The 221,892-nt window shown below is 36.9% G+C and overlaps 3 protein-coding genes across 6 annotated transcripts; 2 read left to right on the top strand and 1 right to left on the bottom strand.

The window, feature by feature from the left end:
• Nucleotides 1-6,217: 6,217 nt before the first annotated feature.
• On the top strand, nt 6,218-71,269 carry CLTC (clathrin heavy chain). 2 transcript variants are annotated; one of them, XM_046674667.1, is made up of 33 exons: nt 6,218-6,454; nt 30,229-30,436; nt 33,330-33,598; nt 34,195-34,356; nt 36,820-36,933; nt 37,354-37,527; nt 40,923-41,120; nt 41,897-42,097; nt 44,191-44,343; nt 44,839-44,961; nt 45,915-46,052; nt 46,297-46,461; nt 46,609-46,789; nt 48,188-48,351; nt 52,060-52,185; nt 53,058-53,200; nt 54,959-55,193; nt 57,293-57,415; nt 58,731-58,876; nt 59,111-59,294; nt 59,482-59,674; nt 60,162-60,319; nt 60,509-60,673; nt 60,780-60,887; nt 60,972-61,139; nt 61,257-61,406; nt 61,494-61,625; nt 61,742-61,852; nt 62,793-62,963; nt 63,329-63,550; nt 64,807-64,827; nt 68,464-68,539; nt 70,235-71,269. In XM_046674667.1, exons 1-33 carry the CDS (start codon nt 6,413-6,415, stop codon nt 70,357-70,359), a joined length of 5,049 nt encoding a protein of 1,682 aa, XP_046530623.1. In that variant the 5' UTR covers nt 6,218-6,412; the 3' UTR covers nt 70,360-71,269. The 2 variants fall into 2 exon arrangements, with proteins under 2 accessions (XP_046530623.1, XP_046530624.1); XM_046674668.1 differs by lacking the exon at nt 64,807-64,827 and having other exon boundaries at nt 6,219-6,454.
• Nucleotides 71,270-75,056: 3,787 nt separating this feature from the next.
• On the bottom strand, nt 75,057-84,789 carry PTRH2 (peptidyl-tRNA hydrolase 2). 3 transcript variants are annotated; one of them, XM_046675189.1, is made up of 2 exons: nt 84,651-84,789; nt 75,057-75,686 (listed from the first exon to the last, which is right to left on the bottom strand). In XM_046675189.1, the coding sequence occupies exon 2, from the start codon at nt 75,684-75,686 to the stop codon at nt 75,147-75,149; it is 540 nt and encodes a 179-aa protein (XP_046531145.1). In that variant the 5' UTR covers nt 84,651-84,789; the 3' UTR covers nt 75,057-75,146. The 3 variants fall into 3 exon arrangements, with proteins under 3 accessions (XP_046531145.1, XP_046531146.1, XP_046531147.1); XM_046675190.1 differs by lacking the exon at nt 84,651-84,789 and adding an exon at nt 82,901-84,622; XM_046675191.1 differs by lacking the exon at nt 84,651-84,789 and adding an exon at nt 79,127-79,148.
• Nucleotides 84,790-84,905: 116 nt separating this feature from the next.
• On the top strand, nt 84,906-210,232 carry VMP1 (vacuole membrane protein 1). Its single transcript, XM_046675188.1, has 12 exons — nt 84,906-85,032; nt 109,103-109,204; nt 112,412-112,547; nt 113,612-113,702; nt 114,520-114,630; nt 139,158-139,325; nt 147,303-147,434; nt 179,325-179,405; nt 182,992-183,108; nt 188,537-188,598; nt 205,830-205,932; nt 207,814-210,232. The coding sequence occupies exons 2-12, from the start codon at nt 109,129-109,131 to the stop codon at nt 207,955-207,957; spliced, it is 1,221 nt and encodes a 406-aa protein (XP_046531144.1). The 5' UTR covers nt 84,906-85,032; nt 109,103-109,128; the 3' UTR covers nt 207,958-210,232.
• Nucleotides 210,233-221,892: the final 11,660 nt, after the last annotated feature.

Genomic DNA, 221,892 nt, shown 5'->3' with positions numbered 1-221,892 from the left:
CCTTTTATTTATAGCAGAGCTGATGGGACTGAGCATAATGTCAGGAATCAATAAATTTAAATTGTAATCTTTATTCTCCCAAAGATTTTCAGAGTAACCTGTATCACTTGTTTAGCAGTTCCTTTAACCTTAAAGTATGAATAATACAAAACTTTTGTGAAACTATTAAAGATTTTTCAAAGAAAAGAATCACATTACAGATCTTCCTCAACTTATGATGGGGTTACTTCCCAATAAACCCATTATAAATTGAAAATATTGTAAGTCGAAAATGCATTTAATACATCTAACCTACTGAACATCATAGCTTAACTGAGCCTGCCTTAAATATGTTCAGAACACTTACATTAGCCTACATTTGGGCAAAATCATCTAATGCAAAGCCTATTTTATAATAAAGTGTTGAATATCTCATGTAATTTACTGACTACTGTACCGAAAGTGAGAAACAGAATGGTCGTATGGATACAGAATGGTTGTAAGTGTTATCAGTTATTTACCCTCGTGATTGTGTGGCTGACTGGGAGCTGTGGCTCACTGCCGCTGCCCAGCATCACAAGGGAGTATCTACTATATATCGCAAGCCCAGGAAAAGATCAAAATTCAAAATTTGAAGTACGGTTTCTACTGAATGTGAATTGCTTTTGCACCATCATAAAGTTGAAAAATCATACATCGTCGTTAAGTTGGGGACCATCTGTACTTGTCCGGATAAAATCTACATATGTTTCTTAACCTGGTATTATTTGGTGCTCAGCTAAAACATAGGAAATGAGATGGGTTAACCCAAAATATAGCCTAGCACCCAGTTTGGTGCTTTCTGTATATAGTAGGTATTTATACATGATCATTGTGCTAAGTCCGTGTGTGATTATTAACAACATTCAGTTAGCCTAGGCTTTGGATTAAATAGGTGGTACAGTCAATAAATGCTATAATAGCTTAAGAAGCAGGGTGAATAGATTTATAAGCTGAGGTTTTAAGGAAGAGTAGGACTTGGACTAGAACAAAAAAGGATACAGAATTTGTGTGGTTAGGGAGAGGAATCAGAATTGAACACTGGAAAGGTTATCAGTGTCACCTCAAGAAGGGCTTTGGTGAAGAGTTTCGCAGTTTCCAGTCTGTAACTTGGGCTAACATTAAGTAGGTCTGGGGGGCCAGCCCCAGTGCTGAGTGGTTAAAGCTCTGCCTGCTCCTCTTCTGTGGCCTGAGTTTGTGGGTTTGGATCCTGGGCGTGGAACTGCTCCACTTGTTGGCCGTGCTATGGAGGCATCTCACAGAGGAAAAAAAGAGGAAGATTGGCAACGGATGTAAGCTCAGGGCAAATCTTCCTCACCAAAAACAAAAAACACAACATTAAAGTAGGTCAAATGAAGAATAATTTGAGTGCCACTCATTCTTGCAGATAGAAAAATTTGAAAGTCGGCTTGGACTGGGGTTTTCCCTTTCTACTGTGCAGCACTTACAGACTGCCATTGTGTGCCAGTCTGCTACTCCCTTTAGTTCCCTGCTCAAGAAATGAAACTTTTAAGCCCTCCTAGTAATAACTATAATCTCATCTCTACATCTGCTCTGATGACTTAGCTAGACAGTCTGAAAATATAGAGATGGTAAAGGGCTGTCTTTATTATGTAGTTTTTAACTATTAGGTAGGTTTTATTTCCACCCTGTGGAAAGCTCTGTGTTTGACTGGTCAGTAGACCTAACCTAAAGAGATCTTTTCATGTCTATTGGTGTTAACAGGGCTGGCTCGGAAAAAAATCAATAAATATGAGGTAGGCTCATGAATGCTACATATTTTTCATTACTGGACTGTTACGGAATGAATAGTAGTTGTATGGTTGTATACTGTTCAACATTGAACTCAGTTATTTGGAACATGAGCAACCAGGAAAAGGAAATAATCAGGTTTTTGGTTCGTTTTACATAACCCACTTTTATCGGTCATGACACATGGAGTAAGGTATTTAAAAAAAAGTAATTTCTAGTGTGTCCTAAATTTGGTACATATTCAGGTAATTTGCATGAGTATACAAAAACTTCAGAGTAATGGATCTGAGGCTCTTAAAATTGAGAATTACTTTCCCCATATAAATTTTTTTGAATCATTTTCAAAAGATTTTAACATTAAGTATTTTTCATACAGAAAAGTGTTGCTCGAGTAAATTAGCGTATACTTCCTTGAAACTTTATTATTGAGTTAACCAACACTTTTTTTTTTTTTTTAACCAAATCTCAGCCTTAACCATTCTGTTCTGAGGAAGAGTTTATTACCATAACAAGGCTGCATACGTGCACTGCCACTGGTAGAACTCCCCCTGGAGTGGGAGAGAATTTTAAGATTGCTGAGAGAACATGTTTGTAGGTCACATCTTGCTTTGATTTGGGGACAGTAATAACGCTAGGAGATGAAGAGAGACAGTTCTCCATATCTAGAGAGGAGGAAAAAGAACAGCCCACAACAGTCATTCCCAGGCCTTGACCCTCATTGCCCCTTCATGTGATAGAGCCTCTCAAGCTTTTTTGTGACTTTTGTTTTTGGACGTGAAAGAGAGGTTGTGATGAGGCATCTGATTCCCTGTTGATCGGCAGGGTTATAACTCTTCTGGGATTTTCTGTCCACAATGCTCTGGGAATCACTATATTTGAACCGACTTTCCTGAGGTGACTTTTTAAGGTAATGTTACAAGCCACTTCATTCCTCCGCTTGGATCTGATTTAACTTTTACAAAATATGGGAGGCGCCTATATAATACTACTAGATTCCAGATTTTATTCCCACAGGGCCAGTCTTGGCTATTCATTGGAACATGCTCAATCCTGACATAGAACAAAGATTCACTATAGATCTTATTGCTATCTATGATACATTATAAAACTTGTCTATATAAATTAGGTTTAGGACAACCTAAGCAGTGACTGATATTAAGTATAAGTTCGGGTCCATTTCATACTAAAAAAAGCCATGAAAAATTTTTCATGCTTTGTAAATTTTTTTTGGTTGAGCTTTGCCTATAATCAGTGCCTTGTACAAGGCCAAAATAAAGTGGGCACCGTATGTTGACTGCTACCTGAGCCACTCACTGGCGTTTGATATTCTGCTTTTTATCTAATCCTGCTGGGAATCATATGAGGGGGCCGAGATGTTTCAAAGCTGCTGTATAAAAATGGCAAAACCACCTATGTTACTTGGGTAATGCTAAAGTATTTACCTCTTGGTTTCATTAAAATCTGAATTTTAAATATTTGGTACAGTGGGTTAGGTTTAAAGTTCTGCTTTAAAATTAATCTCTGTTTGAGAAATGCCTTTTCTTTGTGGCTTTTGCAATGCAGCTAGCTCAGGCTGTTTTTAAAAGGTCAAGTTAAAAGGCACGGGCCTTAATTTGGGGGCTGCTTGAAGATGAACAACTACAGAGGAACCAGAAAATGAAAAGTTTTTCTGAAGTGTCATTCTCATTGGAGGTAATATAAAATCTCATAGTTCCTGGCATAAACTATAAAATTAAGGGCACAGTCAAGGTTGCTTGTATAGGTTTTGAGAAACTGGCACTCCTCAGAATAGACAAGCAATGCAGTTTTTGCTAATGGCACTTGTTGTGACTCTCAGCAAGGACCTACTCTTGAACATTCCGATAGAAATAACTTCAAATTGAAAGACTGAGATCAGTTTTTTATTAACATGGCTACCTTACTAAAACATTTTCTGAAACCAAAAGCCTGGATGATGATACATTTATAGCAGTAGTCTTATTAAAAGACTTTGTCACAGTTAGGAAAAAACCCAGCATTTGTTTTTTAGTTTATAAGGTTATCTATCTTCTCTAACTTAAGGTAGTGCCTGATAACAAAGCCATTCAGTTACTGCTCAGGTAACTGTTAACAGTGACTCAGCCTTTGGGGCTTCTAAACCAAGGATTGACCACCTTTTCTCCTGCCTCCACACCATCAGCAAGAACAGCTTACTACTATAAAAAGCTCTTATTACCTCAGCCAAAATTGTTGACCTTTAAAAGGCACAGGTTTGGTGTTGTTTTTAATGTTTATCATCTGGACCACTTTTTCCTCTTGAAAAATTTCGGTTTCATTAATTTGAAGGATACAGTGTTCAAAATGAGCTGGTATATTGTAATCTATTTGCTTCTCCTTAAATGATTTCTGAAAACAATGCATTCGTTGGATTTCTGTGTGATGACACAGCAGTCACTTTAACGGAACCTCAGTGCACTTTTGGTTAGACATTCCACACCAAATATCCAAGATAAAATCAATTGCTTTGGGGATTCTAAACGTACTTAAAATTACAAGTCTGTATGAAAATGCAAGACAGTTATTAATAAATTTTTGTGGCCTGTCCGTGATATAGCTCTTGTATCCCAGATTCCGAGATTGGAAATGTAATGATTAAACTACTGCTTTTACTTGTAATAAAACAATAATTCCTTTAGATTTTTAAATTAGAATTTGTCTACTTCCAAAAAGGATTGAAAGCAGCTACTATTAAACTGGTATTAGAAAGATCATTTCAAAGGTTGCAGAATACAAGAACATCTTCAAGTATCTGGCTTAACAAAACAAAATGAAATTTTGCCAAGCATAAATACTCACTCTCTTATGACATGGAGGCAAAGGCTTTTCTTTGCAAAACAGTGTGTCTGCTCTCGTACCTGCCAAAGATTCTTCTCTCAGCCTCAGTATGTAAGATGTATTTTGGGAAAAACATGAAATGCAATTTAAATGATTCAGCAAATTTCTCTAAGCAAAACTGCTTGACACAAGATTATTGTATACCTAATAGGGTTTTATGTTTAACTGAAAAGGGCACTAAAAATAATTGTATACTTGAGTTGTTCCTCAAGATCTTTCTGGAAAAATAATCACATTTGTTATAAAAATGAGACGCACAGAACTAAATTCTTTTATCCTTTATTGTATTTGTGCTATTATGAAATCTTATTAGATCTTACACTTCAGCAATAAAGTGCTAGGAAGATTATTAATTGATGATAAATGCCGAAGATACCTTAATTCTGTTAGAAGACACGACGCTGCTGCTTTGGAGCTCTTACACTCCCAAACTGCTCATTTACACGCAATGTTGAGGTAGTCCCACTGAAACACACCGCTAGTAGTTAATCGCTTTCTCCAAGAGTGGACTTTATCCACACGAGGAAGAACTTTAAGGTTTTGCACACCACCTTTAACGTAATTATCTAAATCTTTGAGACTCATTATTTGATGTGGCTAAAAAACTTTCCTGATACAATTTTGGTCTAATTCTTTAGCGTATTCATGATACTCATTTAATTTATTACTAAGCTAGACCGACATACATGTCTGCCAAAATGTCCGCAGAAACGTCAAGAAAAAGCTATCACTGGGCCAGCTTGAGATACCTCAATAAATGGCCTTGACTGTCCTTTGAGCCAATTATTTAAGTAACATCCGAAGAGACTGGTAGTTCTAGTTAGAATCCAAGCGTCAGCTTCTTCAACCGTCAGAAGGGCATGCATAAGGGCAGGGAGGATTTTAAATCCCAGTTCACTTCCCCCTGCCAGGGATGGAAGAAACCACCCACTATAAGAAACTAGGCGGGGGAGGAGTGCTGCAGCCCTCTGCCAAGAGAGCGCTCTGCAGGGAGGCCGTTTCCCTGAGTCACGGAGAAGGCGGGAGGCTGGGCCCATCTGCCCACGACGTCCTCTTCGTAAGGGACTCAGCTTAAATAGGCAGGGCTCACAGGGGAAAGGAACTACACCGCCATTCCTCAAGGAGGCCCAAAAGCCACCTCATTCCCAGGAGACACTGCATTTCCCCAGAACTCGCTCTGCACGCTGGCAGCAAACAGCCAACCCTTCCCGACCAGCATCACGTGCACTCGGAAGTACGTGGGTGGGACCTAAAGCGCCCACGGAAATGACGTCGGCGGCCCCTAGTCGCATGATGTGGCAAAATGCAAAAAAAGGGGGGGGCAGGGAAAAGCAGAGGCTGGGGAAAGTGATCAGTCCAAAAAAGTAGTCCCTTCGAGTTCTCTATTTACCCCGTGTCGCAGAAGTGAGCGAGGTGCTCCCCGCACTGCGCCGCGAATTCCTGCGCCCCGCGGCACGGCGGCGCTCCGTGGAAGGGTACATAAAGCGGAGGGGGTGAGGCGACCTGGGCGGAGTTCTGTGGCCGGGATCCCTCCGCAGGGCTCAGCCGTTTCCGGAGTCTGCGCTGCGCCGGGTTCCGCCATTGCGGCTCTCCTGGCCCCTGGAGCCTCCGCCCCCGACCCGAGCTCTTTCGTCTGCCTGCCAGTTTCCTGCGTCCCCGGAGAGTATCCTGCTGAGCCCAGCCCCCCTCCTCCTCTCCCTTGGAGAGCCCGGGCAGCCACTGCCCCGCAGCCCCAGTGCAGGAGGAGACCGTACCCCCCGACAGCGCCATGGCCCAGATTCTGCCAATTCGTTTTCAGGAGCATCTCCAGGTGCGTCCGGGCCCAGGCTAGTGAGGGCTGTGGAGAGGGTGGTAGGAAGGAACAAGCTGGCGTCTGGGCCCAAGCGAAAAGAACAGGATCGGAGTGAGTGGGATGTCGGTGCCTGGGGTGGATGGAGGATGGGGGCGCTATCTTGGAGAGCTCGAAGGGTTAAACGATGTGGGGCTTGGATGGAAAGGACGAGAGTCGGGTGCAAAGGGCAGTGAAGCCAGGCCTGGGTGCGAGGGCCTGTGTTTGCTTCCTGGATGGCAAGAACTGCGCGAACTAACTCCCCCCCCCGCTTCCCCGTTTATTCAGTTCATTCATTTGGGCAGGTTGGGGGCGGGGGGACGATTCTCCCGCGTTTCTTCCCGAGCAAGGACTCTCATCCACTAGGCCAGTGCAGGGCTGTCACTTCCCATTGCTCTTCTCTTCCCTTTCCCCCCATCGTGTCTGCACTCAGGAGTTGTCGGGCGGGTGGGTTGGGGAGGAGCAACCTTTTTTCTTCCTCTGCGGCTCTCAGCTGAGAAAGGCACCTTCCCCTGGGGGTGGAGGGAAAGGCGCTGGCTTGACTCTTGCCTTCCCTGAGGCAGTAGGAACAGAAGGTCAGTGAAGGAACAGGAGGAGGATAGAATGGGGGCACATGTTTCTTAGGGCGGTGACGATCTCAGTGCTTGGGGTCAAGGTCCCTAGGGGAACTTGCCTTTTTTTCTTTTCATGATTTCTCTGGGGATTCTGTGGTCTTATCCCCCTTTGGTTCTAGAAGGTAGGAATGGGTTATTCAGAGGTTATCTTGGGGTCTGCTGTAGTCTAGCAGGTGGGCTTGGCGTGAGTACCCCCCCCCCCCCCCAGGATTGCGTGGAATTGAATAGAGCCCTGGGGATAGAGCACACCTGCTCTGAGGTATGCAAGGTTTTTCCGTCATTGGCTTCCTTTTAGTAGGTTCTGGAGTTCTTCTCCACGGTGCATTATCCTGTAGGCAGCATACTGTCTTATCTGGCAACATGCCCGTGGCTGGCCCAGGCGGTTACCATTGGAGAGCTTGACTGAATTAAGCCTCTTCTGAGCTTCTGATTTTCCTGGTTCGCCAATCCTGGTTTTACTTTGGCTGAAATAATTTATTCTTAATAATTTGCTTTCTTCCCAAATACCCCTTTGAGAAAGCCTGCCTCAGCTCAATCCTCTGAAGGGCTAATTTCATAATGACAAAAGATGCTGAGGTTTCACGTGACACCAACTAGTATTAGTGACCTATTGGACACTTTACCATTGAAGGCTATTTTACTCCCATTGGTATAACATACATGAAGGATTTCTGTTAATAAGATCTAATATTCATGCTATCAGTAACAATTTCATATTTCTTTACAGTCTTGAAATGTAGTGAATAATAAATCTTTACTCAAAAAATGACTTAAGTAATACATTTTCTTCGGTTATTTATGGTTTTTAGATAACTCATCTGAAGTAATGGAACACTTTTACAAAAGATTAAAAAATGTTAAGTGACAGAATGGACACAAGTTGTTGTTTATGCTCAATCAAGTTTTAATTGCTATGGTTACTTCTATTAAAGCAGGGTGTAGATGAATGTGGAATATTAGGAAAATGTTCTTGGGTGTGAGGCTTGTGCTCAAATGAGTGTATCTGAAATATCTTTAGACAAACGTTTGTAAAATCATATACAACACAAGCAGGTACAGTTGCTATTTACACGGCAAAGGTATAACCCACTAGTAAATCTTATTTCTTGGCTAGTGATCAATAGCTTTGCATTCCTATTAAAGAGAAGACAAGAATTGTTAATCCCAAAGATTGGAATCCAGTCTTGTCACTAATTGAAGACAGGCTTAATATGGGTCTGATTTCTAAGTGGTTTGAAGTTTCTGCAAATACTTGAGTAAAGCCATTTCCTTCTCAAATAATTTGAAGATTTGTGGTATAAAGCCACTTTGCAAATACACTTGAAGAATTCAGTCGTCTGTTTTTTGGTGTACTATGTAGTGCCTAAACTTAAGCTTCCTAGTGTGACTGTACACTCCAGCTGATAATAATTGCGCAAAGAGCCCCAACTACCAACCTCTTCCAGGATAATATATCTCTTGACTTCTCATTTTTATCCTTTCCCTTTTAAAGAATTAATAAGGATTATTTTAATTGGCACCTTGGGTCTTTGACCTCTGTGCTTCTGCCAGTTTGCTAAGCAGCCAAAAACTTTCTGACACACTTGGGATAAAAATTGGGAACAAGATTTTAGAAACTTGAGTGTCAAGTTAGCTTGTGAAAGCATCAAAATGTGAACTGTGAATGAGTTTATTTTTGTACCATGTAACTACTTTGGCCAACTGAGGGTTCTGTCATCAAAGCTCAGAACTACATCAAATGAATGTTAGGTTTCTTTTTTTTTTTAAAGATTGGCACCTGAGCTAACATCTGTTGCCAGTCTTCTTTTTTTCTTTTTCTTCTCCCCAAAGTCTCCCAAGTACATAGTTGTATATTCTAGTTGTAGGTTCTTCTGGTTGTGCTGTGTGAGATGCCGTCTCAGCATGGCTTGTTGAGCAGCGCCTTGTCTGTGCCCAGGATCTGAATCCGTGAAATCCTGGGCCACCGAAGTGGAGCACGCGAACTTAACCACTTGGCCACGGGGCCGGGTCCGAATGTTAATATTTTAAGTTATGAAGGATTTTTTTTTTTTTAAGGATGTTTAGGCTGATAGCAGTCAACAGATTAGTGCCTATTTGGGCAAGACATTGTGAGACTTGCAGATTTTGGAGAACACCTAGGCTACGTATTAAACATTGCCTGCAATTCTTACTTCTTGGCACATTAAGACTCCTTTACCAGTTGACACATTCCCCTGTATTTTCAGGTTCTTTGGGTCTGAAATTAAAAATCTCGCCACCCTGTTCTTTTCCCTTTGATCCATAAATGCAGGCATGGAATGTGTTGGGAGTTCAATGGTAGGGGTTCTTGTTACGGTTATTTCGGTTTGCAAAGAGAAAGCAATGTGCTGTATGCTTAACTCTACTCCCTGGAAGAGGCATATTGCCTGGAATTATCCTGCAGTCGACCCTGGGAATAGCCTCCAAGCTTAAGATGTATCAGGTTTTTCAGAATTTTCCTAATGGCCAATTTACTTGGTTTAAAAGGGTGTGGTCACTTCTAGTGAATGTGCTTTCACTCTTCTTAGGAAGTAATTTAAGACATAGAACTAAGTGCATGTGTGTTCATTTTAGTGCCCGGTGAAACTTATTTGAATTTGATATTTCAAGAAACTTATTTGAATTTGATATTTGAATTACATTTAACAAGTTTTTTTATGTCCCTGTTACTGATGTGGTTTTTGCCTTTTGAGAGTTACAGTCCAATAGAACTCTTCCATGATGAAAATTTGTGCTAGCTACATAGGGATATTGAGCAACTAAGTCTTTACTTTTATTTCTCTTTAATTAAATGTCAATAGCCACACGAGGCCATTTACGACATGTTGGACTGCACAATTATAGACTGCACTGATGTGCTTTGTGAGAGTGAAGTTTTGTCTGACCATCCATGTCTATATCTTTAGAACATTTTGTTAGCTAAAATTAAAACATTCATTATTTGAGAGTGTTAGTTGAATACTGTCTCTTTGGGGAAGCAGTGATGATGAAGAGTGACTAGTGAATGGAGGCAGCAGGACTTGTGAGAGCCTTTTATGCCCTATGAATGTGATTGGATGCTTTCAGGTCTTAACTTGATCTCTCCAGACATCCTTAAACAGTTGAAGAAAGTGAAACTCAAAGTAGTGCCCAAGGGAACGCAGTGTCAGAAGGGGTTTGAATCTGGGTCTTCTGACACAAAATATTTCAAAGAAATATTGGCCCTAAGAGAAGAAGTTATACAGTCTCCTTGTGTGGCTTTTTTCTTTTGGACTTTGCCCCAAGAGGCAACTTCCCTGTTAGTTTAAAATGTGATTAAGGGGCCGGCCTGGGGGCGCAGCGGTTAAGTTCACATGTTCTGCTCTGGTGGCTCAGGGTTTGCTGGTTCGGATCCAGGTGTGGACCTACGTACTGCTTGTCAAACTATGCTGTGGCAGGCATCCCACATATAAACTAGAGGAAGATGGGCACAGGTGTTCGCTCAGGGCCAGTCTTCCTCAGCACAACAAAAAAGAGGATTATTGGCAGCTGATGTTAGCTCAGGGCTAATGTTCCTAAAAATAATAATAATAAATAAAATGTGATTAATGATGTGGTATAGTAGACAGATTGGAGGTTTGGGGGTTGTTGACATCAGTGCTGTCCAATAGAAAAATAGTATGAGCCATATATGTAATTTTAAATTTTCCAGTGGCCATATTAAAAATAAACAGAAGAAATTAATTTTAATGTTTTAACTCAATAAACCCAAAATGTTATAATTTTAACATATAATCAGTATAAAACTTTCAAATGAGATATTTTACATTCTCCTTTTGGGTACTGAATTTTCAGAATCTGTTGTGTATTTTATATTTAGAGCACTTCTCAATTCAGACCCTATTTTCATTGGAAATATTTAATCTGTATTTAGCTTTAATAAAATTTACAGTTGGAAAAGCAGATTTGCATACCTAGGTTATTCCAAACATACTTAAGTTTTCCATAATTGAATTATCAGTGACTATTTAGTTTTAATTTAAATTTTATAAGGAGTCACCACATTTCAAGCACTGAGTACCACGTATGACTTGTGAAATGTGGCTATAGTATTGAAGAATGCAGGTTAAGACCACCTTCTTTTTCTCTGTAAAATAGGTCTACTGCCTCAAAAAGTTACTGTGAAGATGTGAGAGTGTGTACGTGAAGGTATTTGGTGTAGCACTTTAGGAACATTAATTGTTAGCTATATAATTTTTGTATAGTACATTTTGTCTTTCAACCCAGTGACACAATATTTTATTTGCAGACCTAGATTTTTTATTTTATTTTATTTTTTTCCTTTTTCTTCCCAAACCCCCCCGCTACATAGTTGTATATTCTTAGTTGTGGGTCCTGCTAGTTGTGGCATGTGGGATGCCACCTCAGCATGGCTGGATGAGCAGTGCCATGTCCGTGCCCAGGATTCGAACCGACAAAACACTGGGCCACCTGCAGCGGAGCGCACGAACTTAACCACTCGGCCATGGGGCCAGCCCCCAGACCTAGATTTTTTTTTTTAATTAAGATTATGATAGTTAACAACCTTGTGAAATTTCGGTTGTACATCATTATTAGTCATGTTGTAGGTACACCACTTTACCCTTAGTGCCCTCCCCCCAAACCCCCCGACCTAGATTTTTATGACTTATAAATATTTGGTACTCACCTAAGATTTGAGTACTTACTCTGTATCAGCAACTGTGTTGAACTAGGGACAAAGTGGTGAACAAGATTGATTGCGGTTTGCATTGATTAGTTGGTAAAGGCTGTCCACACATAATTGCAACCTTGGGGGTTATTGAATGTTTGATATTGTGCAGGATTTAATACAAATATTCATATGATAAAAATTTGATCCCGCTCTGAAACTGTCCAAAAGAAAGTTTTTTAAATTAATCTTTTATTACATCCCATGAGTGCTCATTGTGTACCATTGGTACATTTTTTAATTGGTGTTCCTTGGTCAGATATGTTTGAGAAAACTGGTAGATCATATCTGATAAAATACCCACATGGAATACCAGTCAGACCTTTGTAGTGTTGTATAAGATGGTAGTGTTGAAGTGAATGTTCTCACTGAGATGAAAAATGAGCTCATAGCTGATATTTTAGTCCTTTGTATCAGAATGAGGCTATTGCTCTGAATTTGTTTACGTATGTGCCGTGCTAGAGCTACTTCATAGCTTGTAAGCCACAGCAAAGTTTACAGCTCTAGGTGTCTTTTATTCCCCTCTTGGCCAAGTGCCTGTGGCTAATGCTCTTAACTCAAAGGGATGGCTGGATGCTTGGATCTGAATGTATTATGCAAAACCCATCTGTCAGACTTGGATTTTGTTTCTCTTCTTTTGTGTTAAGAAAGACATAATTAAAGATATTTGTCCTAGTTTAGAAGAAATAACTATTCATCAAATCTTAATTGTCCTGGAATCTGTAAGATCAAAATAAATTGGCCATTTTAGCTATTTGAGCACCTACTCTGTGCCAGGAACTTGGCTAACTCCTTTATGTTCATGATCTCATTTAATTAGCAAGAGAATCCTTTGAGGTAGGTAGGGTTAGCCTTATTTTGCAGATGGGGAAACTGAAGTTCATAGAAGTTAACTTGAGTCACACAGCTAGTGAGCGGGTGGTCAGACTTGAGTACTTTCAGTGGGGCACATTGCCTCATTTGGTGAATGAGCTATATAATCTGAACTGCAAAGTATACCACAATTCGTATCTGTGCTGGGCTGTTCTTTGATATATTCATTCTACTAGTAGGTCAATAGTTTTTATATAATGAGAAAAATAGGGACCAGTGAGCCAACATTTTGATTATCTGTAACTTAGACAGTTATTTAGATGTTTTTAAAGGGCTTTATCCAAGTTCCCACTAGAAAATTGTGCAGGATGATTGGGATCAGGTTAACGTATAACCAGGATTATCTGTATCCCTCTCATAAGGCTGAACTTCTCAAACTTCTCTATAGATTTTTCCTTAGTGACAAGAGAGTGAATGTGTTCCAGTCGGAAGCTGCTTGTAAAAGCAGGAACCTTCTGCTTTCTATTTTACTATACGTTCACATTTTTGTGTTTATACTAATGTAAAACTGGAGTAGAACTCAAGGAAGACAGTTGTTCCTTGTTGGGGGGTAAGGAAAGTGGGAGTAGAAACGCTTGCTCAGTTTGAATAGCATAACCATAGAGGGGAAACGGTTACAAACTGGTAGTGTTGTGCTTTGGAGGCAGAACTGCCAGTGATATTACTGCTTCCTTTTCTGAATCATTTGGGGTAAATAAGAACTTTTAAGTTCTGAAGTAAAGCAGATTTTAAAGCTTATTTCTGAAAGAATAGGAACTGATTCCATTGAAACCATTTTGTCACATTAAAAATTTTAAATTCTGTGGTGTGCTATTGTGGAAAATGTCTCAGATGTTTAATCCGAGCTCTATCTTTTTAGCTTTTCTCAACTTCCTCATTTACTAAAATAATACTTTCTGGCAATTATAAAGTTAGACTGTGGTATGTATTTGTGTTTATATCATAATACTTGGCCCATACAGACACTCAGGTATTAGTTTTTAACCTCTGACGCTGGAGGGGAGTCTCTCTTTGTCCAGTTCAGTTGGAACACATATGCCATGCTAAAGGAAAAAACTGCTGTGTACCCAGTTATTGAAGCCAGGATCTTGGTGTTATACCAGGCTTTCTCCCCTTTTTGTTTTCTGCATTCAGTCCATTTCTGGAGTAAGGAGGGGAAGAAGTCTCATAGTGATGCACACTGGGGGTCCTGATGATCGCAGTTTTTGATGACCTCATCTGTTAAAACTGGGAATTATAGTAGATGAAAAAGGAGAATTGGGTTGAGAGTTGCTTTCATGTATTTCTAACCAGCTGCTCATCTGAGAAAGGGCTTAAAAATCGCTAGAGTGGACAGAATGAAGCCAAAGACTGTCCGTATATGCTCAGCTTGACTAACAGCTGACTTTAGATAGATGTCATCATTTGAGGATGAGTAATTAGGAAAAAAACTTATAGGGAAAACGTGGTTTACAAAATCCATATCTTTCCTCACTCCCTGCAATACTCTATGTTCTGCCCTATTGAACTATACGAATCTAAGATAGGTTTCTTTTTTTACCGTAAGATATTCGTCGGGAAAGAGTTTCCTTTTACGGATTAAAAGCCTTACTGGGTCTCCATATTATTGAGTCCTCTCACAGTTATTTATGTTTGAATACTACAGCACCATTCAGTGAAGGTTATCATAGGCTTGAAATCTCCTGGAATGGTAAGAGGTAAATTTAACACATCTTATAATTATTCCTTTCTGTACGGCCTCACAACTACAACTGTTGGATGCTATAAACATTTTAAATACTCCTCAAATAAGCAATCCATTAGGGATATTTTTCTGGAGATCATAATCCAAAAACAAGTGGGAAACCACTCTCCTGTTATGCAAATAGAAATTTGAGGCGTGTTATAAAATTCCCGTGATTGCACCATAATTCATTTAAAAAAAAGCACTTTGATGGAATGGAGATGACTTTCCAGTGTTAATGAAGACGTTGATGTAAAAAAAAATAAAGAGTTTAAATAAAATAGTTTCTGAAATGAGGAGTAGAAAAACAGTTTCAAGTTAATTTTATAATTTTAAATGGTTATATAAACTAAATCAAATGACTACTTGAATTATATATTAAGCTTATCTAATCCCTAAGAGTTTATTGTTTAACACGATCAAAAGGCTTTTTAAATTAAGATAAAAATCATATAACTTTAACCATTTTAAAGTGAACACTTCAGTGGTATTGGGTACATTCACAGTGTTGTGCAACCATCACCTGTATCTAGTTTCAGAACATTTTCATCACCCCAAAAAAGAAATCCCATAACCATTAAGCAGTCACTCCCTCCCCTCTCCTCCCATCCCCTGGCAACTGCTAAGGTGCTTTCTGTCTATGAATTTACCTATTCTGGGTAGTTCACATAAATGGAATCATACAATATGTGACCTTTTGAGTGTAACTTCTTTCGCTAAGCATAATGTTTGAGGATCATCGATGTTGTAGTATGTACAGTACTTTATTCCTTTATAGATGAATAATACTCCATTGAATGGATATGCCACATTTTATTTGTCCTTTCTCACTTGATGGACAGTTGAGTTGTTTCCACCTGTTGGCTATTATGAATAGTGCTGCTGTGAACATTAATGTACAAGTTTTTGTTTGAATACTTGTTTTCAGTTCTTTTGGATATATACCTAGGAGTGGAATTGCTGGGTCATGTAATTCTGTGTTTTAACTTTTTGAGGAACTGTCCAAATGTTTGTCACAGCAGCTGCAAGATTTTACATCCCTACCAGTGATGTATGAGAGTCCCAGTTTTTCCACATTCTCTCCAACACTTGTGAAAAGTTTTTTTTTTTGGTGTCTGGGGAATAGTCTGCTTGGGAAAATGAGTACCCTATTTGGGTATATATGACATTTTTAGTTCTGTGTGTTCTCTCCCAAGCTTTGTAGCCTTGCCCTCCCCTAAATTGTGTGTCCTGCTTTAGATTGCTTCTCCATTTCTTCTGAGACTCCATGTATACCCCCAGATATGTCTGGGCTAGATTTGCACCTGTAACATCATGGCACTGTTGTAGTTGCTGTGTGTCTGTTATGCACTGAGTAGAAGAGACTGTCTCATTTACTTTGGAATTCTCTGTGTATTAGCATAGTGTCTGGCACAGAGTAGCTGCTCAGTAATTGTTTAAATGTGTGACTATTGGAAAAACTACTGCAGAACTAGGAAGGGACCTGAGGAAAAACATAGAAGTTTTTTCTACTGAAACTGGAAGAGAACTGTTGGCATCATCTGTAGTATGCAGAAAAACTTAACATAACATGAACAGAAAGACCCATGGAGATTAAGGTTGCAATAACAGGACATATACAGAAACAGTTAATCCTGAAAGCAATTAGCAGAATTGCTCATGTGGAAATCGGCACTGTGGAAGGTTAGTATTTTGGTTTGTTTTTTTTTTAAGATTTTGAATTTAGAAATAAATCACAGAATTAAATCAAGGCCTTGGAGGTGTACAGAGTAGGTTACAAATCTAAGAATTATAGAAACCAAAAATAATGGAAGCTCTTTTTAGACAGTGGAAGAAAACTTACCTGATATGAAAGAAGATTAAAAGAGTTTGGTGTTTGAGACAGGCCTGGGGAAGTTTTAGTACCATGAATTAAAAAAAAAAATGTACAGGCATCCAGGGCACACCCTCTCCTTGACCAAAAAGTCAAGGCCATCTTGGGGCCGGCCCATGGTGTAGTGGGTAAGTTCCACGCGCTCAACTTCAATGGTCCAGGTTCTCAGGTTCAGATCCTCGGCACAGACCTACATTGCTTGTCAGCCTCACTGTGGTGCCAACCCACATATAAGGTGGAGGAAGATTGGCACAGATGTTAGCTCAGGGCTAATCTTCCTCAGGGGGAACAAAGGCAAGGCAATCTTAGTTTTTAAACACTGAGTGTCAGACAGTGAAGCAGTATCTATAGAGTTTTGAGATGAAAAGGTTTTTTTCTTTTTAGAGGACATGAACTACAAATTTACCCTTGAAACCCTCTGAGCCTAAAATCGATTTTTTCCTTGTAGGTTGTTACCTCAGTAGTAATGACAAATTTATAATTTAACACAAAGTAAACAAAGGAGACAATTTTACACAAAACTTGTACTTAAATAACAGGTTATAAAATATTGATGTGAAGTTGCCAAATAATAGATGCTCAGTAGGTGTCAATAGACAACTAAATCTTAGTCATTTTAATGTTGTTTTGAACTCCCTGAATTTGTTAATGTTAAATGATTTTGAGATAAGCCTATAAGACTTCATACTGTTATTTCATTCACTCCTTTTTTTTTTTTTTTTGAGGAAGATTAGCCCTGAGCTAACTACTGCCAATCCTCCTCCTTTTGCTGAGGAAGACTGGCCCTGAGCTAACATCCATGCCCATCTTCCTCTACTTTATACATGGGATGCCTACCACAGCATGGCTTTTGCCAAGCGGTGCCATGTCCGCACCCTGGATCCAAACTGGCGAACCCCGGGCTGCTGAGAAGTGAAACATGCACACTTAACCACTGCACCACCAGGCCAGCCCCTCATTTGCTCTCTTGAGCTTGAAATTTTTTATTTTTGGAAATATTGCAGCGACTCAAATGTAAAATAAAATGGTTCTGGTCTTGTGACTTGTAGCACCTAGATGCTGATTATGCTGTAAATGATTGACCCAACTAGAAAAGTGAATGATACAGCATGTCTGATTTCCTAGCAGGTCTGTCTGTATAGAGTAGAAAAATTCAGGAATATATGCAGCAGTGATGGGGTTGAGCTGACTGGGCCCCCACTTAAAAATACGTTTTGTGAAGTTGAATCAGAAAGAAGTTTCTTTGAGACCTTTACAGTTTTAATAGTAAGGAAACCAACTAGATGTTTTAGTTATTCATACCAAGAAACCAAGCCTTTGGTGTCTGCCCAGGGGTTCAAATCATCCTTTGGAAGTCTTTATGTTAAGGCAGCACTAAGTATGTATTGTAATCTTCAGCCCTCAAGTAAGCCTCATTTCTAGTTCTTTGAAAGGAATGTTTGGATAAATTCTGCCTCCCCCATCCTTCAACACACCCATAATTGATCATGGCTTTGGTGGCATTCAGTCGTTTTTTGCCAGCTGAATAGCATTTTTTTGGAAAGGACATAACCTTGGAGAGTCATTCCTAGCTGCAAGATTTGGGGCATAAAAACTTCCCTTTATTCCCCTGCAGCTTCATCAAAATTCATATGTAATATTTCATCTAATTATTGGATTATTTTTTAAGAATGAGTCAAATTTAAAGTTTTAAAATTTTCCAGTCAGAAGTTGGCTACAAGTAGGAAAATTTCTCTTTGGGTTTCCTAGTGGTTTACCAAAGCTGAGTCTTACTGTTCCTGTCTCCGACTGGTTCCTTCTGAATGTATTCCTTAACAATTTGAAGTGAGTGAGCAGAGTCAAAAATTCTCCGAAGAGACAGTGATTGCCTCGAAGGCTAACATGGAGAAGAAACAAATGTGTATATTTAAGTGTGGAGTAAGCAAGAGTTAAAAGGCGTTTTATTTGCTGCTTGAAATGTGTGGAGCACACGGAAAACAATGGCTGGTATCCTGTTGATGGAAGAACTAAAGGAATGCTGCCTTCTCAGCATTTTTCTTGATTTCCTGTAGAAGACGGCAACAGCAGTTTTTGTTTGACATTTTGCTGGTTTCCTGGAAGGGCTCAATGAAGTGACTGCGGTCAGCATTTTTTTTTTTTTTTTCACTGATTGATACTGGTGAAGGTAGAGGACATTTTGGAACTTTTAAAGGAAATTAGGCTGAATGAAATATTTGGGATAGGAAGTTAACCAAATCTTCAGGCACTTACTTAAAAATGTCTGTATTGGGTGGCATCCAGGTATCAGCAGGTCTCTTTAAAATTGTTGGCTTCTTAACTCTGCAGTGGGAACACCTATTAAGTCTTTATCAAAATACAAGTATAGGCATATTATAGTGTAAGAAAAGGTAACCAAAATAGGACTTGACAGAGAGCACTTAGAAAAGAGCCTCCTCTGAATACATAGTTCCTTTACGTTCTAACTATTCAGATGAAACAAGGAGGAAGGATCTGGAAAGTGTAAAGCCAAGCACTAATTGTGCAACATAAGTTCTTAGTAATGCTGTCATAAACACAAGTTTTAATGTGTTTTGATTTTCAGCTGATACAGCTGGTTAGTGAGTTCTGTTCAGAGTTTACTAGTCATTCATTAGGAAAGAAACTCCTTGGGTGTATGTATTAAAAAAGTCGGTTTCCAATGAGTATTCCTGTCTGATCAAATGTAAGAAATTAGTAGGCTCAAAGGAAACCTATTACTCCTTTAATTGTGTTGTGTTTGTAGGCACAAACACAATTGTGATTGATTGCTGAGATAGAGACTTTCTCCTAATGGAGTCTGTCTTTAGCTAATCAAAGAAATGTGCATTGAAATATAGTATGGTTTTTACTTGGTTGTATTGTCTCGTGCTAGCATTTTCAGCCCTTTTTAATAAATGTATACTGTTGGAGTAAATATATCCATAGTCCATGTAGTCCCTTTAGAATATTTTTATAGTTTGATCACTAATGTATTCTAATAAGGTGCTGACACACTATCACTGAGTTTCCTGGTTCCTTGATGTATGAAGATTTTTTTCTAGCTGTGTAGTAACATGTGTTTTGAACAAAGCAAATTGGGCCACTCTAGGTTTGACTATATAATGTTAGTAGCATGGCGTCGGAGCCAGTCTGTTTTAGAGTAGTATATGTCATGATACCATAGTTCCAGAGTTAGATAACTGTAAACAAGGACAGAAATCCTTAAAGTAGAGAGTGTGTATGTGCCCCACACTGTTCTAAGTTCTTGGTGTGCGTTAAGCCACTTTAACTTTTGATGCAACACCTAGGCATGCTTTGTTCCCCCTCAAGCAAGGATGGATGCTTTGCCTTTTCTGTTTGCCACATTTACAATCAAATCAAGTAGCTTCAAAACCAAAATAGGAAAAATGAGGCCTAAAGCATTAAAAACTGATGAGTGCTTAACTTAGATTTCTGAATCTAATATTGGTGAAGTTAATATTTTTTTTTACCATATTTCTTTGATTTTTAATACAATTTCCTTCACACTTAGCATTTTCTGGAATTGGGAATTTCATCTTATAGTTGTCTACTCTTTCCCCAAAAGCTTTATGATATTGATGAATATCTTAGAAATTGAGGCAGTAGTAGTTTACCAAGCGCAGAGATGGGCTTTTTTCCTCATATTCTTTGAAAAAATGGCATCTTATTACATCTCTCTTCTCAGTTCCTTATAACCCTGGGCCTTACCTATTTGAATGTTCAGTGATTTCTTGAGGGGAAACAGGGACACCCAGACTGAGGAGGTTTTCGTTGGACTCCCTTCTGCTAGCTCTGAACTTTGCAGATTTTTCCCCCCAAGCCTCTTGCAGATATCCGGACTCGGAAACCTGAAGATTCTGGTTTTTTCCACTTCCCGTTGTCTTGTCTGAAATCCTTGTATAAGATGAGTGTCCCTTTTTACCATCTGTCCTTCATTTTTGCTAGAGTTTAATGTTAAAGTTTTCTCCTTGTTGGACTTCCAAGAAAAACACCTGTAAACAGTACTCTCAATGTGCAATGATGGAATGTTCTATATTTCTATATAAATGTTCTGTATTCTGTGCCTTCCAATGCTGCAGTCGTGTGACTAGTGTGACTGAGGAACTGAATTTTAAATTTTATTTACTTAACAAAATTAAATAGCTGCATATGACCGGTAGTTACTATATTGGACAGTGCAGCAAACCTCTCAGTCCTGATTGAGCAGATGTCCGAGGTACAGCTCCTTTAAACTTAAAAGAAAAAATTTGCAAGCCTTCATAAGGGTAGGCAGAGCCATATATCCAATCATCTGGATTTTTTTTTTTTTATTAATGTTATGATAGATTACAACCTTGTGAGATTTCAGTTGTACATTTTTGTTAGTCATGTTGTGGGTACACCACTTCCCCCTCTGTGCCCTCCCCCCACCCCCCCTTTTCCCTGGTAACCACCGATCAGATCTCCTTATCAATATACTAATTTCCACCTATGAGTGGAGTCATATAGAGTTCGTCTTTCTCTGACTGGCTTATTTCGCTTAACATAATACCCTCGAAGTCCATCCACGTTGTTGTGAATGGGCCAATTTTGTCTTTTTTATGGCTGAGTAGTATTCCATTGTGTATATATACCACATCTTCTTTATCCAATCATCAGTTTCTGGGCATGTAGGCTGGTTCCACGTCTTGGCTATTGTAAATAATGCTGCGATGAACATAGGGGTGCAACGGACTCTTGAGATTTCTGATATTAGGTTCTTAGGATAGATACCCAGTAATGGGATGGCTGGGTCATAGGGTATTTCTATTTTTAACTTTTTGAGAAATCTCCATACTGTTTTCCATAGTGGCTGTACCAGTTTGCATTCCCACCAACAGTGTATGAGGGTTCCTTTTTCTCCACAACCTCTCCAACATTTGTCGCTCTTGGTTTTGGATGTTTTTGCCAATCTAACGGGTGTAAGGTGATATCTTAGTGTAGTTTTGATTTGCATTTCCCTGATGATTAGCGACGATGAACATCTTTTCATGTGTCTATTGGCCATATTCATATCTTCTTTTGAGAAATGTCTGTTCATGTCCTCTGCCCATTTTTTGATCGGGTTGTTTGTTTTTTTGTTGTTAAGCAGTGTGAGTTCTTTGTATATTATGGAGATTAACCCTTTGTCGGATAAGTGGCTTGTGAATATTTTTTCCCAATTAGTGAGCTGTTTTTTTGTTTCAATCGTGTTTTCCCTTGCCTTGAAGAAGCTCTTTAGTCTGATGAAGTCCCATTTGTTTATTCTTTCTATTGTTTCCCTCAACTGAGGAGTTACAGTGTCCGAAAAGATTCTTTTGAAACTGATGTCAAAGAGTGTACTGCCTATATTCTCTTCCAAAAGACTTATTGTCTCAGGCCTAATCTTTAGGTCTTTGATCCATTTTGAGTTTATTTTGGTGTGTGGTGAAAAAGACTGGTCAATTTTCAATCTTTTGCATGTGGCTGTCCAGTTTTCCCAGCACCATTTGTTGAAGAGACTTTCTTTTCTCCATTGTAGGCCCTCTGCTCCTTTGTTGAAGATTAGCTGTCCATAGATGTGTGGTTTTATCTCTGGGCTTTCAATTCTGTTCCATTGATCTGTGGACCTGTTTTTGTACCAGTACCATGCTGTTTTGATCACTGTAGCTTTGTAGTATGTTTTGAAATCGGGGATTGTGATTCCGCCGGCTTTGTTTTTCTTGCTCAGGATTGCTTTAGCAATTCGCGGTCTTTTGTTGCCCCATATGAATTTTAGGATTGTTTGTTCAATATCTGTGAAGAATGTTCTTGGGATTCTGATTGGGATAGCACTGAATCTGTATATTGCTTTAGGTAGTATGGACATTTTAACTATGTTTATTCTTCCAATCAATGTGCAAGGAATGTCTTTCCATCTCTTTATGTCATTGTCAGTTTCTTTCAAGAAAGTCTTGTAGTTTTCATTGTATAGATCCTTCACTTCCTTGGTTAAGTTTATCCCAAGGTATTTTATTCTTTTCGTTGTGATTGTGAATGGGATTGAGTTGTTGAGTTCTTTTTCTGTTAGTTCATTGTTAGTGTATAGAAATGCTACTGATTTATGCACCTTAATTTTATACCCTGCTACTTTGCTGTAGTTGTTGATTATTTCTAATAGTTTTTCTGTGGATTCTTTGGGGTTTTCTATATATAAGATCATGTCGTCTGCAAACAACGAGAGTTTTACTTCTTCGTTAACTATTTGGATTCCTTTTATTTCTTTTTCCTGCCGAATTGCTCTGGCCAGCACCTCCAGTACTATGTTGAATAGGAGTGGTGAAAGTGGGCACCCTTGTCTTGTTCCTGTCCAATCATCTGGATTTTTAATAGTATTTTGCTATATCTGGTTTTTTTGTTTTACCTAAATGTTTTAAAGAAATTGAGGTTATCATGAAATTTCATCTCTAAATACTCCAACATGCATCTTTAGAAAATAAGGAAATTTTCTAATAATTATGATATCATTATAGCCTCCTAATGTTTAACAATCTCTCAATATCTAAAAACCAGTCCCTATTCAGATTTCTTTGATCGTCCGCCAATGTTATTTGGTTTGTTTAAATCAGGATCCAAGCAAGATCTACACATTACTTTCAGTTATGTCTCTTAAGGTATTTAAAGAAACATTTTATTTTTACAGAGTTTCAGATTTACACAACAGTATGAAGAATTCTCATATACATGCTTTACACAAATTCATCAGTTTTTAACCTTTTTCACTACATTTGATTTATCCTCTTTTGTCTATATACAGAATATTTATTTTTTAGATTGGCACCTGAGCTATCAACTGTTGCCAATCTTTTTTTTTTCCCCTGCTTTTTCTTCCCAAATCCCCCCAGTACATAGTTGCATATTTTAGTTGTGGGTCCATCTAGTTGTGGCATGTGGAATGCCATCTCAGCGTGGCCTGATGAGCGGTGCCATGTCCGCGCCCAGGATTCGAACTGGTGAAATCCTGGGCCGCCAAAGCGGAGCACGCAAACTTAACCACTCGGCCATGGGGCAGGCCCCTGTATACAGAAATTTTTTACTGAACTGTTTGAAAGTAATTTGCAGACAGGATACCTCTTTACCACTACATACTCTAGTGTGTATTTACTAAAAATAACAAAATGTCTTCCGTGACCACACTACAGTTATCAGAGTGAGGACATTGACTTTGACAGAAAACTGTTATCTCAGGCTCTATTCACATTTCATCCAATGTTCCAATAATGTTCTTTATCTCAAAAGAAAATCCAGGATCATGAGTGGCATTGAGTTGTTCTTTCTCTTTAGGTTTCTTCAATCTGGAACACTTTGTATTTCAAGACATAGCTATTTTTTGAAGAGTACAGGTCATTTATTTTGTGGAATTTCCTCATTTTGGATTTATCTGAGGTGTCCTTCTGATTAGATTCAGGTTATATACTTTTGGTAGCATACCACAGAGGTGATGTGTCTTTGTAGTGCAGTGCATAGGGAAGCACGTCCTGTCAGTTTTGGCCCATCATTAGTGATACTAGCTTTGATTGCTTGATGAAGGTTGTGTCTGACAGGTTTCTTCACTGTAAATCTCTTTTTCCCTTTGTAATAAGTATCTTGTGGGCAGATACTTTGAGACTATATAGATATCTGTTACTCCTCAAAATTTCATCCATTAATTTTAGTATCTTCATCAATTAATTTTAGTATCCATTGGTGATTCTTGCCTGAATCAATTATTGTGATGATTGCAAAACAGTGACTTTTTAAAAATTCCATCGTCTTTCACCACTTTTAAGTTAGCTTTCTTTTGTGAAGAACAACTTTTTCTGTTTTATTTATTTATATTAGTGTGGACTCTTGGATTTCATAAATCTCGTAATCTGTAATTAAAATCTGTCCTGAAAAGTAATGAACAGTGTACGTATAGTAAAAGGAGTGTTGTCCTTGTGTGTAAGGTGATTCTGGCCTCTGTAACTTTAGTTATGCGTATTGAAGAGTAGAGACTTGCATTCTTTAAGAAAGTTCTTTTACGTGAGGATCTTAAAGTTTACTTGGATAAGTTAACCTGGAATTGTGGGGCCTGGGCCCATTAGGAAACATTGGGAAACTTTGGTTTGGGGAAGGTGTGGTATGGGTGGGGCGTCTGTGTGTGTCTTTGAACCAGGTGACATCAACTCTTTTGCACACTGAGGAGAGAAATGCTCTGCCTACTTTCCATTTTACCTTGTATTTTTTAGTCTTGAGCTCTTTAGGGTAAAGAGAATTTTTGATGATACTGACCTTATGCCATCTGTTTGCATTTAGCTTTCCCAGCCAGCTCCCTCAGCAAAGGTGTGGGAAGCATATTTGCCAAGTTTGTTAGCCTTAACAATACTGTTCCATAATGCCCCTAAAAATAGGAATTAAAATAAAATAGGGTTACTTAGCATGAACATATTACATGGTTCCATGTTACATGGTTTTGAGGATTCTGGTTTCTACCTAACTTTAGTTAGGCAAATTAAAGAGCAGAATTGGAAGTTTTTAAGTGTAATTTCCTTTTCTCAAAAAGTGGGGGGGGGGGGGGCATTTCGGTGTCTGAATAAGTTAAGCACCCAGAAGCCACTAATCTATTATCAGTAGTCAAAAGAAATTCACACCCAGAGTTTCAGCCAACGTTTATGACAGCTGAATTAGGCAGATAATAAAATGCAAATACAAAAAAGTTAACCTTGAGCTGGCCCTAGTGCTGATGTGTTGTATGTACTAATAGTATCTGTTGATATGTGTCAGGCATTGTGCTAAGCACCCCACATTAATTCCTCCAACTCTGGGATGGGTACTGTCATCTCATATGTTTCAGGTAGGGAAGCAGATACACAGAGATAGTTAATTTCCCCATGATCCCTTAAGTGGCAAAACTGGACTAAACCCAGACATTTTGGCTCTTATGTGGAATCCATAGAACCAACTGATTCTGGATGGCACTTGTACTTTATAACCAAAGTTACACATTTGTACAGTCATTGTCTACTTGAATGAAGAACCTTCTGTGTTCTCTAGATTATGGGCAATCTGAAATACTGTTTCTCACTACAAAAACTAAGACGTCGTTGTCTTATAAATTTTTCCCCAGGCATGTTAATATAAATAGGGATGAGGAAGAGAGGAGAGGGAAAAGGAAACTTGTTTGTATTGTTTGTAACGTGTAACTTCAGGACACTCCAGAGTTTGAGTTTACCGATTAACAGTAAATCTGTTTACTTACTTTTTGGAATCTAAACTAGGCTTGAGTGTCAAGTCCTAAAGTACTGCTGCTTGCACACCAGTGTCCAAAATCTAGTCTGGAAATCAAACAAGTTACAGTGTTTGGATGATTTTCTTTAAAAAGGGAGCAGTTAATGATTTTAATGTTTTTGTGCCTGCACCATTAGTGGTTTTTTTTTTTGTTTTTTTTTTTTTGAGGAAGATTAGCCCTGAGCTAACGTCTGCTGCCAATCCTCCTTGCTGAGGAAGACTGGCCCTGAGCTAACATCCGTGCCCATCTTCCTCTCCTTTATATGTGGGATGCCAGCGACAGCATGGCTTGCCAAGGGGTGCCATGTCCGTACCCGGGATCCGGGCCAGTGAACCCCGGGCTGCCCGAGGCATAATGTGCACACTTAACTGCTGCGCCACTGGGCTGGCCCCAACCATTAGTGTTTTTTTAAAAAAGGAGGATGGAAATACGTACTTTCATATGCATGGGATATCTCTAAGATGGAAAGGTATTTGCTGGGGGGAGAAAGGATTACTGGAAACATGGAGTAAGTGGCTTTTCATAGTATACTCTTCTGTACAGTTGGAATACTTTGCCATATGCATGTAATAAATATTCAAAAAAGTAACCTCTTGCACCTAAATTTATTGACTCCATCTTTTTTTGTATCACCAAAATAAGTTTTTTTAAGTTAAAAAGTATAATAAACACTTGATTATAGAAACTTCCAAGCATATCTCAAAATAGAATATCCCCAGCTTCAACAATAGCAGCATTTTTCCAATTGAGAGGATAAAAAACATGGCCAGAATTTGGATATTATTGTGTATTCTCTGAAAATAGGTGCATGTTCGGAGACTCTTATATGCACTCTGAATTTATTAGTGGTTTGTTCCACAGTCTGTGGTTCAGCTTCTGTGGTAGTTAGCTCCTATATCATCAGACCTTTATAATTAACTAAGAGTATTTTATGGTTAGTATGTGCTGTTTTGAAAATAAAATCTGTTTAAAAACATTGTGTTGCATTTAAAACATCTTAATCTATATGAGTATTACTAATCGTAATTATCTAGTATGCTAATAACCCTTTTATATAATCCTAATTTGAGAGTGCACCTAAGCCAGAATTGCGATTAATGATGGTGACTTGTCCTATTACTGTGTGTTTTGGGATGTTTCCCTTTTGAATGTATCGGAGGAAAATATGGGAAGAACTGGTGAGTGCTCCGGGCATTCTCACTAAAAAGTATCACCAGTAAGGAAAAATTCTTACCTTATTTGAAGAGGTGGAAGCAGATGTAACTTTCTGTTAACTGATAGGAATAGATCACTTGAAGTTCTCTTCACCTATACTAACAACTGGGGAAGGCCTTTTAGGAAGGAGCAGTTTCTTGTTTAGTTGTATAAATGGGCATCACTTTAGTATGCTTTTTAAAATGTTTAAACGTGTTGAATTGGTAAGCATTTGCCACTTTCCTCTTGGTTAATTTTGGATTTTTTTTAATAAAGGTTATGTGTCTATTTCACGTGGAGTGTTTTGAGTAGTACTAGTATATTCTTGATAGAGAAGATCAAAAATACATATATGTAGCTTGTTTAATAAGAAAAGAATATAAGGATTACATAGATTGCAAGGAGTGCAGGAACCGTACCTGTTTTTAACTAAATCTTTGCTTTTTCTCCAAGTAAAACAGCCCTGAGGCTGAAGGTCAGTGCTAGTAACTATTGAGAGCAGGCTTTTCTGACTACCTTTATCTGGGGATCTAGCTGGGAGTCAGAAACACAGTTTTCTTGACTTTGCTTTTTTTTCCTCTTCTTTACTGTCTTATCTAATAGTGTTTTCTTTTCTTACAGTTGTCTTGCACCTGCCTCTGAAGTGGAGGGGTAAAAAGGAATCTTTTAGAATCATTTGTGGGTTCAGTTAGTAGTGTTTGTGGTTTGCATCTTTGTTTTACTTTTAGTTTTCTGTTTGACTAAAGCTATTTTTACTCTTTCTCAAACATTGTAGGACTTAGCTGTGACAATTGAAACGCAGAATTGCCTTAGGTGAATGCTTGATAGTGACTTAGAAACATAGAATTCTTATTTTACAGAGTTGTTTAGAAGATAACTTGTTGGTTTTATGTATATAGTTCTAGGAGCTCTGTGAACCACTGGAATATTTTCTCCAGTTATTGGAAAGGTAAATATTGATTAAACTTAGAAGAGTTTGAGGACCATCTACTCTGAAAAATAGATGTAAATATATACCTCCCCTGAGACTAGACAGGCAGCTTAGTTTGTATAAGGCCTCCCTGAAGCCCAACCATAGTCCCTTTGCATGTTGTTGAGGACCTCTTATGTTTATCTTGCTCCATTAGTTCTGGAACTAAAAGTCACTACAAAAGTTGAAGTCAGGAAGAAATGAGAAGAAATAATTTCATAAAATTTTATTGTAACCAAATTCATTATAAGTTACATATCTCACAGCTTGTGTACTTGCATTGCAGCATTTACTTGAGCTTGTAAAGCTAGTTATTCTACTTTATTACCATGTTTGTATTAATGGTTAGACAGTTGCTTGACTCCTTGCCTTGATAGTGACTAAGTTACTGTAACTACACTTTATAACTGGTTGTGCCTGCAGTCATTGAGATATAAGAGGGAAGTGAAAGTAAAATATAGTCTCTTAATCTTATGTTGTATTTTATTCAGATCCTGGCCTGGCTATAATTAAGCAGTATTAGCAGAGGAATCTGACAAAATAAATTAGATAAAATACATTTAACTTGACTCAGTCCATAAGAGAGTAGGGAGAGTGGTGATTTCTGGGGAAAGAAATTGGATATCTGCGGGACAGGGGCAGGAGGAAGACTTGATATTTTTTCCTGTGCTTTCTCATTTTTTTTTTTTAAGATTTTATTTTTTTTCCTTTTTCTCCCCAAAGCCCCCTGGTACATAGTTGTATATTCTTTGTTGTGGGTCCTTCTAGTTGTGGCATGTGGGACGCTGCCTCAGTTTGGTTTGATGAGCAGTGCCATGTCCGCACCCAGGATTCGAACCAACGAAACACTGGGCCGCCTGCAGTGGAGTGCGCGAACTTAACCACTCAGCCACGGGGCCAGCCCCTGTGCTTTCTCATTTTTGTTTGTATTTTGTTCTATGTGAATTTATTATCCATTGGAGGAAAGAAGGGGAAAAAAAACAAGTAGCCTGGCCAAGGCTAATGAAGCCTTCAGATAGCCTTTTAGTGGGACTTAATCTGTTGTACTACATTTAGTCACCTAGAGTAAAAATGACCCACTCTGGTAGAGGTCTCCTAACAAGTGACTTTTGTTCTTATACAGTTAATTGGTTTTCAAAGACCTGCCATCTTTGGAGCCAGCCCTGGTGGTCTATTGGTTAAGATTCAGCATTCCCACAGGTTCATTTCCCAGCCAGGGAACCATACCACTTATCTGTCGGTTGTCCTACTGAGGTGGCTGCGTGTTGCTGTGATGCTGAAAGCTGTGCTATAAGTATTTCAAATACTACCAGGCTCCTTGGTGGGAGAGGCTTCAGCAGGGCTTCCAGACTAGGTTAGACTAGGAAGAAGGACCTGGCCACTCACTTGTGAAGAAATTGACCTCTAAATAGCTGTGGAGCATTGTCTGATAGAGCACTGGAAGGTGAGAGGATGGTGCAGAAAGACTGGGCAGGGTTCCTCTGCTTACACAGGGTTGCTAGGAGTTGGAATCGACTCCACGGCACTAACGACAAAACCATCTTTAGATCCTCTGTATTTGTTTTTCAGATACTTTAATATTTTCTGAGTAAATGTGATTCCATTATTTTCCTTGTTAAAACCCTTAAGTAGCTTTCTTTGTCTACAGAATAAATTCAGAATACTTACTGGGGTACAGTTAGCTTACAGTTTGACCCTTGCTTGCTTTGTAACCTTAATTCTCCACTCAGCAGGCCTTTCACAGTTTGTACTCCTAAAGTTACAAAGGTGCTTGTAGTTCCTTAGCAGACCATACTTTTCGTGTCTCTGGGCCTTAGCATTTGTTCTTCCTTTTGTGGCATTCTCTAGTTTACCTCCTTTGGACACATTCCCTTAGATGCAGGCCTTCTTTGACAAGGTGTCTCTTACATATCTTTGTTTTGGCACTTCTGCAAAGTATTGTAACTTTGTTTACTTGTCTCTCTGCTCTTGCTAGTGTAAGTTCCTTTAGATCAAGAATTCTGAAATTTTAAATCTTTCTCTTTTTATGCTGTAACTTCATTTTCGGATTCCTCAAGTGCATTGCATGTGAACAAGTAACTACTGCATTTTAAAGGGGGTAAGAAAAGGCAGATTTAGTAGTTCAAAGATCTTAAACCAAGAAACATTAATGACTTCAAATCCCTTGAGCCATAAAGGCTAGCTCTCAAATGTAACTCTTTCCTTTACCTTTATCTCTATCTGTTCTGCCTCTTAGTTATGACCACCGGGTTATACATTTCTAGTTATAGCTACCAACTATAACAAAAAATTGAATGCCATATTTATTGAAAGAACTGCAGGTCCGTTATTTGGGTATTAATTGCCTCACTTGAATCAGTGTAATGGAGTTGTCACTGTTGACCTTGAAGCATTAGTGGTTAAATGAGGATTTGTAATGATGCCAGTACATGAATATCAAGTCTTTCTAATTTACTTTGTAACATGGTTTGTTAATGTTTTGTTTTGTTTTTTGTTCCAGCTCCAGAACCTGGGTATAAACCCAGCAAACATTGGCTTCAGTACCCTGACTATGGAGTCAGACAAATTCATCTGCATTAGAGAGAAAGTAGGAGAGCAGGCCCAGGTGGTAATCATTGATATGAATGACCCAAGTAATCCAATTCGAAGACCAATTTCAGCAGACAGCGCCATCATGAATCCAGCTAGTAAAGTAATTGCACTGAAAGGTATAAAAGATTGTGGAGTTTTTTTCTTAAAAACTCTTCCTGTGTGTAATTTATTCAAATACAGTAATTAAGACGTACCATTTTTAGAATGTTAATGAAATTGGGCTAAATAGATCTGCAAAGTTAAAGCTGTTACTGAACTTGATTTTAACTACTTTCTTGACGTTTACTTGGCATGTGTCTGTAAAATGTCTTTCTCCTCAGTGTGATCTACTTGGAAAAATTTTATGTTTTAGATTAAATTAAATTTTATACGTACAGTGTGATAAGACTGTGCTAAAACATAACTCCATATACAGGAGAAATAAGTTAGTGATTCATGTTCTGGAATAAAATAGACTTTATTAATATTAACATCTAAACATTGAAGAATTCTGTTATGATGATAAACTTGCCATTCATGCTGTACCTTTTTTATACTTCAGGGTTTATTTCATTTAGATTCTCAAGTTCTAAAAATGGCTTAAATTTACACTGATTGTTAGAAGTATGTATATATATATAGGTGGGTATTCAAGCTTTGGAATCGAAGGTATTAGAATTATTTAGACTAACTTTTAATTGTCACTGTAGGGAACTGTACCAACTTATCAGTCTAAACAGATTTGGAAGAACTGTCTAGGGGCCTGTATTAATTTGTTTACTTCGAACTTTAGAGTGAGGATGTAACTGACTCTTAATAACCCACAGATGCCTGTTTTAGAGTCAGTTTGTCACATAGCCCAACTCTAAAAAAGGCATTTAATTGCCTAATTTTTTTTTTTTTTAAGATTTTATTTTTCCTTTTTCTCCCAAATCCCCCCAGTACATAGTTGTGTATTTTCAGTAGTGGGTCCTTCTAGTTGTGGCATGTGGGATGTCGCCTCAGCATGGCCTGAAGAGAGGTGCCATGTCCGTGCCCAGGATTTGAACTGGCGAAACCCTGGGCCACCGAAGCAGAGTGTGTGAACTTAACCACTCGGCCACGGGACCAGCCCCAAATTGCCTAATTTTTGCTTTGTTGTTTTTCTTGATAGTAGGAGGAGGAAGAGTTCAAGGTCCTAGTAGTTTCTTGATAAGTTTGTGGGTGAGTTGTTAGAGGTGCTGAACTTTTTACACAGTCTGTTCTTTACATGATTTAAACTTTGTGTTTAGTAGTAATACTGGCTGGAGATTCAAAAGAGGAGGGGAGCACAAGCATATTCATATAAGTCACAATTAAATACGTAAGATAGAAGTTGATCTCATCTGAAGGAAAGATGGTCCAGCTTTCCATCTAGGACCACATGCTTTGTGGCAGTAAGCTTTTTGCTTCCATTAGACAATATATATTATACTTTAGGGTCTTAAGCTCCCATCAGCCTCCTTAAAGAATTTAAATTCAACTGCTTAGCAGCTCTCAGACCTCTCTTTTAAAAGGCCATCGTTTTAATTTTCTCAAATTTCTTTTCTATTTTTAATGTTATTGTTATCTTATCACATTTCTTAATGCTTTCTTATGTGTGCAGATGGTGAGTTATCTTAAATTAGATTGTATTAGTTATTGTCCTGTTCTATAAAAAGAATACATTGAAAAGATTTTCAGAGCATTATACAGTAGCAATGTAGATTTGTGTCTCTGTGTCTGCACTGTGGTGTTAGGCTGTCATCCCTTGCTCTTCTCCCCAAACCACCCCACATACATATACTCCAAACCCTTTCATGTAAAAAAGAATGAAAGTAATTATCGGAAGTTTGGGAAAGGCAACAAAGGAAATTAAGTCATTCCCTCATAGTACTCCCTCTGAAGCCAATTTTAAACCCCTTGGCTTCTTTTTATAAACAGGACTGTAACTCTCACAATTGTTCAAGTCTGGTTGTGGTTTCCATATTGTGTGGGATGGGAATAACATTCTTGTTTTATGGAAGAATTTTTTACACGTGTGGTAAGGGTCATGGTACAAAGCTCTATGTTTTGTGTCCCGTCCCATCCACTCCCCACCACCCTAATACTACTACCTTACAATTTTTGTTCTTCAGGAGCCAGATTCTCTGTGTCAGGAATGGAGTTTTCCTTAATCTCTAAGGACTAATCTTGATAGCCTAGCGATAGTTGTGGGCTTTGATCTCTATTAATTTAAACCAAATCATTTTTTGGACTGTGATGGATTTGAAATTACAAGTAGAAGCCTTTGCATCTGACTCAGTGAACTCTTAACACTCGAGGCAAATCTCATCCTTCTTTTACTAAATGTTTGCTGTCTGAATGAAGCTTGAACTTGGTCCTCATCTCTAGTGTATTAACAGCATCTGAAACTGTCCTCCTTTGTCTCCCTCTCCTTTTCTCCAGCACCTCTACCTGTCCCTTTGTATCTTAAACCAGTTAAATTTAGCATACACTTCCTCTTATGTGCTAGTGGTACAAGGCAACATTGAAGTACATCCTCTTCCAAAAAGCAGTTAACATAAGATTTAGTTGGATGGGGGATGACTCCCTTTTAAAAAGTAGACATTTTCCCTGTGTCTTTGTATCGGGTTTGCCTTGTTCTCTGTACCTACAACTAACTTAGTTTATACATAAAGTAAACATACTTAATTATAAGTATGAAGATTACAACCTTATTTTCCATTGTTAAGCTAACTGTTCTTTAGACTCCTTTTTAGTTGGGATTTAGAATTCTATGGAAGTCATACTGTCTGTTTAAAATGTGTTTATTAGAGGTAGTATAGTTTTTGCTTCAGATGTAGATGTAGATTGCCCAGTCTCGGCTCTCTCTTCAGTGGTTGCTGCTCTGTCAATGCGACTTCTGTAGTTAGTTATTAGTCTCATGATAAAACCATTTTGTTTGGAAGTTACAGCACTAGTTTAGCTAGATATTAATTTATCCTGAACTTTACTTTATTAGTGATTTCAAATTCTTAATTTTGTTTTTAGCTGGGAAAACTCTTCAGATATTTAACATTGAAATGAAAAGTAAAATGAAGGCCCATACCATGACTGATGATGTCACCTTCTGGAAGTGGATCTCTTTAAATACGGTTGCTCTTGTTACGGATAATGCAGTTTACCATTGGAGTATGGAAGGAGAGTCTCAGCCAGTGAAAATGTTTGATCGCCATTCTAGCCTTGCAGGATGTCAGATTATCAATTATCGTACAGATGCAAAGCAAAAGTGGTTACTTCTGACTGGTATATCTGCACAGGTAACATTTTTCTGGTTTTTAATAAAGAAGGTCTAGAGAGCTAATGTGCCCAGATGCGCATTAGTGCGTTTTGAAATTAGGTCTTCTATGCTCAGTCCTGTTGAATCTGACTTATTCTGGAAGACTTTTTCCCCCCTTTTTTCTTTTTTAAGAAATAAGGGTTGCTAGCTTAATGCCTTTATACTGATGTACAGTTTCATTGTACTCTTTCCATGTGTTGTTAGGTTTTACTTGCAGATTGAATGGATATTGAGTTTCTGTGAGAGTGACTTGGAATTTATTATGGATGTTTACTGCAGAATGAATAAATCCTTCTGATAAAAGTAGTTAAAAAAACCACTTTTTTTTTAATGATGGTGTAAAGAGATGATTGTATATGAGGCATGTTTTAAACATTCATGTTATGCTTTAATAAGATAATGTTTGGAGCTAAATTTTAATTTGAGGTATCAAATCTACATTGAGAGACTAAATAACAATGAATTATAAATCCTGCTAGAGATTAATAAAGCATTCTAATGATTTCACTAGTTGATGAATCTAGGAGTTATTGGTTCATTGAATCCCCAAACATTTTTTTCTTGTATCTTTTGTAGCAAAATCGTGTGGTTGGAGCTATGCAGTTATATTCTGTAGATAGGAAAGTGTCTCAGCCCATTGAAGGACATGCGGCCAGCTTCGCACAGTTTAAGATGGAAGGAAATGCAGAAGAATCAACGTTATTTTGTTTTGCAGTACGGGGTCAAGCTGGAGGGAAGGTAAGTTTTGGGTTTGAAAATTATTTTAGAACTTTGTCTTTCTGGTACTAATCAGTCAGCTAATTTCAAAATGGTCTTCTCCCTTCCTTGTTAATTTATTTTTAACATCCAGATTTGTGGTGACTTAGTTCGTTTAAATTTTACTTCCAGTGATACTTGTCTCAAATGAATGTTTTTTAACAACTTTTTGTATCTATTTATATTAAACTATTTATATTAAGACTTTATATCAATTGCCTTTACCAAAGGCGGCCTTAATTCAGTCTTTTTCAACTTTATTGTGCATAAGAATCATTAGGGTCACTAAAATGTACGTTAATGTGCCTTACGTCTAGAGAGTGATTCAGTAAGTGGAGCCCAAAATCTGCATTTTAATAACCCTAGGTGATGTGACATAAATAGAATGTGGACCACAATTTGAGTAACATTTCCTTAATCAGAGCTTCTCAACCCTGGCTGTACATTGGAATCACTTGGACAGATTGAATGAAGTGTTTTGTATGTTAGTATTCTTAGTTGCAGGCAACAGAAAAGAGGTCTGGTTGATTAGAGCATAAAAATTTAGTAAAAGGGTAATGCGTAGTTGACAGTGGTTAGGAAGGTTTAGAATCAAGCTTGGAAAATGAAGAGGAATGAGGGAGAATGGGCAGCAACCAGGTCCCCAGCCAAAAGCCCTGCCACAGAACTCTGAGGACTCCGTTGCTGTTGTGACTGCACTGCTGGATGCCACAGTGAGCACTGCTGCCCCTGGAAACTCAGTTTGATGTTGTTCTCACTACCAGAGTAGTCTCTGAAGTCTTAATATTTTTCCATGGTAAGTAGTTAAGAAAGTTAATGTAGAGATTGCTTAAAATGTGATCATCTGTAGCTTCTCAACAGGGAGGGAACATAAGCACCGAGACTTAAAATTCTGCCTCAAATTTTAGAGTAAGAATCTCTGAACTGTGGAATGATCCTACCAATCTCACGACATGACAAAGACAGAAAACAGTGATATTTAGATCTGAATTGATAGAATCTAAACAAAAAGACACATAGGTTTTAGAAATTAGTTATCTTTAAGACATAGGGCTGAGACTTTTTTTGAGAAGTCCTACTGGAAGAAGAACCTCAATATCATTTTTATAGTGCCTGAAAACCTGTTTATAGGTTCTTGAGCGTATTTGATACATTGTGCTTTATCTATTGTTATCTGCCATGGCTTTTGAAGGAAGACATAAGTTTTTCACTGTGGCTCATCATACTAATTAAGGATGAGACTTGATAACTTTAATATGGTATGTATCTGAGAAACTGAATTATTCTTTGTCTGAGTCGATTCCTGATATGACTAAGCAAAATAGATAATACTTTTTTGTCGACCTTATTTATTTTCTTTTGCCCAGCTGATGTGCAGCATCAGACATTTTAAACCAAAATGTGACTAGAGAGACAACTCAGTTTAGGTGTATGCTTTCTATCTGTGTTACAGTAGGTAGGCAGAGAAGACTTTAACAACTTAGGTTTCTGTTTGGAAATACTAAATTATAATGGAAGGCCATGAGAGAGCACCTTTATGGATAGTGTATTACCATTCTATGCCCTTAATTTAAGGTAGATTGAAGTGTGATTATTTCAGCCATTCAACCAACCTTTTAAAGTTTTTATCTTGAAATATTATACATTCATAGGAAGCTGCAAAGACAGAACAGAGAGATCACATGTCTCCTTTACCTAGTTTCCTCCAGTGGTTACATCTTATATAGCTATAGTACGGTAGACACTGGTACAATTGTATAATTCTGTCATTTTCTCACAAGTAGATTCAAGATACATACTATTCCACAAGGATTTCCCTCACGCTACCCCTTTATAGTCACACTCACTCCCTCCTTCCCCAGCATCTCTAACTCCTGACAACCACTCATTATATCTCCATTTCTATAATTTTGTCACTTCAAGAATGCTATATAGGGCCTGGCCCCATGGCGAAGTGGTTAAGTTTGCACGCCTCGCCTCAGTGGCCCAGGGTTTTGCCTGTTCGGATCCTAGGCGCGGACATGGCACCACTCATTGAGTCACTGCTGAGGCGGCATCCCACATAGCACAACCAGAAGGACCTACAGGTAGAATATAAAACTGTGTAGGGTGGCAGGGAGGCTGTGGGAGGCGAAGAAGAAAAGAAAAAAGATTGGCAACAGATGTTAGCTCAGGTGCCAGTCTTTAAAAAAAAAAAAAAACACAAACAACAAGGAGTGCTATATAAATAGGATCATATAGTATGTGACCTTTCAAGATTGGCACTATTTTTTTCACTCAGCATACTGTCTGTGAGAGTATTCCATGGTATGGTGTATGGTATGGTTGTACCATAATTTAATATTCACCTATTGTAGGACATTTTGGTTGTTTGGGGCTACAAATCTGCTGTGATCAGTTGCTAAAAGATCTAGGTTTGTATAAGTTTTATTTTCTTTTGAACAGTTACATATCATTGAAGTTGGCACACCACCTACAGGGAACCAGCCTTTTCCAAAGAAGGCAGTGGATGTTTTCTTTCCTCCAGAAGCACAAAATGACTTTCCTGTTGCAATGCAGGTATTTTAACCAAAACAGATGAACTTTTTAAATCTCTCCTCTTAACAAAATCCAAAAGCTACTACTCACAGTCAGTATAATTTAAGTGGTCCTTAAAAGAATACCCTTTATTCCCAAATAAAGTTTATTAGTGAAACTTCGTCAAGTAATACTCTAAATTTCATTGTAATATATAAAATAGGTTGTTCAAAATTATGTTTTCTCTTTTATACATTTATATTGTGTTTTTTTATAAGAGCTTGGGATATTCCATATTTAAATATGCTGTAAAAATGAGGAAACTGTAAATACTAGCTTTTAATTTTTCATATAAACCTTTTGTCAAAGTTCTAGAATTTCACTGTCTCTAAAATGGAATTGAAGTAAATGTTCTGTTTCTGGATTCATTATTGTACTGAAGTGTTGACTCTCTTTATACAGATCAGTGAAAAGCATGATGTAGTATTCCTGATTACTAAGTATGGTTATATCCACCTCTATGATCTGGAGACTGGTACTTGCATCTACATGAACCGAATCAGTGGAGAAACAATCTTTGTTACTGCACCTCACGAAGCCACAGCTGGAATCATTGGAGTAAACAGAAAGGGACAAGTAAGGAAACCCTGAAACTTAAATTAAGCCATGAAATAACACTTACTACCATTACCTTTTTTTTCAAAAACCAAATGGTAACTTTGGATGTCAAAATAATATATACCTAAAAATACAGAAGCATATGATACAAAGTCTCTCTTTAATCTTGTTTTAGAGAGAGAAACTGCTCAGCATATAGCCACCTAGGATTGTGTATATTTGTCTTTTTTATCAAAAGAAGTGACTCTCCATGCAAAGAAACTATTAGGGTCACGTTTGACAGACTGTATACTTTATATAGGCGTTTTCTTCCTATGATCTCTAAGATTATCAACTACAAGGAAAAGAATTCTTCCTACATCTCTTTTTTAACTCTATTACTAAATATTTAATGTTGGAAGGTGATATGTTATGGTAGCTATTGTGGAGTACTTGGAAAGTTACCCAATTAGGGAAAATATTAGCTGTTTTGAATTTGCTGCATTTGACAGACCTCTTCACACCATGTAACAAGTGATCTTTTTTGTCTGTTTTCTTAGTATTTTATGTTTTCTACCAGGAGCTATCTTATTTTCTAAACAGTGGTTAAAATTTCAAGAACAATACTGTTATTGGTCTTGCATTTTACTAGTTTTCCTCTAAATTAGTATATTTCCCAAATAGTAAGTAAAGGAAGTAGATAGATTGTTTTTCTCCTTTGTTCTGTTAATTTCCAGAAAATAGTATGTATGTGAAGCGGCAGATACTCTAGGGGAGAGAGAGTCTTTCCCTACCTCTCCAACCCCTACCTAACTCCGCACCTGGTTCGGTGCTTCTGTTTCATGCCCCTAGCACTTAGGTAGCTCTACCTCGTAGCACTTACCGCAGTGAATTACAATTGCTTGCGTAACTGCTTCAGTCACTGTTCTTCATTAGGGAAAGGGGCTTCTCTTTGTTTAGTTGTATTTCTAAAGCAGTCAGTGTCTGGCACAAAAGTGACTTTAACAATTCAGCAGCTTTCATTTACTCAGTTGCATGTATCTCTCCTGGAAAAAGCAAGAATGAATTGGCTTTTTGGTGAACTAGGTTAGTGATAATTTAATAATCAAGTGAGGTTGTTAAGCCAGAGACCTTTTTATTTCCACTACTGTTAGATAATGCTTAAACTCTGAAGTAGCTTGTTTAATTTCGCCATACGTATTTGATGTTAACTCTGATTTTGGAAACTTATTGATTACTTTTCTGCCCTTCCCCCACAGATTTTTGTACCAGGTGCTTTGAGTAAGGAGATGAGTGTTTAAAATAACCTTAGGCCTCAGGACTTTTCTGTACTCTTAATCAAAGCCAACTACAGCTGGACATATCCTCTAGAGGAATGAGTGTGTGGTTTCTGTGGGTTGAAAAATCAAAAGCAATCAGGATGACATTATTGCCAGTATCTAGCTTAAATTCTGAACTTGGTAGAACTGAGTACTTTAGAAGATCAGAAATCTTCTCTTTTCCCTGTAGATCTTAAGTACTGGTTGCTAGAAATCTGCTAGGACAGTCTAAAAGTAGGATAAAGATGAAACTATGGATGTGTTTGGGGAAGACTAAGGTACAGATTAGTAGAAAGCTTCAGAAAGTGTGTTTGGAACTGGATTTGTTCATCTTTCTTATTTTTCCTGGGAGATAAGCATTACATTAAGGATGAGGGTCAGAAATGCAAATGACTATAAACTAATTACTTCTTTCCTTTAAAAGATATGTTTTGTTTTTTAAAGATTTAATTTTTCCTTTTTCTCCCCAAAACCCCCCGGTACATAGTTGTGTATTTTAAGTTGTGGGTCCTTCTAGTTGTGGCATGTAGGATGCCACCTCAGCATGGCTTGATGAGTGGTGCCATGTCCGCACCCAGGATCCGAACTGGTGAAACCCTGGGCCACCAGAAGCGGAACGCGTGAACTTAACCACTCTGCCACGTGGCCCCCATAAGATATGTTTTAAAGATTTTATTTTTCCTTTTTCTTCCCGAAGCCCCCAAGTACATAGTTGTATATTCTTCGTTGTGGGTCCTTCTAGTTGTGGCATGTGGGACACTGCCTCAGCGTGGCTCGATGAGCAGTGCCATGTCCGCACCCAGGATTCGAACCAACGAAACACTGGGCCGCCTGCAGCGGAGCACGCAAACTTAACCACTCGGCCACGCCAGCCCCCAGAAGATATGTTTTAATATGAAGTAGAATGTCATTTTGTGGCTACAGGATAGCCTAAACTTTGGGGAGGGGGTCGGACCTGTAGAAATGAAAAGAATTTGGGAGGTTAAAATTTCTTCATTTTCTTCAAAAGGAATAATAGGTAACAGTCTCTCCTGCCTGTTCTATCTGTTTGGTTATTGAGTTCTCAAATTGTATTAGGTTCTTGTTGATCTTGGGACAGAAATTTCCCATTTTCATTTATTTAACAAATATTAAGCATATACTTTGTGCTAAACACTGCCTGGTGCTAATAATGCAGTTAAATGAGGTCTTAAATAGTATTCCACACAGTCTGTTACATGGAATAGTGACTGAGAAACAGACAAGAAATTATAATAGTATGAGAAGTGCTGTTGTGGGTGATGTAAGTAGTTTAAGCTGGGGTGTATAACCAGCTCTGGCGTTGGGGAGAGGAGTGGATGTGTAGTGAAGGGCTCTCTTTCTCTATGGCAATTGATAGCAGTTTCAGCTTTTAGGCAAGGAGGGCAGCATTCAGTGGCAGTCTTTTTAGGAGGACTGAGGGTGGGTAACTATTCTCCAAACAGAAGCAATTAGAAATTGCTCTTTACTGGTACTACAGTTATTAAGCACCTACTGTATAGCTTGCATTATGTTAAGTGCATGAGAATTCAGTGGTCCCTTCCTTCATTGAGTATATGATCTGGTCTTGAGGAATGTAAATGTAATTAAAGAAAATTACTGAAACATCCTTGTTTTAAAAAAAGTCCTAGAGTTAAAAGGAATATATCTTAAACTTCTAGGCCAGCCCTTAGATTTCATAACTTCTTCACAGTCATTTTCTGTAGGGTGTCAAGATTTCGTTCCTCAAGAATATTTAAAGCATATGGAATTGTCTTTCAGAGCTCAATTAGATGGGAGCCTTGATCTTTGATATTAACCATGTTAAGAATGAATGAATGGTATCAAAGTAATTAGAGTTTGGGCAGTATGAAGTGGGGAGTTATGTATATTACAGAATGGCCATATTTTATGAACCCCCAATAGCTTAGCATCTCTTAGTCTTCTCATTCCTGGCCTCTTTTTTTCTCTTTTTATTTATTCATTTTTATAACAACAGGAGAGCAGCTGTCACAATTTCATTACCTTTGTGACTCACTAGTAATCGGCTAAACAGATTTGGTACCATTGATCTCCAAATAAACACATTGCAGCTATTCATTAATCTTTAAATTGTAGGTGCTATCAGTATGTGTGGAAGAAGAAAACATAATTCCTTATATCACCAATGTCCTACAAAATCCTGATTTGGCTCTGAGAATGGCTGTACGTAACAACTTAGCTGGTGCTGAAGAACTCTTTGCCCGGAAATTTAATGCTCTTTTTGCCCAGGGAAATTACTCAGAGGCAGCAAAGGTGGCTGCTAATGCACCAAAGGTAAATAGTTACGAAAATGAAGTTGCTATGATTGGATTAATGTTAATGTGCTCTGTTTCTAATACTGTTAGAAGAACCAGCTTTCCACAGATAATCTAATCTTCTAGGTTACATTTTCCTGTAGTAGAATATGAATGACTTATCAGTGCCTGTATATTTGGTTAATTACTTTCCTGTGCTCTACATTTCCTGTGGTTTTTATAGCAGACTCTTAGAAGGATATGTAGATCTGGTAAGCTATGATTTAGATAAATGTAGTAAATTTTTAGTTAGTTTGTAACACTAAGTAACTAAAAGAGTAACTGACCTCATCAATGATAGCTATCAATTTTATCCAAAAGCTGAAGATTAAACAGATGCTGTGCAAATTATGGTGAGAAGAGTTGTCTGAAATTGAGCTGAATTTATTCTCGTCACCTTTGTATTATATTGGACAAAATTAATGCTTTACATCCTGACCACTATTAAGAAATTTGCAGTAAATGTTAATCTGGAATAATGACGAGCTACAGCTAATTTGTGATTATGCATGTTCTCTTACACATTGGCGTTGTAATTTGGTTGGTATGTTTCTGATTCTCAATAATCTCGTAACATTGAACCAGAGGTGTAACAGATGTTGACTGAATCTTTACTATTCAGTGTATTGAAGATTTAAAATTTAGTGTTAGTAGATGGAAATCATCCTTTTAAGATTGACCCAAGAGACCCATGGAGTTATTAGTGTGGTGTTGGATCACCTTTCAAGGAGTCTTTAACATTTCATTTTCTTAAAGGGAATCCTTCGTACCCCAGACACCATCCGTCGGTTCCAGAGTGTCCCAGCTCAGCCAGGTCAAACTTCTCCTCTACTTCAGTACTTTGGAATTCTTTTGGACCAGGGCCAGCTAAACAAATATGAATCCTTAGAATTATGTAGGCCTGTACTTCAGCAAGGGCGGAAACAGCTTTTGGAGAAATGGTTAAAAGAAGATAAGGTACGTTAGCTTTTGTTCGAGTACGTTTGCTTTGATTGTATTTTAAATACCTTGTAAGCAACTTAAAAACACCTAGGTTGCACCGAAATGTCTCCGTCATTTCTTGCTTGTAGGAACAGAACAAGAACAGATAAGTCATGAGATGCATAAATTTATTTGCTTCTGAAAAAAAATGTATTTTTATGGTATATTGAGGCAAAATATCTTTGTTTAGTTTTTTAAATGGAATCCAAGATTCTTGCTTGGTTGTTAAAACTACTAATCTGGAAGCAAATTGCTATCTTTTTGCTTTAGGAACAGCTTAGTTGGAGACACCTCTGTCAGTATGCAGTCATATTTGCTAACATATGTAACACTCATTTGAACATCAGAATATTTTCTTCCGCATTTCATACTTGATATGAACAGTAGTTTCAACCATACAAGTATCATATCTTTTCTTTTAGAACTTCCCAAGTACCATCAAAATTGTGGTATTTGCTGTTAGTACCCATGTTTGGGTATGCAAGGGAAACATGTTACATAAAATGTTGGATCATAAATATGTGAACAGGACAGCAGGACTGTCTAATTAGCGGTGATATAGATTTCCAAAGTGATTTCACAGAATGTTAATTGGCATTACATGGAAAAATATTTAACTCAGTTTCTTGAAATTGACTTAAATATGAACCTTTAAAAAATGTTGTTAACCAGCTTTCTTTACAGTAAGATTTCTCTGTGCCTTTTATAGTCCCTCAGTACTTGCTAAGTTCTTTTTACACAGAGCATCTAATTGTACTGTGTTTTCTAGAACAAATTATGTAAAATGTTGCTTATTTGTAAGTCAACTAACAAATTTAAACAGTCCATTAGTAGTATTATTCCTTTCATATCACTGTAAAAAGCCTTTCTCCACAAAGTGGCAATATTGAATTGCCATGTCTTATGCCATTGACAAGAACTGAGGTGGTACTGTTTAAAGTACTTGGAGTAGTGAGTAACTTTTGATGTTATTATACCTTTCAGCTTTAAGTGTATATTGGTAATATTTTTACATTACTAATTGTAAGTCCTTGTTTCTTGACCCAGCTTCTGGTAATTTTATAGGATGCTGGAGAATAGTACTTCCAAGTTGGAATGCTTGGACAAGAGTCTCTGCTGAAGATTAGTTACTAGCCACTCTAGCAAGTATTTGAGGTCCATCCTAGTTGTTTAAGATAAAGGAGGATGGGAACAGCCAAAGTAACTGAGTTGACCTGTGTAACAGTATGAAAGCTTTTTGGGTGTCATTACCTTTTTTGTGTGAATGGTCACGTGGGATCCATTTGTAGTAAAAGGGACGCTGGTCATCTTGACATTAGCGTGTTCAGTTAAGAGATACGGACTGACAGAACTTGTTACTTCTCAGTACTGAATATCAGTGATAAAGGCTATTCTCTGACATAATGATTAAAAGAATAAAATCAACTCTAGTATGTAAAGCAGAACTCTTTTGGGGACGCTGCTTTCCAGATTTGGCAGCTAAGTCAGGTTGAATAGTACAGAGGAAGGTGCCTGCTTGTACACCACCTATGACCTTGTGAAATTAGTGTCCTTCCTTACAACCTTAAATCCAAAAGTCAAGAAGATAATGGAGCTTAGATCCTTCAGACATAGAGATTATACCCTAATTTTAATAATAATCCTTATGGTAAGCTTCATCTGGCTCCTTAAATATAAAATTTTCATTTGATAATATTAGATTAAAAGTTGCATTATCTTTGAAAAATTGGGATCATGTGGATCTCATATCTGAGTATTCTTAGAAGTACAAGATTCTGCTTTTTAGTACTTGTGTTCCTAACAAAGTAGTTGATAATTTCTATAAGCGTGAAGTCTTGGTGAGCTGCTTTTATCACTGTTTAAGTAAGATGTGTGGAGAATTCTGAGACATCGCTATGAATACAAGACCAAGAACCTTAACTAACCACAACCCCTGCATATTTATAATGTATTCTTGGAAAATTGAGTAAGTGCCTGTCATATTAGTTTTTATTTATAGTAGAAGTAGTATCAATTGCTTGTTTATAAAGCAGCTCATGGATTACTAAAACTCTTTTTTCTTTGGACAGCTGGAATGTTCTGAAGAACTGGGTGACCTTGTGAAATCTGTGGACCCTACGTTGGCACTTAGTGTGTACTTAAGAGCTAATGTCCCAAATAAAGTCATTCAGTGCTTTGCAGAAACAGGTCAAGTGCAGAAGATTGTTTTATATGCTAAAAAAGTGAGTTCAATGAACCAGATTCGCAACATAAATTCATTAAAACGTTAAGAGAGAAATTAGTCTATAGTAACTCTGAGTAACTTTAATAGTGGGTTTCCTTAAATTTTGAATTGGTTGCAAAAGTATAAAAACCCTATTTTAGCTCTCACATATAGAATTACACTTATTAAAAAATGGAGACCCTTACTCTTGCATGGCTTAGAATTTAAGATGGCAGGGGTGTATTTAACCTGGTAGAATATGCTTTTTGAAATGGTCATTAATTGAAAATGAATAAGCCAATTAGAAAAATTTTTAACTATTCAGTCAAATGTCATCACCAAGGTATGTGTTTACCTAATATAAACCAAAGTCAAATTGAGCATCTTAAGTTAAAACTGAATTTATGCTTTGACCAGTAGTTCTATATTAGCAAGATTCTGTTGTAGAAAAAGCCTTTAAATGATAGAAGAATGAAACTTTGCAGCAGTGTTTAAAGTTTTTGTCTATTTATAGGTTGGATATACTCCAGACTGGATCTTTCTGCTGAGAAATGTCATGCGTATCAGTCCAGATCAAGGACAGCAGTTTGCTCAAATGTTAGTTCAGGATGAAGAACCTCTTGCTGATATCACACAGGTAAAGGCATTAAAATGTCTTCTGTAGAAGTTGATTTAAATAGACAATGGGGGGATCTGAGTTGAAACAACTTTGGAGAAGAATGAGTTAACCTTTTAATTTGTGGAAATTAGAGCTATGTCTATCTACATGGATAAACCTCAAGTATCTTACCAAAAAAGCAAGTTGCAGAGCCAGCCCTGATGGCCTGGTGGTTAAAGTTCAGGGTACTCTGCTTCGGTAGCCCAGGTTCGGTTCCTGGGTGTGAAACCACACTACTCTTCTGTCAGTAGCCATGCTGTGGCAGCAGCTCACGTAGAAGAACTAGAAGGACCTAAAACCAGAATATGCAACTATGTTCTGGGGCTTTGGGGAGGAGGGGGGAAAAAAAGAGGAAGGTTGGCAACAGATGTTAGCTAAGGATGAATCTTTCCCAGAAAAAAACAAAAAAAAAGCAAGTTGCAAAAGAATGGACAGTCAGATACCACCTATATACAGTTTTAAAACATGCAAAACAAATGCCATCTTGTTTAGAGATGATATGTATTAAAAATATGAAAATATATGGGAATAATAAAACACAAAGGATAGTTGCTTCCACTGGATGAGGAGAGAAGGAAGAGATACACATAGGAAGTGGGAGTCAGACTTCCTATTTATGCTTTTGTCTATTTTAAATAGTTTAAAAATCAAAATTTTAAGTTTGTTGATTTGATTGTATTTTGCTATTGTACAGTATTTTGAAATACTTTGTGGTTTTTTTTTACCAGAACAAAAAGTAACTCGAGACAGTTTATTCTTAAATTCTGAAATTATGTTGTCCAAATAATATTCTTCAAATCTGGGATTTGGTCTGGCAGTTTTTTTATATGTAAAGAAAGAGATAACATTTAATTTATTTATATATTGTCAACAATATCATAAAGCAATTTTTAAACATCTTAAAACAATTTCCCTGAAATCTTTTTTTGTAGATTGTCGATGTCTTTATGGAGTACAATTTAATTCAGCAGTGTACTGCATTCTTGCTTGATGCCCTGAAGAATAATCGCCCATCTGAAGGTCCCTTACAGACGCGGTTGCTTGAGATGAACCTTATGCATGCACCTCAAGTATGTGTTTTCATGCTTTTCAGGCATTTTCCCAATACTGTTTTAGTAGTTATTTGAAGCTTCTTAGATTAAGTTATTCAAAGCTACTGAGATGCCTATTCCTCATTTAGGAAAATTCAGCTAACGTTCCTTTGTACTCTTTCTCTCTCTTATCAATTCACTATTGAATCTTAGTATGTAGTCTGGATATAAAATTACTGATATAAATGGAGTGGTAAAATAAACTCTATTTGTGGTTTTATAGGTTGCAGATGCTATTCTAGGGAATCAGATGTTCACGCATTATGACCGGGCTCATATCGCGCAGCTGTGTGAGAAGGCTGGCCTACTGCAGCGTGCATTAGAACACTTCACTGATTTATATGATATAAAGCGTGCGGTTGTTCATACCCATCTTCTTAACCCTGAGGTATTTCAGTCTCTTGCTTAACAGCAGATGGTGTTAGTTATGATTAGTTCGTGTACTGAAAGTGTGTATGTAGTACTGAATGATGGTAATTCCGTATTACTGTTAGGTTCAACATTATTCCACTTATTTATTTATTTTGTCCTCCAGTGGTTAGTGAATTACTTTGGGTCCTTATCAGTAGAAGACTCCCTGGAATGCCTCAGGGCCATGCTGTCTGCCAATATTCGTCAGAATCTGCAGATTTGTGTTCAGGTGGCTTCTAAGTATCACGAACAACTATCAACTCAGTCTCTGATTGAACTTTTTGAATCTTTCAAGAGTTTTGAAGGTAATAAGGAGTTTGAGTTGTTTTTAATTACTTAAGATAGCCAAGGGAGGGGTATTTTATGATCATAGGCTTATTGGAAATTCTTTCTGCAAGCTTAATTTTGTGGAACAGTTGTAAGTTTTATTGTTCAGTAAATTTGTCAAGCGTCTTTTACGTCAAGTCCTAGGGGTGTGCAATGAACAAGATTGTCTACTTAGATATATAGGTAAATTAAAGGCAGAATTTCAAGATACAAATATATGTAGTAGCTTTATCATAGTTGTATAAAATGAAAATACTAATGTGATCAGGTGTAATAAGATTTCATGCTTATATCATCTGGCTCTTGGAATGACAGCTGTTTCTAGTCAAAGACATTTTGTGACTTGTCACTAAATAGCAGGTTTTCTCAGCCTCAGCACTACAGACATTTTGGGCGGGCTAATTTGTTGGGGGTTGTAGGGGTGGGGTAGGTTGTTGTGTACGTGCAGGATATTTAGCAGGCTCCCTGGCTTCTACCCACTAGACGTCAGTAGAATCAGTCCAATGGTTGTGACCGTCAGAAATGTCTCCAAGACATTGCCAAATGTCTCCTGGGAAGGAAATCACCCCTAGTTGAGAACCACCGCTGTACAGAATACTACTAATGTAATCACTGTTGGGTGGCTCTTAGGTTCACTAGTTAAACTTCTGGTCCTCAATTACCTTTTCCTCCCTCTTTTTATAGTATTGCTCTAGACAGAGATTTCTACTGGTTTTCTTAATTTTCTCAGTTTCCCATTTTAACTATGCACTAAATTTATACTATTCATTTAGTACAGTAGCCACTAGCCACATGTAGCTATGTAAATTTAAAGTAATTAAAATTGAAAACAATTAAAAATTAGATTCTTCAGCCACATTTCAAGTGCTCAGTAGCCACATGTGGTTAGTGGCTCCCATATTGGACAGTGCAGATAATCAAACATTTTCATCATTGCAGAAAGTTCTCTTGGACAACACTGCATTAAATTCTTTTCAAGCTACTTTTGTGTGTTTCCTATTAACTGCATATGGAAAAACACCTGCTATAAGGGACTTCATTTAAAATTTCTCATATGGAATATGGTAGGATAATTGGCTTCGGTATTAACTAGCTGCCTCCTAACTATTTCGCAACTATTAGAGAACAGTGGATTAAACTTATCTGTTTTGTGGGGGTTAAAGTGCAAATCCATTTTGTCAAACTGATTACTGAATTAATTGGTATTCTTACTGAGCTTTTTGAGCAACCAGTTTTTATTTGGTAGTATTCAGTATAACAGAGGGTTTTTTTGAGATATAATTGACATAACGCTGTCTTAATTGCTTAAATATTTTTCAGTTCTGACATTCTCAAAGGTGCACCTGTACTTAATTTCAATTATTTATTTCTTTAAGGTCTTTTTTATTTTCTGGGATCCATTGTTAACTTTAGTCAGGACCCAGATGTGCACTTTAAATATATTCAGGCAGCTTGTAAGACTGGGCAGATCAAAGAAGTAGAAAGAATCTGCAGAGAAAGCAACTGCTATGATCCTGAGCGAGTCAAGAATTTTCTCAAGGTAAGTGGTTTTGAGTAATGCATTTTCTGGTTGGGTTGAAGATCAGCAGTTCTACAAGGATTTGATCGTCGTTTTAAAATGTTTTTTTCCACAAGTGTGAAATTCGTAGCATTCTAAATTGTGTGCTGAATTATTTCTTCCAAATTTAATACTCTGTGGTTTCCTTTGAAATAGGGAAGGAAATTGGTAAGTAATACTTAAGAATGACCATCTGTTTAAAAGAAAAAATAGCACTATCTCAAAGGAATTTCCTTTCTTTCACTTTAATTTTGGAAGAAGAATTTTGAAAAGTGGTTATAGACTCTCAATGTCATTTTAGAGTATCATTTCCTTTTGAATTTTAAGATAAGCTTGCCCTCAGTGTCATTTTAAAAAGGAGTCTGTCGTATGCAAAGGTTTCTGTTGTCTAAAGGACATAGGTTTGTCTCTATCTTCAGAGTAGCCTGACTCTAGAAATTAATTGTGTGTAATTCATAAATTGAAGATAAAATCAAACAGGTTTGTGACACATGAATTTGGTTATAGAAAAGTAAGAATTGCCTATGTTAAAATGAAGAGTAATGGTTTAAAGATTTTTAGCTCGTTAAAACATTCCTAAGGGCAGTTAATTTTGTTCAATGTTTAACTCTGCTTTAGCTTTATTCTCATACCTACTAGTTACTTTGTGAGGAAAATAAAACTTTAAAATTGGCAGTTGTCTATAAAAATAGGAAAACTAGAACATTCAGATTACCCTCCAAAAATGTATTTATTTATATATTTTACATTTGTATTTTATATATATGAAATGATTCCAGAGGCTATATATAAAGTTCTTAAGTGTTTTTTGTCTTCTGGAAGAATTTTAGACTGAAACTAAAACCAAAATGTTTCTTGTGTAGTTCAGTAAAAAAAAAAAAAAAAGGCTTTTCTTACTACTACACTGTCATCATTTTTAGATAATCTATAGTTGTGTTAGCTGATTGTTCTTTTGAAAAACTTAATACCTGGGTTCTAGATGAAATAGCTAAATTCTTAAGAGTTTTAGTGTAATGAGATAGTTAAAGTGCTGAAGTTGCCCTACACTTGAGATGAAAAGATAAACCTTCCGCCAAAGTATAGCTTTCTAATGTCTTGGCCATCATGAATATTATATGATGTGTTTGAACCTAAGACTTTGTGGTGTCAAAAAACTCCTCCAAATGAGAAAGATATGAGGCTCTGTGCTTGACTAGTGCACCCGTAACAACAGTTCAGTTCCCTCTTTGAGTATCAGTACTGTTTCCTTTTTTAAAAAATACTACCAGATTCTTACACTGATTTCTTTTTGTCCTTATAAGCTTTCAGCTCTTTTGCTGCAGTTGCTATTTCTTTAACATTGAGTTTTAATATTTGAGTTATGTATATGTAAAGCAGAACTAAATTAACTGTTTTTACTTAATTATGTTTTTGAGCTTCCGAAAAGATCCTCTAGATACTGGGATGGTGCAGGCTTAGATTGTTTAACCCATGAGATCTAATTAGATGAGGATTCCCCCTTCACACTTTTGAAATAGGTGCAAGCCTGATAGAGTAGGGGAGTGGATATGGATTATAGTAGCCTGTGAGCAGGTGGAAATGGTGTCCTTAGCATCATTTGGCTCATGCCCTAACCTTGTAGAACTATGGCTCTCCGTAGACAGCACGGAACTATTCTTCAGACCCATGATCTGCTTCTTGCTCCCTTTCATCTTATTTTCTCTCATTTTTCCTTTCCTGGTTCGCTTCAGCCACATTGGCCTGCTTGCTATTTCTGAATCTCCCCAAACCCTCTTTTGCCCCAGGGCCTTTGCTTGTGCCCTTTTCAACTTTTCTTTCAGACCTTCATGACCTGCTCCCTTACCTTCCTTCAGATTTCTGATCAAATGTCATGAGAAAGCATGTCTCAAATTACCCTGTCTAAAATAAAACCTATCCCTATCTCATTCTCACCTCCCCCATATCCCGCTTTATTTTTCTTTATAACACTTAACACTGAGACATTGTCTCTTTTCCACTAGAATGTAAGTCCCTTGACGGAGTGCATCCTTATTCCCTGCTGTATCTCCAGTACATAAGAACAGTGTACACGGGGTTGCTAGGAGTTGGAATTGACTTGATGGCACTAACGAGAATATTAGTTAAATGAGTGACTTCATGTTTTAAGAAAACCTCTCAAAGTGTTTATATAATTTCAGTTTTTGTCTTAAAATCTTTAACCATAATAACTAAAGGGTAACATTTTAGTAAATAGTTTAAAATATTAATAGCATTACTTCCATAAAAATTGCAAATTTAGGCAATCAAGAAAATACCTAGTTTTTGTCTACTTTTTCGGTCTTAAATTTTCTTTAGGAATATAATATAGTTGAAATATAGTAGAAATCTTAAACACTCACGCATGAGAATAGAATACCTAAGTATTCTTAGATTACTTGCAAGTGTCTTTTCTCCCTAAGTGGTAAAATAAAGTGTGTAATATTTTATATGTATGTTAAACAGGATAAAGAAGATTAGTGTGTTGATCCACTAACTCTGATGTTCATTTAGTAGGAAAAACTTGGCCTACTGAAATCTTTTGCATAGGTAGATTAAACATTCTTTCTAGAAATGATTTTAGCTGTTAGTAGAGTTTCCATGGTGCTAAATAATATTGCTTTGGGCTTTCCTTAATGTCAAAAATCTGCAGCTGGACTTCCACTTCAGATTTACAGCCATTTTGACTTTTTATTCAGGATTTCTCATAACTCCTAGATTTAGTTTAGTCTGTGAACTGTTCAGAGAACACTAATCTTTGAATTATTCATAATTGGGTGACTGATATGCGCTAGATTCAGGAAGTATTTTACTCTAACCTTGTAAATAATGTTCTTAGTGGCTGTCATTGGGGAAAGTTCTGTCCTGCTTAGTTCTACTTCCTTAGTAGACTGTCATAGAGGAATCATTTATTAAGGATGTTTCACTGTGTATTTATGGACACTGTTGTTTTTTGTGCTGTACCTTGTGTCTGTGGAATGTAACAGGACATGTATCAGGTAAATGCCCAGTATAGGTCTTACCTACCTGTCTGTAACATGTCAATTTGTAAGTAAGATTATAGCTTGGTATTTGTAATGGTAAAAGCAATTGGTGATTTAAAGATATCTTTCCTTTAAGTGCTTTTTTTTTAACCTTTTTCTTATTTTAGCAACATATGGTGTATTTATTAGTTCATGGCCATCACCATCATGCTGTTCCTTGTAGAGTTTGTTATAATAGTGTTAGAGGTTGGCCATACAGATTGGAATTGGGGAAGGGTAAAAAATAAGTTAGTTTGAAACAGATGTGAGCCATTTATTTCATAATTTTGACAATGTGACTGTAGTTCTTAAGTCAACTTCAATTGTGTTACTATTAATGAAATTCCCAGTGTGATGTTTTTATATCTTGAGTGCCACAGGTGGCTCACAAATCTTAATTTGTTACTTTTTTTGGTGAAGAATGTGTGTGGAAACCACCTGGTATTTTGCTGTGAATCTAAGTATTGGTTAGTAAAAATTTACTGAAACTGGGATGAGCACTCCCCAGCTATTAGAACATTTCTTTCTTTAAGAGAAGAGCCAAGTTTGTGTGAGCCTCTCCCACCAGTGTAGAACAGATGCTCATATTTTACATAGATTTGATACCTCACAGAAGGAGAAAATTAAGGCTTCTTTTTGTTCTTTTTTTCAGGAAGCGAAGCTAACAGATCAGTTACCACTCATCATTGTGTGTGATCGATTTGACTTTGTCCATGATTTGGTGCTCTATTTATATAGAAATAATCTTCAAAAGTATATAGAGATATATGTACAGAAGGTATGTGATCTTAAAAATATAATCTTGGGCCGGCCCTGTGGCACAGTGGTTAAGTTTGCATGTTCCGCTTCTACGGCCCGGGGTTTGCTGCTTCGGATCCTGGGTGCAGACATGACACCGCCTGGCAAGCCATGCTGTGGTAGGCATCCCACATGTAAAGTAGAGGAAGAAGGGCACGGATGTTAGCTCAGGGCCAGGCTTCCTCAGCAAAAAGAGGAGGATTGGTGGCAGGTGTTAGCTCAGGGCTAATCTTCCTAAAGAAAAAACTATGTATAATCTTGTAGATTTTACTTACACTCTGGAAATCTGCATCCTTTTGAAACTCTTGTGTCCAATAAGAGTGATCTGCTACAGTGACTTTCAACATTTTTTTTTCCAGCAGAATTCTTTCTTTGATTAAAATTTTACATGTATGCCAAGTATGTAAAATAAAACAGAACTGCTGTAGTTGAAAAAATTGGGTGGCCTATGTCCTACTTACGTGATAGCCCCTGAGGTGTCTCTATAGAGGCCATAGATTCCAAAGTGGCTTTAAAACCTGTTAAATATAGATATTAGAAATTTGCCTCCTAATTCCAGAAACGGAAAAGTAGTTTTGCTATAGTTGAGGACTGTTTCCTTAGACAGTCTTTCATAGTCATTCTGTGACTTTAGCTTCTTTGGATGTATTTATCCTTTGGAGCAACGCTGAGGTAATTAATTAACCAAGCCAGACTTCCTGCTAAATTCCTCTGTCTAGTTGAAAATTTAGACTCTCAGTTTGTTACTGAGTTTTAAACCTGAGCTTAAAAAAGAGAAATGAGATTTTTTTAAACTCCTTTTTGCTTTGCTTATTAATATCATAATGGCGTTCTTCTATTTTTTTACCATAGGTGAATCCAAGTCGACTTCCTGTGGTTATTGGAGGGTTACTTGATGTTGATTGCTCTGAAGATGTCATTAAAAACTTGATTCTTGTTGTAAGAGGTCAATTCTCTACTGATGAGCTTGTGGCTGAGGTTGAAAAAAGAAACAGGTGTAGTACTGTTTTAACCTTCATAAATGGGTTAAATTAGTAGTCTCTCAGCTTGATAATGGAAAACAACATAACCTATCAGTTACCTAAAAGCTGCTCAGTAACACATGGACCATAATTCCTTGGAGACACCTAATTTAGAAGTGATAAGCTAGCTATAGTGCTGAAAAAAATCTGTTTTCCGAAACATTACAGCTATCTTATAGAAAATCTGTGACCTGGTTTATCACTTCTTTTGCATGCTTATAATTATAGCTATGTGTTTGACTTTGTGTATGTTTTTAACGTAAACTATGTAAAAAAGCCCCCTTTTAGTTAGATATGATACTACTATATTTAATAACATTCTTCTCTGATAAATAGTATGATGTTTCTTCAAGTATGATGAGAAAAAAGAGTTCCTTGTGTAACTGTGGGTTAAACTGCTATTTAATTTGAACCTTAATATGCTGATATGAATTACAAATTTCCAATAGAAAATACAGTGTAAATGCTTCTAATACTTATTGTACTGTGAAGTCTCTTTTTTAGCAGGGACGTTTTGATGAACTAGTGTTGAGAAAGTGCCGATGTAGTAAATGAGGTTTGTGGATTGGTATAACAGTGGGAAGTTACTCTAGCTATGAAAAGATAGCAAGAAAGCCTACGGGGTATAATTTTAACCTGAGTTGGTATAGATGTCATACTATTGGTATTTATAGAAGTTGTATTTGAATATGTGAAACATGGAAAAATTCATTTAAGGACAATGGAGATCTAGAATATAGTACTGTTTTTAAGTTTGAGCCTAGTTTGAAATGATTATAGATCATGACAATTTAACATTTAGAAAGAGGTTTCAGTTGAGTCTTAAGTCTAATACCTGAAAACAATCTTGTTTATTCCCAGCAAATAACCAGATAGTTATAGTCAGACAATTTGGTCTGTAAGTGACAAATTATATTGTGATAAACTAGATTCACATCTTAGTCACTAGATGTGCCTTAGCTAATCTTTAGTCTTTCAGTTGACATGGCACATCTATTGGGTTGCACGTGTTTGTAGGAGCTTGATTTTTGCTTCATTAATTAAAAGAAGTTGTGTCTTTACCCTAATAGGAGTGTGTTCAAATTACATGAATTTAATAGCCAAAATAATGGCCTACTGCTCTTCCTCTGGGTGCTTTTGATACTTAAACCCTGGTAAAAGAGTGTTGGTCATCAGGACCATTGAAACATAAGCATAGCTTAGTGAAACCATGACCCTTAGTAGAATGATCATATGACTGCTAGAATAATTAAACGCAGAACTTCTAAAGCTACCAGATTTTGTTTAGGGTCCTGCCCTCTTTGGCTGTAGGTAATGTTGTATGTTAATTGTGTTAAAATTCAAAGGAACCTCAGATAATCTGGCTTATTTTCTCATACCGCATCCCCATCTTACCTCTAAGCAAAATTTTTCTAAAGTCTAGATATTTTGTCCAGTATAACATAGAACAGTCTGTGACTTTGTAACCTCTTCTTTCTATATCCTATCTAGATAATGTAGCAGATAGGTCTGGGATAATATAAAGACAGTCTTATACACCTTCTGTGTAATCTTGGGCAAATCATTTAACCATCTCTGAGTCTTAATTTCCCAATTTTTAATAGGATTATTGAGAATTCAAAATAATGCATGGGAAAGCATGTTATAGACCATAAAGTACTTACATAGTTAGCATGTCAAGAGTGTATTATTTATAATACGATATGTGTGTGTGTGGTTTTGTTTTACTAGATTGAAACTGCTTCTGCCTTGGCTAGAGGCCAGAATTCATGAGGGCTGTGAGGAGCCTGCTACTCACAATGCGTTAGCCAAAATCTACATAGACAGTAATAACAACCCAGAGAGATTTCTTCGTGAAAATCCTTATTATGACAGTCGTGTTGTTGGAAAGTATTGTGAGAAGAGAGATCCACATCTGGCCTGTGTTGCTTATGAACGTGGCCAATGTGATCTGGAACTTATTAATGTGAGTACTGCTAGCTGAATGTGTAGAGAGAAGGCTGCATTTTTAAAAAACCTATTATGTAATGTTAGATTAGTGAATTTTGAGAGTTTCCAAGTGGTTTTAGGTAATATGGAGTAGTTTTGGAAGATGCGTGCTTTTTTTGCAAACTTTACTTGCCAACGATTGTGAACTTAAAGTGGCCAAAAGAGTAGATCAAATCTGTGTTCACCTATTAACATTTTAACCCCACTAGTTTTATCACTTGTGTTCTCATACACTTTCTCCTACATACACACCACACATACATATATACGTGTAAGTACACACACATGTAATTTTTTTTAGCCATATGAGAATAAGTTGCATTCATCATGGCCATATACCTCTTTAGTGTGTATTTCCTAAAAATAAGGATATTCTCTTTCATAACCATGTTATAGATACCAACCTCTGTCAGTTTGACACTGATAGAATACTTGAAAAATCTATTTTATTCCAATTTTGTCAATTGACCCAGTAATGTCCTTTAGAGCAATTTTTTCCCTCCACTCTAGGATTACGTATTACTTGTAGTAGTCATATCTCTTGAGTCTTTTTAATCTGAAAAAATCCTTCAGCGTTTTTTTTGTCTTTTATGACACTAATATCATTGTGAAAAGTCTTTTTTCCTATTTGTAACTTTTTTTGTTGAGGTGAAATTCACATAACATAATATTAACCATTTGAAAGTGAACAGTTCTGTGGCGATTAGTACATTCACAGTGTTGTATAACCACCATGTCTGTCTAGTTCCAAGTTTTCATCACGCATAAGGAAACCCAGTTACCATATTCCCCATCCCATCCCACCCCATCCCTCCTGGCCCCTGACAACCTCTATACTGCTTTTTCTATGGATTTACCTATTCTTTATATTTCACATAAATGAAAAGTCTCTTTTTAAGAAATAGAATGTTCTTGACTTTGAATTTCTCTGATGGTTCCTCCTGATTAGATGTAGATTGTGCATTTTCATGCAGAATATTGCCAAAGTGATATTTTGTCTTGCTCATACTATTACATGCAGAAGCACATGACATCCTTTTGTCCCTCATTTGTGGAGTCATTTTTATCAAGTTGTCAATTTCTCCATTGTATAATTATTTTATATTTCCCATTGCAGATGTTAAGTAGTCTGTGAGGAGACACTTAAGACCATGCAAATATCCTACTGCCTCCCCACCTTAATTTAGAATCTGTTGATTCTTCTTAATCATTCTTAATGTGTTGGTTGCAAAATGACGGTTTTCCAACTCCAACACCATCTCCAAATTTGTTATTCAGAGCTCATGTATTCATGCACTCATGAATTCCTGTTTTATTCAGTGGGTTATATAATCCACTACTATTTATCTTAATTCTCAAATTGTCCCACTTTTGGCTGATAGAAATCCCTTCATCCTCCCTCCTGTGGCTTTGTGTCTTGGGCTCATTGCTCTTTGAGCACTTCCTTATTTTCTGGTACAAGTTACACCATGCTCATTTTATACCCTCCCCAGCCCTGGAATTAGCCATTTTCCCAGGGAACTCTGATCCCTTTTGGTGAGGAATGCCATTAGAAACCCAGATCTGGGCTCTAGGTGTCTTTGCTTCTAGGATCTTTCAGTGGTCAGAGCTAGGAAATATATGCATCTGTGTACATACATACATTCATATACATATGAACATATACACATAGAAAAACAAACACAGAAGAATAGCTAGTAAAATACTGAAAAGAAAGGTATGAAGGTGGACTAGCCCTACCAGCTAGTAGAGCACATTACAAAGCCTCTTTAATTAAAACACGCAGTACTGGTGCATGAATAGACCAGTAGACTAGAATATTAAGTCCAAAAGTAGATCCACCATGTGAGTACTTTTTAAAAGCGTCCCAGAAGTTAGTAACTGTTTTTTTGTTGATTGAATTTTAATAAAAACTTGGTTGTGACCTATTCAAGATTATATGTAAAAGTAATAGTTTTTTTCCCTATAAATCAATACACGGTGTATAAATGATAGGAGATAACCTTTAAAAGTAAAGTCAGTCTATTAAAAGTCTTTGCTTTTTACCTTGAAATTAATGTTTGATATCTTATTTAGGTTTGCAATGAGAATTCCCTCTTCAAAAGTCTTTCCCGCTATCTGGTACGCCGAAAGGATCCAGAATTGTGGGGTAGTGTGCTGCTGGAAAGCAATCCTTACAGGAGACCCCTAATTGACCAGGTAAAATTGGCAAATGTGTTTAAGACTTATCTTTTTAACTAGGAATAAAATCTTTTCCCTCATCATATACCGAAATACACTCAAATGGATCATATTTAACTGAGAGAAGGCTGTAAAATGTAGAAGAAAATAAAAGTTATACTAAAAATATTTATATAATAAATGTTAACAAAAGTACAATACATTTCTCCCAAGAAAATACATCCCAAAGAGAAAATTTAATTATGTAAACTCTCAGTGCATCATAGTTAAAATGGAAAACAGGAAATTAAACATTTTTAATAAAGTGATTAAGAATTGCTATGATTAGTACCTGAGAAGTGACTAAAGTGATTAGAAACATTCAAGACAATGGTAAGTCAGTAAAGGGTAAGAATTGATGAGAAAATACGGAAGACCAAGTGGGTAAATGTTAAATCTCCCCAGTAAGCATAGAACTGCTAATGAGATGTGGGCTTATAACTATAGAAAATTTAAAACATTTTTTTAAAACTGTAAAAATTAAAGGTTGTAGTGATGGCTCTTAAATTCTCCTGGTAGCAATCCAAATATGGAAGAGAATAGGTTGAAGGCTATTAATTTTTCACTGTTTTCCTAGGAAGCATTTTTTTTTTTTTTTTTTTAGATTGGCACCTGAGCTAACAACCGTTGCCAATCTTTGTGGGGGTTTTTTGGTTTTTGGCTTTTTTCTGCTTTTTCTCCCCAAATCTCCCCAGTACATAGTTGCATATTTTAGTTGTTGGTCCTTCTAGTTGTGGCATGTGGGACCCCGCCTCAACGTGGCCTGACAAGCGGTGCCATGTCCGCGCCCAGGATCTGAACCAGCAAAACCCTGGGCTGCCAAAGTGGAGTGCATGAACTTAACCTCTGGGCCACAGGGCCGGCCCCCAGGAAGCATTTCTAAGGAAGATTCTCAAGTAGATACAAAGCTTCCTGGAAAAAATATTCGTTGCAGCATCTGGGAACCAAAAATAGAGGAATTACTGAGTATATGATGCCACGTCTATGTAGTTGAATTATATGTAGCCATTAAAGTGTTAATGAGTAGTTAGTATGGATAATGTTTAAATCAGGGAAAAGATAGAAATTATATGATTAGGGTGATTTTTCAACAGAATGAAAGTACACATGGTATAGATAGATGTGGATTTGTTTAGAAAGACTTGGGTGGGTGGTAAATTTAAAGGTATTTTCTCTCCTTCATTCTTTCCTACCTATTTTAAGTTTTCTACTGAGAGGCCAAATTATTCTTGTTAGATAGTATCTTCAAAACCACCTTGATTCTCAGTACTTGCTTATTGTGTGTCCTCTGTAGGTCGTGCAGACAGCCTTGTCTGAGACTCAGGACCCTGAAGAAGTGTCAGTAACTGTCAAGGCTTTTATGACTGCAGACCTTCCAAATGAACTCATTGAACTGCTGGAGAAAATTGTCCTTGATAACTCTGTATTCAGTGAACACAGGTATGCTATAAGAGGGGTCCATTGGCTATTTATATTCAGTCTTTGATTATGGCCTGTCAGTTTGGGAAAGAACAAAGAGACAAAGATTAGAGAATGTTGTCTGAATTCTTACTCTTCTAATACTCTCCTCTTCTCACCACACCTCCTGAGAAAAAAAACTCGTAACGCCACAGTGCTTATTCTTTATGACCAATGAGCTTTTAAAATAGTGCGTTCAAATCTTTTTTCTTACAGGAATTTGCAAAACCTCCTCATCCTCACTGCAATTAAGGCTGACCGTACACGTGTTATGGAGTATATTAACCGCCTGGATAATTATGATGCCCCAGATATCGCCAATATTGCCATCAGCAATGAGCTGTTTGAAGAAGCATTTGCTATTTTCCGGAAATTTGATGTCAATACTTCAGCAGTGCAGGTAAATCTTCAGATTACCTAAGTTGATCTACTAAATTTAATGCCTTCTCTTGATTCAATGTATGCATTGTCCTGTGAGGATATTGCTATGGCAATACAACAGCAATAAAGTTCTAACTGCTTAAATGTAATTGCTATGTGGTAAGATTCATTTTGCTATAACCCTAATTCAAAAATTGGTTGCCTAGGTCTTGATTGAACATATTGGAAACTTGGATCGAGCATATGAGTTTGCCGAACGCTGCAATGAACCTGCAGTCTGGAGTCAGCTTGCGAAAGCCCAGTTGCAGAAAGGAATGGTTAAAGAAGCCATTGATTCTTATATCAAAGCAGATGATCCTTCATCCTACATGGAAGTTGTTCAGGCTGCCAATACTAGCGGTATGACTTCCCACTTTTATGTTTGTGACCTCAGAAAATGTACCTAAGCTATGATTAAGTTAAGCATTAAGATATCTGTTTATTCTGAATTATGTGGCAGTTAGATACTGCATGGTTACTTGTGAAAACATTTAACCCACCATTTTAGACTAGATAGAGAAGCTGCATTTTGTGAACTGAAAAGGTCCATTGGGAAGATTAGTTTTCTGTTTTGAAGTTTCATAAAATTCTGATTGATCTCTAATCTTGCAACTTTAAGGGAAAGGGGAATTTAATTATTCATTTGGTCAATGATAATACAGAGGTATTATTAGTTATTATATTAGTGGAAGTTTTGCTGTTTTAGATGCATTTCGCTGTGTACATTTGTTATTCTCTATATTGTTTCCTTGAAAAGGAAATTAATAGCAATTCTCATTTACTTGGGTGAAAAGATAAATGTTTGGATGTTAGTACTTGGATTTATTTTTTCTTTTTCTATACCTAGGAAACTGGGAAGAACTGGTGAAATACTTGCAGATGGCCCGTAAGAAGGCTCGAGAGTCCTATGTGGAGACAGAATTAATATTTGCATTGGCTAAAACAAACCGCCTTGCAGAATTAGAAGAATTCATCAATGGACCTAATAATGCTCATATCCAACAAGTGGGTTTCCTGTTGAGATTTTTTTAACGCATGTAGAAATAATTGAGCAACTTTATTAGCTTAGTAGGGTCAACATATCACGACTGAAGATTTCCAAGGAAAAATACTGTTTTTCAGTATTAAATTGAGTTGTGACTATGCAGAGAAGACTGAGTTTCGGCTTACTAAAAATGGATTGTCTTTTTCCAGGTTGGTGACCGTTGTTATGATGAAAAAATGTATGATGCTGCTAAGTTATTGTACAATAATGTTTCCAATTTTGGACGCTTGGCATCTACCCTGGTTCACCTGGGCGAGTATCAGGCAGCTGTTGATGGAGCTAGGAAAGCTAACAGTACTCGAACATGGAAAGAGGTACTCTAAATACCAGTTTGAGTGAAGAATTAAAATGCTATTTAGAAATGTTCTTTTAACTGATTAATTGAATTAACCAGCCATGTTTACAAATGTTTTATTATAGGTCTGCTTTGCGTGTGTAGATGGGAAAGAGTTCCGTCTCGCTCAGATGTGTGGGCTTCATATTGTAGTACATGCAGATGAATTGGAGGAACTTATCAACTACTATCAGGTAATGAACAGGAATTCCTCTTTTTTATTAATTGAGACCTTTGCCACATATTCTTATCTTTAATTGCATATTTCTCTTATTTAGGATCGTGGATATTTTGAAGAACTGATAACCATGTTGGAAGCAGCATTGGGACTTGAGCGAGCTCATATGGGGATGTTTACCGAATTAGCTATTCTGTATTCTAAATTTAAGCCACAGAAAATGAGGGAGCACCTGGAGCTGTTCTGGTCTAGAGTGAATATTCCTAAGGTAACCACCTTTAACAGTGTGAGGCAACTCTGTAGCTAAAACTAATATGTTTTTTTTTAAGGCTATTGGCTAGAATTAGAGTCCTAGATCTAAAGCAATTAAATCTTTTTTGTGCAGGTGCTGAGAGCTGCAGAACAAGCTCATCTTTGGGCAGAACTGGTGTTTTTGTATGACAAGTATGAAGAATATGATAATGCCATAATTACCATGATGAATCATCCAACTGATGCCTGGAAAGAAGGACAGTTCAAAGATATCATTACCAAGGTATGTACCTTCTTCAGAAGGTCAAGTCTTCAGAAAGAGAAAGCTCATTAGGAAATAACTCTGACTCATGGGTCTTTCCCATTTTAGGTTGCCAATGTGGAACTATACTACAGAGCAATACAGTTCTACTTAGAATTCAAGCCTCTGTTGTTGAATGATTTGCTGATGGTTCTTTCTCCACGGTTGGATCATACTCGTGCAGTCAATTATTTCAGCAAGGTAATGATTTTTAAATCTTCAAAACGTCATAGCGAGGAACTAAGACATACTTGGATAACTTTTGTCCATAGAACTTTAATGATGAGCTACGTTTCTAACAAACTCTTTTTTTAAAGGTTAAACAGCTACCACTGGTGAAACCATATTTGCGTTCAGTTCAGAACCACAACAACAAATCTGTGAACGAATCACTGAACAACCTCTTTATTACAGAAGAAGATTATCAGGTAAGACCTTTTAGTTCTTGCATATATTCTCAAAACTCAGGTTACGATTGGGTTGTAAAGTTGGGGATGTTTTGCAGTAAGAAAGCCCATTGTCCTATAGGGTCGTAGACAGTAGGTACTTACGTGCCTGGGATCTAAATTTAGTGAGGTTTTCAAGATTGATAAATCTGACTTCCCTTAAGTGCCAAGTTTGCAGAATTTTGCTCAAATCTTCTCTAAGTTAATACTTGAGAAAAAATGTTATGGTTACTTCATCCCTAAACATTTAGATTGTAGTTAGGGTTGAAAAAGTCTTTGATCTCTTAACTAGTCCAAAAAACTTACTTGGTATTAACTATATTCACGACTTTTCTTGCCCAGTACCACATTAACATCTCTTTTTTAACAAACTTTCCTTTGTGAAGGATTTCACACACAAAAAAATCAAAGTTAAGTTTAAGCTAGTTTCCTTTTTTCTTTTACTGTCAAGCTGATTTTCTTTTCGGCTCAGATCCCATGCTGATCTATATGACTGAGTATCATGTTGAGTTGTATCAGGAGTTTCTCGAGAGATAAAATCTTACCTTCCAAATTACAAACCCTCTTAATTTCATAACCATTCCAGTTAGTCCTTGATGCTGAAAACCTTAAAGAAAACTGCACCTTCAGAAATTTCACAGTGCCTTTGAGGACTGGGTTCTACAATTAGATTGGGGAACCTTGATACTTGTTCAGGTTATAACTCTGTGGTTTGATGCCTGAATCTAGGCTGTCATATTACAGTAATGGCTCATTGATCAAGTCATACATATATATATATATACCATACGGTATATTGATCAAGGCATAATCAGTCATATACAGTAATAGCTCATTGATCAAGAAGATGGAACGTAAATTTTAAACTAAAATGAAACACTGATTTGGCATTTGTATGGCTTTGTTTTATTTTCTTTTTAAGGCTCTGCGAACGTCAATAGATGCTTATGACAACTTTGACAATATCTCACTTGCTCAGCGTTTGGAAAAACATGAACTCATTGAGTTTAGAAGAATTGCTGCTTACCTCTTCAAAGGCAACAATCGCTGGAAACAGAGTGTAGAGCTATGCAAGAAAGATAGCCTGTACAAGGTGAATAAATTTGGTGGGGGTGGGGCTTTTAAACCGAGTACCAAGTGATCTATGTTAACCCTAAAATGGTATATTACAAGTGATTATGGTCTATTAAAGTATTAGTTTTGTGAATATGAGAGTTACCTTTAAGCCTCCATTTGCAGAGATGATAAGTCAAATTTCTTGATTCTAGGGGCTGTCTTATGTTTATGTCACTCCTCTCTTTGTTTAAAAAAAGAATGTTCTTCTTTCTTTTCCTTTTCTTTCAGAATTTTAATTTAAATGATATAACAGAGGTTTTTTTCCCCTTCATTGTATTGCTTGGTTTACCAGTTCAGTATGTTTGAGTTTAATGTTTGACCTTCATCCTTTCCTTTGAATAGGATGCAATGCAGTATGCCTCTGAATCTAAAGATACTGAGTTGGCTGAAGAGCTCCTACAGTGGTTTTTGCAAGAAGAAAAAAGAGAGTGCTTTGGAGCTTGTCTCTTTACCTGTTATGATCTTTTAAGGCCAGATGTTGTCCTGGAAACTGCCTGGAGGCACAATATCATGGATTTTGCCATGCCCTATTTCATCCAGGTCATGAAGGAATACTTAACAAAGGTAATGGCACCTCTGAGTATATTCAGAATTAATTATCTTGAGGATAAGTAAAATTCCATGTGTATACTTATATTTTTTTAATGTTTTTTCTCTGGTGGAAATAAGTTATTTAGTTGATCATAAAATATTCCTGTTTTCCAGAAGTTTTTGATAGCTGACAAATGACATTGAATGAAAAGCAAACTCAAACATGACTTAGAATGTTTACCCTCAATGTATTTCTGAGGGTGAACAGTATTCTATATTGTATGTTTGGTTTTCTTTTTTTTTTTTTTTAAAACATGGGTAAACTTTTTTCCCCCCCAAATAATATCTGTCTCAAATCAGTTCTTCTGATGCAAATGTCTGTAACTAGTAGTATAGATTCCCTTTTATTTGGTTGGTTCTTGACTTTAATGTGTATGCCTGTTTCCCCTGGGGAAGCTACTTGTATATTCCTAACATCGTGTTACTCTTTCTCAATATTTTGATAGTTTAACCCCTAATTTAAAAATATCATAGGTTAACAATTAACATATTTCCTAAAAGCACATTAAACAAGCTGTGGGGGTATAATCATCTTATAAAATTTACTATTCAATTTAGTGTCCCTTTTTGATGTTAGAAATTTTTTTACTCACCCTATCCTCAACAGTTACTAGCTTTCTTGCTGTAGAACATTTTAAAGTGTTCTTAAGGGATCCATTTCGTTAAAGCAAAACATGCTTATTAAAATTAGAGTTTCACATCTGATCTCTTCAGCATCACGAAGTAAAGGGGGAAAAAGCACTACTAACAACCCCCAGTATACTGAATATTTCCTTAGGCTACCATCTAATTAGATACTATTGTTGTTCAGTTATAATTTTTTAAGAATTAACATTTTCTGTGTATAAACTGCTGAAAGTCCAGTGTAAGAGAAAAAACAGTTGCCTTATCTTAGCCATAGAGAGACTAGCTTCTCTTCTTATGCATAATGCCAGCTTGTGAGACCTGGCTCTAAGCTGCTGTTAACCAAAGTGCTATAAATTTTACTAGTGATTAAGCTGCTTTCTTTCACACTGACTCTAGCATAAATTCTTCTGCAATAAGCTCTGAGGTTAAAAAAATATATATCCTAAATTTTGCTTCCAGTATGCCCTTTATTTTCACTTTTCTTATACCTTTTTTAGTGGTTAGATGTTTCTCCCCTAAACTTTTGTTGCTGATTCTACCTTTTTATGCTCAATATGGAATTTGATTTTTTTCTAAGCTGCACCTTCTGAATTCCTTTGCAGGTTGATGCAATAAAGGAAAAGGTGAAAGTTGATTCTTTTCCGTCTTTAAGTCTGGAGGACTAAGTCTAAGGAATTTGCATGATTTTTTTTCCTTCCTTTTCTACACTGCTGCTGCTGCTTCCCCTCCCCCCCCCCAATAAATTTTCACTAAAGCCTCTGCAAGTCCCTTGGAACATAACTACAGTAGAGCTATAGGACGTTAGTAGATGTTTGCTACTAATCGGCTAATAGGCTTTAGGAAGGGCAGGAGGCTAATCAGTAGTTGGTTCACAGTCTCTCTTAAATATGTTATTAAAAACTGAGCATGGTGAGTTTCCATATTAATTCCAAAGTTTCAGGAAATTTCTCTTCCCTGTCAGGGTATCTGGACCATAATAGGATTTTCTTAATACTCTAAATAAATTTAAACAGCCTCTGGTTTTATTTTGTGAGCTTGCCTGACAGTAGCTGAATATATATTTGTATATACATGCCCTAAACGGCTTTTTGGGATTTTTTTTTTTGGTATTGAAGGACTGTGATCCAGTTTCTGATCTCTTGATTCTTACTAATTTTTTGCTGAAAGTAGATAGAAGAGATACTAGCTGCTTCCGAAGAGACTTTCCTCATGTTTCTCCAGGTGTCCAGTTCTTATGGTGCTAGTCCATATTCAAGAGGAATCAAAACTTTTTTAATCATGAGAGTAACTTGCTATAATTGTTGCCACGCGACATGAATTATTTCTGTATATAATGAAGCAATATTAACATCTACCTTCTGTAATAAGGCACACCTCTGAAGCTACCTAAAATTTGCTGTCCTATTCATCCGTTGGCTTGTCCAAGGTCAAATTTAGGTACTTTTTGGTTGGTGCTTCCTTTATTGGCTTGTCTCCATCCCAATATAAATGAACCAAACTTATTGTGGTAAGGAAAGGGTGGGAAGGTAAAGGAGAGTTGAAACAAATTTAAAAGAATTTGGGTGGGGGACAATGCCTTGGAATTACGTTGAACCAATCTGGAGTCACCATTGGAACTTAGGGCAAACCTGAGTAAAATGCATTGTGTGTGAGGCCCTTCAGCAGCTAGTAAGCAAGGCAGTTAGAAAGCGTGTGTGTGAAAAACAGGTAATTGAACTGCAGTGTTATGCATTGTTTTAAATCAAGCATGTACAACAGTCATTGCAATTACATCATACTACTTTTGAAACTCAAAGCATTGCTGTGGGCTGTGTGTGTTTCTTGAGAGCCTGTATAGCAACAGTCATCTTCAGATCTCACTTCTTGCTTCAGTACTTTTGCCTTTTTTTCATGCACACATACACCAAAATAATTGACTGCATGTTAACTTTTCCTCTGCAGCATATTGCAGTCTTTGTGGAAAAGCCTTTTACATTTTAGTGAATATTCAATAGTACAGATGGAACTGAACTCAGTGACATGCTTACCTGTAATTTTTCTTTTAAAATCCAAGGATCAGAAACTTTTGTTACAGCTCTTAACAAAAGCTTGTGTTCATAAAAGACTTCTCTGCTTTTCTTTTTGAGCAATCTAAATTGGGTCATTAGAAACAAAAATTGGATGTTGCTGTGCCAGAGGCTGTCCCATTATATATAGAGAAATCAAATTCTTTTCCCTTAGTCTGATACTACTCCTTCAGAGTTCTTATTGTTGTTTCCCTGTGCCCCTCCTGCCTGTGTCTCTGCCTGGGCATTGCGACATTGCTAGCTCTTCTAAGTCTTCATTGTACTTCTGTAATAGGACGTCTCTCTTCAACATCTGACTCAGACATTAACTTCGAAACACATTTTCACTTTAGATTCTTTTCCTTGGAAGTCTGGAAATTTATTATGCAGTTGTGGCATTTTTGTTTCATTTTTCTTCTTAGAAGTTATTAATGTACACTCATCTGTATATTTTTTGTATAACCTCTTTAGCTCACTCTTGGATACTGTTTAGGTTAGCAAAACTCCATCTGACTCTTGATGGCACAAACTGTGCTTTAAAGTATATAACTGTAATAATTTTTGTTTTAAGTTTGGATGCCAAACAGTGGGTATTTCTCATGGTACTTATTCTCCATAGTAGTCTTTAATTTGATATTGGGGTAATTTGTAACCCATGAACATTAGGCTGTAAAATAGGAAAACAGTATACGAAAGCAAACTAACCCATGTTCCTAAGGTAGAAAAACTACAGTATATCTGGCGGTGTCTAGAGTCTACCTCAGCTTACTTTTCTCAAATTTTGTTCCCTGACAAATTAGGATGGATTAGACACATATTTATGTTTAATACGAGATAATTAAAATATGTGTAAAATACTGTCCTATCCCTAATGGCATATGCGAAGATTCAAACACTATTTTAAATAGCTTCAAATAGAAACTAGGGGCGGCTTTAACCTTTTAAGGATCCAGTCTTTATAGCTTTTTCACTGAAGTCTGCATGTCTTTTTTTGGGAGTGATCTTTTACTATTTACCTCTTTGAAGAACATGCAGTGAACATTCATAAAAAGTTCCTTCTTGCACTCTGCCCCCTCATCTCACCCAGCACACTTACAACTTTGAAAACCACTAGTAACAGATAACACCGAGATTTGAAGTTTAGTTTTGCTGGAGGTATAATGATAGACCAACTATAAGGCTTTGGGGGAGAACTCAACTTTTAAATACAGTTTAAAAGATAAATATAGTATAATTTAAAAAGGCAAATAGAAGTTGTATGATGGAGATTGCCTAATGTCACTTCTCCCCAATTCTTCACAGAATTACAGAATCATATCATGTGAGTCCTAGAAGAAAGTTTGCAGATTATCTCATTCAACCATTTCATAATAAAGACAAGGAAATTTGAGGGTCAGTGCAGTGGTTTGTCAAGGTCGCGCAACTAGTTAGTGGAAAGACCTGTGTATTCCAGCTCTTTTTTTTCACTGATACAGTTAGACTCCTCTACAGTATTATTTCTGTCTGATACTATCTACTTTTATTTAGAGTAGCTAGCATATAATAGCTGTTTACTTCTTTGGCTTAATTAAAAGCAAAAAACAATCTTCCTCAAAGAAGTTGGGGTAAAATTAGGCATTCCTGCTTCTTAGCAAATAGAGCATTAAAACATGCAGCCTGTCTTTATATAGCAAGATCAAATATGGAGCCACTTGAGTCTTCAACTTCAGTCTGCACCTGTAACCAGGATTGACAGAAACTGCACAATTGGCAAAAGAGAGCTTATTCTGCACAAGTATTTGTCCACTCATTAGACTCATTTCACAGTTTTGAATACCATTTCTTTGGGGGAGGGAAGTCTTGCTGGGTCATGAGTTCATTATCATTATTATTATTATCTTTGGTAGAGTTTAAACTTCATTTGAAGAAGTGGTTCCTTCTCGTTATCTCCCTCCCTCAGGCTGGCTGCATCCTAGCATGCCCAGTTTTAGCCTGGCGTGAGCTTTTATGGCATTTATAAATCCCTCCTTCCTGAGGGTTTATAATGACAGTGCTAAAAATCACCTTGACTGAAGGATGAACATTGCCATTGAATTTGAGGGGGCCTGAGAATGTTCTTTCTAATCTGTTTTATTTTGACCAAATTTAACATACTAAGGCTTTTCCACTTTCTGCCATAAACCTAGGTTTATAATACTTTCGAGGTGCTAATTAACATTACCTGTTTTTCTCCAGGTGGATAAATTAGATGCTTCAGAATCACTGAGAAAAGAAGAAGAACAAGCTACAGAGACACAACCTATTGTTTATGGTAATCTGTCTTCTTAACCTCACAGAAATAGATTAGACAAACTTTCTCCTTTCATTCTTTAGGGATTCTACCTCAAAATAGAGAGATAATAAACTTGTAAAGTGCAAAAGCCTTACTGAGTTAAGGAATAATTCTCTCTACAGTCGTTTTTTTCTGAAAACAGTCTTAAAGCAGGCATTGACATTCAGTAAGATAATCTTAAATGGGAAGATAATCTCAGTCACTTAAGATCATAACCTAAGTTTTCCTATTGCCTGGTCACTGACTGATTATTCATAAATTATTCAGAAAGAAGTAATGGTGAATTGAATTTTCAGAAGTGTGAAAGGTGAGAGAATACACCAAGGTTGTCTATTATGCTTTACATAAAGAGCACGTCCTCTCTTTAAATTCTAACTGGGACAGAGAACTGGGTAGAGTTTCCATTTGAGAACTTTCCAGAGAGATAGGATCTTCAAACTCTGAGTGAATATTTAAGACAATTTAATTTCTTACATGCACATGTCTGAACTACTTCCCCCTTTCCATGTGACTCTTGGTGAACAGATTGATTTGCACAGTACAGGCTACAGCACTATAACCAGGTGTTCTTTGGAGGAGGGCATAAAATTAGGGCCTTATATCTCAACCTGCTAAAGGACATAGTAATACAAATCTGTTATAGCATTATCTCCTTTTTACTATAGATGAAAAGGACTTTGGAACTTTAGAGGACAGGGTAGTTTTGATAAAATTGGAGAAGATAAAGTAGATTCTTAGAGATGGGAACAATAGGAAACAGTAGGAACAAAAATAGGGTGGGTTAATAATTTGGGGGCACCTGTTGAATTTGGGTTGCCCTTAGGGTGTTTAAATGGACAGTCCTTGTAGGCAGTTGGAAATGGGGTCTGAATTTCAAGATCGGTTGTTATTCACAAAAAGGAGAGGCCTCAAGTCACTTGTGCTGGGAGAAGTCTAGCTCTAGCTTTGCGTTCTAGTGAGAGAGAAAGAGAACTTTTCTTTGCGGGGGGTGAGGAGAAGCGTTAAGTGTTTTCTCCCTCTAAAGAAGCCAGGTTCTCTACAGGTCATTTTCTGTGTGTGGTCAACAGCTATTTAACCTTCGTAAGAGTATTAACATAGTATTTGAAAGAGGTTGTATGCTTTAATGTATTTCATACCTAATGCATATTTGAATGTATCTTGTTATTTTTTATTGTTTTCACTAAATTAGTACTGGATTGTTGCTAGAAATGCATTGTTACCTTACCATTTAGACATGCTTAAATTAGAAATGTAAATCTAACTTTAAAAGTTGAGTTGTGTTAAAAGCATATCCATTAAAAAATTAAGTTTTCCTGTGCTAATTATATTGTCACCAAATACCATGTGGTGATAGGCTTATTGCCAGATGTCTTCCCCAGTCTTGTCAAGCGTGCATGTGCATATTGCTTTAAAATGATTTGAAGTAACATAGTCACTGTTAGTTCTGGCTGTCTGTCCTGCACTGTTAGTTGGCTTTTGAGGCAGGACCCTTCTTAGGGTGACTGTCGTGCCAAAATTGTGACAGTCAAAAAGTACCCTCACAAAGCTCATTCTAAAGAAGTTTTGGTGATGTCACTAGAGTAGGGGACATTAGAGTGTGATAGTTCTGCAATGCTAACAATTTCTCCTACCTCCTCGCCCCCTGTGCCTGCCCCTTTGTGTTTTCTTCTTTAGGTCAGCCCCAGTTGATGCTGACGGCAGGACCCAGTGTTGCAGTCCCTCCCCAGGCACCTTTTGGCTATGGTTATACTGCACCACCCTATGGGCAGCCACAGCCTGGCTTTGGGTACAGCATGTGAGATGGAGAGCTGATCCTGTAGTCACCTATTTTCGTACTGAAACATCGTCTCTACTTGCTTCTCAGTTTATAATGGGAAAAACAGGCACATGTTTTTGTAACCTTTATTTCATGAAGGACTTTTTGTTTCTAACTATAAACTTGGATCACCTATGTTAAAAGCTTATTTCACATTCCACATCATTTAGAATTTATTTTCAAAGGGGAATAGTTTCAATGTTTTATTCACTTGGGCTTTTTTTCTTCCCCCTCATTCTTTAAAGAATTGCTTAATATTCAATCTGTTGTGAAGAACCTGATTTGCACTCTGTAGTGTTTAAAGAAAAAAAAAACTCTAATATTGAATCTCTTAAATTTCTTGTATGTAAACAGCTTACAATATGTATTGTCTAAATGCATTTAAATCTCTTTTATTCAAAGAAAAGCTAAAGCAAAAATATTGGTATGTGACCATGCAAGACTGTCAGTGCTAACAAAGACAACACTAATCAGCATATCCTCATTGGATTGCAGTGCTCTCCAAATTATTTGAAAAATGCATTACAGACAACTTGCCTGACTTTTAAATGAGCATCAAAGGCCCTCTAACCTATGCAGGTTTCCTCATTACGCATATAGAAAATGCTAGTGTGTTTTTGCTCACTTCATATGTAACAGGTGCCCTTATATTGTGCTGTATCCTGTGCTTTTTCTGTGGGACCATTCCATTCAGGAACAAAGAGCACCATGATTCCAATCTGTGTGTATTTACTAACCCTTCCCTGAGGTTTGTGTATGTTGGATATTGTGGTGTTTTAGATCACTGAGTGTACAGAAGAGAGAATTCAAACAAAATATTGCTGTTCTTCAGTTTTGTTTGTGGAATTTGAAATTACTCAAATTTAAAATAAATTACTGGACTGTGGAAATAACATGTAGAATGGCAGTTTTAATTAAATACCTCTCAAAGTTAAACCAAAGACCCATGGTTTTGATAGTTTCATATTGGATACTGAGGCAGTATGGGGAGGTGTGAAAGCAGTAGAATGAGGATTGAGACGTGAAAACACTGCATTACATCATGTACGTTCCTGTAGTCAGTAAGGTGCATGCAGTAGTCTTAACCAGTTAGTACTATAGTGGGCTACGTTTTGGCTAGCTCCATCATTTTAACCAAGCAGCACATTAGGTTTTTATCTAAGCATTTCATTTAAATGAACGGATCATGGATGTTAAATTATAGTAACTTGAAATAAAAGTATATAAGCATGTAGTTAACATGCTGTTAGGGTCCCTAAATTATGAGTAGTTTAAGTTGATTTTTTTTTTAATCAGTGTTTGAATCCAACTCTTTCTACTTTTGGCTAAGAATGTTACTTTAAATTCATTTCACTGTTAATTCTCAGAGTTAGAGAGCCCCCTACCTAGCCTTGAATTCAGGCAAATGACCATAAGCTCCACAGAAGGGTTTTTAAAAACTTAGAAGTCCTGCCCATCCTCACCTTTGATTCCTCCCTTAGAAAATAACTATAGGAAATTATAGTATTAGTGAGAAAATCCCATTTCCTTTTTTGGTTTGTCATAGTGAAAACATCTTGCTATTCAGGCCCTGGATGTACTTGTGTTTCTGCTGGCTGTCTGCCCCCTTTTTTAATCGTAACCAAAATCAAGAGGAAGAACAGCAGTGGTCCCTGGGAGCTCATTCTCTTCAGTCACGATTTGTTCTCTTGGACCTTTCCTATACTTTGAATCAACTGGTTTTTATCAATGGAATGATTCTTCTCTCTTTTCGCTTCCCTAATAGAAACAAGTTACAATACTTCAGTACAGGTTTTCTTATGATATACTTAAGAAATTTTTTGGGGCGGGTGAGGGGCCAGCCCCATGGCCAAGTGGTTAAGTTCGCGTGCTCTGCTGCCGCGGCCCAGGGTTTTGCCGGTTCGGATCCTGGGTGTGGACATGGCATTGCTTATCAGGCCATGCTGAGGTGGCATCCCACATGCCACAACTAGAAGGACCCACAACTAAAATATACAACTATGTACCGCGGGGGGCTTTGAGGAGAAAAAGGAAAAATAAAATCTTTAAAAAAAAAAAATTTTTTTTTAAACAACAAAAAAGCCCTGTTTTTAATTTGGTGCTATGATGTGTGATACTGAGTTGCCATTTAAGTACCATCCATAATGGGCTATATGGTCATGCATTGCTTAACGATGGGGATATGTTGTGAGAGATGCATTGTTGGGTGATTTTGTCGTGTGAACATCCTGGAGTGTACTTACACAAACCTAGATAGTATAGCCGACTCCACACTTAGGCTATATGGTGCTAATCTCATGAGATCACCATTTGTATATGCAGTCCATCAATGACTAAAACGTCATTATGCGGTGCATGACTCTAAAATAGGCTTTTCAGATAGTTGGGTTAGTTAAAATGTGGAATCTGAAACCATAAAAGTAAAGTTTTTGTACTGTCATATTAAAATTCATTGGTCTTATCTTTCCTTTGAGTGGATCTTTTACCCACGCATGATTTGTACCTTCATGCACAGATCATGTGGGCAATACTAATTTACTAAGTTACACAATTCTACTAAATGTTGACACATGATATTTTTTAAAATCTTATTTGTCAGGAACACTGATCTTATCAGAAAAGTCTTCAGTTTTGGGAATCCTGGAGGAGAGGCAGATACAAATTTTCCGAAATACTGTCTGTTGTTTTCCTTGAAGTGATCGGCTCCTTGAACTGATGAAGAAATAACCTGCCAGACACCTAGGTCTGGACCACTAGACCTTTGTCAGTTCTTGCGAGTAAAGATTCCATGACAAAAGCACCTGGTTCACCTTACCACTCAGCTACACGTCTTTTTCCTCAGGACAAGAGTCATACTTCAGAGTGCACCAGAAGTGTTTAATGTTACACAGAACATTAAGACAAATAGTCAAGGGTCAAATTTAATAATTTTTTTACTGCTTCATCAAGGACATTGAGTGGAACTTTTTTTTCAGTGTGAGTGTAGGGCAGTGAAGACTACAATGACTACTGGTTCAAGTAGGTGCCCCTGCCTTGATTTTGAAAGGTGCCAGCAGTTTTACCCACCATTGCTTTTGTGTCGTCAGTGCAAATATCAACACAATGAAAAGAAAAATGTCTTATTAGGAAAATAGTTTTGACTCCCAGAAACTGTCTTAGAGACCCCACAGCTTCTGTACTTTGAGAACTATAAATAGGATTATGAACCTTATAAACACTAAGTACAGGTGAACCAGAAAATAAAGATGACATATTCCCAGAATTAGTATACTGTTCATCCTAACAGCTATGCCCTGACATATTACAATTACTTGAATCAGCCATAGCAGGCCATCCTGTTGGGAATGCATTTTGAACTTGGAGCTATCGGTCTCTGAGGCAAACCTCAGAAATGACCTCAACCATAATCATGCATTTAGGATTGAATTCTCTTCCACTCAGTTACATACTGTTGCATCACTTTGGAATCCAGTATAAACATTCTATTTAGAAACAGTTGCTACTGTGGCATCATTCACAGGTGCAATTTCTCCTCTCCTGTCACATGCCAGTGTAAACTGTGAAACTGACCAAATAGAACCTTTAAGACTGGCGCAGCAGTCTTGACTGTTCTGCCCACAGGCTCCACTGACCTTAGACTTTGAAGTTGTGCTGTCATGCTGCTTATGTCGAAGTTAACTGCTAACTAATGCTAATTGTTGAAATTAACCATGGAGAGTTAGGGCCACTTAACATGTAGCTATTACCAAAATTTGCCCTAGCATCATTGTAGTTCTTAGGGATATACTGAATTTAGAAATAATATCAGGATCCCCCTAAAAGAAGGTTTTCAGGAAAAATGGCTTCTTGCAAGAGATCAGAAAGCTACGTGGCTTTCAGAGTTGGGAACTTCATATTCTGGGCAGCTGGTATAGTAATTATTGGGATTATGTCCTGTGAAGTGTATAAAGATCAAAAGGGAAATAAAAGTGCCCTTAAATAATTGTCTAGTTTCTTAAGTTCTAGGTAAAGAAAGAGTGGGATGTTAGGATGACACACTACCTTCACTTCCCAATTACCATAAATTCTTACATGGGCCCATTATCACCTTCAAGGTCCATACAAGTCACTTCACAAGTTTCAGTGCCTTCAACTGTTAGGAAAAGGAGGAAGCAAAGGAATTTGAGAATCTTTGGCCAGTGTGGGTCATGAAACACTGCACAGGTGGGTTATATCAAGGCCATAAAACCTCAACTTTGAGACATAAAAAATCCAGAAAATCAGATTTTAAACCACAACACTCCCACTGTGGGTGGCTATAACGTGATCTATTAATAACTGTGGATGGCTATACTCTATCAGTGAAGTAGGCTGTCATCCAAAGAGTGACGACAGGAAAAGAAACGATAGTTTGCATTCGATGGAAATTCCTGATCCTCCAAAGGGGAGAGCAAGATAGTCTTGGGGAAGAAAAAGAGCTATTAACACAGAGGAACCTAACCATGCATAGGAAATTTCCCCTTTTGTAATCCAATTTTGCTGTGACCTGTTTCTCTCACCTTAAATATTTTTGTTTTAGCACCTATCACTTGAACCACAAAGACAAACCAAAACAACTTTTTTTTTTTAAACCTAAGGTAACTGTATCATGCCAAGTACATAACAGAAGAACACGGAAATGGATTTTCATCTCAAGAATACTTAAGTTGGGGGAAGACATTCAGCTTTTATTGTTAATTTGACAGTTTCAAATATTTGTGGTGGTGGGACCATCATTATACAAAATTCCACCTAGTAAAGTTTTAGGTGACCAGTGACTTTGTCAATTAGGTCTGCTGGTCCTGGCCCAATCCCTAGGACAGTTCGAGAGCCTGGTGCAATCTGAGTGCGTCCAGCATCCTGAATTAAACTTACAGTCAGTCCCAGCATTTTTGCATGGGTCAATAATTCAACCAGAGTTTCTTCGTCAGGGGCTTTGACTACCACTTTGGGCTGACCACAATATTCCCACTCTTTGAGCAATTCAGGGTTTCTCCGTTGAATTTGCTTGTAGGCAGAAACAGCAGCATGAGAGCACTGGGCAGCCACTTTCCCTTTTCCCATCTTCAAGTCATTTCGAACCACAAGAATCATTTTGTACTCTCCACTTTCTCCTAAGATGCTTGCTTCAGTTCCAGTCTCTGTGTCTGTCTTGCTCACTGAGCTTTCGGGGGTCAGCCCAAAGTGTGTGCGGAGGCCCCAGCCCACGAACATGCCACAAACAACTCCGGCAGCCAAGCTGAGCGCACCAGGATGAGCCAAATATTCCATAACCAAGGATTTGGAGAGCATCTTAAAGGAAAGGGAAAAAGTTATCACTATCTAGCAGTGAAAAGTTATAGGCTTATCAGATAAAAAGCAGCAATGTTTTAAAACTATATGAAGTCATCCAGGAAAAAGGCAAAATATATTTCAGATCTTATGAGAGTAAATGTTTTTTTTTTCTCCTGTGTAGTCAAAAAGATTCAAGAACACAAGTGAAGCAGTTTAGGTCATTTTGAATCTCGAAGAGTATCTCTCTGGTTCTTGGATATATGAAAGCTCTGTTCCACAGTCTTCCCTAAGTCTTGTGGAGAAAGGAAATTTCTGTTTTACTAAGATGACTAAAGAAACCAAGAATAACTCATCCCTTTTCTGGAATATAGTGCTTATTTAATTGTGTCTTCATAATGCAGAGGGTCTCAATGGGAATGGTACCAACCCCTCAGACAAGTTCCTGGTTATCACAATAATGGGCCTGGAGGGGGCTGGCCCCGTGGCCGAGTGGTTAAGTTCGCGCGCTCCGCTGCAGGCGGCCCAGTGTTTCGTCGGTTCGAATCCTGGGCGCGGACATGGCACTGCTCGTCAGACCACGCTGAGGCAGCGTCCCACATGCCACAACTAGAGGAACCCACAACGGAGAATACACAACTATGTACCGGGGGGCTTTGGGGAGAAAAAGGAAAAAATAAAATCTTTAAAAAAAAAAAAAAAAAAATAATGGGCCTGGAGTGAGGTACACTGCTGACATTTGCAAGACCTGAGCATGGAATCCTAAAAGACTTGTCCCCCTGGACATTATTGTAGGTGAAAAACTATTAATACCTGAGACTAGAATCCAACTTCATTTGACATGTAAGTAGTATGTTTTGCATAGTTTTAATATACACTGAATTTACCAAAAGTGTAACTATCAACTATCATATGAAACAAAGGAAAATCAGCCTTTATCTTTTATCATTTTAGAAATTCCTGTTACCCCAGCAAAGCTGTTCATGGTATTAGAGTCACCACTAAAACACCTGTATCAGTCTACATTTGAGGCTGTTGAATTCATGATGTTTCTATGTAAACCACCAACAGTTTCTTCTTCTAGTGGAATAGTATCAAGAATTTATATATTGAAATACAAGGGGCCACCATATTTGTAGTGCTTATTAAGTGGTGTCCTTGGAATCGTGCAATGCGGAACCTGCATGGCATAGACAACAGTCCTGAAAATACACACCTTAACATAATTTCCTTTTTATTCTCATTTATGTTAAAATTAGGACATTATATTAATGTTTTTGAAAGTATATGGTAGGTAGATTTGTAGTAGTATCAAATATTTTAATATGAGGATAATATAGGAGATGTTAAACTTTTTTTGAGTTATAATTCACATAAAATTCACCTTTTTAAAGTGTACAATTCGGTGGTTTTTAATATACCCACAAGGTTGTGCAACCATTACCACTATCTAACTCCAGAACATTTTCACTGCTCCAAAAGAAACCCCTGTATCCATCAGCAGTTGCTTCCCATTTCCTCCTCCCCCAGCCCCTGCCAACCACACTAATCTACTTTGTCTTTATGGATTCGCCTATTCTAGACATTCATATAAATCAAACCATACAACATGTGGGTTTTTGTTCCAGGCTTCTATCACTTGGCATAATGTTTTCAAGGTTCATCCATGTTGTAGCATGTATCAGTACTTCAATCCTTTTTATTGATGAATAATATTCCATTGTATGGATATACTACATTTTATTTATTCATCAGTTGATGGACATTTGGGTTATTGCCACTTTTTTTTTTGCTATTATGAATAATGCTGCTATGAGTACAAGTTTTTGTGTGGACATATGTTTTCATTTCTTTTGGGCATATACTTAGGAGTGGAAATGCTGGGTCATATGGCAACTTTGTAACTTTTTGAGGAAACTGCCAAAATATTTTCTAAAGTGGCTGCACCAGTTTACATTCATTACAAATAATTTGTTATTAAAAAAAGTGTGTGTTGGGTCTGATAGGGTTGAGAACCACTGCTCTAGTGCCTTATGATGCCTGTCTCTAATTCAGAAACAAACAAAACAAACAAAAAAGCAACAGATTTTCATATAAGTCATGGCTGTCTCCAGATCTCAAAGAAGGACTGGGAAGATTATAAATGAGATAAGGCGGGCAATAGAACTTCAGTAGTTGTTAGAAAGGAATGGATTTCATGCCATGTCTGAAGGGAAAGAAAACAAAACAAAACAATGTTTATAAATTCGTTTGTCTCCAAATTATGAAAGTACAATTTAATACATTACAGTGCTGTACTTATATCTTCCTTTTTACAGGCTGGATCTAAGTCAAAGGTGCAGTTAATAAAAAAAGTGAAACAACCCAACAGTATCCCCACACTTGCAATCTAAATTTCAACCTTGCCCTCCCTGGAACAAAATTAATTTCTCTGAGATTGCTACTTAATGTACAAAAAACCTGTAACTATCTTCACTTCCTTGAAGTCCATTAGAATCCTTTACTATTCACTTTCTGAAACACCTACCAAAAAACCTTCTGTATTTTATAGCAGTTCATGCATTCCTTAGTCTAGTTGCAATCCTTTCTGAAGCTACCTTCTTAAATGCCCAATTTTTACAGACATGGAAGCAGGAAGACCAGGACAATGTGGTGTGGAACGTATTTCCAGAAGACTAGTCAATAGCACTCTAACACAATGTGCCCATTCATTTTAGCAAAAAACTCATGTGGGGTAGTTGTGGTGGGGCAGAAGCTAGTTTGAGGTGGAGTTAAGAAATAGAGACAAAGTGAAACAGAGCAGAAAGAAAAGGAAATGAATATAAGGGGATCTGAAGAAAAAGAAAGGTGTCTGGTTGTTTTTTTCTCTTAAGATGGAAAGATGAGGGCCAACCCTAGTGGCCTAGTGGTTAAATTCAGCATGCTCCAGTTCAGTGGCCCACATTCAGTTCCTGGGCATGGACCTATACCACTCATCAGTGGCCATGCTGTGGCAGTGGCTCACAAACAAACAAACAAAAAGGAAGATTGGCAACAGATGTTAGCTCAGGGCGAATCTTCCTCAGGAAGAAAAAAAAAAAAAGGAAAGATGAGTATATTTAAATGTTGAGCATATTTAACTGTCAGTGGATAGAGCCAGAGGAAAGGTAGGTAGATGCTCAAGATAGAGAGAATAATCAAGAATACAAAGCTCCAGAGTAGGAGAAGACCTAAAGTCCTTATGGAAAGATTTGGTCTGGGAAAGAAGGGGCACCTTTCCCAATGTGACAGTTTCAGATGCAGGTAGGTCTTGGATTTGCAGGCAGGAAGCTGTTCCTTAGAGGGAGGGAGGTGTACAAAAGTCAAGGTGGAGTTGAGAAGAGGAAGACTGAAATAAAATTTGCAGCAAAACATGGTAGGATTGCAGAGGAATGCTGAAAACATGGTTAAGAATGATAATTTTATAATGGTACCATACTGACCTCTTGTGATTTTCTCCAGCAGTACTTAGCAGCCTGTGTATAGGTACAAATAAAGAAGAGATGACTTCACACTTCACAGAGAAAATAGAAGTCAAGAGACTAAAACCACCTGATCACTTCCTCCAAACATACAAACTGATCTGCCCACAGTCTTCCTTCATCCTCCTCTCCTATTACAATAGATAGCTGGATTTATACAGGTTTGAATTTTGCTAAGAGTAAGCACAAGATACAATGGTCTAAGGGAATTTAGGGTGAGGGCTAGAATGTTGAAATGACAGACCATGCAATGCTATTCTTAGAGAACAATTTAAAGACAGGAAGGTGATACAGAAGGATGGCCATGTGCTATTAAAGAACAAGTGTGATGGAAGTAAGCTAGAAAGGCAGATGGCTGTGGTTAGAGCCTGGGATTTTGATTTTGGAAACAAAACACTGTAAAGTGATATAAAGTCCAGAGCGTAGCTACAGGAATGGGTATCTGAAGTATAGTCAAAAGTGTGTCACTAACTTCATGTGCCTTCTCAATTCTTTTATTTTTATGATATATTGCTGCCTGCCTTCCACAAATATTGACTGACCCTGCTCTAGGGTCTAGGGGATACAGGAGTGCACAAAGCAGAAAAAGTCCCTTCTCGCACAGAGCTTATATCCTAGTAGTGGTTTGGATAGTGGCCCAATCCTAATTTTGAATTTCCTTCATTTTATTTTAATAAAACCTCATGTTTTCACAGCTTAAAGTTCATTGATCCTTTGAATGTATTGTGTCACTTGATCCACATAACTGAGAAGTCAGGATTATTTCTATACTGAAAATGAGGAAATTGAGGCCAAGAGAAGTTAAGTTCAAAAAACACAAATACTTGCTGGCTTCCTCTGTGCCAGGCACGTACTTTGTTAGGCTGAGTATGTAGTGATGAACAATACAGGCCACTGCCAATTGTTCATAGATGAGTGGAGGAGACAGACTAGTAATTACAAGGGTGGTAAATGTTATGAAAAGGTGTTAAGGGAGTACATAAAAGGCTTTAGCTTAGTTTAGAAGGTCAGAGAAGGTCTCCTTGAGGAAATGAAACTTAAAATGCAACAAATGACTAAGAGGATAGAAGGAGGAAAGATCACTTCAGGCAGAAAGAACACCAAGTGGGAAAGCCAGAAGGGAGAAAAATGGGATGTCAAATGATGCAAAAGGAGTCTAGATAGCTGAAAGATGGAGGGGAAGAGTGGCAGAGAATAAACAGAGAAAGAAGGGCAGGATACAGACCATAGAAGGCCTTCTAAGCCATGTTAAACAGTTTGGAATTTACCCTAAGGACAATGGGAAGCTGCTGCAGGAAAACGATTATTGTTTTCTAAAATATCACCTGCGGCTTCAGTGTAAAGAATGAATTGGAAGTTGGCAAGAACAGGTACAGGAGATCAATTAGGAGGCTGCTATAATGTAATAATCGTAATAGTCAATAACTGCTAAGTATTTTGCTATTTATTAGGTATTGGCTAAACTCTCTACATGAATTGTCTCTTGTAACACCCCCAACAGTCCTTGAAGGTAAATATATAATTATTATTCCCATTTTTCAGATGTGGAAATCAAGTTACAGAGAATATAAGTAGCTTGCCAAGTTCATACAGTTAGTAAGTGGTAGTCTGATTCCAGAGTCCAGGTTCTTAACACTACTCTATTTTGCCTTTCCCAGTAGTCAGGATGAGATGACACTAATCTGGACAACAGTAGTGGCAACAGGAAAGGAAAGAAGTAGCTGAGGCATGTCTGTATGATTTGGTGACTAACTAGAAGTCTGGTGATAAAAGAAAGGGAGAAGTTTAGAATGACACCTAGATTTAAACGAATGGAGGTGCTATTTACTGATAAGGAGAATTCTGGTGAAATAGCAGGTTTGAAAGTAAAAGATACTGAAACCAATTTTAGATATATTACATTTGGTTTGACCAAAAGACATCCTGGTTAGAGATGCCCAGCGAAAAAAATAAAAATAAATAATAATAAAAGGACATACCATTTTAGAGGTCAGAAGAGATAAGCCTAGGCTAGAAATACAGATTTAAGAGACTTTAATATATAACTGAGGTTACCAAAGTGATGAAAGTGGATGAGGCCACTTCCAGGAAAAGTATGTAGAGTGAAGAAAGAGCTAAAACAGAATCCTGAGGAAACGAATATTTAGGGACACTTAAGGCTCAGAGAACAGTGACGTGGAGTGGCCAGAAGTTAAGAGGGTCACATAGGGCAAGTTGTCAGCACCTAGTTTCAGTCCTGTTTCACTCGTGTGCCTGACAGGGCTGTACTGACATACTATTTTATGGCTCTAGATGCCTTTACAGCCAGAGAAAAAAGTTAAATTCCTATTAGTACACATTATCTCATAACGCATCTGTCATTTAGCTACCACATGATGCTGACATATTAGGACTTCTCTCTGATAATGTAGCAACCAGACTCCAAATTGAACAAATATTCAATTAGAAGGATTCTCTGCACCAATTTCTAGTTTGCAAAGTAACCAAATATCCCATATACCAGATTCAGGCAGGTACTATCTGGAGAAGGGAACTACATATACAGGACCTATTATGTGGTGGATAACATGTTAAACCCTTTACTTCCTTTATTGTTGCTATGAAAATAAAAGGAAGCTATTATTAGCCTCATTTTTTTTTTTTGGAGGAAGATTAGCCCTGAGCTAACTGCTGCCAGTCCTCCTCTTTTTGCTGAGGAAGCCTGGCCCTGAGCTAACATCCATGCCCATCTTCCTCTATGTTACATGTGGGACGCCTACCACAGCATGGCGTGCCAAGCAGTGCCATGTCCACACCTGGGATCCGAACGGGGGAACCACGGGCCACCAAGGCGGAACGTGTGCACTTAACCGTTGCACCACCAGGCTGGCCCCAGCCTCATTTTAAAGATGAGAAAAATAAGGATCAGAGAAGCTGCTTATTGACAGTAACATAACTAAAAGAGCAATATAAAATATACTCATCTAAACGTCATCACAGAAAGCTGCTCAACTTCATCTAAAAACAGCTACACCAAGAACAGTCAATGAAAACAGAAAGCAGAGAAAGTTCCAGAAATTACCAAGTTTGTTTATCACTTACATTCCATATCTTATGAGGTCTCTAACTCTAAAATGTTAAAATTTATAATAACAGCTTTGTTCTTTAGGATGTTCTGATCTCATCAGCCTGATCAGATTATCATCTAACTCCTCTAAAAGGTGTTTCAGCCTGTCCCTTTTTCTGCATATCTACTATATACATATTAATAAATCCAGTGCTTGACACTAAAGTAAAAATATGCATAGCCTAATAGATAATCCTGGGTAACGAAGGGACTGCAAAACAAACATGGCCTACAAAACCCTTTTGGTGTCTTTTAATTCCTCTGTCAGACTAAACCAGCTTTCACCAATGCTCTTGATCCCTTTACCTCCTGAATCCAGCTCCACCCATTAATCCCACTCCACTGGCTACTGCTCCTTGGTCTTTTCCAACCTAAAAAAACTCTTCCAAATCCTCTTTGACCCTTAAACTATTGCCTCAATTTTCCTCTTTCCTTTACTTCTAAATTTCAATTACTTGCCTCCCTTCCCCACTCAAACGAAACTGCTAAGGAATCAGACACTTGCTATTAGCCAAATGTAGTTGCCTCATTTTAGGCCTCCAGTTTTCTGCACTACTCACTACTAACTTTTCTTTAAACTTTCCTCCCTTGAATTCTTTAACCCAACTTTCACCCCATTATCATCTTACCTTCTGATGGCTTTTTTCCACAGTCTTCTTCTCAGGCTCTACGTCCTCTGTTTGCCCCTGATGTTATGTAGAACCCAAGCCTACACATTTGGCCCTTTTCTCAGTCTATATTTACACTGTCCGAGATGGTAGTCATTAACCAAATGTAGTTATTTAAACTTAAATTAATTAAATAAAAATTTACGTCTTCAATTGCACTTAGTCAAACCTCAGGTGCTCAAGAGCTCATCAACTTAAAAGTGCCTAGTGGCTACTATATCAGACAGCAAGATATGGAACATTTCCATCACTGAAGAAAGTTCTACTGGATGGTGCTGGTCTATACACTCTCGTCCCGTTCAATCAATCAATCAATCTGTATTGAGGGCCCATTGTGCACCAGGCACTGTTCCGGACCCTGGAGATAAAGTACTGAACAAAGCAAAGTCCCACTCTTCATGGAGCTAACATTCTAGTAGGAGGAAACAGACAAATAGTTTGCCAGATGAACAACTGCATTTATTCCCAAATCATCACAGCCAATGACTCCTTAAGCCTCTCTTAGGTTCTAAACTTGAATTTCCAGCTTCTGCTAGATTTCACGACTTAGATGTCTACGAAGTACCCTAAACTGCGTCCTAAACTGAACTCAGTATCTTCACTTCCCTCATGAACTTCCATTTTCTGTATTCTTGATTTTTGAGTAACCCTGGATTTTTCCTCCTCTGTCCTACCACGTCCGGTCACCAAACCGTGCTGAATTTATCTGTCTTAAACCTATCTCCTTATCTCTGTTGCCAGTGCCCTAAATATCCCTTGGCCAAAGGCTTCCAAAATTAACTTCTCTACCTCTAATCTTTCCACATTTGCTTGACTTGTGCGTGCCCTAGTTCATCCTAGTCCATCTGCCCCCAAAATTATACTTCTAAAACACAAATCTGATTCTGTAATTTCCCTGCTCAAAAATCACCGGCTAAAAGCCTAAAGGACAAAACATAAATCCCTTAGTACGAATTTAAAACACTACACAATCTGGTTACAACCTACTTGATCCTTCTAACCTACCCTTCCTGCTACATACTGTACTATCCAGCCACACCAAATTACTAGGTCTTTCCCTTCAACCAGCAATCTCTCCCCGAAATTATTTTCTATTTGTCTTCTCTTAAACACACAGACACAAACAAAAACATCCTCTTCACCCGGGAAGGCGTAGTTCAAATGACATCTGTCTCTCAAGTCCTTATCATCCCCCAGTCAGTCTTAATTATCAACTCTTCTGAGCTGCTGTAGCACTTATACTAACTACTGTAGGTCATATTCTCAGTGTCCAGTGTAGTGCCTGGGGTATAATGTTCAAGGATTAAATACTTCTCTAGACATTCTGTCTGTGTGACACAGGCGGACAAAATTTTCGATCATATTCCTAGAAACCTTTTCTATCCGCATAGGACTCAACAACTTCATACGCTGTGGTTATTCAGTAAATAGCAGAGAGCGTGAGGCCTGCTCGGTACTTTCTCACAGTCCTAGCGCGCTCATCGATGCGGCCTGAAGAGAGGCTTTCCCTTGGTCCCGGTCCCTTCCTTCACAGGACGACTGGCAGAACAGGAATAGTGGATTCAGCGGCCACTGGGAGGAAGAGTTTACGAAGGAGAAGATGAAAGGGTGGGGGGCGGAAGTAATGGAATGAGGTGGGAAGAAACCCTCCAGCTGGAAAGAGAATGGAGACGGACATCCCTCTCCTTCGCCCTGTGAGGGGCCGACCTACCTAGAACGCCTCCTCGCCTCACTCGGGCCTTTCGCGTTGCTCACTTCTGGGTAGCGAACACGTTTCTATCGCGGGAGCTACCTCTTCCGGGGTTCCTTGGCAAGAAGTTCCGGGTCAAGAACCGCGAAGCGTACAGTCATTCTTCTTCTCGCCCCGCCCGCAGGTCCTGAACCTAGACCCGAACTGAAATCCCCCGACGATCAACCTAGATTGCCGAAAGGTCGGGGGAACGTTTCTCTTTTGGAGGCAGTCTCCTGGGGGGGACACGGACCGGAAGTGACGTGAGCCAATTCCGGTTGGCCGGAGCCCAGCGGCGGGTGTGAGAGTCCGTCAGGAGCCGCTTCCAGGTTCCCGAGATCTGGAGAAGCCAGGATCAGAGCGGGTAGGTAAACCAGGGCTGAGAATTAGGGATGGAACCTGAGACTATCCTCAGAGCTTCTTCCGGAGCTCTCCTGCGTAGATCGTGCAGATCTGGGCCACCGTGCAAGCAGTGCTGGGCGCTGCTGACTCTGGATGTCTCAGTCTGGCGGTAGTCGGGTTATTTGGGACAGCTCCCCATGGTTGGCCACCGGTACGTTGAACCCATACACTGGACTCCCCACCATTCGCTCTTTACGCCGCAGACTTGGAAGCCGTTCTAAGCTTCTGTAGAATATCCATCACCTCTTCCTCCCAGGTGTCCAGGACCTTAGTGTTAATGGAGAAGGTCTTCCCTGCTGATGACCAAGCTCTTTCTCAGGATCTGTCAGTTTGGGTTCTTGCCCTCCGCAACCATATGATGCTAAATGTATCCTCTTTTAAAGAAAATTCAGGCGTGCAAGTGCCGTCTAAAGCGTTGATGGCCAAGAGAATGGGGCCTTCGCTCCGTAGACTTCTTCAGAGGACCTTCACGTATCTGCCGCTGCTTTCATGAGGAATAGTGTCCTCTGCCTTTTCCAAATCCCTGACTCCTCCGACCCCTGTATTTCATTACAGTGGAGGTATTTGCAATAAAACGTGAGGGTCGGCTTAATCTCTAGAACTCCAGGAAGCCATATGTGGCCCTGTATCAACACTGCTAAGATTACATGTGACCTCCAGTAGGTTTTACACTATTATCTTTTGTTGTCCTGCAACTCCGTGCTAAGATCTCATAATATATTGGCTCTGGCACTCTTTACTTATCTCAGCAACATAGGTCCTTTTCCTAACTGTAGTGTCTTTCAGTTCTACTTTGGGGCTTGTAAGAAATTTTGTAGACAGATTGCACAGATCCTTTGGTGAAGCTTGTGCAAGTGTTTCTAGTGTTGTAATGATAGAGAATTTAATGTTCCGACTCTACTACCTTTTAATCGTATTATCATTTGTTCTGATTTTACTTGTGTATTCTTAGCATAAATGATGATAGTGAAAAATTATTATTTACTAGGCAAAACTTTATTCATTCTAGATTATGTTTTTATTGACCTTTGGAAGAGAGATGATGGTTCCCAGACAACTGTGGCCAATTTGTATAGGTGTGAAATGACTCTATAGTAGAAATCTTTTATATTTTACCTCTTTGCCTATATTATTTTAAAACACTGACTATTCCTTTGAAAGATATATCCTCCTTGATTAATACAGTTTAATTTCTGTGACTCACATTCCAGAATAACTGTTTCTGAAATACTTCAGTAAATGATTTAATGTCTTTTAGCAGTTTACCTATAGCTAGTTTAATCATTTGTTGTTTAATTTATGTATTGTTCTTAGTTGTGAGTTAGAAAAATTTTTCACACTTGTCTTTGAAATGAAGCGACAAGATTTTTGAGATGTAGAATTATATAAATTAGATGTTATCATTAGTTTTAACGTTTGGTAAATTTGCTTATTGACTTTATAATGGCCAAAACTGATCTTATATTCTTTTTGCTCAATTCAGTTATCCAGGGACCGGTTATCCAAATTTTCCTATTTTTCCAACTTCTTCCTGCCTTTGGCTTGAATTACCACTTTTTAGGATTTCAAAGATCATTAAACTTTAAATCAGAAGACCAGGATTGAAGTCTGGGCTCCAACACTTGTTGAATGACGGTTGGCAGGTTACCTAACTTTCTGAGCTGATCTGGACTGTGTTGATAACAAGTACTGCTCATTTTACTTCTTAGTATTGTCACAGTGATTAAGTGAGGTAGTAAATGTGAAATTGCTATATAAATGGTTATATTGTCATTTTACTCTGAAAGCTGGCAATATATCAGTGCCGAATACTTTGCGTAATTTCAAAATTTGTTGTTTTATACTCTGTTATTTACCCAAAGATATTATTACATGCGCTTCTGAGATGATCTTTGCCCTACTTTTGAACACAATAAAAGCTAACCAGTAGTAGTTTGGTGCTGTAATCCACTGAATTAGTCATCTTGGTTAATAAGTGGGTGACTGGAAAATGAGTATAGTTTTGCATTTGGGAGTTTAAATCTGATCCATCTTGGTCATCATGTATTGTCACTTAAGAATTTCCAAGTGCAAAGGAAGCTGAAGATTTTGGTGCTTATGTATAGTTAACTAAAGGTTAGAAGTAGCCTTACTTACTTTTATTAAGTGAGAAACTATCATTTCATTGAAACCTACTGATAGAAATACTTAGAATTTGAAGCAACCTCTGTGAACCTATAGTTAGATTCTTCTCATTTAACAGAGGAGAAAATTGGGGCCCAGAAACAATCAGTAATTGGCTTGCCTGAGGTCGTATGGCCTAGGTTGTGCCAGAATCTGAACTGGAAATGAGGTCCTAAGTGTTCCTTCTGTTCTGCCAAGGTTGTCTCCGGGCGTCTTCATATGCTTTGGTAATATTTCCTGTTTTGCATGAAAATGCTTTCTGTTATGTATTAAAGGAGTCTATATATTTGTGTGTATACTTTTTTCCCTTTTTAGCTGATTTAGCCTTGTAAGTTCTAGGAAAACAAAAACACTGTGCTTGGCAAGATTTGCACTGGAATGGAATAAGGAAAGAGAACAAGAAAATTAGTTCTAGTCTTCAGAACAGTTATTCTGAAATCATGCTTCTTTACTATCAGGTATCGAGGTGTCTTCTTTCTGGCAAGTGGAAAAGACAGAGAGGATCTTTGTAACCTGTGTTTCTGCTAAGCGAATGTTGTTACTGATGTGTAGGAAGAAACTATTAATTTCTTTGCTCCTGCTAAAAAATTTTCCCCAAGCTGCTTGTAATTTTAATATTCTGTTATGTTAATTATCTGGTAATCTGTGTAGTCATTTCTCTAATTATTTCATTCTGGGTAAATAACCACTGTAGAAAAGTTAATTCTTTGTCTTCTTGGGGATGCTTTGCTTCCATTGATTTTCACAAAACCTGTTTAGTGTCTCCCCTTTCTTGGAGATTATAGTGCCAGGTGCTTATTATCATTGCTGTTTTGTCCAAGTGCTCTTTGTTGGTGTCTCTCTCTTTTTGGTATGGAAATAAACTCCAGATGAGAGAATCTTGAGTAAACTCTGAAAGAAACTGGATGAATTGAAGTGATAACTTGTTTGTTGCTATGTTAGTTAATAATCTGCTTTCACAAAGACTTGCAAATATTTGGGGGGGTAAATTTCTTTTTTTTGAACATTTTATTTTTCCTTCCTTTTCCCCAAAGCCCCCCAGTACGTAGTTGTATATTTTAGTTGTGGGTCCTTCTAGTTGTGGCATATGGGATGCCGCCTCAGCATGGCTTGATGAGCGGTGCCATGTCCACATCCAGGATTCAAACTGGCGAAACCCTGGGCCACCCGAAGCTGAGCACCTGGGAACTTACCCACTCAGCCCCGGGGCCAGCCCCTGGGGGTTAAATTTCTAAAGAGTTTATTGCTTCAAGAAACTCCTTATTTTGTCTGGGAAAGCAACTTTGTATAGAGTTTGCTGAACTGATATTATCTATTATATAAACCCTTATTTAAAGCTCATTTTAAAATATTATGCTCCTTTAAGGTTTTAGAAATTTGAACAGGAGATACTTTTCTGTGTCAGGTAAAAGATGATACTTAAAGCTTAAGGCATTTTTAAATTAAGCAAGGGCAACCCATTGAGTAATCCTACCCCAGCTGGTCTAACTACAGTTGCTAAAGAGTTTGGCCTTGTCCAGAAATACGTAATCTTTTCAGTAGTTCATTGTGATGTTTTCTCTTGTTCTCAAGGTTCTTTAATAATAACCTTGGTCTTTATAGATTTTTCTGGAAGGACAAGGTAGCTAGTGTTAAGAGCCAGGGCTATGAAGCTAGATTACCTTGGTTCAAATTCCAGCTCTACTGCTGTGCAACCTTTGGGCTAGTTACTTAAACCTCTTGCTATCTCAGTTTCCTCCTAGGTAATGAAGTCAGTACCTTTGTTATAAATAGATAAATGAAGTATTTAGAACAGTGCCTGGCATATAGTTAACCATGATTGCTATCATCGTTATCATCATGTAGCTTGCCAAGCAGTTGCTAACAACTTTTCCCCAACCCTCTTTGGAAATCATGTCTTTCTGTTGCTGCTTACTCGATTATTGTTTGTTTATTATTAATGAAATTTCAATAAATAAATATATATGTATATTTCATTTTGTGAATATTTTACAACATATGTGGGATTCTTAACCAAATGAGGCATTGTAGGCCATGCTTTCCCCCTTTTCTGTATTATTGTTAACAGTTTACATTATCTGTGTAAACCTTAACACAGAATTTAAGAATTAAAATTTGGGAATTTGATGTTTAATGATGTCTTCTAGCACTTAACTTTCTTGCATGGAAAGATCTTTTAGCACTGAAATCTACTGTATTTGTTCATTCATCCAATCAGTAAACAAATATCTTGTGTCCTAGGCCTTTTACCGGGTTCTGGGGAAAACAATGGGAAACAAAGACAAAAGCATATATTTTAGTCAGGAGCCTGATAGAGAAAAAAGTAAATACAGAAATGAAAGAATAAACATAGTGTAATAAATGTTATGAAGGAAACAAACAAGGGTCTGAGAGAGAGTTAGTGTGGATATGTGCCTATTTGAGGCTCTAGCACAGTACACCTGGAATACAGGAACGTGAGATGAGGTAGGAAGCATACTCATGGTCCAGGTTGTGTAGAGCTTTGCAGGCCATGGGAGTGAGTTTGGATTTAATTTTGAGTGCAATAGGAAGTCATTCTACCATTTCAAGTAGGGAATAATATGATTTATAAGAAGTTCAATCTTGCTCATATGTGGAGGATGAATTGAAGGCGACAAGAATAGAAATGGAAAAAGAAGTTAGGAGTCCATTTTGCAGTAGTCCAAGTGAGAGAAGAAGATGGCCTGAACTAGAAAGGTGGCAAAGAAATGGAGAGCAGTGTGGGTGGATACTAAATATATTTGGAGTAGGACTGAGTCTTGGATTAGATGTGTGGAATAAGGAAATGAGAAGAGTCAAGGATGACTAGGCTTCTGGATTTAGTAACTGGGTGGATAGTTGGGCCAAGTACTGGGAGAGGGAAGGTTTGGGGAGGACCAGGTTTGTTATGAGAAGGCTGATTGGGATAGGGAAGAAAAGGCATGTTAAATTTGAGATGCTTAGGAATCATCCGAGTGGTGCTATTAGGTGTACAAATCTAGAGGTCAGGACTAGAAATACAAATTTAGGCTAGTATTTTAAACTCTGGAATCACATAAGTCACTTGGGGACATAAGGAAGGAGAGAGGGCCCAGGTGAGATAAAAGAGAGCTGGCAAATGAGACTAAGGAGTGTTTGAAGAAAGAATGGTGAGATACACAAAACTAATAAAAAGTAGTTACATCTAGCGGAGAGAGTACTAGACAGATGAGGGGCAGAGGGGAGCAAGAGTTTTCACTTTTTCTCTTATGTAGTATATATATATTATAAAGCATGTGAAGGTTTTTACTTATTTAGAATTCTTTTAAGAAATGGTCACCTCTGTCAAGTGCTGTTCTGTGGTCTAGATGAGGACAAAATAAAGTCCAGTAAAGTTGAATTAGTTGATCTGACCAGCCGCTTCTCTCATTGTTGAGTCTGGTTCCTTCCAGAAAACCTTCAGGTCTCCAAGTTGCGAAAAGCATTTAATCAAGAGAATATAGAAGGTTCTCCTGCCCCTAATAAGTTTAAGATCTCTTTGTAGGAGATTTTCATACTGTTTCTATGGGGTGGAGCAATTTTCTTTAGTTTTTCTTAGATAATCATAGAGATATCCTTAGGATCTCTATATCTACAAATCTCTATAATTTTTAAGAATTTAAATATTTGAATTTATCAGTAACCTTAATAACTATTGGTAAGTGAAACATCCCAGGCAGACTCCTGCCTCAAAGTCTTTGCACTTTTTTTTTCTCTTTACCTACAGCACTCTTCCCTCATATTTTTTCATGGCTCTTCTCTAAGGTCAAATTCTCAGAGAAAGCTTCTCTATCCACCCTGTTAAAAATTGTACACAAACACATACATATGTACACATACCAAATTTCTTTATTTTTCACTGTAGCACTTCTCACTATCTGATGTGTGTTTGAATTTTTGTTCACTGCTGTCTCTAGCATCTCAAACTATGCCTGGCACATAGTATGTACTCAGTAAATATTAAATGAGTAAATGAACAATTCATTTTCACTGCTATATAATATTTCATTGTGTAACTGTACCTGAATTTCCTTATGTTTTCTCCTGACAATGGACATTGGAGTTGTTTATAGCTTTTTTAAGACCAATGTTGCTAAAAATACTATTTTACATATCAACTCTTCACATGTGCAAGAGGTTCTTTTGGCTATTTACATAGGCACAGAGTTGCTAGCATTAGAGTATGCCAATATTCAGTTTTACAAGTTGTTTCCCAGACTTTGCTGTTGTCATCCTTCCTAATTTTTGCCAAAGGAATACGTGTAAGAATGGTGTGATGGATTGTAAAATTAAGTAGATGGATTGCAAAATGGTCACAAATTCTTCTCATCATTGTATGCATATCCATTTGCAATATGATTTTACTTCTAGAGTCTGTTACTCCATTCCTTGACTCTGTCCTTGGCTATATGACTTGCTTTAGCCAAGGGGACATTAGCAACTGTGACACGAGCAGAGGCTTGAAAAGCACTTACACATTGGGGCCTGTCTTCTCTTACTGCTCTTTGGAACACTGAATGCACTGTGTGAAAAACGTCCAGGCTAACTTGCTGGGGCATAGGGGACCATGTGGAGCAAAGACAAGGCACCCCAGCTGAGACCTGCCTCGCCCAAGAGCCAAGCTAGCCCACACCAGAACTGCCCAACCTAACTAATACAATCATGAGAAATATTGAATGAGTTTTTAACTCACTAAGGTTTGGAGCTAAGTTGTTATATGACAAAAGATAAATGGATACAAATGGTATCTCACTGTGATCTTGATTTATATTTTTTGATTGTCAGTGAAGTCAAGTAGATATCTTCATTGTTGGCCATACATATTTCTTCTGCTATGAAATACCTCTTCATGTCTTTTGCCTGTTTTAATTTTGTAGGGTTATTTGTCTTTTTCTTAATATTTTAAACTCTATATATAATCTGCCTACTAGTCCTTTTCAGTTATGTGTTTCTCTGGTTTATCTTTTCACTTAAGATGTCTTGTGATGAATTTAATTTTTAATTTCATGTTGTCCAATTTACCAGTCTTTTCCTCATGGATAGCTCTTTTGTTTGTCTTAAGAAATCCTTCCTTCCCCAAAGCAGAAGGGTATTTATGTTTTCTTCTAAAAGTTTTGCTTTTTGACTCTTAAATCTTCAATCTATTTGGAACTGAATTTTGCGCAAGGTTCAAAGTAAGGATCCAAAGTTTCTTTTCTTGTATGGATAACCAATTTGAATAGTCTCTCCTTTCCCCACTGATCTATCTTGCCATGTCTGTCTTGTAGAGTTCCAAATGACAAGAGTCTTTTGAGGGGCCCTCTTTTCTGATTCTTGATCAGTTTGTCTGTCTCCATACCTATACAACGTACCTTCATTATTTATTACTATGACTTATAGAGAGAGATGTATATACTCTGAATACAAGAACTTTGGCAGATATTTGTATTGCAAGTATTTCCTCTCATTCTGTGGCTTACCTTTTTGGTTTTTTTGACAATGTGCTTCAAAGAGCAAAAGTATTTAAACTTGATAAAGTACAATTTATTAATTTTTTCTCTTAAATGGGTGCATGCTTTTTAAGTCCTAAGAAATATTAGTCTACCCCAAGATTGCAAAGATTTTCTCCTGTTTTTTTCCTAGAAGCTTTATAGTTTTAGTTCTTACATTTAGACCTATGATCCATTTCAAATCAGTTGTTGCATAGGAGAGATGAGTCGATGTTCATTTTTTCATAAGAATATTGTTATTCTGGTACCATTTGTTGAGAATACTTTCCTTTTACCATTAAATTGCCTGTTTCTTTGTTAAAAATTAATTGACCCTGGGGCCAGCCTGGTGGCGCAGTGGTTAAGTTCGCACGTTCTGCTTCAGCGGCCTGGGGTTCGCCGGTTCGGATCCCGGATGGGGACATGGCACTGCTTGGCAAGCCATGCTGTGGTAGGCATCCCATGTATAAAGTAGAGGAAGATAGGCACAGATGTTAGCTCAGGGCCAGTCTTCCTCAGCAAAAAGGGGAGGATTGGCAGCAGATTTAGCTCAGGGCTAATCTTACTCAAAAAAAAAAAAATTAATTGACCCTGTGTATGTGAGTCTATTTCTGTATTCTCTATTCTGTTCCATTTATCTAGGGCTGTCCTTTTGCCATACCCACACTGTCAGATTACTATAGTTTTATAGTAAGTCTTGAAGCCAATTAGTGCAAGTCTTCCAACCTTGCTCTTTATCTAAATTGTTTTAGCCACTCTAAGTTCTTTGCATTTCCATATAAATTTGAATCCAGTTGTCACTTTTGATTTAAAAAAAAAAAGGCTGCTTGAGTTTTGATTGAGATTGTATTAAACCTATATATCAGTTTGAGGGAAATTGCGATAGTAACAATATTGAGTCTTCCAAAGGATGGACATGTATATTTCCCCATTTACTTAGGTCCTCTGTAATTTCTTTTCTTATTTTTTTAAGAATAGGTCTTGTATGTATTTTGCTAAACTTAGCTCTAAGTATTTCATGTTTTCAGATGCTATTGTAAATGAAATTTTTAAAAATTTAACAAATTGTTTATTCCAAGTATGTAATAGAAAGAGCATTGGTTTTGACCTTTTATCCTGTGACCTTGCTAAATTCACTTATTGGTTCTAGTAGTTCTGAGCATTTTTCAGTTTTCTCTTATTTTGCCCATAGTTATTTAGAACTATGTGCATTAACTTCTAAATATATACAGATTTTATATTTTTGTTACTAAAGTTCGATGTAATTTCTGGGTTATCAGAGAATGTGATGTATGATGTCAATTCTTTGGAATTTGTTGAGACATTTCTTTGCTTAATCATGATAAGTGGCTTATGAAAAAATCTATATTCTCTAATTATGAGATGCTGAATCTTATACCTATCCCTCCCTACATTTTATTTCTTAACTGTATTATTAAAATCTTCTGTCTTTGCTAAATGTCTTGTTCTGTTTTCTGTTTGCTTTGAAATGTCAATAATTAACTGTTGTTTTGAAATCTGGTATAACTTGGATTTATCCATTTCTGCATGTATTTTTATCAATTTTTATGTTATAAATTTTGATACTGTATTCTATTAAGTGCATTCAAGTTTAGAATTGTTATATCTTCCTGGTGAGTTGAACATTTAATCATTATATTCTGTGTCCCTAATAATGACTTTTGTCTTTTCTCTTTCTATGTCCTTATAAAAAAGCATGGATTTTTAAAAAACACAATTCGCAGTCTGTGTTTTTTAAAAAAAATTTTTATTTTATTGAGGTCATAATAGTTTATAACATTGTGACATTTCAGTTGTGCATTATTATTTGTCGGTCACCATATAAATGTGCCCTTCACCCCTTGTACCCACCGCCAACCCCCTTCCCCTCTGGTAACCACTAAACTGTTCCTTTGTCCATGTGTTAGTTTATCCTCCACACATGAGTGAAATCATATGTTGTTTGTCTTTCTCTGTCTGGCTTATTTCACTTAACTTGCAGTCTGTTTTTAAAGTGATGAGTTTAATCTATTTATGTTTATTTTGATTATTGACACATTTGGACTATTTGGACTTGTTTCTATCAAGTACTATTTTTATGGTCCCCAACTTTAGAATACTTTAGCTCTTATCTTTTCCTGGTTTATATACCATTGTCCAAATTTCAGTACTTTTAAAAACTGTCACAAATTAGACACTTTTATTATTTTATACAATACTTGTTTTTATTTACCTTTACCTTTACCATTTTATTTTTCTACATTTCTTATTATATGTCAGCCAATTAGGGGGGATTATTGCTTTCTTCTTCTTTTTTTTTTTTTTAAGAACATTAGCCCTGAGCTCACATCTGCTGCCAATCCTCCTCTTTTTGCTGAGGAAGACTGGCCCTGAGCTAACATCCGTGCCCATCTTCCTCTACTTCGTACGTGGGACGCCTACCACAGCATGGCTTTTGCCAAGCGGTGCCATGTCCACACCCAGGATCTGAACCAGCGAACCTGGGCCGCCGAAGCGGAATGTGCAAACTTAACTGTTGCGCCACTGGGCCAGCCCCATATTGCTTTCTTCTTACAGAATATTCTTTAGAAATTTCTTTTTTCAGCAGAACTGGTGGTGAACTCCCTCATTTATTGCTTACTATTAATGTCTTTATTTTGTTGGGCACACAATTCTAGACTAGCAATTTTATCTCAAAAATCTAATGATGTTATTCTGTTGTTTTTTGGCTTTCATTGTTGCTGCTGAGAATTCTGCTTTCATTCTAACTGTTCTTCCACTTTCAGCAATCTGTCCCTTCTTTTTTATTTCTTTCAAGATCAGGATCTCTTTGCTTTAGTGTTCTGTGGTTTAGTTGCAGTGTTTCTGGATAGGATTTATTTTTATTTGTTCTACTTGGCATATATTGTTCTTCCTAGATCGATGGACTCATTTCTGGAAAAATTAGGCCTTCGTGTTTCCAATTCTGGTCATTTTAGGCCTGTATCTTTTTGAATTTACATTTCTTCCATGCTTTCTATTCTTCTGGGATTCCAATTAAATAGTGGTAGGTCTTCTCACTCTGTCCTCTGTGTCTCTTATTTGCTTGTTTGCCCCCTTATCTCTGCTGCAGTCTTAATAAATTCCCTGGCTAGCTCATCAGGTTCACTTCATCTGTGTCTGAACTGCTGTTTAATCCATCCATTGATTTTTAATTTCAACAGTTAAATATTTTTTGTATCTAGAAGTTCCATTTGCTTTTCTTCCCTTCAAATTTATTTAGTTGTGATAGTTTTTGTTGTGTGCTCTTCTTTGTAATTGCGTCCTTTGTTCTGTAAACATTTTATACATAGCTATTCTATAATATATTTATTCTGCACTTGAATCTCTAATATCAGTTTTTCTTGTCCTTCTGAAGGGGTAGGAGATGGGGGGTTTCTATGCTCATAATGGCTTGCTTTCTAGTACCTTTGTGAGTTTATTTATTGGTTTTATTCTGTGGGAGTCCAGTGTACCTAATTTGCAAAGAGGGTTAGCTTCTACTTCTGTGTAGAGCTAGAAAGGCACCTCTGACTTGGGACCACATCAGCGGTCCTTGTAGGTGTAGGGAAAGAAAAATTCTCTACCTTCTTTGGGTCTCTGGCTGGACCTAAGAATTAAACTGATATAAGACAGATTAACAGGAGAAAAGCATACAAATTTTACTAAATTTTTTACTTGTAAATGGGAGTCTTCACAAGAGATTGAGGACCTGAAGAAGTGACCAGAGAAGGGAACTTTTTTACCTTTTAGACAAAGAAACAATAAATTTGTCAAGAATTAATAAGACAAAGAGGTTTGGGCTAAGGGTAGTAAATGGTGAGGGATGTAAGGGTTAGATTAACAGGGTTTATTTGTACAGATTTATCAGCAGCAAATTCCCCATCTCTGGTGATAAGAATGTCTGCCTTCCTCTTGGTACAGGGAGGATACCTTTCTTATAGGAGTTTTTTCTCCTGCTTTTAGGAAGAAAAAGGAGAGTCAGAGTGTCCTTCTTGTACCTGCCATTTCTTAAGTCCCTTTAATTCAAAATATTCAACATGCCAAAGTGGCATTTTTGGGGTGACGTAGTCTGTTTTTCTTCACGGGTTTTAGTCCAGAGAGAAAGTCACAAATTCAGTCTCCCACCTCCACAGTTCAGTCTTCCTACAGAGATGTTGCTATAGGAATCTTGTCTCAGGGTGGCCTTGGCCCTCCCAACTGCCAGTTTCTCCTATTAGTTTCCTTCCCATTGCTTAGGTTCCCTTCTGTTCACACCATGCCTCACAACCACCCTCACTCTTGGACCATCCAGTCTCTCTGGGTCTGTTGTATAGTTTGCTTATTTTTTGGAGGGAGAGAAGGGGACCTTGAAGACTCCCTCTCCCTTTGTGAGACCAGTGATATCTCAAAGAATATGTCCAATCTAGTTTTTATGGAGAGGAAGGGTTGAGAGTTCCTAGTACATGTACCTGACTTCACATAATAAACATTACTGAAAAGTCTAATTTACATTTTCCAAGAGCACTGTGTTAGTTTATTATTTATAGAATCCTATCATGAAGCCATTTGGATGCTAAGAATTTGTTGATACAAATAATTACACCATAATTTATCTACTCGGTTCTAATTTTCTTAAGATAGAAGTAAAGGTCCTTAGTGAATATTATTGGGAAGCTTTTTAATATTTAAGAGAAAATGAAACCCAAAGTAGCCTTTAAAGTGGGCAAAGAATGACAGTTCAACAGTGTCAAAAGTGCTGCAATAATTCTGGTCTCAGTAAGTGTTGAATCACCGAAGTACCCACAGTTATCTCCAGTTATCCATCTTAATGAGTGGAGTGGAGACATTGCTACTATTTTAATAGATGGAGAACATGTGGTAGGTTCTAGTATTTTCCCAAATAGTGGATAATAAAAGAATTCTGTTTCATAGATCATAAATTTTAGAATTATCTGAATCAAATTCTTCATTTTGCTATAACTAATCTGAAGTATGTACCTTTGTCATTTGAAAATATTCTGTGATCAAACTTACTGTGTTATTAACTACTTGTATAGGCTAGTTTATATTCCCAGGTATTTAGGGGTAATAAAGTAGGGAGGTCTATTAAGCAATCTGAATTTAAAATTTCATCAGAGAAATACAGAAACAGTAATAACCTACAAAGAAATGACAAAAGAGACAAAGGTAAAGTCATCTGATTTTCATGGCTGTCAGTTTAAATAGTGAGAATCAATAGAGATGGGTGTTCTCTTAATTCTAGTAATGAGGAACATTTGTAAATACCAGGACAAGCTAAACCTTTGGGACTATTTTTTTGTCTTTTTTAATCTGTGACTCCAGGTTTCCTTGGTGAGAATTGAAAATGCTCTCACCAACTGTTTTGTGTAGTAGAAGAAGCACTGAATTTGGTTTTGTGTAAGGTTGAACTCTCACTTTGCCATTTATATGCTGCTGAATTGCTCTTTGGGGCCCTTTGAGCCCTCAATTTCTCATTTGTAGAAAGCAAGGATAAAAATAACTGTTCCCTACAAAGGGTTGTTAGCATCATCTTAGCTAATCTATATGTAAACTATAAATCACTATACAGAAGTAGTTATTATTACATAATCCAAAATCCCAGCCTTGGGCTGGGTAGAATTCTTAGACTATTAGAATAGGAAGAAAATAAAGGCAATCGTTTACTCCATGTGCCTGATAACTGGATGAGGAAAGAGAATCAGGGACATAAAGTGATATTCTAAATCTCCCAACTCATGACTGTTACTTCTTTTACTATCTTAATTTTTTTTGGGGGGGAGGGGAGATTAGCCCTGAGCTAACATCCATGCCCATCTTCCTCTGCTTTATATGTGGGACGCCTACCACAGCATGGCTTTTTGCCAAACGATGCCATGTCCACACCCAGGATCCAAACCAGTGAACCCTGGGCCGCCGAGAAGCGGAACGTGCGAACTTAATCGCTGTGCCACTGGGCCAGCCCCCTTAATTTTTTTTTTTTAAGCACTTAGCATTTAATGAACCTCCTTCCATGTGGCTTCAAGCTGCCAGGACACAGCACCCCCCCCCCCCCATCCCCCAATCTTCTCCTTAGCTTTTCTGCTTTGGGACAGGCTGCTTTGGGAGCTTACCCTTCCCCAGAACTTTGTAGTAGATTGTACTGCATCAGTGATAGGAGCAGCTTCAGTCTTGGTTTTGGCAGCGTTTACCTGTATCTGCTCACTGACCAAGGTCCACAGTTTATCAAGATTGACAACTGGGCAGAAGTTCAGGTTCCTCTTTAAGTGGTAATGCCTCATACCAATTTTCCCAAAGTAATGCGGTTGAAGTTGATCCTGTGGTGATGCATGCCACCAGCATTGCTCCAGCCTGCTGGGTACTTCTGGCGCTTGCTGATACAACCCTGACCATGGCTTACATGGCCCCGAAGTTTCTGGGTCTTCCTCAGTGTGGATTGCATGTCGGCAGCCAAGATGAAAGAGCTATCTTAATTCTTGACCTTACTTACTCCCCCATCTTTTTGGTGGAAATGTTTTGCTAAGACTGTATTGGTTATGAAAAACTGATTGAACATTTAGAAGGAGATTGAGAGAAAATGAGAAATGAGATTTTTCAAGCTGTAATTTTATGTTATGCATTTTTTCCCATGAAAATAAAATCATGTTTTTACACAAAGAAGCGTAAAATGGTATTTTTACATATTAGAAGTGAGAGATTAAGAAACCTTCCGCAAAACCTATCAGACTCTCAAAAAGGGAGTCCCTCAAGTGTCATCCAGATTGTATCTTTTTAAAATTTGCATTTTTACTTAAAATTTTATCTAATTAAAAATCAGATCTGGAGCAGTGGCCTTTTTCAACAATTAGAAGACTGTGATGGGTTGAATGCATTTTACACTTCACTCAATTAAGTTGAGGGACATTTTAGGCCAGAAATATATACCCTCATAACCTGCTAACCCATTATTGGGAGACTTATTTAGATTTTGAATGCTTTTAAATTGTCTACTAACTTGGTGTTTTAATTTGTCTAATTCCCCAAGACTTTAGAAAACTCAAAAAGATTCAAGGAATTTTTTTCATATGTTCTCATTCAAATAATGAATTTTCAGAGAACAGATTCTTTTATTTTTCCAGTTATTTTATTGAGTTCATAATGGTTTATAACACTGTGTAATTTCAGTTGTACATTATTATTTACCAGTTTCTGTGTAGACTGCATTGTGCTCACCACCAATAGTCTAATTTTTATTCGTCACCATATGTGTGTGCCCCTTTACCCATTTCGCCCACCGCCCAACCCCCTTTCCCTCTGGTAACCACTAATCGGTCAGAGAACACGTTCTTAAACTGTCACAATCATGTGGTAGATACTCTCTGACTCTGAGAGTCAGATGATCCGATAGTTACTCTGATATTGTGCATGGTTTTTTGAATTATCTTTGGCTTTCTACCCTTGCACAAGTATAAAGCCTCACTGATCAAGATATATTACCCTTAGCTTAAATTATTTATTAAGTTTCCAAGAATAAATTGCAATTTTTTAATCTTAATAGTTTTGAGGAAATCTACAGCTATTTTTGGAGTAGTGTGTGACTGAATGTACTAAATAATCCAATTAAAAAGGATGCACACTTCTGACAGCAAGAAAGGTTACTGAAGGGTGTAATACTCAAATTGACTGTCTTTGTATGCCTTGTATGAAGAATAATGTGTTCTATTGGGAAAGCTGACAATAATTTTGTGAGAAAGTAGAATCATTTGGATAGATGATTTTCTTAAGAGGAAGTGAGAAAAAAATAAAGGAAGTATGTTCATTTGATTTTGGAATATAGTGGCCAGGAAAATTAGAATCAATGGCTTCACTGCTCTTATATTCTTTTCCTTTTCATCCGGTTAAATTCTCCAATAACTCTTATATTACTCAGGGAGTTGCTATTTTCATATCATCCTTAAATGTTTTTTGTGTTGCTTTGGGGAACTCACAGTGATTTAGTTTCACATTGTTTTTGCATTACAAGTGTAGCAAGTGTTTAAAATGAATGGAGTATTATAGTCTTAGCACTGGATGTACAGCCTACAAAGAACCTTTGTGAGCTGTTTTTAGCAGTATTTTCTAAGCGCTTCTGCCAGAAACAAATAAAAAACTGCACATGCTTTAATATCAACTTTTTATTTTAAATGCTTGAGCTGTATTTAAAATCTGCTAGTTACAGCGTTTTGAAGTATTTCTTGTATCCAGATACATCTTGACAGTGAAAATCATTATTTGATGTTTGAGTTGTTTCTTTCCTATTTATGTCTTCTTATCCCATCCGCAGATCTACAAAGTTTATTCAACAACTGCATTCTTACAAACAAAACTAACTTAGATCTAGCATGTTGTTGAAATCAACATTACAACATTCTCGCTGCAACGTAAGCTCCATTGAATGTCAGGAATATGTGTTAGAATATGTGTAAAATCTCCTGTTTGAGGAGATTTCAATCCTTTAAACAGGCTAGGAGTACTTTGGGTGTATTCTCACATCTAGGAATCTGACTGACGTTGTTTCATCACAGATTTCTAAAATTAATGCTACTTCATTGAACTGAGAAAAGTGACTGTCCTTAAAAATGATTACTTCATCTTACCTTAGCTACGTAGTCTAGAGCCTTTACCCTATAATAAACATTTTTTTTAAGATTTTTTTTTCCTTTTTCTCCCCAAATACCCCCAGTACATAGTTGTATATTTCAGTTGTGGGTCCTTCTAGTTGTGGCATGTGGGACGCCGCCTCAGCCCGGCCTGGTGAGTGGTGCCATGTCCGCACCCAGGATCCGAACAGGTCAAACCCTGGGCTGCCAAAGTGGAACACTTGAACTTAACCACTCGGCCACAAAGCCAGCCCCAACCCCATAATAATTTTTAACAGATTGTCCTTTTAGTACTTTTCAAAATGTTTGGGTTGATGAAACATAATTCATTTTTGTTGTGCAACATAACAAACTAAGATTTTCTGATTCTGTGGATGCTTCTGTGGAAACCACTTATGCCGGCTCTTTTATATTATAGAAATATGGAAAACAAGTGCCTATAGGTGAATACTCAAGGTAATATTCACTACAATTATTTTTGAAAATTGTGACTTTCATGAAAAAGCTGTGGAGAAGCTAACCTTAAGTGCCTGCTAAGTGCCAGTCACTGTGCAGGACAATTATATATAACTTCTCTTGAAGTAGAGAAACTAAATTACTGAAAGTCCCCCAAAGCAACACAAAAAACATTTAAGGATGACATGAAAATAGGAATGGGGATATTTTACAAATAAACTCAAGTGCAAAGGCTTAAATTACTTACCCAAGGTCATGCACTAGTAAGTGATTTTGGTAGGATTCTTTTAGCTCCAAAGAAATTAAGCTGCTTTCAGCTGGGAGGAAAAACAGAAGGAGAATACAGTGGATGCATTCAGTCCTAGAGTGTGGAGTACAGGTGAAATACCTAGTCCAAATGCTGCTTGCCCTGATTTGGTCTCAAATCAATCAAGATATATTGGCAGCTTTGGGGCACCAGTTTCTCCTGTTTCTCTATAAAATTGATCATTATATAATGATGAAAATGATAATGAGTAAGATTAACAGGGTATGTTGATGCTAGATTAAGTAGTCACTGTTGCAATTTGAAAACACATGCAGTGAAGTATATAGGGTATTTCTTGGATAAAAGATAGGCTGGCTTACACGGTAAAGTCCACTCAGGGCATCTGGATCTTGGTATAGATGCCATATTTCAGTGTCTGATCCTCAGCTTTGTACTTTAGAAATTTGAAATAGTAAACATATATCTGAATGAAGTCCAGAGGATGAAATTATCTAACCAAATTCATAAGCCAGAATACTAATTTATTAATTTTACCAAGAGAAATATTACTATCCTGTGATCTGGTTCTCATTGTTTATACTAACCAGCATTATATTAGTCTGCTAGGGCTACCATAACAGAATACCAGAGACTGATTGACTTAAACAACAGAAATTTATTTTCTCACAGTTCAGGAAGCCAGAAGTCCAAAATTAAGGTGCTAGCAGGGTTGATTTCTGATGAGGCCTCTCTTCCTGACTTGTAGACAGCTGCCTTCTTGTTGGTCCTCACATGGCCTTTCCTCTGTGTGCATGGAGAGAGAGAGGTCTCTGATATCTCTTTTCTCCTCTAATAAGGACAGCAGTCCTGTTGGATTAGGGCCCCACCCTTATGACCTCATTTAACCTTAATTACTTTCTTAAAGGCCCCAACTACAAATACAGTCTCATTGGGGGTTAGGGCTTCAGTGTATGAATTTTTAGGGGAGAGGGTACACAATTCAGCCCATAACAAGTGTATTCTCTCCTTATAGAGTACTTGTGGCATAATAAGAAATATATATTTGGTCTTTGTCCCTGGTTCCTGACGCAAAGCTCCTAGATCTCTTGGAATTTTTCTGAGTGATGGGCGCATCTTTTGTTCTAATGAGGCAACTTTTGGCAGGTCCCTGGATACCTCCAGGATGGGGGCTGGTCACCAGAAAGACCAAGGCATGCTTAGAGGTTTGGAACTTTTGACCTCTGGGTAGGAGAGGGGGTTAGAGATTGAGTTACTCACCAGTGGCCGATGATTTAATCAATCAAGGCTACATAATAGAACCTCCATAAATCCCCTAAATGATGGAGTTTGGAGAGCTTCCAAGTTGGTGAACACATTGAGGTCCTGGGAGGAGGTGTGTCCCAGAGAGGCATGGAAGTTCCACACCCCTCTCCTATACCTTGCCTTATGCATCTCTTCCATTTGGCTATTCCTGAGTTGTATCCTTTATAGTAAATCAGTAACAGTAAGTAAACTGTTTTCCTAAGTTCCTGAGTTTTAGTAAATTATCGAACTGAACAGAGAAGGTTGAGGGAACTCCCAACTTTCTAGCCAAGTTGGACAGAAGGATGGGTACCTAATCCTTGAGACTGGCATCTGAAGTGAGAGAAGTCTTGTGGAACTGAGCCCTTAAGCCTATGTAGTCTGATGCTAACTCTGTAGTTACTGTTAGAATTGAATTGAACTGTAGGGAAACCCAGGTGGTGTCTGGAGAGTTGCAAAATTGGTCGTTGGTGTGGAAAAAACCCACACCTTGCGTGTCAGAAGTATTTTCAGTAAAAGCAGTTCAGACTAATCTACATGGGAAACCAGGTTATAATCAAAGTATTATTTGGTGATCTTTCAGTCAAACAAAGGTGGATGGCAAGATAATCAAAGGCCTGTGATAGTCATGGTGCTATGTTCCCCATAGATACGAGATTTGTAAGTCTGCTGCACTATCCTGGAGATATATTTACCATTTTTGTCTTATTGAACCTTGCTTTTATCATAGAACCAGCCACCTTAAATTGTTTTTTTCATCCAGTATAGTTAATAATTGTATAATTGTACAGTTATTATCCCAGTCTAGTAATACCTCCTAGTTTAACATAGAAAACTCACACCCACCCGTACACCAACTTGATGAGAATTGAGTTGAGCTTTCAACTTTTAAGTCATATTTATGGACCAGCTCTTATATTACCTACCTCACTTCTCTTCATTGAACTTGTCTCTTTCAAAATTCTCAGAAAAATCATCTTAAATTTAGTTTTGGGATTGGGGGTATCTTACCAATGGGTAAATGTACTTCCTACTATTTTGAGACCACCCTGTATCTGGGTCCTACCTCCAGGTTGTCATTAACTTGTTCTGTAACATTGTACAAGTCATGGCTGAAGGTTTACCTCTGAGACTCAGTTTCTTTATCTGTGAATTATAGGGGTAGGATAGGCTTGAATGCTAAGATCTCCTCTATGATTGTACTTATTTTTACAGAATATTCATAAACCATTGTCACATCGAACATCATTCTACTTCTGAAAGAGAGAGAATTGTAGAGGATATTTAAGGCTGTGTGAATAGATGGCATCATTAGGGAGAGAGTGTAAATCAAACACAAAAAGTTTCCTCTTTTGGATGACAAAATTGTCCCATTCACAACAACATGGATGAACCTTGAGGGACCTTATGTTAAGTGAACTAAACCAGATAGAGAAAGACAAACACTGTATGATTCCACTCATGTGGAAGAGAAACACATGGACAAAGAGAACTATTTAGTGTTTACCAGGGGGAAGGGCAGTGGGAGGAAGGCACAAAGTGAAGGGGCGCACCTATGAGATGACTGACAATAATACAACTGAAATTTCACAATGTTGTAAACTATGATAACCTAGTAAATAAACAAGTAAAAAGAAAACACAAAAAGAAGCCTAGGACCAGGCTTTGAAGAACTCCAGGAAGTGGGGCAGGAGGAGCTGTCAATGGACTGACCAGAGAAATAGAAAGAAAAGAGAGTATTTCGAGAAAGGGAGTGGTTATTTGTGTTGAGTGAAGGTAAAAGGTTCATTAAGATGTGTCCATTGCGTTTGGCAATGTGGAGGTCATTGGTGACCTTGACAAAAACAGTTTCTTTTAATTTGTTGGGATAAAAGTTATATTGCAATGGATTGGGCAGAGATTTGGTGATGAGGAAGGGGAGACTCTGTCTATGTAAGCAACTCTTGAGAAATCTGTCTATAAAAAGGACTGAGAAATGGGAAATGCTGGCTAATGCTTATTTGCTCATGAGACTAATCCAGTAAGGGGGGAAGATTGATGACACAGAAAGAGATAACTGAAGGAGCTAAGTCTCTGAGAAAGTGAGTGGGGATGATATACAGAATGTGTATTGACCTGATAGCCTTTGCTGGTAAAGGACACTGCCCCAGTTGTAAAGAGAAGAAGAATGCTAACATGGGTAAAGGTGTAGACAATTTAGTAGGTTTAGTAATAGAAAGACTGGAGAATTCCCCGTCTGCTTTCTTGATGAAAAAATGAAACAAAGTCAGTGCCTGAGAGTAAGAAGGGAAAAAGTTTGAAGAGAGAGAACAAGGAATGAGGTAATTGTTAGAGTGAAAAAAGGTTTGTTAGTAGGAATGAGCATCAATTTGAAATTTGAGCTTTGGCGTCTCAAGTAGTAACCATCACATAGTAAGGACTTAATAAATATCTGTTGAATGAATTCATGAATTTAAAGTGACTGTGCAGTTGTATGATTTTTCTCCAGCTACGTTGAGCTGATCAGACAGACCTTAAGAATGGAGATTGTTCCAGAGGCATTGCAGCTTTGCAAAGTGTATATGTGATGGAGGAAAATGGGGACAAAGGAATTAAGGATGTTTTCAAGGGAATTTTAAAAGACAAGTAATAGTGTAAGATATTTTCAAAAATGATTACAATTCAAGAAAGTTTTGTTGCTTTTATAAGCTTAACTATTTAGAACACAAGTAATTCTTTACTTTGAATGTTTGGCTTTATATTATAGTTCCTTCTTTTGGGAATGGCGAAAATTTTTCACAAGTTGTTTTTAAAACTGAATTTATTTTGTTTTTGAAGAAGCAGACTGATTAAAAGAAAATAACTTTGTTCCCTAGGTTATTTCTTACAAAACAAAATTCCAGACTAATTTGTTTTCTAGAGAAGTTTTTGAGTAGGAAATGTCAATAGGCTATTTTCTTTTTTAGCATATTGTGTAAGAACACATTATTTGCTCAAATGAAAATTCATGTTGCAATATCTTTTAAAACATCTTCGAATAATTGCATAATACCATTGTTATAAGTAAGAACTCAATGGACTCAAGTTGTTATGCTTAAAACTCCTTTTATATCTTAAAGGTGATGCTATAGGAAAGAGTACAATGGGGGAAATAAGCTCAATTATCACAGTGTTTTGCAGGGGGAAAGGTTTTAGAATGTTTTTATCATAACACAAGCCCTTTTGTGCCTTGTTTGTCTTTTTCCCACAAATTAATTAAATTTGATTTATTATGATGTAGGTGAATGGCTGTTCATCCCTAAAATGAATTGCCTATAGAGTTTGGCTGAATATGAACCCATACAGTTTGAAATATTTACACAACTTAAGTATGGCTTCAAGCTGAATGATTGGAAGATGGAAAATCTTTAACTCCTTTATTATATGGTCCATTTCAAATATCCTCAGTTAACTTTATTAGTAAAACCCAGAAAACATGATTTGTGGAATAGATTTACATTTTGTGAACCTATTGTGATGCTCTGGTCTTAGAGATTTTCACAAAATAACTTCATCTTTCTTTTTTTTGCTGAGGAAGATTTGCCCTGAGCTAACATCTGTGCCGGTCTCCCTCTGTTTTGTATATGGGTTGCTGCCATAGCATAGCCACCAATGAGTGGTACAGCTCTGTGCCCCTGGGATCCAAACCTGGGCGGCTGAACCAGAGCGTGCTGAACTTAACCACTAGGCCACGGGGCCAACCCCCATCATCTTTCTTTTTTTGTAATTACTTGGGCTATATTGTCTTTTGAAAACATCTTCACAGAAGTATGATTTAAGTTTGCAGAATCAAAGTTTCAACTTCTGTGAACTCTTCGAATATATTGTCTTCTGAGCTCCCCTACTTTTTCCCGTACTTTCTTCCTCCTCCTCATCGTGACTAGTGTATATTGAGTTCATAGGAAAGGTGAGACAATATATTATTATTTTATATATATTGCCTCATTTAATCCTCATAGTAACCCTTTGATATATGTTGTGTTATCTCTATTTTATGAGTTAGAGAAATTGATGTTTAGAGAGATTTAGAAACTTGCCCAACGTCATAGAGTAGATACTTGTGAAGTTTGGGTTTGAACCCAGTTCTGTTAGACTCTAAAACCTGTTTTCTTCCCATTAAGTTATATACTGTATATCTATTTTATTGTATTATATTATAATTGAAGTCTTGTGCTCATCTGGCTTCCCTACCAGACTGACCCTCTGGAGGACAGGGACCTTGTCTCCTTCGTATTTTTATCTTCAGTGCCCATTACAGACCTCAGAGCTTTTTACATGAGTGTTGAATGAAAGACACTGATATTCTAGCAGTGAGGCATGTGCTATGAAGTAGTTTTTGTAGTATAGGCAGTTTCTAGGTTTACTGCTTCAAATGCCTCCTGCCCTTTTGATGTATTGCCGTTTATACTTATAAACACATGTGTGTGCCCAAACATACACACTCTCTTTCATCTTCGTCAACCCTGTGAAAGTGAGAATTTTTGTTCTCATTTTGTAAATCTAGAAAATCAAGGTCTAGAAAAAATGAGACTTGGTCAAGATCACTCAACTAGTTAGTGGCAAATCTGGAATGCAAATCCAGATTTCCAGTCTTTAATCTTGTCATCATCCACTCCAGACTATCCATCTGTGCTAATGGAAGTCTATACTTTAATTCTCTGTATGTTTATTTGCTTATTGAGAAATGAAGGCAAAGATGTCCACAAATGGATTGTGTCTAAAAGAAGAGACCTTCTGTTGCAGTGATGAACGTATGCTCTTGTTTCAATCTTTTTAGATAGTCTTTCACTTATTTTCCTTTATGAGACATAAATTTTGAGAATAGTAATTATAGGTAGAATTTTAGTCAAGGAGTGAAATAGCTCCAACTAGCAAGTATAGTAAGTTTGAACCCATGACCATATCATATTCTAATCACCTCAGTACAAGTCTAGCAGGGTTCCTGAGATGCAAAGTATATTAAGGACTCAGCATTGTAGACTTATTGAAGTGATGTGCTTTTTGAATAGAAAGATTTGCTTTACTAACACATGGAAAGAATCATACAGTCACAGGCAGTCTGGTGTTTTTGTGTAGAATGATATGTCAGCATAATTTATATGTTGTAATACAGAGATTTAAAGTAGAAATTTACACCTATACCTGTATTCTGAAGCATGATATAAAGAGTATATTTAACTTATCTTAAGCATTAAAAAATTTTACCTATTATGCCCATATCATTTTTTTTTTCAGTAGAATTGTTTCCTAAATAAAATAGGTCTTGGATCTGTGTGTCAGCATTTTTGACATGTTTGGTAATATAATCCATTTTTTAATAATAATGCTAAAATGACTGTGAAAGATTGGTAAAATTTGAGTAGATAGTGTGTATGATATTAAATTATAAATTAGATAGAATTTAGACCATATTGCTTATCAATATTTGAAGCTGCTAGTATTTGATATACTACTTCTGTGGACAAATTGCCTCCAAATTTTAATCTGGAAAATCACTGAAATAGCTGTTTGGAAAAGGTTACAATTACATGGCTTTTATAATTTTACTACCTCTGTTAGGTAGTTTCTATACAAATTATTCAAATCTTGATTATAAAAGAGAAAAGTGTAAAAACATTATTTAAATCATATGTGGGGTATTACTGCCATGTTGTTTCTGTATTCAGTCTTAGATGCAAAGCAGAAGTATAAAATCTATCACTGGATTTTATTTTGCTTTATTAGCTCCTCAAGAGTTATTGATCTATGAAATGGCAGAGAATGGAAAAAATTGTGACCAGAGACGTGTAGCAATGAACAAGGAACAATATAATGGAAACTTCACAGGTAAAGTATGGCGATTTGGAGGGAGAAGGTCTGTGGGTTTGAATGATCTCCTTTACACCGTAATAAAATAATAAATATTAGATAAAATATATTTCTGTCTTTTGTTAATAAAATAATATCTTATATAAGATTATCTTTTATCATAATAAATTAAATTATGGGTCAGGGCCTATAAGGTGATTATTCATAGTGATAGCAGAAGCAGCCTGGCCACAGTCATATCAGTAGTGTTCTAGGTGCAAAATTACTGTTTGTTAATCTTGTGGTATGGTAAGTATTTATTTGGCTTTGTTTGGTCCTCAATTTTATCATGCTATTTTGAAACTTTATAAGCAGATAATAATTTACTTATTACACTAATCCTAAATATACAATTATCAAGAAAGTTAGAGTGGGATTATTGTGGGTTTATTTTAAAATTTTGGTTTGAGACAAATAAATTTATATTTTAGCCAATTTGGAATTCGTGGTAAATTTCAGTATATTTGACATTAACTGTGAAAATTGCATCTTTTATTTATTTAGATGATTTAAGTAGGAATTTTATTTCTTTAAAGGAAAAGGAAGGTTTTCCTTTTGTCTTAATTGTAGTGGTTTTCTTTTTAACTTCTAAATTGTTCGGCATCTTAAATACATTGCAAATAATATTCCAGCATGGTAATATATGTCGTAGACATTCTCTTTTATTGGAAGAAATGCAAGCTATCTGAAATAGTAGTTTTTGTTTGTTTTGATCACTACATTGCCTTGCATAACATTTTACAGGACTTATCTGACTTTCAGGTTATGTTGATTGTCAATACCTTTTGCATCGTTTCACCAAGAGTTTGAGGATTCAAAGATAGGCATTGCATACATCTTAGTCTCTTCCTATTAGGAGCTTTTACATGTTATTTTTTCTTTCCTTTCTTTCAACAAGCATGTACATTTATATGTTCTTCTTCTACTGCTCACCCCTTGGAATTTAAAATTAATGTTAGTGTGACACACTTACTCTTCGGTACCATGGGTTGTTTGTTTTTTTTTTTTTTTTACTTAGTATTTCCTAGAGATTGTGCTATAACTGTACATGAAGAACTTATTCTTTATTATGGCTGCTTAGTATTCCGTTGTATGAGTGTACCATACTTTAATCACTCCTCTGTCCTCTGTTGGTAACATTTAAGTTGTTTACAGTCTTTTGCTAGGACAAATAATGCCTCATTGAATAAACTTGTTCATTTCACTTTACACTTAATCATTCTTAGAAATGAAATTGTTGGGTTATACGGTATACACATTTGTAATTTCGATAGATGATGTCAATAACAACTAACCTTAATTGCACATTTACTAAGTGTCAAACTCTTTTGAGAGCTGTACATATATTAACTCATTTAGTCTTTACAATGACCCTAAAGTACTGTTTTTTAAAAATTATTTTATTAAGGTCATATTGGCTTATAACATTGTGTAAATTTCAGGTGTACATTATTATATATCAGTTTCTATGTAGAGTGCATTGTATTCACCAGCAATAGTCTAGTTTTTATCCACCACCATACATATGTGCCCCTTTACCCCTTTCCCCTTCTACGCACCCCTTTCCCCTCTGGTAACCACTGGTCGGTTCTCCTTATCCATGTGTTTGTTTATCTTCTACATGAGTGAAATCATATGGTGTTTGTCTTTCTCTGTCTGGCTTATTTCAGTTAACATAATACCTTCCAGGACCATCCGTGTTGTCAAAAATGGCACAATTTTGTCTTTTTTATGGCTTAGTAGTATTCCATTGTGTGTGTGTGTGTGTGTGTACACACCACATCTTCTTTATCCATTTATCTGTTGATGGGCACTTGAGTTGCTTCCATGTCTTTGCTATTGTGAATAATGCTGCAGTGAACGTAAGACTGCATAAATCTCTTTGAATTGTTGATTTCATGTTCTTTGGATAAATACCCAGTAGTGATAGCTGGATCATATGGTATTTCTATTTTTAATTTTTTGAGAATTCTCCATGCTGTTTTCCTTAGTGACTGCATCAGTTTGCATTCCCACCAGCAGTGTGCAAGGGTTCCCTTTTCTCTACATCCTTTCCAACGCTTGTTATTTCTTGTCTTTTTAATTATAGCCATTCTATCAGGTGTAAGGTGATACCTCATTGTAGTTTTTTTTTAACATAGAACTGAGACATTTCACTCTTTTTGCTTATTTATTATTTTTCGGTGAGGAAGACTGGCCCTGACCTAACATCTGTAGCTAATCTTCCTCTTTTTTGTATGTGGGAATGCCACTACTGCATGGCTTGATGAGTGGTGCATAGGTCTGTGCCCAGGATCCGAACCCACAAACCCCAGATTGCTGAAGCAGAGCAAGTGAACTTAACCACTGTGCCACCAGGCTGGCCCCATCATTGTAGTTTTGATTTGCATTTCACTAATAATTAGTGATGTTGAACATCTTTCCATGTGCCTGTTGGCCATCTGTATATCTTCTTTGGAAAAATGTCTGTTCATATCCTCTGCCATTTTTGATTGGCTTGTTTGTTTTTTTGTTGTTGGGCTATATGAGTTCTTTATATATTTTGGATATTAACCCCTTGTTGGGTATATGATTTGCAGATATTTTCTCCCAATTGGTGGGTTGTCTTTTTGTTTTGTTGATGGTTTCCTTTGCCTTGCAAAAGCTTTTTAGTCTGATGGAATTCCATTTGTTTATTTTTGCTTTTGTTTCCCTTGCCTGAGTAGACATGGTATTCAAAAAGATACTGCTAAGACTGATGTCAAAGAATGTACTGCCTATGTTTTCTTCTTTTTAGAAAAAAGAAAACTGAGGCAAAGAAAGGTTAATTAACTCATCCAAGGTCACATGACTAGTAAGTGGCACAGCCAGGATTTGAAACCAAGTAGTTTGCCTTCACATTTTGAGCTCTAAACCACTTTGCTCTATGATATGATGCTAAATTGACCTTCATAGAAGGTGGGCCAATTTATATTCCAATAATGTACAAGAAGAGAAAGTTGTGTCTTGACAATAAAATAATTGCAAAAATAATATTAAGAGTAGAGTGGAAGCACCTAGCCAGACTTGTCACAGTGTGAACCACATTGTTTGTTTTTTGAGGTTTATATGCAGTCCGTCGAATGTGGGATGGGAAGGTAGTTGAATTTTTAAAGTGATTAGGAAAAGTGAGCATTCTGTTTTATCTTCTGCACTGATGTTTTTCAGACCCCTCTTCAGTGAATGAAAAGAAGAGGCGGGATCGGGAAGAAAGGCAGAATATTGTCCTGTGGAGGCAGCCACTCATTACCTTGCAGTATTTTTCTCTGGAAATCCTAGTAATCTTGAAGGAATGGACCTCGAAGTAAAGAGTCTTCCATTATCTTTTATGTAAACCTATTTACTGATTTTAGAAGTCTTCAGCAATCTCTTACTCCTTGCCACCTGCTCTATAAAAATGGATTAATTAAATTTAGAGTGTTATAGGAACATATTTATTTTCTTTTCTGTAGTTTGAAGAAAAATAGATTGGGGGAGCATATTACTATTTGCTCACTGGATTATTGCAGTTGACCACTATCTCATGTTGAATCTTTTATGCAAAGGAGAACACTGAGAACAAGAGTTCTTTTCTTCTAACTTTACCTTCAGGAGAAATCAGGCCTGTGTACGTTAGATACCCTGATTCTTTAGGAGGACAGGGTTCAAGATATGTGGCACTTTTAGTGATAATATGAGGCAATGAAAAAGGACTCTGCCATGGCAGTGTGTTCTATCTTTAAATTTAGTATTTTCAAGCCCTGTTTCAAATATAAAGAACAAGTTGAACTTTTACATACCTTGTCATTATCTGGCTTGCCTTTCCAAGTTATTGTCTGAAATAATATCTTACGTTTTTATCGCACTTAAAATTTATAAAACATTTGTAACATTTTTCGGTTTATTTGATCCTTAAAGCAACTGCATGAAGAAAGTAAAACAAGTATATGATTATTATGATATGATTATGATGATTGTTAGTATTTTAAAAACAAGAAACAATCAGATTGGTTAAGTGTGTTGTTCAAAGTGCAATATTTAAGGGACTCTGACCCAGATCCTCTGACTTGAAGGCTAGCACTCTTTCCATCATATTATAATATCTCTTCCCATTAGAAGTTGTGGTGTAAAACAGATCAATCTTTGGGTAAAGGAAAGGCTACGATTGGTTTATGCTAAGAAGTTGGGTTCTAAACCCATGTAACTTCCCTTGACCCCCTTCTGCATCCCAAGAGACCATATTTTTTAAGGACAGAAGAGCTCAACCCAGAAAGAACTGATTCTGTAGCTGAGCTAAATAACCCAACTGCTTCAGCAAGAAATGGTTTGTAGAGTGATGAACCCTGAAAATGAGACAGATATTTATTTTTTAATTAATTTGTTTTTAAGATTATGGCATCGTCAAAGCATTGTGGCATCTTTTTTACTGCTGCTTGCTGTGCTTCTAGCTGCGTATTACGTTGAAGGAGCACATCAGCAGGTAAGAGGTTCAGCAGCTCTGTTCCGTTCTTGTACTTCCTCTAATTCCAAACAGTTCTTAAATGGGACTATTGTGGGGCTCATAGAATTTCTACCCTCAACTTTTTTAGGCTTGGTTTTGCTTTCTCAATTTATCTGGTAACTGATATTTTAGTGTCTTACTTTTAAAGCCAAATATTAAAAATATTTTTATAGTAGTTGGTGGCTGCTAAGTATTTATATCTCGTATATATCATTCCTTGTTACCTTCAAGGATTTAAATGTAACTTTCCTGATGGTGTTTAGTCAAAGCAGCATGTATCCTTTAATCGCTACCAAAGTCTTCATATTTCCTATAACACGTTCCTGTGATCCACTCTAACAGATATTCTCATCCTAGATTGAACGTTAGGTTTGATATGTATCAAAAGGGAAATTCTTTTGCCTATAGTCTGTAAATAAAACAAAACTGAAGGGAAAATAGGACATTTTGTTAATAACTTTAATAAAAAGTTTTTCATAACATTTAAATATCTTTAAAAGTTTTGTTCTCATAGTTATTAGTAATTTGCATTTTTCCTATAAATGTCATTGCAATAGCAGGACTTTAAAGGTCTAGAAATAAAAGCTTTATTCCAATTAGATGAATTTTTTGCCATCTCTGCTATTGCTTAGTAGAGGAATGAGGCCCCTTCACGGGGTTTTTAATTTAATACTGTCTTCCTATGGGAAACTTACTTTAGTTGGTTTGTTTTATTTTGACTGTAGTTGAGAAATACCACATTTCCGTTTAAGAATTCTGGTTGTCTTTTTTTCACTTCATCCCTTTTGTTTTTCAGTATGTGCAACGTATAGAGAAACAGTTTCTTTTGTATGCCTACTGGATAGGCTTAGGAATTTTGTCTTCTGTTGGGCTTGGAACAGGGCTGCACACCTTTCTGCTTTATCTGGTAAGAATAACTTTTAATAAGCAAGATTGAAAGAAATTATGTTTTAATTGGTGCTTTTACTTCGGAAGTTAAAAATTGTTTAAGATTTTTATTTAATTACCTTTGTGTTTGATGAGCATTCTAATCCTCAAATCAGTGCTTTAAGTTTGACTTAGAATTCTATTTGTTTTTCCTTTTGGGTCGAGGATTTGAAAAGAGAAAGGAAAAAAAACCCTTAGGCAAATGAGATTGTTTACTTAAATTTAATTCAGCCAGGAAATGTTTTTCCTTCCAGATTTTGAAATAATAGTTGCTTGCTTGTGCAATTGTCGTTTTAATAGTTGAAGTTATCTAAATGTACAAAATTTCATGTAAGGCTAAAAATTAATTCAGACAGTTTACTTTCTCTCTTAATCAGCAAATGAGACATGGCATCTTCCCTGAGATCCTCAAACACCATGTATACATCTGAATAGTTATTTTGATGCTCTTGTTAGATGTAGTTGATGGCATAGCACATGTGTAGAACCGCCTGCTTTCCTAAACCCTTTTAAACCCAAGTTTAAGGTGTCCCCCTCCTAAAGAATATTTTTTTACTTAGTTGAAATGATAAAGATAGGAGATGGGTTTTCCTTTGAACATTGACAAATATACTGAAATTATAGCAGAGCTAAGACTAGGAGGTGATGAGCAAAACATCTCGGGCACAGAATTTAAATAGGCACGTTCAGGGTCATGTAAGTATAGGTTGAAGAGTGAGTGCCTCATTAAATTTTGTGCCCTGGATGCCTCCCTACTTTTACTCTATTCCTGTCCCTGAATAATATATTGAAAATAATTCCATATTTGAAAACAGATTGATCTTGATTAGAGACAAGCTGATGAAAAGTTGTCACAGCAGTAGTATTGACTGCTGAATAAAGTTGAACACTGCAAACTCTTCAGATTCTTGGCCACAGTAAGTTCATTTCTGAAGCAGGAATGATGAGTATTAAGGAATGATTGTTCAGAAAGCTGCTGAATTAATGGTCTGAAGAATAACTTGAGAATTAATCTATAATACATAACTTCTCCAAGTTTATGGGAGTTTAAAACCTGGAATTTTAGAATTCTATTCATGATTACTTGTTGATTTTATCTCAAATATGGACATAAATCCTAGGGAAGTAACCCATATCATTGTTTCTTTAATAGCTACATTCTTAGAAGTATACTACTACACTAGAGGTTGAGGCAGAGGGGAAAAGAAGGAATTACAGGCTACAGGTTACCTTCTGTTCTTTTCTAGACCTATCCTCTGAGATTCCTTGGGAAACCCAGATTAAGGAACTCATTTGTAGCATTTGATTAATTTGGAAGTATCTGAAAAGCAGCCTGTATAGCAGATTCTACTGAACCTTAAAAGGGATTCTAGTGAACTTTGTAACATGCACAGTCAGTTAGAATAAAGAAATTTGAAACATGGAAGTTTCATGTTTCCTGTTTCTTCTCTTATCCATGAGAAACATTTATAAAATGTCTTGATGTGAAAACATTATTTAGTTCCATTGATCCATGTATCTAGTAAAGGCTTTAGAAACATAAAAATAAACATTGGTTGCAAAATTCATTTGAGTGAAAAATCACGTCTTTGCTTCCATAAATTAAGTAGTAATTTCTGCCCCTGATCAGAGTGTAGGTTTAATGGAATATGGTTAGACTGTTCACAAGTTTAGAAGGAATTCTTCAAGAGCTATTTGAAGGAAGATATCACTCTTTCATTATACATACTCAGTACTGTATATATTATCTGGTTCAGCAAGTATGAACATATAATCAAGGAACATCTGAAACTGTGTTGCATTATACGTAAAAGCTATATAAAAGCTTTGTGGCATTATCACTGCTCATTAAACTGGGGTCCAGGATGGATCAGGCTACTTTTTTTCAGTGTTAGGTAAATTTTATTTTTGTTTGTTTGTTTGTGAGTAGCATTTAGAATTATTCTAAATGCCTTAAAATTAAATATAAGTAAAATAACCCGATCTGCAGTTTATGAATATATAATTCTGGCTATAGTTTAGGAGATGGATTGAAGGTGGGAGAGAAGATGGGCAGTTACAATAATCCTTCTGAGAGACTCAGGCTTCCATAGAGATAGCAGGAAGCATGGAGAGGAAGGGCTATTTACAAAAAATAATTTGCAGGGAGAGGTCAAGCAGAATAAAGACAAAAAATGGCATAAATCTTTAATGTTTCAAAAGAGTGGTTGGAGTGGCAATGGCATTAGAATGAAATAGGACAAATCTTAGAGAAATTTTATTGATAAAATTAAAAATATGTTGTGGTTCAGTATGGGGGAGGAAGGAGCCAAAGATAACTGTTGGTTTTTGACTTGACTGAGTAGATGTTGATACCATTAACCGAATAGAAAACAGTTATGTGTTCACTTGTTCATTCAGTACATAAGTATCTGAAAAGAGAAATTTAAAGAGCTATTGTAATTGTCTTGCAAGGTAAATGAGATCTTCTCCTGATCCAGGTAGGTTGCTAGTGCCAGTAGTTAGATGGAAAGAAAAGGGAAATTTGTAGAGGACTAAGAACACTTTCTTTTCCTTTTCCTTTTTTTTTAATTAATAGGCTTTATTTTTTAGACTAGTTTTAGGTTTACAGGAAAATTGAGCAGAAAGGATAGAGAGTTCGCATATAGCTTTACGCATACATAGGCACACACACTCACATTAAAAAAAATTTTTTTATAAACTTAAAAATCCCCTATTTTTAAAAAAATTGGTTTTTTTAAATTGAAGTATAATTGACATAATATTGTATTAGCTTCAGGTATACAATATAATGATAGTTTCCCCTATAAACATTTTGCTTTAGTGTGGTACATTTGTTACAATGGAGGAACCAATATTGATACGTTATTAACTAAAGTGCATTGTTTACATTAGAATTCACTGTGTTTTATAGTTCTATGGGTTTTGCATATTGCATAATGTTATGTATCCTCCATTACAGTATCATACAGAATAGTTTCATTGCCCTAAAAATACCCTGTGCTCCATCTGTTTATTCCTACCTCCCAACCCCATGAACCCTTAGCAACTACTGATTCTTTTACTGTCTCTAGAAGTTTTGGCTTTTCCAGAATGTCATATAGTTGGAATTATACAGTATATATCTTTTTTTTGCCTGGCTTTTTTCACTTAGCAGTATGCATTTAGAGTTCTTCCATGTCTTTTCATGGCTTAATGTCTCATTTCTTTTTATTGCTGAATAATATTCCATTTTCTGGATGTCCCACCGCAGTTTGTTTACCCATTCACTTATTGAAGGACATCATGGTTGTTTTCAAGTTATGGCAATGGATAAAGCTGCTATGAACATTTGGTGCAAGTTTTTGTGTGGATGTAAGTGTTCAACTCATTTGGGTAAATACCTAGTGCATGATTCGTGGATCATGTATATTAATTGCTGGTATATAGGAAAGCAGTTGACTTTGTGTATTAACCTTATATCCTATAACCTTCCTATATCACTTAATAGTTTTAGGACTTTTTTGTCGATTCTTTATGATTTTCTGCATATATAATTATTTCATCTGCAGATAAAGACAGTTTTATTTCTTCCTCCTTAGTCTGTCTGTATACCCTTTCATTTCCTTTCTTGTCTTACTGCTTTAGCTTGGTCTTCCAGTATAATGTTGAATAGGAGTGGTGAGAGAGGGATATCCTACCTTGTTCCCTATCTTAGTGGGAAAGCCTCTAGTTTCTCACCATTAGGTATTGTGTTAGCTGTAGGTTTTTTGCAGATGTTCTTTATCCAGTTGAAGCTCACCTCTCTTCCCAGTTTGCTGAGAGTTTTCGTCATGAATCGGTGTTGATTTTGTCAAAAGAATACTTTTTTAATGGCTGGCCCTATGGCCTACTGGTTAAGTTTGGTGTGCTCTGCTTCAGCAGCCTGGAGTTCACGGGTTCAGATCCTTGTGCGGACCTCCACCGCTTCTCAGCCATGCTGTGGCAATGACCCTCATACAAAAGAGGAGGGTTGGCAACAGATGTTAGCTCAGGGCGAATCTTCCTCAACAACGACAACAAAATTTGATCCGTGTTTAGGAAACTATTCCAAATAATCTCTGGTTACATTTTAAAAACTTAACATTTTTTTGGTGATGGATGGTTGACGGAGTTTTATCATTATAGATCACCACTCCTTTTGTTTTATATTTGTGAAATGTGATTGCATTTGGAAAGTCCTAATTATACCTCCTTTTGTTTATGAGCCTATACATAATGCTCACTTAGGGAGATGTGACAGAAACATTCTCATGTCATACATTTTTGCTCTGATGAAATAGGTACCTTTTCCATACTCATATAACTCCTCAGTCAAGAAAACAAGTGACCATATTAGGACAGTAGTCTGATCAGAAATAAAACTCTCCCTTTGACAATAATTTACAGCAAAATTGGTGAAAAAGAAACCAAGTTTAACAAAGGAAGAAGATTTAATTCGTTCTTCATCATGATTTTCTTTACTGGAAATCATGGCTTAAAAGGGAAATAGGAAAATTTTTCCTGAATAGGCAAAATTTCCCAATTACATTCTTTCCAGTATGGAAGTTACGTCTTTTAGAAGTATCGTTTAATTAAAACTCATTGTACAACTAAATGGTGATCTAAAAGTGTTACCATATTTCCAAAAATATTAGATACCATATATCTGCCTTTAAAATGGAAAAGTTGTCTTGATTTTTAAGTTCATCAAGAAACAATTTCATTTATATTTTTAGATATAATTGAAAAGTTATACCTTAATCCAGATGTTCTAGAAATCCTCGTCACTTCTTTAAACATTTGAAAGAAGAGTAGTTGTTTGATCCGCATTAAACTTAATGAAAATCAGCAGGAAAAAAGATTAGTTTGGGCTACTATCAAATTTTGTAAATTGATTTGAAAACAGTAGAAATCTAGTAGTTTGCAGAGAACAGATATCTAGCCACAACGGAAAAGTTAAATACTGTTTATACAGGCATAAAGATTGCCAGCCAGAGAGGAAGAGATGAAGGGAAAAGTGAATGGATTCCTTCTTAAGGCTCAAGGAGAGTTAGTTGGCCCTCTAACGTTAGTTGGTTTGTTCCGTTAGTTTTAATAGTCAGCAAATGGACTTGGAAGGTCTGTTAATTCCCTGAAACACTATGCATGTTGTTATGTGTTTTTGCAAAAGTGCATCTTTCTGGCAAAAAGGACCTATTGTATTAGATTCTCCAAAGACTCTGTAACCCCTAAAAAGTTAAGAACCACTCTTCTAGAACTCTTTTTCTAACTATGTCTATATTTGGCTGCCACTAGGTGGCATTGCTAATACAACCAATATGTGTACTATTTTTGCAGGTTCTACTCTGGATAAATATGAAAGCCTCAAATAGCTCTACTTAGATTAGAGGCATATTCTATTATTTATCTGTATTTATGCCTACATAATACCAGTTAATACATGTGAGTGAACATAAGTTTTCTTCACAATTTCCCACGTTCATTAGTTAGTTTAAGTTATCAGTCCACCTTTCTTTCCATTGTGACATATGTTTACATGCAGGACATATTCTCATGGCATGCCTGGGTTTAGATATAATGCCATAATTCCATCTTTTTCTTTAATATTCAAGAATATGCAAGAGATTTTAGGTGATTTTGTTATGAGACTGAAATTTTTCGTTCCTATCATGGGAGGTAATAGTGCATATTCAGAGTCAAACAACTGGGTTTGAATATGTGGTCAAATAGTACTATGCGATATTTGGCAAATTTTTTAACTTTTAAACCTCAGTTTATTCAGCTGTAAATGGGAATGATAATAATGGTACCTATCTCATAAGACTGTTTTGAGGATTAAATTAAATAACGCATGTACACTTTTCAACTCAGTGGCTGGTATATATAATGTGCTCAATAAATGATAGGTGCTATTTTAATTATTATTATCATTATTCTTACTCCAATTTTATTTTTAAAAAGCAATAATTTTCAATTTACATGCTTTAGCTATTATTCTTTTTTTTTAAGATTGACACCTGAGCAAACATCTGTTGCCAATCTTCTTGTTTTTCCTTCTTCTTCTCTCCAAAGCCCCCCAGTACATAGTTGTATATTCTAGTTGTAGGTCCTTCTGGCTCTGCTATGTGGGATGCCGCCTCAGCGTGGCTTGATGAGCGGTGCTAGGTCCGCACCTGGGATCCAAACCGGCGAAACCCTGGACTGCCAAAGGGAGTGTGCAAACTTAACCACTCAGCCATGGGGCCAGCCCCTAGCTATTATTCTTAAGAAATTATAAGCAGCATTTCCCACAATTGATTTTTTTTTTTTTTTGAGTAAGATTAGCCCTGAGCTAACATCTGCTGCCAATCCTCCTCTTTTTGCTGAGGAAGAGTGGCCCTGAGCTAACATTCGTGCCCATCTTCCTCTACCTTACATGTAGGACGCCTACCACAGCATGGCTTGCCAAGCGATGCCATGTCCGCACCCGGGATCTGAACCGGCAAACCCCAGGCTGCCAAAGCAGAACATCTGCACTTAACTGCTGCGCCCCTGGGCTGACCCCCACAATTGATTTTAATGTAGCAATATATCATGGCATAGTTGAAGACCACTGATAATTTTTCCATTTCCAGTGATAATAGATTAGGCAGTTTGGATCAACTCTCTCGAGAAAGTGTCTTAAAAAGGTTGGTAAAATTTAAAACATCTTTTTAAAGCATCATAGACATAAAAAGAGAGCAAAGAATTACAAAGCCAACATCTAGGTTAAAGAGGAAACCCAGAGAGGTGAGACTGGCTAAGAAGCTGCCCTGATAAACCAACAGGCTTTGGATTCGTTCACTAAAGGCCCATACTTTAAACGTAAGGATGAACTAGATATAAATCAGCCCTTACAGGGGCTGAAGCTCAGGCTTAAATTTTAAGTCTAGAGGAAAATAAAATCATCCTAGGCTTCATATTAATAACTCTGTATTTTTCATATATAAATTAGGCACTCAATCAAAATTAATCAGGTATCTGAGGAGACAAGACAATTTGATCAAAACAAAGAAACAATAGAAACAGATCCACAGGGGATCCATTTAATGAAGTTATTAGACATGTACTTTAATCCAAAATCAGTGTGTTAAAAAAGTAAAAAACAAGTTTGCGTATTTTGGCAGAGAATTGGAAACTATAAAGGAGAGCCAAATGGAAATTCTAGAATTAAAAAACCATAAGAACATTAAAAAGCATAGTAGCTGAAATTAAGAACTCAATTAATGTTCTTTCGGTAGCCACAGCTAAGAGAAGACTAATGGACTGCAAAATAGGCCAGAGAAAAATATCCAAAGCAAAGAAGGAGAGATGAAGAAAAAGATATACTATCTTCAAAGGATCTCCAGTAAGACTGATTTCTTGCTGTCATTGATTTGGTTGAAAAGTCAGCTAACAGTGGAATGGTATCTTTAAAGGGCTAAAAGAAAATAACTACCAACAGAGGATTCTGCACTCAAAATGTCCCATGAACAGTGTAAAATAAAGATATTTTCAGAAAGCAGAAAGTTTGTCAACTAGCAAACATGCTCTAAAGAAAATACTAAAAGATGTTCTTTGAATGGAAGAAAGTGATTCTGGATTGAAGCCCAGAGAATCAGGAATGGATGAAGAGTACTAAAAGGGTAAATTTAAATTAAGATTGACATTAAAAGCAGTAGTGATATTGTCTTGAGAGATTTAAAATATATAGCAAGAATTAAAATACATGATCTACAAATCAGATGTGGAGTAATTGAAATTAAGTTATTCTAAGGTCTTTGCATTGCCCTTGAAAAGGTAAGATATTAATTTATATAAGAGTTTAATAAATAAGGATCTATATTACAATCTTTAGGGTAAGCGCTACACGATTATATAAATATCAAGCTAGTAAGGGAGGTAAAAATTTAATAATCTTTTTGTTTTAAAGATTTTATTTTTCCTTTTTCTCCCCAAAGCCCCCCGGTACATACTTGTGTATTCTTCGTTGTGGGTCCTTCTAGTTGTGGCATGTGGGACGCTGCTTCAGCGTGGTTTGATGAGCAGTGCCATGTCCGCGCCCAGGATTCGAACCAACGAAGCACTGGGCCGCCTGCAGCAGAGCACGCGAACTTAACCACTCGGCCACGGGGCCAGCCCCGAAATTTAATAATTTTTAAAAAGCCAAGCCAAAAGAGGGCAAGAAAAGAGACAAAAGGAACATAAAACAGGCAGGATAAGTAGTAAGCATTCGGTGGTTGATTTAAATCCAAATATGTTAATAATTATACAAATGTAAATGGAATAAATGTTCCTCCCAATTGTCCAAATAAATGTTAAAAAAAACTTCAACTATCTGCTAAATACAAGCTACATACCTAAAATATGACTGCACAGAAAGATTAATAGTACAAGGATGGAAAAAGATGAGCTGTTCAATTCAAGTAAGAAAAAGCTTATGTAGTTATACTGAAATCAAAGTAGAGTATGATACAAGAAGTGTTAATAGATAGAACACATCCATTATTAATAGTAAAAGATTCAATTCACCAGGAAGATGCGAGTTCAGATTTGTATTTGTCTGATAATACATACTCAACATATAAAAAGCAAAACTTGGCAGAAATACTAAGAGAAGGGAATAACTTCCTCAAACTTGGAGGATTAAGAGGAGAGTATAGCACAGTTTTGGATACAAGATCAACACGTATATAATAATCATATTTCTATATGCTACAGTAAACATTTAGAGAATGAAATTTTTTAGAAGGTAGCACTTATAATAGCATTTTTTTAAAAAAACAAAAAGCTGAGAATAAATCTAATAAAAGATATGCTTTGCCTCTACATAAAATTGTGAAATATTATTGGAAGCAAAAAGATCTAGATGAAAGAAGGGATATATCATGTTTGTGGATTAGAAGACAGTCTTGTAAGGCTATTAGTTATCCCAGTTTTTCTAGAGAATCAGTACAATATCAGTCAAAACTTGAGTATGGATTTTTATGGAAACTGACAAACTGATTGAAAAAAATTTTCATTACAGTAGCTTTATAGTAAGTCTTGACAACCAATAGAATATGTCCCTCTATTGTGTGTTTCTGTTTCTTAATCTGGATAGAGGATACCTGTGTCTGTAATAATTCATTAAGATATGTGCATTATGCACTTTTCTATATGACATATTGTTTTAGTACACACATTCTTTTCATTTAGAATTTTATAGTCATTTTTGCCTAAGTACGTCTGGATAATATCTGCTGTGGTTATTTTAAATTGGTATCTAACTGCTTCCTAAAATCACAAATGTTCCATTAAGATAACATTCATTTTTCTGAGAACTTTTCGAACTAAGACTGAGAACAAATGGGTTATATTCTCAGAAAATTGAATTCTTTCATAAAAGCATCACTGTGGTAATTCATTTCAGTTTACTTCAAAAAGCTTGAACATTTACTCTGCAAAAGATTCTGAAATACTATATGGACTACAAAAGGAATTGGACAAATAGAGCAAAAGATATATATTACATAATTATACTATGGGACATTGTGATAAGTGCTATCATAGTCATATACATAAATTACTATGGGACCCCTGAAATAGGGAGAAATTCTCTTGCAGGAAGAAGAGTAGGAGAAGTTCTTGAAAATGGGTTTGTTGAGGGAAGGGCAGTCGATGCAGAGATGTGAAAGTAGGGTATGTTGGAAATGGAAAAAAGACCCATGTGAGAAAATAGGTGGTGCCAAATGGTGGAGAGCTTTGAAAGTCAAACTTGGGAGTTTAGGTTTTATATGTCATAAGGAGTTATTCAAACAAGCATTAACATAATATGTGTTTTTAGGAGCATAACTCTGGCAGCATTGTGGAGGGTAGATTTGGCGGAGAAGCAACTAAGAGTAAGTTCAATTAGCAGGCAATAGTACAGCTGAGAGGTAATAATTACCTGATCTAACACAGTGACAGTAGGAAGGATTTCAAATTTGGGGGATTGGATAGTGTGTGGGAGTGAAAGTAGCCAAAATAATAAAAACTGTACTAAAAATATGAGCTTCACTTCTAAAATAAAAGCTCTTTGAGGGCAGGGATTTTATTTTTTTCTACTTTGCTTACTGCTGTATTCCAAGTATCCGGAACAGTATCAGGTGTGTACTGGGCGCTCAATAAATGTATGTTGAATAAATTAATGTAAAATAAAATCTTTGAAAAATCCTATAGAGGGGAAGGGGAGACAGAATAATTGGACTTCTTTTATTAGCAAAACAGTTTGTCCCTGTTATGTGAGTATTATTTGCGACTGTTGATGAAAGGTGATCTAATCTGTATATAGCTTTTTCTCATTTTGCTTAGTAGTTTTATATTAAACATCAGTACATCCTCTTTTTTATTTCTGCAGCAGATAAAACTGAATCTACTCCCTGCTTTACAAACAACATTTTAATATGCTCTTTGCATTAAATTTACTTACATTTAGATAAACAACAAGCACAGTGAATGATTTAAAATGTGATGTTTTAAAAATTTCCTGTATACCAACATGATCTTGATATATCTGTATAGTAAGGTATGTTATATTTTGATATAAGGAAAGAATCCTTATTAAATAACTAATTAGAAAATAAATAGCGTTTGTAAACTGCTTTTCTTCTGATTTTATTTCTTATGCAGGCACATCTTTTTGTTCTTTTGTTTCATGTCTTATTTCATGAGCAAATGTTGCCTGGCAATGAGTGCAAGTTATATTCATTTGCTTTACTTGTGTTTTTTTATAAGTAGATCAGATGCAAAAAAATCTTCTGTGGCTGGCAGATTTTTCTGAGATCACATCTTCTAAGCACTCTTCTATTGGATATTAATTTCCAGAAATCCATTAACAAATTTATTTTAGTCTTAGCAGGCATATAGCAGGTTTCCTTTCAAGAGATCCAGAACATGAGTGATCCAGGAATGCTTACTTACTAGTCGAAATTATGCCCAGACCAAAAACAATAAGTTAATGAAGGGAACATGGCTGCTGTTAACCTTTTTGGTGCATCTCTGTTTTTGGATGAGTCAAAATTTCCACCTTAATAATGGCCTTACCCAGGGCTAGACAGTCCATGGGTCAGCACTTTTTCTGTAAAGGGCCAGATAGTGAATATTTTAGGCTTTGCAGGGCATACAGTCTCTCTTGCAGCTCCTCAGATCTGTCATTGTAATGAGAAAGCATCCAAGGACAGTGTGTAAAGGAATGAATGTGACTGTTTTCCAATCAACTTTTATTCACAGAAAGAGGTGGCAGACTAGATTTGATCTGCGGGCTGTAGTTTGCTAAGCCTTGCTCTGACTCGTGGGATGATGACAGTACACCAGAAGAAGCATAGTGAGCTTCAGAGCCTTAGTGAATTAGCCACCTTCTAAGGATTTTTGCATGACGTTGTGCATTTGATTCATCCATTTACCAAAAAAGGATTCTCTCTTCTCTCTTCTGCGTCAGAGTATTAGATTTAACATGATGTTTTAGAAAAGAATATAGTTGTGCGAGTGCTGGATCAGTCTAGAAAACCATCAAGGGAAAAAGACAACTTTTCCTGAAGAGAAAAGTGGAAAAAATTCTTCCAAATGAGCTGCCTAATGGCAGCAAGATTTAGTTCTAATTCCATGTTTTAACCACTACTGTGTGCAGTTATTAAATACCGGCTTTCACAACATTACAATCATTTTGAAAAATAAATAATTTATGGATTAAGTTTAGATTGTTATAAACAATTGGGAGAAGTGGTGGGATTATTTCATTAGCCACTTTAGGATTATTTCCCATTACTAGAAAAATATGATTCATAATTCTCTAAACAACCAGGTTGACAAAAATAGGAACTTTGGTATGTGATAATGAGAAATGTATCTCAGACATGCTCCTTATATGCATGTACATTATTATTCATCAAGTTACAGGACAAGCACATGATTAAAGAGCCATTTGTAAACTGTATGTGCCATTAATGATTTATAAAGTCTGTTATGTTTAACAATAACAAAGAGAATGAGTTCTTTGGCAGGAATTTACGAGTCTCAAGTCATTACGAACAGTTTTTGACACTAGGTGGAGTAGTTTCCTGAAGAATGGCTTAACAAGCCCTGTATTACACCTTTCAAACAAGCCCAGCTCCTAGACAAAGACCTCTAATGAGAACAAAAACTATCAACAATTATTTTATAATTTTAAAAGGCACCCAAATATTGAGCTATAAATAGAAGGCTGAGTATATTTTACAGACAACTTTTCTCTTTGGCATATATCTTAACCATTGAATTCTCTCACCTTTTGGGATCAAAATGGGAGGAATTTTCACATGTTGAAAGCATTGGAGTGGTCCTATCTAGATGCGGTTGGGATGTAGAAAAGTTTTGAAACTATTCAATTACGTTGTAGAATAGATTAGTTTTTATTAGAAGCTATAACGTCAAAGCATTATCATCTGAATGGTATTTATGAATCATCTGTTTAATATGACCATTTTAATAGAAAAAATATTTGGCTCTTTGTTATAAAATAAGTACAAAGAAAGTTAGTTGTGAGATATTTGTCCCTGTGTAAGAGTCATAAGTCTGTTTCTGCTTTAAAATTTAGGATTATTTCATCAATAAAATATGTGGCAAAAATTATAAATTTAAAAAGTCTGACATCTTGATTGCTATTGAATATTATGGAACACCTCTGTATATAGTACCCTGTTTCCTTTAATAAACAAGTACTTTGTAGTGTGTGTATAGTATGCTAATATAAAGCTGTTTTTTTCCTTAGGTATAGACATTTCCTATAGTTTTTGACTCTTGGCTGTTTATTGCCTAAAGTAAATGTTATTTGGAAAACTGCATGGATATGGATTGAAATGAAATAGTGAAGTTTCAGAAAGGGAAATTGTTTAATGTCATGAGATGGAATAATTCTTTTTAAAAAATTGTTAGCCAATCTCTTTCCCTTTTTTCCTGGTTGACTTCTGATTATTGCTTCATTGCTCACCTTTCTATCCCTCCGTAAGACACGAAAGGAGAGATATTGCCAAAAGTAAGGTTCTAATGCAAATTGATATTGCTCTATATAGGTATAATGACTCTGGCTATAAGCATGCAGTGACTCAGGGCTCTTGCGGGAAAACCAACAGGCCTTTCTTAGAAAAGGTCTGTTTGCCCTTTTTTTTTTGATGAGGGCAGGATCAACGCTTCTCCCTTTCTTTCCCTACGAATGACTCATGTATTAACTCTTAAGAGCATCACCACATCAAAAGAAGAAACCAAGGTCTCCAGGACCTACGACTGGGTTTTCACCAGACAAAAGGGGTATGCACAGACTGGGTGACTTCCTGCCCTCAAGTCACTATTTATTAATGTGTGCTTAAATAAAAGCTAAGATTCAGTTCAGCTGAAATCTCTTCTGTTGGGTATATATTTTAAACAATTTATAATAACCTTTTTTTAAGCTCTCTCTATAAATATGTGGTCCATTTCTCCTAAGCGCTTAAATCAACTTTATGTTCGAAGGTTGCTTAGGTTTAGAGAAGAAAAGCAAAACATGTCTTTGTTTATAGATTGATTCATATAATAAAAATGACTTCAAAGACAGGTCCTGAAAACTTGAGCTATAGAGCTTATACATTTTTTGTTTTGATTAGCAATTTTATACTTATCATAACACTATATAATCTCATATATTCTTACCCTGTTACCTAGGTTGTGCAGGCATTATTATCATTATTGTTATTTTTATTACTATTATTATTAGGCTTTTTATCAAATGAGGAATGTGAGATAGAAGTCTGATTACATCTGGTAAGTTATTAACAGATTCAGAAAACTAAAACCCACATTAACTAGTGCCCAGATTACGGCTTTTTGACATACTGTACAACATTTTATGGAGAGGGACCAGAGGCTTAATTTGTACACTTGGGACCTTCTTCACAAAAAGAATATAAACACTAGTTAAACTTCTCAGTGCCCGTTTGGAATCAGTAGTTTTATGCTCTAACCTCCTAGAATTGTTTGCTTTACACCATAACCTTAGGTAAGTTGTTTTCTGACTATGATGAGGAAAGCAATGATTAAAAGAATTTGAAGAGTAGAATCCCTGTTTGCAAAAGCATTTATAAAGTCCCCTAAAAGTTGGACTTAAAGAAAACAAAGGTTTTTGCAAGTCATACAGACGACTGTTTGTCATCTTTCATTTATTTATCACCCAGATATTCCTAATGAATCACATTCTAGACTAACCACTGACTCCTTTTGTTCCTTAGTGAAGGAGTATGGCAAACAAATGTTTTCCCAGTGAATCAGCACAGGATTCTTGATTTTATTACCTTTGCCCTAAACTTTCCAGACAAAACTAATTGGAAATTTTGCCTTTGGGATCTCACTTGACTTCTGTGTATGGATGATGGATTAGGCTATGAATTGACATTACAGATGTTGTGCAAACAATTGCAGTCTTTAGGAATGTTTTATCAGTTCTGTGGGAGCCGCCTAGAATGTAAGAATGTTTGTCTGTCTGTCTTCTCGTCTTCCTTACAAAAACTCGTACATACACATACTGCACTCTTAATGTGACATAATATTCTTCATCTTGGTTGATAAAGAGGCTTGACTAAATTAGGCTCATAGTTAACTATTATGACCATTTTAGGTTTTTACTTTTTAAAAAAAGTCTCTGGAAGAAAAGGCCCTAAAATAAACCCAACAGTAAAGTTCAGAATCCAGAAAACTTTCTTTTTTTTTTTTTTTTAATGAAGCAGCAATGCATATACTAGTTTGTCATTTTAATAATACAATTTTTTTCAGGGATTAAGGTATGAATATCACACACTCTCCTTACGAAGACCCTAATTTGTGTTTGTGGCACCAGGACTTCTTTCTCAGAGCTTTTATAGGTACTGCATTATTATCAGGCCACTGTTTAGAACTTCTCTTCACTGCCAGATTAGGATAGTTTTGTGTGGTATAATTTCAGGAATGATAATTTTATCTCTTTAGGACAATTTTTTAAATTAGAAATTTCTCTTAATTAGAACTATAACTAATAGTTATATTAGTTATTATTAGTTATAATAGTTATATATGAAGCTAGAGTAAAATTTGATCCCATTGGGTTGTCTCTGTCAATTTTTTTCAATCACTAAAACTTACTGTTTTACACTGCTCATGAAAGAATATTATAGAAATGTAACTTTTAAAATTTATCTGAAAAGAATATTTTAAAAGTTAAAATACTTCTTCCACAAATACCTATATCTGCTCTTATTAGAAATCTTACCCCCTGATCTAACTGTGGTTTTGCTCTCACCCAGACATACTCTTGCCTCTCCAAGCAGTATATCTTTTATCCTAGACAAGGCAAAATTATTCCATTATCAAAACTTTGGAAAATATAATGTAATACAGCTCATGAGACTAGATATATGAGGCTTTGAACTGAAGCAAAACCAGATGTTCAATATGACACAAATAGCTGAACTGCCTTGTTGAATTGACTTTACTTAGAATGACTATAATGACTCACAAGCCCTCCCAAACAAAGACCCTAAAACCTGTCACTCTGATGAGATTATAACATTTCTTCATAATCTTAAAGTTTAACCTTCTTATCATTAAAAGGAACTTTCATTGGTGGTAATTAGGAACTCTGAGGGGCTATGTGTGCAGTGAGTGAATGTTACTTGTGACCTGGTCGCTAACTAGGGAATTTATAGAGTCTCCTAGGTTTTATATAGCTGTTTAGCTTCTTTTGATTACCACCACACAGATTAAAGGGCAATATTCTTATCTGGAGAAATTAACCTTTGAAGACTTCATTTGCCACTTTTCCTTAAGAAGTATTCCTTGTATTGATCTTTACCTTGCCACATGGCACGTTCTTTTAAATGTGCTAAGACTCGTTTTATACCACAACATGTGGTCTGTCTTGGTGAATGTTCCATGAGTACTTGAAAAGAATATGTGTTTGGGGGCTGGCCCCGTGGCCGAGTGGTTAAGTTCGCGAGCTCCGCTGCAGGCGGCCCAGTGTTTCGTTGGTTCGAGTCCTGGGCGTGGACATGGCACTGCTCATCAAACCACGCTGAGGCAGCGTCCCACATGCCACAATTAGAAGGACCCACAACAAAGAATATACAACTATGTACCAGGGGGCTTTGGGGAGAAAAAAGGGATAAAACTTTTAAAAAATCTTTAAAAAAAAAAAAAGAATATGTGTTTGGCTATTGTTAGGTGAAGTGTTGCCTATTATTCAAATCTTCTATATCCATACTGGCTGTCAATTATCCCCTCTGATTGCTTTTAAGATTTTCAACTACTGATTATCAACTATTAAGAGAAGGGCGTTGAAATTTCCAACTATAATTGTGGATTTATTTCTCCTTTCAGTTCTGTTAGTTTCTGCTTTATATATTCTGACACTCTGTTATTACATGCCTACACATTTAGGATTGTTCTGTCTTCCTGAGAATTAGCCCTTTTATCATTATGGAATGTCCTTATTCATCTCTAGTAATATTTTCTTTTCTGAAGTCTACTTTTTCTGATATTGGTATAGCCACTCCATCTTTTTTATGATTATTTTTAAATGGTTTACCTTTTTTCATCCCTTTACTTTTACTGTTGGGTCTTGATGATTAAAATGAGTTTCTTATAGACAGCATGTACTGAGGTCTTGCTTTTTAATCCAGTTTGACACTCTCTGCCTTTTCACTTGTATGTTTGGTCCATTTATAATTAATATTGTTATCAATATGGTTGGGTTTAAGTTTACTCACAAACTATTTGTCCCACCTATTTTTTATTCCTTTCCTACCTTCTTTTGGATTCCACATTTATTTTATTATTTTTTAAAGATTTTATTTTTTTCCTTTTTCTCCCCAAAGCCCCCTGGTACATAGTTGTATATTCTTAGTTGTGGATCCTTCTAGTTGTGGCATGTGGGATGCCGCCTCAGCATGGCCTGATGAGCGGTGCCGTGTCTGCTCCCAGGATTTGAACCGGCGAAACCCTGGGCTGCCACAGTGGAGTGCACAAACTTAACCACTCAGCCATGGGGCCGGCCCCCTACATTTATTTTTAGTATATATAATGTAACCACCTTACCATAGTATACTCCATTTTCTCCCTCCCATACTTTATGCTGTCTTTGTCATATATTTTACTTCTACATATGTCACAGTTTTTGCTTTAAACAACTAGTTATTTTCTTAAGACATTTTAAAATAAGGAGGAAAGGTCTTCTGTATTTCCATTGCTCTTCACTCCTCTATGTACATTTAAGTTTCCATCTGGTACGCTTTTCTGTCTGAGAACTTTTTTGAAATACATTTTCCCTGGATTCTAGGTTGACATTTTTTTCTGTGCAGCACTTTAGAAAAGTAATTCCTTGAAACCTCTAGAAGAAAATATAGGCAGTACACTTTTCAACATTGGTCTTAGCAGCATATTTTCGAGTACTGTGTCTGACCAGGCAAGGGAAACAATAGAAAAAATAAACAAATGAGACTACATCGAACTAAAAATCTTCTGCACAGCAAAGGAAACCATCAACAAAATGAAAAGACAACCTAACAATTGGGAGAAGATATTTTCAAACCATATATCTGATAAGGGGTTAATATCCAAAATATATAAAAAACTCATACATCTCAACAACAAAAAAACTAACAACCCAATTAAAAAATGGGCAAAAGATCTGAACAGACATTTCTCCAAAGAAGACATACAGATGGCCAAAAGGCACATGGAAAGATGTTCAACATCACTAATTATTAGGAAAATGCAAATCAAAAACTACAATGAGATGTCACCTCACTCCCCTCAGAATGGCTATAATTAACAAGGAAATAAGTGTTGGAGAGGATGTGGAGGAAAAGGAACTCTCATACTCTGCTGATGGGAGTGCAAACTGATACAGCCACTCTGGAAAATAGTGTGGAGATTTCTCAAAATATTAAGAACTACGATACAATCCAGCTATTCCACTGCTGGGTATTTATCCAAAGAACATGAAAACACGAATGCATAAAGATATATGCACCCCATGTGCACTGCAGCATTATTCACAATAGCCAAGACTTGGAAGCAACCTAGGTGCCCATCAAGGGATGAATGGATAAAGAAGATGTGGTATATATACACAATGGGATACTACTGAGCCATAAGAAAAGATGAAATCTTGCCTTTTGTGCCAACATGGATGGACCTTGAGGATATTATGCTAAGTGAAATAAGTCAGAGAGAGAAAGTTAAATACTGTATGATCTCACTCATAGATAGAAGATAAAAACAACAACAAACAGGTAGAGACAGATTGGTTTGGTGGTTACCAGAGGGGAAGAGGGAAGGCAGGAGGGCAAAAGGGGCTATTAGGCATATATCTGTATAATGGTGGATTGTAATTAGTCTTTGGGTAGTGAACATGATATAATGTACACAGAAATCAAAATATAATGATGTACATCTGAAATTTATATAATCTTATAAACTAGTGTTACTGCAATAAAAAAAGTAATTGCACTTTTTCTGATGAGAAGTGTTAGCTATATTTCCCTGTAGATGATGTTATTTTTATCCCCTCTGATTGATTTTAAGATTTTCTCAATATTATTTAATTATAGCAAGTTGATTATGATTTTATGATGATTGTCAGCAATTTGATTATGTTTTATTTTCTTTATGTTGATCCTGACTGAGATTTGTTGAGTTTCTTAGCTATGTGAATTGATGGATTGATATTTTTAATCAAATCTTGAAAATGTTTGATCACTATTTCTTCAAATATTTTTCTGTACACACCTCATCCCCCCACACCTTTCCCTCTTTTTCTAGGATTTCAATTACATGTATATTAGACTGGTTGGTATTATTCCAAAGGTTACTGAGGTTCATTTCTTTCATAGCATTTATTCTCTGTGCCCTTTAGTTTGGATACTTTCTATTGCCTTGTATTCAAGTTCTCTAATATTTTCTTCTGCAGTGTCTAATCTCTTGATAATCTAACCAATGAATTTTTCTATTCAGATATTATATTTTCAGCTCTAGAAGTTCCATTTTGTCATTTTTTATATTTTCTATTTCTTTCCTCATTGTGTTTATGTTTTCCTTTAAATCCAGGATCAGCAAACTTTTTCTGTAACGGGCCATGTAGTAAATATTTTAGACTTTGTAGGCCATGGGGTCTCTGTCAGAGCTATTCAACTTCACCATTGTAGCACAGAATTGACCAGAGACAGTATGTGAGTGAAAGTATATGACTTTAGTCTTTGAAACTTAATAAAATTGGTGGAGGGTTGAATTTGGTTCATGGACTGAATTTTGCCAACTGCTGCTTTAAATCCTTGAACATATTTATAGTCACTGTTTTCAAGTCCTTGTTTTCTAATTCCTTTTCTCTGACATTTCTTGGTCTAATTCTATTGAGTAATGTTTCTTTTGGCTATAGGTCATATTTTCCTGCTTATCTAGTTATTATTGGATGCTGGATACATGGTATTAAATTGTTGATTATATGGATTTTATTATCTTCCTTTACACAGCATCAATTTTTTGTTTTGGTGGATGGTTACATTACTTGTGGATCAGCTTGATCTGTTTAAGGCTTTTTAAAAATCTTTTTATGGCCTATTTAGAGTAGCTTTTACTATAGCCTCTTTCCAAGATCTTTCCTGAATGCTGCATCCCTCCACTCTAGCTGGTTGAAGCTCAAGTGTTTCCCAGCCCTAATAAACTCAAGGAATTGTTCAGCTTACAGCTGCCTGATAGTTGTTTTTTTTCCCACTAGTTGTACTTTGCCTGGCCTCATGGAATCTCCCCCTAGCATGCGATGCAGCTTTGTATGCCAGAGTCTCAAGGGGCCCCCATGAATGTTTCTAGAGTTCTTTCTCTGCATAGCTCCCTCTTCACTAGTATTCTGCCCCACAAATTTCAACTACTGAGCCTCCCCGAACTCAGATTTCCTTATCAACTCAGCAAGACCACCATGCTTTGCTTGGGGTCTTCCTCTTTAGACCATGGATTTTGCTATAGACAGGGAATGTGTCTACAAATCAAAAGCCAGAGTCATCGTAGGGTTTCCTCATTTGTATCTCATCTCTCAGTGGTCAGAAGTTCTGTACTGCCTGTTACAATGTCTGAAAAGAACTGTTCTGTATATTCTGTCCAGTTTTCTAGTTATTTATTGTAGGAGTGAAAGTCTGTACCAGTTGCTTCATGATCTGAGGCAGAAAACCCACAGCCAAAGGCCAGGATTTCTAGCTCTTACATATCAATACCTGCATGTTCCCATGAGAGCTGGAACCTCCTTCTCAGTTCATTAGGTTATTTTTTTGTTTTATGGTGATTCTGTCCAGGTAGCCTTTTATATAGCTGTTTGTCTTTATCCCTTGTTTCTTCATTTAGTATGGTTACAATGTGATTCTTTCAGAACAGTTTAGTGGTTACTAGTGGGAAGGGGGTTGGGGTTGAGCACAAGGGGTCAAGGGGAGCACTTATATGGTGACTGACAGATAATAATGTACAACTGAAATTTCACAGTGTTATAAACTATTATGACCTCAATTTAAAAAAATGTGGTTCTTTCATATTTGGTACATTGCAGTGTGACTTGTAAGTTTTAGAAAATAGACTTAAACAGCAATTTGAATATATGTAACTTTAAGATTTTTTTAATGAAAATTATTTTTTTGTTTTTATGTTTGGATTTTCCATGTAAGCTGGTATCTATTTCAATCAAACCAGTTATATTTAGGAGTGCTTAACCTGTAATGTTGAAAACAACTTGTGATGTTTCCTGTCTGTTAACATAGTTTAAACTAAAATGTCAAGGTATAGGCTAAATGAGCGCTTGAGTATGAACAAAGGACAAGATGCTCAGTTATTCATGTTCATTTTGTCTGGGAACCACCACATCTGCCTCTAAGGCTGAGTAATCATGACTTATTACTGTGGTTATGGAAAGTATATATCAGCATAGTTGTGTGAATGAACCATCCTTTCTTTAGGGAAAAAATTCTCATCAGATTGCTAAAAATTTCCCTTTTTAGAATCATTTAAATTTACAACTATGAATAAGTCTTTTATCTTATTGGATGATGTATTTAATCTGCCAGGGTACATATTTTATCTATATTTCTGGAGTAGATATGTAGTTTCTTCCTTTCTATATACCCCAGAAATCTCATTATTTTTGCATCCAGTACAGTTTGATTTTTGTTCACTGGGAGTTCGTTTCTAGAGGCGAGGAGTAGATCGACTGTTGCTGCAGCCTGCAGAGGATAGTTCTGTGGCGATATCGTGGCAAACTCTTGAATTTCTTCTGTTTACTGGTATCACATTTCTCTTTTGTGTTTTCAAACAGTAAAGGTGGAAGTTACACTTGGTTTTTTTGAATTCCATCGGACTTAGCTGTAAATGTACGATGAGAAATTTTTCTCTAATTAATTCGGTTATTCTGAATTCCACAAACTTAAAACTTGAGGGTTTTTTTTTTTCTTGAATCACAAAATAATGTGTTTTTTTTCCTTAACTGTGAAATCTCTTATCTAATGTGAAATTTCTTATCTAGTATTCAAAGAAACAGTTGTAGATTTCATGGTTAATCATAACTTTTTTAAAAACCTGAATACTCAAAAGCATTCCTTTTTTAAACATTCTGTAATTATTTTTAAAGCTTAAATGTTACTATTTATGATTTCTATGAATTAAAACTCAAGAAAAAGAGGAACAGACTAAAAATTGACATAGATTTTTTTGGTCATGAAAAAACCTAATTACTTGATTCAGGGCTAAGGATAGAACTTCATTTTTTAGATTTTGTCTGATCATAAAGTGCCGATTGCATTTAAGGAGAAATGTAGCGTAGATTTTCTTCATAACAGCTAACGGCTTGTAATTTAGGAGGGCTTACTATATGCCCAGCACTGCTCTAAGCTGAGCACTTTGTAAGAATTGACTAATGTAAGCCTCAGAATATCCCCAGGATATAGGTCCTGAGAGTATTTTATTATCCCCATTTTGGAGACAAGGAAAGCAACACTCATCAGGTTAAGTGACAGAGGGCAGAACCTGAACCAGAACTTTTGGCTATAGAAGTTACGCTTATGGCTACTATGTATGAACTTTGTCTATAGTATGTTTTAAAAGTGAATACTTATACCGTATGTATTAGAGCGACATGTTAAGAATGTCCAACTTTTAGATCTTACACCTTGTGAGAACTTTGGAAATTAACATTAGACTTTATTGACATACTTGATTATATTTGGAGTTTTTAAATTTTGGAGCTGGATTTTTTCTTCTTTTTTTGTGAGGAAGACTGGCCCTAACATCTGTTGCCAATCTTCCAGTTTTTGCTTGAGGAAGATTGTCACTGAGCTAACATCTGTGCCAGTCTTCCTCTAACTTTACATGTGGGACACTGCCACAGCATGGCTTGATGAGCCATGTGTAAGTCCGTGCCTGGCATCTGAACCTGCGGAACTCAGGCCACAGAAGCAGAGCGCACAAACCCAACCACTATGCCACCGGGCCAGCCCCAAGTCTCATTCTTTTGCCTTTTGCAGAAGAGTAAACTGAGCCCTGGAAAGGTTTAGTGACTTGTCCAAGGTCACTTATTTTCTGACCCTTAATTTACTATTCTCCCAATGGTTCCTAAACCTAGCCTCTTAGAACCTAACTTATTTGAAACTCTAAAGGAGCTTGTTTAAAACATATGTGTACTCCCCCTCCGCCTGCCCATTGAATCAATCTATGCTTAGGAAACCCAGGAATTTATATTTGTAACAAACTCCCTAGTTGATGCTAATGCATATACCTCACCTTGGCATACATGTGCAGTTGGGAACCATTGTGTTTAAGCCTTTATCACACACCTAAATATTCATCCATATGATTATTATTAATTTGTAATATTTTAAAATAAAGGTACAAAGCAGCAAAAAAGCTTCCATAGAAAAAAATTACTTTAAAGGAAAAACTCGCTAATACTGGTCCCACAGTTTTATTTTTTAATTTTTATTTATTTATTTATTTATTTATTTATTTATTTATTTTGAGGAAGATTAGCCCTGAGCTAACATCTGCTGCCAATCCTCCTCTTTTTACTGAGGAAGACTGGCCCTGAGCTCACATCCGTGCCCATCTTCCTCTACTTTATATGTGGGACACCTACCACAGCATAGCTTACCAAGTGGTGCCATGTCCGCACCCAGGATCTGAACCGGCGGGCGAACCCTGGGCCGCCGAAGTGGAACATGCACACTCAAGTGCTGCACCACTGGGCCAGCCCCCAACAGTTTCATTTTTGTTTTAGGATCTCAGTGGGAGAGAGACATGAGGTAGTCACTTCACCAGCTGTTTTTAAGTAAGGTCAAAAAGTAGTATTCTCAGATTATGCCTAAAGGAATAGGGGCACAGCAAGTTTTTATCACAGAGGATAACATTCTTACAAATGAGAAATATGGATAAATAAAATCAGAATCAAGCTAGAAATCATACAGTTTCCAGGAGGTAGTATTGGAGGAAGGAGATTGACTACAAAAGGACAAAGGAAACTTTTTTTGTTATTGAGTTCGTAACAGTTTACATCATTCTGAAATTTCAGTTGTACATTGTTTCTTGTCTGTCACCACATAAATGCTCCCCTTCACCCTCTGTGCCCACCTCCCACCTCCCCTTCCCCTGGTAACCACTGAACTGTTCTCTTTGTCCGTTTGTTTATCTTCCACATAGGAGTGAAGTCAAATGGTGTTTGTCTTTCTCGGTCTGGCTTATTTCGCTTAAAATAATACCCTCCAGGTCCATCCGTGTTGTTGCAAATGGGATGATTGTGTCTTTTTTATGGCTGAGTAGTATTCCATTGTATATATATATATATATATATATATATATATATATACCACATCTTCTTTATCCAGTCATCGGTAGACGTGCACTTGGATTGCTTCCATGTCTTGGCTGTTATGAATAGTGCTGCAATGAACATAGGGGTACATATATCACTTTGGATTGTTGATTTCAAGTTGTTTGGGTAGACACCCAGTAGTGGGGTAGCTGAGTCATATGGTATTTCTACTTTTAGTTTTTTGAGGAATCTCCATACCGTTTTCTGTAGTGGCTGCACCAGTTTGCATTCCCACCAGCAGTGTATGAGGGTTCCAAAGGGAACTTTTTACACTGATGGAAATGTTCTGTATCTTGATTGGTTGTGGTTATATGGCTGAATATATTTGTCAAAACTCATTGAACAATAGTCCTAAAAAAAGTGACTCTTACTATATGTAAATTATACCTCAATAAGTCTAAATTTTTTTTAATAGCAAGCCAGGAAGAGATTCTGGGAAGATTATTTTTTCAGATTACCAATTGTATCTTGAAATATTTAGTTAGATAGATTTGTGTTCTTTAAAAGCTAAGATTTTTCTGTTAATATATAGTGATTAAGAGATTGTTAAAATAACATGTGTTGATAATTCCTTTTTCATTAATGTTTCTCATCAGAGGTTTCTCATACTTGTTTTATAGGGTCCACATATTGCTTCAGTTACGTTAGCTGCTTATGAATGCAATTCAGTTAATTTCCCTGAACCACCCTATCCTGATCAGATTATTTGTCCAGATGAAGAGGGCGTTGAAGGAACCATTTCTTTGTGGAGCATCATCTCAAAAGTTAGGATTGAGGCCTGCATGTGGGTAAGATGTCCATTTTCCTATTTGTCTGAAATTAACCTTACTATCTTGATACTTTGTTGTACCTCATTGAAATTGAGTCCAAACATACACCAAATTAGTAGATAATTAATTCAGAAAGTCACCAGCTACCTACTTCCAAGTAGCAGAAAACTTGTAGAGCTTCTTCTGTTCGTGAATGACATTCAGAAGGAAGATATGAAGCCATAGGTGCCAGGAAGCAATTGATGCCAAGTAAACAACAGCTGGGAAAAGGAGTACAGGTGATGCAGCTATACTACTTTGTAAAATTTTATAAATGTTTATATACTTGATAAACACATAGGAAGTGCTTGTATATCACTCCCAGATTGGTAAATGTTACGCGTTTCACTCCTAGATTTTAAAACTCTGTGTTTATTCTTAAAGGACTCATTTCATTTTCGGAGTTGATATAATACTGAAGTTGGGTCAGACATTTCTTAATAAACCAAACTTTACTGTAGTAGAGGTATCAGACTATATGGTTGTATATAGTGATCTTACTTTCAGTTGTACCAGTTACTCTTTTTATGGTTTGCTTAAGTGTATTTTGGGAAGTTTTTGGACTATATGTTCAATGGCAGATGTCTTTTAATCCACACAAAGCATTCTTTTTTTTCTCTATATGCCTAAATTCATTCAGGTATCTATCACTGAGGAATACTTCATTTGCTAAAGACTTCCTATTACCATTTGAATTATTTTTTAATTCATTATTTGAATTCATTAAGTTATATGACCCCTGTAACTTTTTTCCCCTAACCATTTTGTATAAAATAAGAAATGTGAAACAGATCACTGAAAAATTTTAACTATAATGAACATGAATACCCTGCCCACAGAAGAGGCAGCATTTTGGAACACATTTAAGTGTTAGCAATTATGTTGTGTTTTAAAAGAATTATAAGGGAAATGCCATACATTGAATTTGTTGAATATGAAAGACAGGAAAAATTGTCATGTTTCCTGTTACTCTTTTATAAACACTGGAAACAAATTCATTGTACTAGTTGCATATGTTTTATAAATTTGACCACGTTAGTCTTTTGATGAAAAATTTTTATTAAAATAACAGAAAATACTTGGAACATGCTAGAAAGGGACTGTGTATATAGACTTTGGTTTTCTGTTTTTGTTTTGTTCTTTCGAAAATGATTTACGTGGCTGGATTAACACTAGTGGCAACAAAGAAAACTTCCATCCCAGCTGGCAGTGATAACTGCCTCCTCCAAACTCTCATAGTGCATATTGTCTGAAACGCTCATTTGGCCTGGCTCCATGCATGCCTTAAATTAGTTAACTTGGCTTACTTCCCCAAATAAATTTTAAGCTCCTAAAAAAGTACAGATTGTACCTTAAATTTATTACCCTCACAGCAATCAGCATTAGGCTTTGCACGTGGTACAAGAGTGTTAGGGGGCCAGCCCTGATGGCCTAGTGGTTAAGTTCAGCATGCTCCACTTTGGCGGCCCAGGTTCGATTCCTATACCATGGATCTACACCGCTTTGTTAGTGGCCATGCTGTGCCGACAGCCCACCTACTAAAAAATAGAGGAAGATTGGCACAGATGTTACCTCAGGGTGAATCTTCCTCAGGGAAAAAGAAAAGAAAAAAATGTCAGTAAATACTGCTTAATTGGCTCAATATGTTTGCTCTTTTATATTTCCTTCTTTGAAACTGTCCTTTGTCATGTAAAACATATAGCACATATCCAGTTATATTTAAATTGGTTCCTCTTGTTCTCAACATTTACAAGGACAATCCTTTCAACAAAGGGTAGTGGGAAAACTGAGTATCTATATGCAAAAGAATGAAGTTGGACCGTCACCTTAAACCATGTGTAAAAGTTAACTCAAAATGCATGAAAGACCTAAACTTAAAAGCTAAAACTATAAAACTCTTAGAAACTCTTAGAAGAAATTGTAGAGACCAATCTACATGATGTTGGATTTGCCAGTGGTTTCTTAAATATGACACCAAAAACATATGCAACAAAAGAAAAAAATAGATAAATTGAACTTTGCTAAAAATTAAAAGCTCTTATACATCAAAGGACATTATCAAGAGAGTGAAAAGACAACCCACAAAATGGGAGAAAATGTCTATAAATTGTATATCTGATAAGGGTCTAATATCCAGAATATTTAAAGAACTACAACTCAACAACAAAAAGACAAACAACCTAATTAAAAAATAGACAAAGAACTTCAACACGTTTCTCCAGAGAAGATATACAAATGACCCATAAGCACACAGAAAGATTCTTTTTACTTTTTTGAGGAAGATTAACCCTGAGCTAACTACTGCCAATCCTCCTCTTTTTGCTGAGGAATACTGACCCTGAGCTAACATCCATGCCCATCTTCCTCTACTTTATATGTGGGACGCCTACCACAGCATAGCTTTTCCAAGCGGTGCCATGTCTGCACCCGGGATCTGAACCGGCGAACCTTGGGCCACCAAGAAGCGGAATGTGCAAACTTAACCGCTGTGCCACCGGGCCAGCCCCTCACATATTGGGGAAATGCAAATCCAAACCACAAGGAAAAACTTCATACACATTAGGATAGCTGTTATTTTTAAAAAAAAAAAAAAAGGAAAATAACAAGTGTTGGTGAGGATGTGGAAAAATTGGAACCCTTATAGATTGCTGGTGGGAATGTAAAGTGACTCAGGTGCTGTGGAAAGGAGTTTGGTGGCTTCTCAAAAACTTAAACTATAGAATTACCATATGACACTCCTTTAATTCCACTCCTACATAAATACCCAGAAGAACTGAAAACTGGGACCCAAGTTACAGATTCTTGTACTTCACTGTTTGGCAGCGTTATTCACATTATCAGAAAGGTGGAAACAACCCAAGTGTCCCTCAACAGATAAATGGATAAACAAAATGTAATATATACATATAATGGAATATTATTTGGCAATAAAAAGGAATGAAGTTATGATACATGCTGCAATATGGATGAACCTTGAAAACATTGTTTAGTGAAATAAACCAGACATAGACAGATATTGTATGATTCCACTTATGTGCACTTTCTAGAAGAGTCAAATTAATAAGACAAAAAGTAAATTAGAAGTTATCAGTGGTGTGGGGAATGAGAAGTTAATACTTAAGAGTTACAGAGTTTCTCTTTGGATGATGAAGAATATTGGAAATAGTAATGATAGTTGTACAACATTGTGAATGCTGTTAATGCCACTGAATTTTATATTTAAAAATGGTTAAATGGGACACACTCAAAAAGTCAATACTACTGAAGTTGAGAAACCTTTATTTAGAGTGTGTTGACCTTGATTCTTAGAGTTTACTCTTTTAATAATTTGATCCCATTTGTGTTCACATTCATATGTCTTTTTCAGGGGAATGTCTTGCTTGATTAAAAACTGATATTTATTTAAAATTTTTATCTAATTTGTACTTTGTGAAGTAAAATACCTTTACAGACTTTACTATCATTCTAAATATATTGAATCAGTAAAATCATTGAAATATGTGCTACTTCCAATTGTAATATAAAGACCAGAGTCAACCTCAGTTTCAACTTGTTCATATTGGTCTCTGGAGCATGAATCATTTGATACTATTGATCAGTAGGTTACCTTTTTTCAATTTGCATCTTTTTTGATCTTTCACAATGTGGCTATATCACCAGTGCAGGTCTTCACAAATTTTCTTTTCATTCATAAATTCCAATAACAGTTATTAAGCATCCAAGCACTGGAGATTCAGAGTGAACAAAACTTAACAGGCTCTTCCATCATGGAGCTTTACTCTCTAGTGAGGGAAATAATTACCATGGAAAAATGTAGATATAATTATCATGGAAAAGTGTAAATATAAGTATCATGGAAAAATTATATATATAAATATTTAAACAAACTGTGGTAAGTGCTATGAAGGAGAAACCTACTGGATAACACAAACATTTTCCCTAGTCTCTGATTCAGGGGAGATTTCCATGGAGAAGCACTGTTTCAGTTGCGATCTAAAGTAATAAAGAGTGAAGTGGGGAGGCGGAATGGCAGCAGGGCCGGGGAGAGAAGAACATGTGTGACAACTTTCAGATAGGGAACATTACCTTTTAAGGCAATTTATTTGTTTAGTTCTTGGTTTTGTTTTGGGGGGGGTTTCTTATTGTGGTAAAATATACATGACACATAGTTTACTATTTTGACCATTTTTAATTGCACGGTTTACTGGCATTGAGTACATTCACAATGTTGTGTAACCATTGCGAATATCTACTTCCAGAACTTTTTTGTCATCCCAAACAGAAACTCTGTACCCATTAAATGATAGCTCCTCATTGCCTCCTCTCCCTAGCCCCCAGTAACCTCTGTTGTACTTTCTGCCTCTATGAATTTGCCTATCTGTCTTACTTTGTCTGGCTTATTTCACTTAGCACAATGTTTTCAAGTTTCATCCGTGTTGTAGCATGTATCAGAACTTCGTACCTTTCTAAGACCATTTTAAAACTGACCTCAAGGGAAACTGGAAGCAAATTTTCTCTTTTTCATTTGCAACACACATCTGATAAGTTTACTAGAATTGGTATAGTTATTTTTTAAACATTGCTTGTAAGAGCCCTGAATTTCTTAATGGTTTCAAGCTTACCCTCCAAACTTCTGCTTTTAACCTCTGATTCATGTTTATAGTTGGAATATTTAATTGAAAAATGATTTTTTTTTTTTTCTGAGGAAGATTTACCCAGAGCTAACATCTGTTGCCAGTCTTCCTCTAGTTTGTATGTGGATCACTGCCACAGCATGGCTGATGAATGGTGTGGGTCTGCACTGTGCATCTGAACTCTCAAACCCGGGCTGCCAAAGCAGAGCGCACCAAACTTAACCACTAGGCCATGGGGCCAGCCCCAAAGATTTCTTTCTATTTTTCTGAGGAAGATTAACCCTGAGCTAAGATCTGTTGCCAATCCTCTTTGTTTAATCTTTTGCTTGAGGAAGATTAGCCCTGAGCTAACATGTGTGCCAGTCGTCCTCCACTTTATATGTGGGTTGCCGCCACAGAATGACTGATGAGTGGTGTTAGTCTGAGCTAGGGATCTGAATCCACAAACTCGGGCCACCAAGTGGAGTGCACTAAACTTAACCACTACACCACGGGGCCGGCCCAAAAATGATTTTGTTTTTAAGGATTATTAATGCACTGATAATATCACGCCACCATAATTTCAGAGTAGTCAGCATATGTAAAAATTTTTGCTCTCCAGATTTTTACCATTTAACTTAAAGATTCCCAACATAGAAAAGCAAGATGCTGCTGATTTGCTTGTGAATCCACTTGACAAAACTTTTAAAAGAACGAAAATTCAGGATTTTTCTCCTCCCAAAAATCTTTTAATAAAATTGACACTCCAGGAAGATACTGTGTTTCTCTCGTGGTTTTGCATTATTTAGTGCATATTGAACTCTTTTCCAATACAAGACGCAGGGACTTCAGGCTAATAAATTGATATATAGTAAATGGTTTTTAGAAGAGCTTTCTGAATTATTGCTTGACTAAATGCCACTTGTCTTTTGCAGTTAGGAAGCCATTCATTTCTACTCCTCAATTAAACCTATGCTAACAGTTTTTAGTGTTCCACAGTTTTGTTTTGTTTTTTTGTTTTGATTTTGCAAGAATTATAAAATTTTGTAAGAATCATGAAATTATGGGACCTCAGTATCTAATTTGAGATAACTGACTAAATAAACTTCTGTGTCTAGAATGTAATGTGTTTTGGGGGACCTGCCTGGATGACTATATTTCTTTTTTATTTATTTGCATAAAAAATAGAATACTGACTCATGATCACCATTCTCATTCCTTGCTAATATGGGAAAACATGAGCAGAGTTAAATTAAAATATGGCAATAAATATGGTCAACTAAGTATAAGACAGTATGTAGCTGTTGATTTCATTTCAGTCCATTATTACTTCCTTTTTAGCTTTAAGGAAACTTGTCATGAGTTTGAATCATATGATTGCTTTCAGAACTATTGAACATTTGGCTTAGGTTTTAAGAGAAGTTCATGATTAGAATAAAATGTTGCAATTAACTTTTCTTCCTACGTTTTTGTTACAGAGAATTTTTCTTAAAGTACAGCGAATTATATAATTAATTTGATATATTATCACCCAACTTCAGCTAATATTAACTCCTGGCTAATATTGTTTTATCTATACCCCTCCTTACTCTGCTTTCAATTATCTTGAAGCATATCCCAGAAAACATATCACATTTCATCTGTAAATGTATTAACCTTAGGACTTAAAAAAGTTAGCACACCTAAGAGAAATTAGGAATTGTCTTTTCAAATCAATTACCCAGTTAGTGTTTAAATTTTTCTGATTGTGTTTATTTCTTTGTTTTTCTTTTCAAATTTATTTGTTGATGAAACTGGATTGTTTGTCAAGTATGGTTTCCCACAGTCTGGGTTTTACTGACTGTATTCCAGTTGGTGTCGTTTAAATAAGTTTCTCTGTTCCCTGTGTTTCCTGTGAGTTGATAGTTCAGTTGAGAGGCTTGAAAAAAAATTTTTTTACAAGAATACACTTCATGGTCTTTTATATTTCTATCACAGGGTACAATAACGTCTTTCTTTTTGTAATATTAGCACCATTATTATATAAGTCCATTATTTTATTAAGGATTATAAAATGGGGGTATTCCAATTACGTCATTTTTTTCTTTAGTTGTTGACTGGAATACTTTTATAAAGAGAAACTTCTCCTTATCTCCAGTTTGGTTACCCTGAGATATCTTTCATATAGGTAAGACAGGATAAATAATTGATTCTTTCTCTTTATTTACTAGTTTTTAAAATAATAAGTTGGTTGTTTAACATCCTCCAAAGTTGACTAACATTAACTTTTCCTGTTTAGCAAAATCTGATTTTTTATTCTTATATCCTTCTATGTATATGTCTCTCCCCGCTCCCTTCTCTCTCTTCTTTAAATATAGCCTTATTTTTTTGGCAGTTAAGTATGTTCTTTTTCAGAACTCTTGTTTTGCATGTGGATAATGCAGTTTCACTTGAAGATCATTGACTCCACACATTGGAATATAACACTGTGGTCACAAAATGTTTGAATTTGATAATGTTCTTTGGGATTCTTTTCAAGGTGTTTGCAGACAGAGCTATAGGACAGAGCAAACAGAAAGGCCTAAAGTTGCTTCTGAGAACTAGCAAAGCTTTTTTGTTCACTATGACTCAGGGCAGAGAAGGATGGCTCAAAGTTGAGAATTTTCCTAGAGACTGTGTGCCTCTTGCATTATTACCTCTCCTGTATTTAAGCCATTTAAGCCCAAGCCAAGTTCCTGATTCTTTTGCCTTTGTTTTCATCTTTATGTCCTAGTTGATTGAAAAAAATTCTCTGCATAAACAAGAGTCCACAAAATGACTGAACCATGAGTGACTCAATGTCCTGAGGAAATAAACATTTTTCGTGTCGTGAAGATTTATCCATCCCAATGTTGAGTATTCAAGGGGCTTCCTGACCACAATTTGTCAAAGTTTTAACTATGCACAAAAAAGTTACATTGGAATTAAAGTAATGTCCTAAATCCCAGAAGATTTCCTAGAAAATATTTATCTAACAGCTATACTAGTGAATATTCATTATCAAATCATTTGAATGTTTGAAAAGGAAAAAAACTAATGAAAACAGCAGAGTAGAGATGCTAGAGAACTAATATTAATTTAGTGTCAGCAATGCACCAGGGATTGTCTAGGAATTTTATATATATTGTATTGCCTGGCACTGCATAGGCCAATATTATGGCCAGAATTCAAACTCACATCCTCCTTATTATGTAGTATATGCTTTCCTCCCTAGTATAAACATCTTAACATGCTTTAGGTGATATAGAAAAATATAGATTTGATCTATTTAGTGTTGCTCTGTTGAGAACAGAATCTCATGTGAGTATTTTGGTTTTTCACCTAGGGTATTGGTACAGCAATCGGAGAGCTGCCTCCATATTTCATGGCCAGGGCAGCTCGCCTCTCAGGTGCTGAACCAGATGATGAAGAGTATCAGGAATTTGAAGAGATGCTGGAACATGCAGAGAATGCACAAGTAAGAACAGTGGGGAAAAAAATTGAATACTTTATCTGTAAAGAGAGCATGATTAAGGTGAAATTGTAAATAGTTACTCTGAAGAAGAGAACTGCCAATGTAAAAACAAAATGATATGTGATTTCGGATAGAATATTTGGAAGAGCTGAAAAGTAAAAGTGATTATAATCTTGATCTTAGAATAGAGAAATAGAGAGTAGACAAGACAACTCAGGCTAAGCTAAAACACCTTGCCAGAATACCAGAGTAAATTCATATTGCCAATGAGGTTAAGGAGCTGAAAGATTTTCCCATTATATGTTTATAAATATTACCAACAGACCACTGAATAAATAAAGGAGACAAATAGGTGGACCAGGCTGGGAGTCCAAAAATAGTAGAACTTCTGAAGTAATTTTTTCAAAATAACATCAAAATAGTTTACCATGTTTAGAGGAAATTGTTTGGAAACTTCTGATTAGGAAAGGACAATGAAGATAAACTTATCCTTATTATGGGGGTGGGGGCCAGGCTGAGGCCTTTTACAGCTGAGCATAAACCATATAGCAACCTGTATCTTAATGTTAAAAAATAGGTGTTTTTTTTCTTCGCGGGAGAATTCCTCAGAGCATTAGTAGCTGTTTGAGTCTCCATCTTAGGGATGACAGTAGAAATCAACATAGACATAAATAAAAAGGATATAAAAGAGAGATTTTTGAAAGATTATATATAAAACACGTCTCCCTACTCAGATTTGTTCATTAACCTATGAAACTGAAAAATTATCTTTAAAGTGCGTGTGCACACTCATTTTTTTGAGGAATGAGTTCATAGTTTTCTTCTCAGTGCAATCTGAGACTCAAAAAACCATTACCCTGGAGGGGAAAAAAACCATAGTTTAATGACAGTGGGCTTTTTAAAAAAGCATTATTAAATGGAAATCAACTAAAGATAAGTTATAGTTTTTAACTGAAAACAAAACTTTCAAATATGAACATAGAATAGCCAAATAGAAAACAAATGAATCAAACAGCCATGAACATCTGCTTTGCATGGAAAGAGGCAAGATATCCTTCTATCTGTTTTGCCTTATCTATCAACCAAATATTCTACCTCTCTTCCTTCCTCACATTATAATGCTTATATTAATGCTAATAATTATTACTGATATAAACAACTTTTAAATTATTTTTATTGCTTTCTAAAATCTAGTATCTAATTTGACCCTTGTGTTAACTCTGGGGTAGTATGGAAAGGTATGATTCTTCTAATTTTATAGAAAACTGCAGATCTAGAAGTTGTTACCTCCCTAATTTTGCATGCTTAGAAGTAGAGCTAGAACCAGAACTCAGAATTCCAGCATCATTGGTATATATTCAGTTAGTGAAACCACGTCCATTTATAGATGTAGATGGCGAGGATCCCCACCTGTGACAATTGAAACCTCTGTCATGTGTGGCACTAATTAACGTATGTCATTTAACATCTCAAAAACTCTTTTTCCTCTGTATAAAATCAGCAAGTTGAAGTAGAATAAGTCTAAGATATCTTGAAGCTTTAAATTTTTGTTCTATGGGTTGGATGCCAAACAGGTATGAGTATTGTTCTCTGTTAAGCCAACTAATGTACTGTGATTATTTTCCTGTTTTTACAGATTTTTTGGTTTTGGAATTAGCATTTTTTTATTTGTACGGTTCTGTAAACTCTTCTCTCCCTTCTACCAACTCTGCAAGACACTTGTCAATATCACTTTCCGATTGGTAACACCTATAAAATAGTATCAATTCATTTTTTTTCTTGGAGTCATTACTCTGGGGCCCCTGTGTTCCCACTCTAATCTGGACTTGTGTTCTCTTGGCCCTCTGCGTAGTTGCTTCTGTCTTGGTTTGGATCCCTTGTCTTCCTCTTTCTTCATTTACTCGCTCATTTTGGTCAAACACAGCCTGTAGCAGCTTCCTGGGAAAGGATGAGTAGGTGGAAAATTCTGAAACTGCTGTGTTCTTCATTCCCACAATTAATGGAATGTAGAATGTTAGGTTGAAATCATTTTTTTTAACTTAGAATTTAAAAGGCATTGCTTAACCATCTTCAAGCTTCCAGTGTTGGTATTGATAGAGCTAATGCCTTGCTCACCCCTCTCTATAGACAGTCTTTTTTTTGCTTGTTTTGTTTTTTTCTCTAGAAGCTTTTAGATTCTTACCTGAAGTATGGGTCTTTTTAAAATTCATTCTGCTAGACACTCAGGAAACTTGTCAATCCAAAGTCCATTTGTTTTGAGAAGCATTCTTGTATTTTTTCTAGTCAATTTACCCTCTTTGCTCTCTATTCTTGTTTTCCAGAATTCTCTTTATTTTGATATTGGGCCTCCAACACCCATCATTTTAATTTTTTTATCATTTTCCTCCTAATATCTGTCTCATTTTACATTGTATGCAATTTCCTCGTTTGTCATTGTAACTCTAATATTTAAATATTTTTCCACTGTCATATATTTATTTTCAAAAAGCAGTTTGCATTATATTTCCAAGAAATGGTTTATCGTATTTTTTTGAAACTATTTAGTTCCTTCAAGTTTTCTGTTGCTCCAGGCATTGTGTTTTTTCCTTTGTCTGTTTTGCTTCCTGTTTGAAGCTTTCCTGAAAGCCTTGTTTTTCTGTTTACATTAAGAATAAGCCACGTAAAAGTTGGATGGAAGCTATGTGTGTGGAGGCAAGGTGTAAGAGTAGCAGGCTGCGTTATTTTGGGGAACCTCCCTATATCAGTTCCTGTGGATCTTTCCTTTTGGAATAGTTCAGTTTCTCTAGTGATGGATCCTCCAATTTCTTGCCTGGGGAATACAAACCTTGCTGCTGACATTCTAAAGCTAGGCTATGGAAGAGAGGTTAGAGATCTCCATTTGCCCCGTAGGCTTTCACTTAACCTGCTTCATGTGCAGTCTGTGGATACCTGCACAAACATGTCCTGAGCCCAGAACCTTTGGCTCACTTCGCTTAGAGGTGATACTTGATGTTTTCTATGGGGCTAGGGAAGGAAGTCGTCTGGCCTTGCTAAGTAGGAGTGGGACCTGGAAGTCTACTTCTTATAAAGTCTCCTTGTTTTCACCCCTACCCAAACCTCTTCTGCACTTCTGCCGAAGATCCTTTTCGGAGTTCTGTAGTGCAAATCACTTTGCTTCTCTTCCATATCCTCCACTGCAGGCTTTCAGGTATAATCTTTTCTTCCATCTGCCCCGTCTTCATTTATTTATTTATTTATTTATTTTTCTGAGAAAGATTAGCCCTGAGCTAACATCTGCTGCCAATCCTCCTCTTTTTGCTGAGGAAGACTGGCCCTGAGCTCACATCCATGCCCATCTTCCTCTACTTTATATGTGGGACGCCTGCCACAGCATGGCTTGCCAAATGGTGCCATGTCCACACCCGGGACCCAAACTGGCGAACCCCAGGCGGCCAAAGCAAAACGTGAACACTAAACTGCTGCACCACTGGGCCAGCCCCCGTCTTCATTTATTAATGTTAGTTTCATCAAAGACAGAGTTCATGTTTCTATATTCTATATTTTGGGGTTATTAAGATAGAAGGTCTTGCAGTTATCTAGTGCCAAATAAAAAACCACACCAATATTTAGTGGTTTAAAACAAGAGCAGTCACTTATATTGCTCACAAAGAGGCAATTTGGGCAAAATGGCTTGACTGTAAATTGCAGTTCTACTTCCAAGGTGATTTGCTTATTTGACTGACAAGTTGATTCTGGTTGTTGGTTTGAAGTTCAACTGGACTGTTGGTTTCAAACCTCAAGTTACTCTTCATGGGGCTTCTTGGGCTTCTTCAGATCAAGGCAGCTGAGTTCTAAGAACAAGTGTTCCAGAAGAACCTTGGTTCTTCTGCAAGAAGAAGGTGGAAGCTGCAAAGTTTCTCAACATAACCTCAGAAATCCCAGTCATTTTGCCACATTGTGTTGGCCAAGTAGGTCACTAACACCAGTCCAGATTCAGAGAGGAATTTGGCTCTACCTCTCAATGAGAAGAGTAACAAGAATTTGCAACCATCTTTAATATACCACTGGGGCAAAGATCTTATTTGGTCATCTTGAAGTGGGAAACTTGCTGTAATATCATTTTTAATAGGATAGAACATTGACAAACCAGAATTTCTCTATAGGAGGGGGAATGAGATGGTAAATGATCTTGGAATCATACAATGTGAGAAATTGTGGAAAAGAATTTAGACATGTTTCCTTGAAAGGGGGAAATGATGAGCTTGTCAAATATGCAAAAAGTTGTCTCTGCTATGGCAAGAAAATGTACTCATGCTGAGAAACTACACAGGCAAGCTTTGTCTTAGGATTAGTGGGTAAAAGTTTTCTGAGGCCCACGTTGGCTCAATATTAAAAAACAGAAACAAAACAATTTCCTGTCAATTTTAATTGTGTACAAATGGAGTTGCTATTTCCAAAAGAATGAGTGCCTTGTTTCTTCTCTATGTGATATCTTTAATGGATCCATGCATAGCACTCCTTGCATTAGGTAGAACATTGGCTGAATGACTCATTTCATTCTTCACAATTTTTTGATTCTGGGATTATAAATACGTCTGTAAACTTGTTACCGTCTAAAAGCTCAACTTCCAAACACTCAGACCTTCTAGAATTTGATGAAGTAAATTGTGCTTCATCTTATACATATAATTGGAGTTCTTGAAGACTTTTGAGTCTTGAAGACTCTTAGTCTTTATCTACTGTAAGGGTAATAATCTTTTTCATTCATCTCTTAGGGCATGGATTGTTTTAGTTACTTTTTGACTAAATCTTCTCTAATTCTACTTTGCCTGTTTTGCATTGTGGAAACCAGACTGCACACAATACTTCTGATGGTTATGAGGGTTGGCTGTTTTCATCCTATAAAGCCAATAATTACGATGACTATTTTAGGTTAAACTATATATTTCTTATTCCCTGATTCATATTTGCTTTGCTTACATTGAAAAATTAAGTAAGCAAAATGTGCACATTCCGTTGCATGTCCTTTAGTCAGAAATTATATGCTCTTTATGAACATTTTTACCCAAAATTTCAATTTTATGTACTGTCAACTGATTATGCAAACTAGAAAATAATTAAGTAAACTAATATGATAAAAGAGTAACTCATCCCTGAGAAATTTGAGATCTTCCCTTCTAATTTTATTTCAAAGGCCAATAAAAATCTATGTAGAAGACAATCCATGTAGTAGAAGATGTTTTCCTTAATTTGAATAGGAAACATGCTCAGGAACACACAGCCGGTGAATCTCAGAGCCAGCACCCAACCCAGTTTTCTTCGAGATTAGTGCTCTGCCTATCATACCACATCACAGCAACATTTTCATCCACATTAATGCAATAAAAAATGAAGAACTAATTTAAAATTTTTTCCTCCTATATTTGATTTGATTTTTCTTTTCTTTGTTTATTGCCTTTCATGCTTTTTTCACCAGTTCCCGTCAGTTTTGTGGCTTATTATAGATTTCAGTATATATGGGTATAATTATCCTTGCATACTTTTCCCAGGTTTAGACAAGGGGTTGTGTGAGGTTTTGAACTTTTATTTATTTATTTTGTGGTTGGAGGGGGTGGGAGAAGAAGAGTTGGGGAGAGGACTGTTGCCAGCTTTCCACGTTATAAATTATCTCAGAGACTACTAACGTTTTAGTACATTATCAAAGAAGAGTCCCTTGCTATAGCTTGGCAAAAATAAGTTTTTTGCTTTTGTTTATTCTTGCTAGCACTGTGGACTATTACTATATCCAAGTAAGATCTATTGTACCTCGGCTGTTTTGATACACTGTTGTGATTATTTTTGTTTTTAAGGTTTTCATTATGCAAACAAATTTATAACAATTTACGAGGATTTTATTTCCAAATGAGCTATCTTACATTTTTTATGTTTTCACTAACAAATTTGTCTTAGGCTCTTTGCTTCTGTTATTTTGTCCAGCTTTGTATATTTTACATAAGTGCTTATAGTAATGATTGAAACATTCCAGAAGTATTAAAAGTAAAAAGTGAAAGCTCACACACCTAATCCCCAAAGTAAGATAATAATCACCATATTCTAGACTCTTTTCTTTGCATATATAACTTTTTTTAATAAAAACTAGAATCATACCATACATACTAGTTTCAAGTTCCTTTTTCACATATATATCATAGACATTGATACTTTTTAAATGTTTTCTTATTACAAAGTGACACAGCCTATTGTAGAAAATTGGAAAATATATACTTAAAAATAGTCCCTCCATCCTTTGGTCTTTTTCTCTATAAATATTTATAAGAGTGAATCATATTCTATTTATTGTTTTGCAACTTGTTTTGATATAAAAACACTGGGAACATTTTTCACTGTCATCAAATATTTTCCACATCTTTGCTTTTTATAACAACTTTCTTTCTGATTACAAAGTATGTTTATTGTATAAAATGTTGAAAGTACAGATAAACACCAAAAGAAAGAAAACTTCAACTAACTGGTTCATTTACCCAGTTTTGATATTTAGTGTATTTTTCATTTTCTTATTGAGTGATGACATTTTAAAGGAGATTGTTTTTGTCACATACTGCCAGTATTTTTTCCATATTGTTTATTATGTGTGTTATTATGTTTTACTTTTGGGATAAATAAGTTTACATTTTTTCTTTATTCCAGTATCTTAGACTTTCCCTTTTGGAGTAATGCCTAAAACTATTTTCCTGAACCCTTAGGGTTATGTAGTAAATATTCAGTATTTTCTTTTAGTATTTTTATGGTTTTATTATTTTACCTTTAAAAAATCTTTAATCTGGGACCAGCCCCGTGGCTGAGTGGTTAAGTTCGTGCACTCCGCTTCAGAGGCCCAGGGTTTCAATGGTTCGGATCCTGGGCGCGGACATGGCACCACTCATGAGGCCATGCTGAGGCAGCGTTCCACATGCCACAACTAGAAGGACCCACAACTAAAATGTACAACTATGTACCAGGGAGCTTTGGGAAGAAAAAGGAAAAGTAAAATCTTAAAAAAAAAAAATCTTTAATCTATTAAAATATTTTTACCTATCCTATAGTGTAGTAATCTGACTTTCTCTTTTTCAGGTAATTAGCTATTTGTGTATTGTTCCAACACTATTTTCCCAGTGATTTTAATATGTTAGCTTTGTCTTACATTTTATTGTTATAAATTGGATATTATATTTTTCTAAAATTATTGATGATTTATAAAAAGATACTAAGTTTTTATTTATTTGGTAAGCTATAGCTTTACTGGCATCTTTTTAGTTATTTCTTATTGATTGTGATTTAAAAGTTCTTCTAGTAATCAGTTTCACAAGAATCCAAAAGTTTATCTGACTTTGGTGCTGGAATTTCCTCATAGATACATGTATTTTGTAAAACTCCCAATTTGATAGGAGCAATAAAATATAGGAAAGTTGGATCAACTGTAGCTAAAACAGAAAATTAAGTAAAATGAATAATTATGAGTGGGTATTTAAATTTTAAGATAGCCTGAGACTGAGGTAGAAAATGTGTTTTTTATTCTTGAAGGTAAAGCTCTTTGGTAGAATAAGTTTATCGGCAGGAAGAGTGAAAAAAAAATACTTGGCTCTCACTGCTTTTCCATTTGCTTTCCAACTAGGTTAAAGGGTATACATGCTTTTACTAAGAAATTGTTACTAGGTAACAATTTAAACCTAAGTATTTGCTTAAATTCCAAATAATGATTGGATTTTGTACTATAGATATTTGGGGGGAGATTATTAATGCGTTTATTAGAATTCTGATTCCTTCTGGTACCTAATTTATTTTCATGAGTGCAGTATTGAGATTAGGCAGTATTTTTCCACTAAGCTGACTTCCTTTTGCTCTTGGCTTTCTATCATGTTTTCACTAGATAGATGTCTGTGGGAGGTAGACATGAATGAATGTAGCTTCCTATGACCTTGAGAAATTCTAGCATCATTTATAACAGGTCTAGATAGCTATGTATGTGCTTTGTGGACTATTTCATGCAAAGTTTAGTTACTCTCTTTATAGTCTTCTTTTTCTCCTTTGTTCCTGATTTCTGTTAATGATATCACCATCCTTATAGTCACTTGGGCTCAAAATCTGAGTCATCTGACTCCCTCCTCACCTCCCATATCCAGTCATTCTTCAAGGCTGATTGAGTCTACCTCCATAGTATCTTCATATCCGTCCTCTCATTTCCCTTCCCACTGCTGTTTCAGACCTCTATCACCCCTTTGCTGGACATTTCCAGTGACTTCCTAATACTTCTCCTCTTTACTAGTCTTTTTTTTTCCCGGTCTATTCCCACACAAAACAACAAAAATAATTTTCTGAAAAATACCTCTGGTCATGGAACTTTGCTACTGAAAAATCTTCTCAACCCTCAGAAATTGTCTCTTGTGGTATCTTTCTTGTGTCACTTATCACTTTCTACCTTCTTTTAAAACTATTTATGGACTTTTCTTATCTCCCCCAAGAGTCTGTAAACTGCTTGAGAGGAGGCTGCAAAAAATGTGTGTATTTTCAACAACACCTGCCTGGTCTTGCACATACTACTCACGTGGTAGCTACTCAATAAACTAAGAAATACCAATTGAGAGAAAGGGTTAGCATTATATGAAACGTGTTCACTTAATATTCAGTCGTACTCTAATGCAAAATAAAATGTAAAATGCAGTGAACACAGAAATCATTTTATGTAAGAAAGATTGATCTGTTTTGCATCTTTGAGTTTAGTAGTCACCTGAGAGCAAGGATTGAAGACAATATAGAAGACATTTAGTTAAATGACTCATAATTACTAATTCACATTAAGTAAAACAATGTTTGTGAAATTCTATGCTTTAGAAACAAACGAAAGTTTTTGTGATAACTTCTTTATTCTGTAAGCTGCATAACTAAAGAAAAAGGAAAATTACAGGCACATTAGGAATAAGAGTTTGAAAAATAAAGTAACTTATTTGTTTGATGTAGCCTAAAAGATTACGGCAGCCAGTATTATTGAAGTAATGGGGAATGGGAGCATGGGGGTGGCTGTGGTATTTTTGTGTTTAAAGCTTACACAATAGAGTAGGAATGTTGTACATATTTACTTGGAAGAGTATGGTTTGAATAAGTTTGCTTTCCTAAACGCCATCTGTCCAAGTGACCTAGCTACTTGGATTCTTTTCCACAAAATGTTGGGTTGCCGGCTGTGTGAAATCTACTGACTTTTTTATTCCTATCAATATAGGAAATTGAGAATTAAGTAAGAAATAAGAAATTTATATTTCTTAAAACATCATCTTTTAAAAGAATGCAATTTTTCCTCCATATTTATATTGGTTAGTTTGTCTTTATCTTGAGTGTAATCCATGAGTCTATATACCATCTTAGGTTAATATTTCCTGAAAGGCTATTTTATTGTTTCTGAATTTAATCTTATTTTAAGAGAGCATTTTTTAGCTTCTGTTTAGGACTGCAGTGTTTAAATTAATTAATACGTGCCACTTAATCTGATTCATTGAAGCTAAATCTCCAAATTAAATACTAATATCCTTTACCTTTCTAGTTTGTATTAAATATATTTAAGGCCAAATAATCTTTTTGTAGCTTAATAGGATCCTTATCCTATTCAGAAATTTCAAATTATTTACATTATTTTATTAGTGAAAACACATAACACCAAAAAAGTTCATCAGTTATAATGGTAATTCTCATTCTTATGGCCCGTGCATTTTCTTTTTATGTAGTAGAATAGATTATCCAGTGAACATCCCCCCAAAGTACAAGGTGATAATTAAAGGTTCTTTTGACATTCTTACTATAATGATAGAATATGTATTTGATCATTTGAGTTTAGAGACTATGGGAAAGCATTTAATAATGATTATTTATGCACTCACTAAAATGCTTTAACATTCCTTTGATGCTATTCTCTGTTAAGCACATTTTCCTATGAAGTGTTTGCAGTTCCCCACACCATGTCAGTGCCTGCTGGTTTTTCCCCTTGTGAAGTATCTGTTCCTTTACATACAGAGATTTATGAAAGAGTTCATAGTGTGGATGATCTGAAGTCCAACAGGACTCATTTTCATATGATTTAGTGCCATTTGAACACTCTGGGTGTCAGTTGTTACTGGGACCTGTTTTTGACTCTGTTGAACCTTTGCTGGCTGTGGTTTGTCTGGCCATCACATGACTTCTCTGAAAATTCCCCCTCCCCTTCATTTCCAGTAAATTGTTTGAGTAGGAGTGAGTCAGAGTGAAACCAGCTTCCCTGTAACCACAGGGCTTGTTAAAGAATTTGTCAACGTGGACTCTAGAGGGTTTGCATTAAGCTTTGCAGTAACTGCTATGGTTTGTGTTGCGTCAGGAGTTCCACAGAAAAGCTTCCTGCTCTCAAGATCTCTTGCTTGTTTGCAAAGGGTTAAACTGATAAACTTTACCATAATGAACGTTAGAGACACACGTTAAACACATTTATTTATCATTTAAAGGCCATGTCAAAGCTACCAAGACTTACTGTAGTTTCTCTTCTCAGAATCAACCATCCACACCCAATAACATTTAGTTTTTGAAAAGACAGGCCTGCTAGATCTTCTTTCAGAGCTGGCTCATGATTTTACCACAAAGTACCATCAAGATTAAGCAATTTTAAGTGGTCTCTTTTGAAGGATTCTGTTGCAGGATATCAAGTCTGCTAGCACAGTTAGCTTTGGTACATAAAGGTCACTTACATGCATTTGGTTCAACAAGAAAAGGTAGCAGTTAAAATAGTTCTGTAGTTGTAGTTTCTAAGTATACTTAGCATGATTTATGGTGGAATTCTTAATGCCTCATTTGTTCTCTCAGGAAACTTTTACTTTATTTTGAACTCTTCTCTTGCCACCTCACTCCCAGACTTTTAGTCTTTATTCGTTTTCTGACTCTTCTCTGTTTCTTTAACCCATTCTTATAGTAGTATTAACTAAATGAACGAGAGAGTTGCAACTTGGTGCAAACTGCTGCATGAATGGGCACTGGGAAACTTGTTTGCTCGTTGTGCACTCCTGAATCCATTTGTTTTTGTGTATGCATTTCTGTATTTAACCATGTCATCTCAGCCAGACTTTTATTTAAAAAATAAATTTAATGAATATATTTAAATCCAACCTCCTAAAAATCATTTTTAGTTCTGCTTTTTTTTGGAACAAAATAAATTAAGGGGAAAGAACATGCTAGAAAATTTTGAGCTAGTTATTCCTTACAGGAAGGAATACAGAATAATGGAAGTTTAAAATTGTGTATATTCTAGCAATGCTCACTAACTCTCAAGGATCAAATTAAAATAGAAAAAAAGTATTTGTTTTGATCAAGAAGCAATTCTAATTGAAACTAGGTGATTTTAAAATGAAAGAAGAGGTTAGTACCTCTTCTTAAGCCTAGTCATTAACAAAGCACAGTAAGTAATAAATGTTTTAAGATTTTCCTGGTAGTTTGCTTTGGACATTGGAGTATAGTTTTTTGTCTTATGTCTGCTTTGTTCTTTTCATTTGCACACCTGTTTACAGATATGGAAAAAAACAAGCAGTGGGTAGGCGTTAGGTTACCTTTGTTAAACTAATTTAAAGAGTTTTTTTTCAGGTTTGTGTTTCAAACACCTTTTGTAAAATGCCTTTAGAAAGGTCCCTTTTATTGAAACTTGGACCAACAGACTGTGCTGTGCTTTTGCTCATGAGTTTGCAAATCAGTAACACCCTGATTACAAACCTGCTCTCTCAGTGCTCCCATGGGTCCTGGCCCAAGATCAGAGTTTAATGCAAGACATGGACAGCAGAATAACTATTATGCTCATTTCCTGTTACAAAAGGTGTTTTCATTTCTAATTAGCCAGGGTGTTTGGTTTGTCATAATAGATCTGTAGTTCTCTCTTGCTGAGTATTTAAGGAAATTTCTCTTGGTAGAGTGTTCTTCCCTTTTTCCTGTCTTGGGCCTTACAGTGTAAAAACATGACTGTCATGCTTTTAAACTAAAGCATTAAATCTAGCAATACCAGGAAGTGGGCATGATAATTAATCTTGTGTGCCCCTAAAAAGTAGGGATGTACTTTAGACTTCGTTGTCCCTTTACCTGATATGGGTCTGCATCAATTAATTTATCAAAACTTGTAAAAATTTGTATTTTTACTACTTCTTGAGGTAAAGACTTCAGTAATTTCATAGCCTGTTATTTAAAGCAATGTTTCCATTTGTTTTAAATTTGCCTCTCTCATGTTATAAAGAGTGCCACTCTCATTCGAGTATTGTAAGATTTTTTTTAACACTTCCCCTTTCCTCTTTTCATAACTTTATAGATTTGAGTCAGTTCCTTTTTCAACCTTTCTAGAGAAAGTAATCATTTACTTTATATATATATATATAACAGCCTCCAAAACTCTGATCACTTTTTTTTTCTATGGGTCTTTATCTAATTGTTTTATATCTTTCCTGCCATGAAGTTATCAGAACTGCACATGATTTTCCAGGGGCAAGTATATTACCGTACTCATGTTTTTCAGATTTCTACAACTGTGGTCCTGTTTGGCAATGCATTTTGCTGATGTTTTTAATAAATTGTTTAATAAACGGTTTGCTTGGGAAAATACTCCTAGTTCCCTTTTCTTTGTTCATGACTTAAAACTTTTATAACACATCATTTTATATTTAAATAATTTTTCCCTAAATGTGTTAACTTACTCTTGTTCACATTGAAACTTACCTGCCACTTTGCTTCTTAAGTTTACATGATCCTTCAATTTATTGTCATGAATTTGGCACTTCCTACTTTAAAATTTTAATTTCAGCTGTAGATTTGGAACTTAAACTCTCTGCTCCTTTTTCCAGGGCCATTTATAAATTTGTTAGGTAGGATCGTACTATCTTAGGAAAGAACCCCTCTATTTACATTTCTCATGATAGAGATTTTTCCATTTATCTTTATCCTTTGTTTTCAGTCTCTTAAGTTTCCTGTTCCTGACAGTTTTGCAAATTCCATACTGACTTAGTTTACAAAACTTTGGATAAGTCAAGATCATCTCAACCATTTTTACTTTTTTCTCTTTTTTTCACCCATGTTCTAATATTTCTGTTGTCTTACATACCTAGCAGATTGTCATATGCTTTTTGTTTTTTAAATTCCAGTTTGAATCTGGAAATAAATGTTATTAGTTACTTGTAACCAAAACACAACCATTCATAAAGTGCTAAAAATGGATGGTGATTTTTTTCTCTCCTAGCATCAACTAAGATTTGGTAAATACCCTTTCTGGTGAGACATGAGGAAATCACATGAGATATTGGCTTCAGACAAGAAAAAGAGAGAGAAGAAAAGAAAAATGCATTACTTGTCCAATATGTCATTTCTAATTAATCTTACGTACTCAGACATTTTCCCTGAGTGTCTAGAACACTGTTGTTCTTCTTGGGCAAAAGAATCCCTTCTCTTTTTTTCTGAGGAAGATTAGCCCTGAGCTAACATCTGCTGCCAATCCTCCTCTTTTTGCTGAGGAAAACTGGCCCTGAGCTAACATCTGTGCCCATCTTCCTCTACTTTATATGTGGGATGCCTGCCACAGCATTGCTTGACAAGCAGTACCATGTCTTCACCCGGGATTTGAACGGGTGAACCCCAGGCCACCGAAGCGACACATGTGCTCTTAACCGCTGCACCACTGGGCCAGTCCTAGAGTCCCTTATTTCAAGTAGAACCTAGGCAGGCACTGACAGAAATGGATGCCACCTGCCTGCCTTCCTAACAATTACCGTATGGTTTCTTTTCAACAGAAACCTAAGCAGAGAGAGACAGAGGGAAAGGAAGCAGCAGATACTGGCCAATTTTAATAAGGGAACTTGAATTTTAATTTGACTGGACTATGAAAAGGAGGGAAAAAAAGCACTGTATGCATATCTGAACTTCCAAAAATACTTCTTTAATTTTTATCTGAAAATCTTAACAAATGCTGATGGTCAGGTCTTTAAAAAGCTTCCTGAAACCTTCTTCCATTTTTCTTTCTTCACAGACTACCCAAGAGATATTTTATGTCTAATAGATTGTCTGTGAATTTGAAGATTAGTAATCACAGTGAGATAACTTTTACAGGTGTAAGTAACTAAAGAATTTCCTCTTATTTTCTGAAGACAAGATATGTTGATTAAGAACCATCATTCAGGAGTAGGAATCTCATCCATTTCTACCTTCTTGTGGTAGAGGATTTGGTAAACTAATTGGTGGCACTGCAAGGCAGATTTGATGAGTTTTCAATTCTTAATGCATTTCCTTCCTTCCCTCCTTCCTGCTTTATAGCCCTCTTCCTTCCGTGATGTTAACGTTTCTTTTCTCTTTCCGAAATTCAAAACAAAACAAAATAAAAACCTCTTATCCCCTTAGTTATGAGATTGCACTAGAACTGAGCTCATCATAATGGCTGGCTAGGAGTTCTGATAAGATATTTTATTTCATTGAGTCTCGGTTTTTTTCATCTTTTGGCTTTTACTAAGTAATATAACTTAAATCTAAACAATTCTGTCCCATAGTCAGTTTTGTTTCTTATGTATCATAGTGATAGATAGTATCACCATTTTACAGAAAAGATGAAGAAACTGTGGCTCAGAGAAATTTAAAGACTTAATGTAATCAGCACTCTATCGTTTTGATGTTGCGGGATGCCTATAGAATTAGTATTTCTATTCTCTTTCTCTAAGCACTTTTCATCTTTTTTTCATGCTGAGAGAGTCTCCCTTGCATTCAAGTCCCTTGCATTGAGTCATTTATTATCTCTTTCCCCTTCTCTCTACTATTGCAACCCACCACCCGCATACACACAATAGCTTATTTATTTATTTCTCTCTCAAGGGAAAAAACTTGCTAAAACTCACTTTCCCTAGATTCTTAGCCTGGCTTATTCGCTCACCTCATTTAGTATTTTGATCGCTTGTCACCTTTTCTGTGAGGGCTTCTCTGGCCATCCTATTTAAAATTACACCTTCCCTACTTCCCCATTCTATAGTTTTTGTCTCCTTCCACTAAAATATAAGTTCCATGAGAGTCCAGATTGTTATCACTTTGATTCAGTGTTGTATGCCCTGCTCCTACAATAGTGTTTGGCATGTAGTAAATGCTTGGTAAACGTTTGTTGAATGAATGGTTGAACCACTATGGCCTCATCTTTGTATTCTTTATCACCTTCCCATATAGTAGTTACCAGCTTTATTTGGTTGCATTTAATTGCTTTTAAATAAGAGTTCTGGTTTTTGGAAAAGATTATAATTTTGTCTTCTAAAATTCCGTGAGTGAAAAATATATGTTGTTTTTCCAAAACTTAGCATTTAAAATAACGTTTACTTTTCCCTTATTCAGTTTATTTAGTCTTCGTATGTTTGGGTTGTCAAAGCTGCTAATTAACACAAACACACTCATTAGAACCATCTGTAGGAGACAAAAACCTTTTCGTTTTTTTCAGTTGAGATTTATTGTCACTTGGCAACATGGAAGCAATATTAAGAGTAATGTATGTTACAACCACTTTTGAAAAGTGTTTGGCACTATCTGCTAAAGTTAAACATACACATAACCAGTGATCCAGCAATTCCATTTGTAGATTTGTACCTACAGGAAGACGTGGCAAAAGATTTGTACAAGAATGTTCATAGCGGTATTATTCATAATAGCCCTAAACTAGAAACAACCCTAATGTCCACCAACAGTAGAATAAATAAATTGATTGTGTTATATTTATGCAGTGGAATACTATATAGCAACACATTGGTTATTGCTACATGCAACAGCATGGATGAATCACGTAGAGATAATGTTGAGCTACAGAAGCCAGATATAAAAGAGGACCTACTATATAATTCCATGTATATAAAGGTCAAAAATAGGCAAGTTACATCTGTGGTAATAGAAGTCAATGATAGTGGTTATTTTAGGGGAAGGCATAATTACTAGGAGTGCCACCAGCTGAGTTTCTGGAGTTCTGGTAATGTTCTATATCTGGATCTCAATGGTAGTTATATGGGTGTGTTCGTTGTAAAATTCCATCAAGATGTACATTTTAGATTTATATACACTACTGTATCTCTGTTGTACCTCAGTTAAAAAAATCCTTGTACCATCCTCCCCCCAAAGTAAATTTGGGGGGAGTAAAGTAACAAATACATTAGTACATGCAGAAATCCATTTAATCTTGATCTTGACCCAGACAGAGCTGATAGCTTCCTATATTTTGCACAAGTCTCTGAAATGTGTTATTCACGGTAGATTATATATTCCATATATATATTATTATGTGAAAAAAATCTTGCTGATCATTCTCACATAATTTTTGAAAGGCACAATTTCGATGAAGTGCTGTAGAACCTACTACAGGCACAATTGCCTTTAAATCAATGACTTTTGGACCTTTGTTTTTACTATACCCCATAATGCAAAATACAGTGATTGTAATTCACCATGCAAAGTCTCTGCGTATGTAACTGAAATAGATGTTTTGCGAAACTGTATTTACCTGTATCACGTGTTGATCTCCCATTTTTATTCAGTTCATTAAAAAACGTGATGCTATTTGTGACCCATTAAATTTTCACAATATGCAGTCTAATACGACTACACTAAATAATAAAAATACATGAGTACGAACAGAAGTAAAATCTAAGTTTTCTTTTCAGATTCTAGATGGAAGTAGTTTTTTAGTACTTATTAAATTTAGCCAGTTTCCAAAATAAATGTTTATTACTGTTTCCAAGAACAGATTTTCTTTGCTTCTGTTTTGTTTTGTTTCTTTGCCTATGTTTATATGTTTTATATATAATCTCATCTCTCTTTTTTTGAAGGGGAAAAGATAGTCTTTATGTTCTTCTATTTTATTTTTAATGTGCCAGAGAAAGGGAAACCGTAGTTCCATTTTTAGATAGTGATAAAGGCAATCAATAGATAATTCTAGCTAGAAAATCCAATACTGTCTTACAAACATTATTATCTTTAACCCTCTGAAAAGTTAGTGTATGGACTAGGATATGAAGAAGACAGAACTGTTTGCTTTTTATACAATGGAGTACACAGATTTCTCACACTTGTCATTTATAGTCTTGATTTTTGCCACAGCTATGAAACAATTGTACCATTAGTTCCTTATTGGTTTGTTTTTGGATTTTTTTCATTTTAACTGATGACTTTTAAAAAATTGAGATACAGGGGCTGGCCCCATGGCCAAGTGGTTAAGTTCGTGTGCTCTGCTTCAGCGGCCCAGGGTTTCGCCGGTTCAGATCCTGGGCACAAACATGGCACCACTTGTCAGGCCATGCTGAGGCAGCTTCCCACATAGCACAACTAGAAGGACCCACAACTAAAATATACAACCATGTACTGGGGGGATTTGGGGAGAAAAAGCAGAAAGAAAAAAAAGAAGATTGGCAATGGTTGTTAGCTCAGGTGCCAATCTTTAAAAAATTGAGATATAATTGACATATAACATTGTATTAGTTTTAGGTGTACAGCATAATGATTTGATATACGTGTATCTTGCAAAATGATTACCACAATAAGTTTAGTTAACATCCATTACCATACATAGTTGCAATTTTTTTTCTTGTAGTGAAACTTTTAAGATCTCTTTTAGCAACTTTCAAACATACAATACAGTATTAACTGTAGTCACTGTGCTGTACATTACATCCCCAGAACTTATCTTATAACTGGAAGTTTGTAACTTTTGACCGCCTTCACCGGTTTCACCCACCCCACACCCCTTGGCATCCACCAGTCTGTTCTCTGTATCTATGACTTCAGGGTTTTTTTTAAGATTCCACATATAAGTGAGATCATACAGTATTTGTCTTTCTCTGACTGACTTATTTCACTTAACATAATGCCCTCCTGGTCCATGCATGTTGTTGCAAATGGCAAGAGTTCCTTCTTTTTTATGGCTGAATGATGTTCCATTTTGTATGTGTGTGTGTGTGCATGTGCGCACATGTGCACACGCACATCTCTCTCTCTATATCCTACATTTTCTTTATCTGTTCATCCATTGATGGACACTTAGATTGTTTCCATGTCTTGGCTATTGTAAATAATGCTACAATAAATTTGAGGGGGTGCGGCTATTTTTTCAAGACAGTTCCAAAATCCAAAACAAAAATTCAAAAATCCAAAAACAAACCAATAAGGATTTCATTTCCTTTGGATCAGTATCCAGAAGGGGAATTGCTGGATCATATGGTGATTCTATTTTTAATTTTTTGAATAACCTCCATACTGGCTGTACTAATTTACATTCCCACCAACAGTGTAGAAGCATTCTCTTTTCTCCTCATCCTTGCCAACACTTGTTATCTCTTGGCTTTTTGATGATGGCCATTCTAACAGTTGTGCAGTGATCTCTCTTTGTGGTTTTGATTTACATTTCCCTGCTGATTAGTGATGTTGAGCACATTTTCATGTACCTGTTGGCTGTATGTATGTCTTCTTTGGAAAAATATCTATTGAGATTCTCTGCCCATTTTTCAATCAGTGTGGGTTTTTTTCCTGTTGCATTATATGAGTTCCTTATGTATTTTGTTTATTAACCCCCTGTCAAATAGCTGGTTTGCAAATATTTTCTCCCATTTGATAGGTAGCTTTTTCATTTGTTTATGGTTTCCCTGTCTGTACAGAAACTTTTTAATTTGATGTAATCCCACTTGTTTATTTTTGCTTTTGTTACATTTGCTTTTAGTATCATATCCAAAAAAATCATTGCCTAGTCCAATGTCAAGGAGATGACCCCCTATGTTTTCTTCTAGGAGTTTTATGGTTTCAGATCATACGTTCAAGTCTTTAATCCATTTTGAGTTAATTTTTGTGTATGGGGGCCAGCCCCGGGGCCAGGTGGTTGAGTTTGTGCACTCCACTTCAGCAGCCCAGGGTTTTGCTGGTTCGGATCCTGGGCATGGACATGGCACCACTCGTCAGGCCATGCTGAGGTGGCATCCCACATGCCACAACTAGAAGGACCCACAACTAAAAAATATACAGCTGTGTACTGGGGGTTTTGGGGAGAAAAAGCAGAAAAAAAAGAAGGAGAAGATTGGCAACAGTTGATAGCTCAGGTGCCAATCTTTAAAAAACAAAAACAATTTTGTGTATGGTGTAAGATAGGGGTCCAGTTTCATTCTTTTGTATGTGGCTGTCCAGTTTTCTCAACACCATTTATAAAAGAGACTGTCCATTCCCCGCTGTATATTCTTGGCTCCTTTGTTGTAAATTAATTGATCATATATGTGTGGCTTTGTTTCTGGACTCTCTGTTCTTTTCCCTTGATCTGTGTGTCTGTTTGTGTTTTTTTTTTTTTTTAAGATTTTATTTTTCCTTTTTCTCCCAAAGCCCCCTGGTACATAGTTGTGTCTTTCTAGTTGTGGGCCCTTCTAGTTGTGGCGTGTGGGACACTGCCTCACCATGGCTTGCCGAGTGGTGCCATGTCCACGCCCAGGATCTGAATGAGTGAAACCCTGGGCCGCTGAAGAAGAGCGTGCCAACTTAACCACTTGACCACAGGGCCAGCCCCTATGTGTCTGTTTTTAACTCAGTCGCATACTGTTTTGATTACTATAGCTTTGTAATATAGTTTGGAATCAGGAAGCATGATGCCTCCAGCTTTGCTCATCTTTATCACGATTGCTTTGGCCATTCAGGATCCTTGGTGGTTCCATACAGATTTTAGGATTGTTTGTTCTATTTCTGTAAAAAATGCATTGGAATTTTGATGGGGATTGCATTGAATCTGTAGATCACTTTGAGTAGTACAGACATTTTAACATTTAATTTAAATATTAATTCTTCATCCACAAACATGGAATGTCTTTCCCTTTATTTATCTTCTTGAATTTTTTTCTTCAACACCTTATAGTTTTCAATGTACAAGTCTTTCACTTGCTTAGTTAAATTTATTCCTAGGTATTTTATTCTTTTTGGTATCATTGTAAATGGAATTGGTTTATTAATTTCTCTTTCTGATAGTTCATTATTAGTGTTACCAAGTGAAGGCTCACTGCCCAAAGCACATAGAAGCCAGTACTACAGCACCAGCTTTTGAGAGAAGAAAGAATTTTATTGCATGGCCTACCAGCAAGGAGACAGGAGGCAAGGCTCAAATCTGTCTCCCCGAGCTGAAGTGGGGACAGACTTTTAAGGAGTTGGGAGTGGGAGTGGTTATACAAAATGCTAACTTGGTGGAATCTGATTGGAGAGTAGGAATCTAACACTTATAAGTCCGATGTGCTACAAATCAAGAGACCCTTTGCTTCTTATTTAGGTTCCCTGTTCTGCTTTCTCTTTACACTGGGTTCTGTAGTTGGGGAACTTCTGATTCCTAGGCAGCTCAAGATCATCTGAGGACAAGGTTTTCATCTTCTGAGCGTGCTCCAGCTACGTGGCTTGCAATTTTTGCTCAGTGCTCCTGGAAAACAACTTTTGGTACAACATTGTTATTGATTCAGTAGGCTACAAGACAACCAGTATGAATTGGCCTATGATGATTACATTAGTGTATAGAAACACAACTGATTTTTGTGTATTGATTTTGTATCCTGCAACTTTACTGAATTTGTTTATTAGTTCTAAAATTTTTTTTTTCTTTTGAGGAAGATCAGCCCTGATCTAACGTCTGCCACCAATCCTCCTCTTTCTGCTGAGGAAGTCTGGCCCTGAGCTAACATCTGTGCCCATCTTCCTCTACTTTATGTGGGATAGCTGCCACAGCATGGCTAGACAAGCGGTGCGTAGGTCTGCACCCAGGATCTGAACCAGCAAACACTGGGCTACAAAGCAGAACCTGTGAACTTAACTGCTGTGCCACCGGGCCAGCCCTCAGTTCTAAAAGTTTTTTGGTGGAATCTTTAGTAGTTTCTTTTTTCTTTTTTTGTTTTTTTTTTCTGTTTTTTTTTTCCTCCCCAAAGCTCCAGTACATAGTTGTATATCCTAGTTGTAGGTCATTCTCGTTCTTCTATGTGGGATGCCTCCACAGCATGGCCTGAGGAGCAGTGTGTAGGTCTACTCCTGGGATCTGAACTGGCAAACCCTGGGCCACCAAAGCAGAGCACACGAACCTAACCACTCGGCCATGAGGCCAGCCCTCTAGTATTTTCTATATATATTATCAAGTCATCTGCAAATCAGTTTTACTTCTTATTTTACAATTTGCCTTATATTTCTTTTTCTTGCCTAATTGCTCTAGCTATGACTTCCAGTACTATGTTGAATAACACTGGTGAGAGTAAGTATCCTTGTCTTGTTCCTGATCCATTGAGTATGATATTAGTTGTGGGCTTGTCATATATGGCCTTTATTATGTAGAGGTACATTCCCTCTATCTGTTTTACTGAGAGTTTTTATCAGGAATGGATGTTGGATTTTGTCAGATGCGTCTTCTGTATCTGTTGAGGTAATGATATCATTATTTTCTTTCATTTTGTTAAGGTGGTATATTACATTGATTGATTTGTAGATGTTGAATCATCCTTGCATCCCTGGAATAAATCACACTTGGTCATGGTAAATGACCCTTTTAATGTATTGTTGAATTCAGTTTGCTAATATTTTCTTGAGGATTTTTGCATCTGTGTTCATCAGGGATATTGGCCTGTAATATTTTTTGGTTGTAGTATCCTTGTCTGCTTTTTGTACTAGGGTAATCCTGGGCTTGTAAATTGAGTTTGGAAGTATTCCTGCCTCTTCATTTTTTTGGAAGCTTTCAAGAAGGATTGGCATTAGTTCTTCTTTAAATGATAGAATTCACCAATGAAGTCATCTGGTCTTGAACTTTTCTTTGTTGAGAGGTTTTTGATTACTGATTCAATCTCCTTACTAGTAATTGGTCTGTTCAGATTTTCTGTTTCTTCATGATTTGTTGTTGATAGGTTGTATGTTTCTAGGAATTTATCCATTTCTAATAGATTGTCCAATTTTTCTGCATATAATTGTTCAAAGTAATCTCTTATGATCCTTTGTATTTTTGTGGTATCAATTATAATGACTCCTTTCATTTCTGATTTTATTTAAGTCCTCTTTTTTTCTTGGTGAGTCTAACTAAAGGTTTGTCTATTTTGTTTATCTTTTTAAAAAACCAGTTTAGTTACACTGATCTTTCCTATTGTCTTTCTAGTCTCTTTCATATATTTTCACTATGATCTTTGTTATTTCCTTCCTTCTGCTAACTTGGGGCTTAGTTTGTTCTTTGTTTTCTAGTTCCTTGAGGTATAAAGTCAGGTCATTTATTTGAGATCTTTCTTATTTCTTAATGTGGACATTTATCACTATGAATTTCCCTCGTAGAACTGCTTTTGCTGCATCCTGTAAGTTTTGCTATGTTTTAGTTTCAATTCATTTGTTTCAAGATTTTTTTATTTCACTTTTGAGTTCTTTCACCCATTGGTTGTTCTATAGCATGTTTTTAAAACTCCACATATTTGTGAATTTTCCTTTTTTTTTTTAAAGATTTTATTTTTCTCCCAAAGCTCCCCCAGTACATAGTTGTGTATTTTTGGATGTGGGTCCTTCTAGTTGTGGCATGTGGGATGCCGCCTCAGCATGGCTTGATGAATGGTGCCATGTCTGTGCCCAGGATTCGAACCAGCAAAACCCCGGGCTGCCGAAGCAGAGTCCACAAACTTAACCACTTGGCCACGGGGCCGGCCCCTCTGTTTTTCTTTTTGTAATTGATTAATAATTTCTTACCGATGCATCAGAAAAAATGCTTGATATGATTTCAGTCTTCTTAACTTTATTAATGTGTCTTATGTTCTAATATATGATCTGTCTTGGATAATGTTCCATGTGTGCTTAAGAAGAATGTATATATATTCTTCTACTTGTGGATAGAATGCTCTGTAAATGTCTGTTAAGTTCATCTGGTCTTTTAAATCCGTTGTTTACTTATTGATTTTCCATCTGAATGATCTATCCATTGATGAAAGTGGGGTATTGAGTTCTACCATTATTGTATTGCTATCTATTTCTCCCATTTGATCTGTTAATATTGCTTTATGTATTTAGATGCCCCTATCTTGATGCATAAATATTTATAAATGTTATGTTCTGTTGTTGTATTGACACCTTTATCATTATATAATGACCTCCTTTTTATCTTATTACAGTTTTGTCTGACATAAGTATAGCTACCCAAGTTTCCTTTTGGTTTCTGTTTGCTCAAAATATCTTTTTCCATCCCTTCACTTTCAGTCTGTGTGTATCCTCAGAGCTGAAGTGAGTCTCTTGTAGGAAGCATGTAGATGGGTCTTATTTTTTTATCCATCTAGCCAGTCTGTGCCTTTTTATTAGAGAATTTAATCTATTTACATTTAAAGTGATTATTGCGGCCTGGCCCCGTGGCCGAGTGGTTAAGTTCGCGCGCTCCGCTGCAGGCAGCCCAGTGTTTTGTTGGTTCGAATCCTGGGTGCGGACATGGCACTGCTCATCAAACCATGCTGAGGCAGCGTCCCACATACCACAACTAGAAGGACCCACAACGAAGAATATACAAGTGTGTACTGGGGGGCTTTGGGGAGAAAAAGGAAAAAAAAAACTTTAAAAAAGTAAAATAAAAAATAAGTAAATAAATAAAGTGATTATTGATAGGTATAGACTTAATGCCATTTTGTTAATTGTTTTCTGGCTGTTTTGTAATTTCTTTGTTCCTTTCTTCTCTCGCCTCCTTTCTTTGTGATTTGATGATTTTCTGTAGCACAGTGCTTTTATTCTTTTCTTTTTATCTTTTGCGTATCTATTATAGGTTTTTGCTGTGTGGTTACCATGAGGCTTACATAAAACATCTTATGTTTATAACAGTCTATTTTAAGTTGATAGCAACTTAAGTTTGAACACGTTCTAAAGCTCTACCTTTTTATTCTCCCCCTCATTTAATGTTTCTGGTGTCACAACTTAGATCTTTTTATCTTGCTGCCTTTAAGAATCTCTCCTTGTCTTTAGCTTTTAACAACTTAATTATAATATGTCTTGGTGTGGGTCTCTTTGGATTCATCTTTTTTTGGGCTTCCTGGATCTGGGTGTCTGTTTCCTTCCCCAAAGTAGAGAAGTTTTCAGCTGTTATTTCTTCACATAACTTTTCCTCCCCTTTCTCTCTCTCTCTTCTCCTTTGGGACCCATATAATATGAATATTCATCCTGTTGATGTTGTCCCATAAGTCCGTTAAACTATCTTAACTCATTTCATTGTTTTTTCTTTTTCCTCCTCTGATTGGGTGAATTGCACTGCCCTGTTTTCAGGTTCACTGGTCTGTCCTTCTGCTTCATCTAGTCTACTGTTGAACCTCTCTGTTAAATTTTCCAGTTCAGTAATTGTATTCTTCATCTCTGCAACTTCTGTATAGTACTTTATTATATTTTCTATCTCTGTTGAAATTCTCACTTTGTTTATGCATTGTTCTCCTCATCTCAGAGTGCATATTTATGACCATTATATTGAACTCTTTATCAGATAAGTCACTCATCTTTGTTTCATCAAGATCTTTTTCTGAGAGGCCAGCCCAGTGGCATAGTGGTTAAGTTTGTGCAGTCCACTTCAGCAGCCCAGGGTTTGCAGGCTCGGATCCCAGGTACAGAACTACACATTGCTTATCAAGCCATGCTGTGGTGGCATCCCACATACAAAATAGAGGAAGATTGACCCAAATGTTAGCTCAGCAACAATCTTCCTTAAGCAAAAAGAGAAAGATTGGCAATAGATATTAGTTCAGAGCCAATCTTCCTCACCCAAAACAAAACAAAAAAAAGATATTTTTCTGAGATTTTTATCCTGTTCTTTCATTGGAACATATTCCTCTGTTTCTTCATTTTCCTTGACTCTCTGTGTTGGTTTCTATGCATTAGATAAAACAGCCACCTCTCTGTCTTGAAGGAGTGACCTTGTATAGGAGATAAACCTTATCTTTCAACCCTGCCCTAGCTCTTAGGTTGTCTCTCAATCCTTTGTGATTGTCCAAGCAACTTTCTTTATTCTTAGTGGCTCCCAATTGTTGAGGGTGTGCCAAGACCTGTCAGCATCCCAAAGGGTAGTATTTTAGTCAGCTGCTACATGCAAACTTATTGGAAGATGGACCCATAGGCAGCAACTTTTAAAGTATGCAAATATACCTCTTTTAGGAGAAGACTGGGAGATAGGCATTTCTGTCTGCTCCCTCTGCACTGAGGCCTGGGGGAATAGCCAGCTAAGAACTGTTTCTCTGTTGTAGTCCTTTGTGACCTGCAAACATTAAGCCCCACTGGCCACCAGAGCCAGGCGATCCAGGGACAACCCCTGGGCCACAGCTGCAAGGTTTGGGGCACCAGATGTGTGTACAAACACCTCTTTCAGAGATACCTGTGACCTGGAGCAGGGCAGAGGAGAGCATGAAGATGGCACCTGCCAGCCTCCACAGTCTCTAGAGAATATTGCAGCCAGCCCCTAGATGTGTGTTAAATTAGAAACCTGCCCCTCAGGCCAGAAGTTTTAAGCAAACAGGCCTCTCCATGGAAGGATTGGACCTCTGTACTGCTGCCTCTGTACTGGCCTGGAGGGTTAGCTCTGGTTAGCCCATGCAAACCCTTTAAGAACTGTCTCTTAGTTCACTATAGCCTTTTGGGTCTCTTGGACACAAGCCCCATTGACTTTCAAAGCTAGATGTTTTCGGGACCCATATCTCAGGTGGAAGTCTTAAAAGCTGGAGTACCAGATGTGGGTTTGTGAGGAGCCAAACCCTTTGCTCCTCAGGAAGCAGCTGGGAGTTGTGAGTTCCCTCCTAGTTGTATATCACCACACCAGGAGTGAAGTTTATGATGAGATGGTTTCTCAGCCTCTCCTACCCTTTTGATTTGGGTTTTTTCTCATTTGCCTCAATGTGTAGGAATTGCTCAGCTAGTTTCTGAATTTCTTTCAGAGGGAATTGTTCCATATTTGGCTATAGATTTGGTGTGTTCATGGGACGAGGTGATTTCAGGAGCCTCCCATATTGCCATCTTGAGTTGGAACTCTGGAATCTCTTCTTAAAACTTCTAAATTTCAGGGCTGGCCCAGTGACGCAGCATTTAAGTGTGCATGTTCTGCTTCGGCAGCCCAGGGTTTGCTGGTTCGGATCCTGGGTGTGGACATGGCACTGCTTATCAAGCCATGCTGTGGCAGGCATCCCACATATAAAGTAGAGGAAGACGGGCACAGATGTTAGCTCAGGGCCAGTCTTCCTCAGCAAAAAGAGGAGGATTGGCAACAGATGTTAGCTCAGGGCTAATCTTCCTCAAAACAAAACAAAACGAAACAAAAACTTCTAAATTTCTAAGTTATTTTCAAGATAAAATTTCTTTGCTTTTCTGAAGTGTGTTTCTGTGATGTATTCTATTTGCACTATTATAGAATTTTACCCTAATTTCCAAGGTAAGTAGAAATTCCAGTGATCATCCCTGATGTAATGATGTAAAAGCCATAAATTGGATATTAAAGCATTTCATTTTCAGAAGTAGTTGCACAACTCTGATCACTTTTTTTGGTAAATGTGTGCAGTTTGTAATCCGGCATCCTATAGGTACTAAATTTAAAGTTTATTAACTACTTCCTACTGTCACAATCACTTATTTCATCAAGTTAATATCCCTACTTTTTCTTATTCCTAGAGTTTATTTCCTAACAGTCTTCATCGCATAATGTATTCGAGTCCATATAATTCAAAAACACAATAGATGATGTGTGACCCTTTTGAAAATTTACCTCATTTAAAGAAGACCTGCTCAAATATCAATATTAAAACATAGTGGTTACATTAATGTTATTGTTGAGGGAGTCAACAGTAAGATAAAATATTTTGTTTGCTTTGAATTCGATGAATTAATGCTCTATATATTTATATGAAAATAACCCATAAAGAGCCCTGGCAATAGGTAGAAAGTTGCACTTAAGACATGTTCTAGTGTGTTTTTAAGAGCAGAAAGATTGAAAGATTATGAGTTACATTTCATTGCAGTTTGTATTAAGATGATAATTAATTGTATCCTTTCATTGTGTTATTTACTATGTGTAATATGATTTCCTTGTAGGAAATATTTAACTACTTGGTTATTAGGATCTTAATAACAAGTTAATATTTCAGAGTCATTGTCCACAATGCTGAAACAGCTTATAATTAGGTCATCATGACTGTTTAGCTCTATTTCTAGTAAATAGAATTTTACTTGCTTGATACAACATATTTGACTGGGACACAGGAACTAGCAAGTCATTTTTAGGCAGTAAAAGAACTTCACAAATACAGTATATTTTAGTATAAATTCCCTTATACACAAGGAATTATTATTGAAACAGTTGCTCTGAAGGTTTTCATATTGGCTGTGGAGCTGCTTCAATACCAAACACAAGAAGAGCATTAGCTCAGCAGAAGTTTTAATATAAAATAGGTTAAGAAGGCAGGTAATTTATGAAACTGCTGGCCAGTTACCATCACATCGAGGGTAATATAAAGCTAACGTTAGCTGTTAACCAAATACATATTTCCCTCCAGTAATATTGCATTCATTTAACATATGTAGGGATTTTCTGTTACTTTTAAAGAGATCTTGAAATTTCATATGGTCACTTATCATGAAAATGAAAAGATTTATTGTTACCATTTGAAGATAAATGTTATTTCATGTATTTAGATGCAAGTTGACAGAGATTCAAAGGTTAGTATTTTATAAGCCAATTATAATTAGCCTGACAGTTTCTCTTCTACCTTAATCATCAATATCTTTCTTAGGAAAAGCAATGTGAAGCAAAAGTAGTGCGGGAATATTCATACTTGAAGGCTTTGTCTGTTTTTCTCTATTTAATCCTTGGAATCTCAGTAGTAAGGACTTACTGTAATTGTTCTTCATCTGTCTTCTTGCAGTCACTGGGGAGGTGTTCCTAGTCTCTCATTCTCACTTTCAGAAGCATAATCAGTCACATACATAATCACTATTGGTGGGAGTGGGAAAGATAATTTGTATTTTGTTTATTTATTTTAAAAAAGTAGAAAGCGATATATGGTTACTAATTGTAAATGCATACTACTTATTTAGGTAGAGGTAGAGAATGAAACTTTCCTCTCAGGCACTTAAATTGTGAAATAGGTAAACATTGTGAAATGTGAATCCAGAGAAATGAAACTATTAAAAGGAATTTGGTTTTAGTTGTACAGACTGTTTTTTAAATGAAGAATGACAATTGAGGAAGTAATCAAACTGAGCTTGCTATAGTGTTCCCACAAATACACCAAACCATTAAATGAAATATGAATTTCCTTTGATATTTAACTTAAATATTGAATACCTAACATACTAATTTGTTAAATTTTTTCTTGAAAATATTGTTTGCTATTGGTGCACTTTTTTTCTTGGCTTATTTATTTTATTTCATGGCCTGAAAAGAACAGAAAATTTTGTTTGAAATGGTTCTTTTAAACTTGAGTAAAAGAGTGGTGTTTTTGCTGGTGTTGGGTGTATGTATGTGTATATGTATTTAAATTGGGTTTATTGTCAAATAATATACCTACAATACAATTCTCTCTATTTTAAAAGCAAGTGAAAAATCTAAATATTTTAATGCCTAGACAACGTTACTTTAAAATCAGCATGATCAGAGAGAGGTATCAAATTAATGCTAATAATGGAAAAATATTGAAGTTGTTAAAAAAAATAAATAACTTTTAAAACTATAGAGCAACAAACAAGGAAGGTACAGTTACATTTAACATGTAGAACGTTTTAGACAATAAGAGAATGTTTTCAATAAAATTATGTTAAACTTTCAAAGCTGTATCAGTAGGTTTTGAATGTATGGCTTCACAAGTGAAATAAGTTTAGAATAAAAACAATAAAATATAGTTGTGTTTATGAAATCTAAACATGAGTGATTTTGCTATTGTAAAATATTACAGATTTGGTGCAAATACCAATACAATGCTTCCCTGAATTTGTTTTCATTACACCGGCAAGGAAAAACATCAAGAAAATACTCTTTCAAGCTGCATATTCTGCTACTGTTGGTTTCTTTTAATGAAAACAACTGTGCAGACTTTGTATTAGTTTAATTGAAATAATTGTTTGTGGATTGTTTAATATATAAATGTAATTTTAATTCCGAGAATATTGTGAAAGATCTGGAAAATAAATTATAGGAACTGAAAGTAGCGTGGTCACTGTGTGTGTTAAACACATAATGAGATTTATGAAATCCATTTTCAGTAGATGACTTTCAGTCTTTTTGAAAGTAAAACTCTCCATTAAAAAGGCTCTTAACTTGTTTTCCTGTAAGACATGCCAGCTAAAAATTAATTTTAAAAAAAAGGTAATGGGAGGGTTCTGCTTCACTTATTTGGATAGAATACTCTTTACCCCCAAAAGAAGATTCTTGAAGCAGCCTTAAGGATAATTGATGATGGGCACCCAGGCATATGAAAGAACAAGGAGTCTCTTTTCCTTTGTTCTTGTCTAATTTCTGTTAAATAAAGACATTTTGCCTCAAAGGGATAAAATGGCTCCTTACTTTCAGGATGTTTTTAAAAACATGATTCCTTGAACTTCTGCAGGCTTAAATATTTTTATTGTTTTGTATATTAGATGATCTACATGATGTTTAATCATTTTCTTTGTATAAACCTATTGGTATAATCATACCTCTTTTCCTATTTAAATGTGTGTATGTATCTCTATTAGAAAAAACCATCAGTTTAAATAATAGCACTTTCATAGTCACTTGGTTTAAGTCAATATGAGATTGTAAAGCCTTGAAGTTAGGATGAAAAACAGCAGGACACCAAACCTTCTAAATACAACACTGATGATCTTGAGTATACCATTTTATGCAAAAAAACTAATTTTCTATAATTTGTATATTGAGGACTACATAAATGCTATGATAGAAAAATGTTCCCACATATGTCTGATTTGGAAAATACATCTATAGAAAGTATTGACTTTAAAATAAAATTTGTATAGGCTTTTTTTCTTTGTTTTACTTTTTCTTAGCAATTGAGTACCTTCTTACCTCTCATTAAAGTGGATTTGCTATGAAGATAAGGGCTGTAAAGGAAGGCATTTTCTTGAATTTATATTTTTTAACTCTTGGGCTATATTAATTAAAATTTCATAACTAGTTTATAATCTTACAGTATCATTTGATATTTTAAAACTCAAAACGTTTCTATTATGGCTTACCAGTTTTTATTTAGTGTTTCTAATGAATTATAAATTTAGTAATTTAGGGATTAATTGTGTAAGTTGCTCAAAATAAATGGAAGTGTAATTTGTTTTAAAATAAGTTATATACTAAAATTCATTTCATTATATATTCTTAAATGGGTTTTAAATCAATAAAATCAATATTTCACTTAATGCAATAGATGTCAATTTGAGAAAAAAATTAAATCTTCAGTTAGAAATCTGGGTAAAAATGGAAAGTGCTCTTTGCTGTAGTAGTTCAGTTGTTTAAAAAGAGTAAATCTAATATAATTAACTTACTAAAAAAAGTAAGCCTAATCCCCAAAAGAAAAATTCTCTCTTTGGAAATAAATCATAAAATTACAAAATTGCATTCTAGAATTTAGTTAATGATTAACTTTGGGAGCCTATGTATTTAAGCTTGAAAGTGTTTCTATTGACCACTGATATCTTTTAAGATATACCTTATTGGTTTAATTCCTTTGACTTTCTCACCATCCTCAGCAAGTAAGTAGGAGGAAGGTTTGTGTTTTTTTAATTTCAATATTTACTGTTGTAGTAATTTGACAGGGCTATTCTACATAGTATTATTTGTTAAAGTGTTGTTGTTTTTTAAGTAGGAATATACAGCTTCTGTTATGGATTGGAGAAGTGCTTTAAACTCTGTTCCTATTCTATGAAGGAACCTTCTTTTGTATTTTGACCTTTCTGTAAGATTGTTGCCTATTAGAGTATTGAACTGAAGAGAGAGGAAGAGGTTCTATGATATGAAAGTTTTTAAAAAGACATTCATACATTAGATAATATTTTTATCATATCATTTATTTTCATTGAAATTTTATTTGGAGTATATACCATTTCAAAACCAGAAAAGAATTAGAGTCAAATTTCAGATTGGTACTTTTAAGAAAAAATAGACACGTAAATATAATTATAGCACCAACATGCTGGAAGAAGAAAATCATGAAAATAAAATAGCCAACCAAATGCATGTTTCAGCATAGGAGGTGGCCTAGTGAGATGAAAAGTGCACTGATTTCAGAATCTGAAGAATCTGCTCTGTACCCCAGGATTATTGAAAAGCTCAAGTAAATGTTTGTGGAAACATTTTACGAAACTAGCACAAGCTGTACAGATGTAGAATGTTATTTTGCTTTTTGGGATAATGAATGCTTAGTTATTGCCACATAACTGGGTTGTTTTGGTGTTTTTTTTTTCATCTTCTGGCTAGTGACTAGCAGAGGTGTCTTCATTGGCTGTCTTGGAAAATTCTATGATTTCCTACCCCAATATTAATCAGGGAATAAATCTGGCAAGTTGTGGAAGGAAAGATAAAGAGATAGATGTGCTAGGCCAATATTTCCAAAAGAATGAGTTGGTTCATGACTAGTTTACAGCATTTAGTTCATCCCTAGATAATCCAGAGAGAATCCAAAAAATAAAGTAAGAATGTCCTGGCTTATTCTTGAAAGATGGTAGAAGTTTATCTTTAAGGATGTAATTAATGTTCTGTCAAGATTTTATTTGCATGTTTTCCAGTGCACCCTTCTGTGATTTTTTTTTTAAATCATTTATCTTATTCATTAAATGGATCAATGCTCTCAGACTGTGGGACATTTAATATTATAAACTCTATAAAAAGCCATCTTTCCTTCTTTCTTGTACTTTTCATTAATGTTTTGATATCCTCCTTTTATGCAGGACTTTGCCTCCCGGGCTAAACTGGCGGTTCAAAACCTAGTACAGAAAGTTGGATTTTTCGGAATTTTGGCCTGTGCTTCAGTAAGTGAATTGTATTAAAAGTGAGAAATTCCAATAAATGGTAGATTTATATTTTGATCCAGTTTGTTTTTAAAGATACATGCCTGAATGAACAAAAATGCTATCACTTTTAATGGGTATGTAATTTTATTAATCTTTCATCTTATGCATCAGATGAATTATTTTCTGTTGGATAGGTTCATATCTTGTTTATTGACTTTTAAGTATTTCATCATTCCATGATGACTTCAGACCTAAATGGCTTGATTCAATAAGAACAAAAGAGACAAAATCTGTCCTTCCCATGAAGAATTTATAATGAAGTGCATTTAACCAAATAACAATGACTTCATTCTTTTCAGAGTTACAGATAGGCAGTCTTTTTCCAGTTTCAAGCATTAGTTATAAGGAAGAATTCGTATAAAACCTGTCTTAAGTGACATTAACACCTAGCTAGGTAAGTGAAACATCTGTGGCAAAATTAAGGACATCTTTGGCTACAGTGAACTAAGAAGCCATTTATGTCAAAAACTTCGTTAATTTCTCAAATTGCAGATTTGTGAAACTCACGTTCCTTGGTGAGTTAGTGTTTATGCCAGTTCTTTTCTAATATAATAGACTTATATTTGAAATGGAGCATTTTGATCAAAGTTTTCTTTGGTAGCCTGTACACAATTGTTGTTAGTTCACTGGTAGATTTGGCCAGAATAACTAGGTGCACCTAGTTAGACATGATAAAAAAGCTGCAATTATAAGGAAAATTCACAAGATTATTGTCCACTGACACAGAGCTACTTTATCCATTATGTACTAGAACATGAATACATACATCTTTGAGTACTCCCTTTCCCCTCATTTCTAACGTGATGTCAACATTCTAGAGATATTCTGAAATATGCATGTGCTGAATTAGTGTCTTTTAACCCTGACAATGCTAGAAATTTTCATAATTAACCTTATTGATCCCAACTATTTGAGCAATAGATATGTTGTAGTGTGATATATACTGGAAAGAGAATTGGCTTTGGAGCCCGGCTTACTTAGGTTCCTAAACCAGTTTTGCCTCTTATTAGCTCTGTAACCTCAATCGAGTTACTCTCTTTGAGCTCTAGTTTTCTAATTTTTAAAATGGGGCAATAAGACGCTCATTGCAAAGGCTGATGGGTTAAAGGTAATACATGTGAACTAACACAGTGCCTACAACATAAATGCTCAGCCGTTCTTTATTGTTATTCATTAGCTTTGTATCAACCATTGAATGCTTGGAATAAAGACTTGAAAGGTATATTCCCTTTCCTTCAAGGTCCTGAAGTCTAGTGAGGAAGACAGTTGAAATATAATGAGAGTAAAAAAGGTACTGTGGAAGCCCAGCAGAATGGGATTAAGCTGAGAGGCCTAATGGATACTAATGTCCTTAGCTTAGAGGCTAAGAGAACAAGTGTGGAAGCCACATTGCCTGGGTTGAAACTCTGCTCTGCTGCCATTTATACTGAACAAATTGCTTAACCTATCTGTCTCATTTTTCTTATCTGTAAAATGGGTATAATGATATCGTATAGCATTTTGAGGGGGATTGAGTTAATGATGTAGAAACCTTAGCAAAGTATCTAACAAGTGAAAGCATTCAATAAAAGTTAGCTTTCATTATTCCTGAGGAAAGAACAAGTACCTTTGATTTATTAAAGCAGAAATTATTTATTCTTTGGCACTCATCTATGCCTGTATCCTAACTGCTAAAAGTCCACTTTCTACACTATCTGGTCTTCTTTATATTTGACTAGGAATAGTCAATATTTAACACAAATTGATATGTCAATTTGGGCCTATGGGAACTTTTTTCTAGGAAATTTTTAATACTTACATTTCTATATACTTGATTTAAGGTAAAATATATAAACTAAAATACACAAAACTAGTTGAGGGAAAAATCTCAAGGCTACTTAATAGTTTTTTTAATTCTAATCTTCTTTTCTGTGTATTTAGTTAGCACTTTAAAAAAAGAGTACATAACATGCACATGTAACAGCAAATTCATCGAGTGTGCTCTTCTGAGAGTATCCGACATATGTATGCAGAGGTGTCCAGCATGTCAACATATTCTAATTTTTAGCTACTCTGATTTACGTATCTTATACACTCTAATTTCTATTTCAACGTGAAGTGGAGCCCGATAATAAAAGAAAACAATTAAAATTGTAATTCATGGAGTTTTGAGGGTCACATGAGAAAATATAAGAAATGACGGATGTAAGCCTGTGCAAATGATGTTGTTATTACATGGTTGTAAGACAGATGAAATTGCATAAAGCATTTGAATTTGGATGAGAAAAACAAGACTGAGTTACTGAATCTAATTCTTTTGTTACTAACAAAAGAATCCTTGAATTCTAATTTAGTCATAGCATTGTTTTTAAAAGAACACATGTGACAAATATTTTTTAAACAACTAAGCTTTTCTTTGACAGTTCAAAAACAAAATCACATAAATCAATTGGTTTATAAATGGTTTGACCAATAGCTACAAGGATAGAGTACTTGTATGGGGGAAAAATGGACGACGTGCTCAAAAACAGCTTGTGGTTTTTTTGCATTTTTATGTGAAATTGTCTTCTAGCATTCTTGAAATGTGGGGATGTTTGGAAAAGGTATTTGTTGTGAATCACTTCTTTGTCTGAGATAGCATTCAAAACATCTGAATCTGAGCTCTCACTTTCCACACTTGATTTTCTAAAATATATCTCATTGCTCCATGGTCTTGGGTTCTCGTAAAATAAAATACAAATAATGAAATTTTTTTATGTTGAGAAATAAAAGTATATTCACCTATAAATGTATTTGAGAATGTACAAGAATGTTTGCTATAGATATGAGCACTTTCTAGATAAAGTTCTTACTTCAGGCTAAAGATTTTAGAACACTAGTAATTACTGAAATAATGAAGGGTTTTTCTTCATTTATACCTTACCTTAGAAAACAGCTACCAAGTGGCCAAGTATCTACTGAATGGGATTAAATTCCTGTGGATCCATTGGCTTTATCCACTTCTAATGTGATGGGAAAAGTATATTAAGGGGGCATTAGACATAAGTAATATAAGGAAAAGGACAGTTGAGTTTGCTTTGAACAGATTGAACAACAGCCTGACATGAATATGAGACCCTAACTTACAGACACATTAGAATACTTGCCTAGGGGCTGGCCGGGTGGGGCGGTGGTTAAGTGCACACGTTCCACTTCGCTGGCCAGGGGTTCACCAGTTCAGATCCCGGGTGCGGACATGGTACCTCTTGGCACGCCATGCTGTAGTAGGCGTCCCGCATGTAAAGTAGAGGAAGATGGGCACGGATGTTAGCTCAGGGCTAGTCTTCCTCAGAAAAAAAGAGGAGGATTGGCAGCGGTTAGCTCAGGGCTAATCTTCCTCAAAAAAAAAAAAAAAAAAAACTTGCCTAAACTTCTGAACAGTCTAGTACTGATCAGGGAGCTCATAGCTCTCATTGCAGTGTAAGCAAGGCTTAAAGTGGAATTCTACATACCTATAGGGGTAAAATTAAACTGTTCTTCAGATTATATATGAAGTCCCATTTTAATTAATTTATTTATTTTACAGATTCCAAATCCTCTATTTGATCTGGCTGGAATAACATGTGGACACTTTCTTGTACCTTTTTGGACTTTCTTTGGTGCAACCCTGATTGGAAAAGCAATAATTAAAATGCACATCCAGGTAATTATACCTTCTGATTCCCTGCTTAATGATAGTGAGCCTATTAAAAGGCACTGAAACATATTTCCCTTGCTCGTTCCAAAGCGAATTGTTAAGATTTTGGTTCTGCTTCTTTTGACTGGTAGTTTGCTTAGGTATTCAATCATGGAACATCATTTGGAACGTACTAAATTTGGGGCAGGTTTTTCCTGTCCCTGCTGGAAAATTGTGCCCTTTTGTTATTTTTTCCTTGTTTTCTTTCTTTCCTTCTTTCTTCCTCTCTTCCTCTCTTTATTTATTTCACTTTTTGCCTTGTAAAACTGTTTGTTTAAGACTTATCAACAAAAGGAGTGTTCCTGTACAGGAAAATGTACATCATTTTCATATTCCAAAACTGTTATATCTTTACTGACCATGAGCCGAGACAGTATCGCGTTTCACTAATTCTACTTTTCTTTCACACACTCTATATAATACTTCCTCTCAAGGCACCAATCTATTTTACAGAAAAGCAGCCAGATGTTAGTGTGGGAGAGAATGGGGAAGAAGAGGGGTCTCTGAAGAGGCGAAGAGATGTGGGTTGTGGTTAGAGAAGTGAGAAACTGCTAGTCTTCAGAGCCACTGTTAACAAAATCTTTAGGATAGGTATGTGTGTGTGTATATGAATAGAGGAGAGAAAAGAGGCTAAGAACTTAAATGAGGGGAAATGGATATGTGCTTCTAGGACTGTGATATGAATTGTTTCCTTCTAAGGGCAAAGCTCACTAGAATAAAATAAAATTAACCTGGAAAGGATTTCTTAATCAGTGAGGTTTGCAACAAAGAGGCATTCACCAAAGGAAAGGCAAGAACAGTGAGTAATGTCTATGCCCTGGTATGATTCCTTAATAATTAAAAGCATGTCTATCCCCCAAGTTTCTTTGTAACGCTTTTCTACCTCCAGTTCTTAGAAGAGAAAGAAACAGGAAAACTTCAGCTGCTTCTATGTGTCCAGTTTCTTTCTTTCTTTTTTTAAAATTTTTTTGGTGAGGAAGATTGGCCCTGAGCTAACATCTGCTGCCAATCCTCCTCTTTTTGCTGAGGAAGATTGACCCTGAGCTAACATCCATGCCCAGCTTCCTCTACTTTATATGTGGGATGCCTGCCACAGCATGGCTTGGCAAGTGGTGCTTGGGTCTGCCAGGATCCAAACTGGCGAACCCCGGGCCGGCAAGGAAGAACGTGCAAACTTAACCACTGTGCCCCCAGGCTGGCCCCGATGGTTTTTTCTTTAATCTTTTCTAGTTCTTTCTAGGGGAAGAAGGAATCTATCATTTAGCTTTTTGGAGTCCTTTGAAAGTATTAATATCTAAGGAAAAATAACAGATTATTTTAATGCCCTTTGTAACAGCAACTTCTCTGGGAATCCATAAACTTTATGAATCCTGCTTTAAAGATTTTATTTTTCCTTTTTCTCCCCAAAGCCCCCCGGTACATAGTTGTGTATTTTTAGTTGTGGGTCCTTCTAGTTGTGGCATGTGGGATTCCACCTCAGCGTGGCCTGATAAGTGGTGCCATGTCCGAGCCCAGGATCCAAACTGGCGAAACCCTGGGCCGCCAAAGCGGAACGCACGAACTTAACCACTCAGCCGCAGGGCCAGCCCCTGAATCCTGCTTTATGTAGTAACTTTCTATAAATTACAGTAAAATTTGTTGTGCTAAAAGTACTGCACAGTGATAAAGTATGCAATTTATTAGACCTTTCATTACAGAATATTCAAAAATATTATATTTTTTAAACATTCTCAGTGGATTTTTTCAAGTTATAATAATGATTAGTTTTTTTATATAGTATTTCACACTCAAAGCACTTAGTGTATGTCGTCTGATTTAATTATTATAATCCTAGGATAGAGAAGGTACTACTCCCATTTTGTAATTGTCAAACTTAGGGAGGTTAATAAGTGATAGCTGCCTAAGAGAGTAAGTGACAGCTGGGATCTGAACCCATCTTTCAGCTTCAAGCTACTTCTTTCCATTTTTTTGCATTGCCTTCTTAACTATTAATTACTTAGATGATTAAGGAAACTGAATTGTTTAATGCTTGCTGTTTATCAGTACCTGTGCCAAGCAGTTCACATTGCTTATCTCAGAACAATCCTGTGAGATGGTTATTATCTATATTTCATAGATAGGGGAACTGAATGTTAGAGAAGATAAAATACATGCCTAAGACCCTGGAATTCAAACCAAGCTCTATATAGCCAAAGCTTATGCCCTGTATCTGTGTGGAAGAAAAAAGAAAGCTGAAATCCATCTATGTTTCTAAAAGGAAAGAATCTGAGTTCCTTCACTAAACTGAGACCATGGGGTATGTTTGCTGTGTTCCATTGTATCAGAGGGACATACTTTCTAAAGGCGTGTCACTTGATGTGCATCCAGATCTAGCTCAGGGCCACACACATTTCCCTTCCTTGGGTGAGCAATATTAGTGAGCAATATAAACATTTTAACTATTTCTGAAAGAACAGGGGAAACCCCACACACACATTGTTTTCTCTAATCTAATGGTAAATCTGTCTCCTCTTCTAGTTCTCTTTTCTTTTTCCTCAGCTTTAAAACTAGACAACCTTTTTTGATAAATATTTTTATTGATAGCTTTCTATTAAACTTAACCTAAAGATTTCAAATCAGCGCACCTAATAATGTTAGATCAAGATTTCCCTTCCACTGGACAAGTTCAAGTCCTCTGCCTGTAAAAGGACCCTTAGAAACATTGCCTTCCTCCCAAATAATGAAGAAAATGAGAAATCAACATACTCATGTATAATATTTCATGTACCATATAATTTACTTATCCTGTGTCTTGGTTATTGCCTCTCTATCTTCCCATCCACCACCACACACACACATACAGAAATGTAACCTCCCTGAGGACAGAGAGATTTGTCTCTTGGCTCACTGACGTATTCTAGTGCCAAGAACAGCATCTGGCATGTAGTAGGCACTCAGTAAATATTTAATAAATGAATCTAAGATTCTTCTTTCGTTGAAGGAAAGATAGTTTCTTTGTTCATTCTGGCACCATTAGTTCCCTGCACCCATATCTTCTGTTCTTCCTAGCCTACCCTTTACCTTGTTTGCTCTGTGCACATGGTCGAGTGAGCTGGCTGGTGGTCTGCGCCTTTTGTTTACTTGGTAGAATCCCCACTCAGACCTCCATCTTGAATGATTCTAAGACATATGTTCTTAAATGTCTGACACATTTATGTCTTGCCCAGCACAGTGAATTTTCAAGCTGTTACATATGAAAGGAAAGTCCTTTGTTTTCAAGCAATGAAATTGTGCAATTATCTGGGCATTGGCTTATTTTGAATGTTAGGAAATGATGGTGGGGAAAGCTCATGGTGGCGAAATCACTGAGAGGCAAAACCATTAGCTGTTTCTTGGTAAAGATTTATAGCTCCAATTAACTGGCTTTTAGTATGGATACTAGCAAGACCCCCATATATTAATGTTTTTCTCCCTAAATGATCTGTAATCATTGTCTTATTAGCTTCATACACCATTTGTGTAACATTATTCATAAAATCGTCATCCATCTTGTAACTGTTTGACATCTAAATGTGCTTACTTTTTTCATGAGATAGGTATGTATCTTTTTTAAACTAATAGATGCATAAACAAACACCAAAAAGGACTATGAACTTTTTTTACCCCAGTCTTATTTCCTTACACAAAACCAACTGTGCAGCTGCCAATGTCTCTGTTAACACTAGGACATTGATTAAGAAAAGGTTTTTGCCTAATTAGTCTTCTACGTGAATATAAGCTTGAGATTCGTAATGGGTGAATAAGAAGACTATTGTCATCTGGTTACATAGGCTAAAGTTATTATTTAACAAACAATAACAAAGCACTAAAGAGCTTGTTATCAGGAATTTGGAGAGAGAATCTAGAATTACTTATATTAAATCAGAGAAGTAGTATCAATCCTTTAAGCTAAACTTTCGTAGCATTTTTTTTTTTTTTAAGATTGGCACCTGAGCTAACAACTGTTGCCAATCTTTTTCTTCTTCTTCTTCTTCTTCTTCCCCCCAAAGTCTTCCAGTACCTAATTGTATATTCTAGTTGTGCCGCCTCAGCATGGCCTGATGAGCGGTGCCATGTCTGCGCCCAGGATCTGAACTGGCGAAACCCTGGGCCGCCAAAGGGGAACATGTGAACTTAACCACTCAGCCACGGGGCCAGCCTCTCATATTATCTTCTTAAATCTCTAATTAATCATACTTATGTGCCTTTTGCTTTCTCTGAACTTCTGTAACACATTGTTTTTACCACTAATGGCATTTACAGTTTTATCTTTTTATCTATATATTTTTTTTTGTACTCAACCATCTTTCTTCCATGTATTGAAAAACTTGTAAATTTCTTTAGGGCATTGAAGAAATATCTTTGCCATATTTGTGTTCTCTGAAAACTCTAAATAATGCCTTGTATTATCCATAGTAAGTACTTTTTGTAACATTCGTTGAATTGAATTGAGAATGTTTGCTACCTGTTGGCCATAAAGGCATCTCTACTTGTAAGTAAGGGAAGGAATCAACATTTTTAATTAATGGAGACGATCACAATAACACCAAATTGAAAATGACCCAGGTCCGGGGTCAGCTCAGTGGCGCAGTGGTTAAGTGCACACGTTCCGCTTCTCAGCGGCCTAGGGTTCGCTGGTTCGGATCCTGGGTGCAGACACGGTACCTCTTGGCATGCCATGCTGTGGCAGCCGTCCCACATCTAAAGTAGAGGAAGATGGGCATGGATGTTAGCTCAGAGCCAGTCTTCCTCAGCAAAAAGAGGAGGATTGGCAGTAGTTAGCTCAGGGCTAATCTTCCTCAAAAAAAAAAAAAAAAAGACCCAGGTCTGATAAAAGTCCTCAATAACTGTTGATGCCTTTGCTTATACCCTAAGCCTGAAAGTTCAGGCTTATTCAGGATCTGAGAATGGAACTTTCATGATACTTCTATAAAAAACTCTCCATGAAGGACTTACAGTCCTTGCAAGATCCTCTGGAATACATTTAGCCCAGACCCCTGTCATCAGGCTGATCGGCATTAATTGCAGTGGTGGGGGCTATATGGGAACCCATGACTTCAGTTGTATACACCATTCTAAGATACATGGAACATGTGGAATGTCCACCCAGTCTTGGGTTTCATGACTCATATTTTCCCCTCAGACGTAGCCATGTGTCCTAGTAAGACTAGAACTGTGCTTAAGGAAAAATATCTTTAAAATAGAAAGTAGGTAGCATTTTTCAGTCAAATGGTGTTTTTTATTTTTATTTTTTAATAATTTTAAAAATTGTGTTTAGGGGCAACACCTCCTCCTTTAGACCATTATCAGAGTTGTGGCTTTATATTGGTTTTTTTGATGAGAGAAATATTTATTTTAACTGGCGTTTTCTTTACAGAAAATCTTCGTTATAATAACATTCAGCAAACACATAGTGGAGCAGATGGTGGCCTTCATTGGGTGAGTAATTCTTTAAGGACTAATATTAATGTCATCACTGTTTGAAGGGGAGGAAATGTGTAAGACTTTATTGGGATAGAATTTTTGTGATAGCTCTATTTTTTGAGAAGGAAAAATCTTTTGCCCTGTTATTAAATTGAAAAAGACCTTCTTACCCTACAGTAGGGAAGGATGAAGCTCAGGTTATCCTTGTTTATTTATTTATTTATTTTTAAGATTTTATTTTTCCTTTTTCTCCCCAAAGTCCCCCGGGACATAGTTGTGTATTTTTAGTTGTGGGTCCTTCCAGTCGTGGCATGTGGGACGCTGCCTCAGCATGACCTGATGAGTGGCGCCATGTCCGCGCCCAGGATCTGAACCGGTGAAACCCTGGGCCGCTGAAGCAGAGTGTGCGAACTTAACCACTTGGCCACGGGGCCGGCGCTTATCCTTGTTTATTTTTAAATCAAACATATATCAAGTCATATATAATTCTTGATTTAAAAGAACCTTTGGAGTTTGAGACTGTTGCCCCTCCAAAGAAATTCTTTTTATATGAAAGACGGGTGTGTCATCACAGTTTAATGGTGCTTTTGCACAATGCTATGACTTTTAGCTAGAATTGGACGCCAGATACACAGTTGCATTTAATCTAAATACAAATCTTACATAAAATATTAATATTCCATCAAATAAGGCATGATAAGATGGTATAATATTACCAAAATATGTCACTTATGAGCCTATTATTTCACTAAAGAAAAATCAGGCCATTTCAAAAGGCTAAACTAACCAAAGCTTTTATTTTTGTGTTTAAAGAAGTGAGTAAGACCAGATTTAAGATATACTTTAAATGATAATGTCACAAATTTGTGGAGTTCATATTGATAAAACAGTAAAAAAAAGACTCATTTTGTTTGGTTAATCAAATTAACTGTCAACTGGAATGTGAATACTGTCAGATATTAAATAAAACTTTTTTTAATGTATGATTTTTTTTTTATCCAGTGTTTACAGATGAGAGGTTTTCCTGTCATTTAATAAATAGTATAACTGCCTAATGGTAGCAAAGTGTTAAGTTGCAGTGCCCTGTATGTAGTTTTAACATAAATCTTTATCTTTCTTTTTTTATTTATTTTTTATTTTTATTTATTTATTTTTTTTTTTGAGGAAGATTAGTCCTGAGCTAACATCCATGCCCATCTTCCTCAACTTTTTATATGTGGGACACCTATGACAGCATGGCTTGCCAAGCGGTGCCATGTCCACACCCGGGATCCGAACCAGGAAACCCCAGGCCGCCAAAGCGGAATGTGTGAACTTAACCGCTTTGCCACCAGGCCAGCCCCATGAATCTTTATCTTAAAAGCCATTTATAAAAGAAAAGATTTATGAAAATTTTTGCTATTTAAAAAAAATTGCCACTTAGAGGTGAGTTCATGAGTATTAGTTTTATTATTTAAACCATACATTATGTATTATACTTAATCTTTTCTGTATATGATATGTTTTATAATAAAATAGTTTTTTTTAATATTTTCTATTGAAGTTTTAATGTAATAATTGAGGAAAACTATATTCTTGAGAATATACTCAGTGGAGCCAATCATTGGTTTTATCACTTCCTAAACTTCTGATTATAAATGTGGATTGTTGCTTGCGCATTCAAATTTAATTACTCAAGTTTTTTGTTGCCTGAATCCTTACAAATTAAGTGGTTTATAAATTCCCATACATCATATTCAAAAAGAAGGAAGGAATCTTCTTGTCCCTTATTTTTCTTATACAAAGAAGACATTTTATCTGTTCTTAGAGATTACTGTTCCACTTTGAGAGAGTTCTGAAGGACGTATAGTTACCTACCTCTCAAACCCACACATTGTGGGAGTGACTGTGCATGCAACACCCTACATTCTTCCTTTCTCTTTTTCCCATACCGAATGTTTATGGAAGGAAGTTTTTCGGCTACTTCTGCATCCTCACCACTCCCACCTTCTATTTCCCCAGCCTTTGGAGTTTCTAAGAATTTAGATTAGTTAGCTGCCTATCTTATCCACCCACATCTAGCTTCATTCCCTTCCAATCTGTTTGCCATGCTGCAGTTAGTAACTTTAAAAATCTTAATCTGAGCATGTCACCAGCACTGCCCTCATCCCCCAGATCCCCCTCTTCTTGAAACTCTACTTTTTTCCCCTTTGTTCTTTTTTTTCTTTTTCTTCTTCTTCTTCCTTTTCTTCTCCTCCCCAAAGCCCCCCGTACCTAGTTCTATATTCTAGTTGTGGGTCCTTCTAGTTGTGGCATGTGGGACGCTGCCTCAGCATGGCTTGATGAGCGGTGCCATGTCCGCGCCCAGGATCCGAACCAGCGAAACCCTGGGCCACCGAAGCGGAACGCACAAGTTTAACCACTCAGCCACGGGCTGGCCCCTTCCCTTTTATTCTTAAGATAATGCTAAAACTCTTTAATATGGTCTATAAAGCTTTGTATGACCTCTCTTTAGTTTTCTCTGCCTGAGTCTCCTACCACTGTCTTTGCTCATGCTTTTCTCTTTGTCTGCTTCATGGTTTCTCAACCTTGGCCCTATTGACATTTTAGGTCAGATAGTTCTTTGTTGTGGGGGAATGTCCTATGCATTTTAAGAGATTTAGCTGAATCCTTGTCCTCTACTCACTATATACCAGTAGTATTTCCCAGTCGTGACAATCAAAAATGTCCCCAGACATTGCCAAATGTCTCATGGCAAGTAAACCCCTACTATCACCACCAACCCCATTGAGAACCACTGGCCTAGATAATGTACTCTAGATTTCAGCTATTGCATTCACAAAATGCCTTCCCTGACAAGGTCAAATACCCTTTCCTAGAGAACTCAGTTCACAGGAGCATGTACTATAAGCACTGACAGTTGTGTTTTTACGTTGATGTTAGAGGGTATATGATTGTTGTCCTTCTGCCACTAACTTCGGTAGCTTCTCACTGGCAGAGACCATGCCTCTGTTTGTTCACTATTGTGTCCGTAGCACCTGGCATTTTGATTGACACATAGCAGGTGCTCGATAAATATCTGGTGAATAAATGAACACATGGTGTCCAAATAAATATCTGGCCTGTAAAAAATTAGCAAATCATTTGTATAGCCCAGATTCTTCTGTTTCTCTGGCCTTTGGAGTTCCTAAGGAGTTATGTTGCTTATCTACGGTAAATAAAGATAAAAATGTCTTTCAAGCTTAGGCCAACATACTAAAGTTAGAATTTCTTTTGTTTTGCAAAATCAGTAGTTTCTTCCCTTTAGTATCTCCTCTAGCACAGACCCTCAAAAAAATCCAGTGATCCTTTCTTCTTAAAGATGGTTTTGCATAAAATTATTCTCAGATATTCAAGACCTACTGGATTCTGATTTTTATTGAATTAGATGGGTGGTGTCATATTTTTTTAAACTGTTTTCAAGAGACAGACGTTGGAATGTCCTAACGTCTTCATCTTTTCCCAACACTGTCCACAGGGATTACTTCATCAACTTCTTTTCTAGATAATATATTAAATAGTATAAATAATCAGACTGGGCAGGTGATAATAATTCTTTATTACCAGATGCCAATTGGTATCTTTTTCATCTTTGTTAAGTAATATCTTGTAATCAGATTCTCCAGTTGAGTTTGACATGATTTGTTTTCCTGCATTTCGAAATAGGAAATGGCTTTTTTTTGGTGAGGAAGATTGTCCCTGAGCTAAAATCTGTGCCAGTCTTCCTCTATTTTGTATGTGGGACGCCGCCATAGCGTGGCTTGATGAGCGCTGTGTAGGTCTGCACCCGGGATCCAAACCCACAAACCCTGGGCCACAGAAGCAGAGCACACAAACTTAACCACTACGCCTCTGGGCCAGCCCCAGGAAATGCTTTTATATACAAGTGTTCAAATGATAATTAATAAATAGACTTGTCAAACATAGGTTGACAGTTAAGTCAAACAAGGAGGATGAATTTTTAGTAGACCGAAATTTATTTCATATCATAATTAATAGCTTAGCAGTTTATTTCAGAAAAGGGAAGGAGAACAGTCAAACTGACTCCTATACCCGTTGTTGAGTTGAACTGAAAATACTGCCTGTGGCCTGCTGTAGAAACATTCTCTTTGATTGTTAGTTTTCCCTCTTCACACTGCTAAAACTGGGAATGGTATAGCAAATCATCAAACTAAACTAATAAAGTTTGGAATACAGGTTTCTGAAGGATATTTAAAACCATGTGCCCACAATTAAGGGAGTGATGAATTGCCATGGTAGAGAAAATAAAATAAAAAAAAGACCAAAACAAATCAGCAGCAGTTCAAATTTAAATAAAATTATGAGATACTAAGGCAAGGAAGAATGAAAAATGAATTCAAGAGTAAGGACAGCTAGGGAATGGAATATGAAAGAGCATACTGGCTTTGGACAAAACAAATCTAAGTTTGAATATGAATTCAGCAGCAGGCCAGTTAGTTGACTTCTCTGTGTGTCCACGGCTAGTTGCTGTTCTTTCAAACAATGTATTTTTTTGAGTAGCATTTCTTCTTCATTTCAGAAGACCACTGATACAACCTTTCCAATTTTCAGTCAAAATGTGAAATGTCCTGCATCAAAAATATTTTACAGTTTAGCCCTGTATCAAAATATTTTACAGTTTAGTTGACACATACTCATATCAGTGAATTAACATTCCAGGCATGTGGATTTTTAAATGCCTTTTGTCTCAATTTTTATGTTGCCTGTGTTCTCAAAGTCTCATTTTCCAAAGTTTCTACTGACTGTAGATGGAAAGGTAGACTGCTAGGTGACTATTTTGTGTGCTCTCCGGGAAGACTGAGAGAAGACCTCCTTCTCATTAAAGAAAGTACCCATTTCTTTACTCTCTGATCAGTAAAATGCCTTTAACCAGGACAAAGGTTTTCATCAAAGATTATACAAATAATTCTTGTTTTTGTTTTTGTTTTTGTTTTTGAGGAAGATTAGCCCGGAGCTAACTACTGCCAATCCTCCTCTTTTTTGCTGAGGAAGACTGGCCCTGAGCTGACATCCATGCGCATCTTCCTCTACTTTATACATGGGACGCCTACCACAGCATGGCTTTTGTCAAGCAGTGCCGTGTCTGCACCCGGGATCAAACCGGCGAATCCCGGGCTGCTGAGAAGTGGAACGTGCAAACTTAACCACTGCGCCACCGGGCTGGCCCCATATACAAATAATTCTTGGAGATCACTATTTTTTGAACATAAGGAGTACTTTACCTACAATTATTATTACTGTTTATTTCTAATTGCAGCCCTATATGATGGGTATTTTTCTCCCTTTTATTGATAAGGAAATGGGCTCTGAGTGGTTATAAATAACTCACTTATATTATTTTTTATTTTATTTTCTTAATCTTCATAAAAAGAGTATCATACTGCTGTATATGTAATCCTTTGGGCCTCTTCACTTATTATATTGCTAATATTGTTGTGTTGCTAAAGATTATTCATTTTGACTGCTATATATTATTCCATTGGGTAGTTATTCATCCATTCTCCTATTGATGGATGTTTGGAATATTTCCATGTTTTTTGCTGTTTTGAACAATGCTTCTTTTATTTTTTATTTATTTTTTAATTTTTTTTTTTTTTGAGGAAGATTAGCCCTGAGCTAACTACTGCCAATCCTCCTCTTTTTGCTGAGGAAGACTGGCCCTGAGCTAACATCCATGCCCATCTTCCTCTACTTTATACATGGGACGCCTACCACAGCATGGCTTTTGCCAAGCGGTGCCATGTCCGCATCCAGAATCCGAACCGGTGAACCCCGGGCCACCGAGAAGCGGAATGTGTGCACTTAACTGCTGCGCCACCGGGCAGGCCCCTGAACAATGCTTCTATGAGCATTTCTTAGTGTAAGATCAGTGAACACATAAAAAGAGCCTAAGAGTATAGTGAAAGGGACAACACAGAAGAGGGAAAGGTGAATAAAAGAGAGATTAGACAAGCAAGATAACCCTAAGTTTTGATAACTTAGTTCTGATAAGTTAAGATAGTTTAGTTTTTTCTAGGGCCAGATTTGGGCCAATTCTCACCATAGGTATGCCTATGGCTTGCCAGGCCAGGATGCTCACCGCCTCCCAGGTGGCAGGGAAGGAGTTAGTGTTGACCATTACATCTCCAGTGGTGAGGTTTCATATTAATTTTATACAGATTTGAATGCTCTACTGATGACTAAAGGAAATATCCCTTCCCCAAAGGGCTTCTAGTCTCAATGTAACTATGGAGTGGCCCAGCTGAATATGATCCCCTAAGTATGCCTTTAGCCTGTGGTATTTTTAGTACAGTATGTCATTATGTGACAGTCCTCAGGTCCCAGAGAGACCGTAAGCCTTACCTCCAAAATTTACTGTGATTTTAAGAGTAAATATTTCCCCTCCCTCAACCAGGAATAATTAGTAGATTTATTTTTTGGACTGTTCTGGAAAGTAATCACCAGTGTCATTAGGTTTAGGGAATGGTATCTCTAATATCTATTCCTAGATCAAAGTGTTTGTTTAGTTATATTTGGAAATCTGAACAAATGTAATGAATCAGTTATATATTCTGAGAGAGGTTAGAATACAGATAATAGCCTTGAGAAAAAGCCTTTTGGTTTATGGTATGTTTGGTGGAGGATAGAGAAAAGGTTCTGAAAAAAGATGAGGTGTGTTATGGAGTTTTTCACTTGTTGGTATTCTAGATTGAAATAAGTCAGGGGAGAGATCCAAAGAACCAGGGAACTTTAGAGCTTCAAAGACATTACATTTGTTGCAGTCTTTTTTTAAAATTAAGATTTAAAACTAATTTTTATTTAATTTTAGACTTTCTCCAATGAGAGAGACCTGGACATATTTCTTAAAGAGCATGACCAAATCTAACTTTAAAATCATGATTAAAATGACATGTTCGGTATTCTCACCAAATAGAGGATGAGAATTCCCAGAAAATAAGATTAAGCATATGACTCGTAACAAACCGTATGCAGAACATTGGCTCACTGTCAGGTTGCCAGGGCCTTATTGGAAGACAAAGTCCCCACTTTTACCACACAAGAAAGTTTCCATAACTCAGTCATTGAATTTGGGGGATGGGGTTGGCTGGAGTAGGGACTTTTTACCAGATACAGAATGTTCCGTGCTCTTCTTCGCCGTCTTCTATTTCTGAGTTAACTTGATATTTGACCTCAGAGTCAGACTTGCCTGTGGCAAGAGAGATCATTTTAACCAGTGAGTAATTAAGTGCTTGAATCTTAATGTTTCTTGTTCCTCACTCTAAGACAAGTGCTCATAATGAGCTGTGTTGGCCTGGGCTTTTTCTTCTCCAGAAAGAAGATCTATTCTTTCATTTTAATATATAAAATGATTCCTGTACTTTATTCTCTTTGACTTTGATCACTGCGAAATGACCAGAAAAAGTTATAGAAGTTTGGAGCACAAATATTTGTATTAACTGAAAAGGATACGTAGGTTTTAAGACGCCAGCTGCTGAGGCTCTGTCCTACACACTGATTCTAGCATAATCTTCTGCAGTTTAGCTAGAGAACTCCTTCCTTTTCATATCCTCTTCATGTAGTTTATCTTCTCTTTTGACTCTTAACTCTTCTATATATTTTTCTAGATATTGGGAGGAAGGATAGTTAAAAGTTAAAGCAGAAACTCTGGAGTTAGACTGTTAGATGAGAAATGAACATTGTATTAGGAAGTTGCTATTAACCATAATTAGAGCATTTCTGTAGAATGATGAAAACTAAACCCCAATTATATTGCATTATATAGAATTGTTGGGTAAAGGAAAAAGCAGGCCAGGGTCATGCCTGACACATTTTAAGTGTTCTATAAATATTTATTGGCTAAATGAATTCATTCGTTCATAATTGGGGGAGACCTCTGTATATATTTTAGACTGAGGGAAATCTCTGGTAAAAAGCTAGAGATGAAAAATACAAATGAAAAAAAGGAAGGCTGTGGGCTGGAATTTAGCATTTAGTAAGCAGCCACTGTGCCAGATGCTTTACATACATTTTTACTGAAAACTCATAAGGAAACCTCTAAGGTACTGTGACTGTGTAGATGAGGACTAAACACAGAGACGTTAAATTTATATAAATAGTGAGAGATGAAAGAGGATAGAATCAAATGCCTGAGTGGATTGATCATTCTCTTTAACCACTTCTTCCTTCAGAACTGGAGTGAAGATTCCCAGATCATTTGAGGTAGACAAGAGGGACATTGAGGGCGTGCTGCAGAAGGCAGTGAGGTCATCTGCTTGAAGGTGGAGATTTGGAGAAGCGTGCCAGTTCTAAATGGCTGCTGTGTGAATTTGATAGGGAGTTGTGAATTCTTTCTGTTCAGTCTCCTTGCTGAAGCTACTTATTACTGGTGTTACTTAGAGTGAGAAACCTACTGGGTTTGTACTGCATAAGTGCATTTTTTTCTCTCTTGTTACCCTTGTAGATTGAGTTCATTGAGGGCAGAGATCGTGACTATTTTTTCTTAATTCTCTGCTGCATTTAGTGATTTTTCTGCCTAACGGTTGGAATAACTAGATTGTTCTTAGATGAGATTGAATTCCAATCAATACTGTTACTTTTTTTATCTACTCACCTTCATGCCACTTTGAATGAGCTAAAGTTTCCATGCCATTTCACCTTAAACTTAAAATTCTGCAAACTATTCTTTATTCTTTTTTGTTTGTTTTTGTTTTTTGAGGAAGATTAGCCCTGAGCTAACTGCTGCCAATCCTCCTCTTTTTGCTGAGGAAGACTGGCCCTGAGCTAACATCCGTGCCCATCTTCCTCTGCTTTATATGTGGGACGCCTACCACAGCATAGTGTGCTAAGCAGTGCCGTGTCTGCACCCAGGATCCAAACCGGTGAACCCCTGGGCCGCCGAAGCAGAACGTGGGGACTTAACCACTGTGCCACCGGGCCTGCCATATTCTTTATTCTTGACCTTTGCGTCTGTGCGTCCCTGTTGCTGATTTCATTCTTAGAACTCAGTGGGTCTTCAACCCAGCCACAGATTGATTTGTCACCGTATAAAGCTGCCACCAGCCTGCCATTTTGTATAATTGAAATCAGTTAATTTTTAGTGGAGTTTGGTTTTAGCAGCCAATCACTTTTTCTTGGTTCCTGTAGACCACTCTTGTAGCTGTGGCCTCATTCATTAACATGAATGCCTCCCTGGCTCTTACTGCTCATGTCTGCCTTCTAAAACGAGGTTTTGTTTTCAGAAGCTTCCCTTTAAAGATAGCATATTTCAAAGAGTAGCTGCTAATTATAAGGAGGTCTTACCTCCATTCTGATTCTTATAGAAAACAGTTCCAAATATTCAAGAGCAAGGGCAATTGCAAATTCTTTTTTTTGAAAGACGCCTGTGATAAAAATATGCTGTGAGGCAGTAGCAACGATACACCTGACGTTTCTGGATAAAGCAGTGGTCTTCCTTCTACACAGCTGCTAAGAAATGGATGGTGTCATGTTTATAATACCACTTAGCACACAATGGACTAACCTGAGTACAAAAGAGGTTTTGATCATTTGAAAGGGGCACAGATGTGAATGAAATTCAAGATGTTTTAATCCCAGATCCTGTGGTTGAATCACAACGAATTTTAGGCAGTGCCAGAGACCATCAACCCGAACTTGTATATATGAGAAAGCCCTAGATTTTTTAGTGTAGTGCATAATTTTCTTTCTGAATTTATTGTCTATTGGGGTACTTTTCCAAGATCCTGGGATGTAAAGGAACTTGGTTTGGGTGGGCTGCCACATTTTAGATCCAAAAGCAAGTAGAATAGATCAGTTACCAATTTTTTTATATAATAGCTTCAAAGGTTCAGATTCTCCATTCAGTTAAATGGGGAAATTAATAACATTTTCATTCCAGTCACACAGGATTACTGGATCCCATTTTTACTAGGTTAAAAATAAGTTGATTTACAGTTAGCACCAGTTCATTTACTCGTCATATTCCTGGGTTAATTAGATATCAATTTGTTTCTCTCTTTTTCTTTTTTCTTTCTCTAATCTCTGAGGACTAGAAGGCTATAAATATGAAGAGGAGCCAGCATGATGTCCTTTGGCTTGTTCAGAAAGATTACGTGATAAACTCCCTCCCTGCCCCCTTCTCCAGAGCATTCTACCTTAGGAGGAAAGACAGTTTCTTTTGGAGGGCAATCTGTCATTGTTGAATCAGGCCAGGAGTCTGAGATCCATTCTGAGTCACTATGAATAGAGCTCTAGTTTTGGTTGGGCCCCAGGGAAACTGGTGGTTAAATACTGTGAGAATCTTTATCAGACAGGAAATGACAACTCATTAAAATACTAACGGTTAAGCCTGTTTAGATCACTGCCCAGGGGGTGGAGAGGAAAATTTAACTCTACAGTGTTTGAGTGAAATGTGCATATTTCTGAAAACAGAATTATTTATAAGATTGTTATCAAGAAAAAGAATTGCTAGTCCATCTTGTTACGGAACTTCTACCATACTGTCATTGCGTCTTTTTTACAGAAGACAGATGAGCATGTAACGGGGGTGGGGTGGGGAGGGACTTTTATTTCTTCCCTGAAAATATACCCTACTAGTACCTTAATTGTAAAATTCAGTCTCTTCAGGAGAAGAGTCTGCTGACTTCACTATAGAAGGGGACCATTTTCTATTTGGGGCTCTACTCCTATGCTCCTGGGCCAAATTGCAGTTGGTAGAAGAATTCTCTGGAGTCAGAGGATAAATTGGATTTATTGATTTACATACAGTGACCCTCACTCAATCAAGAAAATTCCAAAGACCGTGATATTCATTTGAAACATAATTCTAAGTTTTAATTGCGGGCACAGGGTTTCAATCTCTTGAGGTTTAGCTATCCAGATCCTTAAAAACCCTCTTTATAGTGGCTCATTATAAGGGTGAGCGAAAAAGAGACATCCAGTCTTCATCTTTATAGAAGTAGTTTTTTTTTTTCTCTGAAACATTACCTAACTGTCTGCACTGAGTTGGTCTGTTAGCTAAACTTTAAGATATTTTTTACCTTTTGGGAACAAGGTATAACATTTGTATCCCTTGCAGGTTAGCTTCACAGTCTAAACGAGTAGTCTGTATCATGGGAGTAGGACTAAAATAATAGAACTTCTATTTGTATTTATTTTCCTCTTTGTTGTTTTCCTTTCTGTGTATTTCTTGTATGTAACATTATGGTAGCACATATATATAAAACTTATATGGCTATACATACATGGAAGATATAGGTTGCCATCAGTCTGACTGACACTCTCTCAACCCATGTCAGAAGATCACATATCACGGATTACAAACACAGGCTGGGGGAAGAGTGGGAGTTGCAAATACAAAAGGGGCTTACAGTGGGCATGTTGCAATTTATTGGGTTTTTTTCTATGCCCCATTAATAAGATTTACAGCTTATAATTCCTAGTTTTAACTAAACTAACCCTCACAAAACAGACAAGTGGCTTTAAAAAGTTCTTATAAAGAAACAGTAGAAGTAAGATAATACTAATAATGCACTTACAAGGAACAGCAAAAGAGGTTGCAGCCTTGCCGTTTCACCCGTTCCTAGTACATGCCGATGGAAGTCAGCCAAAAATTAGAAATCATCAGTCTTAATAAAGGACGTGTATAATATGCCTTGAAATGTTCACTAATGATAGCATGAAAACCATCACAATTAGGAAGACATGTAAAGTAGCAATTTTCTAAATTTTTAAAATGTCATCTTTATTTTATCCTTTTTAATTTGTGTTTATACATTTTACTATTTGCATAGGTAATATATACATATATCAAAAATGTTTGCAAACCGTTGGTCAAGCTCCCCTGCCCTTACAAGCCGCTTTTGTTGCTATCGAAAAGTACCAGTCATCAGTAGTCTACTTCAAAGATCTCTGTTATGCTTTCTGAATTATAGCAGCAGTAGATTTTAACCCCTTCTTTTCCGTATCTTTTAATACTACCCCTGACCTGAATCTTATTCTAAAAACATTTTCTCCTATTTATAAGCCTTCAGAAGTTTGACTAATGACACCCTGAGAATGTTAATTTAAACAAACAGTGAAACAAAGGTAAAAAACTATTGTGCCCACACTTTTTTGTAAGAAAGATAAAGGCTTGTTACACTATAGCCTTCCTAGGAATCCATGTCAAACAGTATGTTTTCAGGAAAGCCAGTGTAACCTACGTGATCATAATACTAAGATCCTCAAAAAAGTGGTTAAGAAAGGAGCAGAACCTATATTAAATAAAGCATTTACTTTTTTAATACCTTTTTAATTCCCTTAGGCATTTCAACTGCTTAACCTTTATATAGGCCCCGTGTAAATAGGGCAAAACAACAAGACTACCTGATTTTTCTTTTTGAGTTCATGTTATTTCTTTGTTATTAAGCACTGTGCCCCAGTTTTTTGATGGCACATAGTAACAAAAAACATGCACTTGGCTCGAAAAACCTAAACAAACGGGAAAATTTCAGGTCTTCTAATAGCAAGTCTTAGTTTGATGACTATCTCCATGATGGAGAAGAAATTCAAAGTAAATCAGATGGTGATATTTTAATATCTGGTGAACCAGTTTGAGAGAACTTGAAAGGAGTCCCTTGAAACCAGGAGTAATAATGACCAATGAGTTTTTGGAATGGGTGTATGCTCAGGACTAACCAACAGATGAAAACTTAAGCAGAAAACTGGAGTAATCACACCACCCACTCCCTGTGTGCCCCCTGCCAATTGTGACGCTTCCTCTGGAAGATTTTCTGGCTTTTGTGGGTGGAGAGAATAATGCAGACCTTTATTTATAATGAGTCAATATGGGGAGAGCTTAAAATATAGATTTCTTCTCAGATAAGTGATTTCCAGAAGCAGAGTCACATATGTATTAAAAACTATAGAAAAATAATAGATTTTGTTTGCATATTGGTCAGGGCCCTTGACAGAATTTTGCAAAGAAGTTCGTCTTGTTTCTGTTTTAACACCTATTTAGGTATGTAAGCATGGTAAAATATTGTTCTCATGAAACCACTTTTGAGCTCTGGGTGAGTTTGGACTTTTGTGTTTTCTTCTTTACTTTTTTTCCCCTCTTTTGTTTGCATTTTCTGAGGGTTTTTTTTTTTCCCCTTAATTAGAATCAGTAACAAAAATTCAAAAATCGCCATGAGAATAATTTGTTGGAAATTTGTTTTCTAATGAGTTACATTGTCTGAAAAGTGTTTCTGTGTGCCAAGAAAATAAATATCAAGCTATTACCATCCACATTGCTTTTTCTACCCACCATGTTGAACTACAGCAAGGAAAAGCAGATGAGATCAATTTTTGTTTTTTTCTATTTTGTTTTTCTTTATTTAAGGCTTTCTCACCGAAAATGGCTATTTACAAGGCTAGTTTAAGCATATTTAAGTCCAACAGTTGACTGAAAAATAGTTCTCTCTGTGTTCGTTCTCCTCCCACTTAATGTTCTTGTGTATTACAAAACTGTAATACTTTGAACTTAATCAGCTTCTAATGGCAGATGGAGGACTTCACCCGCTCACTATGGGTTGAGATGAGAGTCCTTAGCCAGGTGCACAGGGTACTCCGAATTAAATGGCTTTCAGAGAATGGCATTTAAGCTATTTCCTAAGCCAACTATAAAAAGCCACTGAACTGTAATGTACGTTATTCCTCTTTCCCCTCCCCCCCCCCCCAGTGTATGTACCTTAAATTAATCTTAAATGTCAGAATGGACACTTCTGTCTGCTGCTTGAAAATAACTTGAGGGATGAGGTTGTGGGCTGGTATTATTGTTTGCCTTAAATGCATGTTAAGAGTGACAGCTGTAATTTCAATTTTTATCTAGTCCATTGCTGAAATAGCTTTAATGGTAATTAAGAAAACTCTAGTATAAGAGTGCTTTGTATAAGCGGAGGCATCTGTGGCCTAAATCGTTGTTTCTAGAGATAGAGAAATGAAAATAAAACTAAAATTTAGATGAATATATAAAAAAGATTAGAGGATCTGACAAATAATTGGTTATATAACAATAGCTAGAATTCAAATATATTAACTTTATTAGATTTATTCATATCATGTGGCTTTTGTTCATGGTAGTTTTGGTTAATATATTGCTATAACTTTTCACTTCTCTATTTTCAACTGTTTTCCTAGTCTCTTATGAGAAACTACATAAAGCCATCTCCCATCCCACCACCAAAAACTCTCCACAGCATGCAGTAACTCCACAGCATCTGGAAAGATTGCTCTCAGCGTTAGCACAGACAGTTCTTGGAGAGTTGCACATGGTGTAAATGTGTGGCCATGTCTATTCTCTACCAGCCAAAGCGTAGCTATTAAGAGACTTAAAATGGCAAGTCGTTTCTCTCTTCAGGTTATTTTGAAGGAGGTCTAGAATGATTGTCGCCACTCTCTTCCTCATTCCCCTCAACAACAACAAAGTAGAACCTTTCTGACAGATGGGTCTCGGTCCCTAATTTTCTCTTTAAATAATGGCTTGACCCTGGGGCCCAAGAATGATTTGAGGGAAACTATAAGCCATGTTTCTGCTCAACTCCAGTCAGAAGTTAGAGGTCTGAAGAAAGAACAAGACTCATATAATGGAATCCACCTCTTGGAGTGGGACATCAAAAAAGGAATTTTCAAGTCATTTCTTGTATGACCTAGCTGTCCAAATTAACATACAATATTCCAGCCTTTCTAAATAAAAGTTTTTTTTTTTTTTTTTTTAAAGATTTTATTTTTTCCTTTTTCTCCCCAAAGCCCCCCGGTACATAGTTGTGTATTCTTCGTTGTGGGTTCTTCTAGTTGTGGCATATGGGACGTTGCCTCAGCGTGGTCTGATGAGCAGTGTCATGTCCGCGTCCAGGATTCGAACCAACGAAACACTGGGCCGCCTGCAGCGGAGTGCGCGAACTTAACCACTCGGCCACGGGGCCAGCCCCTAAATAAAAGTTTTTTTAACCTTCAAAAAAAATAATGGTTTGACTGTCGCTATCCTTAGGAGTTTAAGATGATGACATAGGGTATTGTCATTAAGGGTGAATGAATCAATTTCTGAAGTAAAGTTCTTATAAATCTGCAGTCCTCAAAGCCTGTCTTTTTGCAGCTGTGTTTTACTGAAACTGTGTTTTTATACTTATGTAGTGTATTTCAAGTGTAAATGGATGAGCTATTTGCATGCCCTTATGCGTTATAGTAGGAAATACCTAAGGAAAATTTCTCTTCTAAAGAGAAAGTTTGTACTATTCTTGCCCCTTTGTAGTCAGAGTCATTACTGATAAACAGCAGCATAGCTCAGACACAGCTCTTCTGGTTTAGCCCACTAATGTCAGGCAACTTAAAAGTCAGTGAGGGGCAGGCCTGGTGGTGCAGCAGTTAGGTACGCATGTTCCACTTCAGCGGCCTGGGGTTGGCCAGTTCAGATCCCAGGTGCGGACCTACGCACTGCTTGTCAAGCTAGTAGGCATCCCACATATAAAGTAGAGGAAAATAGGCACGGATATTAGCTCAGGGCCAGTCTTCCTCAGCAAAAAGAGAAGGATTGATGGCAGATGTTAGCTCAGGGCTAATCTTCCTCAAAAAAAAAAAAATGTCAATGAGAGAGAGAGGCTGAGACTGTAGGTTAAGAGACTTCACCCTTCTCCATCTTTAATGTCTGTCATCTGGGTCTTCTGGTCTAATCAGTGCAGCCACTGCCTCTACTACTTATGTCTACTCAAGGCTTTTCACCTACCCTTCAGTATTCGTTAAAGGAACTTTTTAACACCTTCACTGCACACTGATCTCTCATTTCTCCCTCCATTTCCTTTGAAATATACCTTCTGAAGCAAAAAATTTAGTATTGATTTGTAAATTCTTTTGTTCACAAATCAGTTCATGTGTTTGTGTGTTTTGAAGTCTCATAGGGATTTTAAGTTCCTTGTAGGCATGGGCTGTTTTATAGTTGTCCCCCCCCCCCCCCCAATAGCACTGATTACAATGTTGGACCCAAAACAAGGACTCCATTAGGTGTTTGGTGGTTGATAGTTAAAAGGATCAAAGAAAAGTGTCAGCCAAGAGTTATGTATTGCTAGCCTCTGGTAAATATAGTAGCAAAAAACTTCTCTTTCTCTACTCCTCTGCTTTTTATTACAGAAAGCAGCAACTAAATTGTTCTAGAAAAGAGGAGGTAAAGTTAATACTTAAAAGGGAAAGCATTAGGCACTGTTACAAATACATATCGAAATACCTTTTGCTGGCCCCAGGAAAGAGATTGGGCTCATTTATTTTAGCCCTCTTATGACAGATGAGAAAATAAAAGGGTACAGAAAATAGAATGTTTGATTTTCGAAGTTGCCCCAAGTTACCATTTTAAAAAACGCCTGCAAGCATTTCTAAAACGGGAGCCTGGTAGCTGCAGTTGCCAAACCGGTTTAGCAGCACCGCCTCTATGTATTCTGGGTGAGAGGGAGCTCCGAGTACATAAACTTATCAGAGATCACTATCCCAATCATCTCGGAACAAGTTGTTTAGTAATGTACTGTAGTTTCTGTGCAAGCCATCCGCCATAAACCACGAAGTGATTCAAGGTTCACAGTTCCTTCTTTGTTCCTTTGTTAATCACTGACTTCTGACCAGTGGGAGGTGCCTCCCAAATTTGCTAATGCATTCTTTTTGGATAAGGATGACGCACAGATTGTCCTAATAAGGACTTAGATTGAGAAAGGACCGCCCCCTCTGAGAAGATGGGACAAGTCAGGGAGAGGGCGGGCAGTTTCTTTTTCAACTAGGGATGACACAAGCATAAGTCATTTCCTTATTAATCGGTTCAAACCAGTTCTTACAGGAACTGGTGGTGATAAATGTGGGGCTTCTCAGAAGTCATTCATTTTATTCTCTGTACACCAGTGCGCTGCATTAGCTGAGCTGGCCTCACTCTGAGGACGAACTCTTCTGCTGTAAGGGGCTCCGCTCCTAGTTTCTTCCAAACCTATTGGTGGGAGAGATTTTTCTCCTTTAAGGAGATGAATTTTATTACTAAAACTCCATTAAAGGATGAATTTTTATTCACTAAAAAGAGTCCACAGGATTTCGCCAGCTTTGCTGATTGTTACATTTTTTTCTTCTTTCTATGCGGTCATTGCTTTTTGAGTCCAGGCGGTAAGTGGATTTTTCTTTAACATTTTTCTTGTTTTTCTTCCCAACTGTATCTTTTTCCTTGGGTTGCTGTACCCTGCTTCCAGTGCTGTCCCCGGCATAGGTCCGTCTTTACAGAAGCCATTCCAAGAATACCTGGAGGCCCAGCGGCAGAAGCTTCACCACAAAAGTGAAATGGGCACGCCACAGGTGAGACTTCACTCGGTTTTCCTTTATTCCCCACCCCCACAGTTTCAGGCTAAAATTAATGTTCACCGCACTCACTGGCATTTTTAGGCAAATAGAGTGAGGTTTGTCTGTCAGTCTTCCTTAACAGAAGTTGAGGCTCTGTTTAGTCCCTACTGGGAAATTTGTCTTTGTCTAAATAAGAAAACATAATTTCTTTTTTTTTTTTTTTTTGAGGAAGATTAGCCTTGAGCTAACTACTGCCAATCCTCCTCTTTTTGCTGAGGAAGACTGGCCCTGAGCTAACATCCATGACCATCTTCCTCTACTTTATACATGGGACACCTACCACAGCATGGCTTTTGCCAAGCGGTGCCATGTCCACACCCGGGATCCGAACCGGTTACCCTAGGCCACCGAAGCGGAACGTGCACACTTAACCACTGAGCCACCGTGCCGGCCCCTATAATTTCTGTTTTGTACATCTTCTCCCCAAAAGAAGGGTAGGGCTAAGGGAAAATAATAGGTCTTTTATGTAGGATGAGTTAGTGACTTAATCTTAAATGATTTATTAACAGGTATACTTCCCAAGTCGATTAAAAAGTTAAAATTTATAGCATAACAAAGTATTGGACTTACTGAAGTCACTTGAATATCTCCCTTGATTTTGCTCCATTTTTCTTTTTACAGGTGGGAAAAAAATTTTTTTTTAAATCAAGGCTCTTAATGTAGCTGAACTTAAAAACTTTAACTTAAACTAAGCCTGTCTTTTCTGTAAACAGTTCTGTGGCAAAGGGAAATGACTAGAAGAGCATGAGTAAGCAATAACTTGAAGTGGGAGTCTTGAAGGAAGTATGGTTGAGTTTCTTTTGCGATTTTTTTTTTCCGATGGTTTTATACTCCTTATGTGGCCCTTTGCTGCCCTCAGTTGACCAATCATGACTTGAGAAATAGATAGCATTTATATTTTAAAAGTCGCTCCCAATACTGGAACAAGAATATATAGCGCTCTCACTCGCGCTCGCTCTTTTTTTTTTTTCTTTTTTGAGGAAGAGTGGCCCTGAGCTAACATCTGTTGCCAATCTTCCTCTTTTTTTTTTTTTCTCTCCCCAAAGCACCAGTACATAGTCGTTCATTCTAGTTGCAAGTCATCCTCGTTCTTCTATGTGGGATGCTGCCACAGTGTGGCTTGACAAGTGGTGTGTAGGTCTGCACCCAGTCTCCAAACCTGCGAACCCTGGGCCGCCAACGCAGAGCGTGTGAACTTAACCACTTGACCATGGGGCCAGCCCCTATGGCTCTCTCTTGACACTACTCTCTACAAGTCTATGGCAACTTCAGATAGTAGAATTTAATCAAAAACTTTATTCTTCCATAGTAAAAGACGAAATGACCTCACACTTGTCCCATTCTAAAACTGTGAATCAACATTCACTTTATATCTAACAAAGTGAAATCTTAATAACTGGGTGTAAAAAGGCCTGAATAGGGGCTGGCCCCGTGGCCGAGTGGTTAAGTTCGCGCGCTCCGCTGCAGGCGGCTCAGTGTTTCGTCAGTTCGAATCCTGGGCGCGGACATGGCACTGCTCATCAAACCACGCTGAGGCAGCGTCCCACATGCCACAATTAGAAGGACCCACAACTAAGAATATGCAACTATGTACCTGAGGGCTTTGGGGAGAAAAAGGAAAAAAATAAAATCTTTAAAAAAAAAAAAAAAAAAAGGCCTGAATATAGATTTCAAGGTAGCTGGAGATGCAAGATTTTTCATTTTTCATTGTTTAGGCTTTATAGGTTATAAACTCCACATTCTTATCATTTTCCTTCAGACACTGTAGATAATTCCCTTTTTACTACTGAGCTGATGCAGCATTTCTCGTGGATTGTTCTGCATTTATTCCTGCAGGGAGAAAACTGGTTGTCCTGGCTGTTTGAGAAGTTGGTGGTTGTCATGGTGTGTTACTTCATCCTGTCCATCATTAACTCCATGGCACAAAGTTATGCCAAACGAATCCAGCAGCGGTTGAACTCAGAGGAGAAAACTAAATAAGCAGAAAAGGTCTAACGGCAGAAATGAGAATGGATGGGTTCTGCCTTGAATTGGGAGGACTCCAAACCAGGAAGGAAAATTCCCTTTTCCAACCTGTGTCAATTTTAATTCCTTTTTTCCTGAAAGCAGTTTAGTCCCTGTTTTGCACTGACATACTTCCTTTGTGTGTTAAGGTAAGGTGTCCACCCTCAATTCAGCCCAAGTTGCGTTATATTAGGGTGGAATGTGATGTTCAGCAGCAAACTTGACGGAAACTGGCCTCTCTTTGTTACTTTCAAAGGCCCACATGGCACAGTTAAATAATTCCGACACCAAAAAAAAGTTCCTGAGTATGTTAAATATGTCAAGCTTTTCAGGCTTGTCACAAATGACTGCTTTGTTTTTCTAAGTCATCAGAATGTATGTAAATTATACTAGATTGGATAACAGTCTTGCATGTCTATCATGGTAAAATTTACTATGCCATCCTGCCCCACCCTTCCTCTCCCACCTTCAAAAAAGGCCATTTTAGGATGCATTGCACACCCTCGTGGGAAACTGATCTTTAAATTTTGAGACAGTATAAGGAAAATCTGGTTGGTGCCTCATGAATGAGTTGACACCATTTTTTATTCTGTATATTTAGAATGAAGTCATGAAAAAACTTTATAAAGACATCTTGATCATTCCAAAATTGTGTCCGTTTTATTGAGCGTTTTTTTTACTTTCTTCTGGCTTCTACCAACTAATGGCAGCCTTGTCAAGCCCACCTGCAACCATAATCCCTTAAGCCTTCATTTATTCACGTGAAAGCCACCAGCAAGGTATTTTTTTGTTAGGCTGGAATTGGGCAGCTAATTAAAACACTGCTGAAATGACATCTTAGGGATTGGTGTAGCAAGGGAATTTCTTGGTTTGTGAAAACAGAAGAAATGATAGTATACAAATCAAAGGATACTGAAGAGAGAAATGACTTTCTTTTTGAACCACACTTGTTCATATCTTAATTTTAGCTCAGCTACATGTGCTCTGGTTTTAACAGACAGAAATTTACTTTGATAAGTAACCTGATTTTCTTCTAGTAAATGTTTTGTTCTTAGGTGATTTTTCCTTTGGGGTGTTTCTGGTTGAACTTGGTTGTTCTGTTTTGCTTGGGAGGAAAAATGAAGAGTTTCACTTTTTTCCTTTAGGAAAATTGGTACTGACAGTATGTTGAGAATAGGATTGGGTTTAAATCTCAACAGGCCAGAAATGCCTGATTTGTTTCATCAAATCCTGCCTAAATGTCTGCTTGTTTTGCCTCCCGTCGTGACATCTCCATGGCTGTACCACCTTGTCGGGTAGCTTATCAGACTGATGTTGACTGTTGAATCTCATGGCAACAGCAGTCGATGGGCTGTCTGACATTTTGGTATCTTTCATCTGACCATCCATATCAAATATGCCCATTCAAACATTACCCAGCATCATGGTTTATGATCAGAAACTCCGGTCCTTATGTCTAGTAGCATTTTGAATCCTTTATGCCATGATAGTGCCGCAGTATCGAGAGGATTTTATGGAGAATTGGAATAGTCTCCCTGACCACAGCTAAATAAAGGACAAGCAGCCTGTCTTGGGGTTTTGAAAAGGTTATTCTTAACAATCTTTTTTTCCTGCCCAGGGACTTTCTGACAGTATGACTGTTACCTTACTTGAAAAGCAGTACCCAATTGTTTTATTATTTTAAATAGATTCACATTAACCAACATAATTTTTTAGATTGTTTAGGATTAGCCTGAGTTTCTAAGTCAGCTTCCAGCTGTGTTTCATCTCCTTCACCTGCATTTTATTTGGTGTTTGTCTGAAGAAAGGAAAGAGGAAAGCAAATGTGAATTGTACTATTTGTACTAATCTTTGGAATTTATTGGTAAATTTATTTCAGGATAGGGTATCAGAAAAAGAAAAACTTTGTTTCTTAGACTGAAGGTCTAAATGATTAATAATTTGACTTATAAGCATGGTTTGTTCACTCCTTCAAATGAATTTACTTTGAAAACAAATGAAGAGCTGCTCTCCTTCTTTCCTCCACTAAGCAGATGATCCTGCTGGATTCCCGCTGGAGCAGTGCTACCCTCTGTTCCAGTGATTGGTTTGTTCCTTTCTTGTATCCCCCAAAGTGGACACAAACAACTACACGATCCCAAAGACCTATCTAGTTAATTCCAGCTGACGAGAGACCAGAAAATTTGTAAATGGATGGTTTGATATTACTGCAAATAAAAAAAGGGCCTGGGAATTCTGATTGCATCTCTAATTTGTGTCAGTCTCATTTTATGCCTTAAATATATGCAGTGCTTTATGTCACAACTCAGTGACCGTCAAGCAGTACAGTACAATACATCAGCAGTTTAGACACAAGTTCTGAGGAGCAGCTCCCTAAAACAATTATCATAATGTGGAAACGTGCAGTGTTTTCTGTGTATACACGTAATCTGGAGTGTGGGGCTTGGAAGAAAGGGAGATTTTTACTTTTATTTGGATAATGGCCACTATTCCCATCCTCTAAAAATCCAGAAAAAGATAAGACTGGATGGAATTCAGCTAGTTGATTCAGTGCACGCAGTAGCGAGTGCTCCCGTCTAAAGCAGCTCAGCCACGTTCCCAGCGTGCTCTGTGCTGTCTGTAGCTTTAGGAGGACAGCAGGAGGCTTATCTACTAGTCACTGACAGTCTGACTGAGTATAAATAATTCAGTAAGCTAAATAAAATAACACATTGCCCTCTTGTACCCTCTGAGGGATTGTGTTTTGAATGACGCGTGTGTAAAGAGCTCAGAGAAGTTCTCAAAATTTTCGTGTCAAAAAGCCTTTCCGTATATTTTGAAACCCACTTGTGCAAGTAGTTTTAGGTTTCTATCTCTAACATATGTGACCTCGAGAAAGTTTTTAACTCTGAGCCTAGATTTCATGTATAAAAAGACAGATGGCCAGGTTGTCCTAGGGATTAAATAGGATAAAATGTAAAGTACTACCATAAATGTTAGTATTTTCCCAGTTTTCAATTCATCTAAAACTGAAAGCACTTGATACACATGCAAGAATTTTACAACACTGCATTTACTCCAAAAATAAAAATACATTTTAAAATGCTGTCAGTATTTACGTCCTTGTTTTGGAGTAGATACACTCTGTCTAAAGTGAAAACAAATCCAAGATATAAATTAATAAAGAGAAAAGCAGAAAGTAATGGACTAAGGACTTGATTAATGAGACCAAAACTTTTTTTTTTTTGGCTGCTTTTCCTCCCCAAATCCCCCCAGTACATAGCTGTATATTTTAGTTGTGGGTCCTTCTAGTTGTGGCATGTAGGACGCTGCCTCAGTGTGGCCTGACAAGCAGTGGCATGTCCGTGCCCAGGATCCGAACCAGCAATTTCCCGGGCCACCAAAGCGGAGCGTGCAAACTTAACCACTCGGCCACGGGGCCAGCCGCCCAAAACCTTTTTAAATCTAAAAATAATTCTCCAACTAGCCTACTTAAGGTACAAAGCACAGGTACACAAATTTACTATGAAATAAAAATACTTTTCTAACCTTGCCACCTTAAAATTTTGACATTTCCTAATTTATTTCTATTATAAAGATGGTTAATACCAAAAAATCTGGAAAGTAAAGGGAATATTAGCTTTTAATACCATGTTAGAAATGCTCCATCTAGAATATCCAGTGAGATTTGCTGGGCGTAAATAGATTTTAAACAGTAAAACAAAAAAAATTGATTTAGTGGCATGTAAGATCTTCCTCAATAAACCTTAAAGTCTCATTCCTGTTAGAAAAACACAAAAAGTTGGTGTATTTTATTCACAAGTAATTATGAATGTCTCACAAAAAGTTAAAACAACCTAAGCAGGGCTTTAGTAGCCATTTTTGAAAGCCAAGAATCATTTGTCTCTAATTCACATTGATCAAAGCTTCTGTGGTATTCACAAGACGTGGTAAATGAAATGCTACACAAAACTGTTCCATCTGAAGTGTTTTGCTCCTTTATCGTCAAAGACAACAAGAAAAGAAAGCACATAATGTACTTTAAAATTCTAGTATCAGTTGAGTCATTTGTGTCTGGGAGTCGGGGGCCTGGGTTCCTGCCCCTCCCTTTCCAAGAAGGCCAAGAGTTCACCTGAGGTAATGCGTTTGCCCCGGGGGTGAGGCTTGAATTGCAGCAAATAACCTACATGGATTTGCATATTTAACCACTACTCCTAAGAGGGATTATCACGAAAACCTGTTCTGGACAGCTGCTTACTCATTGCCTTTAGAATTGCGTGGCCCTCGGATAGGCAGGTGCCAACTGTTTGCTCATTCTCTTTGACCTACTAGCCCTGCAGTTTGCTGTGTGGGTGTTGATACTACTAAATTAAAAGAAAAAAAATTGTTTTAGATGGCCCCCACTCTCCACCCAAACACCCTGGATTCATCTGAGATCTGGGATTCTAACTCTGCAGTTGGGACACTGGCCCGCACTGTGGCCCAGAGAGTGAGTCAGTTGTAAGTGGCTGGCTGACTCTATGGGAACAGAAATGAAATGCAGCTTAGAGGGTTTGTCAGCCAAATCCACAAATGTGTGGCTTTTTGAAACGTTGGACATCTGTTCCTCTTAACTTAAAATAAACTTTTTTAAAAAGCACAAAGTTGTTTGGCTCCTTGTATCTTTGTGTCAGCAGCAGTTGCCGCTCTAACTTAGGAAGCATAGAATCAGAAATTTTGGATTCTTTAGGGCACACTTCAGAGAGGGAGGAACTGACTTGCTTTGGGAAGGGAAGAGATGATTTTACTGTAGAAAGTTTGGAAATCCCCTTCAGGGGTAATCAGCCCAGGTGTTCAAGCCGTTGTTAACCATTTCTAAATGACTCAAAGGACGGACAGGGAGCACTTGGACACACTCCAGCACTATTTATACCGTGTAGTCTTTATTTGCATTGGAAACCACATTCCTGAATTCTTGAGGGGACGGCTCGGGCTTATTCTGGGCATCTTTGACTAAGAGGGACCCTCAGCCACCCATCTAAGTGAACCGTCACGGCCTTCTTTTGAGTTTCCCCGGAGGAGTATTTACAACTTGCTTTGATGGCCTTCCTGTTAAAGCCCTTTGAGGAAAAGCCTTGTTCATTCAAGGAGGCCCCTGTAGGATAGTTTTCTCTCCCCCCACCTAATCCCAAATGTGGCATTTCCCTTTGTTGCCATCCATCCTCTTTAGGGGAAAGAGCATGAGCAGCTTTTTCCTTTCAGGTCACTTTTGACTGACCCAGCCGGACAGCATTGCTTAATTGTGTCCCCGTCTGTTTCCGATGGGAAAAAAAAATGTTTTTGTGGAATGAGGCAGTTTGGGATTTGAAAAGAGGAACTGTTCCGCCTTTCCCTGAAGATGGGGAATGACTGTTCAGATTACTGTTGTCTTCCTTTGGCTCCTCACCAGGTTGTGTTGGAAACAAAGAGCAGTTCAGGTTCACTCCTCTTGGCAGTATTGCTGAAGCCCAGCGTACCACGTCACCGGAGAACCATGTTGTTCTCAACCTCTTTTCATTAGTTAAAAAGATGAAAGCCAAAAATAATCAGAGGAGGCCTTTCTCTGCCTTTCATTTTTCAGTGCACCTCCCCGCCTCATGAGAGTCAGTTTCACTTGAGTGACAGTCCTAAGTCTCTTACAGCAGCCACACTTTCTTTACCTAACCTCGCATTGTTTGGCCATACTCTTGAGGCTCTTCAGACACCTCTGCTCCATTCTGCCCACTGCACTAGCCCCTGCCCATTGCCATGGCATATTCTTTGTACACAACCACACAACACCAGCAATCAAGGTTAGCTCCCAGGAACTTCCTCTGGTGTGCCCTGTACCAGGAAGCACCATGGATTACTATTAACTTTGATAATGATTGCTTGCTTGCTTTGTGCCGGGCACTGTTTTCAGTGCTGTTTTACGTGTGTTGTATTTAATCATTAAATCCTTACAGCAGCCCCATGAAGGAATTAAGGTAGAGAGGCTCAGTAATTTGCTAGAGGAAGCAAGGCAGTAGCAGAGTAAGGATGCAAACCAAGGCATTCTGGCTCTGAGCCACTCAGTTCCGCAGAAAAGTCCAGGACAAAAGTCCAGGCTTCTGTGCACTTGTTTGATCTTGTGATCACAGGTAGGTAAGGAGAGAGACAACAGCAAATCAAGGCCACAGCCTAAAAACTTCTGCTGTTTAAATAGATGAGCAGCCTTCGTGCTTCCCTACATCACAGGGTTGGGAAAGCCAGCTCGATTCTTAGCCATCCTGTGTGGGCAGGTTCCGAGTGGTGTTCGCTATAATTATGATTACAAAGCAATTTCTATTTGTACAGACCCTTTTTCTTTTTCAAAGCACTTTCTCATCTTGATTTTTATTTGATCTTCATAACAACCCTATGAAATAGTTAGGGCCAGTTGTGGCACTAGCCATACTGGGAAAAAAATTTTAATTCACTTTTTAAATCTACTGGTTTAAGGTACTGTGGGGAAAAGACAAACTGTTGAAAAATTATCTTCCTCCAGGAGCCTACGGTCTCCTCGGGGGTATTATGCACATGTGCAGGGAACTACAATGCAGAGAAAAAGAGAGGAGGAAGAGAATTGCTGACTAGGAAGGAGCAGGGAAGGTTTCATGAGGATGTGGCATTTCAATTGCCAGGTGGGGATGGGGAGAGGGAAGCTACCCTAACTAGAGAAATCCCTGTGAGAGAGACCACGAAGGCGCAAGTCGGGGAGCTACGTTACCAGTAGTAGAAGAGACAAGACCAATGAGCCATCTAAAGTCAGCTCACCTACCTCCTCTGTTGCTCTTTGCCTAGCCCTGTTTTGTCTCCTTTAGAGTACCTACGTAACTTACCACTAGATTGCCTATTTTCTTTTTTCGCTCTGTTTCCTCCACTAGAACTTAAGTCCCATAAGGGCAGGCACCGTTGGACTCTCCTTTGTATGTCCAGAGCCGAGCACGGGCCTGGCACTCGGTAGGCTCACAGTGAATGCTTGCTGAAGTATTGCAATAGTGCAGGCGAAGCAGCAGTGGAGAGTCAAGGGCAGGCAGGAAGCATTACCTAAGTAGAAGCCAGGGTCCTGGGCAAAAATGGGGTGAAGGAGGCGAAGTAAAGGTAAAGAAGGAACCAAAGAGCCCTGAGAAGACAGCAATACCCAGCAATTCCCAAACCAGGACTATGGGAGGAGGGGCAAGTTTGACGGAGAGAGACGCTATTCCGTTTGAACACCTGGAGGGCAGATACTGAGCAATAGAATGGTGGGGCTTACTATGGGTCTATCTCGGGGTTCCTAACTTCTAAGCTCCTAGTGAATGTGCTCTCCATTAGACCACTCTGGAACTTCTCCCTGTGGGAGGATAAACTGGACTTCTTCAGAAAATTCTCTAGAGTAATATGTCCTCTGTACTTTCCCATAAGAGAGAATCTAAAGCTTAAGTGGTTATGTAGCACTATTCTTGAAGAGATGGCACTGTGACTGGACCTTGGGGCCACAGGAAGTTGCTTTAAAATTCCTCTTGCCAGTTGTATCCTGCTTGCTTAACCAATGTCTCCTCCCTAAGAGAACTGGGAGGATGGTAATTCCTGGATAGATTGTCTTTATAAGGAGAAAACTTTGGCAATGTGATTTCCTGTATATTTCTACTAGAGTCCAAGATTCCAGTAATGCTAGCCTAGACAGCAGTGGCAGCCACCTAGAACCCAGATGTCATAAGTATTCCCAAGTAAGTGCAAGGGCATTCTCCCAACTGCCTTTGCCAAGCCAAAAGGCACAATCACAGCTTTATTACACCTTCTAGAGCATGTGGTCAAGGCGGCTTTCCATTTGGCTGCTTTGGTGCTGAGGTTGTTTACATGTCTCACTAAATGAGTTATGCTTATTGAAGTCAGCTGGGTAGGAGTTCAGAATAAATGACATATGACCACAATTATACCACTCACCAGGAGGACCAGAGTTCAGAAGGAGAGATTTACTTGTGTAATAATCCTTTGGAGTAGAAGAGAGGTACAAAACATGAGTATTCTACTCTCAGGTGCGTGCAGTTTCCAAAGCCTGGGTGAACTGGGCTGTCACTGTTCCTGGCTCTTCTTTTTTTTTTTCTTGAGGAAGATTAGCCCTGAGCTAACTGCTGCCAATCCTCTTCTTTTTTGCTGAGGAAGACTGGCCCTGAGCTAACATCCATGCCCATCTTCCTCTACTTTATACGTGGGACGCCTACCACAGCATGGCATGCCAAGCAGTGCCATGTCTGCACCCGGGATCCGAACCGGCAAACCCGAGGCCGCCGAAGAGGAGCGTGCAAACTTAACCACTGCACCACTGGGCCAGCCCCTGTTCCTGGCTTTCTGATGGAATCACACTCAATGATGCCTGTCTGGTAAAACGTGTATGGAAGTGCTTTGCACAATTTCAGGAGGAAAAAAAGCTGAAAAATAGTACTTTTAGAAAAATGTAGAGCTCAAATAAATTTTCAGATGTTCTGCATTTTCTTCTTGAAAAGAATCTAAAAAGTAAAGAGCATAAAAGATATACTTGGTCTCTACAAGGAGGAAGTAAAAAGTTCTTTCATACACAAAACCTTTCCTAACTTTACACACTTCTTTTTAGGTGGCTTCCAGACTCTGTGTGTGTGTGTGTGTGATATATTTACTAGTCTTCCCTGGAGTAGACAGTGTTCATTAGAAAAACATGTTGTTGAGACAATAAGACCCCAAAGTTAGTCATTTTTTTTTTTTTTTTTTTTTTTTTGGTGAGGAATATTCGCCATGAGCAAACATCTGTTGTCAATCCTCTTTTTTTTTTGGCTTGAGGCAGATTTGTCCTGAGCTTCAAAATTAGTCTTTAATTCCTCTCTTCCTCCTCTGCCCTGAAGGAACCTGGAGCAGCCACCATTCCTACATCCTATTTATGTGATAGTTTACAAAACAATGATGCTGATAACTACTTCCACCCCTCCTTACTGCCTTCTGACTCATTTGACTTATTCCTCCATTCTTCTGTCTCCAGATGTTAATATCCTTTTAAAAATCATTTGAGTTATCTTTACATTGGGTTTTTTTTTTTTTAAAGATTTTATTTTTTCCTTTTTCTTCCCAAAGCCCCCCGGTACATAGTTGTATATTCTTCGTTGTGGGTTCCTCTAGTTGTGGCACGTGGGACGCTGCCTCAGAGTGGTCTGACGAGCAGTGCCATGTCCGCGCCCAGGATTCGAACCGACGAAACACTGGGCCGCCTGCAGCGGAGCGCGCGAACTTAACCACTCGGCCACGGGGCCAGCCCCTTTACATTGGGTTTTTAAGGCTTTGTTACCAAAAAAAAAAAAAATGCAAGATATAAAAAAAGTAGGAAATCCCCTGAGAAATACACTTCCCAAAGAAATTACTGTGAAATCTAGCATCTATCCTTTCAGTCCTGCTCAAAAACACTCTGAGCCTCCCATTCTTGGTCCCGGGGGCCTGGCAGTGGGGGCAAAGCAGGGGCAGGCAGGATCACGGAGGCATGTCTCTCCTCTGCATCTTCAGGGGTGCGATAGATTGCTCTACTCCTGTCCTTACTGATCAAAATTACACATAACCATAGAGACAAATTCATGTGTGTTTTGTAACGACAAATAAAAATGGCAAGCAATAGGATACATTGGAGAATATGAGGAAGCCATTTGGTATAAACCTAATTCAGCCTGACCTTGTCTTTCCAAAAGGGCCTGACCATGGCTGTTGAGCATGCATTGTATATCTGCTTTAGAAATTCCCTATGGCAAGAACAAAGGCCCTTGAGATAAAGGTGCAACTTCCCTCCCCCTCCCAACTTTGGCATCTCCTTAAGGATTAAGCATCTTTCCTTAGGCTAGAAACTGATTGCTGCGGTTCACCTGTGACCACCCAGCTCGAGACAATAGACTTGCCTCCTGCTACGCCCACCAAGATAGGAGACCCACTACCTGCTGTGTCCGTCGAGTGCTGTGCCGACAGGGCAATCTTGTGACTATTGTGGGAGGGACATTTCAATCATATGTGAAACACCCTGTTTTGGGGTATATAACCACTATGTGCACCCCACTTCTTCGGTGCCCTTTCTTCCTTTGGGAAGAAAGGCCCCGGGCCATGGTCCTCAGATTTCAGCTCAGAATAAACTCACCCAAGTTTTCATTTATAGATTGGTTATGGATTATTTTTTGTCGACAGTAACAACATTTAACAGCCATTTCTGTCTGCCTTGACTACAACAGCACACCTAAAGGGAACAGGGAGACAGGGAGTGGCCAAACATTGGAAGGCTCCGAATTCCAGGACCAGGAGTTTAGATTTTAGGCAAGGACTTACAAACAAAGGCAATTCTTTATTCTCTTAATATAGTGTTGAATTTATATTGTCTTAAATGGCTTTTATTTTATGTTGACTTGTTTTTGGTGAGGAAGACTCACTCTGAGCTAACATCTTCCTCCTTTTTTTTTGCTTGAGGAAGATTAGCCCTGAGCTAACTTCTGTGCCAATCTTCCTCTATTTTGTGTGTGGGTTGCCACCACGGCATGGCTTGACAAATGCTGTAGGTCCTCACCCCGGATCTGAACCTGTGAACCCAGGCTGCGAAAGCAGAGCATGCTGGACTTAACCACTATGCCACGGGGCTCACCCCTAAGTGGCTTTTAAGACAATTTTTTTTTTTTGAGGAAGATTAGCCCTGAGCTAACATCTGCTGCCAATCTTCCTCTTTTTGCTGAGGAAGACTGGCGTGAGCTAACATCCATGCCCATCTTCCTCTACTTTATATGTGGGATGTCTGCCACAGCATGGCTTGCCAAGTGGTGCCACGTACCCTTGGCAAGTCCGCACCCGGGATCTGAACCGGCAAACCCCGGGCCGCCGAAGTGGAACGCGCAAACTTAACCGCTGCACCACCAGGCCAGCCCCTAAGCCAAATATTTTTAATTCTATTTCCTTGTCCTTAGTTTCATCTAATAGTTGTGAGATCTGTTGATAATATGGGAACTTTAAGGGGCTTCACTGGGTGCCTGTAGTTTTGCAGCTTTATATCTCTTCCGTGGGTCTTTAGACATTTATGTTAATCTGTTCAGTAAACATGGAGTCACTACCATGAGCCAGGCAAATGCTTTGCAGCAAAGAATATACCAAATGGTGAAGTCCTTAAGGACGGGCCAGGTTTAACTCATTCTTTTATCCCCCTATCCTAGCACAGTGACTTTCCTTGCAGGTGTTTAATGGACGTATGTTGAATTAAGCTCACATCCTGCCTCTTTCATAGTGTTCACATGAGCTGAGCTTAAGCAAAGGCTTCTTTTTTCAAAAAGGAAACTCCTGTCTTTTGCCTTACGTCATGTTTCTTACTATCATGTTCCCATGACCTCTCACCTAGTAAGGACAAGCTTTGTTCAACTCCAGTATCTACAATTCCCAGGATTTTGCTCCAGAAATGTCTAGAATAGCCCTAATAAAAGAAATAATGCAAGCCATATATCTAACTTAAAAAATTTTAGTAGCTATATTTTAACAAGTAAAAAGAAATGGGTATAACCAATTTGAATAATTTATTTAACCTAATACGTCCACAGAATTATTTCAAAAATTATTTTTTGCAGAGGAAGATTCGCCCTAAGCTAACATCTATTGCCAATCTTCCTCCTTTTTTCTCCCCACCAAAGCCCCAGTACACGGTTGCATATAGTTGTAAGTTCTTCTGGTTCTTCTATGTGAGCCACCACCACAGCATGGCTACTGACAGACAAGTGGTGTGGTTCTGTGCCTTGGGAACCGAACCTGGGCCACTGAAGCAGAGCGCTCTGAGTGCCAGGCCATCAGGGCTGGCTTTCAACAACTAATATATTAATATTTTACATTCTTTTATTCCTATTGCCTTTGAAATCCAATGTGTATTTTACACATGTGGCTAATGGCTACCTTAGTGGATAGCACAGGTATGGAATCTTTGAATTTTTGTGTACTCACCATGTAAATAATTAAAACAGGACAAGAGAGCAATAAAAGTATCCATCTTATAGGTCCATCATTAGCAAAGGAGATAAATTCAAGTAAGACAGAATTATTTGCTGAGTGACATGTAATTTAGCTTACTATTTCTTTGTAAGCTCTTCTATAGTAAGCTTTTCTTAGATTTTTCCTCATTAGGTGAAGTCCGTAATTCAAAAACCATCAAGTCTTTTTTGAAATGCTTACAAGCTAAGAGCAGTTCTTTGGGGGCATCGTCAGTTTTCCCCACCTTCCTTTTCACCTCTTCCTGCTGCCCTGACTCCCTACAGTCTAAATGATTGGGATTTTCTCTCTTTTCCCTCTTCCCCTTTGAAGGCCATATCTTCTCCAATACTGACCTGACACCGTGTTCCCCAGAAACTTAAAATATTTACATTGTTTATCTTAACTTCTTGTGCAAGCATTCCTGCTAGTGGAAATAGGATTCCATTTATTAATAAGGCTAACATTGCATGATCTGAGACATTTCGGAGTGTAGGAGTAGGAAGTTATGTAGTTAAAAATGTAAAGCCAGATTCTTTTTGGTTAACATTCCCAAAACCCATAGGAAACAATGTGCTTGATACAGATGAGCAAATATCTCTTAAATAACTGATTATTTGCCAAAAATGACAAGTTAGTGGGTAAAGCCATATTTGGTAGGTAAATGGAAGAACAAGAAAGGGTTGACTGCCAAACCTTGGGCTCATGGGAAGAGAACAGCGGGATAGGAACATATGGAGCCTGTTTTAAAACAAAATTTTGGACAAGAATTCAAGTGTGATAAACATGATGGTCAGCAGAAGAATCACTGGTCTGTCCACTGTGGAGACGAGTCGATGGCGCCAGAAAGGAGACGTTTCAGACAAATTTAAAGGCAAGACTAGAGCTCCCAGTTCACTGTTCTTTCCCTTGTACCACATCTTTCTTGCAAAAAGTTGAACATGGACATGGGCAGGATAGGAAGCAATATTTAGGAAGCTAGAAGTGTAGCACCAGACATCCAAAGAAACTTAACTACATTGTGAACTTCTTCATTTAGACTATGTGGTATTGATCCCTATATCCTTAACATCTTGTTCAATGCCTGGGACTGAACAGATATTGGTTGAATGAGTGAATTGACTGAGAAGAGTGAATTGTGGGCACACGTACTGGTTAAATAAGAAAGAAAGATACTGCAAGATAGACTGGATAACACTGGGGTGGGGGGACCCAAAGCTAGGAGCAAGAAGGAACGAATGGGAAGAAACAGGTTCTACAGTCTAAAGAGCTCTTGAGAAAAGCACAAATGGGGGAGAGTGAAAAGCCTTGAAAATAAGCAGCCGTTTAAACTGTACACATTGCCTATAGGGGGGCATCCTGGCTCTGTGGGATAAGATCTGATTTTACAACTGTATTTTATCTTCCTTGTTCAACTTGTTCCACTATTCAACACAGTACGCCAGTTACCCAGTAATCTAAGAAATTACATATCACAGTTTCTGGATCTGCATGCCCAGGAAGCTATGATTCTAATGATTGACCATTTTCTCCACACAAATCAAAGTACATTTCCAACGCCACTCCCTATCTTGAAGCTTTGATATCAGCTCCTTGTGTTAATTTTTAAGTTAAAATCACAACTCTAATAGGAAAAATTTTATATTCTTCCCAATAGACAAGAAAAAAATATTTTCCATGTTAATGTTTAAAACAAGTTTGCAAATATTTAGGTATCTACACATATCAAGTAATGCAATTGTAGATCATACAAAAAGTGTCAACTCACATAAGTAAATGGACCCAGAGCTCTAATTGAGGTTTACTTCTAATACTCACCTGCCATTGGTTCTATGAGTTGCCAAATTAGAAATATATTTGTCCCCATCAGTACCTCATGAATTCCCTTCTCAAACACAACATGATTTCAATTTATGACTTTCTTTAAGCTTAACTTCTAGC

Source organism: Equus quagga, chromosome 11, assembly GCF_021613505.1.
Source record: "Equus quagga isolate Etosha38 chromosome 11, UCLA_HA_Equagga_1.0, whole genome shotgun sequence".
NCBI classification, from domain to species: Eukaryota; Metazoa; Chordata; class Mammalia; order Perissodactyla; family Equidae; genus Equus; species Equus quagga.
Note: the sequence above shows the minus strand (reverse complement) of the source record. Positions and strands in the feature narration are given on the sequence as shown.

What these genes read in the sequence shown, in the direction of transcription:
- CLTC (XM_046674667.1), top strand. Translation starts at nt 6,413, where the DNA reads ATGGCCCAGATTCTGCCAATTCGTTTTCAGGAGCATCTCCAG. An exon ending in ACCTTATGCATGCACCTCAA is followed by an intron (nt 46,053 to 46,296) that starts GTATGTGTTTTC and finishes GTGGTTTTATAG; the next exon opens with GTTGCAGATGCTATTCTAGG. An exon ending in TCAGGCTGCCAATACTAGCG is followed by an intron (nt 59,675 to 60,161) that starts GTATGACTTCCC and finishes TTCTATACCTAG; the next exon opens with GAAACTGGGAAGAACTGGTG.
- PTRH2 (XM_046675189.1), bottom strand. Translation starts at nt 75,686, where the DNA reads ATGCTCTCCAAATCCTTGGTTATGGAATATTTGGCTCATCCTGGTGCG.
- VMP1 (XM_046675188.1), top strand. Translation starts at nt 109,129, where the DNA reads ATGGCAGAGAATGGAAAAAATTGTGACCAGAGACGTGTAGCAATGAAC. An exon ending in TTGAAGGAGCACATCAGCAG is followed by an intron (nt 113,703 to 114,519) that starts GTAAGAGGTTCA and finishes TTTGTTTTTCAG; the next exon opens with TATGTGCAACGTATAGAGAA. An exon ending in GGATTGAGGCCTGCATGTGG is followed by an intron (nt 139,326 to 147,302) that starts GTAAGATGTCCA and finishes TTTTTCACCTAG; the next exon opens with GGTATTGGTACAGCAATCGG.